At 46.4% G+C, this 287,564-nt stretch overlaps 2 protein-coding genes across 9 annotated transcripts; both read left to right on the plus strand.

Annotated features, from left to right (window-relative positions):
* Nucleotides 1–41,079: 41,079 nt before the first annotated feature.
* Nucleotides 41,080–189,107, plus strand: ARHGEF7 (Rho guanine nucleotide exchange factor 7). Of its 8 annotated transcripts, none has more exons than XM_058548502.1 (22): nucleotides 41,080–41,286; nucleotides 70,031–70,117; nucleotides 99,960–100,044; nucleotides 103,851–103,981; nucleotides 110,989–111,190; nucleotides 123,046–123,134; nucleotides 136,831–136,925; nucleotides 137,156–137,251; nucleotides 151,571–151,693; nucleotides 157,716–157,854; nucleotides 158,650–158,709; nucleotides 159,459–159,605; nucleotides 161,966–162,052; nucleotides 164,617–164,695; nucleotides 164,893–165,032; nucleotides 168,019–168,243; nucleotides 171,144–171,237; nucleotides 175,212–175,301; nucleotides 178,226–178,402; nucleotides 186,396–186,495; nucleotides 187,114–187,168; nucleotides 188,062–189,107. In XM_058548502.1, exons 1-22 carry the CDS (start codon nucleotides 41,122–41,124, stop codon nucleotides 188,182–188,184), a joined length of 2,589 nt encoding a protein of 862 aa, XP_058404485.1. In that variant the 5' UTR covers nucleotides 41,080–41,121; the 3' UTR covers nucleotides 188,185–189,107. The 8 variants fall into 8 exon arrangements, with proteins under 8 accessions (XP_058404485.1, XP_058404481.1, XP_058404479.1 ...); XM_058548499.1 differs by lacking the exon at nucleotides 178,226–178,402 and adding an exon at nucleotides 70,328–70,425 and having other exon boundaries at nucleotides 41,083–41,286; XM_058548500.1 differs by lacking the exons at nucleotides 41,080–41,286; nucleotides 178,226–178,402 and adding exons at nucleotides 69,796–69,859; nucleotides 70,328–70,425.
* Nucleotides 189,108–198,331: 9,224 nt separating this feature from the next.
* TEX29 (testis expressed 29) lies at nucleotides 198,332–220,027 on the plus strand. The gene is made up of 5 exons (XM_058547735.1): nucleotides 198,332–198,509; nucleotides 206,478–206,588; nucleotides 217,616–217,685; nucleotides 218,462–218,631; nucleotides 219,891–220,027. The coding sequence occupies exons 1-5, from the start codon at nucleotides 198,452–198,454 to the stop codon at nucleotides 220,025–220,027; spliced, it is 546 nt and encodes a 181-aa protein (XP_058403718.1). The 5' UTR covers nucleotides 198,332–198,451.
* The last annotated feature ends 67,537 nt before the right edge of the window (nucleotides 220,028–287,564 follow it).

Raw genomic sequence — 287,564 nt, forward strand, 5'->3', positions numbered from 1 at the left:
CAGTGGACAGGGAAGAGGGAGGCTGTGCCCCACACGCAGCTCTCCGATGTGAGGGTCCTCATTAACCAATCTGTGGGGTGCGCTGAGCTCTGAGAATTGCTTCAACAATCTGTTCCACGAAACTGTTTTCCCTGTGAACAGTGAGTCATAATATTGAGTCACAATTTTCTTTAAAATTTTGATGTCTAATTCCAAAATATTTGAAAGTTTATAAATCCACCCTTAGAGTCGATTTAGGATTTTTCCCACTGTAAAAACTAGCTCCACTACTATGTTATTGGCATTCTGGACATGATTTATTTTGGTAGAGAAAAGAAAAAAGAAAAACCCAAGCAGAACAACTTTTTATAGGAAGCATTTCCTAGTTTCCAAGAAATCTGCCCCTTGACCTCAGCAGGTCGGAAGTGAGATGCAGCGAAGGGCTAGTGCAGGAAGGAAAGGAGCATCTACCATAGAGAGGTGCCCAGGGAAGAGAGAGGAGCCGATTGATGAAGAGACAGTCCAGCACCCAGGAATGATTTCATGAACTTCTATTTATTTATTTATTTTGTTTATTGTGGTAACATTGGTTTATAACGTTGTATAAATTTCAGGTGTATATCATTATACTTCTATTTCTGCATGGATTACATCATGTTCTCATGTTCACCACCCAAATACTAGTTACAATCCATCATGCGCCTAATTATCCCTTTTGTCCTCCTCCCTCCCCCCTTCCCCTCTGGTAACCACCAATCCAATCTCTGTCTCTATGTGTTTGTTTGTTGTTGTTATCGATTTCATGAACTTTAAAATAATTTACAACTGTGAGCTTTGCTAATATCAGGGGGTATTTTCATATGATTGAAGCTGTTCATGAAAGATACCTAAGTGTTTACATTTGATCACAAAATCACTTGTGTGTGTCTGTTTCACATCTTAATTCTTCTCATAAATAAGCTTGTATTTATCTGTTTACTGTTCTGTCTCTCTGACTTTATCTCAAGAACAGGACCCTGGATTATCATCTCCCCTGGATTACCCTCTCTCCTGGATTATGTTCTCTCCTGTATTATCCTCTCTCCTGGATTACCTTCTCTCCTGTATTATCCTCTCTCCTGGATTACCCTCTCTCCTGGATTATGTTCTCTCCTGTATTATCCTCTCTCCTGGATTATGTTCTCTCCTGGATTATCCTCTCTCCTGGATTATGTTCTCTCCTGGATTACCCTGCCTCTTGGATTACCCTCTCTTCTTGATAATCCCCGTCTTTTTGATTGTCCCTCTCTCCGGAATTACCCTCTCTCCCAGAATACCCTCTCTCCTGGATTATGTCCTCTCCCTGATTATCCTCTCTTCTGTTTTATTCCCTCTGCTGGATAATTCCTCTCTTACCTGCAGCTCCCAGCACAGTGCTGGACTCAGAGTAGGAGGGATGCAGAAGAAATCTGTTAAATTGAACTGAATAAACATCAAAAATCCTAAGGTAACTCATGATTTTTAAAAAGGTATATAATGAAATAGTGAGGGATTGATTGAAGAATATGAAAAGATTATGATAAAAATTATTAAAGATACTAAGTTTTTTTGCATGTGCATGCAAAAGTAGACTCCATAAGGGACAAGATTGACTTAGACTTAAGAAAGAATTTATTGCATAAATTATATTTAAAAGCAAACAACAAACTAGAAGGATAATTTAATGACAAGGACAATATAATTAATACATAAAGATCAATAAAAAAGACAAATATAGCAGTAAAAAAAGTGAGCAAAGGCCATGAACAGACAATACACAAAAAATATACAGAAATAAATACTCAACCTATGGAAGAAATGTTTATTCACAAATGATCAAATTAATGGTCTCGAACCACTAGACACCAGTAGCACCCACCCCAGCTGTGACAACACAAATATCTCCAGACACTACCCAATGTCTCTGGGGACAAACTCACCCCTGGGTGAGAACCACTGCTCTAAAAGAAGCACTGTTTTTAAATAGAGAAGCAGAATTATCCATTTCTTTACTTAATTTGCATTCCATTTTCAAAATCACTCCTAATTTTGTAGTGCTTTTGTCCATAGATAAACGACACGAGAAATATGACATATGTAGAGTCAGATGGAGAGTTACATAACCTCATTGAACATAGATTAGTAAGAAGTAAATTTCAGCCTACAATGATATAATGAGGTTATGATTATTTACTTCAGGTATTTAAAATGCAAGATTTTTCTGGCAAAAAGTTTTCTAGGAAATTTAAAAACTCAATAACATTCTATGACCAGTGTTTTTATAAAGCCCAGACAAACATCACCTGTTCTTTGTTTTAACTTGACACGCAGCTGAAACAGAGCGTTCCTTCTCTCAATTTAAAAAGAATGGTTTCGAGACGGAGCTGTGTGGTGCACAGGGAAGGCTCTGCTGGATGCCTGCAGATACTCCTCGTGTGTGAACCCGAAGTGGAGGGAGAGAGGGCCCTTGAGAAACGCCACATTATTCCCTCTATAAAGTTGAGCCTCTCTCTTTGTATTTCTTACTCACTCAAGAAACTTCCCTACATGACCATGTGAGTAGAGGGTTTTACAAAAACGACCCGTCCACACTGAAAGGCTTGCCCTGCACTTTGTTTCCACCTGGGAATACGCTCCTCTGCAGGGTTACTGTTTACTCCTGTTTCGTCTTATTGTTTTAATTGTTATTTCAGTGTGTTTATAGGTTTTGCTGTTGCCAATATAAAAGAAGATAGCGAAGGCTTGTGGCCAGGGGTTGCAAACTCAAGTGGTTCTAGTGACAGAGAGGTGAGGTTGGCTCAGGAGCAGGGGCTGAGGCACCTGGGGAGGGCAGGGGAATTGGGGCAGCTCTGGGTGACAGAATTGGCAGATGGCTCCATTTTTTCATGACAAATCAGAAATCCATATCTTATATGAATGCTTCCTACTTTTTTTTAAATAATTTTATTTATTTATTTATTTCCCCCCAAAACCCCAGTAGATAGTTGTATGTCATAGCTGCACATCCTTCTAGTTGGTGTACGTGGGATGCAGCCTCAGCATGGCCGGAGAAGTGGTGCCTCTGTGCGCGCCCGGGATCCGAACCTGGGCCGCCGGTAGCGGAGCGCGAGCACTTAACCGCTAAGCCACAGGGCCGGCCCAATGCTTCCGACTTTTAAGTATGTCCAACCAGGGGCTGGCCTGGCGGCGTAGTGGTTAAGTTTCCTTGCTCCACATTGGCAGCCCAGGGTTCGCAGGTTTGGATTCTGGGTGTGGACCTACACACCGTTCATCAAGCCATGCTGTGGCGGCGTCCCACATACCAAGTAGGGGAAGATTGGCACAGATGTTAGCTCAGAGCTAATCTTCTTCAAGCAAAAAGAGGAAGATTGGCAACAGATGTGTTAGCTCAGGGCCAGTCATCCTTACCAAAAATAAATAAATAAATAAAATAAATAAATATGTCCAACCAATTTAAAAGATATTAGAAACACTTTGCAGTTCAAACAAAACTTTTCCTCAGGCCTGACATAGCCCACCTGGTGTGTGGTCTCATTTGTTTGTTAGGAAACTCACCTGCGGTTCGTGTCCACACCTGTTCACAACCCTTGGGATGGAGTCACTCAGCATTCAGATGTGGTGAGCATCTTGCCAAATCAGACTTCTGAAAACTCTGTAAACTCAGCTTCTCTCACGGGGCTGACAGAGCCCTCACTGTTGTGTCTTACCGGGAAAGCTCTTTGCACGGGTCCCCACCCCGACAGGACACCTGTGGAGTCTGATGGCTCCTCCCTGACCTGCCTGACAAGGAGCCACCCAGCAGCCTCGTGGGGTTCACGAAAGGGCAGGCAGGCCTGGGCTGAATTTAAGTTTAACACAGTCCACCTGGCTCCACGGTGTATGGACTGTCCAGGCTCTCTGTGAGCAGAGGCGGTCAGGGTGTGTTCTCCGCCAGCCGCACTACCTAGATGTGGTAGGAATGGAAGAGGAAGTTGAGGGCGACCCTGTCACAGGCATGCAGCTGAAGAAATGCCGCAGCCCGGATGGACTTTCCACAGGGCTGGCTCCTATTCACACCTACTTGCTTCTGGAATTCCTTGAGACACCTTTCAAGGACAACTACAACTTGTTAGCCAGTATTGACATTCCTGTTAAGTGATGCTTGACACTCACATTCGAACCTTGAGCTCTTCAGAGAAGGAAATGAGCACATAAGACAATCAATGACTTGGAGTTGAGGTTCCTGACCTCGGCTGGGATTTAGTGTTCAGACCACGTTGGTTGGTGAAGTGCCTCCATCTTCTGGCAAAAATCTGCTTCATTCTTCACGCTGAAATATTTTTTGACTGAAATGCATCTTAGCCTTGCCCACAAATGGTGGTAGAAAAGCTTCCAAAGAAAATTGGATTTATAAATGCTGCTGAACTTCTTGTCAAAAGTGACATGTTACAGGCAATGTTTGCAAGATCCTATTGACTGTAAGCCAAACAGGAGTAATGGGTTCCGAAAAACAAGTTTGCTAGATATTCTGGAAATGCCTTCATGACAGTATATGAATATACTATCTCCGAGAAAGACGTGGGCTCCTGTATGTTAGATGCCAGTCTAATAGGCTGTTCTATTTATAGATGTTAACTATGCAACCCAGTCAAAAAAGAAACCACACTTGGTAAATTCTACAGCTTTAAATATCCTATTTCCCCAAGGAATAGGATCTTACCTCTGGAACCCTAGTCTAAGATATTCACGAGAGACCATTCGTGTGACTTCATCTCGCTCACATTTCTGTTTCTATACTACCAACAACTTGAACTATTTCACAAAGCGGATGCGGCGACAGTGAAGACAATGAGGGGCACAGAAATATACGGAGTCAACAGCGTTTAGGTCAGCCTTTCTCAGATGAAATTTTGTAGGGAAACCAATCCATTCTAGTCAAACAAGTAGAATTTAAAGATAACAAATTAGCAGCGTTAGTCACGATAGCCAGGACTTGGAAGCAACCTAAGTGCCCATCAAGGGACGAATGGATAAAGAAGCTGTGGCATATATACACAATGGAATACTACTCAGCCATAAGAAACGATGAAATCCAGCCATTTGTGACAACATGGATGGACATTGAGGGTATAATGCAAAGTGAAATAAGTCAGAGGGAGAAGGTCAAATACCGTATGATTTCCTTCATTAAGTAGTAGATAATAACAACAATAAACAAACACATAGGGACAGAGATTGGATTGGTGGTTACCAGAGGGGAAGCAGGGAGGGAGGAGGGTGAAAGGGATAATTTGGTACATGTCTGTGGTGATGGGTTGTAATTAGTATTTTGGTGGTGAACATGATGTAATCTATGCAGAAATAGAAGTACAATGATGTACACCTGAAATTTTTACAATGTCATAAACCAATGTTACTGCAATAAACAACAAAAAAATAAAAATAAAAAAATAAATATATCCCCAAATGTCCATCCCTTCACATAAAAAAAAATAAATAAATAAAGATAACCAATTAATAATTCATTCCATTTTCAAATTCGTTGTTCAATACATTTTAACCTTTAAAAAATTTTGGTTTGAATGATATAAACAAAGGAATAAATACATCAATGGGTAAAGTGGAGACTCTGAAAGTAGCAGGAATCATGGCATGAAGAAATCATCATTTACAACCATCACAGTAATCAAGCCAGCGGGTCAGCATGGTGAGTTATGGGATATTTACCTGGTCTCCCAGTGCATCTCCACAAAACAATTATTAATGAAAAAGGATAAAAAGGCAGCCCTGCAGTAGAAAGCCCCGTAGACCCCATCCCGATCGAGTGATCAACGTTTAATGTCACCAGCAATGGGGCAGATGGACGTCACGTGCCATCTGATGGAACACAACAAGGATGCAGCACTTCTGTGATTTACCCGCCAAGATGCTCAACCTAGGGTCTGCCCTAGAGGGGCATGACCATGAGGAAGCATGGGACAAGCCCTGCTGTGGGGTGTTCTACAAAATGACCTGCCTGTAATCTTCCCAAATGTCAAGGTCACAAGACAAAGAGAATGAAGAATCCAGATTGACGAGATTAGGGAGGGATACAACTGGGTTCGACTCTTGATCCTAGATTGGTCCTTTGTTATAAACAATGGTGGGGCAACTGATGGAGGAAATCTGGGTGAGGGTCTTGGGTGAAGGGTCAGCAGGAGCTCTTGTACTATTCGTGCAACTTTTCTATAAGCTTGAAATTGCTTCAAAATAAAATTTAAAATAGTATTGGAACAAAGCAACAACGATTGGGTCTGTGGCGGCAGCACGCAGGAGAGATGGTGGAGCATTAGCCTGGCAGACTAGGACTCATGTCTGAGCCCATAACTTACTAGCTGTGTGACTTTGGGCAAGTTACTTAGCCCTTCTGAGACCCCCTCTAATCCCCTCATCTGTAAAGTAGGGATAACACCAGTATCTCCCCACAGGGTTTTAGGAGGATTAAGTGTGATAACTCATGTAAAAGCTTAGCCGAGTGGTTAACACAGAAAGCACTCAATGAACATGGCCATAATAAGCAGTGTGTTTGTTTCCTTGGGCTGCTCTGGCAAAGTGCAACTCACTGGGTGCCTTACAACAACAGAAATTTATTGTCTCTCTGTCTGGAACCTAGAAGTCTGAGATCAAGGTGTGAGCAAGGCTGGCTCCTTCTGAGGCTGTGAAGAGCATCTGTTCCAGGCTCTCCCCAGGTTCTGGCGGTGGCTGGTGACCCTTGGTGTTCCCTGGCTTCTGCTGCATCACACAGATCTGCCTTCATCTTCCCAAGGCATTCTCCCTGTGTGTGTTGGTGTCCAAATTTCCCCTTTTTATAAGGGCAGCAGTCATATTGGATTAGGGCCCAGCCTACTCCAGTATGACTTCATCTTAACTAATTACATCTGCTACAACTCTATTTCCAAATAAGATCACTTTCCGATGTACTGGGGGTTAGGACTTCAACATATGGATTTGGGGGGGGCTACAATTCAGCCCACAACAAATAGTATGATTATTATAGGACATAAGAGAAATCCACTCCTTCCTCCATGGATCAGCAACTTCAAGAAGTTTTTGGAGTGGTGACAATTTGTCATTATCTGTTTGATTTCATAACGACATTTCACAAGGCACTCCAACAGGGAAGTCTGATCTTTCAACAAAACTAAGTAAAATGATTAGTGTTTCAGAGAAACTTGCAATGCTCATTGAGGTACCTGGAAACAGGAAGCACTCCAGCACACCATGAAATCCCGCTAGATGTCACTGGTCTAGAAACAGGTTTGTATTCCCGAGCAAGAAGATAAACGTGAAGATTAGGGTCAAACGGGCTCCTTTGGGCTCTCTTCTCAGAGAGGTTTGCTTCTGCTTAGTCCAGAGTGAGAATAAAGTCTAGGTGGGGTTTGAAGAACCAGGACAGCCACTGAGTCCCTGCAATGTGGACAATGCATGTTCCTGGTGCAGAGGACCCTGGGTAGCTGCACGCACACGGAGAGAGACCTGAGGTTTGGATTTTCTAGGACTGACTCGGTGTCTGGTTTGGCCAAGAGTTGGAAGCATTACTGCCTCTAAGAGATGCTCAGGCCTAGGCACAACCTCCTGAGCCAAGCTTGTCTGTGTGCACACCCTACAAGATGGACACTGGTTCAGCCTCCAGAAATGAAGGTGCAGGACAGCTGTGGAGGACGCTGGGGCCAACTCCCAGATGCATTTACTCACAAGTGGGAGATGTAAGCCAGTGGTTCTCAACCGTGCCTGGGAGCCTGTGTGTGTGTGTGTGTGTGTGTGTGCATGTGTGTGTGTGCCTGAGCACTTGTGTGTTCCTATGACCTTTTATTTCAAGGTCATCAAAAAAAGACTATTCCTTACCTACTTCTTTTCACCAGCCTGTTGATAATCCCTGACATTTTTGCCCAAGGTAATTTCTTCTCTGGGTTGAGCTCTCCCTCTATTCCTGGAAAGGATTGCTCATCCATTCACTCATCAAGCATTGATTGAAGTCTTGTTTATGCAAAGACACTGTGGCTGTGACAAAGATGATGGAATCACAGGCCTTGCTTTTAATGAATCTATAATCTTGTACAGAAAGTTACTCAAAAGACTATGAATACAAAGAAGAACTACAGTACATTCCATAAGAGAGGAATGAACCCTGTGTAACAAAAGTTTAATCTCCAAATGTCTACACATTGACTGGATGCGTTGTTAATGATTTCTAATTTAATTCCACTGTAGTCAGAGACCATACTCTGTAAGAGTTGAATCTTTTGAAATTTATTGAGACTTCTTTTAAGTCCCAGCATGTGGTCTATCTTGGAGAACATTCCATGTGTACTTTAAAAAAATGTGTATTCTGCAGTTGTTGGGTGTGGGGTTCTATAAATACCAATTAGATCAAGGTGACTAACTGTGTTATTCAGATCTGTGCCCTAACTGACTGTCTAATTGGTTCAGTTACTGAGAGAGGGATGTTAAAATCTGTAACTGTGAATGTGAATTTGTTTACTTCTTTTAATTCTGTCAATGTTTGTTTCATGTATTTGGAAATTCTGTTATTAAACACATACATATTTATGATTGTTATATCTTCCTGATAAATTGACTCTTTTATCATTGTGGAACCTCTCCCCGTCTCTGGTAACACTGGAGGTTTTGTGGTCTCTCTTATCTGAATATAGCCACTCCAGATTTCTTAACAGTGTTTGCATGTTCTGTCTTGTTTCTTTCTTGTTACTTTTAACCTGCTCATGTTGCCATGTCTACAATGTATCTTTTTTGTGTGTGTTTGAGGAAGATCAGCCCTGAACTAACATCTGCCAATCCTCCTCTTTTTGCTGAGGAAGACTGGCGCTGGGCTAACATCCATGCCCATCTGCCTCCACTTTATATGGGACGCCACCACAGCATGGCTTGCCAAGCGGTGCGTCGGTGGGCACCTGGGATCTGAACCGGCGAACCTCAGGCCGCCACAGTGGAGTGTGCGCAGTTAACCACTTGCGCCACTGAGCCGGCCCTACAATGTGTCTATTGTAGACAGCAGGGAGTTGGCTCTTGCTTTTCTAAAAAAAAGTGGAATCTAACAGTCTCTGGAGTGTTTAGTCCATTTACGTTTAATGGAATTATCGATATGATTGGACTTGGGTCCACTACTTCACTATCTGTTTTCTGTTTTTTGCATGTTTACTTCTCTGTTCCTCATTTCTTGTTTTCTTTTGGGGTAATTGGGTATTTTTTAGAATTCCCTTTTAATTTCTCTTTTGAATTTTCAGCTAAGGTCCTTGTGAATTTTTTAATGATTGCTATAAACTCAGTAATACGTGTATTCTTAATTTCCCAGTCTGCTTGTAGTTAATATTGTACCACTTTCTGTGAAACCTAAGAGCTCTGCAGCCATATGTTTCCATTAAGTACCCTCTTGCTCTTTATGCTATAGTTGTTATGTGTATCACATCTGTGTATGTTATGGATCCACAATAAATGTTATGACTTTTGCTTTAAATTGTCAAATGTATTTTGAAGAGATTAAGGAGAAAGTATTTACCCACTTAGTTACCATTTCTAGTGCCCTTTGTTCCTTCCGGAATCGTTTCCTTTCTTCCTGAAGAACTTCCTTTAGCACAGATATGCTGGGGATGAATTCTTTCAGCTTTCATTCATCTAAAACTGTCTTTATTTCGCCCCTATTTTTTTTGCTTGGTATCCAACCCTTTTTTTGCTGTTTGAGGTTACACTGGTTTATAACATTATATCAGTTTCAGGTGTATATCATTATATTTCAATTTCTGTATGGACTACATTGTATTCACCACCAAAAGTCTAGTTTCCATGTCACTGTACAAAATCCCCCTTTACCCTTTTCGCCTTCTCCCCCCATCCTATTTTGCTCCCATTTTTAAAAGATATTTCTCCTGGATATAGAATTTTGTGTTGATAGTTTTTTTTCCCCCTTTCAGCACTTTAAAGACATCATTTAATTGCCCTCCGACCCCAATTTTTTTCTGATGAGAAGTTGGTGATCATTCACATCATTGTCTGCTGTACCTAATGTCTCTCTTTTGCTGGCTGCTTTAAGATTTGCTCTTTACCTTTGATTTTTAGTGGCTTCAATATGACATGCTGGGTGTGGTTTTCTTTGTGTTTTTCCTGTTCACTGAGCTTCTTAGATGAGTACGTTGATGTTTTTCACTAAATTTGGGAAATCTTCAGCTATTATTTTTTCACATGTTTTTCATACCTCATTTCTCTCTGCCTCCCTTCTGGGGCATCAGTTACACACACATTAGAACACTTGATCTTGTCCAAGAGGTCACTGATGCTCATTTCCTTCAGCCTATTTTTCTCTTTGTTCTTCAGATTGGCTAAGTTCCACCAGTCTGTGTTCAAGTTTGGACCCTTTCTTCCGCCATCTACAATCTACTGTTAAGCTCCTCCAGTGAATTTCCTATTTTAAACATTGCAGTTTTCAGTTCTAGAATTTTCATTTGGTTCTTTTTATAGTTTTAATTTCTTTTTCAAAATTTCTCATCTGGTCACTCCTGAGTCCATCTTTTGCTTTAAGCCCTTGAACATACTTATAATACCTGTTTTAAAGTCTGTTAATTCTAACATATTGGTCACCTCAGACTCTGTTATTATTGACTGGCTTTTTTCTTGAATATGGATTAAATTTCCTGCTTCTTAATGTTGTTTTAATTTTTTATTGTGTGCTGGACATTGACACATTTTAGGGAGTCTAAATTATGTTCTTTGCCTATAAAGCATGTTGAATTTAGTTTTGGTTTGCAGTTAAGTAGCTGGGAATCGTCTTGATCCTTTAAAGCTTGGTTTTATTATTTGTTAGAGTTGGTCTATTTTGGTTTTGTCCTAAGTCCTAGAGTGTGAACATTACATTATGCCATGGTCCCTAAACCTAAGGCTTGGTGGCTGAGAAGTTTCTTTATAAGTTCATGCCTGGACCCCACCCCAAATATTCTGATTTAATCTTAGATCCAATACAGATTTTAAAGGTTTTAAAATTTCCCTAACTCTAAAGAGTAGCGAAGGCTGAGAACCACTGATTTAAGCAAATAATGGTAATTCTACTCCCCTTCGTAATAAGTGGCTCATGGTTAGGTGTGCCTGGGCCCATTTTGGGCAATGAGGGGATTGCTCAGAACTTCTGGTAAGTTTTCTTTCTCTTGCCAGATAGGAACAAGGAATCATCATGCCCTAATTACCACTGGCAGTCATCTTCTGGCCGTGAGATAAACCATTCTTGAATGACATTAACCTCATAAATAGCAGAGGGAAGAGACAGGTCCATTAGGGTCTCCAAAGACCTCATGGAGCAGCTGAACCAATCTGAACTAAGTATAGACTTCTTATGATGTAAGGTAATAAATATCCTAACTGCTTAAATAATTTCTAGTCAAGGTTTCCCATTATTTGCAGCGAAAGATACACTAACTGATAGAAAAAAAATTTCTTCTTCATCGTAGAGTCAACTCAGTACCTGCAGTACTAGATGGAGCCTGATACAGTGAGAGAGGAGAACAAGAGAAGTAGTTCAGTGCGCCACAGAAGGAGAGTCAGGGAGGCAGGGATGCTGAGAGGCCCGCCAAGGCGTTAGAAGTTCCCCTACTCACCCCGGACCCTCAGTACTTTGTTATTATTGTTTGAGAATAAAGGTTAATATATATACATATGTTTTTGGAGATGGAATACTCTTTTTCACCCTTTTGCTGTAAATGGTTCAAGAGAAAAGAGGCGTACTCCTGCCTTATAAGACTTTGCTTCACATGATTTTGGAATATGGCAGGATATAAACAATCAAATTATTCTTGACCTCCCACTGTGCTGCCCTGTTCTCACTCCTTTTCCTACTAAAAGCCACAGGTGAATCACTGTGACCTAGAGCCTCCACATTATTTGTCTTGATATGTAAGAGAAACCTCTACTTTCCTCCTCTCCTCACCTCTCTACTCTCAATACTTCACTTCTGACACCAGACGTGGGTGTTTTTCCCACACTGAGATATTCTCCAACTCTCCGAGGACACCAGCTGGGTGTCCTACAATTTAACTCAATTCTGACACTAACTACCTGGACTTAGATCTGATCCCGCAGGTTAAGGGTTCAGTCCTACCAGACTGCCCCCACTTCAAATGCATAACTGTTTAAGCCATTGGCCATTAGTGACTAACTCAACCTGGGAGCAGGGGGGGGGGGGGGGGGGCTGAAAGTTCCAGCCCTCTAATCACATGCTTGGTTCCCCTGGCAACCAGCCCCACCCTGAGGCTGTCCAAGAGCCCCCCTCCCCCACCAGTCATCTCATTAACACACAAAAAGACACTCAGGACACTCCAAGGGTTTTAGGAGCTGTGTGCCAGGAACCTGGGACAAAGACGATATATGTATTTCTTATTAGAAATCACAATATTGCATGATACTAAACATATTTTCTGCCTTATCTTTGAATATGTAATCTGTAAGGTATGTAAATACACTATCTTGTTTTATCTCTCACCACTCTTCACCCCAAATCTATTAAAAGAAATGTCTGCTCTCTCTTCCTCACTTGCATTCACATCTCGACCCCACGGAGTGTGACTTCTGGTGTATCACAGAATTGAAGCTACACTCCCTAAGACTACTAATAACTTCTTAATTTACAAGACCAATTGAATTTTTCCCACTCCTCATTCTATTTCAACTCTTCCCTGTATTTACACCGTTAGCTACTCCTTTCTTCTCTTTTTTTTGAATTTTATTTATTTATTTATTTTTTCCCCCTAAGCCCCAGTAGATCGTTGTATGTCATAGCTGCACATCCTTCTAGTTGCTGTATGTGGGACGCGGCCTCAGCATGGCCAGAGAAGTGATGTGTCAGTGTGCGCCCGGGATCCGAACCTGGGCCGGCAGCAACGGAGCACGCGCACTTAACCGCTAAGCCACGGGGCCGGCCCTACTCCTTTCTTCTTGAAATCCTCTCCTCCCCTGATGGCCATGACATTCCTTGCTTTTGCTCATCCCATAAACTTTGGGGCTCCCCAGGGTTCTACCTGCAACACTTTTCTTTCCTTACCCTACACACTTTCAATGAGCCCATCTAACCCAAGTACTTGAAATACAACTGTAGGGGAGGAAGGCAATTCCTCTACCCTCTAGGTCCTTCTGGCTGGTCTAAGAATTAAATTGACATGAGACAGACTAACAGGAGAAAATCAAACAAAGTTTAATAACATGTATACATGAGAGAAACCCAGGAAAGCTGAGTAACTTTCCAGAATGGCCAAATCCCACCACCTTAAATACCATCTTCAGCTAAAAACAAAGGAGGGTGTTGAGGGTGGTGGTTTGGGATTTCAAAGGGGAGAAAGGCAATTCACATGGAGATGGTAAAGCAGATGTTTGATAGATAAGAATGGGCTTAGCAAGGACCCTCCCAGTCTATTGATACCCAGAGTTATCTATGGTGATGGCCCGTCCTGGGGACAGGACTTCTATCTTAAATTATTTTAGGCAGTTAGCGGGAAGGTCAAAGTCTCTTTCAGAGTCTCTTGTCCTTAAAAATAATCAACCCAAAGAGACACATTTCAGGGTGGCCAATTCTGATCCTCCACACCACCTTTTCATCAAGGGGTCTCTAATTCTGATTTTCTAAATTCCCAGAGTGGTATATCTTCCCTTGTTCATCCTGCAGGTACTTCAAAGAGAGTATGTCCCACACTGAATGTAGTGTGTTCAGCGTGGGACATGTTATCTCTCTTCCTACCCCCAATCTGCCCTTCCTCCCAAATTCCCTTTCACCCTACCTAGTTGCCAAACCAGAAAATTCATAATTATACATTTCTATCCCCTCTACTCCCCAAACCCATCTGTTCATTAGGCCTTTTGATTCTGCTTACGAATATTGAGATACATTTTACACCCTGGTCAGGGAGCATGTTGGGACCACGATGGGCTGGGAGAGAGCAGAGTCAAGCCTCAGGGAGTCAGTGTAGGAGGTAGGCTGACTCTGTCTGGAGTGGCCAGGAGCGTCAGGCCCAGGATTGAGAAGGATATCCAGCCCGTGCCCAATCCAGGGAGAATCTGTCATCTGTAGCTGCATTTCCCTTCAGAGGTTCAGAGGAGGACTGGGGTTCTGTTGCTTGAGGGTGTTGATGGGACACTGAAAATCCTGGGGACCAGTCCTGGGAAAGAATGTTTGCCTGGATGCTCAAGTGGCAGAATCCACGTGCAGGATCAGAATCAACGAGGGCAGTGAGGTGCAGCTGGGAAAACAAGGCTGTCATGTCAGGTGCAAATGAAAACGGGACAAGAGGCGGCCGGGCAGCAGTCTTTCTCCAGTTCACTTTTTGGCTTCAGCCCCTTTCTTCTAATGAAGGTTACACTGAATCCAATCTCAGCATGTAGGACAACCCCTCCGGATGAAGTCAGTAACCGTCACCCCTCGTCCCTCATTCCCCATCCTAATGGGACGTCTGATGCAGGGTAGGTGTTCATGAGTGTCTGATGAATGCACGAATGAGAGTAACGTCCAACCCTAGCAATGCCTTCAGTAAAAGATTTCTCCTTATGTCTAGTCTCTAGAACTTTCTAGTAAAATATGAAGAAGAGACCGCACAGAGGCACAGAGAGCTTTTTGGGGTGATGAAAATGTTCTACTACTTAATTGTAGCCATGGTTACATGACAATAAATCTGTTGAAACTCATCAAGTTATATACTTGATATTGTATACATCAAGTTAAAACTGGTATATGTCTGTAAATTATACATCAGGAAAACTGACCAAAAAATACATACATACACATATCTATATCTATATCTATATCTATCTATCTATCTATCTATCTATCTATCTATCTATCTATCTAAAAGAATAAGAGCCTGGTGTTTGTCGTATTTGGGAACTAAAAAGAACTAAAAGTTATAATACTTTGGGTTGATATCATTAAGAAAGTGGAGCAGTGTCTTAACGGTTATAAACAAATATGATTGAGTTACTGACATGAATAAGTATAGCCAGAAAAATTAAACCTTCAACTACATACACCTGATGCCACCGACTCCCAGTCCTATGCCTGCTCCTTATTCTCCCTCCTAGCCACTGACTCACTCACTAAGCCACCCAAACCGTGACTGTGGGGTTTATACCTCACCTCCTTTTCCTTCAACTCCACGTTCAATAAGCAACTAAGTTCTGAAAATACTGTCCCCTAAAATGTTCACTGAGTCGCCCCCGTTCCACATTCCCCGCTCTGGCTTCCCCCTCCTGCACTGCGGCAATGGTCTCAAATCGGCCGTCTGCTTCATTTTGTTCCTCAGACCCACCTTCCTGCAGCCCCGAGTGACGCGTCTGGAGTCCACACGCACATGTGACTTCCGTGCTCTGCAGTGACCGTGGCAGAGATCACACGAGGGCACACGTTCCGCCGCTCTCCACCATTCCGGGCTCCCGGTCCAGACACTGTCCTCCACCGTGGAGAAGTCCTGAGGCTCTGAAGCCAGAATAGACAGGCAGTTAATCCCTCTGTAGCCTCACTTTCCTCCTCTGGAAAATGGGTCTGATGATAATAAATAACAACAACAGTAAGAATACTTCAGGGTTTTCGTGAGGGTTAAATGAGCTAATATGAGTATGTTCAATTTGTAATAGTGCCTGGTACCTCATGGGAGCTCAGCAATGTGAGCCAGTACTATTCCTTATGATTTCTTGCTTCATAATTTAAACTTCAGCAACAATAGGGACACTTGTTTACTCCAACACACACACACACACACACACACACACACCAGGCTCTGCCTCTCCTGATTCTGTCCTCTGTCTAGATGTTCATCCCCCACTTCCCTCGGTCCTGTCATTCATTAAGACCCAGCTCAGGACTCTCTCGTCTACAAGGCGTTCCTTAGCCTCCATCTAAACCGGGCGAGGAACTCCACTCTGTGTCCGGAAACCACTTGTGTACTCTGCCGTGGCCCTCTCCGAGCTGTACTAAAATTACCCATTCTGATGGAATCCTAAGAAGTGGGAAGGGAACGCATGGTCAGATCCAGATGGAGCTGGGGGCGCTGGACCCATCAGTTCTGCTGTGCCCCCACCTGTCTGGAGACCTCAGACACTGCCTTGCAGGCTCTGCCGGATCTCCTCTGCACCACTGTCGCCCCTCTTTCTTCTAGACCTATAACTCAATTCCCCCAGGCCCTGAAGGGTGAGGTTCAGTGTGGCCCAAGAGGAGTGCACTACCCCCCAAAAGAACTGGCTGGTTTTCCCAATTTACACAGACAGAAATCCAGGGAATATGTGTGGGAATGGATATTAAGGGAGAGGAATGATGGTGGAAGGAATACAACATTGAACCAGGCCGAATTTATTGATATGGGCCCACTGGGCAGAGATGGTGGGTTCAGTGTTTTAGTCTGAGGGTCAGAAAGGGCTGCTTGGTCTGTTTGATTGTGTAAAACATGGACCCAGAGGTGGCCTGTATTAGAGGAAGTCAAAATGCCAGAGCTGCCCTGGTATGCTCTAGGAGGAGGTATCTGAAGGCTCAGGGAGATTGGGAAGTTAGAGTGGACTTGTCACATGAGACCTGTGCACCCTGGCACACCTTTCACCAGGACTGTGGGCAGTGAGTCTGTATGGGGGCCCCAGCATCCTGGAAGAGCTCCATGCTCACTCTTCTCTGAGGGCTGGATCTGACAGTGGGAACTGCCGCCGCTGACCTGAGAAACCCAATGCAGGGGGTCACTGGATCCGGGTGGCAGGGCCAAGCGGGGGCACCCAACTGCCATGGCAAAGTGGGCGTGGTCATGTAATGGACAGCAGAGTCAAACCTGCAACCAGAGCAGTCTGACGTGCAGAGACCTGTGGCATTGGCTAGTTGATCATGGTGTTCTGGAAGCGAAGTAGATGGGAAGCCTACTAAATTCACTTGATCTGTATAAACAGACAACTTCTAGGTCGAGTGAACAAAAGCCTAACTTGAATCATAAAAACAGAGAATCATGGCCCCGCAATCAATTCTCAGGCTCGTGCAGTTCACAGACCCGGGAGCCCTGGAGTGAAGAGGAGGCCGGGTCGCTCTGAGGAAGGACCCCAGTACGCTGCCTGAATTGTATACTGTTCGTCTTCCTCCCAGCCTCCTCCAAAGAGAACACGGCCTTTTACCAGGGCGACTGTGCACTGGGGATAGGGAAATAATTGGACATATGGGGGATCACTGGACACTGGCTCTGGACTGACACTAATTCCCAAGCATCACTGCAGCCACCAGTCAGAGCAGGGGCTTCTGGAGGTCAGGTGGTCAAGTTCTAGCTCAGGCCCCTCTCACCTGAGAGGGGGCCCAGTGGGTCCCTCCACCCATCCTGTGGTTATCTCCCCAGGTCTGGGATGCACAACTGGAATAGACAAACTCAGCCGCTGGCAGAGTCTCCAACTAGGTGTACCCAGAACACTGCAGCACATATGGGTCCTCAAAAAATTGTGGGGTAGAAGATAATCTGAAGAGCTATGATATTTTTGAAAATGTTAGGAGCACAGGGTTCTGTTGCCACTGAGTTTTACTTGTGGCTAGTAGTTCACTTCTAAGCGTTTGTTCCAGCTTTGGTTCTGCCTTGTCCGGTCCAATCTTGGTGTCATTGCTCAGTGGGGTCACATGCAATGGAAGCATCTACCGGGGCCTTGGTGGCACGCACCATCACAGTGGGGAGGCGGATTGTCTTTTCCTAAGCCGCAGTTGTCACAGCTGCTGCCCTCGCGCCCACGTCTTGGCTCACTACCCTCTCATTCATGTTTTAGGATTCCTCAGCGAGTTCCCGAAGGACCCTGGGTTAAATGAGGTCATTGGAGAACATTTGGTGCTCTCTCTCAACTCTTTGTTGAGAAAGGATTCTGAAGCTATGACTTCACTTGGGATTCCATTTTCCCTGTTTACCGGCTCGCTCTGTCTTCATGTGGGGATGTCACCCCATATTTTTAGGACGTAGTCTACATGACCATGACTCACCCCATTTTGAACTCACATGGCTAAGACTGAGTTCTTTCATTTCATCTTACTGCCTTGCCAAGAGTAAACACAAATTTTAAATGGAAAGATGGCAAGTTTAACAGTTTCTTTCTTTCTTTCTTGTTCCATAAAATGGAAACCATCACATTTTATCTCTTTACTTATTACAGACATACTTTTCCAATCATCTATAAATATTTATGCAACTTCATTATAAATCAAATATGAAATTAATGTTTAGGAGGGAAAATCTCCAAGATGCTCTCAATTATGCCATCAAAATCAGACAGCATCAGGCTGAATCCTATATTATGATAAATTGAAAACTGGAGAACTAGTAACTTGCCTAAGATTACATAAAATGTGATGTAACATCATGAATTTTTAAAGTGCTCAGTTTACATAGGAAAGAAGAAAAGACCACGGAGAAGGAGAGGGGGCACGTGCAGGACGGTGCGAGCAGAGACGAGCTCTGTGAGGATGCAGACCACGTCCATCTGCCGCCATCGGGTTCCCAGCTCTCTGCACAGCGCCTGCGCGCAGTAGGTGCACAGGAAGGATTGGCTACATTGTTACTTAATAAACAGACAAGAGAGAAACAGCTCAGTCACCACTTCGCCTGCTTTCATTCATGTAGGAGTGGACTCTATAAAATAGAAAATCCTACCTGTCGTCCACAAGAAAATGCCAATTCAGTCATCACTTGGTTATATAAAAGAGAAACAAACATGAGGGAGGAAACGCAAAGTATAAGATGAATCTGAAGCTCTTTATGTATCTTCTCTACTTTGCTATTGAAAATAGGAGTTTCTAAAAAGTCTTTAGCTTTCTCTCTCTGTTGGGAATCGAATTTAAACCTCAACCTACATGGAAGATGGGGAAATTGGACTCACTTTCCACCCCAGTCATGTTAGGTCAGGGTCTGCTCTAGTCCAATGTGACCTCGTCCTCACCAATTACACCTGCAAAGACCTTCTCTCCAAGTAAGGTCATGTTCATAGGTATTGAGGGTCAGGGTGTGAACGTATCCTTTTGGGCGACACAATTCAGCCCCTAACGTACATCCTGGGAGGCTCCTTACCCTTCCCTTGGGTTGTGCATGACCCTGAGGAGCACAGCTTCTCCAGACCCCAGACCCCACCAGACTCTGGCTCTCTGCCCTCGGTCTGGTCACTGTGGTGCCCAACCTGGCCACCTGGTGCAGCCCCACGTGCTCGTGGGTGCTGACCTCACCACCGTGTGTCCGTGGGTGTCTCCCCTCAGGACAGACCCGGCCCTCTCTTGGGACCAAGCTGGCCTCTGGCCCCTCTCAGCGCCCACTCTTGCCCACCCTCTGGAAGCTTCCCCTTCCCACCTGGCCAGGTATTGACCCAGGACCCCCCCCCCTCCTTCGCAGTCCCTGGGGGCCTCCTGGGACCTGATCACATTTGTCTTGTCAGTGAGCCTTTTCCATTTTCTTCAAGGCAGCTCCCATCCTTCTCCCGAGAGAGGACTGCCCCCTGGGGGTGAGAGAGCCCTCCTGGAGCTGTAGGTGCATCACAGCAGGAAGGTGCAGGTACCTCCCTCCACCGCCAGCCAAGCTTCAGTCAGTCACCTGCTGCATGTTCCTTCCCTAAAGTTTCCTTCCGGCTGTGCTGTGGAAAACAGGAAGAAAGAGGAAAAAATGGGAACGGAAGAATAAAATGCACTGAGAGCAAGAGACAGGAAGAAGTAGTTGAATTAAGGGTTTAAGCAGAGAGGAGGAGAAAAAACATTGCGGAGAGGGAATAGGAGAGGAGTTTATGAAACTGGTTTTCCAGAAACAGGGGGAGTTATTGAAAATTCCTTCAAGGCGTTCTTGTTAAAAATAAATGTATAACAATAAGCCCATCACAAAAAGACGACTCCCGCAGGACTCCACTTACAGGAGGTCTAGGGTCGTCAGATTCATAGGGACGGGCCTGGAGTGGTGGGTGCTGGGGGCCACGGGAGGGGCCCGGAGTTGTGTCTAATGGGACAGAGTTTCAGCTGTGCAAGATGAAAAAGTTCTGTTGGTTGCACAACAATGTGAATACATTTAACACTACAAAACTGTACGCTTAAAAACAGTTAAGATGGTAAATATTATATTACGTATATTTTACCACAGTTATAAAAATTTAAAAATAAAAATAAACAAACATGTAACGTGTTCTTCAGTTTAACATATAAGCTGTTTGCCTTTCCCCTTTCTGTCCATCTCTCTAGTATTCAGTCTTGTTCAAGGTTTCTTTTTCTGTGCTGCATATTAGAAATTACCCTGGGGGGATGGCAAACCCAACCTTGTTTTCACATCAGCAGGAGATTTCAATAGGGACAGCGAGGGACCGTTGAGGGAACCCAAAGGCTAGCCTGGACAGAGAGCATTTGGCAGCCAATTAGGAAGGGAGGCGGCCCTCCCAAGAGGACCCGGCAGGGGTGCAGAGTGGGGGCGCCCCGGGATGGGCAGATTCCTCCAGAAGCTCCAGAAGTGGGCCCTGCGATGGTTCCTTTGCACCCCTTCATGAACATCGGGCAGTGAGGGCTGCAGAGAGAAAAGCAAAGAGTAGCTTTCAACCAGAGTGCCAACCCGTCTAGGTGAAGGGATTGACCGACCATTTCATCGTGTTAAAGCTGTCACTGTTGTCCAGCCCTCGTGTGGATCCTCGAGCTTATGTCTCTACACTGTCCCAATGGTTAGGAGGGGCTGGAGCTAACTACTGACCCCGGAGCTGCTGAGATGGTTACCAACGAAGGAAAAGCCAGAATCCAGACGTTGGAAAAACAACATCAAGCCTGCCTCAGGTTCTTTTAACAAGCTGTGATGCGAGGGAACGCATATTTATTCCAGGGACCCCTGGATTCCCTCCAATGGCCCCGTTGCACTCAGACGGGTGCGCTTTCAGGGAGCATCTGTTTTGCATCGAGCATGACTAATGCAGAGGCGGACTGCAGAATACGATGGAATGCAGCCCTGGGCTCTCGTCCTCGCTGCCTCCCTCTCGGGTAACTTGGCACTGTGCTTCCAAGGCGGGAATGGAGGGGTTTGGTCCCATGAGTGCCCAGATGGTTAAATGAGGAATGAGGCACAAAGGTGTTCTGTCCACTTACCAGACACAATTATTACAACTCCAACCTCTTTTTCACTTTTTCTACTAAACTGTAATGCCGTTTATAACTCCTACGAGCAAAGATGAGTTAGAGCCAGCAATCGATCTAATTTCACTTATTGATTCCACTCTGCACTTACTGGTGATGGCCAATAGGGGGTGGTACACAACAGCTTTTTCACTATTCTGCTCATGGACGTCTTAAAAAAACTGTAAGATCACAAATTTCAGCTTATTTATTAAAAACAAATATTTAATTGAATATTTGACTCTTATAGGATCCAAATCCTTGAATCATATAGGATCTTTATCACTCATTAACTTCACTTATGTATTCTTTAGTTTCAAAACAAATTCCTAACTGTCTACAAATAAACTTTAAAGGATATAGATGGATTTTTAAGTCAACCTTGGAACTGGACTGTACCGAAAAGTTCACAAGTCATAAATGTGCAGCTGGAAAAGTTTTTGTAAAGGCAACACATCTGTGGAGCATCCCCTGGGCAAGATGTAGCGTATTAGCAGAAGATTCCCTCAACCATTTTGCAGGAATTATTCTCCCAGAGTAGGTGCTCTGACTTGTTTCATCATAGGTTAGTTTTGCTGTTTTTAAACTTCATATTATTGAACTGTATCATGTGTCTGCGCTCTTGCTCAGCATTGTGTTCAGGAGCTTGTCCCCGTTCTGAGTGGAGCCACGTGACGTGGTGTAGTGTGTAGCACACATCACTGCAATGCAGCGGTCCGCTGTGTGAATATGCCGCGTTGGTTTATCCATACTGCTGCTGGGCATTTGGGCTGCTCGCACTTCTGGGCTACTATGGGGTATGCTGTTATGAACGGTCTTGTATGTGTCTTTGGTGCACATTAGTCATTTCTGGTAGACACATATTTAGGAGTAGAATTGCTGGGTCATAGGGTATGCACATATTAAATTTTAGGGAGATACTGCCAAACAGGTTTCCAGGAAGGTTGTACCAACTTACACCCCCACTGGCTGCATAAGAGAGCTTCTGTTTTTCTGCATCCTCACCAACATTCGATACCATAAACCTATTTTTTATTGTGTGAAATTATTATGATACTTGATATATAGCTTTTCAGGAGTTTTATAAACAGTATAACTGTAGCTAGATACTCAGAAAAGAGTAAGGAAGATGTAAGAACTGTGTAATTTACAGGCACTCAGAATCTGTATTTAGCACACAGAGTATTCTAATGGAAATCTTAAGACATTTCTCGAGTCAGGGAGGTCTCTTCTTGATCAATGAAAGGCGTTGTGGATAAAATTTTTATTCTCACACATATTAAGTCCACATTACATTAAATTGCTGCAGTGATTAATCCCCAAGTCCTAACTGAGCGTCAATGTTGGGACGGACAGAGAGAGTAGAGTGTAACTTCCCTCGGCAGAACCAGCTCTTCCCTGAAGCCAGGAGGCGTCTTCTCAAAACTCAGCAACGTTCCTATCACATCCCACCAGTCCAGAGGTGATCTGCGTGTTACCAACTCCAGTATCTTTTCAGTGCTGTCTGAAAATGAGATCAGAAAGTGATGAAGAGCTGGGAAGGAGACAGCACCAAGGTTAATAGCGTAAAAGCAAGCAGGACTGGTTTTGCCTTTTCTCAGGACCTTTCCACTGAAGGTGTGAGCAGGGAGGAAAACACCAATGTGGAGCTGCACGTTCTGCTCACGCCCAGTCCACTCCACGCACGCTGACAGGGTAGAGGTACTTCCAGAGCAAGCAGAACCGTCAATTCCCGCTGCTTTCATACAGAGAACAGTGCCTCTTCTGAACTTGGGGAGACAGAAGATTCTAATGCACACCATCTTTCCTTGAGAATTCTAGATGTTCTCTGAGAAGAGGCAAATACATCTGCCCAGTCTTCTGAACAGGCCCACCACCTCTCAGGCGCGGCCGCTCCTGCCCTCTCATTTACCTCTGCCCCACCCTTCCGGCTTGGGTACGTGGAACCCCATGAATAACCCCAACGGCACTAGTGACTCATCAGGGGCTTTAGGTGCTTTTCCAGGATAAGTCACACTCCTCAGGCGCTTGTCTCCATCTGTCTTGTGGCCACAGCCATGTCTGCAGAATTCCCAGCTCTGATGTTGGGAGGTGATCTGTGGCCACAGGACAGAGCTGCTGGCTCCACAGAGATCCAATCTACTAGGACCAGGTTCTACCAGATTCTACTGAAATGAGCTGATTAGACATAGAGCACGCTTTTTGGAACCAAAATAAGAGTTTTGTGTATTTTTAAAAAGTTAGTTGTAATGAAGAAGTCTTTTTTTGTTGTAGTAAAATGTACGAAACATAAAATTTACCATTTTAACCATTTTAGGTGTACAGTTCAGCGGCATTAAGTTCATTCACATTGTAATGTAAGTACCACCACCATCCATCCCCAAAACTTCCTCATCTTCCCAACCTGAAACTCTATCCCCATTAAACACTAACTCCCCATCCCCCAACCTCCCACCCCTGGCACCCACCCTTCTACTTTCTGTCTCTATGAATTTGATGACTCTAGGTCCCGCATATTAGTGGAATCATAGAGTATTTGTCCTTTTCTGTCTAGCTTATTTCACTGAGAAGCATATCTTCAAGTTTCCATGTTGTAGCACATGTCAGAACTTCCTTCCTTTTTAAGGCTGAATCAAATCCCATTGTATGTATGCACTGGATTTTGTTCATCCATTCATCTGTTGATGGTCACTTGGGTTGCTCCCACCTTTCGGCTATTGCTAATAGTGCTGCTGTGAACACGAGTGTGCAAATGTCTGAGCTTTCAGTTCTTTCGGGCATATATCCCGAAGCAGAATTGCTGGATCCTGTGCTGATTCTACGTTTCTAGGCACCACCATGCTGTCTTCCACAGCGGCTGCACCAGTTTACATTCCTGGATTAAGAATCCTAATTGTGTCACCTGGGCCTTTCTTTTCTTTGTTTGAAGGTTTTTAACTATAAATTCAATTTATTTAATATACATATGGCTATTCAGATGATTTCTTCCTGAATGGGCTTTGTTAGTTTCAGTCTTTCCAGTAATTTGTCCACTTAACATAAGTTATTTTTGGCACATAACTCCTCCACTGCTGTTTCTTTTTGTGGACAAGGCTTCTCAGCACTTATATTGATAACATTTTAAAAGGGATGACACTGGTGCTTGCGACGCCCCCTCAGGGGTCACCTGGGGCTCAACTAGACATGGACTCCTGAGAGCAGCAGGGCCACGCAGAGAGGGACGTGGCAGGAACACATCGTGCCCCCGAGCGGGGTCGGGCACTTCTCTTACAGGAGGGGTCTTTGCAGCGTCCATGCAGCACTTGGGGGGCCAGTCTCTGTTCGAGGAAACGAGTCTTACACAGGAAGGCATGAGGAGCAACCCGGGCTTGAAAACCCAGGTCCTAAATAGGCACTGCCACCTTTATACCAACTCTGGGGAATGGTTTCCAGGGTGCTCTGGTCACCTGTTGGTGAGGAGAGGAGCCCCTGCCCTAAACACTGGACACACCAACAGCAGCTCATTAGTCACATGTGCTCACAGCCCGGGAGGAGGGCAGGACACAGCACTTGGGGCCACACGGGGCTGCACTCGGGAAAAGAATGAACCAGCGTGGCTGTGGGAGGTGGCTTTGTTGTAACGAAAGGGTGGGGTGATCACTGGTCCCCACAGGAGGATGTGACTGGCTTGTTGAATAATGCCCAGTGGGCTGAGGACCAGGTGGAGTCCTGCTCCAGCTGATGGGGGAACCAGCCAGGTGGGGAGGCTTTCCTGCTGTGTGGGGGGCATATCGGGTGAGGAGAGGGGACATTGTGGTTAGGCCTTTGGGGCCTGCAAGGCTCAGAGATGTCAAGGCAGCACACAGGATTGCAGGTCTTACAGTCCACAGGGCGGGGACACGCCTAGTTAGAAGTGGTCCCCACCATTCAAGTCCTCCCAGTCTAGACGCAGGACACCGGGCAGTGGTCATACTCATCACAGGCAATGTAACCTGGCGACACAGGGTGACAGCTTTACAGAGCTTTCTCTGTAAAGCTGAGATGTTAACCCAAGGTCGAATTTCCTTAGTAAAGGAGAAAACTTTAACACAAATGCCAAACTTTGTCTCAGGCTAGTGATAGGAAATAGTTATCCATGGACACGGGAACTAATTGAAAAAGTAAAATAGCCCCATCCATCTCATTAAAACAATCATTTCCAGAATTATTTTTTTATATTTAATACTCAGATATAAAAATTAGTATGCTGCATTGTTTTTATCAATTGTGGACTAATAAAAATTATAATGATAACAATCTAGAATGTTTTTGACATCTAGAGCTTTATGATCACATTTAAAATATATATATTTCCATATATATATTTATTTTGCCTGCAGAGAAGTATGCTAGAGTGATTAATAAAAGTCCTTCAAATATAAAAGTATATCACATTAAGATAAATTCTGTGGAGACAGTGTGTTAGAAATACAATTTTAAGGAAAATATAAGATATAAAATTACAGACTTTTAAAGAAGAACTCGTCAGTATATTTTTAAATGGATAATAACAGGTGTGAAATTTGTATGGTCTATAGATTCCACTGGATACCAGTAAAGGAGTGGTATGAGTTAATTTTTACATCAGTGTTTATGAAACACTGAAAATTACGTCCTTTGCAACTATTTTAATTTATAATGAAAACCTTTAGATGTCAAATTAAAAGTATGCCAGGCTATCATATTTTTCATGAGTAAAAGTATATGGCAACCACTGCTCTAAACCCAGCTTATAACAGGTTTGGTGGTTGTATTTGGGGGTGTGACAGGGCAAGTATCAAATATCTTGGTTGCCTGGCCCATTGTCTGGGAGATGAGTGTCTCATTTGTTCCTGAATAGCTGCCCCCGCGGCTTTCAGTCTCTGGATGGCTGTAACCGCATCTGTGTTGGGTGCTTCTACTGTTTTGTAATAGTAAATATTAGCTTGAGGAGAGAACATTAAAAATTATTAAGGTGTAAGATATGCAGGCACAGGGAGAGTAATTTTAATGTACCAGTGAGAATGAATTTAAAGTCTTACTCTGTGAGTCTGGGTTTTGGACGCCTGTGTTACAAATAAATTCCTTACGTAAAAATGGTGTACACGTCTTAAGCTTAGTATATCCTTGTTATAGAAATTGTCAACATAGCTTGAGTTTTTTCTACATGACAGCAAATCATTGACCTGACGAGCAGGTCAATCCAATACTTGGATCCATCCTATCAGCTTGTTCAGAAGCTGCGGTAACCGTGACATACGGAATACAGTGAGACGCTGATATGACTGAAGATAGGCTCTGTTGTGCCTGGGTCGGTGCTGAAACATGCCCCCCGCAGCCCCCCGCTTTCCCTGAGGCCCTCATCTCCACTAGCCACCCTGCCCTCCAAAATCGCCAGCCTAGGGGGTGAAAGTGGAGAGGTTGCCCTTCAGAGATCATGGCGACAGAGTCTGTGGTGCCCAGGGCAGGGCGTGCAGTCCCTGGTTAACTGGCAAACAGCCGCGAGGGGCCAGCACAGACAGAGGAAAGGGCCGTGCCTTCCTCACCACTCTCCCAGCCACGAGTACATGGTTTGACGTGTAGTCAACTCACAAACCCAGGTCCATGCTGAACGCACTCGGAGGAGAAACGAGAGGAGGTGGGACGTTTTCAGACCAAGGTGGGCAGAGCCGCCTCACCAGAAGGTGGTAACTCATCTAGAAACATGGTTTGAAGCCTGGACCCAAACTTTGCAGGCCCGGAAAGTGGAGCCTGGCCGTGCGTAGGAGTCAGTGGTTTCAGATGAACCAAACCTGCGATAGGTGAGACTCAGAACGCCAACTTATTAACTAAGTTAGAAAAACACAACGGTCGTGGGGACCAGTCATTCAAGTCTCGGAAGCACAAGTGTCCCCTCTTGGGAGGTCTGTGAGGGGACCCCAGAGAGCATTGCCTCAGCACAGGGAGTGAAAACCCTCCCGGCCAGCAAGCTCTGACAGCCGGGTGTCCATCACTGTCCCACGTGCTGCCAAGATGGCTGAGGTCTGTCCCCGGCCATGCCCTCCCCTCAGTCCCGGAGTCCAGGACGACTTGTCGTTTCCGGTTCCATGTTCTAGCTGCATGCTGACATCCCCATGTTGTCAGAACGTTCTTTTTCACAGAAAAGGGTCTCCAGTTTATCAATAAGCTGGCCTCAGGGGGATGAAAACAGACAGTGCCTTTCTTCCTTTTCCCACAGCCCTTCAAGCAGCTCTGTCCCCTCTCTCTCTGTGGGCGTCCCGGACACAGGAACGCGCTGGAGGACATGGAGGGGGGAAGCTGGCGCTTTTCTGGTCGTGGTCAGATAGTAACAAAAAATCACATTTTCTCCGTATAAAGAAATCCCAGTCCATCCTAACATTAAGCCTTCCATTTCTTGTTCAGTTTTAAACTTCTCTCCTCCCCAGCCCAATCCCAGCCTTGGCCCTGGACTTGGAGGGGGTGGGGTGTTTGCCTTCTTGCTCCTTCCTGCCTGGACTTCTCTCCCCCTCCCCATCACCAGGTTGCCCCGGTTCCTCTTTACGACAGAGGAAGGGAGAGAGGTGAGACAGGGGAAGTTCCCTCCTGTGGGTAGAATTGGCTCTTCTGCCGAGGGGCAGTGCTTGTGTGGGTCCTTCCAAGAGGCCCTCTGGGGACCTCTACCTACAGTTCTCTGGTCTGCACGGTGCCTCCTACAACCGTGCACGATGACCCCTGGGCATCAGGGGGCCCCCCAGACCCTCCTTTTGGTGTCACCTCACCTCTCCAGAGGTCCGCTTCGGAGGTAACCCTTTCAGAAGTTCCCAAGTCTGCATTCAGGGTCCTCGTGCAGCTCCGGGAAAATGTAACTGCTCCTCGTCCCACCACACTCAGGGCACCAGCTGTTCCCATGGCAGCCGCAGGTGCTCAGGAACCTGTCGCTGCACCCCACCAACTCAGGGAGCATCTGAAGCTCTGAGTGGGTCCCCCCAGGTCCCCTCTCTTGCTTGGGTGAAGCACACGCCTCCCTCTCTATGGCGGGAAGAGAAAGATGCTCGGCACCCCTTCCAAATGAGGCTCCTTCTGTTAGCCTGGATGTGGTGACGAGGGGGTCCTGGCAGAACCTTTGTTTCTGGGTGTCCCCTAGCACCTTATTTTAGAAAGTGGGGTCCCTAGGCATTTCTCCTTATCAATACAACTGCTCTCTTGTTTCTTCTTTTTGCTTAATGATTTGTCTGGTGGGCTGATTATTCCACCCCACGTATTCTTGGCTCCTAATTTCACTTGAAGTTTTCCTCAGCTCTTTGCATCTAAGCCATCTCTCGCTTGGCTTGACTGGATGTTCCACTCTTCAGATTCCTGTGTCAGCCAGTGTCCCACAAGGAGGACAGAAGCCATACTGGCTGTTTGAACACATAACGAGTTGTTGGTGAATGTGAGGTATCAGAGGACTGCTGAGGTTGCACGGGGCACTGAGGTTGCACAGGGCAATCCTGAGGAGGCAGCTGCCCACCAGGGCTGGGGAAGCAAGAGGGAGGTTGGGCTGTCAGAATTGAAAGCTGAGGGCGGGCCTGGCAGAATGGGGCCTCCTCCCGTCTTCCAGCCCCTTTCTGTGTGCGCCCCGCTCTGGCAGACTCACCAGGGACCAGCGGATGAGGGAGAACAGATTTGCAGGGTCCCGGTCCCAGCACGACCGAGCAGGGTGTAGAAGGGTGGGTTGTAGCGCCACAACAGACAGGATCCCTTCTCAGGGAACTGTGCAGTCAGCTCTGTACTTGCCTGTTCCACAGCTTCTCCATCTCCCTGTGGGAAATGCCCGCGCTGTCTCCCCACCTCGGGGAGGACTAAGACGGCACCTGCACAGAGCTAAGACACAACCTCCTCACTGTTCTCGGCTCCCAGTCATGGCCCGTCTGCTCTCTTGCTGGTGTCTAGTGATGTCATTGTATACATAATTCTGGCTTTATTTTATACATACTATTCCACTCTCGTCATATTTACCGTCTCACTGACTTCACAATGGTCCATAAAGTCACTACTCTAACTCACCAAGCTCTTTCCCAATGACGTGAACATTTTCCAGTTTCCCACATGGATAGATAATGCTGCTGTGAACACACGTATGTCTATTGTTTTTCTTCGTTTGACATATTTCCTTATCCTCACACTTTACTCTGTCATCTTTACCGTCCACTGAGCATGTCTGGCGTCCCACACTCACGCTGTGTTAGGACCACCTCTGCTCAGCCTGGGTCTCTCTTTTCATCCTCTTTCTTAATCCTTCACATTAATCACTTTCTACTGGGCTCGTGCTTCTTGCCATATTTTCTCAGCTCTTCTTCGAACCCACATTTTACTTTGTCACCTTCATCTCTACTCTGTTTCCTTGAGCTAAGGGAGCCACCTCCATCAGAAATTCTTCTGTGGGGAGTGAGGCTTTTCCACCGCAGGCTAATTTGCTCACTGTCCGGGCAGAATCTTAATGAAATTTAGTACTTGGACAAGCACAAAGGCCCTGTTCCCTAAGGGACTTCTCTATTTTCTATAACTTGTGGCTTCTAAAAACTGGGTTCCAATTAATCAAACCCATAGTTCACTTGGTGTACTTTTTTTCTGGAATAAGTCAAAAGAACAGAAAATGGAGGAAATGAAAAATGTTTCCCTTTGGAAGTAGACTTTACACCCGAATGGATGAAGCCATTTATAAAGCAAAACATTTTCATGTAAGATGATTTTGCTGGCCCAGTATAAAACATGGTAGGCAGCTAACTATGTCACCAAATATTTACTTGTTGGCATCTACGTCTGTTCTCTTTTAGAAAGCGCTTCTCCAATGGAAATTTTTCTTTAAAGTTTTGCATGAAATATAGGTAAAAAAATCAATGGGTATTTTTAAAGAAAAATCGGTGCACCACCCACTTTTCAGGCCGATGTTTATTTCAGGCTTTACAGCCAATCAGCAGAGTCCTTACCTGCCTCCGTGATTTTATATAAAATCCAGGTAAGGGCGCTAAGAACGTGCTCGTCTGTATCCCCAACGTCAATTCAATGAGGAGAAAAGAGGTTTGTAAAACGTCTTGTTTTCCAACAAGCCTTGTCTACTGTCATCCTTAGGATTTACACAAACAAAAATTACTGGAATAGTTTAATCTTCAAATGCCTGTGGCTTTTTTACAAGTAGGTTTCCTCGGCCCTAGGATATGCCTTCTGCTCACAGTGCTCTCGAGCCTGCACGGTCTTCGTCTGAGGCCCTTGGACACGCTCCAGGGAATCCAAGAGCCCTCTGAAATTCTCTGCCTCCGAGGAGAGTTCTCTTGGCTTCCATCAGATTCTCCAAGGGCTTCTTAACTCCAAGGCTGTTAAGAACCAGTGTGAAAAGCCTGTCTCAGAACTTCCTATTTGTGCTCTTCTGGAAATAAGAAGGGGTGAGAATCTTTCCCAGTCAGCCCGGGGAGGTTCTGATACCAGCCAGGTCGTCACAACTGCGCTCCACACACAGCAGCTTCGCTCCCCGTTCAGAGGCTCGTTTCCACAGACCAGTGACGGAATTCACCCAGAGCAGGAGTGATGTGGGAGGGGGAGTCAGTGATGGGAAGGCGATTACAGGACAGCAACTTGAAGACAAGTCGGGTTGTGGAGGGATTTTTAAAGGTTGGGAGTTGGGGGACGTGGGGGTGAGGGGCTGGAGAACCAGAGAATTTGTCACAGAGGAGGGAAGGGACCAGTGGAAAGGAGAGGGAAGACAGAAAAGGGATGGGAAGTTAACAGAAAACCATCGGGGACGGGGCAAGAACTCCAGTGCCATGAACGGACCGACCGAGTTTGAATTAGGCCGGGCAGGCATGTTCTAGAAAGGAGGCGATGGGGAGTTGGAATGAGGGGGGTGAACAGGGCAGACGTTACGAGAGTGGTTGTGAAGTAAGAGAGGAGGGCTGCCAGTCCCCCAGATTCCTGCATCTCCTGTCACCTCTCCATTTGCGCCATAAAATAATGGAACAATCATTTTAACCAGTGTAAATCCCCTTAAAGTATACTGTAAATTGTGAAGCAGAGTATCTTTTCCTCTGAGAGTATACTTTCTTCCCCAAAAGGTAAAAATGCACTTATGGAGTTTTAAGTGCAATACAAAAACGACTTCTTGCAGCTAAAAGAAAAATCTAATTGCTGAGTTAGAGGAGAACATCCAGATTACTGGACTAGAATATAAGATACCTCAAAGCACGGAGTAAAAATATTGAGACAGAAATCACAAGGGAAAAAAAGAAGCTACATTGAAAATACATAAAGAAGAATTAACGGGAAAATAATAGAAGTTCCAGGATGTTAAAAAAAGGAGAGATGGAGGAGAGGGTATGAAATACAAGTAACTGAAGAAGACTTCCCTCAGCTGAGGAGAGATGGTGTCCAGGAGTCTGAAAAGGCTCGTCAAGTTCCAGGATGATAAACACATGTGCACATGTACACAGATCCTGACAGCCTGATGAAAGAGCTAATCTCTAACAATAAACAGAAAATCCTACGAGTTTCTAGACCAAAAGAACAAGCTACCTACAAAGCATGAAAGGATCGAACTAGCACAGGACTCTCTGTCTGCCACACTAGAAGCTATCAGACAACAGAACACCCCACCCCTGCTGAGGAAAGAGGGCTGCATCCCCGTCATTCTCCACCCAGCTGAGATACCACTCACTGGTCGGGGTGACAAAAAAAACACGGATGAAACAAAACAGTTCATCACCCACGTGTCCCATCAGAGGTAAATATCTGAGACACGCCACCAACAGCACACAAACCTTCGGATGCACGAAAGAGTGAAGAAGCAGCAATGGTGGTGAGCAATGATATATAGACACACACACGCGCCCAGGAGTGTGTGATGTAAGTGCTAAATAAAGACTCCTGGAAAAGAAGGTTTGTTCTACAAATAAAATGCTAACAATAGTTTAAAACTAAAATAACTGATTGCAAAATACAGGAATTTAGGGCAAAGAAAGGGGAGAAGGCAAAGCCTTGCAATGGTCTCTCTGGAGGGCTGATGCAGGGCAGGGAGAAAAGAGAGCAGATTGGTGGGGAAATAGTGTATCACGGCATCACACTTTTAAAAGTAGGAATATGGTCTATCGGTCAAGAATGGAAAGATAACCATTTATTTATTTATTTAATCTATCTTTTTGGTGAGGAGGATTGGCCCTGAGCTAACATCTGTTGCCAATCTTCCTCTTTTTGCTGAGGAAGATTGTTGCTGAGCTAACATCCGTGCCCATCTTCCTCTATTTTTTTGTATGTGGGACACCGCCACAGCATGGCTTGATAAGCGGTGCACAGTCCTCCCCCAGGATCTGAACCTGTGAACCCCGGGCTGCCAAAGCGGAGCATGCAAACTTAACCACTCCACCACTAGGTCAGCTCCAACCACCATTTATTAACTGTAAAATTATGTGAAATTTTTAAATTAAAAAAAAAAAGACACAAAATTGAATAAAGAGCAATTTGAACAAATCTTTGTTTTCTTTCAAAACAAGACAATTTGAAAAACACAGAAAAGGAAAATAGAAAACAACAGTGTAAAATAAATCACAATTTATTTAAAGTAAAAGGAACAAAATTAAGTGTATCAGTCAGCACACTAAATGTGAATGGACTTATTTTCCTATAAAAAATATCAGACACTGTCAAAGAGGCATAAAAAATAAACCACAGTTCGTGCTCCTACACAATCTAACTTAAAGCACAGTGATGAAGACAGGTTGAAAAGGAAGATATGGACAAAGCCTTATAAGGTAAACACACGTAAAAAGAAAAAAGGAACGGAAAATATGATTTTCCATTCAGACACACTGAAATTCAGGATAAAGGGAAAAATCAGGAGAAAGATGAACATTATGAATTGATTTAAAGCATAATTTGTGAAAAAGATAAAAGTCTGCAATTAACCTGTGCATTGAACATCAGATATTAATTTTTTAAATGATTTGAAATTTAGGGAAAACTGGATTTTACCATGTATGTTTTTGAGAATTGGACATACCTAACAGACGGGATCCGCAGGCTCTGTGGGGCCGGGTGAGCGGGCACAGGGAGAGCACCAGGGCCTCTGCAGTGGTGACGGGCAGTGCTGTAGCCTGACTGTGGTGGTGACACAGTCAGCACAGCGACGGAACTGACAGAAACAGCACAAAAAGGACATGCAAAACTGGTGAAATCCAAGCAACGTCTGCAGTTTAGTGACAACAGTGTGCTGACGTCGGCGTCCTCGCTGCCGTCGCGAGAGATGGCACTAGTGAAGGGACCTGGCGAAGGCTACACGAGCGCTCTCTGGACTATTTCTGTAACCTATTGTGAGTCTGAAACTATTTTGGAGGAAAAAGTTCTTTTTAAAAAAAGGCACCAAAACCTTACATAATAAATATAAGTAGGTAATCTCTCGAACAGAGTGTGTGCTCCTTCCATATGTCCATGGAGCATTTAAAATCTTAGCAAATTTTGAAAAGCAGAGATTTGTGGGCTCAAATGCCTAATCACCATCACTGGCCAAAACTCTCAATTTCTTAGTAATTAAGAAACAAATCCCTAGACAAAGATTTGATCAAGAGGAAATCAACATGGAAATGACAAATCTCCTTGGAAGCAAATGAAAAAAGAAAGTACTTTCTAATAAAACGCATGGGACACAGCGAAGGACGTATTCAGGAAAAAAGGCACTGATTGCTCACCTTGGGAAATGGGGAAGGGCACCACGAAGGGCCATGACAGATCTGAGGCGTCAGCCTGCTCGAAAGCTAACAGAGCTGGCCAAAGGTTCCTGGATGCAGGCAGAAGACAGTCTGCTGTCAGAGACATCAAGTATGATTTTCAAAATCCATAAATTCGTAATGATACTTAAAAGAAATTATTGGTTTGCTTTCAAGGATGCAAGAGCACCAACTCATGATGCTGAAAACTGGTAAATAAAATAAGAGAGAGTTCATCTTGCCTGTGCAGTAGGAACTATGTTCCAGGGTGTCCATATAGTTGATAAGAACAGAGCCTCGCTACGGAAGTTCAGCTGATGAGAAACTGAGGGACTACCTCCTAGGCCGTGGCAATTCCAAGTGAGGTGTCGAAGGTGGTGAGGCATTACTGACAGCTGCTGAAACGCATGGATGATGACAGGTAGACTCAGAATGGATGGGTCAGGACGACACCCAGGACCACTGACGGATCCGAGCACCACATAAGGAGAGACCCTGAGGTGTCACATCTGCTCTGATGCGAGTGGCGGGCAGCTGGCCTCCCCTCTCTCGTGGGGTACTTCTGAGGCAGGGTCCTGAGGGTTTCTCAGAGGGCCCTATCACGGATTGAGTTGTGTCCTTCAGAAAGATATCTTGAAGTCCTAACTCCTAGAACCTGTGGCTGTGACCTCATTCGGAAATAGGGTCTTAGCAGATGTAATTGAGTTAAGATGATGGCATTCTGGATTAGGATGGGCCCTTACCCAGTGACTGGGGTCCTTATAAAAAGAGGGAGATTTTGACACTGAAAGGGAGAGAATGCCTTGTGAGGACAGTGGCAGAGACTGGAGTGATGCACCTACAAGCCCAGGAAGGAACACCAAGGACTGGCAGCCACACAGGAGCTGGCAGGGAGGCCGGGACCAGGTCCCCCTAAAAGCCCCCAGAAGGGACTAACCTGCTGACACCTGGATCCTGGACTTCTGCCTCCAGAATTGAGAGATAAATTTCTGTTGTTTTGAAGTCCCCCAGTTGGTGGTGCTCTGTTGTGGCCATCACAGAAACTAATACAGGGCCCCAGGGGGATCAACCCCAGGTTCCCACAGCGGCAGCCCACTCATTAACATGGCCTCTACTTTCAGCCTCTCTCCCCTCCCCTCCACTTCCTCCTCTGTGCTTCTTGTGCTCACCTCCCAAATACGCTGCCTGCACCCAAGCCCTGTCTCGGAGTTGGCTTTCTGGGAGCCCAAACCCAAGGCAGTAGCTTTCAGAAGTGACCTTGGGAAGCAGACACACAGGAAGCGAATCTGGACTCACGTCTCTCACCAGCCACACTGCCTGGTCATAGGCTGCCGTATTGGTCAGGGTTCTCCAGAGAAACAGAACCAATAGGCTAGGTATAAAGAGATTTATTATAAGGAATTGGCTCACATGATTATGGAGTCTGGTGAGTCCAATCTGCAGGGTGGGCCTGCAGGCTGGAGACCCAGGGGACCACTGTTCCAGTCTGAAGCCATCTGCTGAAGCATTCTCTCTTACTTGGGGGAGGGTTGGCATTTTTGTTCTATTCAGGCCTTCTACGGATTGGGTGAGGCCCACCCACATTGAGGAGAACAATCTGCTTTACTCAGCCTACTGATTCAAATGTTAATCTCATCCAAAAACACCCTCACAGACACACCCAAAATAATGTTGACCAAATATCTGGGCCTCCCGTGGCCCACTCCAGTTTACACATAAAATGAACCGTCACAGATGTTATTGCTGGTGCTACATGAAGTGGTAACAACCCCCACTCTGTACCTCACGATGATTACAACTCTCACCTGTGCTGCATGGAATACAGAGCAGGTGCAAGGGAAGCATCGGCTTATGAAGTAACTCTAGCGTCCGAAGGAGACGGGGGCAGGGGCAGTGATAAGGACTGGGGAATCGGCTGACTTTTCTTAACTGCCCTAGAAGCCTTGAAGAAAGAGAATGAAAGGTCCAGGGAGCCGACAGGTGAAGGCCCTGTGAGAGGCAGAGGCCTCTGTGGCAGCACGGGAGAGACCTCCGTCCCCTGAAGCAAGAGGGCCCAGAGTTGGTTGTCAACGTGGCTGGTCTGCAGGGCAGCTGAGCCCGGCACCCAGGCAGGCCTCTGCCCAGGCTGAGTCCAGGGCTGGGCTGCGGGGAGAGAGTCCCTGAGACCTGGAAGGGGGCACTGGGTGGAGGTTTCGAGAAACTGGGATTTCTGATTCCCTGACAGATTAGCTAGAGAAGCACAGCTTTCCATGGCCTGGGGACCACGACAGGCTGTGCTGGGCTAAAAGACACGATGCTCAAGGGCTCCTCATGCTGTGCCCCGTCTCCCCTCACTGCCTCTGGACCAGCAACCGGCCAAGTTCCGCAGACCCGGCGGGGGCAGTCCCAGAGCAGCCAGAGGAGGAACGGCTTGTTCATCAGAATCCCCCTCTGTGTTCAAGAATGGGTTTGCTGGACGAGGGTGGGAGGGGCGCACGTACGGCTGGATGGGAGGGTCTGGGATGTGATGGTGCTCCCATCTCAGGATTAACATCTTGGTGCGCAGAGCCGGCCCTTAGTCTGTGCAGGGATAGCTCCTCAGGCTGGGCAGCCTGGGCAGAGTGGGGAGGAAGGGAGGTGGGAGGGTTGGAATGGACACCAGCTGGAGACCTGGAGACACTCCTTTCTCTAAAGCAGCTAGAATGCCCCGACGAGGGGCATCAACGTCACTAAGAGGACGTTCTGACAGGCAGTGGCCGGGAGGGGCGCCAAGTGACCAGGTGGAGCTAGCATAGCAGCCATCCAGCCCACAGGGATAGGTGCATTTGGGACGTGGCATGAGCAGGTCCCGAGGCACAGTAAGCTACTGACACAAATGACCCAGTCCTCCAAGTCCCCTGCCCCCGCTGGCTGGACTCCCAACATTCCTCAGCTCACACCTGCGACATCGCGGAACGTTTACTATGACCAGCTGGTAGAGAGAGAACGGGCCTGCTTTACGAATGGGTCTGGTTGATAATTTAGTATGAACCGAAAACGGACTGCTGCCACATGACAGCCCAACTCTGGGGCGGGATAAAGGACCGCGGTGAGGACTGCTGGCAGAGCTTTGAGCCTTTCATGGTCATCTCCTTTGCGCTCAGACGCTTGGACAGGGTGGGTGGCTGGCTCCTCGTCTGGGTGCCCGGAAGGGGCAAGGTGGGACGAGTGGTGGCAAGGAGGTGGGGAGGGGTCTGTGGAGGGACCTGTGGGCGCAGACACAGGCCTGTGGGTCTTGAGCCCCATGTCCATCCCCAGAGAGCATCACTGAGGCAGAGGCGCTCAGCAACCAGGCGCAGAGATGGTGTCTGTAGCCGAGGGCAGCCAGCCTAGGCTTTGCCTGCCACTCCAGTGCCCTGCACAACAGGCCATGGACAGCACAGTCCTGATGGCAGGGATGGAGGTGTCCAAGAGATGGAGGGGAGCAGGAGCTACAGCTACCGACTTCGCTACCCACAGCAGAGAATGATTCTGCCCGCTGATGTGGTAACACCAGCCACTTGGCGGCAAGTCGATCACACCCAAGTCCTGCAGTCCTGGAGGGAGAGGCGATTCCTCTCACTGGATGGATACATGCAGAGGCCAGGGAGGGGGTGACTTCCCGCAGGGTTAGGGACTGTCCTTCAAGACAGCATATACGTTGAACCAGTGGCTGTTATATGGTGTCGTTCCCCTGGTAGCTACAAGGCAGCATCCAGGCAGCAACGGGGAGAAAGAGCATTGGCCCCCTTACCATCTCTCCCAGGGGTCCACGTGGGGGATCTCCTGCTCTCTCGACTTTAGGCTCTGCTGAATTAGAGGTCATTGCCCCTGGAGGAGACCCTCAACCACAGGAGACGGGAGTCAGGGGATAACTCTTAGCCTGTTGGTCCTCCGGTTAGAAGACACTGAGACCTGTTCCTCTTTGCTTCTCCAGGCTCCCTGGGGGAACAGAGCCCCTTCTCCCCCTGGTCTCTGGGGGAATGGGGCGCACTTACACATCTTTGATTCACTTTTTTCCCTCCTCCCCGTTCACTTTCTCCCTTTCTTCGTTTATCCTTCCCGGGATGGCTTCCAGAATAAACTACTTGCACCCAAGTTGTTGGCTCAGGATCTGCTTCTGGGGGAACCTAAACTAGGGTAAGTGTCTCAGTGACATTATGTTTCATAATATACTATATTGGTAAAGTGTCTTCCGATCTTGAGTAATTTTTCAGCCATACATGTTTATTAACTATTTTTTTCCTGCCCTGCATCTTTAATTTTTAGCAGTTGACCATATTTATGCCAAATAAATAGGACCCTGATAAAATGAGTGTCTTTGATAACACACAGTAGATACAATGAGCTTCATAGAACTGCTTCTTACAGCATTTTTCAATCTAGATCATAGTCCAGTCAATAAAAGCAATTCTACAGGGAGAGATTGCTACGCACTGCTAGGTAAATAGCCATCTGCCTGCCTGGCTTCAGGTTGGGGTAGATTTCAACGTTTTTGTAACACCATCCCCAAGCACCAATAAGCTGACAAATAGAGTCAGCACAGTTCGGCTGAGCTTTGGGTGACTACTGGTTTGTGGCCGTTTGTGGGTGCACCGCAATGACGACTGGGAGGTGGCTCTCAGGCATTACCAGGCAGCCGAGCTGGGCGTGAAGCTGAGGTCCTCTCGTGAGATGTCAGGGAACTGAAGGGCACATGCTCTTCAGAGGTGGGTCAAAGGGCATCCACAGGCAGGGCCCAAGTCTTCCGCCAACAACAATCCTAACTGGCTCCAACCAACAGAACAACGAGTTCTCCTCTGTAGCACACGTCCTCTGTAATAGGAACTTGGAAAAATGTTAAGTGTAACCAAATGCCCACCTTGGATGCTAAAACAGCTCAGTTAAACACCAAAAAACACCTAGTTTTGAACAACGTTACTTTCTAGAATCCCTTACAAATAAACTTTTCTGAAATTAATCTACATCCGAGGTAAAAGAATGCCACTAATAGCTCTGAAGCATTTAAACGCCCAGGGACTTCTGAGACCAGTTCTGGCAGGTGGCCCGTGGGTCTCCCTTCTGACAGTAATTGGCGCCAGGTTCACTGGTGACCTAAGGCCACGCCCCAGAGTTGCCTTTCTGTACCACCATTTGATTGAGTCAAGTTGAATCTTACCCTTGTTTACCAGATTACAAGCACCAGATCTAACGTAATGGAATCTGAAATGACTGTACTCTAAATTACGTCTCCAAATGAGCAGTACTAAGAGTAAACAGGCATCTCTCAAGAGTGGAGAACTACTCAGGTCAACACCCTTCCACTGATAGAGTCTTTCGGCACAAAATTTGATGGAGCTGTTAATTGCCGTTTCCTAAAAGTCGTGTAGGGAAGTGGTCTAGAAAACATGTGCGGTGTGTGGGTCCTGGAGGCTCAGAGCCCAGGTTTGAGGCCATCTCCACCACTCGTTGGATGTGTGACCAGTAAAATGGGGACAATGAGAGAAACTCCACAAGGCTGTAGTAACGATGGTGTGACATAATGTGGGGGGGGGGTGGCGGGGGAGCACTGGGCAGAGACACAGGGAGCTCAGGAAGTGGCGGCTGTGACCACCGAGTAGGGGGCCCTCAAAATCCAGAATTCATACTGCTCTTTGAATTACTTTGTGTTTGCATTTGGAAAGAAAATTTAACGCTAACTCCAAGCTGGAAATAAATGCAATAACGATTGCAATGGAAGTACTCCGGAAGAAGGCAGAGGAAGAGGAGAGTTAAGCCTCTGTTTTTAAAAGTCTTTCTAGCCTTTGTCACTAACTGGGTTGCTATATGTGTCTGGCACACAGTAAGCTCTCTGTAGGTGACCGTTAATACCGTCTGAAGCTGCCATGGGCAGTCCTAGCAAGCAAGTGGGGAAGGCACTCCTGGACTGTGGATGGAGTAAATGGAAATACATGGACACCTTCACACCTGCTTCTTTCAAGAAGAGGCTCTTCTCCTTCGTTAGCCTTTACATGTGTCAATGTCATTCGTTGTTTGAAGAAGCAAGTTCCTTAAGTGACAGTTGGAGGGCTGAGTTCTTCAGGTTTGGCCCGAGTGCCTTCAAAGCCTTGTCTGCAACAGAGCATCTCTTGTCCAAGTGGGATCTGGCCAAACGGCCTGTTTGGACTGAGCTGTTCTCAGTCCTTGTTTCCCTATCATCTGCACAGACCCAGGTCAGCCTCTGCTCTTTTCTTGACCTTCCTCCCATAGTGTTAGAAACGTCACCAGCAACTTAAAACAGAGTCGCTCCAAGGTTTCTGGTCCTGGAGAGGGGCCAGCCGCGTCCCTGCCGCTGAGGTCACAGGCCTCCCAGCAGGGGGCACGCATGACACCGGCCGCACCGCGCTCTGGGGCCTCCATATCCCCAAGGATCGCAGCAGCGCCCAGAAAATCAATTCTTCCCTGAATTAGACCCATCTGGTTACAGATTTAATTATCATTTGTGTTCTGTAATTATTGGCTTGCAAGGTAGGGGGAGAGAAGCAAACATCTCGTTTTCAGCAACCCCCCAACCTCTTGAAATGAAACTGGCAAAAATAAAAAGAGCATTCTGGGAAGCATTTAATAATTTAAACATTCATGAATTGAGACTATAAATAAAGGGTTCCGAGTCCTCCGAGAGGGGAGAGGACAGCGGAAGGGAGAGGACAGCGAAAGGAGCCTGGCCGGGCTCTCGCCTCCGGAGGGGGCTGCGCGTGGGCTCCGCGGGGCGCAAACGGTTAAGAGCGCACGCGCCCCGCGGGTTGGGAGGCCCGGCCAGCCCTCCCCGGCCCGCGGGCTGTCGCCTTCTGGAGGTCACCGGGCCCTTGGGGCGGGGGCCCACAGCCGGCCTCGCAGGTGGGGGCGCGCGCACGGCGGGGGCGCATGGCGCGGGGCCCGGGTGTGGAGGGCGCACGGCGGGGGCGCACGGCGGCCGCCCGAGCGCGGGGGTGCTGGCGGCCGGGGGGCCCGGCGCGGGGCCGCTCAGCGCGGCGTCTTTTCTTCTCCTGGCAGTGATGTCATCGGCGGCAGCGGCTGGGAGCCGGGAGGCGGCGGCGGGGGCGGCGCCGGGCGGCCGCCGCAGGTTCATGTGCATGTAATGAAAAGGCACTTGACAGTCGGCCAGGACGCACGCGAGGGAGCGCGAGCCGGCCGGACCGCGGCGCCGCCCGAGCCAATCGCCGTCGCCGGCCTCTCCATGGGCGAGCAGGAGGAGGGGGCGGGGGGCGCAGCGGGCCTGGCCGCGGCCGCTCCGAGGTGAACGGCGCCGAGACCGGCTCGCGGCGCGGGGAGGCCGGGCGCGCCGCCGCTATGAATTCCGCCGAGCAGACCGTTACGTGGCTCATTACCTTGGGGGTGCTGGAGTCGCCCAAGAAAACCATCTCGGACCCGGAGGGCTTCCTGCAGGCGTCTCTGAAGGATGGGGTGGTCCTCTGCAGGCTGCTGGAGCGCCTGCTGCCCGGGACCATCGAGAAAGTGAGTGCCCCCCGCCCCGAGCCCCCACGGCGGACAGGCCCGCACGGCGGACAGGCCCAGGGCAGCGGGAGCCCTGGCGGGGGGAGGCCCGGGGCGCGCGGAGACGCGCGGGCGCGGGGTTGCTGGCGCTCGCACCTGGTGGCTGCGCGGGCCGGGGAGCGCGGGGCGCCGAGGAGCCCACGCGCCTCCTTTGTGCGCGGACCCGGGAGCGCGGGCCGCGCGGGGGGCGCGCCAGCGGCGCGAGAACCCGGTGGCGGGAGCTCGGGGCGCCATTGTGTGCGGTGCCGGCTGGGGAGGGGGCCGGGGCCGCGTTCAAGAGGAGCGCCCCCCGGGAGGTCCGGAGGGAAGGGGAGCGCTCTGCTCTGCCCCGCCCGAAGGTGGAGTCGTCCCTCTCGGTGACCCCAGCAGAAAACCGTGCTCCAGCACTGCGCACAGCTCGTCCGAGGGCTTTGTTTGAACAGCTTTTGTTGCTGGTATTGTATGAGAGTTTCACCCTCTGTTTAATTGACCAATTGCTATGCATTTTTTAAAGCTGCATTCATCGATAGCTGAGGGCTGGGTTGTGAAACGATTTTCCGCCCTCTCCACGAAAGAATTCTTCCCGTCTGCGCGCCAGAGGATGGCAGACACGGGGTTGGAAAGCCCTGGCATTCTTCAAGGCTGGCTTAAAATCCTAGATTTCATTTTCAGGTTCATACCTGAATTTGAGCGGAACCCCTAGTCCTACAGACTCTGCTCCTCTTCTTCATGACGGGCAGTTTCCGGGGCTGGAGTGTGAACCTTGACCCGCATCTCCGTGAGTGACTAAAGTTTGCGTTCCTCTCCACGGCTGACGAAGCAGTGCAGGGGACGGAACGCTTTTAAAAACGGTGTATGCCTGTATGTCAAAAACACTGCAATCTTGTCCCATTTTTTTTTTTTGCCAATACATAATCTTAAGATCAACAATTACTTACAAGGTGTTAAATGGAGAAATTGAAGTACACTAATTAGGAAAAACTATTTCATTTTTTAAATGGAGTTGTCTTGACCCCTACGCACAATAACAATTTGCTAATAATGCTAATTAGGTGACTTGAAAAAGTAAAATGTTTAATCTTATTCATAAGTTTGTGCATGTTCTGGAGCTACATTTTAAAGGTCAGAAAAGATTCTATTTAATATGAATTTTACATGCATACTAGTTTTAAGTATTTTCCTTACGTGAAACATATTTATGAGAATAGAATCTGCATTTTAGAGTGAATAGCTGCCTGCCTGTCCAGGAAATAAAATTGTTGGTGTAAATGAACCTGATGTCACAATAAAATTATGATTTAGGACAGGAATAAGGAGCAGGATCTGACTTTCAAGGTACTCAAAATACTTTGTTGTCATCTGGATATCAGGTATCCTCTGATAATAAAAGACAGATGCTGAAAAGCGTTGAAAATGCATGCTAAGTTTACCAAAATAGGCTTATATAAAATACTCGTCCATTTCCAAGAGGGAAGCTTTAAGAAACTTCATGTGCCGTCTGGATAAAAACATGTTGCTCTCAGTGCATACGTTACTTGGTATATTAACTGCATTCATATTGATTGGCAGACTTCAAAAATCATTTTCTTTTGCATTCTAGAAAGATTTTCTTAGAAAACTGTAGCATTCCTTTCATCTCTAAAACAACATAGAGAGGAATGAATAAAATGTTTAGCTTGAGGAAGCCAAATTGAAACAACCCAGCATATTCTGAAAGCTGGTCAGTTGGAGATTTTTACATTGTGACCGTCTCGTTAGTCCCCCCAGGCCCCGCTGGTCTGCTTTAGACGGACACAATCACAGTGCAAGTTTAACAGCAAAGTAGCAAATTATAGACAGAGCTACTTATTCTCTGTGGTTCAAAGGTAGATTTTTGGAGTAAAATATTAGCCAATCTCTGCCTCTAAAACCCTGGGTTTCAGAAGTTTTGTGAGCTTTTCCATTTCCTGAGAACAGTTATTTATTTGAGCTTTATGATATTTGAACGCACACAAATAATATATGTGACAAAGCATGCAGGCTGAACAGCTGTAACTCGCATGTGGGAATGTTCGTCTGAGGATGTTTTTCCTTAAAAAGGAACATTTGGAAACTTAACTGAATATTCATCTGGAATTGAGGATCTTGACTTTACCCCAGTTTGCTACATGAACACATGACGACTGGCAAACACAGCTGCAACTTCACATTTGCAAATTCACAGTTTAAGATGAACCATTACACTAGGGATAGTGCAGAATTAGGAAAAGGTTAGTGGTGGCTCAGGTTCCCAGATGCCTTTTATTAAGAAAACATTCCTAATATGTTTCTTGCGTTGTGTTCATTTGTTCTGTTTTAGAGCCAGTAGAGGGTGGAGAGCTGAGAGGACATTCATTTCCGTTCAGATTGTTCTCATTTTAAAGAGGTTTTCTGCCCAGGACCTCCTTTGTGCGGTCTGCCTTTCTGTAGGCGGAAGGTGAGGCAGGGACAAGAGGGGATTATGAACTCTGTGTGAGCAGTTTGGAAGAGAGACACTTTTTTTTTTTTTTACTGGCCAGTGAGGCACTGTCTTTTTTTTTTCTTTTTGGGGAAGGTTGGCCCTGCGCTAACATCTGTTGCCAATCTTCCTCTTTTTCTTTTTTCTCCCCAAAGCCCCAGTACATAGTTGTGTATCATAGTTGTAGAGTTGTAGCTCTTCTGTATGGGACGCTGCCTCAACATGGCTTGATGAGCGGGGAGTAGGTCCGCACCCAGGATCCGAACCAGCGCGACCCCCTGGCCGCTGAAGTGGAACACACGAACTTAACCACTATGCCACCGGGCTGGCCCCTAGAGACACGTTTTGTTATTGCCAGTGATGTGTTCTCTGGCAGAGGGGAGAGAAGAGTGGGGATTACAAGGTTTCCCAAATCTTCGTGTCTGAGATCTTACACTTCGATTTTTCCAGTAATGGCCAGGATGTCTTGCTGACCCACCCACACTATTTGCTTCCCTCGTTCCTCCTGTGATGGGAAACGCACCAAGGCCGCAGAATCAGGGAGCCCTGTTGGCACTGAGCTCATGACTTAATGCGGTAAACATCCCTACATTATTTAGTCAAAGGGGGTGAAATCAAGTGAGAGAACTTTTAGAGGATGGAACAGGACTCTGAGATTAATAAAACATTAAAATAATGGAAGTCCTGAAATGCTGCTTAACTTTTACTTGTAAATGCAGCAGCTGCAGCTGGTCGATTCACCAAGAAAAACTCAAGGAGCCTGGTTCTTTCTCCCTACACCCAGGAAAACAGAACACACAGTAATCCGTCAAGTGCTGCCCAGAAGACACTCCATCCATCAATATTTGCGGAATGCAACTGAAAGTCAGATGCTACCCTTCTGGTCTTGCTACAGGTCCTGGGTGTACGTGTGTGCACGCGTTTAAACTGGTTTAAGCTGTTGGGCTGTGTGTTAGTGTCCTGGGGCTGCCGTAACAAAGTATTGCATGCTGGGGGCCTAAACAACAGAACTTGGTTCTCGCACAGTCCTGGAGGCAGCAGTCAGGGATGGAGGTGTAGGCAGGGCCGTCCCCTCTGCAGGCGCTGGGGGAGGATCTGTCTAGGCCTCTCCAAGGCTCCCGGTGGTTCCTTGACTTGTGGCAGCACAACTCCAGTCTTCCATGGCGTTCTCCCTGTGGTCTCTTCCCTGTGTCCAAACCTCCCCTTTTATAGGGATGCCAGTCATTGCATTAGGGCCACCCTACCCCAGTAGGACCTCAGCTTTACTAATTACATCTGCAACGACCTTGTTTCCAAATAAGGTCACATTCTGAGGTTCTGGGGGTTAAGGCTTCATCGGATGAATTTTGGTGGACACAATCCAGCCAAATCAATTTATTAAGTACTTATCTGCCTGCAGGGTGCTAGGGGCTATGGGAGGTAAAAAGACTAACTAACAGGCTTTTCAGGGTTTTAGTACAGGAGAAAACAGAACTAAAACCCAGAGCGCTGTGAGGCAGAAGGAGGCGAGAAGCAGACTGTCGGGTGCAGATGAGAAGGGGCGGAGCAGTGAAGGAGCTCTGGGAGCCCTGCCTCTGCTGCGCTTTCTGACACGTGGATTGGAAGGTTTGTATTTCCCCAAACCGTGACCTCCAGCCCCAGGTGATCTTCCCCAGGCCTGCAGAAAATCAGTGATTTCCCATATCAGCAGAGGAAAAAGAACCACTTTCCCTGATTGATTCTCCACTCGCTTTCTGATCAGTGCCGGGACTCGGGGGTTGGCTGGGGGTGGGCTGGGGAGAAATGAGGTCTCAGAGGCTGCTGGACAGAGTTGAGCGCCCCCCGTGAGAAGCTGGCCTTTGCTGAGGGCCCTTTGCCCCAAGGGTGTGGTCCCAAGGGTGGGTGGGGTGGTGGTAGGGGATCACTCCAGCGAGTTGGTTCAGGAGACCCGCGCCCTATAGCTGTTCCTAAGTGCTTATTGATGGGCTGGTAAAAGCACATAGAGAAAAGTTATGACACGGGATCTCCTGACTGTGGGTTTTTTTTTTTTGTGTGTGAGGAAGATTGGCCCTGAGCTAACATCTGCCAAACCTCCTCTTTTTTTTGCTGAGGAAGACTGGCCCTGAGCTAACATCCGTGCCCATCCTCCTCCACTTTATATGGGAGGCCGCCACAGCATGGCTTGCCAAGCGGTGCGTTGGTGGGCGCCCGGGATCCGAACCTTCAAACCCCGGGCCGCTGCAGCAGAGCGCACGCTTAACCGCTATGCCACCAGGCCGGCCCCTCCTGACTGTGTTTTTAAGGAGACTTCTTTCAACTTTGCAAACTGAACTATTGGTTATATCAAGGTCCTTCTAGTGAAACTTCTTAAGGCTCCAGAATAGTTAATTTTGTAATAGTGAACATCTGCTTTTGCAGCGTGTGATTATGAAGTCTCTCCCACGTCTGCACCAGGGGCTTCTTGTTGTGGGGTGTAGGCCCAGAGGAGAGGGTGGTGTAACCGCGTTTGGTGGCCCATTTCAGGTAAAGCAAACAAACCTGAGTTCAGTTTAAAACAGGAATACCTGAAGTGATTTCCTGAGAGGCACACTAGACGTGTTGTAGTGTGTACGTGGGCATCACACAGGTGTGTGCACTCGCACACACACACTCACTTCTGACGTGGGTTTGGAGGGCGCTGGGGCAGGATCACAGGACAGCCTTCCTCGGGGCAGCTGCCTCTGTGGGCTCTCGGGAGGAGTCGGCGTTTGTCCTGTCCCGGGAGCTCCTATTAATAGAAGTGACACTGGAGCGGCCTTCTCCTCGTGTCTTTAAGCCTCGCCTGCCTTTATATGCATCTCCCTAAAGAAAAAGACGTGTGCCTTGAGTTGCAGTCACCGTGCTACCCTGCTGTTCCAGTGTCTCTCATGTCGCCCCCATTTTGCAGATGGGAACACTGAGGCCCAGCAGTTTGCCGTGCCCGGGTCACCACGCTGAGGGGGAGGATTCCGGCCCAGGTCTGCCTGCTGCCAGAGCCGGAGGGCTTTTAGGCGGTGACAGCTGCTGCTAGCTGAGGGCCTGCTGGGCGCCCGCCTGTGTGGAGTCGGGGGAGAGGTGGTTACTGCCTTCAGGGGTTACAGACCTGGCCAGGACACCAGACAGACAGCGAGAGGGACCCCGGCGGGTGGGCAGGACAGACTCTGGGGGTGGATCCTGTGGCACAGACTGCCGGTCAGCGGGTCCAAGAGGGAAGGGGGTGGAGTGGGGGCGTCAGGAGGGGCGGGCAGGCGGCTGCGGGTGTGAGCGATGCCCGTCCCCGCTGGACGGGTACCCCAAGGACGTTGTTTAATCTCTCGCTCTGGGGCTCCTGGGCCTTCCTGGCTGGGAGTTTACTGGGTGTCATTCTATCCCAAGATTTAAAACAGGATTGTGTTTGTGTCTCTATATACACGTGTATGTATGTAATGAACTCCTCTGGGAGGGCCATCTCTGGCCTTTTGGATTGCAATGGTGTGGGAGCTGGAGTGGCCGTGTGTCTGTCATTGTCAGTGGAAGGTGGCAGAGGCATACCGTCCCTCTGGGCACTCAGGTCTGCCTGGCCAACACCGGGGGCTGGGAGGCACAGTGGTCTCCCAGACCCGCTGGGCCCTCCATGAGCCACTGTACGATGGGGTGGTCCGAGTATGTGCTCCCGAGTCATCCATTTGCTGAGTGACCTCAGGCAACCTGCCTAACTTCTCCGAGTCTGTTTCCCACTCCTAAAAACGAGATTAATGCTACCTGCCTGGAGGGAGTGGCCTCTTGGGGCAGTAGGGTCGTTCTAAGGGTAAATGAGTAGATGTGAGTGATTTTGTGCAGCGCAAAGTAGGTCCTCACCACATGGTAGTTACTTTACGGATGGACACTGAAAGCTTTCCCTGCTGTGTCCAGGAGAGCTCTAAGCCCGGATTTGAACCTCAGGGTCACCCAAATCCAGGAATACGTCTTTATTCTCACAACTGGGCAGACTCTTGCAGCTTTAGGGGACTGGCGGCCCCTCCCTTCCCACCCTGACAGACCACGTTGTCCGAGTTGGTGGGACCACTGAATTTGGCTTCCGGGCCCTCTGGTTAGGCCAGGTCCCTGCACAGCTGCGGGACGCACGCAGCTGCTGGCTCAGAGGGGCCAGAGGGCTCGGGTTTCACGTGTATAGAGTTGCATGTGTGAGAAGCGCCGGGAGTCGCAGATGGCCGGTGAGCGCCTGGACAGCCTGTCTGCAGAGAGCGGGTGTGGGACCGTCCCTGTGCCCTGTGTCCCCGTGTACGACCTCTGACATTGCCTCCCTCGTCAGTTCCACCAAGTTAGGTTAGGGGAATTTATTTCCTGATTTTTTTTTATTTCTAACTTTAGTTCTGAATTTTTAAACTTCTATGAACCAGATTGGTAGTTCTCAGCCTGGTTTTTGCAGGATAATGCTGTGTGTGCTGTTGTCTACAGGCCAGGGAGAAAGGGGGGACGTTTACATGGGATGTGTGAAAATATGTTTCTGATGCATTTATTTAAATCTGATCACTGTGTTTATTGGGTTCCTACCATGTGCATGCTAGTATACACATCATACACACAGAAACACATACACACACACACGTGTTCTGTACCACCATTTCAGGCATTTATGACCATTTCAGGCAGGTCATAAGAGAAACCATGGTCTTAAGTGTAAAGCATCTGTGAATTCTCATGTGAAGGAATTCTCAAGAGATCTCCAGCCCAAACTTGTCATCATATAGATGGGTTAACTGAGGGCAGTTGATGTGGTTGTGTAAGGTGTGCACTGCACAGTCTAGGGAGAGTCATTCACACTCTAGTCTGAATGAATGGTGTCTCCAGGACTGTGCTGGGGAAGGGCTCTGGGGCAATGATGCATGGCGGTGAGCCTCTGTAGAGGTCAGCCTCCTAGGGCACAAAGCAAATTAGAGGAGGGTTGTGGTAGATTATGGAAGTGGCCCCAATTCTCCACTCCTCCCTGCAGCCGTGCCCTTGTAGAGTGACACTGCAGCTCCTCCCATCAAGAAGTGGAGCCCGTCTTCTCACTTTTTAAATCTGAGCTGGCCTCAACTTGTTTTGGCCAATGGGATGTGGCAGAAGTGACAGGTGCTAGTTCCTAGCCCAGGCCTCCGGAGGCCTTCTGTGTTTCTGAACTCTCTCAGACCCTGGCTCCACCTCGAGGACAGACCCAGGGCCTGGATCCTGAGGGATGTGAGACGACATGGCAGAGAGCTCAGCTGTCCCCACTGAGGCCTCCTGGATCCCCTACAGCCCACCAACCCCAAACACTGGAGAGGGCGCAGCCAAGGTCGGCAGAGCTGCTGGCCCGAGACCACCACTGCCTGTGCAAGCCCAGTCGAGACCAGAGGGCTGCCCAGCTGACCCATGGAAACAGCCTGACCCTTACTTCAGCCTGCCACTGAGGTTTCGTGGCTGTTCGCTACACAGCCTGACTGTGGCCATAGATAACACGTGGAAGGCTGGCAAGTGGAATGGGATTTTGTGCATAACTTTGTTATTATTACACTTGGGGCAGCTTTTTCTAAAGGGGCCGATAATATTCCTGTCTTTTCTCCAGAGAAGGTGTGTGTAATTCAGAACCAAAAAAAGCGTAGCAAGCCTCCTCCAGTTTATATTCAATTGCTTTAGTCTAAAATGGGACTCCACAGTTGCAAGTTTGCTTTGAATTTGCATGGTTTCTCGCAATGAAGTCTTGGTCTGACAGTATGATTTTGTTGGCAACGCCTTCTTTACAACGGTCTAATTTTGGATTATTTGTAAATACCCTCGCCTGCCGTGGCCTTTCTCCCTCAATTTGGAGTATCTGACGACCAAGTTCCTACACCAAGAAGATGCTTTTCCACTTCTATCTCGTCCTTAAAATAGTTACAGTTCATAAGAGACTTTTAAGTATCCATCTGCAGTTGGCAAATTTATTCGAAGTCTTTTGTCGGGAATACAGATTTTCTGAAAAAGCCTATTGCTTTCTGAACACATGCCAAAGACTTTGTCATGCACTTTAAGGAAGACTGTGATAGGGATTTTGACAGAAAATTATGAGTTTCAGAGGAACCGTCCGGGTGCTAATCGCCTGCTGTTGGCTCTCCAGGAGGAGATGATACCATTGGAACGTGTGGTATCTTAGTCCAGGCCCTTATTCCTCGAGTGATCTCATCGTGATCTTTCTGTGGTGCTAGAGAAGTTGTCTCATTCGGTTCAAGACCTGCATTTGTACAATGCGTCTCATAAAACATTGGTGCTGGTCACAGATTTCTTCTCACGGAAACATGAAATTTTCTGGTCATAGTTCTCCTATTGGTTAATGCATTTTTGTTTCTTTTGAAAACAAGGTCTATAAATAGAATGTGGTCAAATTCTTAACAGACTTGTGGCAAAGGTTAAACTTCCAGAAAGTACCACAGAAGCCATACTGTTAAGTGACAAGAGACTAGAATTGAGTGTCTTCCGGACTTGATCAAGCGATGACAAGGGGAGAGGAGTAAGAGCTCATTTACTGCACCTCTGACAAAGCTCATTTCCTTAGACGAGCCCCAGTAACTGCCGTGTCAGCAGTCCAGTGTTGATTCTTCAAATAAAGAGAAGTGGCTGTGTGTTGCTGGGTGTTAGTCTGAAGCATACTGCTTATGAATTATTAGAATAATATTCTGAGAGTGAGAGGACTCACCTGCACAGTTAGGTCTCTTCTGGTCTGTAATAGAGCTGCCACCTTAAGAAGCTAGAAAAATAGGAGCAAATTAAACCCATAGTATGTCTTAGACAAGAGAGGATAATAAAGAACAGAATCAGTGAAATAGAAAACAGAAAATTACCAGAGAAAATCAACAAAACCAAAAGCTGGTTCTTTGAGAAAAATCAATAAAATTGATAAACCTCTTATCAGACTGATCAGGAAAAAAGGACAAATGACCAATATGAAGAATCACTACAGATTCTACAGATATTAAAAGGATAATAATGGGATACTATGAACATTTTTATGCCAATGAATTCTACAACATAGATGAAATGTACAGTTTCCATGGAAGACACAGACTACCAAAGCTCATTGGAGAAGAAATGGCCAACCTTCATAGCCCTATATCTATTATAGGATTGAAACTTGTGGTTAAAAGTCTTCTCATAAAGAAAATTCCAGGCTGGATGGCCTCACTGGTGAAGTCTACCAAACAATTAAGGACTTTATCCAGAATATATAAGGAACTCACAAAACTCAATAGTAAGGAAACAAACAACCCAATTAAAAAAAATGGACAAATGGTTTGAGCAGACGCTTCACCAAAGAAGATATACAGATGACAAATGAGCACATGAAAAGATGCTCAACATTATTAGTCGTTAGGAAAATGTAAATTAAAAACACAACGAGATACCACTACACACCTATTAGAACAGCTAAAATGTAAAAGACTGATCATAGCAAGTGTTGGCGAGTTTGTGGAGGAGCTGGATCCCCATCCACTGCTGGTGGGAATGTGAAGTTGTGCAACCACTTTAGAAAACAGTTTGTCAGTTTCTTAGAATATTAACAGTACCTCTACCAAATGATTTAGCCGTTGCATTTCTAGGTATTTACCCAAGAAAATGGAAATGATATGTCCATACCAAGTCTTGTGCACAAATGTTCGTAGAACTTTATTTTTAATAGCCATAAACTGGACACAACCCAGATGTTTTTCAGCTGGTGAGTGGATAAACAAGGTAGGTATATCTATGGAGTACTCAGCAATAAAAGGGATACTTTATACTATGGATGAAATTATGCTCAGTAAGGAAGCCAGATAAAAAAGTGCATACTGTGTATTCCACTTGTATAAAATTCTAGGAAACGCAGGGTAATCTTAGTGACAGGGAGTAGATCTGTGCTTGCTTTGGGACACTTCAGAGGGAACAGGAGGCCTTTGGGGGGATGGGTGTGTTCATTATCTTGGTTCTGGTGATGGTTTCACCAGTGTACACGTGTCAGAACTTCGCAAACTGTGCACTGTAGACACGAGCGGTTCATTGTCCGTGAGTTACATCTCAGTCTGTGTTATGTGATGGTACTCACCCTGGTCTGATTAGGCTTCTGTTGTGTGAATGGAGCTTTAATCCACTTTACTGCCACTCCCTACTGTTGAAGCTAATTGTGAATCCAGAAAACGTGCAGAATTTGAATGTACAAAGGTAAACAGTATACTTAGATTTATTCCCAGAGAGCTCATTTATTCATCTATTTGTTTGCTTATTTTCTCAGCAAATCTTTATTGGGTATCTCCTGTGGTTTAAGAATTGTGCTAGGCACAGGAGATGTAATGATTAGCAAAAATAGACTCACCTACTATCTATTGGGGGAGAATAACATTAAAGAAATTATGTGAATTTATGGTTTTCCAAATTGAGATATGTGCTCTGAAGGCAGACATAGGTTTCTAAAAGTGTGTAGCAGGGGAACCTGATTTACACTTGGCAGATGGGGACAGGCGACGTCTTAGGGAAGGGTCTCCTTTAGAAGTGGTACTTGAGTTGGCTCTGATGTGAGGAGGCTGTAATTAGAGGGAGGAATGGGAAAACGGCCACAGTGCTGAGACTGAGGGGGCCAGCAAGGACACCTGGAGAGAGGGACATGGGCCAGGCAGCACAGGGTCTTGAGTGACATTTAGTTTTAAAGGATTTGATGTTTTCCCGAGTTTTAAAGAGAAGAATGACACGATCAGTTGTGCATTTTGAAAACAACACTCCAACCCCAGTGTGGGAAGCAGATTAGATGGGGCCTAGCGTGGATGCAGAGAAGATGGTTATAAGCTCTCAGAGGGGTCCATTGAGAGCTGTTGGGAGCTGGGGTGGGCTGGAGGCGGTGCTGCCACCAACATGAGGATGGAATTGGGAGGGGCTGAGGAGGGAAGTAGCAGGGCTTCATGGGCTGGGTGGGGAAGGGGTTGGGAGTAACTCTCGGGTTTCTGGCTACACAATAGGATGGGTAGAGAGGGAAGGTGGGGTGGGGCCTGAGTCTGGTACAAGAAGATCCTGAGTGGATTCAGCGTGGAGCGTGTTGAATTGGAGCCCAGAGAGGACCCCGGGGCTGGGCTTGACGTTTGGGAGTCAGCATGGAGACGTGAACTGAGGTATAGGAGTGGGGGATGTCTTACGGGGAGCTGTAGAGTGCGAATGTGAGGAGGCCTCGGGAACTGATGGCCGGGCAGTGCTGACCCGCCTGAAGGAAAGGGTGGAAGGGCGCTTACGCCAGGAGGGAGCGTGGTGACCGGACGTCAGTGGGAGAGCGTGGGTACCAAGCTGGAGAGGTCAAGAGAGCCGGCTTCACAGCGAGAACGCTCTGGCAGCGTGCTTGGAGGGAGAGTGGGCACCCGTATGAACAGTTCTCGGACAACAGGCACGCACTGGACTGTCCCGGGCCGGCCTGGTTCAGTGGCCACCCTGGTCATTGGTGACCTTGGCAAGGGCGCTTGTGTGAAGTGATGAGGAGAGGGCGGGTCCAGGACAGAGGGGAGTTGGGGAGGGAGCTTTGAGCACGAGGTCGAGGGGAGTAGGCGATGCTGGAGACAGGGTGCGAGTGAGAGAGGGTTAAATCAACACGACTGGTGGACGGCGGGACCCCACGGAGAGCGGTGGGTGTGGGGGTCACGAATTTATAGCGATTTTTCAGGGGACTGAGGGGGACGTTATGATGCTTATCAACTCTTGTGAAAACTGTGTTAAGAGGAAGATGACTTTCAGCTGTTTTCTCCCTGATAAACGAGACTCTAGAAAACGACACTCCTTTCAGTGGCTTCAGGGAAATATATTTGTGGTGTTTTTTTTCTTTCATTTCCTACGTGTTTTATAATTTTATTTATTTATTTATTTTTTTCCCCCAAGGCCCCAGTAGATAGTTGTGTGCCATAGCTGCACAGCCTTCCAGTTGCTGTATGTGGGACGCGGCCTCAGCATGGCCGGAGAAGTGGTGCGTCAGTCCGCGCCCTGGATCCGAACCCAGGCCGCCAGCAGCGCAGCGCGAGCACTTAACCGCTAAGCCACGGGGCTGGCCCCATTTCCTACATGTTTTAACATGTGTTCGTTTAAGTCAAGCGAGTGTTGTGTTGAGGCTAAACAGGTGTCACTCTGAGCACCTCGGAGACTTCTGTCTCATCTCAGATGTATGAATGTCAGTGTTTAATCTCCCGCTTTGATGCATTTTACAATGAGCAGCTTTTAAGGTGAAGATGGCGACACTGCTGACAACTGCCGGCCCTCTGCTCTCTGTCTGCAGCGGACATCTGAAGGTCCAGGTCTGAGGTGGGTGAGGCATTTTAGCGGTGTCAGTGTATAATTTCTAGAAAGTTCAGGTTCAAGTCAAGGACTCTTTGTATTATAATTTTGTGAATATATATGTGTCTCTCCTGGGATTTGCTCTCTCTTTCTCATTTAAAAAATGCTCACAATTTGTTCCAGATCATAATAGATGAAAGGAGATACAAGTAAATCAGCTGATGTTTGTTGGGAATGTTGTTCCTAAATAAGCACCATAAATGTGAGCAGTGTTTAGCTTTTGGGTATTATTTTTCCAATCAAAGCATTAAAACACGCATCATTCAATTCCGTCTCTGTGTGGTGGGGAAGTAACTCCACCAGGTACTTTTTCCTCCTTAATCCTTTTCCTTTGAGAGGATGGTGGGGAGAGTGTTACTGGGAGTGGGGTAGGGATATTGTGGGAAGGAGTGTGACACACACACACACACACACACTCTCACACACTCAGACTCACATACTCATTGAGAAGCTTTCGGCCTGAAAATTTCTGGGTTGGTTTGGTTTTCTTCCTCTTTCAGTCAGAGGTGGCCCAACATTAATTTTTGTCCATCGTATATAAAAATGTTAGTGATGTCACTGACCTCAGAGTTGGTGGTATATGCAGTTCAAGTTGTTTTCAAGTAACGACGGGCTTTCCGTCGTTTGTACCTTTGGTCTCGCTGCTTCTGTGGGCCTCAGGTGTGCCCAAGAATCGGAATCATCTGGATAGCTGCTGGACTCCACTGCAGAGTTCCTGGTTTAGCAGGTCTGGCTGGGGGTTGAGAATCTGCGTCTCTAACAAGGTGTCAGGTCATGCCGATGCTGCTGGTCCAGGGGACCACATCTGAGAACCACTGAGGGCCCACTGGGTCATTAGCTCAGCAGTCCTGCAGCCTGGGACCAGCCAGATTGCGTGCATGGCCCTTTAAGAGACCAGAGCCAGAGGTGTGACCACCTGGGGGCTCTCCCACACCTGGGGTGCCCCTCGGGCTTGAGAGGTCTGCTAACTCTGCCCCTTATTGGAGACGGAGCAGAGCCCTGGCTGCTTCCTGGGGGCTTTAGGAGCATTGAACGGGGAGGTGGAGAGGTTCGGCTGGAAGGGGCACTCGGAATCTATCTGAAAAATGGGATTCCTCACCTGTTTCTGTGCATCTAGAAAATTCTTGTATAAGCAGAAGAGAAACACAGTCTCTACGAAGAGACCAAGCTCAGGAGGTTTGTAGGAGATGTGACGAATGCATTCCTTAAATGGAGGCACTTAAGGAGGCATCTTGACATACTCAGATGAGGAGGCAGGAACTGTGGCTGAATAAGATGAGGAGTCGCTGAAGCTGCCAAAGTGTATGCGACTCGCTTCTGCAAGGGTTCTCCTTAGCGCAAGGCTTGTGAGGGACAGTCAGTCCCGTGCTGGGGGTTGTGGGGTGAGGGAGTCGCCTCTGGGAAGAGTTTGGGATGCCAGCTCAAACACACCAGGCAACCGCTGCCCCTCGATGACAGAGTTCAACTGAGCGGAGGTTCATTTTCACGCTGCTTCCAAGGGGTGGTGGCTCTGTGGTCCTTAAACTGGGGAGGCCCTGCTCTGTGAAGGGGAGAGGGCGCTCTCACGCTGGCCTCCACCAACCTCTGGACACCTGCCTTGATTCCATTCCAGTTTATGCTTTTCAACTCAGTAGCCAATTAAGAGTAATTTTGTTATTGAATATGGAGAAAACAATGACAGTTTTTGACAAACTCCCCTACCCCACGTCTAGTCACAGGAAGCACCTTTTCTGGATGTTGTCGCTGAGGTGACTTTGGCGACCATTCCTCCTCCCAGTGAATGATGTTGGAATCACCAACAAAGGTTTTCCAGCAGCCACAAAAACAATTGCAAATTCTCAAAAAAACAAAAGAAAAAATAGGAAGTCTCAGCAAAGAAATGGGACTTGTATAAAAGAAACAAATGGAAATTATAGAACTGAAAAATAGAATAACTGAGATAAAACTGACTGGGTGGGCTCAGAAGTAGAGTGGAGACGACAGAAGATGGGACCAGTGACCGTGAGGCCACATGGATGGAGTTGTTGACTCTGGACAACAGAGAGGAAACGGACTGAAGGAAGACGAGGAAGTTGCTGAGGCTGTCCGCTCTCCCTGGGGCTGTCAGGAGACAAAATAGGTGACGAGTGCCATCACAAAACCATGGCTGAGCTGCAGTTTTGGAGTTGGGCTTATTTGTCCCCTTTCCTCCCCTCCTCCTCTGGGTCTCTCTCTGTCTCTCTCCATCTCTCCCTCGCACCTCTGAAATGGCAGAATCACACGAGGTCTTCATCAGCTCGTTTTGGTCCCTTTGTGAGACTTAGGAAACAGTATCAGGCAACCCTCGTAAACACGCGGGACTGTGGGCGCTGCATACAGTGCCGGCGACAGGAGCCTGGAGGCCCGAGGGAGCAGGCCAGCTGGTCAGGGGACCCGGCTTGGTGCCAGCGATTTTCCCTTGTGATAGAGAGACGCGAGCTGAAACCAGAGTCTCTGCTAACCGATGCCCTGATGCTCATGAAGAGAAAGCGGAGCCCGGACACGGGCGTGGGCAGGGCCGGAGAGGGCTGGGCGCAGCCGGGCAGCCGGCCGGAAGAGGATGCATCCCGTCAGTCACGACAGAAAGGGGCTAGGTTTAAGGTAAAACCCAAGGGCGTTTTTCATTTCTCTGTATCGTTTGCCCGTGCTGATTATTTTTCCAAGTCTTTTTCAGGATAGTTCCTGTCTCAAGTACTCGATTCTCATGTTAGACCCATTCTATTACTTCTTGGTTCTGGATGCTACATCAGCCTCACTCACCTTCACTTTTGCTGGCTGTAATCAAGTGATTCTGGGTATTTAATCAGTGTCATAGGCACCGTCCTTAATCAATTCGTTAATTCACTGAACAAGTAATATATTAAGTGCCTGTACATTCGAGGTGTTGAGAGTAGCATTCATGCGAACAGACCAAATCCTCTGCAGACGGAGCATTATTTCATAGAGCAGGGGATGTTCTGTAAACATGCATAGTGCACAAGTAGATTGCATAGTGTGCTAGACAGTGCTCAGTGCCATGGAGAAAACCAGAGCGGGGGTTGTGGGGGAGTGCCAGCAGTTAGGGCAACGTGGCAATTTTACATTTCGTAGTTAGGGTGGACATTACCGAGAAGTGATATTTGAACAGAGACTCGATGGATATGAGTGAAGGCATAACGTGCATATCCCGGAGAAGAGGATTTCAGGCAGAGAGTAGCTTGTGCAAAGGTCCTGAGGTAGGAGCCTGCCTGGCAAGTTTTGGAGACAGCAGAGGCCAGTGTGAGTTGGGGGACAGTAATAGTTGGATGATGAGGGAAGGAGGGAACATGGGAGCAGACCAGGCTGGGCCTGCTCAGCCATTGCAAGGACTTTGACTTAAAAAAAAAATTAATAGACTTCATTTTTTAGAGCAGTTTTAGGTTTCCAGAAAAATTGAGTAGAATGTACAGAGAATTCCCATATACCCCCTCTCCTTCCCCTCCCCACTCCCCCTATTGTAAATATCTTGCATTAGTGTGGTGCACTTGTTACAATTGATGAGCCAATATTGATACATTATTAACTAAAGTCCATAGTGTACATCAGGGTTCACTCTGGGCTGTACGTTCTGTGGGTTTGGACAAAGTATAAATGACGCGTTCACCATTACAGTATCATACAGGATAGTCACACTGCCTTAAACATCCTCTGTGCTCGGCCTGTTCATCCCTCCCCTAATGCCTGGAAACCACCGATCTTTTTACTGTCACCATAGTTTTGCCTTTTCCAGAATGTCATAGATTTGGAATCATACGGGGTGTAGCCTTTTTAGATTGGCTTCTCTCACTTAGTAATATGCATTTGAGGTTCCTCCATGTCTTTTTGTGGCTTAATAGCTCATTTTATCATTGAATGATTTTCCATTGTCTGGATGTACCACAGTCTATTTATGCATTCACCTACTGAAGGGCATCTTGATTACTTCCAGGTTTTGGCAGTTATGAATAAAGCTACTATAAATATCCACGTGCAGGTTTTTGTGTGAACATAAGTTTTCAACTCAATTCAGTAAAGCAGATTTACCCAAGAAGCGAGATTGCTGGACCTTATAGTAAGAGGATGTTTAGTTTTATAATAAACTGCCAAACTGTCTTTCAAAGTGGCTGTGCCATTTTGCAATCCCACCAGCAGTGAGTGAATTCCTGTCGCTCCACATCCTCACCAGCATTTGGTGTTGTCTCGGTTGGATTTGTGTCATTCTAATAGGTGTGCACTAGTATCTCCTTGCTGTAGTTTGCGCTTCCTTGAGGACAGATGACGTGGAGCATCTTTTCATGTCTGTATGTCTGCTTTGATGAAGTGTCTGTTCAGGTCTTTTGCCCATTTTTAAGTTGGGTTGTCTGTTTTCTTATTATTGAGTTTTAGGAGTTCTTTGTATATTTTGGATACAAGTCCTTGATTGGATGTACGTTTTGCAAATAACTTCTAGTCTGTGCCTTGTCTTTTCATTCTCTTAAAGGACTTTGGCTTTTACTCTGAGTGAAATGAGCTTTTAAGGGTTTTGAGCAGAGGAGTGATGTGACAGGCAAATTATAAATATGCAGTGAGATATTCTAGTTACAGTAATATGGAAGAAATAGAATTCCTGAGTATACATGGGCAGCTTTATCTTGGATGAAGTTCAGTTTTTCTAAGTGATTTTTGAAAACGTATTTCCCAACCAGACTGCTACACATCTTATTCCCAGCTATAGCCCTATTTATTTCAGCCCGCACTCGGCTGATACTTGAGTTTCGGGAAATGACAATCTTTTCATCACCTTTTTACTACTCACAGTTAATATGAAAGTCTCAGCTGGCTGCAAGAGGCTTTTACAGTGTGAGAATTCCGTGCTGTGGTCACCTCCTTCCTCCTGCCTTTCCCTCTAGGGAGGGTCTCAGCTGCTATTTATAGAGTGGCGGGCTTGCCAGTGGATGTCCTCAGCTGTTTCTTCTCCCCTTATTCAGGTTTCTTCCTCTGATAAAGGCTCCCTTTTGCTTCCCAGCCTCTCTCCAAAATCAGCCAGCCCTCTTTGCGTGCCTTCAAACCTCCCACACGCTATCACATGGATTAAAATAGAACTTTTTCCTAGGTGGTCAGTGTCTGGTCTTCTGGCTTTGAGGTTTAACCTGCCTTCAATGCAGCTTCTCGGGCAGTTTAAAAATGAAAGACAGATTCTCTACCTGGGATGGACGGGGGCAAGACAGAGCGCTGCTCTTAGCTCCTGCTGCGGCCCTTCAGTTTCACCGTGTGGGAAGGGGCTTCAGCAACAAGCCTGAAGAGCTAAGGCGAACAAGTGGGGACTGGCAGGCGAGGCATAAAAGCCCTCCGAGACGTCTGAGAACACAGACGGAAACCTGGAGTGCCACCAGAGGTTGTGGGGATGGAGTGGACATTCTAGCCTGAGGAGTCTCGGTCAAAGATAGGACGTGGGGTTGTTCGTGAGGCAAAGAGCAGACCTGTGAGACCAGGCTGCCACCAGTGTCCCATTCAGAGAGCAGACTGCATGTGCTCTCGGGGATGGGACTCCTCCTCTTCTAGAAGGTGCTCAGCCCCACTTGCTGCACTGATACTACAAGGATACAGCAAGTTCCTTCTCTGGATTTATTTACCACCTTTCCATCAGAGACCCCAGGCCTTCTCCACAGGCTTTTCCATGGATGGACACAGAAAAAGACATGGTCAGCCATTCTGAAATGTGTTCAGGAGGAGAGGAAAGGGATGTCAAAGGATCAGAAACAGTATAGAAATGGAGCTTAAGAAGAAAGGAAGCATGGCTCAGATTTACGAAATGCTGTGCCATAATTTATGAGTTGTTTCCATTAGGTCACAAGCATGAGAATGAGAGAAAAAAGATGATCATTCCATATCAACAGCTGAAAACTTTAGATATGAAAATTCTCTGACCACAAGGCCCAATCTGAGTTGCCTTATGAATTTGTACTCCCCTGTTTTCCTGTATCAGGATCCTTCAAAGGCGTGAGAAATGGCATCTGCTTAAGGAATGTAATGAGACATTAACAAAGGCCCATCCCGCGTACCTCTGCTTCCCTAGAGTGCGAATCACAGCCGGACAGGGCACGTGCTGTTTTCCAGAGCGCTCTCATTTGACGATTAATACACACCAGCCTATTCTTATCTAACATTATTAGGGGAACAAAATACAACTTCCGTGGAGAAATTTATTCCAGGTTATCTCATGAATGTTTTATGCTCACATTTTGTAAAATCCATTTTTGGCATTGGCATGAATTTGGGACGGTTGCCAGCATCTCTGAAAGACTTAAAATGTGCTTTTGGAGTTTGTGGGAACCAAGCCTCAGGGGGCGCATGAGTTAATTTAAGCCATGCAGTCTTGCTAGTCCTCTCTCATGAGGTGCCGCATGTCTTGGATGTCTGAATTTAGTCTGGGAACTGGAGATTTTGTACATTTGTATTTCTTACTGCCCTTTGTAATTTGGCTAGTTCAGTACTAAGGGAAGACATTTTATTTTTCCCCAGATGACTGCAGCGTCCATACAGGGATTGGGCTTTGAGATATGTTGAAGAAGGAAAGCAAAAGAAAATTATTAAAGGCTTACATTTCTTTTGTTGAACTACTTGAAATCCTAGGCTACACCTTTTTGGGAGATAATTCACTTACCTGGTATTTAGCAACCAGGTCTTTGAAATTTCCGCTGGGCACTTCATTTGCTTTCCAGTGGATTTGGGGGAGGGGTGCCCAGTGGACTGCCAAGTGACTCTCTTGACCTGTGTGTCCCCCCATTGAACCCCAGTGACTGGAACGAGCACAGAGTGCTGTGGAAGGGCGTAGTCCCCGAGCAGGAGACAGCTGCAGTCTCGTTAGAATAAAGCGGTGGCTACCAGGTAATTAAAAATTAGATGAACCATTAAGTGCTAATTAGACTTTCAGAAGGTGAACTTGGGATTTTAAACACAGCATTGCGTCTCACGCGGAGTGCTGGAGATTTGCCCTACAGTGCCCCCATACGCCGGCAGCCGGCTCTCCCAGGACTGTTTGCAGTGGGGCAGGCGCCTTGGTCTGAGCAGAGCACTAGATTGGAGGGTTCTTCTTCTTCTAAAAAATGTACTTATTTAATAATACTTGCCTGTGGTACAAGATTCAAAGGGTACAAAAGGCATAGAGTGAAGAGCACGCTCCCTCTCCCCGTCCCCCAGGCCTGCTGCCCCTCCCTGGAGGCGGCCCTGCTGAACTACCTGGCTTGTGGCTTCAGAGATATACCATGCACTTCCAAACATGCATGCACATTTTCTTCTCGCCCCGCCTTGTTTTCTTTTTTACACAAAAGGTGGCATGTTATGCATACTGTTCCCCAGGCTCCTTTTCCCCACTTACTGTAACTAGGAGATTGTAACATACCAGGATGTAAGGCTGCCTCTTTTTTAAAGGCTGTGTGGTGGGTGGTGTGTTTTGTGAAAGTACTGTAACTGGTTTAATCTTTTCTCTAGGTCGTTTCCCATCTTTTGCTGCAACACTGTGTTCTGTTTTTAACTGGGCCACCAGGAGGCTCACTGGGTTAGGGTCCCAGCAGAAAACAGATGGCACGCTAACAGAGGTGGTTGAAGCGAGTTTAATGAAGAGGCTATTTACACAGTGTGGGTAGGGATCAGGACAACCTGTAAGAGATGTGGAAGCAGCTGGGAAGCCCTTAATCCCTGAGGCCTGCAGGGAAGAGCAGGAGAAGCGGGTTCCTGGAGCCAGCGAGAGCTGTAGCTGCAGGAGAAGGCTCCCGACAGGAGCTGTGGTCTTCAGTCAAGGAAGACAGCCAGGGGTGTGTTGGCAAAGGCTTAACAACGAGTTCTCTGTGGCCAGGAGCCCTGATTTGTAGTGTCTGCCGATTTCGGTGGTGTAAATACTTCCACTGTGGCGATGCCAAGCTACCAAGAGATGTTACTGAACACGGAGTTGTTCACACACTGTCAGAAAGGGGGAAGCACACTGTCAGCTTTTGTGAGCGCTCCAGCCCGACACTGCAGCCACCAGTGGCTGCCGGCCTGGGTCCTGCTGGGGCCTCTGATGGGCTGATGGTGGACGCAGGCCTCAGAGGTCAGCCTCCTGAAGCACAGAGCCCGTTGGTGAAGTACTCAGGCCGCATGATTTTGGGCAGGTCGTTTCTCCTGAGTCTCTGCTTCTTCATCTGGAGAAGAACAGAATTGCCTCAAATGTTCTCTGACCCTTTCTACACTAAGGTTCTCCCACTCCCCTGTGATCAGTGGATTCAGTGACCTAAGTGGGTAGGTCATTTAGTCAGATTTGCTGACTGTTTTACTACTGAACAGGAGATGCCCGTGGGCCACTGCACTCAGGGAGCTCATGTCTAAGGCAGAAATAAGACGTGTACCAGGAGGTCCAGTTATGTGGTGGCGGCTGCAGAGGGAACAACACATGTTCAGAGGAAGTGGTTCTTTGTAGCTGGGGTGATGAGGCTGCTGATGGCAGAGACCTGGGGAGACTTTTGTTCTGTGGCCGGAAATTTGTTCTCCCAATGGGGGAAAAACAGAACATATCTTGATTGATAGTTCAGTCTACTTATACCACTAGTTCTCTTAAGTATGGTCCTGGTACCATGAGTATCTCCTGGGACCTTGTCAGAAATCCAAAGTCTTGGGTTCCACCCCAGACCTGCTGATTAAACTCTGTGGCGGGGCCTAGTCATCTGTTACTCCAGGTGCTTCTGATGCCTGTGGACATTTGAGAAGCACTGAGTTATACCATATCAGTGGTTCCAGACCTGGCGGCATATCGGTCAGATGGGGAATTTCCGGCAAATACACCCACCCAGGCTTCTGGGCTGTCCTTCAGACCTACTCAATCAGAGCCTCTGGGAACTAGGGTCCTGGGGAGTTACGTGTCTCCCAGATGTCACAAGCTGTGGCAGTTGGCTGTACTCTTGACCTTAATTGTTGTGGTAACACTGAACTTGTTGAATTATTTGCCCTGCTGGAACTGCCTATTCTTTCTCATGCAGTTCTGTACATTCAGACTCTCTGAACGCTTTCGGATTTGGATAGAAGGCAGCCACCTTAGTTGGCACTTTGCTAGGACTGAGGGTGGAGCTGGTTGTTTCTGGCGTGGAGGGTGTGGAGGAGAAGAGTTGAGAAGGAGGAGACTGGACAGTGCGGAGGTCTCTGAAGTCTGACCTTAACATTGCTTCGTGATTTAGTTTGTAGCAAATTCTCAGAGCATCAGACACACCCTTTGTCAAATATTAGGTACAAAAGCCGTATTTCAAAGGAAAATCACAATGGTTTTGGGACTGTCTATGCCTCTGCCTTATTAGAGTTCTTGATGGAAAAGCCTGGAGTTTGTTATTGTGGAGAATTTGGGACAGGATTTCTGGGAAGTGAATTGGGCACTTGTTGGTCATTTGAGGCCACAGTTCTTCTCTGAATACTTCTGGGGAGTGTATTGAGGAGAGCTTGCCTTTGGGTTGTGAAGGCTTTGGTGATTTTACATAAAGCTGCTATGAACATTCTTCTACATGGCCTTCTGTACATATGTTTTCATCTCTCTTTGGGTAAATACCGAGGAGAGAAATTGCTGGGGCTTAGGTGTGTTAAACCTTGCAAGAAACTGCCGGTTTTCCAAGTGTACCATTTTACACTCCCACCGGTCACGATGAGGGTTCCAGTTATTCTCCATCCTTGCCAACACTTGATATGGTCAGCCTTTTCCATCTTAACCATTCTGGGGAGTGTACAGTGTTATCTGTGGTTTTAATTTGCATTTCCGTGGTGACTAATGATATTAAACACTTTTTCATGTGCCCACTTACCATTCATATAGCTTACCTTCATAGCTTAGCAAACTACGAAGAAAGATTTTTAAGTATCTTCTTTTGTACCATCATATCTTCAATGTATTTTTTTCCACTGCAATTTCACCCATGATCTCAGATGTCCTTGATTACTCACCGTCCTGGAAAACACCATGGACTTCTCAAATGTCACACCTTTGGAAAGGCAGTTCCATCTGCCTCTTCACCCTTTCAACCCCACTCAGATGTCACCTTGTGGGTTGGCTGAGCCTCTGGCCCTGCCCTATGTCTATAGAATTTGTTTCTTTCCTCTGTGCTTCCATGGTCCTGAGCGTGCATCTATGTGGTTGCACTTGTCATGATGTGTGCAGTTCTTCCCTGCCTCACTGAGGGCAGGGTCCTTGTCTCACTTGTCTTTGCATTCATGGTGTTTATCACACGATCTGGCATGGAGTCTAGGTCCAATATGGTTGAATTAATTTATTAGCCATTTGATCCTCCCAACAACTCTGTGAGGAAGGTAAACATATTAGCCTTAAATCGGGGATAAGGGCGTAGACCCTGAGGGGTCAAGTCACTTGTCCAAGCTCAGCATGTATGTTGCAGAGTCAGGCACTAACCATCAAGTTCTGACTCTTTTACATTACAGTTTTCCAACAGGTATGTTGTTTTATGTACAGTGTTCTTTGAACTGGCTAGCTCCATGCACTTATGTACGCGTACATGAAGATTTTTAAGGCATGGGATAGTTTTCAGGGAATCCACTTCCAGATTCTCAGCTTGCACTTGCACTCACCTAAAACTGACTAGCCTGAGAAGGTGCTGCTATCAAGGAAGGTGTCGAGCTGGTTCAGCTGTCCCACCTGCCTTTCACAATGGCCTTTCTCCCCTTCACAGAACAGGGCAGACTGTTCATCCATCTGCCGCTTCCTGAGGCGCTCTGCTGCCATGTAACAAAGGGACAGTTAGAAATATCCATTGTGTTGAGAAGTGAATGACTCGAATGACTGAATTTTGCAGCTCAGGGGTTTCTACTTAGCTTTCAGAGAAATTGAAGGAGACCCTAATCAAGCTGTTAACTGATGATTTAAAAAATTTTTTATTTATGATAGATTGTATCTGGACTTTGGCTGTGTAACTCAGAGAGCTTCGAAGAATCAAGTTACGTCATAACAAAACTCCTTCCATTTCCATGTACTTATTTTTATGAACAAGGTCTCTCAGTGTTTGCATCGCCCAAGATAGGAATAGAACTGATGCTGGACATATCTTTTTCTAGCAGTAAGTGATAGTCATCCATAGGTAAATGAACTAATTAAAAAAAAACCCTAAACATCTCATTAAGATATACATTTCCAAATAAAAGTTTGCATTTTTTATTTAATACTTTTCATCAAAACTGTAATACATTGTTTCCATCGTTTGTGTACTAACAATAGTTGTGTTAACTCACTTTAGAAGAAAACTCATAACAATTAGATCCTTTTGGCTTAATAATCTTAAATGTAGAGTCGATTCTCATTATTTGTGGTAGTTACATTCTACAAAGTCACCGTGAACACTGAATTAGCAACTACTGAACCATTGTTCCTAGGGTAAATACAGGGTTAGTTTCCTTCGAGACTCTGGTCACAACATCTCGTCAACCAGTCAATACCTAATCTTGTTTTCAGTGTATTTCTGTTTAAAGACAGCTTCTTTAACATATTTCTTACAAGTAATTAATTACATGCATATTTCTTTATAATAAAACACTATTTCAACTATAGCATTATGTAATGTAGTCTACTGTGATGTGACCGTCCTACTTTAACTCTTCCTCTCAGTCATATACATAGTACACACATACAGTAAACACATACTGTGTACTGTACAGTACAGTGATGCAGGAAAGCAAGCCTTGAAAAAACATTAAGCAAAGATTAAACATTTCAAATTTGACGAAAACATTAACTAAAACCTTACTGTCGATGGAGCTTCAGGATGTGTGATGGGGCAGTGCAAGGAGTGGTTAAAGTTCTCAACCTTGGCTTGCCCTATGAAAACCAAGGGAGAGCGGGGGAACTTACTTAGCGGGAGAGGAAGACATCAGTGGGGGTGGCATGCTAGATCTGGCAGTTCCGCCTCAGGAGTTTGGCTTTCACAACTTGTTGATGGTGTCAGCAACTTTCCCTCCCAAACTGGCTTGAAAAATTGCTTCAGCCTTGTCTGTCTGGCTTTTCGCCTTAAATCTTTAAGTGTCTCGGCATAAGGAACAAACGCAGTGGAGGTTAGGCGCTTAAATGTGAGGCTGCGTTCAAGCATAGGGTCATACTCTTCCATGTCATTGAAAATTTTTTCCAAGGCAGAATTCCATTCTGATATTTTGGCTGCTGTGAGAGGGACAATTCTTGGAGTCGTAGGCTGACTTTCATCACCATCCTCGTCATCACTGACTCCAATGCCATGTTTTGTCATCTCATCCAGGTCTTCGTTGGTGGGTTCTACTGCCATTTCTGCCAAAATGTCCTCCACATCTCCTTCTTTCATGTCATCGAAACCTTCTCCACTTATTTGCTGTGCAATATGCGTTATGTTTTTGACAGTGTTCTTTATATTTTCTGTAACACCTTCAAAGCCTTCGAAATTTTTCACACAATCTGGCCAAATATTTTCCCAACAGTTATTGATAGTAGCCTGCTTGATGCTGTCCCAGGCTGTGCCAATATAATCAATAGCATTTCGAATAGTGACTGACTTCCAGTAGTCCATCACGGTGGCTTCCTTGTTTGCCTCAAGAGCCTCGAAAGCCTTGCTGTAAAGCTCCCTGGTATAGTGGGCCTTGAAAGCTTTTATTATGCCCTGATTGAGGGGTTGGATTAGAGATGCAGTGTTTGGGGGCATGAAGAGAACTTCTATGTCGGGGTGGGCATTTTCGAGTTCCTCGTGGCAATGAACTGGAGCATTATCCAAAATTAATAAGACCCTGAAGGCAAGGTTTTTGCCATGGAGATAGCGTTCAGCTTCTGGGATGAAGCAGTTGTGGAACCAGTCCCAGAATATTCCAGACGCCATCCATGCTTTTTTGTTCCACCTCCAATGGACTGGCATCCGGTTCAGGTTTTTCCCCCTAAGTGCTCGTGGGTTTTGTGCTCTGTGTACCATTAGGGGTTTGCACTTAAAGTCGCCCTTGGCATTGGCACATAATAGCAAGGTTGCACGGTCTGGGAATGATTTAAAGCCAGGAGCTTTGGAGGCCATTTGCATGACATAGGTTCGTTTGCCAACATTCTTGTAAAACAAGCTTGTCTCATCAGCATTGAAAACCTGCTCTTTCATATAACCCTTTTCGTGTATAATGCTCAATAGGTATTTTTTAAATTCTTCTGCAGCCTCCTGATCCGCAGAACCTGCCTTGGCTGCAAGTCTAACGTTTTTCATGTGGTATCGCCTTTTGAAACGTGCGAGCCAGCCCGCACTAGCCGAGAAAGGTTTAACATTTTCTTGTCCCTGGGTAACGTGACCGTAAATTTCTTTGGCTTTCAGCCTCACAACAACACTGTCCAGTGCACTCTTTTTATCGGTTGTCATCTCATGAATCCACAAAGTTAGCTGCTTTTCCATCTTTTCCATAGCTGCATCACGCACTATAGATGTTACTTTAGCAATTTCCGGAGCGGCCTCACGTACAGATTGGCGGATCTCCTCTTCCTTTTTCTGGATGTACCGTATTGTTGATTCATTAACGTTGAATTCACGGCCAACAGCACTATAACTCAGGCCTGAACGAAGCTTATCTAACACACGTATTTTCTCTGTAAGGCACATCACAGTCTTCTTGCGCTTAGGAACACTAGACAGTGCTTTAGCACTACGCTTGGGGGCCATTTACAACAGTGAAATCAACAAACAGTGAAATCAACAGTGAAAAACAACAAAAAGCAGAAAAATGTGGCACCAGTAGACCACGCAAAGGACATCTGCTTACATTACGAGCTTAAACAAGATGGCAGAGCATGGCCTTGTTCAGAGTCAGCTGGAATGTGTGCATACGGCAGTTCAAAATTTTTGCTGCTCTGCACATGTCCATAAATGACTGAGAAGGTGTCACAAGTATTGATTTTGGGGTTACACATAAATTTTATTGAGTGGGAGAATTTGCAAATACAGAATCCGTGAATAATGAGAATTAACTGTATTTGTATGGGTCTCTTGCAAAAACAGTGTGATCAGTAACATTTTCAAGCATAAAAATATGTTCCTTTAGGATATAATTTTGTGGGGGAAGTGGAATGGAAATGAGTTAAAGGAGAAAAGAATTAATGTAAAATTTTTCACTTAAAGAAGAGCTTGTTCATAATTTTTTTAGATGGAGAATGGGTGTTATCTCTATTGTATTTAGATTCTATAGGATATATTTTTTAAAAAGGATATTTGTTTAGTTTTAAAATGTCATTATTGGGATGTCAGAAATTAATACTTTGCAACTACTAAAATTATGAAGAATTTAGATGTTAACTACATATTTGGCACATAATTTTTCAAAGTTCTTTTGGGGAGAGGAGCAAAATGGACTAGGAGGCAGGTTTGGTTTTGCTGTTCCACTCTAAGTTCCACGGAAAAAATAAATCTGTTCAATTTGGAGGGAAATATGTTGGCACTTTCTTCTAAGAATTTTTAAACCATAGGAAAAAAGTCTCATTTCCTCTCTCTCTGAACCTCTCAATACCCTGGTTTGGTTTGGTTTTGATTTGTAATTTTACAAGACGTGAGCACTTTGAAATCACAGTACTCCTGAGCGAGGCCGGATGGAATGTCCCGAGTTCCCCCTAGAGGATAGGACAAAAATGCCTTGAATGCCCTCAAACGCTAGAATTCTGGATGATGCTTTAGTGTAACTGCCAAAACAAAGTCTTCCTCTGCAGGTTCAGAACACAACAAAAAGCTCTTCGATGTCTCGGGCGTCTGTCGGGCGTCTGCGGGCATTGTTTTCGTAATTGGTACTGTTCCCGTTTCCTTGCCGTTCCTCGCCCGGAGAGCTGTCAGTAACTCCTTGCACGTGTGGCCGGTGGCCTCCCAGTCCGAGCTCGGACCCGGACCAGGACCAGGCAGTCTGCACGAGCCCTCCTCGCTGCTCCTCTCCTGTGGGGAGGCTGCATTCGCCACGACTTCTCCCCCGCTGACTTACTCGCCGGCGTGTCACCAGCTCTCCTGGTTAATCATTCGTGAGGCACACGGCCTGTATTCGGGAAGAGAAAACACTGCACTTTAATCCCAACACGCATTATTTATGTTGTTAATTATGTTAAATGATCGCATTAGAGTACTACCTCCGCTCTCCCGGAGCCAGGGGCGAGCAAGAACCGAAGAACACGGGTTCTCTCCAGCCCCTTCGGGGTTGTTCGAGCTGCCGAGGCCGAGCTTTCCCGCCTCGTGGGCGGGGCGGGCTGTGGCCGCGCGGGGCGAGGCCGAGGGCGGGGGCCAGGTGGGCCGCGGCCGAGGATGAGGACGAGGACCAGGTGGGCGGGGTCCGCGGGGGCGAGGCCGAGCTCTCCCGGCCCCCGTGGGCGGGGCGGGCTGTGGCCGCGCGGGGCAAGGCCGAGGGCGGGGGCCAGGTGGGCCGCGGCCGAGGATGAGGACGAGGACCAGGTGGGCGGGGTCCGCGGGGGCGAGGCCGAGCTCTCCCGGCCCCCGTGGGCGGGGCGGGCTGTGGCCGCGCGGGGCGAGGCCGAGGGCGGGGGCCAGGTGGGCCGCGGCCGAGGATGAGGACGAGGACCAGGTGTCGGGGTGAGGGGGCCGCGCGTGGGCCGGGCCAGGTGGCCCGCAGACGAGGTTGAGGATGAAGAGCAGGTGGGCCGCGGGGGCGAGGCCAGGGACCGGAAGAGGGCGCGCGCGAGGCCGACCGGGGCGCGGTCTGAAGACGTCACTTCCGGCGCGGGCCCACTTCCCGGTGAGGGCAGGGGCCTGAGATTGGTGCAGCCGGGAGGAAGGAAAAAGGGTGAGGAGAGGCGGCGGCCGAGCGGGCGGGCGCCGGGGGTGGCGGGGTCGCTCCGGGCCGCCTGCGCCGCCCGCCCGCCCGCCCGGGTCTCCCGCCGGGGCCGCCTCGGGTTCGCCGCGGGGCCTGTCCGCGGCCTCCCGCGGCGCTCAGCGCCTGTGCTCTGTGTTGCAGGTCTACCCGGAGCCCCGGAGCGAGGGCGAGTGCCTGAGCAACATCCGCGAGTTCCTGCGAGGCTGCGGGGCCTCCCTGCGCCTGGAGGTGAGGGCGCGGGCCCGCGGGCGGGGGCCGGGCGGGGGCGCGGGGCGGGGCGCGGAGGCCAGCTCGCCGGCCGCTCCGGGGGTGGGCGCGGTCCCAGGCTGCGGGGAGCCGCTGTGCGCGGCCCCGTTTTCGTCTCTCGCCGCGGTGAGGAAGGGTGGTTCCAGCAGCGCTTCGTGCAGGTGACCCCCGTTTTCCACAGTCGTCTGCCAGGAGTGCGATCTGATTTCTTGGCACCTGCCTCAGCCTTCACTCTGCTTGTGGACATTCTTGGAGGACCCTCCTGCAGGACTGGGTCAGCCCCTCAGCAGGTGATCAGGCAAAGTCTGGCAGAAATAAAACGGGCCCCAAATCCTCCCAGCCTCACTCCTTTCTCTGCTTTTTCTTCCTCGGGCCAGAAATTAGGTGGTTTTACTCTCACATTTGAGGTTTAAGTTAGACACAGACTAGTCTGTGTCTTGGGGACCGTACTGGGCTAGGGGTCTTTCCATATTGCTTACGGCGTTGTCATGCAGTCTTTCAGTGGCAGCTCTCAGAACATTTCTCTTTTTCATCTTATTTAACCATATGTGGTTTTTCTTAATCTTGGGGTAGTACTTTAGATGTAGAAACCTGGCTGTTCTTTTACTTGGGAATTACAGGCTGATGTGGTTGCGGTCAGTTCTGTTTAAATCTTGCCTCTTCCGCTTACTACTTTACCACCCGTAGCCTTTGTTTCTTTATCTGAGAACTGAGACTAGTTATTCCAAGCTGCTAGATAACAGTATGTGAAAGCAGCTTCGACAGAACCTGTTGCGTGAGATGATCCCATAAAGGTTTCCCATCCCAAAAGGGCAGTCTCTTAGCCTAGGTTTCTTGGGAAAAAATTTAGAAGTCATCAAATCTATGAGGGAAGGTTGTATGGAAAGCTTATCTGTTACTTGAAATTAGATATGTAGGAATTGATAGGCATGAAAGCACTGTTTCTATGAAGGATTGTAAACACGAAGATGTGTTATTGTTGGTAATATTTAGTGTCTGTGAGGAAACCATGTGCAGATAAGTGAAAATGCTGAGTGGAGAGTCCAGAGACCTGGGGCTGTTTAGGAGGGGGGACCTTGTTTCAGAAAGGCCTGTTCCTCTGCTGGGTGGGCTTTGTCGTTTTGTCGTTGCACTTCCACGTTGGGTTGTGATAATGTGCTTTGCTTGCCACAATTTTTGCTTTTTCTTTATTTTGATAAAATCCTTTGAAGAGGATTTTATCATCCTCTTCAAACTTGAGTTTTGTTTATAGTAAATTTGAAACTCAGCTTGCGCATTAAGGTTATAATCTGACAACTTCAGCATAAGACTTTTTAAGAAAGTATTATTTTAAAGAAAGTTGTGTTAAAAAAAACCCCTTATCCTTAGTTTTCCAAAGGTTGCTGTTGAAGTTTCGTATAGCAACTATTTTTTATAATTAAGAGTTTCTTTAAAGATGCTCTGGAAGAGAGTTTGTTTACTAACATCGCAAGCATCTAGGCACATAGTAGGCCTTCAATAAAGGCCTACTATGTAATTGATTGAGGTTGAAGTTTGGTTAGTAGCGAATAAGTTTCCTTTTAAATTAAAAAAATGACATTTTGTGCTATTTTTAAAAGAGTACATATGTTTTCCAGTAAATGTAAAATGGAGATGAATTTTGTTAGCATTCTTTTAAGCTCAGTTGTAAGTCACACTTAAAACTCCTAATTACCTAAGAGATAATTAAGAAAAAGAAAACAGAGCATCAGACACCTCAAATTGGGGGCCAGCCCGGGGGTCTAGTGGTTAAGTTCAGCATGCTCTGCTTTGGCGGCCTGAGTTTGCAGGTTTGGATCCTGGATCTACACCACTCGTCAGCCATGCTGTGGCAGCATCCCACTTACAAAATAGAGGAAGATTGGCACAGATGTTAGCTCAGGGCCAATCTTCCTCGGCAAAAAAACAAAACAAAAAACCCCTCAGATTGTTCAGGCGTTCTGATTTTTAGGAAGTTACCCTGAAGAAGGAGCTCTGTATGGTAAGGACCCTACGTAGGCTTCCAGACTTGTTCTAATCCATAGTGCAAAGGGACCTAGGCCTGTTCCCTGAAAGACAGCCTCACACGTGGACCACAGTGCAGCAGTTTCCCAGTGTTTTTAGAGAAAAACGTGTAGAAAGGGACTGACGAGGGGAGGGCCTTGCGCTTCTGAAATGCATTTCATGTTCACAAAAATCTGAAAGACAAACGTTTTGAAATTTCAAGGATGAAAGTTAAAAAACTGAAAACTGGTAGCTTGAACTGTAGGTTAGTTTTTGTTCTATAGTTACGTGTCAGGGTGCTTCTTTCCAGGGGTTCGTTTAGACTGTGTGTGTAACAGACTGTTTTTGGTATATATATTTTCTTGTTCATCATTTTAAACTATCCTAAGATTTTTTAAAGGAAAAGAGGAACTGAACATCGTAATTACCATGTCAGTTATTTCAGTGCAGACACCTCTTAATTAGCTGTAGGAAATCAGGTGTTATCCCCGAATGAGTTGTTCTGATTATGAAAGAAATTTTCATTTTAAAGGAGTTTTGTACAGTTTGCATTTATTGTTAAACTTTGAGAAGCAATTCAGGTTTTAAGTTGGAAAACATTTTTAAATTTGGAAAATTAAAAACGTAAAAATTGGAGAACTATGTGTAGGAAAGTAGCACATGTAACTTAGATGACCTTTTCATTTTTCTTATATTTTTCTTTGCTGCCCAGCATGCATCTTATTTGAACCTTTCTTTTGTTTCCTTAAATAGTATGGAGTTTGATAGGAATTTAGTGTTTTTCCCTTGTTCTTGATGATGTAATAAGGTAAGATCTTATGTGAGATGACCCTGTTTAGAACTATATTTGTTTAGGTAATTAAAGTTGGTACTTTTCTTGAGAAGTTAAATTTGCTGATAAAAGAAGCCAGGCACTGTGATTCTCTCTGACTACTCATGAGAATATTATGTTTAGAAATCCTGGTTTGCCTGGTGTATGTAGCAGGTCAGACCATGTCCTAGACACCTATGCAGCACTGGGGGAGAGAGAACCTTGCTCATGCTGACCAAGTCATGTCTTTTATAGTTTTCCAGAGTCTCCATCTGTTCTCTGATTTCAGTTGTCAATTATCATGTCTTTTTATTTGTAACACTTTCTAAAGGACTTTCACATGTCTTATTTTGCTTTTCAAACAGTCTTTTGAGTTATCACAGCCCTCGACTTATGTAAGGAAACACAGCCCAACACTTTAGTTCTCAACATTAACCATGTGAACGTTAACACATGAACCACTGTTGGGGTTTTTTAGAAATGCTGATGCGTGGACCCATCGCCAGAGGTTGTAGGTTCAACAGGTCATGGGGAGCGGGGGTGGATGTGAGAGTCTCCACGCCTGAATTAAGCAGAAGAGCCGATGGGGCTGTGCAACCACATTGTGTACGCGGAGAGTGGCTGAGCTGGGACAAGGATCTGGGGTTTGGAGTAAGTTAGGTGTGTTCTCACTGTGCTGTAGGTGGCGTTGCTTCCTGACCCTGGAGAAGCGAGCAATGTCAGGTTCGGGACTACAACTCTACTCTATACTCTTCTATATTGTTAGGTCAGTTGTCAGCAGCTGCAAACTGATGTGTGTCCTGATGACCATAGATAAGCCAGAATAGGCAGATTTATGTAAGGGAAATAATGCTGAAGCTATTTGTGCTTAAAACTGTGAAAGAAAACAATTCCCTTGACCATGAGGCTGTTTAGGCTGAAGTGTTCTGAGTTTACGCTCCAAGACTGTTTTGGTAGCACTTTAACTTTAGGGCTTGTTTTTGCTAGGACGAATGGTGGACTTGTTTGTGTCATAGATGTAAATCTTTGCTGACTTTGTTTTCTTATTTTTTTTTTTTTTTTTTACCTATTTTTAACAAATTTGTATCTTTTTTTTTGGTGAGGGAGGTTCGCATCTGTTGCCAATCTTCCTCTTTTTTATGTTTGAGGAAGGTTAGCCCTGAGCTAACATCTGTGCCAGTCCTCCTCTGTTTTGTATGTGGGTCGCCGCCACAGCATGGCTGACAAGTGGTGCAGGTCTGCATCCAAGATCCAAACCCATGAACCCAGGCCGCGGAAGCGGAACGCGTCAGACCCAACCACTACGCCACAGGGCCGGCCCCAAATTTGTATCTTTTAGCTAAGAATCATTATTTTCTTGGAGCTCTCCACCTGTGTCACCATCAGTAGCAATTGGCAGCTGCTCAGTGTAATTTTTCACAGAAAACCAAGTTTGTGTCACTTCCCAAGAATTGTGTGTGTGATGCCCAGCAGGCTTGTGATGTGGGTGCCGAGTGGTTAGTTAGGCATGCTCTCGCAACTACGGTTTTCATCTTCAGCAAAAGTCTCCTGTCTTGGACTTCCACGTTCTTGCTCAGCCACTGCTAGTGGCCCAGGAATATCAGTTTTCCGCTTCGGCGGGTAGGGGGCGATGTAGCACAGTGGCCCTGACCCAACCCCAGCTTTCTGTCCCACTCTGCCACTGGTTAGCTGTGCCATCTGCAAAAGGGGCATCATCTCTTTGTATTTGTTGGCAGGATTAAATGAATTAATGTAGGGCACTTAGAACAGTGCCTCTCATGTTTTAGGTGCTAAATAGACAGTAGTTATTGTTATACTTTTTATCATTCTCTTTTTGTAGTTTGAACCACATTGCTGTGTACTTTTTTTAAATCTTAACCCACTAATCCATATACATTATACAAAATTCAGGAACTAGAGAAATGTAAGAAGAAAATGAAAAATTGTTTAATGCTACATATAGAGATAACCATTGTTAAAATTAGTATATATTTCTTAGTCTTTTTCCCCTTTGCACATATGTAAAAATGCTTTTAAGATATTCCTGACATCGTAGTGTACGTGTTTTATAACATGCTTTAACTTGATGTAGTGTGACTGTTTTCTTGTGTTAAATATTTGTGTACTTATTTTTAATGGCTGCCCCATAGTTTGAGGTGGCAGTCCGCATTTTTGGATGTACAGGTTGTTTCTAAGTTTTCACTGTTGTAAACGGTGAACTGTGTGATGGACATTCCTGTACAAAATCCTTCATCCTTGATTATCTTTGTAGGAGAAATTCCCTGGTAGGGCACTGCTAGGTCAAAGGTAGGAGTTTTAAGGGTTTGGAACACCTGTCGCCCAGTTGTCTCCAGCCTTAGCCTTCTGGTAGTGGTATCTGAGAGCACTCCTTTCCAGTCTGTCCTGTGATGGCCTTTACCTGTTGTAAGTGTTCTCTTTCCCTCAGGAAGATGAAAACCTGTTTGGATAAACATTTTGGTTTTTCTTTTCTTGTGTCGTCCTCAGTGCCCACGTCTGGGTACATGATAAACTAAAGCACGTGGAAGGTGCTCAGGATTTCCTGCATTGGACTTTTGAAGGAGGATGGGAAGGAAAAGCTGCTGGAATAGGAAAGAAGAGTTGAAAACCTCAGGCGTTTGCAGTATTATTTTCCAGCTTTCTCACAAGTAACCTCTGGCTTGGTGCTGGCTGGAGGCGTTCTGGGGCCGCTCTGTGCAGGCGGGAACTCTGGCTGGAAGCACATCTCCAGACTGTTTGCAAAGGTGCTGATTCATCACCCTTTGTGTGTGAAGGATGAGGTTTGCATTTTCTCTTTAAAGTCCAGAACGCGTGGAACAGTGTTCAGGCGGGCTCTCCAGTATTGTAATCAGTTGGGCTGATTTAGTGAGTGAGGGTGAGGTTTTGGAAGAGAAATTGCCTTACATATTTCTGAAAGCACTCATCTTCCTGTATTTCTGAAGAACAAATTCTTTTGTTTATTGCTATGCATAATGCTCAGTTCTCTTCTAGGTTTTTAGCCAAGGTTATGATTGAGATTCTGTCCAAAAGAATATTTAAAAATACTATTAAAATAATTAAAAATGCTTACATGGAAACTTAAAACTTGTTGATGCAGACTTAAGAATTAATTGAGATAAAGACAAAGGTATTTGTCTAGTCCTTTCCCTAGACAGGGGATGCCCCACCCAAGCATTACCTTCGTCTAGATTCAGACAGAGGGTAGTTAAGCTGTTTACTACAACTTTGCATTGAAGATGTGTCTTCTTAGCTCGTTGTCTTCTGTCCTGTTGACTCAGTGCTGAGCTGGAAATGGTTGGTCATGACATAGTGTTTATTGACTGACTTAATGAATAAACGCATGAAGTCACTTTATTTATGCCTTTGCCAGAACTTGCCTTTTAAGGAAGTTGAGATAAATTAAATAATTAAAAAAGAGTCATTTAGGAGATGAAATGAGTGACGATTCTCGGAACATCTTGTAGATACTTAAAAGCAAAGAATGTAAAATTCTGCTTAGATATTGTAATTGTATTTTAATTTTTCCTGGCAAATAGCGTCAAAGTTGACCTCTGTCCTGTATATTAGTGCTTTGCTAAACTGTCTTGTAGGATGAGCAGTTAGTCATCTCTGTATCCAGGCTGCTTTTCCAGTGTAGATAACTAGATCTTCCCCTCCATTCCAGATCTTTGGGGTGTCTCATTGTCTAGATCAGCGCTGTCCAATAGAAATATAATGTGAGCCACATTTGTAATTTTAAATTTTCTAGTAACTACATTAAAAAAGTAAAAAGAAACGTGAAATTAATTTTGATGGTACATTGTATATTTAACCCAGTGTAACTATAATGTTATTTCAGCATGTAGTTGGTAGAAACATATGAATGAGATTTTTACTTTGTTTTCACGTTGAGTCTTTAAAATCTGGTGTGTATTTGTGGCACTCACAGCTCACCTCACTCTGGTCAGCCACATTTCAAGTGCTCAGCAGCCCTCCGCCAGTGGCGCGCACGTCGGACAGTGAAAGTCTGGATCACTTGAGAGGCTGGAGAAATAGTTGTCTTTGAAATGAAACGGGACTGACGCTTGTTGAGTACAGATTGTGTGCCTCGGCCTTTCTTATGTCCCATTTTGTTTAATCCTCCCAAGTGCCCTGTGCAGAAGATGGGATTCCCCATTCTGCAGGTGAGGAGATTGAGGCTTGAGGTGAATGAGATGCCCCAGGCCCCAACCCAGCACATGAGAGCACCAGGGTTCGGTAGCTCCACAGATGGGGCTCTTCCCAGTAGGCTGTTGCCTGGCGTGGAGGCAGCTGAGCTAGTTAATGGTGACAAGGCAGTACTGTCAGACTGACTCCTGGCAAGGACCATAGGTGAGTTCGCAGAGAACTTAGCTGGTGGCAGGGCTGGCTTTATGGGCGTGCAACCTGTGTAGTCACTCCGGGCCTTGTACTTGGTTTAATACTCTGCTGTTGCCATCTGAAATTCTTAAGAATTTTTGAACAAGGAGCTCTGCATTTTCAGTTTGTGCTGGAGCACGCAAATTGTGTAGTTGGTCCAGCTTGGTGGTGGTGTTCTTAGAGGTGTACAGTGGGTAACAAGATTAAGCAGCATTTTCTGAGCGCTTATTATATGTTGGACCCTGTTCTAAAACGTGTATTAACTCAGTGTGTAAGCAACTCTTATTAGGTCGTATCATTATTGTGCCCACCCTGATTAGAAAACGAAGGCCCTGGGAAGAAGGGCACTGCCCCAAGCCCAGAGCTGCACCGTTAGCCTCATCAGAGGCCGCCTGGGCAGTGAGGCCCCTAAGGAACTTCCCCAAGAGATGCAGGAGTAGAGTAGGTTGGATTTAAGTGTAAAAGGGGAAATGTGACGGTGGCTCACATATTTTCAGCTCCTCTTGTTTGTCGTGTTGGTAAGGGTAGAGTCCCAGCAGGCTGGGTGAGCCTCAGAAACTGTCCCTGGCCCCAGGCAAGAGGAGGTGGAGGAGTGAGAGTGAGACGCAGTGCGGGGTCTGAGTCCACGTCCACCCCCGGCTGGGAGACAGCACTGCGAGTGCTGCTCTGCTGCCAAGTCAGGATCCTGTCACCTCTCGTGCACTAAAAGTTGACCTCACTTCCAAGGCAGCCATCGTTCCACTTGGGTGTCAGTAATAATGGCAGGAGGTAATAGACCTAGGGTTTTGTGTTTCTAGAGGATTCTTTTGAGAAAGCCATCCTCCAGTGTTGGGATGATAAGAGAGTGGGAAGCGGGAGCCAGCTTGCATTTCCCAGTCAGGGAGCTGTGGGGTGGAGGGGGAGGAAGAGCCTTTTGGAGGAATTGGAGGGCGTGTCCTCCTCACTTGGTGTCTGACCCTTCCAGTGCCTCCACCAAGGGGACTTAGCTAGAGGCTGGGCATCGGGCCAGACACTTGGAAGGTGCCTACAGAGCCAAGATTTTGTAGTATTAAGTGAAACTTCTACCTCCTTGACCAGCTCCCAGTTTAGTAACAGGACTTAGCCCGTGATTATGATCTCCCTTTTTAGGCCATTGCTGTGGGACACAGATACCTCAGGTCCACCTGCCAGGCCGCCTTGGGCAGCCTCTGTAAGTTGTTCAATGCAGCTGGTCAGTCAGGCTCACCTGAGAGTTGTCTAACTCGTATCTCAACTAGTTATTCTGCAAGTACTGGCATCACTTAATGAGGGCAGTAAAATAGCGAGGCTTTTTTGCCACCGTGAAAACGCAGTTCAGTTTTCACCTAAAGTGAGAATGTCACTCATGTCTCGCTGCCCCCACCCCAAGGCTCAGGGAGCAGTCTTGCACGCACCTGTCCACGTCCTCTTGGCAGGTAACTGTCAAGTGGGCTTTCATTGGCTATAGTCTGCTGAGCCAACTCGCTGTAGCCCAGGTAGAGGCAGGACGAAGGGTCTTCAGCAGCAGCACAGCCGAGGGCTTTGTGCCCGTGAGGTGCTGGAGCGGGAGGGGATGTAAGAGGTCAGCTTGGCCTCGACTCCTGTTTTAGAGCAGACAGAGACCTGGAGGTAAGTGCACTCTGCTCGGCACACGTTCCCATGAGACCAGCCAGAAGTTAGTTGTCGCTGAGTCTCCTCAAGTTTGCCTGGCTGATGAGGTAGGGGAGAGGGGTACTCCATAGATTGAGGGTGGGACGGGGACTGAGGAGAGCAGTGGTGGTGGGGCGGCCTGAGAGACAGGCTAGGCCGGCCTCCATGAAAGCCTCTGGCAGTTGGACCCCTTCTCGAAACTTTTCCTCACCTCTCCTTCTAGTCAATGGCTGCGTCGCATTCCTTTGGCCTGCTTGATACCTTGGATCTCTGCCTTGCTCTCCCTAATCCTGCTGTCGTGCCAGCTGCCAGCATCCCTTGCCCGGATTACTGCAGCGGCCCCGGAGTGATCTCTCTTCTTCTCTTATCCTTCTCCAGTCTAGTTTCCCTCAAACACAAATCTGGTTTTTGTTGTTTTCCTGCCAACTCCGATTTTACCCAGTGTCTCAGGATGAAACCCAGGCTCCCTGGAAGTGAGGAGAGAGTGGGAATGCGGCCAGGGCATTGTCAGGCCAGATCATGGAGAGGGCCTTGTAGGTCATCCAAGGACCTTGGCACGTCCTTTGAGTGATGATGGGGCCACTGGAGCAGACTGGCAAGGTGATGTCACGGGAGCCTCAGTGGAATCATTTTGGCCGCTGTTTTGAGTATAAACCGCGGGTGTCAAGGGCAAAAGCAGGAAGACCTAAAGATGCAGTGGTGCTTGACCCACAGTGAGGACAGCGTCAGTGGCAGGAGGGGTGGATTCTGGTTTGATCTGGAAGGTAGAGATGATTGACGTATGGAGCAGGTGGGGGTGTGAAAGCAGAGTCGGGGAGGACGAGGGTCTGGGCTGAGCAAGAGAAGCCGTTGCTGTTGAGTTGGGGAGCCCGCTGGAGTCGGGTGTGTCGGACATGCCGCAGTGGAGGTAGCTGAGATTCCTCGGTGGGATGCCGCCTGGGCTGGGCTGTCAACTTCAGGCTCGCGCACAACTGGTTGCACTGCTGCAAGCACCTTCTCCTTTCTCAGACCTCCTGTTTCCGGAGGCCTTTCCTGGTTCTCATGAGGCTGAATTAGGTGTCCCCTTCTCCAGGGCTCTGTGTGTGTGTGTGTGCGCGTGCGTGTGCGCCCACACTGCCCTTCCCCCTGGACTGTGAACTTTGAGGGCACTACAGATACACTGGGTCTTGTTTGTGCTCGTGTCCCCAGGGCTGCCATGTAGGAGGTGTTCAGTTTCAGTGTTTGTTGAATGCATGAGACCAAGGAAGGATATAATAGATGGATGGTGATAAAGTTTAATTTGTTAGTGCTCAGCTTTATGTTCAGGTTACACGTTTAAACAGTTGTTGGGTCCATCTTTTGTAGCTCATTACAGTGGTCTGATGTGTCATTCAGGTGTGCTTCACGGGAATGGACTGTCCTTTTGCAGGAAGGATGGTCTTGGCCACGGCCAGCTGCTGAAGAAGTGTCAGCCTCTAGGACAGATGAATTCAGGACAGCTCGGTTGTCCTGTAACGTTGTGGTCTCATGAGCGCTCCCTGTGATGTCACCCATTTCCTGACAGAGCTGATGTACCTGAGTTATGGTTGGTTCATTCCTCAGGTAGATCCACGGCATTCATTAAATGCCACCATAGGTATATCCTTGTCACCATCAGAAAATCGCAACTACGCACGGTGTGAAATAGGTCGTGTGGTCTTGTTGTGGGAGAGTTGGCAAAAATACTGTCTCTGGGCTGGAGGTAAACAAGCATAGGGGAAGCCAAGGGCACGTTGTTGGGTTGCATTTGAAACTTCTTTTTATTCAAGTAATACATCTAGGTAGCTTAACAAAAAGAAAAGAAGTATACTCGGAGGCTTTCTCCTTACCCCAGAAGCAAACTTGCAGCACTTGACTCGTTCCCTTGGTTTTTACTTTGCTGTTGATTCCACCTGCTGTGTGTCTCCTCCTCTCCTGTCTCCTCCCACAGTGCTGCAACCTGTGGGATGGCCTGTGTGGCCTCCAGCGCAGTGTCCTGCCAGCCTGCCATCTGTCACTGAGCCCCGTCATTCAGAGGGTGGTGTCCAGGAGCCTCGCCAGAGTGGGTGGGCCTTCTCATGACTTGACCCCTGCCCACTTCTCCCGTCCCTTCCCCTGTGCTCTTGGGCTTTCTGGTCCAGGCATGTTGAACTATTTGAGATGTCCTAGGCAGTATTTGTTAATTGGATCATTTTACACATACTGGCATGTGTTCTGGGCTAGGTGCTGTTCTAGCGGCTTCACAAATATTAACTCGTTTCAACCTTGTAACAACTCTCATTTTAGATGAGAAACTGGGCTAGAGAGGTTCAAGAACGCAGCCACAGTCCCTCAGCTAGTGAGTTGTGGGGCCAGGTTCACACGGGGAGTGGGGCTGAGAGTCCTGCCTCTGTCTACTGTGGGGGCCATTCCCAGTGCCCGTCCTGTCTCTGCGCCCGGAACCCCTTCTTGAGGTGTCCATCTGCGTGGTTCTCCTCTTTCAAGCCCACTAACCTCATCTCCACTGCCACTTCCAAGGTCTTCCAGAGGGCTTTTGTCGTTTGCCTCTGTCTCGGGCACTTTCAACAGTGTCATTGCTTGTACTTGTGTCTCCCTGGCCTGATTGTAAGCTCCTCAAGGGCAGATTCTGTGTCTTTGATGTTCGGGTTTTTGGAGTCTCTCACTTAGTAGGCACTAAGTAGCTATTTGTTGAATTGGTGAAAACTCCGTGGGGTACCCCACCCAGACCAGTGCAAGGGGCTCAGCGTGTCTGTAGATGCTGTCTGTTCTCTCTCCGCTGAGGCTTTTCTCCCCATCTCCCAGCCCTTGACTCTTCTTTCTCATCGCTCCTTAAGTTTGTACGTTTTACTCCTTTTTTCGGGGCCGTGCTTCTTGAACTACTTCCAGCTAAAGCATAACTGAACACATAGCCTTTTTTCCTCATTTTATTAAGTAGGTGGCTGCTGATCCTGATGAACGAGGGTCCGCTTGAGAGGACAGCAGGTTGCCGCGCCGTGGAGCCTGACGAGTCGTTGTGGTCCTGGCTCTCTGGCTGCTGGCTTCCCTCTGGCGGAGCTCAGTGGGAGCCGGCCTGGGGCCTGGCGGTTCTGCTTTATAGGAAGGCTCTGGGACCTATTTACCGCCATAGGGTTTCAGAATCATAAAGGACCTTGAGCCTGGTTAGAAAACTGTACTTGGCAAATTTCTGCAGCTTTGGGCTAAGATAAACTGAGGATGTTCTGCAGAGAGCAGCAGCCGGAGAGGAACAGAGCAGCAGCTCTCTGGAGCCTCTTTCTCTTTCCTCAGGCCTTTGTTGGGGGTGAGGTGTCAGCAGAATGTCCAGAGCTTTCTCTGACTCCTTACACAGGACAGGAAATTTCCTCAGTCCTCACTGTGGGAAACCATAGGAGAGCCTGGGAAAGGGTGGGTGAGTGTGTATTGAAGGAACCCACGTGTGATGCTGTGATCACCCTTCTGTCCCTCTACTCTGAAGGAGCCCAGATTCTTTCCCCTGTTGCAAACTGGTCATAGCCCATGGGTGGTTTTAGAAACAGCTCAGGCAGAGGCATCTGATCGAGGTGAGATGTGTCAGGTGTTAGATATGTTGCATTCATATCAGGTGGAGGGTAAGGAGGGCCCTGCCCACTGAGGAGGAGGGCGGGCCTGCCCTGTGCTAGACTCTCTACAGCCTGCAGTGGCTTGCAGCTGCCACTTTAGGTGCTGCTGCTCAGCTGACCACACGGGCATCTGGGGTGTCGCTGGGAAGGTCTCTCACTAGCCTCAGACGCCTCAGCGTTGAACCAGAGTGGGGGAAAGAAGTATGTTTCTGTGTATGAAACGTGCATTATCTTGAATATATTAGGTCATGTGTGCATTTTTCATTTTGTAATTGAACGAGGATGTCTACCGTTGGCCAGTTGGTGGGGAAAGTGCTTTATTGAGGGTCTATGTTTTTCCAGTAAGACCTTTTTCACAGAAAAATGAAACAGTGTCTGTCATGACAGCTGAATGGGAACAGCGTGAATCTGGAACTCTCATGCATGTGTGGTCTTGAGAATTCTGAGATAGTGTGACTGCCTGTTTCTCTGTCCGTAGGAAATTCTAGCCACTTAGTGTCGTGCCTTTTGACCTCATTCCTCTCTCTATTTCCCACCTTTTTTAACTCTAGTAAAAACAGGCCTCTTTGAATATCTTCTAGTCATCACTTTTCTATTTTCTTTTAAAAACAAATCAAGAAAGTCCCCATTGGGCTCATAGGAAGGGGAATCCCCCTTTTTCCTGACAGGTACTTGCTCTGAAGCAGTTTGCATCCCTGAGGAGTTCCTTTAAGTCCTGGAAACCAGCCTGAGGACAGATTCCCAGTGGATAATTACAAAGTAAAACAAAACCTGAGGCCTTTCAGACCATATTTAGATGTGAAATCTGCATTTAGTACATTTTGAAAAATAACTTTCCAGCCAGAATATATATTTCTGACCTAATTTATATTAGTGTATGTTAGGTGTTTTCTCTGATAGTTTAGAGATGCTAACTGTCCTTAGGTTGAGAAGTGATGTGCTATTCCTTCCTGTGTCTGTTAATATTTCCCACTTGACTCTGAGGCTCCTGGAGTGTGTACACTTGCTCTCCAGGGAAGACTTGTAGGTTAGGTCGGGTGGTATCCATTTGGGTTGCAGAGTGGAGCTTTTAAAATACTGGTTCCAGGGTCTCCTGGGAGGGTTTCTGATTTAATTAGTTTGGTGTTTAAAGCTGACCCAGCTGGGTCCTTTAAATTAGGGTTTGGCGAGGTCAGGAGAGATCTGCCTGGGAGAGGGAACCACATGATTTTCCCATGCTTGCAGAAGAGCCAAGAATCCTGCCCCACTTAGGAAAGGCAGAGACGAAAATACATTTTTCTCCCGCCTTCTCATTGCGAAACCAGGCCAGCCCAGCTGTGCTGGGAATTTGAGGGAGATTCGCGTGGCGGCAGTTGACATCTTCAAGGGACGTGGGGCCTCTCAGGATAGTTTGTCGGGAGTCCTTGTTTATGGGAAAGGTCTGTGGGTGATGAGTGAAACGCTATCATTTTCTACATAGAAGAGAGGCAAGGGCGGTGAGGGGATGCTGGAGAGAGCCTCATAATCTGCCCTCCCTTCTTTATTTTGAAAAATTGAAAACAAACACAAAGATTGGAAGACTGGCGTAAACACCCTGTGCCTTCACTCAGATCGCCGTGTAGACACTTTGCCCCTTTGTTCTCTCTCTGAGGGTTTAAACACAGTTTTATTTTGCTCACTGTTTAAACCTATGGTAGACCTGATGATACTTGCCTCTGAATACTCAGCATGTCCCTCTTTAAAATGAGAACGTTCTCCATAACCACGTGTTGTCGGCACACCCAAGACATTTTACATCGTCCTAGTAATACTATCTCAGATACAGTCCATCGTCAGATTTCCCCAGGGTTCTCCAAGTGACCTTTCTAGCTTTTCTTTTTTTTTTTTTTTTAAATGTAGGCTCCAGACAAGGGTCATGCATTGCATTTGGTTTGTCATGTCTTGTTAGTTTCTTTAGTTTCCAGAACACTTCTTCTACCTTTGTTGTTTATGACTTTGACGTTTTTGAAGAATCCAGGGTTATTGCTGTATAGAGTGTCCCATAGTCTGGACAGGCTGTGATTCAGGTTAAATATTTTAGGCAAGTGATGTTCTGTATTCTCTTAGGTCATATCAGGTGACACACTCCATAGTGCTAAGTTCCATCACTTGGCTAATGTGACGTTCACCAGGTTCCTCTCTTGTAAAGATGTCCTTTTCCTTTGTACTTAGTACATAATCTTTGGGGTTGTGCCCCAAAACCTTTCACCTGATGCTCCTCGCATCCCCTGATGATCCTTCCTGAGTTACTTATTCTCGTGGTAGTAGCCAGATGGTAGTGGGGCCTTTTGGCATGAGGCTGCCTTTGGGACCTCAGGCTCTGGACCAACACCACCTTCGAGGGTGATGTTGGGCATCTGAGCTAGAAAGTTGTGTGCATTTTGGCATGTAGAAGAGGAGAAGATGTTACCTCTGCTGTCCAGAATCCGAAGATTGTATGGTGTCATTTGTGAGCCTAGCCGTCCCCTTCTGAGCTTGGTGTTGCCATTGTACATGCCTTCCGTCATCAAGCAGCAGCTTGGTCTCTGACTCATACTGAAGCCATGAGCTGAATTTTATCCACGTGAGCTTCAGCTGTGAATAGAAAAAAAGTTAACTGAAGAGGAAGGAACAAATACAGATAGGACATTTTCCATTGTATGGATAGGAAGAAATGATAGAAATACAGAAGAAGTAGAAATGGAATAATAACTTTTTTTTAATTGATGTTTTAATAGTTTATAACATTGTGAAATTTTGGGTTGTACATTTTTGTTTGTCCATCACCATATATATGTCTCCCTTCACCCCTTGTGCCCACCACCTACCCCCATTGCCCCTGGTAACCACAATACAGTTTTCTCTGTCCATGTGTTGGTTTATATTCCAGAAAGTGTTTGTCTTTCTCTTTCTGGCTTACTTCACTTAACATAATACCCTCCAGGCCCATCCATGTTGTTGCATATGAGACAATTTTGTCTTTTTTTATGGCTGAGTAGTATTCCATTGTGTGTGTGTGTGTGTGTGTATATATATATACACACACACACACACACACACACACACACCACATCTTCTTGATCCAATCGTCAGTTGAGGGACACTTAGGTTGCTTCTACTTCTTGGCTGTAGTGAATAATGCTGCAATGAACATAGGGGTTCATAAGCCTCTTTGGATTGTTGATTTCAGGTTCATTGGATAGATTCCCAGTAGTGGGATAGCTGGATCATAGGGCATCTCTATTTTTAATTCTTTGAGGAATCGCCATACCGTTTCCCATAGAGGCTGCACCAGTTTGCGTTCCCACCAGCTGCGTGTGAGGGTTCCTGTTTCTCCATATCCTTTCCAACATTTGTTGTTTTTTGTCTTGGTGATTATAGCCATTCTAATGGGCGTGAGGTGATATGTTAGTGTTGTTTTGATTGCATTTCCCTCGTGATTAGTGATGTTGAACATCTTTTCATGTGCCTATTGGCCATCTGTATATCTTCTTTGGAGAAGTGTGTGTTCATTTCCTCTGCCCATTTTCTGATCGGGTTGTTTGTTTTTTTGTTGTTCAGTTGTGTGAGTTCTTTATATATTATGGAGATTAACCCCTTGTCAGATGTATGTTTTGCAAATATTTTCTCCCAGCTGGTGGGTTAATAATAACTTTTAAAACTGCATACCGGCAGCTTAATAGTAATAGCGACTGCTTGCTGAGTGGCTCGTAAGGACCAGAACAGCCACAAGGCTGTGTCGTGAGGTAGAGGCAGTTAGCTCGGGTACATGGAGATGTAGAGAGGTTGAGTAAGACGCTGGTCTCTAATATTTACTGACAGAGTTGGTATTTGAATCCAGGTTTATGGAGATTCCAGAACTTCTGAATTTAGGATTAACGATCAGCTGCAGCAAGGGGATGGCGGCAGTACAGTTGTTGGAAGCTGTGTAAAAGGGAAGAGGGCTGAGGGAAGATTATGGGTGCTTGGGCTTTTGGTCTTTTCAGGGAACTGTGCAATGTGATGTCCATAGCGTTCATCTATTTAGAATTCTTAATAAACGTGTTAATATAGATATAAATAAACCACACCATGCAACTGAGAGGGAATTTACTTAAGATTTAGGATGTTTAATTGCAAAATGTTAGTCTTCTATCTATCCTCCATCATTTTGGGTGTGATGAATAACTCAGTTAAAGCCATTCAGTATAATAAAGGATTTATAACCTGGAAAAAAAAGAAATTAGAACCAATGGATCATTAGTAACTTTATTTAAAGCTTGAGTAAATTCTAGCCTTGTTGCATTTGCTAATTGTTTATCTCTTACTTAGCAGTGAATTTATTAAAAATTCATATTGCACAACAACTGTATGGATTGTGTGTGTGTGTGTGTACTGGTTATAATCTAAAATGCATTTTTTGTTATGGATCATTGTCAGGAATTTGAAGAACATCAAGCAAATGGAGATGTTTGAAGGACCAGGACAAGGAAGCTTAGGGGATGGAAAGTGTGTGTAGTAAGAGTTTCATGTGGTTCCAACTTCATATTTGATGTGTTTTTGCCAAGAGAGATCTGGAAACTTCTTCCTGTTTTTTGGCATCTTGTTGGAAGCTTAGTTTAGATCTGGCCCCTGGAGGAGGAGAAGGTAATTTCAGATATCACTGGGAGCATTCCCAGGAAGACTGCTACACTGTTCAGATAGGTTGAGATTGTGAGAGCCTTTGTCAGAGCATTTTATTGGATAGAATGTGTTGTAAAAAATGGAAGAACAAGTCTGTATTTCATTGTGTGTGGAGAAGGAAGTGTTTCTCCAGGTGATGTTAGTCTGCACACAGTTTATGAGGACATTTCTTGAGCCTGGTCCTTGCCCTGAGGGAACGCACAGATGCACAGGATGTCTCCGCTGGAAGCATCAGGGAGCATTGTGTAGTATGAGAAACGAGTACACGTAACTGGGATACAGCGCAGTGGCTGTAAGTCCTGCAAGAGGGACAGTGACATGGGTTTGAGATTTAGAGAGAAAGGACCCCCTAGATGGCCAGGTGTAAAAAGGTGGGTGGACAGACACCTGTGTGGGTAAAGCCTGCTGCTGCTTCCTGGTTGGCCTCTGGGCTTCTCAAATTGATGGTTGAGTTGAACCAACAAAATGTTCTGCATCTGATGAGCCGTCTTAAGAGGAGTTAAAGGGGAATCTGAATTGTGGCATTCTGGTCCTAACTTCTTGGGGTATGTGATAACCTTGAACTTTGGGGGAAAGTTTTAGTGTTATCGTGGATATTATAATAGACATGGAAGGGAATTCATGCTCAGCGTAGACAAGTGTCCAAACATTTTAGAAAGCATTTTTTTTTTTTAAAGTTAAGAGAAATTGGACCCAGCACTTAGGACTCAAATATAGCCCTACAAGGTAGAACTAAGACCAATAAATAGTAAAAAGTTCTAGGGAGCAGCGTGCCAGCCGTCACATTGTAGTCACACTATGTCGTTGTGTCCATGCTAGCAAGCTTTATTAAATGGTACTTATTTTGAAATAAGTGTGCAGTGTCCATATACTGGAAACTAGAAATTAAATAGAGAAGGATAGGCAGAGATATCGCATTTTATGGCATTTAGATAGAGGTAATGGACCCTAATTTTTTAAAAAATGGATGTTCTGCCTGAAAATATTTGGTCTTAAGCTTATTTTTTTCTTGGCTTTATTTGCCTCTGAAACTGTCTGAACATCTCTATCTGGATGTTTGGACGGCGTCTACCCTCAAGTCTCATGTCGAGCACCGTCTACTGTTGTCTTTCCTGATCACTCACACTTCCTTTGAGCTTTTCATGTCTAGTCAAAGTTACATTTGCATAGCATTGAGTAGTTTACATGTACTTGTGCTTTCTCATTTGATCACTGTAATAGCTCGTCTTTACGAAGCCCTTTGGGTTTTTACCTATAAAATCCTCTTCTAATCTGCTTCCTCCTCTCTGTCCTTCTACAGCTTCCTTCATTTAGATCCCCCTAGAAGGGAAGGGCTTAGCACACTCGCCCTGCCTCCCAGTTCCCTGGCAACCCTTCTTTATCCCAATTTTTACTAATTGCACTGTTTGGTGGTTCCTAATTTTTCAGTAGTTACTTTTATAAATCTAAATAATATACCAGAAACCTGTATTTCTTGATTTATTATCTTAGATGTCACTCCTTTGTGAGAGATGAGGAACTCAGTGTGACTCCACAGGGCCTGTGGGCAGGACGGAGCGGGGGCACTTTGTTATACCCGTGCATGTGTTTGGTAGGTGGGGCAGTTACTGTCTAGAAGTTTCTTGTCCGCTGGGCTACCCCTTTCCCGGTGCTCTGGCCAGAGGGCAGGCTTTTCTTGGGGCTTTCGTCTGTGCCCGTTGGTGTGTCTGGGCTGCAGTTTTCTCCAACACCCAGTCTGGGGCATTTGAAGCAAAAGGAAAACCCACAGAACCCTCTGCCCCGTTGTTTCTCAGTCCTGAAGCCCTTAGCCAGTCTGCCTCTCCTCTCCAACACTCTAAGTCCTAAGTCGTCTTACGTTTGTTCTTTATGTAGTGTCCAGGGCTTTTAGCTGCGCTCACAGGAGGAGTAGGAGAGGTGTCTGCTCCATTTTGTTGGGGCCAGAAGTCAGTTGTTCTCTTTACTGTTCTATCTGTTGGTTCCTATTCCTGTTTGTGAATAAAGGCCCAGTAGCTGACGTGAATGTACATCCATGTAGGTCGGAGGGAGACTGGCCTGGGACGGTTTTACTGTAGGGGTGTGGCTGGGAGCAGGCGGTGGGAACTTCGTGGGGAAGGGTCTGATGATCTCCATGAGCAGGGCGGAGGGATGGGTGCACCCCATTTTCCACGCCCTACTCCAGCTAGGAGGCAGCCTAGGCTGGATTGTGGTGGTAGAGCTCTCAGGATATTTCATGTTGGGTAGAATCGCCTATCCTGTTTCTTCCCCTGTGTCTGTTACGTGGGTCTAGTAGCACTCTAGTTTGACACTCATGTTAGGAATCCAGTGCAGGCAGCCGGCTTTCCTTAGAGGGAGTGCGGGTGCTTGGGCTCCTCTCCTGGAGGAAGGGGCCGCTGTGCTGTGGTTCAGCAGGCACTGCTCTCCTGTCTTGGTGTTGGAGGACTCACCGCGTGCTCCCTCAGGCCCCGTACAGAACACTTCTGCCGTTTAGAACACTTCTTGGTCATTCAGATCCCGTGTACTTCCTGTTCTCTAGAATTCCCTAAAGCCTTACCTAGTGTTCATGCCCGCCCCCCCCACTTATAGCACTGCAATGGATTTCTTTATTATTATTTTTTAAAGCCTTTTTTTTCTGTCATTTCGGTGGAACCGAAGGGAGGGATGGGAGGTAAGGTGTGTTTGCAATTTGCCATCTTGAAACATTTCTCGAAGTTCGAGTTTTGTAACTATTTGCTCTGAGTTTTAAAGTTAATGCAAGGTACTCATTGCCTTTCTGGCTCTAAGTGTTAGCACCTAACTTCTGGTTAGCCCGAGCAGGTGTCGTGTGTCTGCCCAGACCCTTCTTTGGTGATGGTGGGGCTCTTCTTTGCAGGCATGCCTCACTGGTGCTGGGAGATGGACTAGGGGCCCGTGTAGACTGGTGGGTCCTGTGCCGGGTGTGTCTGAGAGCACCCCTCCTCCGTGGGTGCTGCCCCACCTGCTGTGGACCTGTGTGTGTGCGCGTGCATGTGCACACATCCATCCCTACTTCTCGCCTGGTGACCTCCCCCCACAAGCCGTGGCTGGAGGCAACACAGCAACTGATCTGCTTCAAATCTTTGGTCTCCTCTTTAAACACGGTCTTTTGGAGCCGGTTTTCCCCATTTGTAAAATAAGATTGGTACAAAGTCTGCAGTGTGGCACCCAGGGGCCTCAGTGGATGGTACGTCCCTCTTCTTCCCTGCCTGGCAGTGCTCTGGCCTCCCTGGCAATTTCTGTTTGTGACATTTGCTCCTTCACGGAGCACGAGGCTCACCGACGCTTTATTGCATCAGTCATCTTGCCTCTCTCTTCAGGACTCTGTCCCCCCCAGCCCTTCCTGGAAACTGCACCTAAAATACTTCGCTGGTATTTCTTTTTTGTATAGGTGGTCCCTGTCCTCGTGTTTTGGGTGTTGATACAGTGGAATCTACAAAATTGAATATGATTTAACTCTCATTTTAAACTGAAAGAAATTGGGGGCATGTTGGGTGAAAGTGCTGTGTATTGATAGAATCCATCATCAAACTTTAATTTTGTCCCTGGGATGTAGGAGTGGGTGCAATTAAGTGAAAAATCTGCAGAGGCCGAGAAGGCGAAAATTCACTGCTGGATCTGTTTTCACAGATCTCCAACAATATGGACCATTTGCATTAAACTTAAATGGCACAACTTATTTAAGATTCATTTTTACTCGTCTTGTTCTAAAATCACAAATTCCATTTGACAATGTGATAGGACAAAATTATATTTTTAAACTTTGCGAACCGCACTCCAGAACTGTGCCAAAAGTAACAATTTATTGCGTCAAAAATAGCTTCCGCGTACCCCACTGGAAGAGCGGACGTGGCTCGCTGCATTTGGAAGGTTAAAGCTGCATGAGCTGGGAAGGTGCTTAGTCGGCCTTACGCTGTGGGGTCTCTCCGTTAGTATTGAGGTGGTGGAAAGAAGGCTGCTTCTCCATATTCCCTGCCGTTTTCTTTTTGGGTATACCTGGGGGTGTCATCAGCACTGTCCTCACTTAGGCGTGAGTCACCACTTCTGCTCTTGTATGGGGAGGGGCAGGGTGGGTCGGAGTCCGTGTGGTTGGTGGTGTCTGGGTCTCTGAGATCAGGCCGGTTCCTACGGTTGTTGATGAGACTTGGGGGGAGTGTGTGAAAGCAGTTGTGATGGCAGAGGGTGTCCTGTGTGGATCCCGTTGTCGCATCTGGTTAGCTGCGGTGCTGTGCGGGCCGCCTTACCTTCCGTGTTGTGAGTCACACGCGTGTGCAGGTGTGCCAGAAGGCTGTGCGCGTTATCGTTGGGGACTTGCACAGCTCTCCTGCTGCCCTGTGGCACCGGCCGTGTGGTTGGAGACGTGGCTGAGGTGGTGGGCTTGTTGGCTGTGGCCTGAGGCTGCTGGCAGTCAGGTTCTCACAAGGAAGGACTTTCCGTTCCTGAAACTTCGGCCCACACTGTGGAAAGCAGAGTAGAGAGATGGCCTAAGACTTCTAATTTCTGTGTTTGTGGCTCTTACCATCTTTGACTTGGTAGTTGTGCAAACTAATAATTTCTATTTTTGTTTAAGTCAGTTTGAATTGGGTTTCACTTGCTTGCAGTTGAAAGATTCCTGATTAACAGGATTTTCATTATGTGACGTATAATGCAATCTATTTTGTGATTAAAGTTTGTTTTTTAATTTCATTTTATGGAAGATACTCCTGATTTCCAATACCGTCTGTGAATTTGGAAGCCAAGGTAAGGCACACTCACGAATGTTGGGGCAGGGGGAGCCTTCCAGGTCTCACTAAGGTTAGGCATCTTCTGGTTACCTTGGGGAACCCCGGCCCACGTCTTCGTCAGGTATGTCAGCACTCCCAGACGGCTGTAATATCTGATGTGTTCAGTTAGGAGGTGTGGTCGCTCGGTTCACAGAGGAAAGCATAGGACTCCCGTAGTGGGTGGGCACGCTGGTGTTTCCAAGCACTGTCCTCACGTTTTTGGACACTCCTCCCTCCTTAAAGGCAGGGCTGTGGCCCCGTCCCTTGAGTGGGCTGCACTGAGGACTCCACTCCCACGAACAGAATGTGGCGTGCTCGCCATGTAGGTCCTGAGATTGCAGGCACCGGGGCTTCCTTCCCGCTCGTGCTCTTGGATCACTCTGTCTGGGGCATTGTCCATGCTGTGAAGACAGGAGGGACAGGCTTCCTCCCAACAGCCGTGGGGGGAGCCATCCCTCACCCACCCTCAGCCCCAGGGAAGCCTTCAGACTGGTGGCTGACTCCTTGTGGCCTCCGCGCTGAGCCACATTCCCCCAGCCAAGCTGCCTGAACTCCTGCCTCACAGAACCTGCGAGGTAGTCACTGTTTGTGGTGCAAGCCTCTGAGTTTTAGAGTGATTTGTCTGTAGAGGTGGATAGCTAATACAGGCATCTAGGGGTTAAAGGGGAGCTGTCCTGGTGGCTGTCCTTCTCCTGACCCTGCCTTGGCAGCTCAGTGGCCACCTGGAGAGGGTTATCAATCAGTGGGGACGTGAGAGGAAGTCTTCTGAGAAGGAAAGAGCTCTTTCAGGGCTAGCTTGCAGACATTTGTGTGTCTTTTCTTCTTGGAGATTTCTGTAAAGCAGCAACCTTTAGCAGTTATGTGATTACTGTGTTCAGAATTTGAGAAGGAAGGGGAAACCTTGTTTGCTATGGAGCAATAATACTTTGTTGGGAGCAGTCTTTCTTATTTTGAATAGCAGAGAATTTTGTGTCCCTCTCAGCCAGCTAAGAGGCTACTTCTACCATTTAGTGTTAAAATGGTCTGAGTCTAAATGACCTAACTGCTACACTATACTTTTTTCTTTGTTGTGTTTTGGAGATGTCTTCCCTCCCTTTCAAGAATAAGTTCTGTGGGGGAAAATGCGGAATATGGATGTGTTGCCGGCTCTTGCTGGATGATGATGTGTTCATCGACAGCCCCACATCTCTGTGGTTTACAGCGCCAGCGGTTTATCCTATGGGTTGTGTGTTAGCTCTGCTCTGAGTGTTGTCTGTATTCCAGGATCCAGGATGGAACTGGCCCCACTTTGGGCCCTGCTGTTCTCAATTTAAAGGAGAAGGGAGCTTGGCGGACACACCCAAAGGCTCCTAAAGCTTCTGCTTGGGGCCTGCGTGCATCGTGCATCGTTCCTGCTCAGAGCTGGTGCCTGTCACGTGTGCTCACATGTCATTGGCTGGAGCCCATGGGAAGGTGTGGCAGTGGGTGGGGACACACACCTCTTTTCCAGGGAGGGGAGTGGATGGAAGAGAGCAGTGACACAGTCAGCTGCAGTGACCTTGAGTTAGAGAGACAAAGGAAGTTGGAAAATAGTGTGATGAATGTGAAAATTGGATCAGCGTCAGCTCTTATAACTTGTGCCTTTGAAATCTCTTTGTTTTATAACAGTGTTCTGTTGGTTAAGGCTTTCCTGAAAACCGCTGTGGCTCTTTCTGCTAAAACAAAGACATCCCCTCTCTGGCTAGAGGTTTACACATTGGGGAGCTCTCACGTGTGCACACAGGGGTCACCTTGACGGCATTGCCTTGCCAGGTGGGCACTGGTGACACACGGTTTGTGTGTGTGACACAGCCCCATCTTCCTCATGTACAAGCGAGCCTCCTTATTTCAGGGTTAGTTCAGGAACTAAGCTTGATATTAAGTGTAACCATATAAATGAGATCTCTGTCAGAATATTTTTAGAGGACTAGCAAAAGTTAAGGCTGGGATGCTGAGTCTGGCCAGATTGCCGAGTCCTTGACGGTCAGTTTTAGCCCTTCCAGTGATGTGTCACTGACAGGATTTTCTGGGGTGTAGTGGTTAGGGTGGGTGTGGGTGCTCTGAGGAGCTGGTTGCTCTGGGCCTCTGCTGGACAGATGGGGATGCAGCGCCTCTTGGGCTAAACTGTGTCCTTCTGATCCAGACGGTGCGCCTTCTCTCTCTCCCTTTGTTTGCAGCCGAGTGTCTGCACATCTGCTGGGACCACACACAGTTGTCACCTCCTTTGGGAAGCCCTTTCTGAAGTCTTGTGGCAGGTGCTTTCTGTCCTCCTCGAGACCACACCGAACCTTCCTGTGGTCGTGGCATCTGGCACAGGGCCAGGATGCTAGGGGTTTCCGCAGCCCTGGTCTCTTCTGAGGACAGGCCATGGCTTGGGTGCGCACCTCTCTTGCCTGCTGGGTGGGACAGGGGTCCTGCGAGGCCTCCAGAAGTTTCCTCTCTGGGGGAGTGCTGACCAGCATGAGCCTGGTGGTCTACTTGTCGTGCGGCCCTGGCAGCAGTTTCTCGTGTCCCTCCCCCAGTCATCCGGGCCTGGAGCGTCCTTTCTCTGGAACTTAGTGCAGCTCTAGTACAGAGGAATGCCTAACTCAGCTTTTGTGAGCGGTAACTCATTTCCCCCGTTTTTTCCTCCTCCAGCCTTTATGGAGGGATGTCAGGAAGGCCAGCTTCTGAACCTCCCACCGCTCGCCTTCACTCCCCCAGACCTTCTCTTCTGCTAGCTGTCCTTAACCTCGCTCTCCCTTGCCCGAAGTCGGCAGTCATTCTTTAAACAGCACACTATATCAGAGGCGTCCTTGAGTTTTGGGCCTGGAGGTGCCCTTGAAGGTCAGCCGGTTGAGTTTCTCTTCCTTCTCAGGTGATGAAAATGGTGCCTTGGCTGTGCAGTGACCTGTCCGTAGGGGCCACCGCTCAGGGGCGGGTAGGCCCTCAGCTGGCCTGTGCTCACGTGTCTTCCTTCCCCGCTGGGGGCAGCTGCCGGCAGCGCAGCTTGGATTTTGTGATCGTTGCACTGTACTGAAAATGGGCTCAGATGAAGTCGACCACGATTCCCACTCTGAGAGTTAATGGTGTAAAGGCAACGGGTGGTTCAGTGTCAGGCAGACAGCGCAGGAGTGACAGTGTGTGGAAGTCTTCCCAAATGGGTAGCTGTTTTGGTGATGGGCAGCAGGCACAGCTCACCGCAGCCGTGAGCAGACCCGAGTGCAGGCTGGTGGGGGGCTGTCCTCCTCCTCTCGTGCTGCCTTCTGGGTTTCCCCTCATGGGCCTCGGGTGGCGAAAGAGTCCACACGGTGCGGCTGAGAGGTGAGCCTGGGGGCAGGGGTCTGTGTCAGAAGCAGCTTCTAGGTGCAGGTTCTGGATGGGAGCTTCAGCGTTTTGATGAAGTAAGGTGATCTCCCAATAGAGTGTCAGCTGGCATCTTGCTGATGTAGATCCGTGAAGGGTGGTGCGCGAGGGCCTGGTGCAGCTGTGGTAGCAGCGCAAGTGTGCAGTGCGTGATGTGTGCTGAAGTGGTGTGCGGCATGTGCAGTGTGCCAAGGGCCTGGTACAGTGCGCGGCGTGGTATGGGCTGTGGTAGCAGTGCAGGTGTGCAGTGCGTGATGTGTGCTGAAGTGGTGTGCGGCGTGTGCAGTGTGCCGAGGGGCTGGTGCAGTGCATGGTGTGGTATGTGCTGTAGTAGCAGTGCAGGTGTGGAGTGCATGATGTGTGCTGAAGTGGTGTGCGTGTGCAGCGTGTGCAGTGTGGTATGCGCTGTAGTAGCAGTGCAAGTGTGCAGTGCATGATGTGTGCTGAAGTGTGCGTGTGCGGTGTGTGCACTGTGCCGAGGGCCTGGTACAGTGTGCAGTGTGGTATGCGCTGTAGTAGCAGTGCAAGTGTGCAGTGCGTGATATGTGCTGAAGTGGTGTGCGTGTGCGGCGTGTGCAGCGTGGTACGCGCTGTGGTAGCAGTGCAAGTGTGCAGTGCGTGATGTGTGCTGAAGTGATGTGTGTGTGCGGTGTGTGCAGTGTGCTGAGGGCCTGGTATAGTGCGTGGTGTAGTATGCGCTGAGGGCCTGGTATAGTGCGTGGTGTAGTATGCGCTGTAGTAGCAGTGCAAGTGTGTAGTGTATGATGTGTGCTGAAGTGGTGTGTGGTGTGTGCACTGTGGGGCGTGTGCTGTGGAGGTGTGTGGTTCCTTCTCTGGACTGTCTCTAAGGTGTTCTCTTTCGTGAGCACCTTCGGTCGCCGAGGAAGCTTTTTCCTCTTAGTAGTTGTTTTGTATTTTAGGAAACAGCAGTTTTCCTTGGCAGAACGTAGTTGTTGATAGGTCCGTTTGTATAGGAGAACTTGAGGCTTGGTGTGCAAGGTTCAGAGTAATTTGTAATCTTGTTGCTTTTTGGACGTGTGTGGCATTTGTACGCTGTTGCTTCCTGTCATCGTCATTGTCACGGTCAGTATCTTATCTCTTCGTCATTCCCATTTTAAGGACGAGAAACCTGAGGCCCAGAGGGCTTCAGTGAATCGTGTAAGGCTGTAACAAGTAGGGGGCAGCCGTCAAGTTCAGAAGGGTTATCTGCCCTTCTCACAGAACCGTACTGCCTCCTTCCCACCACACGCCGTGTTGCGCTAGTTCAGCCCACCTCTCCTCGCTTTATGAGAGACAACAGAGACCTTGTAGGAAGTATTTTTATGTCCTCCTTGGAATACTGTGGGTCTCTTCTATCCTGGGCTCTATATGGTTAGCTGTTTGTTGTATTTCGTCATGTAGTGTTATTTCTATTGAAAGTGAAACATCACAAATAAACTATAAATAATAAATTTAATATTATGAGTTTTTTGGTGAACAACTGGTAGGACAATTTTATGAGTTTTTTGGTAAACAACTGGTAGGACAATTTTATTTTGAGAATACTGGATTGTTCTGCGCATTTAATTCACTTAAATGTAAAAGATCTGTGGGATATTGAGTGTTCCCTCTCTCTGCTTATAAGGGACGGTCATGGGTGCTCCGGAGAGGATTCTCCACACCTTCCTCATCTCTCCAGGAAGGTGCTTCTCACCCTTAGCTGCACTGAATCCCCTGGAGAGTGTTAACATTTTGATTCTGAGTCCCTCCCTTAGAGATTCTAGTTTAACTGGTGTGGGACTTGGCTTGAGTGTCGTCGTTTTCTCAAGTTCCGGGAGATCCTAATGCGCACTTCCTGAGAGCCACTGCTCCAGACGCCACCATCGGGACAGAGACCACGGTGTCTGCTGCCTTCCGTCCTCTGCTCCCTGCTCCAGCTGAGGGTGGGAGTGTGCTGCTCTTAGAGTACCAGTGGTTAGGCCACGAGATGGGGCAGGCGCTTTGAGTGCCCCAGGGGACAATTTGGTGTGCTAAATGTCCTGGTTATTCTCATATACACACTTATTTTCCTAGAGATAGTTGTATAAAAGTTCTAAGGACACTTTTCTCTTGTTTTTGTAGTACAAACTTTCTCTGTACCCTGATTTTTCTGGTTTTGCTCTTTGTTGAATAGATTCCTATTTCAGGAAATTGTCTATTATTTTTCTCTGGAGAAGCACTTGAGTCAAAACATTTTGACTCAGAATATGCATTTTTTTCCTCTCAGTGGCAAGTGTTTGTCTTATCCTATTGTGTAGTTTCCTGTTAAGAAATGTGGTGTATATGTGAATTCACTTAAGTTCTGACATCACGTTGAAGCCCATTGGTGGGCAGTTCCAGCCAACCAGACGCTTCCTGGTATCCAAGTAAGAAAGATATATAGTTCTGGAATAACAGGAAACTTCAGTGTTCAACATCCTGTTTTTCTGGGTTTTGTGACTCGCTGCCTTACCACAATGAAGGTTAGTAGACATTTTTATGTATATTTCTTTTTGTAGAATACCCTGGTTTTAATTTTCCAAGCTCTAGAATTAGAACTTTAGAGCTGAAGGACGTGCAGATCACCTCCTCCAGCGTTTTACGAGTAAGGGAACTTTCACTGTCCACATAAAAGGAAGCTGAGGCCTACTGAGGTTAATACTTCTAATTCTTTAAAAAAAAAACGCAACTAACCCATTAAAAATTGTAGGTGGGTTCATCAGGCTAGAAAATGCTCTCATTTGACTTGGAATTTTTTCTTAATAGATATCACAACAAATAAAATTCTGTATTATGAGATGATTCTAAAGACTCTGTTCTAAGGGGGAGCGTTTTTTACAGGAAGGATCTGGCACCATGAAATCAGCTTTATTTTGTACTTGAGCTGTGTGAGAAATGGCATCAGTAACTATACACAGAACGCTCAGCTGTAGGCACATCTAAGTCCTGTGGCTCCATTTAGTTTCCTCTTCCAGCTTTTGGAAAAGTGAGCTGTTTTCAGTCCTCTTGACTCAGTGATTTGTTTGATGGCCTTCTTTCTTGAAGTTTTTCAACTTCTGGATTTTCTCTTTTCTTGTTTGTTCATGTTTAAATAAACATACCTTATGACAATTCTTATTGTTTCAGAAATTAAAAGCAGAAGACCATTAATTGAAGATGATTTTTGAGGAAGATAGAAATAATTATTGAGATTTGGAATGGTTCTTTTTAGCTGCTCTTTACGTGAATGTCACAGTGACATTTAGCACCACAGGGTAGAGGGTGGATGGATTTGTGCGTTTGTCCATTCAGCAAACATTTGAGTTTTTACTGTGTGCTGGCCATTTTGCTAGACGTTGGGTGTTGGAAAATTGGCTTTTGTAGATTTTATAGTCCAAGATGGCATGCCTACATTGAATATAAAATTGTCATTGTGGTAAATGTGCTGGGGGACCTGGTGGGGGAGGTGAGCGGGGAGAAGTCAGATGAGTAAGAAGAGTTAGCCAGGAAAGGGGGTGGGGGCCGGGGGGCAGGAAGGAGGGGGGGTTCCTGGCAGGCCCTGCGAGGTGGAGGAACTGACTGAATGAGGGGAGAGATGGTAGGCAACTGGAGAGGAAGTCGGAGCCCTTCTCTGCTGATGCTTGTTCCTGGGATGACTGGTCATGTTTGTTGATTTTTGCCCCAGTGGGAGAAACTTTGAAGTATGTTAACATAATTTACGTTTTGGTATCTAAATATGTCTTTCTGTTATTTGCATCTCTGAAAGAAGTTTTTTCATAATTTTTCTGACACAGAGTTGTAGATGATTTGACTATTAAAATTTCTTTTGTGGGGGTTATTTGGTGATCAAAAGCTATATGTAGTCTTCAGACAATATTTGGGAATGAGATCTTTGTGTGTTTTAACGTGTGTACACACCCATTGTGGAACTACCTATAACGTGTCTAGGCAAGCTGATGGTCTTTATCTTTCAGGTCTCGTGTGTATGTGCACGTGAGTGTGTGCAGCTGTGCTGGAACTGACTCCGTCATGTCCCCAGGTCTCTAGGCGGCCAGCATGGGAGGAGATGCATACCAGACAGTCCTGGTCTGGCTTTAGTGCTCTGCCGTGAGGGTGGAGGTGTCCCCCTCTGGAATTAGCGTCTTCTGTCTTCCCTGCCTTTTACGCTCATATCTACCCTGATGTCCACTTCTCTCTTCTTCTGCTGTTAGCTTTGGAATCGCCTGTGATAGGAGGGGAAATCTGGAGTGGGCCTGCCCTGCCGCCTCTGCCGTAATCTGAGGAGAGGATTGCGAAGCCACCCCAGCATTCACTGAGTGCCAGCAGCTTCGGCTCCCTAACCTGGGAGGGCTCCCACCCCGGGTACAAGGAGGGTGGAGCAGGGCGGGGAGCTGGTGCTGTGCCTTGATAAGGGGATTCTGATTGGACCTCCCACCCCCAGACCGGAAGCTGAGCTCACTGGTCCCACTCTCGCAGGTTGTGCCGCATCTTTAGGATTCATCTGTGAATCCTACACAGGGTCCTCTCATTGCTGCAAGAACTTTGTTTATCCTGCACCCAAGATAAGGCTCTACTAATTTTGCTTGTTTAATTTTTCCTTTCAGACGTTTGATGCAAATGACTTGTATCAGGGGCAGAATTTTAACAAGGTCCTGAGTTCCTTAGTGACTCTAAATAAAGTAACAGCAGGTAAGACTGTTTTTCTACTGAACTTGAGGGGGTGGGAAGACAAAAAGGTGAAAATCTTGGCTTTTCTGTTAGCAAGGGAAAATGAGCATTACTGAATTTAAAAAATAAGCTTCTATTGCATTAGATTTTTGATAGTCACATTTGCTATGATATATATTTATTATTAGAACAGCATTTTCCCCTTTAGGTCCTCTGGTGGATATCAGGTGTTTTCCTTCCTGTGGGCAGAGAAAGAAATTTCTACCTGAAAGTATGGCAGAGGAGAAATGTCTCGTTCACGTGGGCCGACTCATGGGCTGTCTTGGAGCTAAAAGCACCTTTTTCTGGATTTTTATTAAGTTTATGCTGATTAAAGCTTATATCCAGTGAGCAAAGCTGGTGACTGTTTTGAGGTATGACCGTGACAAGGGAGTGGCCAGAGAATTGGCCTCTAAAGTGAACTCCCACTCGGGCTAGGTTTCCTGAAGTCTGTGAGGGCACCCAGGGTACGCAGTCTGCAGTGTTCAGAGCCCCAGTCATACCTCAGTGGAGAGGGTGGGGACACAGTGTGCTCCTCTGTGGGCTCCCAGGCCGCACTGAGGACAGGAGAGGGTCTGTGCAGACTCCTCTGAGGGAGGAGGCCTGTCTTGCGAGCCCCAAGAAGTTCTATCTTGGAGAGCTGTGTGTATCCAAAAGAAGTGCTTAGTGGCTCTTTTCTTTTAAAGTCGTTTTTGTTTTTCTGTTTACCTTTACAGAGTTTAGTTTCGGTTTTACAGGGGAAAGTTAGACCTTGTTATGTCTCTTTTGATCAGAAACCTTTTGTTTCTTTTGTCAGGGTCTCTTCTCATTTTTGTCCTGGCCCTTCATATGGGGTGTAATCACCTCACTGTGTCGGGGGGAACCTGAGTCAGGACACTTTGGGCTAGGGTCCCTGCTCGGGGGTCCTCTGTGCTTAGGGACTGTCCCGGTGCCCCCTCAGCACTTGTTTGCTGGGACGGCTGTGCAGGCACTGCCCACTGCCTGCATGTGGTGGGAGTGCTGCTTGCACAGCCTCCTGCCGCCTGCCATCCCCAGGCAGGGCTTTCCATTTTCCATGTGGCTGTGTTTTCATAGCTTGACTTCTGAGGTTTAAAGTGGAAAACTCAGACTGTTGAGGTGAAAGCATCTGGGGAATATGCTAAGTTAGCCAGTCATAGGAAAGTCTCTGAGGATCTAAATTCAGGAGGAGGGAGAGAGAAAGGGATGGAAAAGTGAAGGGGGATATAAAGACAGATTTAAATAGTTCTCATCGTCTCAGCACTTAATGATGTTTTGCAGGTAAGAGTGTTTGTGGCATTTTATAAAGGTCATCAGTTAGATAATGAAAGCTGCCTTCTTTATCCCTGTGGTAAAAATGAGAGCTTTCATGTGAACAAACAGATAATAAGGAATAAAATCCATTATGTGACGGCGAGGCTATACAGGGCTGGAAACCTTTAGACCACTGGATTTAACCCAAGAACTAGGATGTGAGAGCGTGCGCGGAGTGTGCGGTGGCACTTTTCCTGCAGCATGGGGTCCCTGTCTGCAGGCTACTTTAATAACCATCTGTGCCTCAAAGTTTTATATGAGGTGGCCTGTGACTGATACAGGTCTCTGTGGCAGACAGGGACAAGAGTGGCATAGATGGGTAAAATCTGCACGTGGTTCTTAATTTGACGTCTCTGCTTCCACTGAATTCTTCTCTGGAGGCTGCTCACAGGGAGAAAAGATGACACCTTTACTTTCACTTGACGTGCATTGTCTCCCTGCAGTTTAAGTGCAGATGCCAGTTAGTAGAGAAGTGGTCAGAAGACAGGAGGAGGGAGGAGCGATGAGCAGGTCTCGGATGCGCATGCTCGGTCCTGTGGTCTTCGGTGATCACGGTGGCGGTGCTGTGATTGACAAGTAATAATGGAGACGGAAAGAGGCCAGGGTCACATATCTCTTGGGCACGTGTTACCATCGTTTTTACCCTCATCTTACGCAGAAGTGTTTCTCCTGTAGTCTCAATATCATTGGATCCATATTGGATGTAAAATATGTCGCACTGTTCTTTACCAAGACGTTTATTTGGAAGTTATGAAATAAACTTGGTGCTTTTCCCTTCAGCTTTTATACAGTACGAGTGAGCCTTCTCAGATGGAAAGAACTTTTTCTTTTGTATTTGCTGGCTCCTTGTTCTTAATTTTTGTTTTTGTAGTCAGTGTGATGGAGGTGAGTGTATTTGTTTAGACTTCAACTTTCAGTGGCTGACTCAACAGTGAGCCTGTTGCAGCTGTTGCCTCCAGGCTTGTTGTTGGCCTTCTGAGAGAAGTTGTCATTACCTTCCCTCTACTTCTGCCACGTAAAGAAAACCATTGGTGTTCTCCAGGTGTGTAGATGAATACTTACCTTCCGGTTGGACAGAAGAAATATTGGTGATGGGGAAGTAAGGGATGTCCTCAAGACGCCTTCATCGTCCTAAACGTTCCCTAGAAAGCTGGGGTCAGGAGAGAACTGTGCAGATACGGCCAGTAGCTGCTTGTGGACAAAGTCTTCCTGGAATGCCCTTTAAGAGTTGGTTTGGTGCCTCAGATTGCTAAGGCCTCTGCCGTGCTGCTGTGGACAACACTTTATGGCAATACTGACAGCCCTGGGCAGGACCTGAGAATGTAGGGCCTTTTAGAGGTGACCTGTAGGGATTCAAGACTGGGATGTCAGAGTTGTTTAGGACAGGATTCCCAGACACCAGTGTATGTGGAGCCAGGGGGGAGGGGTGGGCAGCAGAAAGGAGAGAGGGGAACACAGAGAAGCGGGTTCCTCTGCACGTGTGCAGCCCTGCTCAGCTCCAGGCCAGTTTTCCTGTTAGGGAATGTGGACCCAGTGGTCCACAGCTGTGTGCTTCAGGAACAGCTGGAAATCTGGGTTTTCCTGTGATATCTTCAGGCTTTTAGTTGTTGACAACTAATTCAAAATTTTATAAGATACCATGTAAGCCAGTCAGATAGATCTGCCAGCAAACTAGGACCTGGAGACTATGAGTTTAAGGATACTTTTCTGGAAGGCTCCCCGTGCAGCTTTAAGAAGTTGCTAGGTGCATCCGTTTCAGAACAGTGACTTCCCTCAAACTTTTTCACGGCCTTTTTTTTTTTTTTTGTCAAATCGGTTCTAAGAAATGGATTGCTAACGTTTACTTCCTGGTTGACCTAAGCGGAGTGTCTTATCGCGAAGAGACTCCAGAGATAGTACTAAGCCCTTTAGTGCCTGTTTACTTTGTGAGGTGAATGAAGCCTGGGCTGCCTTCTTTTTGAGGAAGTAATCCTCAGAAGGTTCTCTCTGGCTGAAAAATACAAGGGGATTTTCTGTTTGGTTTAAATCAGAGTCTTTTCCTTTTGTTGCAAAATAATTCTTGCTGCTTATTGCATGAAGCATAATCCTGGAGAAGTGGGCGTGTGGTGGTGATGTGTTGGGAATGAGTACTGGATGGTGCTCTGCTAAGTAATTGAATTTGAGAGGCTTATTTTTTCTAGGTGAAGGGAAAATATTAAAAACAATGTCACAACATTTCACACATTTGAAAGTTATACTAGAGAAGAGCAGATCAGTAGTTATCTCGAGTTACTTTCTGGGTAGGTGATCGGGGGATGAGTGCATGTCATTTCTGTGTAGACAGAATTTGCTCTTTGTTTACTGCATAAATGGCCTGCTTTGTTGCCGTCTGCGGTGCGTCCCTCGGGGGCTGCCCCAGTTTAGCATCTGGGGTGCAGTGAGGGTCCATGGTGTCAGGCGTCTCAGCTCGCTCTTTTCTCTGTGCATGACCTTTTCAGACATTGGACTGGGGAGTGACTCTGTGTGTGCCCGGCCCTCATCTCATCGGATAAAGTCTTTTGACTCCCTGGGATCCCAGCCTTCTCACAGTCGAACTTCAAAATTGTTCCAGGGCCAGTATCGAAGTTTGGTAAGTGTGAGAGAGTTGGTTATTGCAATTGGAAGATGTAGGGGAAACGAGCATGTGTAGATGTGTCTGGGGAGATGCACCTGCCGCTGAACCGAGCTGCACCGCCAGAGGGTGGTGTGACTTCTCTCTGTTCCTTCCCTCATCACCAGATCATCCAGATGTTATGCTTAATGACTGCTTTTGAGAAATTTGCCTTATTTGGGGGTTATATTTTAAGAGTCATAAATTTGTTTATGTAGAGAGATGTATGCTTTAAAATGTTTCCCTGGTCACCTGCACAGTATTTTTTTACTTGCTATGCACAAATGTACAGAAGTGTGAGAATAAGAAATATACATATGTAAAAGTACTTAGATGTATTAAGAAGAAATGGCTGAAAGCTAAAGAATCTGAAGGTGGTTTTTCTCTTTATCAAAGCGTGACCTAGAAGGCCTTACAGAGTTAGGATAGGTTGATGGAGGAGGGACTCCCTTATGATGGCTGCCAGTGAGGCGGGTAAGGAACTTAGATTAACAGTCATCCTGGGAAGTGGAGAAAAATCCATTTATAAATTGTCAGGATATAGGCTGTGAGTAAAGCGCAGAGGATGTAGCAGTGAAATTGGAAATGAGAGATTGGGGAAAGGTTATGTACAGTACTGAATGGAGCGAGGGTGGGAAGAGGCCATCCTGGCAGCTAACCAGGATGAGGCCACTCCGGCTGTCATTGTGAAAACACACTGAGCCCTCTTTTGAGCTGATGGGTGATTGGCACTTCGTTTGAGTAGCTAGTCGTGTGACTTAGCTTTCATGCAACATTTCACTTCATTTGATTAGCTAGTCGTGTGACTTTGCTTTCATGCAACATTTTAGTAAATGATTTCATGTTAGAAACATAAATGATCTTGTAACATGAGTCTGAAGAGGACCTGATTCTTCTGGAGTTTTCTTCTGTAGGGGACCACAGCTTTCCATCTGTTATAACACAGAAAGGAATATTGTTAAGTACACTAGTGGTGATCCTAAAGAAGTACAAATTAATCTGGTTAGAGCTGTATTTTGTAGAGGGAAATAAATTTGAGTTTAGTTCACGAAGCAGTGTTAATTACTGAAAACTACAGAAGGAATATACTTTTTACGTGTTCCTGAACTTTTTGAACTCCAACTAATTCTCATTGCTGTTTATCTGTGACTGTGTTTCCTCTTAGAGAAGTCCTGTTACCCCGTTTCTCGTTTTGTGTACAGTACACCCTGCACTGAGTCGTCTTTCTCTGTGCCGGCCTCTGCCCAGGTGCTTTCCCTGCACTAACTGGAGGAACCCTCACAGCGACCCCGTGAGGCGTGGGGTTTAACAATAGAGGAGTTTCGTGGAGTGCTGTTGGGAGTGTTGTGATTCCAATGAAGGAAAAACATAGAAGCCACTTGAAAAATATCTTAAATTAGCTTTATCAAATACATGAGGAAAATGTCAGAGAAATCAGTGAACTTTGGGTAAAGAAATACTTGCTGTTTCACCCATTCACCTGTGGCAATTTTCATCTGTGTTTTCTTTTTTGTTTTTGAGTAAATGAGGACTGGATTGCAAATGTTTAATTTTAAGTAAAATAAAGTTAAGTGTAATGTTGGTAATGGATGTTATTGAGATCACAATAAATATAGGATTAATTTTTCATTAGCGAGAGAAATTTTAAATTATACCAGAAATAGAGACCTCAGCCGTCTCACCTGTTTCATGTCTATGATTGTAGACATGGTCAGCTGCTAGTGGGATGAACATGGCAAGACTTCTCTGACCATGCTAGATAAGAGCAACTATTTCTTTGCCTTTAGACTTTTCTATAAGTGTGTGTTATTAATAGTACTTTGAGATAATTTTCTTGGATTAAGAACAATTTATAAGGAAACGAGGGGCCGGCCCTGTGGCTTGGCGGTTGGGTGCGCGCGCTCTGCTGCTGGAGGCCCGGGTTCGGATCCCGGGCGCGCACCGACACACCGCTTCTCCGGCCATGCTGAGGCCTCGTCCCACATGCAGCAGCTGGAGGGATGTGCAGCTATGACATGCAACTATCTCCTGGGGCTTTGGGGGGAAAATAAATAAATAAAATCTTTAAAAAAAAAAAAATAAGGAAACGAGAATGGTAAAAGGTTTATTTAAAGCTGGGTGATGGGTACATGGAAATTCACCTATTATTCTCTACTTTTGTGTTTGAAATTTTCCATAATAAAAAAATTAAGCTAAAAAAGCAACTGGTAATTTCTTGAACATTAATTTTGTGATTTCATTAAAATAAAGCTTAGCTTTGAAATTGTGTAAGATGCTACCACCCCCAAAGCGAGGATCAGTATTTCAGGGTGCTATTGTAAATTCCTTGCTCGAACCTTCCTCATGGCTCGCGTCTCTCTTTAAGAATGTCTCGTCTAACTACCACCTTGGCTGGTAGTCCACATAATCTTGCTTCTGTGTCTGTGAACCTGTCATCAGTCTGTTTGGGGGCAAATTTCCTGGCTTGTGATATAGGTAGATTTGAACAGTTCTAGTGTTCTGTTTGCACCGAGATGGAAGTTTTAACTTCTTTACTTTGGCACTTGCCCGTTGCTTGCTGATTATTCCTTTCTTGGGGTGATTTCTTCTTATCCTCTTTCTGATGCCCTCTGCTGAATTGAGCTTTCAATCTGGCGCTGTGCTCCATGATGGGCCTCTCACCCCAGAGAGAGCCACTCTGTACTGAATTGGAGAGTGGGACCTGGGCTCTTGACTTGGGTCATGGTTTTCTCTTGTCTGAGGCTGACTTCCTTTTATCCTTACATAACTGTTACTGAGTTCTCCAGGATTTCTCATGTCCCTGCTGTGCCCTAAGCCTTCATCCGTTGACTGCTAATAAGCACGATCTCGGGCTCCCGAAGTTTTCCTCAACGTTTGGGGAGAATATTTGTGAAGTTGTCTCTCCTGTTATCTTTCATTTATGAAAGATGTGACTTGAGCCCATAAAGCATACCCTCTCCCTGTGTCTCCCCTGCCTCCTGGGACCAGGGCCAGCGCTGGTCACTGATTTCACAAAATGTATCTCCAAGGCATGCGAGACAGTATATCAAAATGTATTACACACGTTTTTGTTAAATCTTTTCAGTTCCTTGTACAATAAACGTGGAAAATACTGTGCTTCTCTAGCAGACCACATTTCATCAATTCTAAGACCTTTTTAAAAAAAATCATCTTAACAAGTCTGAAAGTAGCATGTGTCTTCCAGTTGATGATGTGTCATGATTGACCATATTTGGAATATAAAATCATGGGGCATTGTCTAATTTCTGGCCTCTTATATTTGATGAAATACAATTGAGGATTTGATGAAATATACATTGAGGAAGGTTAGAGAAGATATTTATACATGATCGCAAGACTGGGAAATAATAACCATTGGAGTAGAAATTGGGTCTTTTACTCCTTGACAAGCTTTTCTTCTTCTGTAAATAAGATTACAGGGACTTTTAGGGAATGGAGGAGAAGGTGGAGTTTGTGTGAAGGCAGCACTCCAGGATATCCTGGTTTTGGATTATTAGGATAATTTCCGAACGTTGGATAAAGTAAAGTACTTGATTAAGTTATAGATGTGCGATTTTGATGGGTGGTGCTCTGACTGTAGGGATCAAAAATAAGCAGTTAAGAACGAATGTGTTGAGTATATATTACTGTTCCCAGAGAAGGTACCGTACGTGTGCTCTAGGGGTCACCTTTTCCGTCTTCATTTTCCTCCCATCACTAACGTTTATAGAAAAGTGCGAACAGCTTGATGAATTTTTACAAGTCGAAGATTCCTGTGTAAGCAGCACCCGGATCGAGAGACAGAACTTGACTGGCGTTGCCTTTCCCAAGGGCATCTGCTATTATGATTTCTAATAGGAAAGATGAGTTTTACCTATTTTGTATTTTACATAAATGGAATTCCACAGCATGTACTCATTTTATGACTGACTTCTTTTGCACAGCCAGTTGTGTTTTAGACTGTTGTGGAGTTTAAGGAAAAAAACCCAAAATGATAAGATAGTGATTAAATACTTCCTTTCCAGCTTCCTGTGACACTGGTGATGGTGACCGGAGCGCTTCTTACTCAGCCTCTGGGATGTTCAGCTAAAATGGTCATTATAGAGTCATTGGAGTCCAGCTCTTTGTAGCCCACCATCCCTTCAGTCTGTCTTTGGCATCTTGCCCTCTAAACAGTGCTCTTCAGATCAGCATGTTAAAAGTCTGTATATCCTTTGGTGTAGTAAGTGCTGAACGAATGGAAATTTGTGGAATCAGAAATTTTAAACGGATCTGGACTGGCCGCCTGTCCTCTGTGCCTTTCTTCCCACCTCCCCTCTCAGACATCTCCCTGTCCTTTCCTTGTGGAATATCCATTTCTGAAGTAGAGACTGTGTCAGTGCTGTTTACCTAACCTGTGCCTCGAGTGTAGAGAATTTGTGACTGTAGGGAGAATGTAGTTTACCTCGTGTATGACTCCTGACAAGATACCCCCACGCCTCGATTTATGTTCATGCTGGTGTTGTGCCCAGAGAGGGCATTGGCACTAGTTGCTGAGCTGATCACAGTGGTTTGCAAAAGAAAACCTGATATAGCATGGTAAGCCCGATAATGTTTCACCTAACCAGAGCAAGGATCACGTGTGCCGTTTGTTTAGATGTGAGCTTTGCTTGAGCTGGCAAGCTTCATCCTGCCCCTCACCATTCAGGTGTGCCGGCAAGCATCATATGGAGGTGAAGTGGTCAGCCGGAGTGTTGGTTGCCAAAAGTTGAAGAGATATTTCTTTATTGAATATTCTAAGTATTAAATATTAAGTATGCATTAAATGTTTAATTTAGTAGATAAATATTTAATGTATTAATTTGAATTACTAAATATAATTTATAATTGTTAATGTATAAACACATATTTAAATAGATAAGTATTAGATATTTTAGGAATTATATCAGCTCCTCTTCATTGAGGATCTGCCTCATCACTGTGTGCTTTATCTTTTTCATCTTTTTGTTTAGTGATACCTATGCACCTAGTTTAAAGAGTCAGGTAATTCTCCAAGACTTGCTATTAGGAAAAAAAGTCAGTAGTGACAACCACTTTCCATTTTTTTCATTGATTCTTTAGGTATTTGCCTGTGTGACTCTAAATAAAATGCCTCTGTTAAACTTGTTTTTTTTTTAACTTGAAGTGTTGCCAATGTGGACTGCCCACAGTAGAAGGGGGGCTTAGGGCTCCTCCACTGCCCTCCAGGCCCCTTACATTCGTAGGTGCTTCTCGGCCCTTCTTCTTCATGGCTGACTTCCCACTGTGGCTTCCGTTGGGACAGTGTTGAGTGTACGTTATTATGACCCAGACTCATGGTGGAGCCATGGCGTGCGCTATGACTGTTCTTCCTTTCCTAACAAGGTTTTGTTTTCTGGAATTAGTAATTGTTGCCTGTTTGCTTAGTGTTCTGTGCACCTTTTGCAGGTTGCAGTCCTAGTCTTTTGCCTATTTCTAAGAATCTCTTCCTGTACACTCAGACATTTTAGGATTTTTCACTTTCCTCTTCCTAAGGAGCTCTCTTGAAGTCTTCCAACAACCACTTGGTTGTCAGCCAGGCTGTTGACAGCTGCCGTCTCTGAGATTTCCTTCATCATCACCCAACAGACTCTCTTGGACCTGAGTCAGTCTCCTCAACCTAGGTTGGTAGGCTGTGGTTCTAGTAACAGCTTAGTTTCCAGAGTCCTTGCAGTAGTGTCTGGTTGGGCTCATTCACCTGATGTCACTGGGGTCCTGCTGGACCCCTGACGATGCTGCTGGATGGGGAGATGCTAGGCCTGGGTCCTCCCCTAAGGCTGAGTGGAGGGCAGGGAAAGCCTATGTGGGCAGATGGAGCCTGTGTGCCACCTGGTGGGGATGGAGACTGAGACTTCCTGCCTGATCTTTGCTGATGTCGTGGGCACAGGCGGAGCGCTGGTGCTCAGTAGGGCACGCGATGTCCTGCCCAGTCCCCGTGGACACCCAGGTGCAGAGTGAGAGGGCTCCCCTGCTGTTGGTGGGTGTGTGGGTCTGCCTGCTCCCCCTTTCCTCTCCTTTGGGCAGGAGAGCAGGCTTCTCTTGAGGATGTGTTTTTGTTTACTTCGTTTGGCAGTTCAGGGTTGCTGGCCTCTCCAGGGCCCAGTCCAGGATAGAAGATGGAGATAAAGAGACACTAGCCAGTCTCCCTTCCTCTTTCTACCTTTCAGAGATCTGAAAATGTGCTTAACCTCTGAGAAAAATGCAAATTAAAATGAGGTACCATTTCTTCCCATCAGTTTGGTAATATCCAGTGTTGGTGAATGTTTGAAGAACTAAGAACTCTTAGGTACAGTTGACGGGAATGTAGCTTGGTGTACGTTTGTAGAACTTTCTTGGGGGCAGTTTAGAAATAGGTGTTAAAATTTAAAATGTCATACGTGTCCTCTCACCTGAATTAAACGTATAGGCTTATTTACAGGTGTGTTCAAAGATAGATGTACAAATAGTTTTAACACAGCCTTGTTTTGCATTAGGAAAATACTAGAAATAGCCTTAAATCCAGTAATGAAGAGTTGGTTAAGTAATTAATGGCACAGCCATACAATATAATATTATACATTTAGTTAAGACTAAAGTAATTATAGGTACTGGTGAAAAAATGACCATAGTATATTAACTTTTTGTAAATTGTAGAGAAGTATGTACAATAGGTACAATATAATTCCATATAAATGTATGTGAAAGTGTGTATATGTTTATGCAGGCCTAACAATGGCAGGAATAAGAGCTTTCAAGCCAAAATTAAGAGGGTTTCTTCTGGGACTGGGAACAGGGGTGGTGGTGGTCAGGGTGCACTGCAGAAGACAGGGAGCCTAAATGTGTCTTCTTTAAACATTCCTCTGCTGCTTGAGGAGGGCAGTGATGCTACATTTATCATAGTAAAATCTAATTTTTTTATCATGACGTAGACTGTATTTCATGAAATTTTTCTCCCCTTCTCCCCTTTTTAGGACATGACCGATAATAGCAACAATCAACTGGTAGTAAGAGCAAAGTTTAACTTCCAGCAGACGAATGAAGATGAGCTTTCCTTTTCGAAAGGAGATGTCATCCATGTCACTCGAGTGGAGGAAGGGGGTTGGTGGGAGGGCACGCACAACGGCAGGACCGGCTGGTTCCCCAGCAACTACGTGCGAGAGATCAAGCCCAGTGGTAAGTGGCACGTTGGCAGGAGGGACCAGTGGCTCCTCCTCTAGATGAGGAGGAGTGGAAAGACGTGACTGTGCTCCAGGTGCTGAGTGCTTTTCTTCAGTTGAACTTGAGTGAGTGACCCCGGGCTGAGGATTCAGATTCTTCCTTATCGTTTTTTGTTCAATGGAAGTGATTTTACTTTACCGCCGCACTGGGTGCTGGGATAAAGGGCTCTATAGTGACAAACTAGCATTTCGTTCAGTTGTGACATCAGCAGTTTAAAATAGAGACTTACTCTCTGTTATTTTCCATATGTCAGGAAAACATCTCAAATCTGTGTTTATTTTTGCAGTTATACTTTTATATTAAGATAAAATTTATTAACCTTTTTTAGGGCTAGTGTCAGGAATTGGAATTTGAGATATCTTGCAGGCTGTATTTAATTTTTTTTGCTCTGGGTGCTTTTTGCCAATCACATACAGTTAAGTAATTTCTATTGTTTTCTTTGTATTAATAATAGTATTTTAAAATGCATCACTTTTCTTATGTTTTCTGTAATTCTTTAACATTATTTTGTTGCCTTTAAAAAATTATTCAGAGGCTTATATTATTTTGAAAGGGAATAGTGGTATTTGGCACTTTTTTCATTTCTGCTTAGGTATGATTCACGTTGTGGAATTGAAAGTTGTCTCTGAGGCCTGGGATCTGTGACTTAGGTAACAAGGGTATGGCTGTGAAAGTTCCGTAATGCTGAAGATTTGAGTGCCTAGCACATGTTCTCCGTGTTTGTGGAATGCATGTACGTCCTGCTTGACGTTCACGGGGGTGATGACAGTCTTCCTGAACACGTGTTGCTTCATGCGTCGGCGTTAACATGTTGACGAGATGCTGTGTACAAAGACTGCTAGGTTTTATGAATGCAGCGATGTAGTTCTTGGCCACATGGACTCCTACATGTGTAGATAAAATGTGTCTTGAGATGGAGCTTGGTTAGAAGTGTGCTGATGAGATGTCAAAGTAGAACGAGAGTTCAGAAGCAGCATCTGAAAGGGGAGGAGCATGGATGGCTGGAGAGAAGGAGGGCGGGGGAGATTTGTGAAATGAGTCTTCTATAACTTGACTTGCCTCTCGTCCCTTTATTGGGAAAATGTTGTTGTGTGGTGCAGTTTCTCTGGTTCTGCTTGGGGAAAGAGTGGTTTATATATATCTATATATATATAGATATATAGTGAGTGGCTTATAGAGAAGGAAGTGTGGGAAGAGCGTGATGACCTTGGGCTGGTGAGGAGCCCTCAGGGAGGCCCGCAGAGGTGTGGAATGAGGGCGACAGTATCTCCCTTGCAGAGGGCTTGTGGGGTGAAATGGTTCAGGTACCTTCAGCATGTGCTACAGCGCCTGGCACACAGTGAATGACAGTTGCTGCCATTTTATTTTTTTAAGGTGGCAAGAAAAAAAGGTTTTTAAATGTGAGCATATTTGTTTATTTTCTCAGCAATGACCTCAAACAATAAGTATTTTAATAAGGCAGCCGGCAGCCCTGATTTGTAAAGGTCTCTGGTGTTGGATTTTTTTAGGAATAACACATGCCTGTTCTTTCTTTTTTTAATTGTGGTAAAATATATATGATGTCAAATTTACCATTTTAGCCATTTTTTAAATAATTTTTATGTGTACAGTTCAGTGGTGTTAAGTACCTTCACATTGTTCAACCTTTACCACCATCCATCTCCAGAACTTTTTCATCTTCGCAAACTGAAACTCTGCCCGTTAAGTAACTCCCCATTCCTGTCTCCCTCGAGCCCCTGGCAGCCATGTTCAACTTTCTGTCGCAGTGAATTTGCTGCTCTAGGAACTTCGCGAGAGTGGAATCATACAGCATTTGTCCTTTGCTGAGCATAATGTTTTCAAGGTTCATTCATGTTGTAGCATGTGTCAGAATTTCTTCCTTTCTGAGGCTAAATAATATCCCATTGTATGGTTATACCCCTGATAAGGAAAAAACCACATCTCTATGTTTCTCCTTTTCTCTCATGCTACTGCCACACTCACAACACTTCCTACACCAGATATGTGGGGTTTCCACACATTGAGCAATCTAGTGACACCAGCTGGGTGTCCTGTAATTCAGTTAAGTTCTGACACCATCTGCCTGGAGTTAGCGTCAGATCCCACAGGTTAAGGGCTCAGTCCCACAAGACTGACCCGCTTCACGTGCCAGTCACAAGCCCCAGGTTGTCACTTGTGCTTCTGACCAACTGGCTATAAATCGAGGTTCTCTTGACCCCTCCTTGAGTTGATAATTTGCTAGAGCGGCTCACAGAACTCAGGGAAGCACTTACTTGAGTTTGCCAGTTTCTTCCGTAGTAAAGGATATAGACAAACAGCCAGATGAAGAGGCATGTAGGGCAAGGTCCGGAAGGGTCCCGAGTGCAGGAGCTTCTGTCCCTGTGGAGTCGGGATGTACCACCTTCCTGGCATGTGGATGTGCTCACCAACCTGGAAGCTCTCTGAACCCCACACCATTGCAATTTTATGGAGGTTTTATCACATAGGCTTGATTGTTCATTAACTCATTCCTTCCTGAAGATAAGGGGTGGGGCTGAAAGTTCCAGGCCTCTAATCATGGCTTGGTCCTTCTGGTGACCAGCCCCCATTCCAGGAGGAGACATCCAGGAGCCCACCCAGAGTTGCTTAATTAGAGCAAAAGATGCTCCTATCACCCAGGGAATTCCAAGGGATTTAGGCACTCTGTCAGGAAGCGTCGTCAGAGATCAAATATTAGAACAAAAGATGCTGCAGCGTTCTTATCACTTAGGAAACTACAAGGGTTATAGGAGCTCTCTGCCGTGAACCTGGGGCAGAGACCAATTATGTATTTTCTATTTCACAACCTTATTTTGTTTTTCCATCTGTTGTTGGACATTTGGGTTGTTTCCACCTTTTGGCTATTGTGAATAATGTTGCTGTGAATATAGTGTATGCAAATTTGAGCCTTGCTTTCAACTCTCTTTGGTATATACCTAGGAGTGGAATTGCTGGCTCTTATGGTAATTCTGTGTTTAAGTTTTGAGGAATTCCGTTCTACTTCCACGGTGGCTGTACCACGTTACATTCCCATCAGCAGTGTGCGAGGGTTCCAATTTCTCCACCTCCTTGCCAACACTTGTTTTCTGTTTTTTGATAATAGCCATCATAATTGGTGTGATGTGGTATCTCATTATTGCTATTTTTCTGTAGTTGTTGATAATGAAAACAATATTTTTTATTATTTTAATAAAATTAACAATAATAGCCAAGATTTTTTTGGCTGCTTATTATGTTCTGGTTACCGTATGAAGTGCTTTTTATCTGTTACCTCATTCAGTCCTCACCCCAACCCCAGAAGACAAGTATTGTTGAGATGTTCAGGGCAGAGGGTACAAATAAATAATATTTATTTATTCTTTTAATCTATCCAAGTATAGAACCAGCTGAGAGCGTGGCACTGGTATCAGGCGGATCAGGATGGAAATGTCATCTTGACTTTACAGACACGGCTGTTGGGAAATGCAGCTTAGTCTGTGATTTGGTTGGACTTGCCAGTAGTCACCCAGTCAGTCCCTGGGACAGCTGAGCAGCCCTGGTGCTGGCCCGCAAGCCTGAGGGGTGGGGCAGGCCGGGTCCAGGCTCTGAGCCCAGCTCTGTGGCCAGTCCTGAAGTCTGATGATTCGTTCTTCTCCTGAGGACGAGAGAGCAGCACTGGTTCTTTTCCAGGAGGATGCTGGAGTTGGGGAGGGCTGGGGAGGATGAAGTGGTCTTTCCTTTCCTGATGAGAGCAAGGTGGTCACAGAGCTGGTAGTGAGCACGCCGTCAGGCGTGGAGCCTGCTGGTCAGGCTGGTGTCTGTTGAATCTGGGCCTTCTTGAATTCTGCTGTGAATGACTCGTTCCAATGGGAATTCTGGTCTGATTTTGAGTCACCATAGTAAGAGTGCAAATGAATGATTCTTACTTTTTAGGTATTTCTCCTCATAAAGTTTTCAAAGTTAACGTTTGATAATCATACTGAAAAGATAGAGTTTGTGGGTCTCAGAGTCCTCTTCGGCTGATTTCTGGGAGTTATTTTCAAGTGGATTTGGATGTCATCAGTGTCGTCTCTTGGTAGTGTGTTTCATAGCACGCTGCTACCTTGTAAAGGCTAGCAAGGGGGAATGAACATCTTCTTCTCAAGCCCCATTTTTGGAGTGGAGTGTAGGGCCTGAGAGCTGGAGGGGACCGATGCAGCTCTAGGAAGAACCAGCCATTACGCGTTTGTAGGTGTTCTCTTATGTGAGGAGCAACTGCATCCCTGTTCTGCCTCTAATTCCCGTGTTTGCATCTTACTCTGTTGTGTGTGTGTGAGAGAAAGAAAGAGACTCCTTTACACGTGTGTAGGTAACTGCGTTGTTGTCAAAGAGCTCTTTGTGGGGTCACGTAGAATCCCTAGTTTTCGTACCAAACTGAGACCCAGGTAACTTTGGAAGAGTGCCTTTTTTTCTGTTTATTTTTTGAAATATAAGGAATAACATATTTGCTTGTATTGGTGATCTGACAGTTGAACCAGGAATAACCTCTTTTGGGAATAACTTTCCTTCCCTAGAGTTCTCAAATTACCTGAGTAGATTCTGAGGACAGTTATCCCCATCTGATTTTAAATGTGGGCGTTTTGAGACAGAAAGACATGAAACCATATTTTTACTGTGTCAGTTTATAAAAGTTGAAAATAAAACTAGGATCTCAGTAACATTTCAGTATTGCATTTTTTCAGTAAATTATATGGCTTTGGATTTTGGAAGAAGTTTCTTTTTTTGAAGAGTATGTTTATTAACGTGTAAGCATTATATTTTAGAGTATAATTAATGCTTCATTTTCTGTACACAGAATGTGCCAGGTCCCAACATACAGACTCCTCTGACTGGCAATCATGTTAGATCGTTTCCTTGTGAAACAAAAACACTGACTTCTTTTAAATTGTGAGTTTCTCTTCTGTGTTAAATTTTGATTTGATTTACATATATTTTTATTGCATAAACAAAACTGAGGTCTGCCTTTAAGCGATATCTTTCGGGCTGTGTATCTCCAGGTAAGCTCTCCAGAAGGTCCGGTTTCTCCCTGGCCCTTCCTGGGGAGGTGTAGGTAGCTGTGGTCCATCTCCCTCTTGTGGCGAGAGACGGCAGTGATCTCGTCCAGCTTCACCGTTGTGTGTTTGTACCTTTGTCCTGTGTGTGGTTTCTTGTTTGAAATAGTCCTTCTTTGAAGACAGATATCTTCCAAGAGTCTGCATAAGGATATTTCTAATGCTTGCTGCAAACGCACTGTATATTCTTCCTGAATACTGTTTTATGGAAGATACGTCCTTGTTACTTAGCATTTATTTTCTTGGCACGTTTTTGTGATATGTAATACCGTGGATTTCTATTGCAGATTATGCATGCAGATATACATGTGTGTTTTACACATTCATACACATACACACCTAGAAAATTTCTTAAATTCAAGGGGGACGGAAGGAAAGAGAAGCAACAAGGTGGTTTCTGGGAGTGAGTGAGCTGGGTGCTGCTCTCCGTAAGTAAACGTGGAGGTGCTCAGGCGTTAGTGGGCAGCGCGATGAGATGCCCGCAGTTGGAAGATGAGTACCACTGAGGGCTAGGCTGGCTGCTGCCTGGGTGAGCAAATTGTGTTGCGTGTCCTTACAAGTCCAGTTTCACATGGACTTGTGTGCATACACATTCACATGGCTTCTTTGAAATGATTATTTCTGATGCATGGGGTTTTAATTTCTCCTGTTTCTAGGCAGCTCATCATCTGTATACAGTAAAGGCATTTCTTTAAGTCTTTGGCTGGTTAGCCTGACATGATGAGTAATAACCTGTGCTTGGCAGTGGTATGAGAACATAAATGTGACTGTCGTTTGCTGATCCTCAGATCTGTAATGAGCATTCACATTGCCACTTCCTGGCTTTGTCACTTTTTAATATTTTGTGTTTATTTTGACATCAAAAAGTGACATAAGATGCAAGCTGAATTTTGGACACAGTTATTAATTAGGCTGTGAAAGAACAGGGTTTGATATAATCTGTGCGGGGAGAGGGACGGAGTAGTGCAGAACCTTGCTTTCCTTTGTGTCGCTGGAAATAAGCCTCTCCTCTGGCCCTCACGCTTCTTTGGTGTGGACTGGGTTTGGGCATGTGCATGCGCGTGCGTGATGTTAGGTGTCTGAAAGCACGCAGGGTAAGGCTGCATTAGAGGATGAGCCTCTCCATACTGTCTCTTCCAGATGTAGATTTCTTAATAGGCAGGAGGAGCATAAAATGTAAGATTTGCACCTCTGAGGCGTGTGTGGGGAACCTAGCATAATGTACAAAGGGATCTGGGATTACATGGCTTGGAATTTTGTCTGCAATGTGGAAGTGAATGTTCCCCCAGATGAGCATAATAAGCGGGCACTCACCCAAACACCAGTGTTACTGGGCACCGTAGGGGAGGTTGTGTGAGCGTGGCCGTATGCCAGGGGTGTGATGAAATATCCTCAGTTTTGAGGATACATCCCAGAGGTCAACTGACGTGTAGTAGTTTGGGGTCAGCGTCGATAGTCTTCCAGTATTGGAGATGTTCTTTTAAGAAGTTTTATTTTTATTTATAAGATGCTATGTTAGAGTAATACAGGCATGTGACAGCACAGCAAGTGGGACAGAAGAGCTTCGTGGAAAGTGGAGGTCTCTTGCTTCTCCTTCCTCACCCCAGAGAGACTCTCTCCTTAGGATCCCCCCCAAGTGCTTTCCTGAATGCAGGCCTTCTCTGCATCGATTTGTGTCCTGTAGATCTTATCTCTTGACTCCTGGTCTTCCCCTTCCCTCTCCCCTCCTTGTAAGCTTGTTCTTTATATTATCATTTTGTTGTTTCACTACATTGGTAATGCTAAATAATACCCTTCAGTCTTGATTTTGTATCTCCTGGACATTTGTCAGTTGTCTCTTGATGCCCCACTTTGAGACACGGGGACTTACCTTGACCTTTCTCTACGCTTCGTTCTCCCTTGGTCAGCTGCGTTTTCCATAGTACATTGTCAAGGTTGTCACAGTGCACTTAGTTTGCAACCACAAGCAACATCCATTCAACAAATACTTGAGTGACCACTGTTGTGGGAGTTGGGAAAAGAACAGTGAAAAAAATCAGCAAAGTGTCCACCCATAAATTATGAAGCTTACCTAAGGTTCTCTGAATAGAAAATTAGGTAGAATAGATGATTGAGAAGGTGATCGTCCTCTGTACTCTCTGCTGGCATTGAGTAGAAAAAGCCCGTGGTAGTTGAATCACATGAGACTGCCAGTATTTGACTGCCTTTGCCCCAAGCAGGGGGAGAGGGCTGTTAGGTATGGGCTTCTCGAAGTGTTACCACCTTCAGTGCTGCTTCGAGGTACCATCCCATTCGTTGAGGGGTGGGTTTTGATTTCAGCAGGGCTTGGTGTGCTTTTAGCCCAGGATGCAAGACTTCATCATTTCTGGAAAATATCTTCTCAAGTAATGCTGCCTGCTCATTCCCTTTGTTTTCTCCTGAAAGTCGTGTTAGATGTCTTATTTTGCCCTCTGTGGCTTTTAACCTATTTTTCATGTTTTTTGTTTTGCTGGACTCTGTTCATTTGGAGTCCATTCCTCAGATCTCTTTCAGTTCCCCACTTCCCTCCTCAGGTTAAGTCCATGGAGATGTTCATTTTAGTGATCATTGTATTTGTTTCTAGAAATTATCTCATACTTTTCCAGCTGTTTTTCATGTTCATAGTGCCTTTTTTCTTCATTATGGTCCTGATTTCTCTGCAGGCATTTTAAACATACTTACTGTATAGGCTCCTACATCATCCCACTATTTCTGTGTCTTGGGTGCTAGTTCCTTTGTGTGTTGTATCCATTTATACTCTCTTAGTGGTTCAGTTCTTCAGACCTTATGCTTTTTTATTACGGATTCATCTTTGATGGATGGTTGTTCAGTGGGGTACCTCTGAACCCTGGGTTGCAGAAGTATTCTTACAGAGAAGGGTAAGATTTGCTTCCTCAGGGCTTCCGGAGGGTTTTCTTGCCTCGGGCACATCCTGGGGGGCCTGCAAGAGGACAGCATAGATTTGGATTGCATGCCTCAGCAGGGTCAGGCTCGGGGCTTTGATTTTTCATAGGCTGTGCCTGCCATCCCCGAGTGGCCAATAACTTCCTTGCTGTTCCTGTGGACCAGTGGACAGAAGCTTTGGGCTTCCTGTCGTCAGCCTTATGGGTCAGCAGGGGACCCATCCTGTTTCACTCAGCATGGTGGGGCCAGCACTGTCTGTCCCCGCCTTGGTTGCAGCCCAGCCCTGGCGCTGCCCTTCTTGGCACGTCATTGGCAGTGTTCTGCGAGCCTCCTTTACTTTTGGCATGCAGGAGTCCCCACCCCTTTTTCTTTTAGCGCATCTATGTTTAAATTCTGTTTTTTTTTTTTTTAGTGGAGTAAGGGTTATCTTATTTGAATTGCAAAGTATAAGTATGGACCAGGCTTGGAAATACAGGTTGTAACAGTTCAGAAGTGGCACCAGAAACTTCCAGAAGGGACCGTGACAGCATACCTTTGTAGTTTTGGTGAGGTGGGTGGGTTTCAGCGTTTTTTTAGTTCATTGCAAGAAAGGGAAGATCTGCTGCTCAGGCGGCCCTGGAGAGGTAACACTAAATTACGTTCTTGCTGTTTCCCTGTCCCTCAGTAAGGGAATCGTATCAATCTTTAGCTATCAGATGGACCAAGAATGTTTTGTTTTTCTTAGGATACTGGGATGGCTGAGTGTCTTCTAATGTATTTTCTGTGAATTTCTCTCTGTTAAGAATGGCCGTAACTTCACCTCTGTTATATTACATTTAATGCTTAAAAAAATTTTTTTTTTTTGGTAGAAGGTACTAGAGGGCTCACTGAGGCTGCACAGGAGTTCCTGCAGTAAACCTGGGAACCGAGGCTCCTGCTACCCTTTCTGTTCACCGTATGTCACGTTCTGGTGCGACTGTCCCTAGAGCCTGGACTGGGGATGGTGATGACGAATGGCCTCTGGTGTGGCCATTTGCCAGGGGACTCTATAGCCCTCTGATGAGAGCCTCACAGCGTTGGCTGGTGGGCGGGCTGCCTGAGTGAGGGCCAGGCAGGGCCTCTCCTCTTCCGGCTCTCCTGCAGGGACCTGCCCCGACTGTTCATGGCAGTTAGGCTTTCTTTCGGAGGGAGAGCGCTGCAGATGGTGGCACTGCAAGCAGGCACAGCTCCTTGTGTGACAACTCAGTGTGGGGGCCTTATGACCATAGAGCCCTCTTGTCGAGAACTGAATACAAGGTTTTGGGGATGAGTTCATGAGACTTCCTATCCCAGTAATTTTGGTTTAGAGGCCAGCAGAATTGTGAATTCTGTTTTTCTAAGGGAGAAAAGACAGCTTGTTTGGACTTAAGCCTGAGTTGTCTGGGTCCCTTCTGCCTATTCTGTATTTTTACATAATGTTAGTAGCCTGAAACTTTCTTTTGAAAAAACTTTTTGCTTATAGTTCTTATAGTAAATTAATTGAATTTTATTAAGTACAGTGTGAGATGTATCTTAAGTTGAAGTAAAATAAAACAGTTGCAAATTGTTGGGTTTTAAAATAACTTAAAGCAGGCTCAAGGTCATTCTTACAAACTGACCTCACTTGCATGCATGTGGAGTGTGTGCTCTTTATCATCTTGATGGCTGTAATTGAGGCCTCAGTGATCCCCCTCTACTATTAGTGTGTATTCTTTCCCCAAATTGCAGATTTTAAAGATGAAAAGGCATTGTTTTCCTTAGGATGGAAACATGTCATGGTTTTTTCTTCCACAGTTTAATTCTTAGCTGCAGATACGAGATTGGGAAAGAAAGTGTGTTATCTAGAATAGATTGGTTTTTCTCCTTGTGTTTCTTGTGCTTTAGAAGTAATTTAGTTCCATGGAGTTCTGTTTTCCATCCTGTGGGCAGAGAGAATTCTTTCAATTAGGGGTAACACCTTCTGTTTTGTTCTTTATTTTCAACCATTTGGAAAGCCTTTACAGTGAGGCATTGAAGGAAGATTTAGATAAACCACTCCATGGTTAAATATAGTGCGTTTTGTTTTGGGCATTTTGAGTTTCTGTTGCTAAGAAGATAATGGAGATACTGAGCAGGCAGTTGGAATTAGGAACCTAAAGCTTGGGTGTGTTTAGGGTTGAAGGTGCTGTTTTGGGAAATACTACCTAATGAGAGGGCTTCTGGACAGATGTGCTCAGCCTCCTTCCATTGAACACACCAGAGGGACAGTAACAGCGATTTATACAGCAGGACCCTGCAGGGGAGATGAAGGGGGATGGGGGTCGTATGAACCGCGCCCCTTAGGAAATACTCATCAGAATTTCTCCCTTCCTCCCTGCCAGCCCCAATTTGATATCCAGCCCTGGTAGCCTTGGAGAACCTGTGATGGACAGACACACTCACCCCACAGAACCAACGACAGACACAGACAGACAGACACATCCACCTCACAGAACCTGTGATAGACAGACACGCCCACCCCACAGAAGCAAGGATAGACACAGACAGACAGACACACCCACCTCACAGAACCTGTGATGGACAGACACGCCCACCCCACAGAACCAACGATAGACACAGACAGACAGACACACCCACCTCACAGAACCTGTGATAGACAGACAGACACACCCACCCCACAGAAGCAAGGATAGACACAGACAGACAGACACACCCACCTCACAGAACCTGTGATAGACAGACAGACACACCCACCCCACAGAAGCAAGGATAGACACAGACAGACAGACACACCCACCTCATAGAACCTGTGATGGACAGACACACTCACCCCACAGAACCAACGATAGACACAGACAGACAAACACACCCACCTCACAGAACCTGTGATAGACAGACAGACACACCCACCCCACAGAAGCAAGGATAGACAGACAGACAGACACACCCACCTCACAGAACCTGTGATGGACAGACATACTCACCCCACAGAACCAACGACAGACAGACACACCCTGACTCTCCATAGTACCAGTGATAGACACCCCCCACCCCCACCCCCATGGAACCTAGTGATAGATACACATAGACACACATCCTGAGAGCTATTATCAGTTAACAAGCACTTCTTCAGCCTCCCTTATGCTGAATAAGTATCTCTTAAATGAATGTTGAATGAAAGCCATGCAATTTTAAAATCTTTGAATCTTTGCAGTGATCATGGCTGCTTCCATCGTCATCCCTGGTGCAGAGGTTCTTAGGACAGGTGGTTTTTCTTGTCTTTGCTCTGGCTTGCGGTGGCTTTCCTTCTCCTTTATCTATTGCCTTTAGCCAGACCTTACTTGTTTAGAGAGACTTGCATTCTGAATGATCTGAATCCCTGAAATACAGTCCAGACCATGGGTCTTGATGTTTTAATGTTGTTATGTGCCTGCCAACATTCTCTCTAGTTCTGTCGGAGTAATGTTTTACCTTTACTGCACTCCTAGTTTAGGAGTCTGTGTCTAGTTTGCAGCACTTAGAGTTCTTTGTTTGCTGACCACAACGCAGTGTAATGTGTCATAGATTTTCAGCCCGAACTGGGAGGATGGGCTGAGGGATGCAGGGCTGTGAAGGGTGCTGGCTCCCTGACCTCAGGGGTTGAGTGTGGGGAGATGCAGATGCTGTGATGCCTCCCTCGCCGCGCCCAGGCCTTCTGTTCAGCTTCCCCTTGTGTGTGACTTCAGTTGAGGTTGCTGCACCGGTAGCTTTGGGCTATGTGGGGGGCTGGTGCATTTGGTCGTCTCTAGTGTTGATCAGTAAAACTACATTACATTTTTATTTCAGAAAAGCCCGTGTCGCCCAAATCCGGTGCATTGAAGAGCCCTCCCAAAGGATTTGATACGACTGCCATTAACAAAAGCTATTATAATGTGGTGAGTAATTGCAAAACATTTTTAAGAATAACTTGTTTTTTGAACGTCTCTAAAACTCTGCAGCGTAGAATATAGGTAAAAACTACCTAGAGTATGAAAAAGGATATAACAATTATCCATTATCTGCCACACAGATATAACACCAGTAATGTTTGGTATATTTCCTTTTAATCTCTAAATGTATTTTTATAATATTCTTGTTTTTGTTTTAATATTGTATATATGGAATTGTACCCTGTTCTTATCAGATAACTTGGTATTGTGATTATTTCCCCATACCATTATAAGTCTTCCAAAATGAGATATGAAAAAGTTGTGTAATGTGATTTAAAGATTTATGTGCATTGAATGCCATAATACTCATATTTGGAGTAGATTCTAAGTACTTTAGATCAATATAGTTTTTAGGTTATTTTATATCTTAGCATAGTCTTTCCTGGGACTGATCAAATAGCATGAAATTAGAGGAGAGTGTCTAGACATTACACATAGTAAAGAAAGTGTTTCAGAATACTAAAACTTGCTGCATTTTGAAACTTAATATGAGCAGTTCGTGAGCTTAAAAAATATCTGCAGTATTAAATCTAATATCTAATTCAAACCTTTTTTGTCCCTAAATAGTTGCACATGCTACAGAAATAGAAAATGATATTCTTTATTTGGATAAAATTTTAAATTGCTGGCATGATATACTTGGCATGGTAAACCAACAAAGTAACTTTCTAAACATGTATGTGTTTTGAATTCTGTGGAAAGTGTGCGTTTATTTATTTATTTCTTCTGCCATCCCGATCTTTTTTATTTCTTGATCAGGGGGTATAAATCTGAGTCCATGAGACCTTTGAATTTTTGAAGTGAAATAGCAACTGAGTAATGTTTCTCTGCATCAGCCCTTTCATCATGAGTGTTTCATTTTCTGTACTTTTATTTAGAAGTGGTGAAGAGCTGTGACAGATTTAAATATGCGTTGGTTCTACCCGCCCCCCCACCTATGGCTGCAGTCTTTGCTGGGAGTCTGCATATTCAGCTTTCTCCTAAGCGTTTACCTGCCGTTTGCCACCAAATCTTCTTACAGAACAAGTTGGCCTCAGGGGAAATTCATTCACTTCACAAGTGTTTCATAGGTGCCCATTCTGCACCAGGCCCTGTGAAAGGCATTGGGGGTACAGCAGTGAACAGAAGTGGCAGGAATTTCTCCCTTGTCAGTGTGTGTTCCCGTGAGTGGAGACAAGGAGTTGTTTTCTTTCACCTCCAGCCACCGTTGTATTGCCTCTTTTCACAGTTCCACTTCCTTACCTCTCCTCGTTCACTGGTCTCTGTGCAGGATGCTGCTGAACGCACCCCACTAGCAGGCTTTGACTTCCTTTTTCCATGTATTGGTCAACTCTGGATCCTTCTCGTCCTAAGAAAATCCTTCATTTGAGTCTCACCTCTGCTTCCCCGATTTCTTCTTCTTCTTTTCACCATCTGGACTCTGACTTCCACCCTGACTGTCACCTTTCAGAGTGTCAGACCCTCAGCACGTCCTGTACGACGACTCGGTGGGGCCGCCTGCCTTTCCTGGTTGTGCTCAGCGCCCTACCTCCTCTTTAGTTATGTGCCTGTTTTACGTTTGTTCCTGGGATATGGCTCTACTAACTTCTTTGCTTTTTAGTATGTATTATGTGTTATATGTGTGGTTTTGTGCATGTAGCCACAAAAAGACACAAAAGTTTTTATGGTTCTTCAGGGTTTCACAGTAGGAAAACTTATAATTCGTGAAGCTGCCTTTTCCTCTTGCATTCTTATGTGAGACATTGGTTTCTTTTCTGCAGAAGGCTTCATGTGGTGCATAATGCAGTCATAATCCACAGTGATGTTCCAATGAGGGAGCTACTTATTTTCTATTAGAGTTTATGTCCAAATAATTGTATTAGAGGAAATTAGTTAGCAGCTCCTAAACTGATGCCAGCAGCATTTCTCTAGTCTCTTCGTTAATCTGGCTTCCCTTAGGTAGTCCCTAGGTAGCCATACTTTCTAGAAATCCTGGTGGGTTGTTTTCCTTTGCATTATGTATTCTGTAATCCTCCTCAGATTGAAGGATAATCAGGGCCTTTTTAGAGTTCCTTCTTTCTTTCTTTTTTTTTTTTTTGTGAGGAAGATCAGCCCTGAGCTAATATCCATACCAATCCTCTTTTTGCTGAGGAAGACTGGCCCTGAGCTAACATCTATTGCCAATCCTCCTCTTTTTTTTTTTTTTTTTTTACCCTTTTTCTCCCCAAAGCCCCAGTAGATAGTTGTATGTCATAGTTGCACATCCTGCTAGTTGCTGTATGTGGGGCGCGGCCTCAGCATGACTGGAGAAGCGGTGCGTCGGTGCACACCTGGGATCCGAACCCTGGCCACCAGTAGCGGAGTGCGTGCTCTTAACCACTAAGCCACGGGGCCGGCCCCTAGTGGTTAAGTGTGCGTGCTCTGCTGCGGCGGCTCAGGGTTCACTGGTTCGGATCCCGGGTGTGCACCGATGCACCGCTTGTTAAGCCATGCTGTGGCAGTGTCCCGTATAAAGTAGAGGAAGATGGGCATGGATGTTAGCCCAGGGCCAGTCTTCCTCAGTAAAAAAGAGGAGGATTGGCATCGGATGTTAGCTCAAGGCTGGTCTTCCTCACAAAAAAAAAAAAAAAAAAGAGCCTTTATATCATGCATGCTGTTCTCTCTGACTCAGCCAACTCTTTCATTTAGAATGGTGGGAAAACACCTTGATCTCACAATCACATCTACATTATTGTGTAATAAAGCTGTGTTAGTAAGCAGAGCATGTTAAAATTGCGGTTGTTACTGACATAAATTCAGAGAATTCGTAGAAATCATCTTTTGATATAGCACTCTCATTTACAGGGGAGAAAACAGAAAGCTCTAGAGGTTAAAGGACTTGTCCAAGGTTACACACTGGTTAGTGACTAAGCCAGGAATCAATTTCAGCTTTTCTGAATGCTGTATTTACAAGTTGTATAGAAAGGTAAAGTATAGAACAGAATATAACATGCAGAACCACATATAGTAGCTAATATGTTAGGCATTTTTACACTTCTTGTATAGATTTGTTTTCACAGAAAACTACTGCAGCGTAGGTATTTTTAGCCCCATTGAGAGGTAAGAAGGCTCTCCAAGAGGTAAGACCAGTGTGGGCTGATGTTACTAAAGACAGTGACAGGAAAGGCTTAAGTCTCAACTCTGGATCAGTGGAGAGCAGTGAGGAGAGTGCTCCAGGTGGAGGTGCAAACATTTTGAAATTAAGACACAGGAGACAGGCATGAGTGGGGATGGATATGTATCTTTCTGCTGTTTTGCAATAGTCAAGACAAATCAAAAAACACTGGGAACTAAAGAGTGATTCTTGGTGATTTATTACTGTCGTTATGGAACGCTGGTGATCTGTTTCTCCTCTCCTCCTGGGGCTCCCATTGTGCACATGTTGGTGAGCACGATGGGGTCCCATAAGTCTCTGAGGCGCTGTTGGTTTTCCGTCATTTTTTATTTCTGTTCTTCAGATTGAATCATCTGTATTGAGCTCTTTTTTATGTTTGCTAATAATTTCTTTTGCTAGCTCAAATCTGATTTTGAGCCCTTCTAGTGAATTTTTCATTTTATTTATTGTACCTTTCAGTTAATAATTTCCATTTGATTATTTTTATAGTCAAATAAGACTGAGTCATTGTTTTTATACTTTCCATTAATTCTTTAGGTGTAGTTTCTTTCAGTTCTTTGGACATTTTTCTTTAGACTTTATTATTTTAAAGCAGTTTTAGGTTTACAATAAAATTGAGAGAAAGAGAGAGAAATTCCCATATACCCCCTGCCCCCAAATGTGCATAGCCTCCCCCATTATCAACATCCCTCACCAGAATGGTACATTTTTTACCAAGGATGAACCTACATTGACGCATTATAATCACCCAAAGTCCATGGCTTACTTTAGCATTCACTCTTGGTGTTGTACATTCTATAGATTTGGACAAATGTATAATAACATGTATCCATCATTGTAATATTCAGAGTATTTCATTGCCCTAAAAATCCTCTGTGCTCCACCTATTCATCCCTCCCCACCCCACCCCTGGCAACCATTGATCTTTTTACTATCTCCATAGTTTTGCCTTTTCTAGAATTTCTTATATTTGGAATCATACAGACTGTAGACTTTTCAGATTGGCTTCTTTCACTTACTATTAGGCATTTAAGGTTCCACCATGTCATTTCATGGCTTGATAGCACATTTCTTTTTAGTGCTGAATAATATTCAATTATCTGGATGTACAACAGTTTATCATTCACCTACTGAAGGGCATCTTGGTAGATTCTAACTTTTGGTAATTATGAATAAAGCTGCTATAAACATCCGTGTGTAAGTTTTTGTGTGGACTTAAGTTTTCAACTCCTTTGGGTAAATACCAAGGAGTGTGATTGCTGGATTGTATGGTAAGAGTATGTTTAGTTTGGTAAGAAACTACCAAATTGTCTTCCAAAGTGGCTGTGCCATTCTGCATTCCCACGAGCAGTGATGCGAGTTCCTGTTGCTCCACAGCCTCACCAGCATCTGGTGTTATCAGGGTTGGATATGCATCATTCTAATAGATGTGCAGTGGTATCTCGGTGTTGTTTTAATTTGCAGTTTCCTAATGACGTGTGATGTGGAGCATCTTCATATGCTTATTTGCCATCTGTATATTTTCTTTGGTGATGTGTCTGTTCAGGTCTTCTGTCCATTTTTAAAATTGGGTTGTTCATTTTCTTATTGTAGAGTTTTAAGAGTTCTTTGTATATTTTGGATAGCAGTCCTTTATTAGATGTGTGTTTTTTCCCCTTTATCTCATTTCCTATAGTTTGAAGACGATATGCCTAGGTGTGGTTGTTTTGGCATTCATCTTGCTTGGTGTTCTTGGAGCTTCCTGGGATCTGTGGCTTGGTGTCTGATATTAATTTGGGGAAATTCTCAGTCATTATTGTTTCAAATATTTCTTCTTTTCCTTTTCCTCTTTTCCTTTTGGTGTTCCCATTACATGTGTGTTACATCTCTTGTAGTTGGCCCACAGTCCTTGGGTGTTCTGTTCCCTTTTGTTCAGTCTTTGTTCTCTTTGCTTTTTAGTTTCCAAGGATTCTATTGATATATCCTGTAGCTTTGTGATTCTTTCCTCAGCCATGTTTAGTCTACTACTAAGCCCATATAAGGCATTCTTCACTTTTGTTACAATGTTTTTTTATCTCTAGCATTTCTTTTTGACTCTTTCTTAGGAATTCCATCTCTCTGCTTACATTGCCCATCTTTCTTGCATGTTGTCTACTTTATCCATTAGAGCCCTTAGCATATTAATTATAGTGTTTTAAATTCCCAGTCGGATAAGTCCAATATCCCTGCCATGTCTGTTTCTGATGCTTGCTTTGTCTCTTCAAAATGTGTTTTTTGCCTTTTGGTATGCATTGTGATTTTTTCCTCATAAATGGACATGACGTACTGGGTAGAAGGGACTGCTGTAAATAGGCCTTCAGTAAAGTGGTGGTGAGGTGTAGGGAGGGAGGAAAGTGTTCTATAGTATTATGATTAGATCTTAGTCTTTTAGGGAGCCTATGCCTCTGGACTCTGAACTTCACAAGTGTTTCTCAGTTTTCTTTATCCCCCTTTAGGTGGGACAAGATGGCTAGAGTGGGTTGGAGTTGGGAATTTTCTTACCGCAGGTCAGTTAGGCTCTGATGAAACCCCAGCAGGTTAGGCTCTGGTTAACTAGCTTCCCCTGAGGGCAAGCCTTGTTAGGAAGAACAGGGTGCTCTGGCATATTTCAGAATGGTTCCTTTTCCCTCCCTCTCCTGGAAGCCCAAGGACATTCTTCTCTGATATTTACTGTGGGAACCTTGTCAAGCTCCTGGAGATAAATTTCCCAATTTTGTGGGGGCTTCTCTGTGACTAGCTCCCCCCAGAGTTTTTAACTCTCAGACATGTCTGCACTGAGCCTCCAGCAGTCTGTTACCTGCAGTTCAGGTTTTCCTACCCCGACGCTGGTTCCCAGGATGGTTTCTGCTTATGTGTCTGCTCTGGTAAGTCTGACTCCTGGTATTTGCCTGTCGGTCTCTCCAGTCTTGGACACAGTGGTTGACCTTGTGTCCCCTCTCTGCTATGGATCCAAGGAGAGTCAGTTCAGCTTTTTACCTGTTGTTAGGACGGAATGATGACTTCCAAGCTCCTTATATGCAGAACCAGAATATGGGAAGTCCCTCTTTGAACATACTTGTAATAGCTGCTTTGAAGCCTTTGTCTGCTAAGCCCAGCATCAGGGCCCCCTCACAGACGGTTTCCATTGAGTGCCGTTTTTTTTGTGCATGGGTCACATGTTCTTGGATTTTTGCATGTCTTGTAATTTTTCATTGAAAATTGGACATTTTAGAAGATGTATTTTAGCACCTCCAGTTCTGAACTTTCCCTCCCAACAACAGTGTTGTTGTTGCTGTTCTTTTGTTTAGTGACTTACTGTGAGTTACTCTAGTTTTTCTCCCCTACAGTCACTGTTGGACACTGTTTTTTTTTTTTTTTTTTTAAATTCTTTTCGTTTTTTATGCCCGGCTTCCTAGTATTCATACTCAGGGCAGCAGAGTTTAGCCCAAGATGGCTTAAAGATTGTGCTTAGTTAGGCTTGCATTCTTTGCCAGTGGATCTGTGTATGTTTGGTTAATGCATCGGGGCAAGGGAAGGCCTCTTAGAACTTAAAAGCAATAAATGAAAACATAAAGGAAAATATCAAAATCAATTAGGTCACATAAAAGTTTAATAAATTCTTTGCCCTCAAACAATAGAAACCAAATTACAAGTTAATTGGAACGTTATTTGCAACAGTTATAATAACACATCCTTAATGTCTGAAGAGCTCATTAAGACAAATACATTAAGATTAATAGATAGATAGGAAAGGGTGTGTGCAGTGTAAAACGGCAAATACTGATGGCTGTGTCTTAATCAGTTCAGGCTGCTAAAACAATACCGTAGACTGGGTGGATTTAACAGTAAACGTTTATTTCTCAAAATTCTGGAGACTAGAAGTCCCAAATCAGGGTACCAACGTGGTCGGGTTCTCCATGAAGTGTCTCTTGCTGTTTACAGAGGGCCACCTTCTGTCATGTCCTCACATGGTAGAGAGAGGGAGCTCTGGTCTCTTCATCCCCTTATTAGGGCACTAATACCATTCAGGAGGGGGCTCGACCCTCATAACCTGATTACCTCCAAATACCATCACACTGGGGATTTAGATGTCAACAAATGCATTTTGGGAGGACGCAAACATTCAGTCCTTAGCACTCTGACAGAACAGTTAAGCTAACCATAAGAAATTTAATAGCAATATTTTATGTATCCCGTAAGCTGAGATTTAAAGAGAGAATCTTCAGTTCTAATAATGATGGAAATGTAAATACATATGAGGTGTCTCAAAAGTAGTATGGCAGGTGTATATAGGATTCTGAAAATACTCAAGCCTTTTTTCTAGTAATTCTACTTGAAATCCACTCCAGAGAAATTACCTGAAATATATTTCAAGATGTTTGCGTGCAAGTGTTTTCATAGGCTTATTTATTATAGTAATAAGTTGCAAGCAACCTAAATATGTAGCAGTACAAGAATGGTTAAGTAGCCAGCGATGCATCCATTTATAATTATTAAAGATGCTCATGAAATTTAAAAAAAAATCAAAAATATGTTTTCATGTTAAGTGCAATAAGCAGAGTATAAAATTATATAGGTAATGTGATTTAATTATGTAAAAATGTTGTCATAGAAAATAGAAGGAAGTGTGCCTGAGAATGGTTTCTTTTGAGTGGCAGAATTTTCTTGTTTGATAATGCAAGTAAGAGTGATTTTGGACGATTACTTTGGCACCAAAGTCAGTCTGTGTTGGAGATGGAAGTAGGGCATCCGAGACGACGGTAGGGGCATCGGGGCCTCAGACTTGGAGAGTGACAATGGAAGAAAAAATCCAGGATACTTTAAATAAAGAGGTGATTAGTTTTTGTGATGAAGCCAGCCTTTATTTTCGAATGTGAAAACTGTTTGCAATCAGGCTGTTTCCAGTCTTAGGTCAGTATGATCGGGGTGCCCTTGCTTTAGGTGGTGGAGTTGGGTGTGGGGGTTAGCCTTTGTGTGTCATGTTTGCGTGCCCTGTCAGTGGGCTGGCCTGGGGAAGCTCCCTAGCTGCCTGCACAGTCACTTCATTATGAAATGAGGTTGACCGTGCTGGCCTTGGCCTTGTAGTGTTGTTAAGAGGATTTGCACTTGGCCTTAAGCTGCCTGGCGAAGTGCTTGGCTCTTAAGAGGTTTTCATGGTTATTAGGAAGAGTATTTAGAAGCATTTGGGGCCTTGTGCATCACTGAGGCTACCGTACCATTCTGTTTGCAAATAGGCATCCCATTTGAGGATTACCTGGGAGAGCTGTAGTCAAGGGTGATGGGATCATATAATTAAAGGAAATATGTTTGTGACATGTTCAAGCTTGATGGGTTTGGACAATGAAAGAACATTAACTGCACCTACAGGATGGTAACAGATGTCTCTCCTGTTGTAGCAGCTGGCTGCCCACCCCTAGAGAGAAGGGGTCACATCTTCTAGGGGAGGAGGAGTTTCTTTGGTTGTCATTAGAGAACAAGGTTTCTTAGCTATGTTGATCTGGGAAGATACAGGTCCTTATGACCTTATGTGTTCAGTGATACACCGGTTTTATTTTCCAGGTTTTATTGAATAGTCTGACTTGTTATTGACTGCATCACATCAGTACCCTTTATTTATTGGAACAGCAAATAGAGAACTATTTGTTTCCCCTCATGCCAAATATCATGAAAAGAGAGGGTGGCTTTTGCCTTTGAAATGTTGCAAATATGTAGGTAGCAATCACTAGTTTAGTAATTGTACAAAATAGATGTGTATCTTCCATAAAGTGCTGTAGCAGCCTTCCGTGTACCTCTCCTGTGCTCCAGAGCAGTAGTGCACCTGTCCTTCCCCTTTGCTCCTTGACTTGCCTGGAACCTCTGCGTGCTGGGCCCAGGGGAACCTGAGACTGGCGACCTGACCTCTCAGCTTTATGTGGAGCAGCACTAACCCCAAGCCCTGGTTTACTGCTTTTTCTTTTATCTTTTACTTGTCTTTTTGCTTCTCTCCACCTTAACCAAGATTGATTGCTTTTCAGTCATGACATCTGATGTCTCTGCCCTGGGGCCTGTGGATAAGGTTTCCTCATCTCATGTGCCCTGGGCATTACAGAGGGGTGTTCAGCTTTGTTCCCCGTGGCTCTCCTGGAGAGCTGTCTCCCCCCTTTCTTGTGTCCCACCCACATTTCATATCGACATTGAGGGGCCTGCTGACATCTGTGACAAATTCTGCTCCCCCTGTTTTTACATAATTTCCTCATTTTATATTGATGAAGATCTAGATGAAGGTTTTCAGGTGGTAGCAGGAGCCAGGCACAAGAGTAGGAGCTAAGCATTTGGTGACTGAAGGAAGGAAAAATTGAGTTGATTAATCATGGGAAAGGCTGTCTTGTAAAATAATTACTTCCTGACTAATGGAGTTGTGTAAGAAGTAGCTCCAAATAAGATTCCCTGTTTGGACTGGAAGGCTGTCCTAGGTGGCTTGTAAGATTCCCTCCTACCTTAAGTCAGGGAGCTGATGCTCTTGAGTGTCTATCACAACCTCGTAAAATCCCTTTTTGTTAAAAAAAGGAGACAGAGCCATAGACTTGTGGATTCCCAGGTGGGACATGGCAGAGCCAGGATTTGCACCCAGGTCTGCCGGGCTCCCAAGGCCAGCTCTTCACACATCATGGTGCGGTCATGCACATCAGTCTGTTTGCTAAGGCCAGTTTCCTGCGGTGACATATCATAGTGGACCCGCAGCTTTTGCTGTAGCTATTGTATAGTACACCTTTACTATTTGGAAGAAATACATCCCAAGACCTTGTGAATCCCCAAATTAAGAAATACTATAATAATATAACTTCTTTCAGAAGGTACAATAACATAAAACAGAAACATTTTACATGGCCCCTCCAAACGCTTTTTGAGAGTTACTGTAATTAAGTATTAAGAACATGGAGAGATCAACAAACTACATTAAATCAGTAATTGCCAGTGGTGGGGGCATTGGGGTTGCTCCTCTGTGCCCTTATCAGCCTCGAGATTTGTGGAGCCCAGAAGGGCTGTAGGAATTGCTTCCTCCAGCAGCCCTGCTCTGCCCTTCCTTCCTCTCTTTTCCCTAGAGGCTGACAGTTTATTAGCGGTTCAAGTCCTATCTTGTAATTTACTTTTTGAAAATTTAAGTACTAAATACTGTTTAAATAGCCAGGGCTGAAAGGAAACGTGCATTGATTATATGTCTTTGTGGGTTGCAGTGTGGGGGGTATGTGGGGCTGATTGAGTGGGTCGGAGAGGGTTAGAACAGTTGTGCTGTTCTTTAGTTTTTCCTCTTGTGCTTATGAACCAGGATTATGTTTTTGGAATTTGGTTTTAGTTTATGATGATAATTATCTGGATCAAATATTTAAAAAACTACTTAATATCTGTTTCTTCTCTCATATGTAAATCAGTTATTTATTTTTAAAGGACTGTCAGTGACATATAAAATAAAACATATGGTACCTACTAAAATTTGCAGTAGGATCTGTAACTTATGTGTAGACTCAGCGATACCAAGGAACGACAGAGTGAGTTTCTGTGTCTGCGAGGTAATGAAGTCAGCCCTTCTTTGTTTTGCTCTGCTGTGACGGCTGACAGTTCAGGGATTGTCTGTGTGGCTTGCCTGATGTCCTCCTGTGTGACACCATTGTTTGCCTGGACTTGGCTCTCCACGCCTCATGCCTCCCGGGGAGCTCGCACTGGCCAGGCTCAGCCCGGGTGTTCTTCACGGCTGTGGAGTAAAGGCTGCTCTTTCTGGGAAAGCTGCATGCCTTCTCTGTACCAGCCTTCGTGGGATGGAGCTGTGGCCACCGAGCTGTGAGGTCTCATGGGGTCCTGCAGCAGCCAGAGTGTGCAGAAGTCAAGGAAGGGAAGAAAGGTGATGCCTGGAGCACACGATGTGCTGCTGAGCTCAGTGGGGGATGTGTGGCCTCCTGGCAGAGGGGACAGCCGGCGTCAGCATGGCGCAGTTAGCCCAGTCTTGGTTGTGTGTTTGTGGAGAAGCTAAGTGTAACTTGGATTATTTGGATGCAGGTATCATAGAACTTGTCTTTAGCACTTATTCGAAGATAATATTTATGACTCGTAGTTGAAATTAACCAACTTAACTGTCTTAATAAATGTAGCTTTTTGGCAGAGAATGCTTTGGCATTGTTTTTGGTACGTTCTTACAGGAAGCTTTCATATCTGCGTATATGCCTGAGGCTATGATTAAGGAAATGTCATTTTATTCTTCTACTCGTTATCGTGCTAATGATGTTTTCTCAGGTGTTTTCCTTTTACATCACAGAGGAACTGCTTTTCTGTTTTATAAAATAGGTGTATAGGTTTTCAGGCATGCTCTAAGCAGTGTTGCTAATAGTTTCTAACATTTGTAATTAAGACACGAAGTCGTATAGTTTAACTTCGTTTTAACATTGTAAAAGGACTTTCCGTCTTATACATCTGTGACGGATTTTATTTTTAATTTTTTTTAGTTCAAGGACCCATTATACTTGGCTTACTTCATGTTATTTTCGAAGGATGAGCTCAGATTTAAAGTATACTTCTCTGATGAGGCAGTGGCTGGTGTCACACTGTGTTCTCTGTCCACCAGTCCTTTGACATTTGTGTCCAGTGAGTATTTCTTCGAAGGAAGACATTGTGATCGTAGGATCAGCACCCAGATTTCCCCACAAAGGAATGAACTCACTCCTCTCTTGGGCTCGCCCCACCAGTCTTCCATGAATAGACCCATTCAGGGAGAAACCAGAGTTCAGTGTCGCAGTGAAAGAACCTCTGATTCTCTTCCTCTTAAATAGCGTAGTATGTAAGTTATTTAATCAGGTTTGCATTTACTTATGAATGACTGTACTCTCTCCTCAGAGCACACAGAACATGGTAGTCACAGAATAATAATCCATGTTGCAGTTATTAATGCTGAAATCTAAATTTAGCTTAATGATTTCTTTTGAAAGTTTAAACATACATTTTGATTATCAAAAATCGGGGAGAAAACTGAACATGTTTGATATCTTTATTCTGTATAATTTCTTTCATATGATTAGTTTAGGATGATTTGTCAGTTTTGGACGACAAATAGCACATCTTAGTGCGTGTAGTAGATCCTCAGAAAATACGTGTAATAAGACTTTCTGATTAAAGAAGATACTGGCTCTCTAACGGAGTGGGATGAAAAGATGGTTGAGGAAGGGAGGTCACTTTCTTGGCTTGTGTCAGGTCCCAGGGAACCTGACTCCTCCCCTTAGTCTGGTAGTTGGAGAGGGCAGTGTGTGCAGTGCAGTGTCGGAGAGATCTAGGTTCACATCCTGCTCCGCTGCTCACTGGCTGTTGATTTTAGATAAGTTACTTAACCTGTCTAAGCTTCAGTCTCTTCCTCTGTAAACAGAGAAGTGTTGGCGAGGACTGGAGGTGCTGTGTGTAGAGCACCCTGCTCAGTGAGAGAGTGCAGTGAGCATCGGCAGTCATTGTACCCCTGTCTTCGCACCGGGCTCCACCTGCAGACTGTGGCCTTCTCATCTTGCCTGTAAGAGCCTCTGCTCTTGGATGTTAACTGAGGGAAAGAGGCTCAGGTTTCAGTTCAGCTGGTGTGCACTTTATATTTACCTCTCAGCTTTTAGGAATTATTAACTGATTTTGGCTAAATTTGTTACACTAATGTAGGGTATTAGGAAACATTTTAATTTTAAGGTTGATTTATCATTATTCTTCTATCTTTAAAATAAAGTAGTGGCTATTTAAAGTTGTTTTACACTGATAGACCTTTAATTTTTAATAAATGTTAGTGTGTAGGGTGATCTGAGACTATCATTTAATGAAGGTCTGTAGTTCCCAGAAATTGATTTAGATTTGCTAGATGCAGTCTAAAGAGTGAATTTCATGTTTTTTTAGTTGAAATATACTTTACCTTTGTTAAAACGTGTAACAGCTCAGTGAGCTTTGACAAATGTGTATATCTGTGTAACAACTACCCAAATGACGATATAGAGCCTGTCTGTCACCTCAGAAATTTGTCTCATGTCCTTTTCCCCATTGTCACGTCCTCCCCTTCCTTCTGTTTTGACTTCTGCGGTCATAGATAAGTTTTGCCTGTTCTTGGACTTGCTGTAAAATGGAATATGCAGGATGTCCTTTTTGTGAATGGCTTCTTTTGCACAACACAGTGTTGTAGAGATTCATCTGTGCATCTGTGCTGTCGTGATTATCAGTGGTTTCTCCTTTTTGCCTAATTGGCTTGGCATTACTTATCTGATGATGGAATTCATTCTGGCCTTGTTATAGGTATACCTATATCAAATGTGCTTGTCAGTAAAATGAAGTCAGTTGTATAGCCTTAGTAAGAATTCATTCCATGGATTTAGTAGTTAATAATCACAGAGAGTGATAGTATTAAACACAGTAGTATTACATAGAAGCAACAATATGAAATGAACAATGGTTCAGTGAACAGCGGATGAACTTTCCAAAGCTTATAAATCTTGACATCAAATAATACTTATTCATCGTCTGTTGTAGGTGCTACAGAATATTTTGGAAACAGAAAATGAATATTCTAAAGAACTTCAGACTGTGCTTTCAACCTATCTACGGCCGTTACAGACCAGTGAGAAGTAAGTTAGATGGTAAATGTGTTAACTGTAAAATAGTTGTCACCTTGGGTGGGTCCCTCGTATTTTCAGGGAACAGAGGGTGAAGTACTGGAACGGAGTTCGGTGTGTAGTTTGCCTTGGACACAAGCTGTTCACTGGGCTAAGACTTCAGTGGGGCGTTGGGATGGGAGAGGAGAGGAATATAGGTAAAATTGTTTACGTATTTTTACTGCTGTTTTTCTTGGCTCTAGGTTAAGTTCAGCAAACATTTCACATTTAATGGGAAATCTAGAAGAAATATGTTCTTTCCAGCAAATGCTTGTACAGTCTTTAGAAGAATGCACCAAGTAAGTAAGATGCTAAAAATTTGCAAAATTCAGATTGATATAACTGCTATTTAAAGGATTAAGTTTAACATAATTTTAGAATTCATAATTTTTTAAAGATAGAAACTAGGTTATAATGACCCTTTTGAGTTTATCAACTTTTATAGTAAAAGCTGTGTTTTAGACTAATTTTTACAGAAGGAATCTTTGAAGGAGGGATCTGCTGACTATTCAGAGAAAGGAGAAGGGCTTCCCGTGAGTGGTGATTTTTAGGGTGTTGGGGAGCGGGGGCTAAGTAGGGGATGCAGAACCCCAAAGAGGAAGAGAGACCGTCATGTGAAAGAACGTGGAGGTGCTGGGAGCTTCGTTCCTTACCTGCTGCATGTAGTATATGGGAGGCAGGTCTGTGCACCTCAGGAGGCCAGGTCTTCCTAGCATCGTCTTCCAGCACATATAGTGCTGGAAGTGCACATATAGTGGCTGTCAGGAAGCTGAGAAATTGTAAAGCACAACCCATGTGACATGCTATTCTGGTGTATTAGGGACTTGGTTTTGTCACTTCCTTGCTTTTTTTTGGTGGGGGGCATGTTCTGGATGATGAGCCATCAGATTTTTTCCTGTGTGACTATTTTATGTTCTTTAACATCAGACATTAAAGGATATTTATTAAGTGGCTGCTAGGTGTTGGATGACTTAATCATAATGCACCTGAAAAGTTTTTAGGTTTTAGTCCACCAGGTGACATTTAATATTTATTTACTTGTGGACCTGATAAAGGAAGGTGACACATTTTATTTTTGAATTATCTTCATTTCTATAACCACCAGAAGGGCCAGAAAACTTTTTTCTGTTGGCCTCTGGTTTTCCTTTCAGCTTTTTGCCTGTCTCTTTTCTCAGTCTTTGAAGTGGTGAGGGCTGGCCTGCCCTCTGTGCCACGAGCTCTTTAAACTAAATTGCTAACAGTTTGCCACGCTGCGAGATTTGTTCCCTTAACTTCAGCTTCACGGTTCCATCAAGGCACTTGATATTGGAAGATGTGGCAAGGAAAGCTGAATGCCAGTGTTACTAAATACTGGCTTTCAAACAGAAATGCACATTATTTTCCTTTTGCAGCATTTTTGGTTTGTACAAAGTGGCATTACTTACATGACCAGGGAAAGAGTCGTTTGAGAATCACTGTGGTGACTCACCTTTTGATGAGTGGTCATTTGCCAGCAATTTGGGGTCTTTGTAAGATGCTAGCCCTGTTGTGCACAAAATGGAGGTAAATGTTTGCCTCTGCTTTTCCCACTGGCTGTAGATAATGTGGACTAAATAAATGAAGACCCACATAGTACGTTTGCAGTACCCCTTTTGAGCATCATATCAGCCCTGTGAGATAGTTAGGGCAAATGTTACTGTCCTCGCAGAATAGATTTAAAAACTGAAATTCAGGGAGGTAAATAGGCTTGAAGTCAAATATCTAGTCAAGCTTTAGTCCTTATGTAGTCTCTGTATTTGGTGTGACTTGGGTGTTATTTCAGTCAAGTTCCTCAAGGTTCTGGTACATAGATATTAGGTATTGGATTTTCCATGGTGAGATGGAATGTTTGAGACCAGCTTTCCTTATCAACAGTTTCCCTTCTCTTTTGTATCAAGAATATTCTGAAAGTTTTCAGAGATTTGGACAGAATTCAGAGACAATTCCCTCTGTTAGAGAGAGACAACGCATTCTCGAATACTCACTCAGGATTTGCCCCCTGAGTTCCAGCAGCTCAGGTTGAATCAAACCCTGTGACTTTCTCTTGGGGTTGTCCCACGTAACAGACTTGGCCACCATTTTCCTAAAAGCAGAGAAAACGGGAGACAGGCCCTGCACCCTTTCCTTCTCCAGAGGCCAGCCCTCCTGCAGAATCTGCCTACTTCTGATGGCTCTCTGGTGCCTTCAGGTAGTTGGTTTTATATTTTGTTCAGTTTCTTTTGTTATTGGCAGGAGAGTCAGTTCAAGAGGAGTAACGTGGCTATAACTGGAAATGGAACCTCCTAGATTTAGAGAACCCAGTTCTTTTCTTATTTTTCAAATCACGATTCTTCCCTCAGCGTTGTAGGCTCCTTGGAAGCATGTTTTCTGTAGCAATGGTCTGTGCTCACAATTCAAAAGGAAATGAACTGTGGGCTCCACACTCATGGAGTTTGCTGCATTAACACATTCATATTTCTGTCACTTGTATATGTGACTAGTTTTTCTTCATTGATTTTTAAGTCCATTCAGAAACATCCCCAATATACTCGGTGCCTTCCCCATTCATTCTCTGCTAGTTTGTACAGTGCCCACTACATGCCAGACACTGTTCTGGGAGCTGATAAGACAGATGTTAACGAGACAGAGATGACACCTGCCCTAATGGAGCTTGTAGTCTGGTGAGGGAGACAGATAGTTAAAATTGTATAAATAATTACAAAATGACAATTGTGGAATTGCTGTGAAGGAAAGCATGCAGGGTGCTACAGGCAAATTTCAGGGGAAAATAACCAAGTACCGAGGGGTGAATAGGAATTAACCAGGAAGGAACAGGGGAGAAGAGAGGTTTTTTCCCTCACTGCAGCCGCTTTGCCGATTCTCTGACACCAGTGGGTGTCCAACAGTTCATCCACCTCTGACACTAACTGCCTGAGTCAACACAGACCCCCACAGCTCAAGGGCTCAGTCCCACAGGACTGCCCCCACTTCAGACGTCAGTCACAGTGGGCTGCTCAGCCACCTACACTGCTGTCTAGTCAACTACAAAGTCGAGGGTTCCCACAACACCCCCTCCAGTTTCAGTAATTTGCTAGAGTGACTCACAGAACTCAGGAAAGTTGCGTTACTTACGTTTACTGGTTTATTATAACGGATACAACTCAGAACCAGGCGATGGAAGAGACGCATAGGGTGAGGTATGGGGGAAGGGGCGCGTCGCTCTCCTGCCCTCTTTGGGCGTGCCACCCTCCCAGCACCTCCGCTGTTCAGCACCTGGAAGCTCTTGAGCCTGTCCTCTAGGGCTTTTTATGGAGGGCTCATTATATAGGCATGATTGATTAAATCGTTGGCCATTGGTGATAACTCCATCTCAGGCCCCTCTCCCCTCCCTGGAGGTGGGGCCTGAAAGTTCCAACCCTCTAATCATGTGCTGGGTTCCTCCGGCAGCGCGCCCCATCCTGAAGCTGTCTAGAGGCTGCCAGGAGTCACCTCATTAGCCAAACTCTGGTATGGTTGAAAGACGCTCATTATGGGTAACATAGGATGTTCCTGTCGCTCGGGAAGTTGCGAGTTTTAGGAGCTCTGTACCAGGAACGGGGACAAAGACCAAATGTATTTGTTGTGGTACCATAGGAGTAGAGAGCCCCAAGGTGGGAGTTCGCTTGGCTGTAGCCTGTGAACAAGGAGGTGAGTGGGACAGTACAAGGGGACAGAGTGAGGTCACCAGGCCCTCGGGGCCTTTTATAGCATTTTAGACAACTTTCAAAGAGTAGTTAGAAACCATTAAGGGGTTTTAAGCTTGGCAGTGTCGTGATCAGCATTCTTTTTAAAGACAACTATCTGCTCTGTGAAGAATGGTGGGGGCGGTGGAGGGTAGGAGGATGCAGGAGACCAGATAGGAAGCTGTTGGGTTTTATTAGGATTTTTTTCCTGTTTAATAAATACCTCTTGTCTTAAAAGTCACTGACTAATAACCATTTGGTAATGATTTTGTGAAAGTGAGTGTTAGTAAAGTTGACGTCTGTTCTTTTATAAAAGTTACTTTATAAAGAATTTTGTTGAGGTTGGATTTTCTAGTTAGTACCTCTGGGAATGGAGTATGTTCCTGTGGTCCTCTGCGGGTTGTACTCAACCACTCTTGTCAGGGGAAGTGGTTCAGCTTCCCTCGTACACTTACTCATGCATTCATTCATTCATTCATTCTCCGCCTGTGTCCCCCTCCCCCTGTGCCTAGCACTCTTGTAGCTTATACACTTGTACTCTCTTATCCTGAGGGAGCTCAGACTGGGGGAAAGGCAGAGATGGTGGTCTGCAGGGAGCACTTTTCAAAATGGTATTTATACTTTTTCTGGTTATAAAATGAGTTACAAACTCATTATAAAATATCTGGAAACTACAGAATAGGACAAAGGTGAAAATTAAAATCACCAACAGTCTTTTCATCCAGAGGTAATTATTGTTAATATTTTCCTCCATTCCTTTAAACTTTGCTTTATAAGAGAACGCGTGGATAATTGGGCCCAGATTTAGAGGCCGCCTGTTTGATTTGGGCTGTGAGGTGGCAGGATTTAGGCCTGGTGTCGGGGAGGTGTGAGTGGTATGGGCGGGCCTCCTCTGTGGACATCTCTTGCGGGAGACATGAAATAGTCTTGCACGTTACATGATTGGATGTGTGCAAAGGGAGTGCTCCAGAGAGAACTCTAGACGAATTCTTACCACTTTAATGTCAGTGGGAGATTTTCTAAAATACCATGTTAACGGCAGCTCATTTGTCTTTCTTATGGCTGTACCATTTTTAGCCATTACTTAATTTTTAGATGCATTTTATTTTGCTTTCGTAAGTCATATTATAAATAACTATATAAGGTGAACTTCCTTGTATAGACCTATCATTTATTGAATTCTTGATACGGTCCAGGCACTGTTCTTCACATGTATTAACTAATTTAATTCTTTAATGACCTCATGGGTAGGTTTTTAAAGATGAGAAGGTCAGGGCATAGAGAGGTTGAGTGACTTGCCCAGGGTCACACGGCTAGTAACTGGTGGTCTAAATTGAGAGCCCCCATGCCCTGTCACCCCCGTCCTAGCTCAGTCACTGTGAAAGATGACTGATTCCGAGGACTATTCCCTAGCGAGAGTCTCTGATTTGCAGTTTTACTTCTTAGCAGCCCTTTTGCCAGTGGTTCTCCCCAGGTCCCTGACTCTTCTCACCCCTGCCCACTGGAACAGGCTCCACCTTGCCTCCAGGACTGGGAGAGCTGAGATGGTGAGTGCTCTCCAAGATAGTTTTTGAAATGCAGTTTTCTTTTGAAATGCTATTTTAGATGGTAGAGACATCCCTGTAGTATAGTGATTTACTGTAGATCCTATGGTGTAAAGAGACTTTGTTTGGACCAGTCTGAGAATGAAACTGTGGCTTACAAAACTGTTTCTATGAGAAAATGAATTCTGGGAATCTAACTGTGACTTCAAAACAATTCTTTCACATAAAACTCACTTGTAAGTTGGGAGGTTTGCTTGTATTTTGTGATGAAAAGCAGGTTAAGTTCTGTGGAAAATAAAATCTCAAAAGTTGTTTTGCAGAATGTCCTTGTTATTCACCAAAATTATTTTTATTTATTCAGTTTGGTAATGATGTGATGCTCTTGTAATACTCCCTCTTAAAAAAAATGCTGAACTCCCCTATATTCTTTAGCTGTTCGTTAGGTATAGGTGCCAAGGGACAGACAGGCAGACAGTAGAGACTTGCTGCGTGTCTCCTCCGCCGGCGGCTCTTGAGAGAGCCGGTGTGCCTGACTTCTGCAGCCCAGAGCCCAGGGCTTCTCAGGTGCTTTTGTCGTGTGTGTTGCTGTGCTGGGGGTGTCTGTGGCCCACACCACCACTCCTCACTGAGTGTTCTGGGGTCTCTCCATCCTCGTTTTCCAGGTCCTTCCCTCTTCCTCATCTCCTTTGCATGTGCTTCCTGTGGCATTGGCCCTGTTGGTGACACCCAGGGCTTACAAGGTATATCTGAGGTTAAATAATCAGGTATAACCCAGTTGTTTTAATGAAACTGTCTCATGGCTTCCTTGCTGTTGCTTTGTGTCCCAGTGTGATACCGGGGACACCTTTTCATTGAAAAAGTTCACATAGGTTTATGAGTGGTTCTGCCACATAATAGATGGTATTTCCTGGCTGTCTGGAGATGGAGTTTACAGAGTGCCACCATCTGTGGAAGACTATAAGGAAAATGTCGAAATTGGCCACGGTGGAGCCATTTTAAAGTGGAGTCGGAGCTGCCTTTCCAAGGGTACTGCCTGCTGTCTTGATCCTTGGACTAGGCCAAACTTTTGGACTGGGCCAAGACGACAGTTGTTTTACAAGCAGTTGTTTGAGAAGTCAGCAGGAGAACTGATGTCCTGATCACGAAGGCTGAGGACTGTGGGCTTTCTGAAGATAGAATTGATAGTCAGTCAGTGTTTAGCCACGACTAGCTCTCTGCCTCCAACTCCAGTTAACATTCTTTGTACTACAACTTCCCTTCTTTGCCTTTAAAAGCCCCTGACCTTTACTCCCTAGTGGGATACTATTTGGGTTTCTACCTGAATCTGTGCTCCTCAAATTGCAATTCTTTGATCCCAAATAAATGCTTTGCCTCTTAAACTGCTTTCTATTTTTGAAAGTTGACAGAAACATACCCTTTTTGGAGCAAAAGTTGGACCATTGTGGTGCCGGTTCATGGAGGCTGTTAGACGACAAGACGGTGTCTTATTCTTTATATTCCCAGTTATTTGCTTCCATCATGCTAATATGTAGTAGATGTTCAATAAATCTATGGTCAGTAGATCATTAAGTCAATAGATCTTAAGATCTACTCTTAAGAAAAATTTACTTTCTTTCTAGAGACTTAATTTCTAAGCAGGTTTGTTGTTTGAACTTTTTTTTTTTTTTTTTTAATGGTGTAGACTGCTCTTTTTATGATTTTCAGCTACTTTGAGGCTGGTTTAAAAACAATTGTGATTTTGAGTCAAGTTGATTGAGAGAACATTGGTGTCACTAACAGATGAAGATGGAGGAAAGGCTTGGGGCTGAGGTGGTTCGTTGCCTTTGAGGTGCTTGTGTGCCTTCGAGTGGGGACAGGTGGTGGGCCAGCCCTGGGATCGGGTCAGGTTGGAGGTGGAGATGTGGGAGTCATAGCTCCACACACCCCACCGCCTCCCATCATCTGAGAAGAGGTGTGGCCAGGCCTCTTGATGTCTCAGTTCCTCACATGTAGAGCAGGAATAGAACAGTAGTGCCTACCACAGGGTTAAACACAGGTCAGCAGGTGGGGCTGGTCTCTCCAGGGGGAGATGCATTCTGGCTCCCTGTAGCCCTCCATTGTGGCAGAGCCCTTTCCTGTGGGCAATTTATCATTTAGTAATAAAGGAGACTCATGCTGATTTCAGATATTTTGGAAGGAAAGGTCTGTATTCCTTCCAGTTGAGGGACTTTTTTTCCCTCACCCTCCCACTTCTTAGGCATCATATTCAGCTAGTTTTACTCTGTGCCTTCAGACTTGGCATTAAAGGATATGTATAGGATATATGACTTTAGATATTACTGTCTTTATCTGGGCAAAATTATTCTGTGGATGGTGATGAAATTCTGCTTTCTTCTCAGTACTCTTTTCCATATTGTTTTTGGAGATAGCTAACAGGCAGCAGCCTAGCCATAGAATCAGGTTGGAAGTAGAGAATGCTTTGCTGGATTTAATGAATGATCTAATGAATTGGTATGATAATTCAGTCCCTTGGTCTGGATTTTGTTTTATTTTTTTACTTTTTTGCTGAGGAAGATTCACCCTGAGCTAATAACATCTGTGCCAATCTTCCTCTATATGTGGGACACCACCCTAGCACGGCTGGTGAGTGGAGTAGGTCCACACCTGGGATCTGAACCCGTGAACTTGGGCCTCTGAAGCAGAGCACGCAGAACTTGAACCACTTGACCATGGGGCTGGGCCCTGGTTTTTTTTTTTTTTTTTTTTGGTGAGGGAGATCAGCCCTGAGCTAACATCTGTTGCTAATCCTCCTCTTTTTGCTGAGGAAGATTGGCCCTGGGCTAACATCTGTGCCCATCCTCCTCTACTTTGTATGGGACACCGCCACAGCATGGCTTGATAAGCAGTGCATAGGTCCACGCCTGGGATCCGAACCTGTGAACCCCGGGCCGCAGAAGTGGAACGCATGAACTTAACCGCTACGCCGCCAGGCTGGCCCCTGGATTTTGTTTTTTAATATGGATGATTTAATTATTTTTCTTCTAAAACAGCTAGAGGAAAGATAACTTATTTTTAACCACCAGCTAGTTAAGACCATCATTGCCTGTATTTGGAGTGGTAGAAAACAGCAAAATATATTTTTAATCTTATTCTCATCAGACATTAATCAGTTCCTTGGAAGGATGCTGTAGCTGTGTCATAAACTGAGAAGTCAGGAGAGTTTCACGAGAAATGAGAAAGAGAAAATGACTAAAGTGTTTGCGATGACTAAAGAAGCGTCATAAATGGTAATTTGGGTAGACAGAGTGATTGGAATTATAGGAATTTTGTTTTGTTATATTTTAGCCACCTTGCTTCCCTTTCTCAGTTGGTTGCTTCTGGCCCATTTTACCTGCTGCGGATCCTCACAGCTCTGTCGTGAGCCCTCTGCTCTTCGTGCTTTTTGTGACGTAATCACTGCCATCACAGGTGCCTCAGCTGCCTGTCTCCTGCCTCCTAAATCAGCCTTTCCAGATCTGATCTCTCTCTCGATTTGTTTTTCCAACACTCTGCTCGATACTTTTGTGCTCATCTCCTTGGAGCCCTTCAAGTCAGCTCACCAAGAATCAATGTTGTTGTCCCCTTCTGTCTCCAACCCTAGTCACCCCATTTCTCCTCTGTCCTTACCTTGGTTAAAGACTCCACTGTTCCCCAGTCTGTTCTTTCTAGAAACCATGGACACCTCTGTAAAGCTTCTTCTCTTCCCGCCCTGAGTCGGTTGCTCGGTCTCGGGCTCTCCCCCTGCACTGCCCTTACTGTTGACACCTGCCCTGGCTTGGGTCTGTCTCATCCTCCCTACATCCTGCACGAACCTCCTACCCAGGCCCTGGCCTCCGTTTTGGCCTCCTGTGCATCTGTTTCTACACCAGCCCAGGCTCTTCCTCGTTCGGTCAACGCTCTACTCAGAAACTTTGGGTGGTGCCTGGTTATTTGTTTGTTCACAGCAGCGTTTTACAAACTGTTCTTTGAGATGTTTGCACGGGGGACATCTTGTGGGCAAAAAAGCTGATTTAGAAGATCAGGTCCAAAGTTTAAATAATCTATGCGAGTCCCTCCCTAGAGGGGCTCCCGTCTGTCCTTCAGCTTCAGAGTTCTCTCCTCCCCTTTCCCTTCCTTGTGCCTTTGCTCAGAAAGAAAGCCTTCCTTGCTGCTCCCTGGGGATGGGGCTGAGAAGTGTGCATCAGCCAGCTTTCCCTACTCTTCCCCTCATTTGCATTCACTTTCTCTGCTTCTCCTCTTACCACAATCCTCCTCCCAGTGAGCATGTGTCAGTTCTTGTCGTAGGCTTCTCTCCTTCCCCAGCCTTTGTTTACATGCACGTTTGGGTTGTATTTTAGTTGCAAACTCCTTTTCAGTATGTTGTAGACATCAGTAGGCTAAGTTCCCATTAGTTGTCTTATATATGATAGAACTTCAGCTTATCAAAGAAAATATTTAATTTATAAGTATTTAATGTAATTGCTCTATTGGTTAAACAAACATTGTGTTTTGATTTTGTTCAAAAATTAGTTATAAAGCTTCTCTTAAGATAGAAATGAATTCTTTTTATAAACGCTGTTTGCACCATTTACTGTAACATTTTCACAATAAAACAGGATTTGTTTTAGATCATTATCAAAATATAAATTTAAACTGAGGATGTAGTTTATTTCGTCTGAAAGCTGTCTTTCTGAACCGTCCGGATACTAGCAAGCCTGGGTGCTCTACAGTAATATTAACTGGAGAACAGACTTGCTTAAACACAGGGCACACTTCTGGTTCTGCCTGGGCCATCCTTATTAAGAAGGCGGCATGGGATTGGAGCTTATTTGGAGGGGATTTGGGGTTGATTGTGCACATTTGTAGAAGTGGGTGCTGACCTGTTGATTTAGGTTGTGGGGTCCCCTCCTGTGTGTCAGTGGAGGGAGGAGTGGCTGCAGAGTCTCAGCATCAGAGACTGACCCTCTGTCCCTGGGTTGTGGTGCACTGTCCCTGGGAAGCCCCTGAAGAGCTCTGGCCATAACTTCCTCACTTGTTTTGACTGCATGGTTCCAGAGAAATGTGATTTCAAAGCACATTTCCTGTGCTGGAATCTTAGGAGTCTAGGGATATTAGAAAGTGATGGCAAACCAGTGGCATGTGCAGGGGATCTAAACAGATGACCCTGGGGAGGGAGCCTGAGAAGGCTGAGTACCAGTAAGCAGAGGGCTCTGGGAAGAGTGTCAGATTCCTCTGCCTTCCTGGGGCTCTGGCATCCTTGAAAGAGTTATCCATGTTTAGGGTTTTGGGTCCAGGAAGAGAGGACTTGCAGGGACTGCCAGAGGCCACGGCCATGGTGTCCATGTGGCTGTGGTCCCCCAGGCACCTCCTTGGTTGGGAATATGAGGCTGCTTGTTTCTTGAAGCTGCCTATTGATAGCGGACAGACTGCAGGCTTCATTGGGAATGGCCAAGTGTGCTGAGGTTCACCCAGTTCATGGTTATGTCTATGAGTTGATCTCAGTCTCCCCTCTGAAATCAGTAGTTCTCTATGTAGTTAGTAACACCAATAGGCATAAATGTGTTATGGGGGAAAATTGTTTAGCACTTCTATGATTTCCCAAAAGTTTTTCCTGAGGTTGATTCATTTTCACTCTGGGAAAGGAAAAAGGCCCCTTGGGCATCCCCTTTTACCATTTGCTGTTCTCTTACTGCAAAGACTAGAGGCTAGACTGTTTGTGTCACCCCACCTGTTATCAGACCACTAATGGATAACACCCCAGCTGTTATCAGACCATAGATGACACCACAGCCATGATCAGATCTTGGCAGTGGCAGAGGCTGCAGGTGGAAGCGGCTGGCATTAACAGCCCCATGCACTGCTCCTTTGCTCTTTTGCATCTGGCCTTGACACCATGTTGGGTGCCCTGCCCACATGTTATCATCCTCTGAAAAACCACCTCTAGGAGCACAGGAGAGAACCAGAATGAAGATCCTGTTTTAATTCTCCAGTCATATTCTGCATTGGTGATCTTTGAAAGTTTTGCTTGTTTGTCTCGTTAATTCAGTCACCTAGATGTTGTTACGTGTGAGATGTGTTGGCACATGACTGGGCTCCAGTCTTAGGACGACTTGTGACCTTTCTGAGCTCCGTTTTCCGGTGCCACCTGGCCACTTAGATTGTGAGGGCTTTATAAACTGTAAAGCCGTTTACATGGTGGTGGAGAGTGTAGTGAGTTCTTGCAGGATTGGGTTGAGAGAGGTCATAAAACTCTAGGGCCAAGGCTCGGTGGGACAGAACCTGTGTGATGAAGTAATTGTCCATGTGTAAGCCATACCAAAATATGACTTCGAGCAGTTGATGAAATAGAAGAAATGAAAATCCATTGATCTAGGTTTTAGGGACATTCTCCTTTGAATGCATCGGGGGCTGTGGTATTGGACCAGGTGGAAAATGAAATCAAAACATAATATATGGCCAGCACTGAGCAATATTTATGCAATCATAAGAATTTAATAATTTTCCTGTGCCACATCTCTGAGAATGTTCTTTTCTTGTTCATAAAACTTTGGCATCCTATCATTACAGTCACCTTCAATCCCTCAGCTAGACAGTTAGGGTTCCCTGCTAGGTCTCTCTCATTCTAGAAGGTGGACTCTGACTGTCTCACTGTCTCTGAGTATGAACATCACCTGCTGAAATGTCGGTGTGTAATAGTGTCAAGATAGATGTGTCTCAGGTGTCTGGATCTTGGTAGAAAGGTGGTCCGAGTGTGTCTTACGGTGCGGCGTCCTCACTGTGTGTGATGGGTCCTTGGGTGACTTAGAAAGGATGCTGGCCTTGCTCCTTCTCCCGGAGGGTGTGTGCTCTCCTCCTCTGAGGGCAGGCAGCAGTTTGTATCTCAGAAATTGAGGCATTATCGCTATCTTATATTCAGTTTATTTTTTTTACTTGTTTCTCATTCCCCAGAAAGATTGCAGTCACTTTTAAGGTAGAGGCGATTTCTTACTCTGTTTTTAATCTGTTCCCAGGGTCTGAATAAATGGTTGGAGTTAATTTGTTGAGTCAGTGGCTATTTTTCCTCCAGAAAGAACTGTGGCTAATCCCTAAAGGCTATGAAAAACCCACTTAGGGGTGCACACTGGGAAAAGAGTCTGCTAGCAGTGCAGATGCTAGCTTGCTTTGACTTCAGAGCAGGATAGATAAACTAAACAGTAAAACCTGTAGTAAGAAGCGCAGGCCCCGCTCAGGGCTGGAGGGTCTTCAGTCCTCCGTAGGGCATTGTGTAAATGCTGTTGACAGCCAGCAGTGTTCTCTGCCAGGGTTACTGTGCCCTTCCAGCTCTGGATTAGTCATTTCTCACGTTAATGATGATGATTGCCTTTATTTTTTGTTTGCTTGCTTTTTTTCTCTGTACCTACCACCAACTTACTCCTGGCTTATGTTAATTCCTCTCAATATATTTAGATATGTTAGGTACTTTTATTAATATTTTAGAAGTCATTCTAGAGCCTTCTGGGTTTCATCTCGAGCCCTGCTGTGTGGTCTTGGGGTCTCCCTTGGCCGTTGTCCTGCTGCAGTCTACCTCCTCTGTGTTGGTGTCTCCCCGTCTTGTTGCTCTCGTCCCTCATTTCTAGGGATGTCCCAGGGGGAGAGAACATGGAAGGCAGTGAATCCACGTTCATACTTAATTATGACTTGGGTGGAGATGGAATTGTAGGGAGTTATTTTCATCCACTGTTTCACAGTTCAGTGTTGTTGAGAAGTCCCAGGCTATTTATTTGAAATGTGTTTCTCCATCAGAGTTTTTAGTGTCTTTGTGTCTAGAACTCTGACATGTTTGGTTTGGGTCTCTCTGCATCCCTCGTGCTGGCACTTGGGGCACTTTCTGTCTGGGGACTCACGTCTTTCAGTCTGCTGAGTTTGGTGATCAGGTCTTTGATTTCTATTTATTTTGTTTGTTTTCTGTATCTGGAAATTCTTTCCTGATGTGGGACTGCTTGCCCTGGTCTTCTGATTTTTCTCTTTCTTTCCCATTAATCTGAGAGCATTCAGAACTGCATTTTCCAGATTTCCTGTTGACTTTTTCAATTTTGCTGTCATCATTTTAATTTCCAAAAGCTCTATTATTTTTGTCCTGAATGTTCTTATTTTAAAAGCATCCTTTTCTTTTTTCATGGACGCAATGTCTTCCTTCTCTCAGGATTAATTACAATTCTTTTGAATATTTTTCTGCTCCCTGGAGAGTAACTATCATATCTTTTCCCTTCATATCGCTGATCTTGTGTTCTCCGCCATTCTTGTTAGGCTTTTCTTTTCAACGTTTGGTGATCCGTCTGTGTCTTCTCATAATTAAGATTGGCGCTGTAAAACACTTGAGTGGAAGTGTTGACCGTGAGTTGAGACTTGGTGACTGTTGTTTTGTTGGGGAGCTCCTGGTGTTATATTCTTTGGTCGTTTTTCTCTGGGTCAGATTCCCTAGGGAGAAGAGAGGGCTCCTGCAGTTTCCTACCCTGAAGGGTGTAATCCTTCCTGTCACTGCTCTGGGTTCTGGTGGACAGAGGGGACTTGGGGTGCAGGGAGGGTTGGTCGGCGTCCTCTATGCCCTGTTTTCAGTGCAAGGACCCTTGCTCCCTGTCACTGCTGTACCCCCAGCCAGGGACTTAATGGTCTGCAGATGAGCACCTTGCTGCCTCGCATACCTTCACCCAGTTGTGTTTGTGGTCCCACCGTCCAGGGGATTTGAGTCAGATTTGCCCGCCCAGTCGTGACTGCTCCTCATCTGCTTTTCAGCTTCCAAAGTTGGTTCTGATCGTCTCTTTTTCTGTTCTTTTTGTTCTCGTGAGTTTACGCCTTCTAAAGAGTCATAGTAACTGCATTATAATTTGAGTTGGAAGGAGAGGGTCTGCAGGCGTGCTCTGTGTCCACTCTTCACCTGAAGGGAAACGGGACTCGTATTTTTTCACGTGTCTGTCGTGATGCTACTTAAGTAGAAAACCTTAGTAACCAAATAGCCACGTTTTATAATTCTCCTTGTTTTATGCAAAATGTAAGGCTTCATGACATCTGTTTTTCTCACTGCCCAAAGAAGCCTGGACTTGTGGGTTTGTGGCTCTGCTGTGCACAGGTCCTGGCATCTGGGTGCTGGAGAGGATGGGGTTAGTGTGTTGCTGTACAGCAGAGCGGCTTTCAAGGTGGGTACTTCTCCCTGCTAGATTCATGGTGTGAACAGATGCATTCTGGGGTTTGTCTATTTGGTTTTCATAGAGGTGGTACACAAGGAGGTCTTTCTCACTCAAATTTTCTGTGTTCATTATTTAGCAGTTTTCCTTCCTTCTGTAAAATTTAGAATTATTTCTCTTGTATTGTGTGTCTCCAGGTTGCCTGAAGCTCAGCAGAGAGTTGGAGGCTGCTTTTTAAATCTGATGCCACAAATGAAAACCTTATACCTTGCGTATTGTGCCAATCACCCATCTGCAGTGAACGTTCTCACGGAGCACAGGTGCGTTCACTCGTGAGAGTGGTCTTCACGGAAAGGAGGGGGCTTCTTGGGGCACCCTCCAGAACAGCTCGTTTCTGTGAATAGTCCGTGAAATACAATGCTGATATTCACTTGTTTATTCAGTGATGATCATTTTATTTTAATTATCCCTCAAAATTAGTGCCTGGCAAGTCCTGGTAGGAACTTTTTGAAATGCCGGTGAGCATTTTTGTAATAGAAAAGGATGCTTTTTGAAGCCTAGAGCCCTTTGGACAGTGGGTTGAAGGAGCTGGTAAGTATTCTGGAACGTAGCTGCAAGCTAAATCTGGGCTACAGAGTCATATTTCTCTCAGTTCATAAAACTGGAAGTACATGATACTGAGTTAGATTTGCTGTAAGAGAAAATGCCATTTAAAACTAGGACTGGATTTTATAGGCACTTCTAGTATAGATTTTATAGTATTAAATTGGAGACCGTTCACTTTAGCTTTTCAACCTGAAATTCACAAAATTAAAACAAGTGAAGCAGAATGTACAGATTTTCTGCTAGTTTGGTGAGACAAGGCCACATCTGTTTCCTGAGACCTGGAAGAAGACGGAGGGGCTTTGTTGTTAGCAGGGACTAACTCTGCTCCGTGGCTGCAGACGTTAGAGAGGAAAGAGCTCCATTTTTGCTTCTAAAGGAGGTGCAGATTTTTATTAATAAGTGTTTTAGAAAAATGCTTTTGAAAATAGTTCAAAAAATTTTGAAACCATAAATGGAGAAACTGTTTTGGTAGCATCAAGATAAATGCCACCGTGCTTCTAATTTAAATATTTAACTTCAACTTACTCTTAACTAAATATTTTAACTTAAAACTTAGAAACCCTTTTGGTAAGCAAGCATTGCTGAGCTGTTTATAAATCAAGTTGAGGTTCCAGTGTAGCACCCTGTGGGTGTGGCTGGATCCTGTGGAGGTGGTGGCGGGGCCTTTGGATCAGTCAGACCTGGTTTGAGCCCCAACGGCCACTCTCAAGCTGGTGGGCCTGGGTAAGTTACTTCACTTCTCTGGGTTTCAGGTCCCTTCTCTGAAAGTGCCTGCTCATAGGGTTATTGTAAGCACTGAGCAAAACAGATAAACTGGTCAGAACCCAGCGAAGATGCTAAATGCTCGTTGATTTGTTCTCTTATCTTCTCTCCCCCCCAAAAAACCCTGGGCATTTTCTGTTTCTCAGTGCTCTTAAATGCTATGGGATTAAAATCTTGTGAACCTCTGTTTGTATTAAGGCATCTCCAGTCCTTAGATGAAGCAGCAGTCTTTGACGTGGTGATGAAGAGAGGGGAGATTAGGATACACTGTGTCCACAGCAGTGAAAAACCCAAAGGACCTCTCCCCCTCCCAGCCCTCTCTCTGGTTAGGTCTTCCTCCTTTTTGCCTTTCTGGGAGGTGGGCAACATGAGCATGTACCTTCCTAAAACCATGAACTGGGTATTCGTTGTGTTCTTTGCCATCTGCTCCTGGGAATTATGAATTCAATGAAATTTGCACAGAAGTGAAATGCAAGGATTAAATTTGTGTCTCTGAAAATTCTTCAGGAATTATTGGTGCAGCGATGGGAGAGAGAAACAGCAGACAGAATGTTAGGGTAAAATTGTAAATCTTTTTTATTTTGCTTTCTCTCCCTCCCCCTTTTTGGGGGAGTTGATCCTCTAGGATTGGGTTGGAAGTGTGGAAAGAGAGTAGGGTGGACAATTTTGAGGAAAGCTTCTGTTTTTCCCATGGAAGTGAAAATGTGTCCTGAAGATGACATTTAAAGCAATTGCGACTGTTCAAGTTGCCTAAAATGTTAGGACTTTCAAGGGCAGTGCTTGCAAGTGTGTGCTGTTTATCTTCTCTTCCGTACTGCTGCTTTAATGACTGTTTGTGTCACAGCAGCATTTCCTGAAATAACGGGAAGAATACAGTTCAGTTTCTAAGTGGGCAACCTCTGGGCCTCCTCCACGTGGCGTGGGGCAGAGATGGCAGGTGGGTGGACTGCGGTCATGCTCTGGAGCGTGAGTCTAGAGAGAGGAGAGTGCTCCAGCTGGCTGGCCGGCGTCCCGGACGCGGCAGGATGCGCTGCCTGTGTGCCCTCCTGAGGTCTCTGAGCAGCTCGAGTCCCCAGTCTGTCCACACGTCAGACCCTGCTTCCGAAGCGTAAGTCAGTGAATTGAGACGAGGGTCGCAGTTGGCTGGTAGCTTCTGTCCGCGTTCACTGCTTTTTATACTGGGATCTTAACTTGTAACCTCTTTCCTGCTGCCCTACGTTTGTTGACATCTTAAAGCTGCCACACTTATGGGTAGATTAATCTATTCTTATGCTTGAATATACTTTTTAAGGATTGATTTAAGTGTGGTGTTTTGAAGTTTTAAAGTCTTACTTGCCATCTTCCAGTTCTTGTGTTAGTTTAAATTCTGAGTCTGAATCTTGTGTGTGCATGTGTGGAAAGACCAGTTGTGTGGAATGAAAGCTGACCTTCTTTTGTATTGTCATAGGATGGTAGACATCCTGTGTTCAAGACCGCCTGCTTTGGACGGATTATGGGTTTGGTAATTTAGTCTGAAAAATGAGTTAGGTTCATTCCAGCGCTTTAACTGTTACTTTTTGCTTGGCTCCATGACGGTTCTCCTTATGTGTGTTCCTTTTGTTGCTGTCTTGTAGCCCACAGTGTCAGTTCAGTAAATACAGAGGCAATACACTATGTCAGGATTGCTAGCATCAGTAGAAATTAAGCTGAAAGAGCCATTGTTTTGTCAAAATAGCTGTCACCAGCTGTTTGTTTTATTATGGTACTAAATTAAAAAAAAACTAAAAAATGAAATATACACAGTGATCTATGAAGTTTTATAAAGTTCTGCTTCCTTTCTTAACTGTGTATATGTTCTGGCATTATAAGAATGTCAAATGGATATTAAAAGAACTTACGTTCTTGTAAAAATTTCACTTAAATGAGGAGTTTTGGGGGGGTGATGAGGATAACTTGCTTAGTTTTGTTAATTTTTCTCTGCCATAACTATAGTTATGAAATTTCAGATACAGTCCTGATATATCAAAAATAACCTGAATAGAGTTTTCTGTGATTTTTCTTGTAATGGAAAAGGTCCTGCATGGATTATATTTAAAGGAGTTGAATTTAGTACCATGAAGGTTCATTTTTATGGGACTGTGCTTGATCAGTTGTTCACCACTTAGAGAAATGCTGGTTTATAAATTTCTCCTACTTAAATCCATCATTTCACTCTAGTCATGCTTTATTGATAGAGTGAGTAATTTGAAGAGGGGAGCATTTCTGAGTAAGATTGTGTGAGGAGTGTGGGCGGGTGCGGTGAGCGTGAATGGCAAAGCGGGAGAGTGTGGTCCAGGGGCCAGACCAGACACGGCGAGTGCATGTGGGCTTCTGGGCCCACCTGGGGTCAGCCACCCTGCTGGCAGTGAGAACAGAAGCATTGGCCTTCACTGGGCATCCTCATCTGTAAATGTGTCGCAGGCCCGGAGTGCAGTTTACAGGAATATGTATAGAAGCTTCTGCTCTGATGCCCAGCGCAGAGTGCTTGTCCAATGGCAGTTGGTCCCTTCTCTCCGTCCTCCTTCCTGAGGCCTTCTCTTGCCTGCAGCTCTCACTTCTGCCCAATCTGAGCAGCGGAGAGGGACAGGGGGAGGTGGGAGAGGGGGCAGCAGGTGAGAGTCGGTCTTGGAGCACTCCTCAGTTACCCGCTCATCTCTTGTGGGAAGAAGTTGATGCCGAGAAAGGAAAAGGCAACATGATAAGATGTGTAACTATGCAAACAGGTCCTCGAAGATACTGCCCGTGGCTTGTAAATCACCACCACCTCCGGGGTAGACACTAGATTCATCCACAGCAAGGTCCTAGAATATCAGTATTCGTGGTTTCGGTGATCCGAGCCCTAGGATTTTCCTGAGAAAACCATTCTTAGAAAGCACCAAGTTATACACACAGAAATGTTGATTGTGTGTTGCTTTATGAACACGCATGCACGTGCACACACACAACCCTAGAACTAGTTTGACAACTTCTATGGTAATAGATTTTAAATAGCGTCACCTGTCTTACAGGGCTGTCTTACGGGAATGAAATCATTGTGAAGCCTTGTTTCTTAAAGAAATGAGCAAATGTTTACTATATGTGTTAAGTTTTTATAACTAGGATTATGTGAGATTTTCCCCTTTTTTATAGTTTGCTTTGATTTTGATAATATCTCCTAAATGTATGTGTAAATATTTATTTAAAAGGTTGATTTTTTAAAATACGCATGTGTGTATGTAGATAGATAGAGGTAGGTACATAGGTAGCAGTTCCTGCCAGCCACATTATTACCGTATTGTTTACGCAGCCCAGGAATGCATTTTGACTTTAAATGCAGTACACCTTGCTTAACCAGGCCACCTGAGTTTAGACAGAACTGGTCTTCTAAAGAGGTCTTACGTGCTTCAGAAATGTAAGGCTAGTTTCCTAGTGATTCATTAATTTGTTTTCAACCTGATGTTTGAAGGCTTATGTTTCTAGGTTGGTTTAGTTCAGTAAAATGCTTTCCCCGTTAGAGGCGTTAGCAGAGTCGATGTGAAATCAGCTGGGTTGGGAGAAGACGTGGGGGTGCTAACACCAACTCTGGTTCTCCCGCGCCCACAGGAAGTCATGTTAGGTTGAACTATAGGAAACTGTCATATTCACCACTTTTGAACTAGCAGTTTCACATCGTTTAGCCTGAGTATTGTATATGTTTTCACCAGGATCCCTCACTAGGGCTGGTGTGCCCAAGAAGCTCGGGCGGGGGCGGAGTGTAGCTTGGTCGGCGGGGTCCCTGCTGTTAGATTCAGGTCCCTGCACTGAGGACTGAAGTGCTCAGTTGTTCTTCAGGATTTTCATCCTTATTTTACGACTTCATTTATGGTGCTTTTCCTGGTAGGTGATAGGAGGACTCCGGGGTTGCCCTGCTCTTCCCGGTGGGTGACCTGAGCTGGTGCCTCTTCTTCTCCCAGCCTGTCTGTCCCTCAGTTCCTGATGTTTGGAATGACACGTGCAGCACCAGTGAGGGACTCAGACTCGATCCCTAGCACAGGCCCTAAACATCATCTGTCCTGCAGAGGAGAGACAGGAACGTGGAGTTTCAGTCGCTGATTGAGTCGTAGACGTGGCAGTGATAGAGCTCGACTCCCACAGCGCACTCCTGGCCTCCCTGGGGTCATTCTAGACGCCATGGCTGTTGGATTGGACTCTCAGGCCAGACAGAGTGTGTGTGGTAGCAGGGGCTCAGGGCATCGTTGGTTGTAAAGAAACAGTGAAGATGATGGTGAAAGAGGAGTAGTACAGTATTAAAAACTCATTTGTAAGCTGCTTTAGTTTCTGACTACATATTCAGTTTCATCATCTACAAATGCGGATAACTTTCTTCTTCGCATATTGTGAGGATTAAATGAAATCATGATGGGAGAACGCTTTTGGAATTTTAAAGCCTAAATAAGTTTGTTTTATTGTGCTACATCGTGCACTGTGAAGGTCGGGAACCATCGCTTGTTTCTCACACGGGATGCGTCAGGGTGCAGTCACTTTCAGGGGTGTTTGGTGGACTGATAAGCATCGGGAGTCTTAGTGCCCTGATTCGGTTCATTGTAGTTTTAAAGCATCTTTTACTTCTTATGTTTTTTGCCGTCTTTGCCAGATAATTGAAATTATTCTAGCTCTAGGAATGCACTCTTACATTTGGACACTTCTGTGTGAAATTGACTTGCTGAAATGGCCTTTCATGAATGAACTTGCATAGACCATAATTGTTCTATATTATGCACAATTGTTTTTGCTCATAATGAGAGCAGTAATGTGAACCTTCTGGGGGTTCTCCCCTTTGTTGTTTTGAAATAAGCACCACATGTTCAGCTTTAATATTAAAAAACAGATACCCACTTATATTTTGTAATCCTGGTTGTTAGTGAGGATAAGAGAATGTTGTCTCTCTGAAGTCTAACAGTGGTGTCTTCTCTCATTGCGTGGCTGCTCGTGGCTCAGTGAGGAGTTGGGAGAGTTCATGGAGATGAAAGGTGCCAACAGCCCGGGGATTCTTGTGTTGACCACCGGCCTCAGCAAACCATTCATGCGCCTGGATAAATACCCCACGCTGCTCAAGGAGCTCGAGAGACACATGGAGGTACTGCTTGTCGTGTGTCTGTCACTTGGAATCCATTAGCCACTGTCAAAGAAATTATTATTAATGATTTATTTTAGAAGCCAGAACCAACAAAAAGTTTACCAGGGGTTTTTAAATTCAGTGGATTTTCCAAATGATTTGTGAAGTATGAAATGTTTTCTCCTTATCCCAGCTCTATAAAAAAGCATTTGCTCTTTCATCTCTTCTCTCGCCCACTGCTGCTGATAGAAAAATTTCCAAAAGCTAGAAAATGATAAACTGATTTTTAAATAACTGGAGGTGATATTTTTAAATATCAGGAACAGTTAGCTACAAATGTTAAGTGTATCAGTTATATAGAGTAGTAATAGTAAAAGAGTCATTTAATTAATGATACATATTTATCTTATGTTTGAATAACAGTCTGCGGCCCAGCAGAAATTCAGGTTCGAGTTATTGGCGAGGGGGTGGTGAACTTTTTCTGTAAAGGGCAGGGTACCTGGTTTCCTCCACAGCTGCTCCCCTCTGCCATTCTGGCGCCAAAGCAGCAGAGGCCGTGTGTTGGGAATGGGCATGGCGACGTGCCCTCTTCATTCTCCACAGCAGACGTCGGGGTGCTGACTCCTGCTCTTGGTTTCTCTCTTCCAAATTGTTATTCCCCAGAAACTCCATGTGTCCCTTAAAGAATAAGAAACAGCACTTAATGCTGAGAAAAACAGGACATGTTACAGGTTAAAAAGTATTGGAAAAGTTTCAACTTTTTAAGAAAAATCTTTTCATTTATGACAACTAATAGTGTGTTTCTTTTATTCAAAGGATTATCATCCAGATAGACAAGATATTCAGAAATCCATGACTGCCTTCAAAAACCTTTCAGTAAGTGATCGAGCATATTAGTGTTTTTTTCCGGACATTATTATGGCAAATGAATGTAGAAGGATTGTTGATCACCTACAAAAGTTAGATGATAAAAAATCACTTTTGAAACATAATTCGAGTTTACTCTGATGAAATAAAAATAAATAAGTGGTAGTTATTCCACTGCTGGGTAATTTCTCATGCTTTACTGGACTGTGGACACCAGAAAAATGACATGATAATTGTTTAAATTTTAAAAAGGCGCCACATAGTTGATGCTATAGCTACTTAAAAATGATTTAGAACCTGTTTTTAACCTCCATCCACAGTGTCTTTAGTGATAGAGTAGAATCCTGGTGGGTCCATTGTCCCTGTTGTCATGCTGTCTTACCGACTGTTTCTGAAATAGCACCTTATTTATAGCACGGGTGGTACTCTTTTTTCCCCCCTGTTCCCAGTCGTCTATCTATGTTGGAAGATACTAATAAAATCAGAAAGAAAGTATTTTTCTTATCCATTTTACATTTCTTCTTCCTAAAAGTGGCAGGATCTGCTATATTTTTCTAAGATGGTGTCTGTTACTCGAGAGTGGTTATGTGTTTGCGTCTCTTGACTTGATTTCATTCTTGTGGATTAAGCAAATCATTCAGTGGATTATCTGTCTTAAGAAGAAGCAAGACACAGTAAGTGTCTTACTTAAGTAAGGCCAAAACTTAGAATTCTGGAAGTTTGTGTCTCTCCTGACAGTGTTCTTCTGTGTCTCTCAGGCCCAGTGTCAAGAAGTGCGGAAAAGGAAAGAGCTCGAGTTGCAGATCCTGACGGAGGCCATCCGGAGCTGGGAGGGAGATGACATTAAGACCCTGGGCAACGTGGTTTACATGTCCCAGGTCATGATTCAGTGTGCCGGGAGTGAGGTACTGCAGTGCGTGTGGCACCACGAGGCTCTGGTCAACTCTGCAGGGTAGATAGGACATGGGGGGAGGAAACCCACGTGCTCTGGACTAGCTTGTTCTCATGCCAGTATCTAGATTGTTTTCCCTGAAACCTTTAAAGTACCTTGGGTAAAAATTGAGTTAAGAGCTGAACAAAATTTGTATTAAATATAATTTATGTTTTCTAAATGCTTTTTAACATTCCTCAGTAACAGTCAAGATTGTAAATACTTCAGAATGTTATGTTTTTCGGGTGTAATACAAGTTTTTAAAGGAGTATCAAATGATGACAACATTTAATAGAACTCATATCTTATCTCATAATTTGTTGTCTGCCCTTTATCTTTGCCAAATATAAAAGTGGCTTCCAGTCTAAGGGAGACTTAGCTGGTTGTGGCCTACTTGACCAGTTGAGATCCAGCCAAGATCAGTTATGATCAGAGTCGGCGCTGAAAGGTGGTGTCCAGGCAGGACTTCACATCCTCCGTTAAGAGTCCAGTTTTACGAGTGTCTGCCACAGAGTGGTGTGTGCCTGTCTGGCTAGTGCTGCCATTCTGGAAATTCTACTGTTTTCCATGGTTTAGATCATCATACTTTTCTATCCCATGTATGCATTGGCATTTGCTTATGGGAATCACAGTTAGCGTATGGGTTTGGTTTAAGTGAGGGATAAAACCAATTCCTGTGATAGCCCCACACAGTTGAAAATCGAGCAGGTTGTGTTTCGCTGTCGCAGGAATTATGTGTTCATTGAGTCCCTAAGCTAGTACCTCTTTTTGAATTTTATCCTATTTTTGTAAAAAGATAATTAACCCGATCAAAACATGTTAATGACCCATTTTCAAACATGAAACTCTTAGGACAGGAAGAAAACAGAAACTTATACTCACAATGAGTGTTCTTTCCTGCCTATAAAATTTTACGATATCGCCGCTGTAGGTATTCGTTTGGGTACCATAAGAAATCGTGACTTTATAGTCTACTGCGCTGATCAAAGAAATGCATATCTTTCCAGAAACTGTTTTTTAATCTTCCCCTTTAAATTTTATTTAAAAATCTATAGAAACGTTTCCCCAAGTGTTTTCTGTATAATACTAGATCTACAAAACATAAATAGGTGCTGCTTAAAAAATGATTCAAAGTTGTTATGATCATTACTGGGGAGATTGTATGTTGGTGCCCTGTCCCCGCCGGTTCAACCAACTGCGGGTGGAGAGGCCTACGGTGTTTGCTTCTGTACTGAACAAGTGCGGGCGTTTTTTTCTCTTATTATTCCCTAAACGATACAGTATGGCAACTATTTACATAGCATTTACATTGTATTAGGTATTATAAGTAATCTAGAGATGATTTAAAGTATACGGGAGGGTATGTGTAGTATGTGTAGGTTATATGCAAATACTATGCCAATATGTATAAAGGATTTGAGCATCCATGGGTTTTGGTATTGGAGGGGGTCCTGGAACCAATCCCCCTTGGGTACCAAGGGACGACTGTAGTTAGTTGTAAAGATTTCTTTATGACAGGTCTTCTCAGAGCCTGTGCTCTGAATATTCACAATATATGTTGTGCATCTTCAAGAGGGGAATAGAATAAGTAGTTTTCAACAACTCCTTTAAAGTAGAGAACCTCTCTTTCTGGGCACTTTGCATATATATGGCTGGTTTTTGAGGAGTCTGCTCAGGGACCTGCTTCCTAGTGTTGCTTCACTTTTGTGGGCAGTGGTTAAGACAGCAGCTTGTAAGAGTGCTGCCTGCATTTCTCTTTGTCTCCTTTTAGGTTCTTGGGAGTTTTTGTCCTTCAGTTGTGTTCTCCCTGGGGCTCTTCTTACTTTATTGAAGCGAATGATTTTTAATACATAAATAATGCTTTTAAGTCTTTCATGTAGGGTATAGTTTAGGGGCTGGATGAGAACAACACTGAATTGACGCATGAGGGTTTAAGGGAAATGCCAGGAATTATTAATACACCAAAATTGATTTTAGCATTTGATCCTACCTTCCTTTAGCTTAAAGGGTCCACCCTCTCCCACTAAAATTTTCTAAGTTCTTTTTCTCCATTTTCTCTCAACTACAAAAAGAAAATTGAAGACTAATTAAAAAGAGTTAATGGCAGAGCTGGACTCCTTAACCAAATTTTTAAAAAAGTTGTTACATGGTCTATTTGTGAATGTAAGAATTTACTGTAATTTTGTTTCCATTTAATTTAGTTAATAAAATTTGGTAGGGAGAAATACCTAAACAGGAAATATAATGTTTCATAAAGCCTAATATAAATATTCTCACATCTATAAGTATATGTTTTAAAAAAATTATTTGGATTTGTTTTTTCTTTTACGTTAGGAAAAGAATGAAAGATACCTTCTGCTCTTCCCAAATATTTTGCTAATGTTGTCTGCCAGTCCTAGGATGAGTGGTTTTATCTATCAGGTAAAACACATTTTAAATTTATATTTTATTGTTTATTGTGGGTCTGAGAATCATTTCCAGGCTTATTTTGAATTTTTCTGTTAACTACTACATGTATCTATCTACTTACGTGTTGTGTGTAGTGTTGTATGTGTAGTGTTATATATTCAGATATGTATACACAGCTCCTGTGTGTGTTTCAATGTGACTGTGTAAACAGGTCCTTGTGTTAATCCTAAGCAAAGAAAGATGGAAATATGAAATCTGTAGAGCTGCCTCCTAAGGACACAGACTGCTGAGGTGCATGGCCAGCTCTGTCACCACCTAGGTCATGCCTCGCAGTCTCCACTTCTCTCCTGGTCACTGTGGTGCCTTAGTGGGCGCCCCAGCGGCTGGGCTGAGTGGGACAGTGGAGGCTGAGAGGTTTCGTAAGCAGTACAGCAGAGGCGTTGGCAAGTGTCAGGCGATGTAAATAGTAGTGAATGATCGTTTAACCTTTTTGTTTTTAATCATTTCACTGATTTTCTCTGAGAAGTTGTGAGCATTTCACTGATTTTCTCTGAGAAGTTGTAAGAGCTGATTTAAGAAGACTATGCAAGGGGAGATCTTTTCTGTTTTTCTATACTAATTTAAAACGGTGATATTAAGTAGATTATATTTTCTCTGTCTGTCTAGTAGGTGCTTCTGGCAAGGTGTCATTGTTTTTTTTCTGTGTAGTTCTAGAAGCTAACACCTTTCCTATCAGTTTATAAGGCCTGGCCAATCACCAGAAACTGCTTCAACAGAAATCACTACTTTGTTTTCTCTGAGTTGCATTTTTTCAGAACATAGTATGTTGTTTTGTATTGTCTCCCACAAAAGCACTAGTGAATCCTGAGTCAGTGTCCATGGCTTATTTGTACCTCCACAGAGAGCTTTGTCTGCCGCCCAAAGAGGAGTTGTCCATCACACAGTTATTCCAAAGGAGCAATGTAAAACTGATAAAGCATATACATATGGACAAACCCAGAAAAATAATGCCTCTTAATTGATAAGCCTGCCGCTTAGCAGACCTCTGTGGCTGAGAGCGCCTGCTCAGGTTCCCCTAGACTGGTGGCTCCCACTTTGTTAAATGACCCCGATAAACATAAAGTGGAGTCCTTTTCTCTCAGGTTTTATACGCCAAGAGGCTGAGACGGGCCTGCTCTGACCTGAGGGAGCAGAGGGTGCTATTTGGGGCGGGCTCAGCCCCAGCGCTGCCGCTGGTACACACCGTGTTGGCATTGACCTGCCAGGGAGGTCTCACACCACCAGTAGGACCCTGTTTTCCCACTCTTTGCACAGTTTCCTGCGTGGTTTCTTTCTCTGAGTGCTGTGACCCACGGTCTGTGTATTGTCAGTATTCACTTCTAGCTTTGAGGGACATTAAAAAGCATTAGATGCACCAACAATAGGGACGTTCTGTCTGCTGATGTTGATGTGCTTGGTTACATGCAGCCATTCAGCTTTCTTTTCTGTAGGACTGCTCAGAGCTGCTGATACGCTCTGTGCGTTAGGCATCTTGGAAAGGAGTGTGCAGTATACAGCAGTTTTCAAATACTTCTGACCTCGGAAGTGTCAAGTACTGTCTGATGTCCCACCTACCGAACCTCAGAATAGGCTTTCTCAGCCTGGGCACTGTTGACGTCATGGACAGGATGAGTCCTTGTGTGGGAGGGGGTGAGGAGACTGTCCCGTGAGATTGTCCCGGGTGCTGTAGGAAGTTCGGCAGCACCTCTGACCTCTGCCCACTCGATGTCAGGAGCACCCGCCTGGCTGTGGCATTGCCAGTGTCCCCTGCGGGGCAGAACTCCCCCTGACCTTGCTGAAGACTGCTGCTTTCAGAGAGGTTGAGAGGGACTTTCTTCTCCGCAGGCAGCTCGGCTCCAGACACTGATAGACTTTTCCTAAAGTCTTGGTTGGCCACCAGGTACTGAGTGTTTATGTTAAATGTTTTTAGTTCTGAGCTGTGATGGTCAGTTAGTGGCCCTTTGCTAGTATCTCTCCGTGGACATCTCCCGCCCTGTTTTCAGAGTGGACAGGTTGACTGCCCTTTTCTGATTCTGTCAGCGCCCAGCACAACCACTGCTTTCCTGTCTGGTGGACGACCGAGAACAACTGCTGTACAATTCCTCTTGCTCCAATTTCCCCCTTATTTTGCCTTCCAACATGGAACTTCCTGTGCATTTCTTTATGAGGCAAACCAGTGCTTCCTTTGCATAAACAAGTCGTTTAAAATAGCTACTGTAGACTCTAGTTTTTTAATCATAATGTGTAATGTTTTTGTGTCCTGGTGTTTATATTTAGAGTAACTCATCATACGAAATTTATTTTCTGGTTTGCTGCTCTGTACCTTTTTGCTGGCTCAATTTCTTGATTCTAATATTATGATTTATTTGAGATGGAGGTTTTCGTATTATATGTGCATCTTGTACAAACAAAAGAGCTTTTTTTGGTTTACAAAATTCCTCTGCCATTTCTAAAATCATTTAATAATTAATAACAGTTCCTTCTTTACTGGAAAAGCACTAATTGTTTTTTTTTTTGTGGGGGGGTGTCTTTTTTAGGGAAAGCTACCAACGACAGGAATGACAATCACAAAGCTTGAGGACAGTGAAAATCATAGAAATGCATTTGAAATATCAGGTGATAGGCACAAACTTTGTGGATGCTATCTGTCACGGGGATGAGAGGCAGCTACCATTGTGTGCACGTTTTTGCTTGACTATTTCAGAGGGCTGATGTTTAAGCGTTGTTGAGCTATACTCTGGGTGTGTGCATGTGCATGTGTGTGCTTTCTGCCTGTTTTCCCATTTCAGCCTATTTTTTCTTATCTCTTCCAGGGAGCATGATTGAGCGGATATTAGTGTCATGCAACAACCAGCAGGATCTTCATGAATGGGTGGACCATCTACAGAAGCAAACGAAAGTCACGTCTGTCGGCAACCCCACCATTAAGCCTCATTCTGTGCCATCTCATACTGTAAGGACTCCTGATCAATATCTAGATCAAGAATGCAAAATCACTTGCCTTGTATGTCTCTGCAAATATTTGCTTATTTCCATCGAATAGTGAGTTGCTTAATGGTGTTTTCTCTTGTGAAACAGCCCTAAACTGTGCTGCCTCACACGCAGTTCAGTGCACTCGGGGAGGAAGCTGCCTCTGCTCAGAGTGGGCCTTGAAGACTAACTTAGGGGGTTTTCAACTGAAACTCCGAGAGCCACTGGTCCATAGGTGGTTTTTCTGAGAATTTTAACTGTATTTGTTGTGTTTCATCAAAAAACAAAAATAGATGATTATGATGATGGGAAGGACCAGATTCTTGTTGAAGGCATTAAAATGAAATTTTTGACTTTTAAGAAATCAATTTATTTTCTGCTTAGAAAAGCTCAATAGCTCTTTGACTTTTTAGATACTTAAACATTTCAAAATAGATCAGTACCAACGTGTCAGTGTTGAAAACTTCTCTTTACTGGTGTTTTATTCTTAAGATATTGGTATTGAATCATTTTAACATTCATCATCTTTTATTAAATAATATTGAAGAACCAGGCACACCTTTTTAAGAATGACTTATGATTACACAGCATTTCCAGTTGGTAGATTTTTCTCACATCTTTCTTAGATTGCTATGATCTTTGTTAGGACATTTTGGCCATGTAGCTCACTTCCGCATTTCTTATCCAGCGTTAAAGTTTTAGCTTAGGAAGGGTGGTTGCAGCATTATGAAAACATCAGTTTTGTTGTCTGTCTCGATTTCTCTCAACAGTTTGGAGGTTAAAACTACTTATTTGCTTTAGCTAACATTTCATTTTGAATGGCTCTGCCATTTATAATTTTTCCATACTTTAAAAAACATTAAATATGCTTAGTTTTCATGGAACTAAAGAAAAATGGAAATACTCTTTCATTCAGATTGTCAGTAACAGCCTGAAACTAAACTTGATAAGATTTCATGTCCAGTAAAACTTTGCTCTGTATCTGGACCCTGGCCTCTCATATTCCCTTCCCTGTCCCCCAGTGGCAGGGGAGGTGCCCTCTCAGCAGGGCATTCTTTTTTTTTTTTCTCGTTTTTTTTTTGTGAGGAAGATCAGCCCTGAGCTAACATCCATGCTAATCCTCCTCTTTTTGCTGAGGAAGACCGGCTCTGAGCTAACATCTATTGCCAATCCTCCTCCTCTTTTTTGCCGCCAAAGCCCCAGTAGATAGGTGTACGTCATAGTTGCACGTCCTTCTAGTTACTGTATGTGGGACACGGCCTCAGCATGGCTGGAGAAGCAGTGCCTTGGTGCGCGCCCAGGATCCGAACCCGGGCCGCCAGTAGCAGAGCGCGCGCGCTTAACCGCTAAGCCACCGGGCCAGCCCAGCAGGGCGTTCTAAGTCCAGCCGTGTGGAGGGCACCATTCCTCACATGCAGGCTTTTGAAATGTTGTGCAATCTTCTTAGGGAATTTCTCTTTGGGGGATTATGTATTCTCCCTGTGATCTGGCTGTATCCACCTTGAATAATATTCTAATTTTAGCATAAAGCATACCTCTTTTGACTTTTTCAAGTAAGGAGAAACAAAACCAAATATTATTTACTACATTGCTAGAAGGAAATGTTTGCCATAATCATCTTCTTTTGTGAATTATTCAGTTTGAAAAAATTATTTTCTGGTGGTTGTGTAGCTGGTTATAAGACACACATGTACACACACAGACACGTACATGCCAGGAGGGACATGGGGTTACTGCAGAAGTGTATTGCTTCAGTTCCTGAGTACCGTGGCTGAGCCAGTGCAGGGGCTCCCCTGTAAGCTCGTGTTTCAGATATTGTCCATTTCTTCAAATGATGACCCCGCTCAGCTTTCCTGCTCGCAGAACCACTCAGCTCTTTCTCCTGTTAAGCATGCCTTATTGTTTTGGGCTAATTTGAGGTGATTGGCTAATTTTGAATGTTACCTTTTTTTTGTGAGGAAGATTGGCCTTGAGCTAACATCTGCTCTTTTTGCTGAGGAAGACTGGCCGTGGGCTAACATCGTGCCCATCTTGCTCTACTTTATATGGGAAGCTGCCACAGGGTGGCTTGATAAACGGTGCGTACATCCGCGCCCGGGATCTGAGCCTGCGAACCCCGGGCTGCCAAAGTGGAGCGCACAAACTTAACCGCTATGCCACTGGGCCGGCCCCTGAATATTGCTTATTTTATTTAACATTTTCTCGTTTAATTGTCAGTGTGATGGAATATTGGGGTTTCCAGGAGTATAAACCCCATTAATAAAGTCCTTCTGAGAAATTAGATTTATATAACTTCGTTTTGATTAAAGCTGATTTTTCTGAGAAAATAACTTGTTTTATCCTAGGGATTAGCAAAATTTTTCTATAGAGAGACAGGCAGTAAATATTTTTGGCTTTACAGGCAATATGGGCTCTGTTGCAATTATACTTTGCTTTTGTAATGTAAAAGCAGCCATTGATAAGAATAGGCCTGCCTGTGTCCCAGGAAAGCCTTTTTTTAATCAAAAACAGGCATCAGGCCCTAGGTTTGCCCACTTCTAAATCACCCAGGGCAATGATATTGGACTGGGGAGAATTATCCTCCACTGTAACCACATTCCCAGTACGGGACATGCCTGTTTCTTTATAAAATTCTGATACTTATACTAAATGAAGTGCCTATTTGCAGCTGTTATTCTGTGGCACACAGAAGTGGCGGTGGAGTGTCCGGGTCTTGGGCCCCCCGTGTCCTGCTGCCTCCTGAGCCGGGCTGGGCCATGGTCTGAAGCAGACGGTGGGGGCTCCACACTCAGCCCAGGCAGACCAGAAGCCGGCTGCTTGGAGTCAGAGATTCCAGAGAAATGATAATAACCTAGGGGTTATTTCCCTGGGAGTGTTTGTAAAAATTAGCAGAATTAAGTGTATGTGGTTGAGGTTCCTTTGACAGTGAACGTTCTGTTTCTGCTCTTTCTCACTCTTTTCCCTGGCAGCTCCCCTCCCATCCGATCACCCCATCCAGCAAGCACGCGGACAGCAAGCCGGTGCCGCTGGCACCCGCCTACCACACGCTGCCCCACCCCTCCCATCACGGCACTCCACACACCACCATCAACTGGGGGCCCCTGGAGCCTCCGAAGACCCCCAAGCCGTGGAGCCTGAGCTGCTTGCGACCCGCACCTCCCCTGCGGCCCTCAGCTGCCCTCTGCTACAAGGAGGTGAGGTCCAAGTGACAGCGAGTGTTACTTGACACCTGGACTTGTTGGGTTGGCCTATGTGCTTCATTCCAGTGCCTTCAGAAACATGGAAAATCCCATATTTCTGTCTGTGACATAAAAATACAGATGAGCTTCTTTAGAACTTTGAAGGGTCTGCCTTCATCCCCTTCTGCTGCCGTGGGGGCCTTGCAGGCCCACAGAGACCCTCGTGGGGGAGCTCGGGCAGCATCAGACCTCTCTGTGCGGTTCACAGAGGGGCATTTTCCCTGCTCACCATAGCTCTGCCTTGGTTCCTGCCGCCTGGAGGCCCAGAGCTGGAAGGCTCACATGGGCTTCCTCTGCGCCTCTTGCTGAGCCCGCGAGCCTTTTGAACTTCTAGTGTGTGACTAGGAGTTCACTTTATGTCTGCATGCTTTTCTGCTGCACCTTGTGACCCTTTTTCAAGTTTGAGATCTTGCCCAGAAACCCTACATTGTCACCAGAAGCTGTTTGAGGTGAAGAGAACATTTATAAATAGAAATGAAAGAAAATTAAGACAGTTCTCCTCTTTGTGTAAAAAATCATAGTGTACTCTGCTCTTCATTCTAATCTGGTGTTTTTTAGATACTATGTACAGTTAAAATGCAATTCTCACCCATAAGTAGGTGCTAACAGTTTCCTACACTTTTATACTAGGTTTCAAACACGAAACCTGCTTTGATGAGGAAAGGAAGTGTTTTGAGAAATATGTTTTGAGAAATATTTGTGCTTGAAGAAGCTGATAAGTGAAATGAGTGTGGTTATCATGAATGTGAATGAGTGTGAATGAGTGGTTATTATGAGTATGAGCCTGAGATGAATGCGAGTGTGGTTATCATGAGTGTGAGCATGAGTATGGTTATGAGTACTGGAGTATGGTTATCGTGAATGTGAAGGTGAGTGTGAGCATGGTTATGAGTGAGTGTGAATATGGTTTTTTATCATGAATGTGAGTGTGAGTATGGTCATTTATTGTGAGTGAGCCTAAGTATGGTTATCGTGAGTGTGAGCGTGAGTATGATTATCATCCGTGGGAGTACGGTTATCATAAATGTGAGCATTAGTACGGTTACTGCAAGCGTATGGTTATTGTGTGAGTGTGAGTATATTGTGAGTGAGCATATAAATATGGTTATCATGAGTGTGAGGGTGAGTATGGTTATCGTGTGAGTATGGTTATCGTGATAGTGAATATGGTTATCATGAGTGTGAACGTATGAGTATGGTTCTTGCGAGCGTGAGTGTGAGCATGGTTATTGTGAGTGTGAGCATGGTGAAGTGCTGTGGCCTGGCATGCGTTTCCACATTCAGCCGAGGGCTGCGTTTGCTGAAGGACCTGGAGCAGACCCTCCCTCCATCCTTGCTAGCAGCTCTAAGTATTTTAAGACATATAGAAAACTACTACATAAATTATAATCAGTTCTTTACGTTTCTCGTTCTTAATGAATTTTGTTTTTTTATGACATATATCTTGCTTGGGCACATATGCCCAAGTCAGAAATTTCTTTATCACGGCAGTTACTTGAGGAGTGTGGGTACTCTTCATTTCCTGCATGTCTACAGATCTGCAGGCAAGCACTGTGGGCATTCCATTACAGGGGAGGAGCAGAAAGGGTGAGGGAGGTGGTGTGGCAGTGAACGTGAGCATCTGGGTTTGGAAGTCTGGCTGCAGTTGCTTTGCGGGACCCTGTGTTGGAGAAAAGGCTTCACACTCTAATTATTGTCCAGAGTTGCCCAGCACCTCCAAACACATAGTGAAGGGTTGTCTTACAGGGTATGGCCAGGATTGGAGCTCTGCCGTGCGGCCAGCTTTGCCCAGTCCAGGAGTCGGGCACGGCCTCTGTGGACCTGCACCCTCTGCACGTGTGGGGCCACGTCTGTGCGCTGCCCGGGTTCCCACCTCTGTTTGCTTTGAATTAGGGAGGCTATGGCACACATGCTGTGTTGATTTCATTGGGAACTGATTTCTGCTGCATTTCTAAGAGATTTTAAAATGTTTATTTTTACAGAAAAGATTTTGAAGAGATACCTTTAAAAATCAGACTGTTCCCTCTGTGCTTTCAGTTGGATTAATTCCACAGCACAAATCACCTTCTCAGTCACAGTTTCTTATTGTAGATTCATGAATGGTTTATGTAATTTAAATTATACCCAAGATAGCCTTTTTTGATATCCATATTTAACGCATGCTAGATAGTCAAACACTTGCCCCCCACACATTGGACTTCGTCCTGCTCTGTTCACCTCCTGCTGCATGGGTTTGAGGAGTGGGGGTCTGGAGGTCAAGGAGACCATCACACTGTGGTCATAGCTCTGAAGTGGCGTGAACACACCGTAGAGAGAGCTGGTGCTCTGTCTTCTGTTTGCCTCTGCACTCGAGGCCCACAGGCTAATCTGATTCCCTTTTCCTCTCCCTTGAGGCTTCAAATATTTTCCTAAAGGAATCGTTCTTTCCTTACCTTTGCTTTAAAAATAGCCTTCACCTCCTCACCTCTTTGTAGCTAGCTGCGGCAAATGGGTCTGCTCCAGAATTCGCAGCACGTGTGGACCCGTGTGCATGCCCGCCCGGCTGTGCTTGCTTCCCCTGCAGACACTGCCGGCCTGCCGCAGGTCCACAGCACCTCTCCTGTGTGTTGTCACAGTGCTGACGGAGTCAAGTAATGTGAGGGTTTGTATCCAAGTCAGTGCCCTCTTGGTTTTAAATTGATGCCCAGCAGCTGGCAAAGAAAAGTCAAAATATGAGAGAAGTAGGGAGCTCTTAACAGTGAGTGGCTGCAGTACTTCACTGCTTCACACTTTCACAGCGTACCCTTACTGATATGCCCGTAAAAATTCCTGCCTTTGGAGTTTGTCAGCATTAGTTCCCCTTTTGCTTTCCCTAGGATCTCAGTAAGAGTCCCAAGACCATGAAAAAGCTGCTCCCTAAGCGCAAACCTGAGCGGAAGCCTTCGGACGAAGAGTTTGCGCTGAGGAAAAGTGAGTACGTGTGGCGTGTGGATGAGGACACGGTCCATCTCGCACAGGGACAGTATTCGTGGGATGGAGAGACAGCTGGTGGCTTTCCAGAGACTTCAAACAGAAGTTGGGGTCTGAGCCTTAGTGTCATTTCTGAAGGAAATTGTTTTAGCAGCGATAGCCACAGGCCGTTTCAGTGTTGACACCCACAGTCAGAACTACCTAGCACCAATGATGAAGCACACGCGTGATTTTCCCCTCGATGAAACTGTTTGCTGTCTCCCGGCCTCTGTGTTGATACCTGCTCTTCCCGTCCCCCTTTGCCTGGTGGTTTCCACGTGTCAGGATTGCACCCCACGCTGGTCTGTTGCTGTAGGTCTCTGTTTTCCATCGAACTGACTTGTCTGTTACACCTGAGTGTATGCTTGAGAAACACCACAGGCAGCATGGAATTTAGCTCCGGGTTCTCAGACAGCCTCTCACAAGGTGCACCTCGCACACAGGAGATGCTCAGTTGATGGTGTGTGAATAAGTAGAGCTATTTCTAGAAGCAAGTGATGGGAGGGAATCAGCACACACACATGCACACACACGCTCACCCCCTTCTTTCCAGTGTCGAGCCCATTTCCCAGTACGGCAGGCAGGAAGGGTTCCATGTGAACAGATGGCTGTGGGGCTGTCTGGCACTACAGGAGAGCCTTGATAGGGGGACGGCCCAGCCTGGTGGGAGCCTCGGAGAAGTTGTGAGATGTGTCTGTAAGGGCCATGCCTCCCTTCTCTCTGTCCCCATTCTCCCGAGATCTGTCACAGCTCTTCCTGACTTCTGGAGCATTGCTCCTCTTTTTCACCGTACCCATTTGGGATCTTTCAGGGATCATTTCCAGAAGGCGGCTTATGGGGGAAACATTTACAGTCAGAATATGAGTGTGGCCAACGTCACTGTGAGGAAGGGGCAGCTTGTTGCAGCAGCCATGCATGATCCTGGAGCACAGGCAGCTGCACTTGGGCATGCTCCACCGCGTGTCCCGTAGCATGGGGGTGATAATAAGCTGGGAGAAGCAAAGGCAGACACGGGCCTGGAGGCTGTTCCATGAACAGGAGCTCTCTCCTCGCCCCTCGCCTGGTGTACACTGCTGGGGCACCGTGTATTTTGCCATCCTGACAGTCATCTTCCTCAGGTTGTGAGCGTGCAGAGCCGTGCCATGCTCCCAGGACACCTCATGAAACGGGTGATTAGGCCGTGCACTCAGTGAGGGGCTCAGACCTGGAATTGAATGCCTGCCCCACCCTTCCCAGCTGTGAACGGGGTGTTTGGTGGATCCCCTCATTCGACAAGCGTTTGTTGAGTGCCTTCTATGCGAAGGCACTGTGCTGTACACTGGGACAGGCTACAGATGAGGGGCTATTCCCTTGACAAGTCTTTATTCACTGCTTCTGTGTGCCGGGTATGCAACAGTAAACAGTGGAAACCCCTGTCCCCGTGGAGCTACATTTTAGAAAGATGCAGATGGGGGACTAGATAGGCAGATGACAGGGTGTGTTGGTGTGACGTGCAGGGGAGGGAGATGTGGTGGGGCCGTTTTAAACAGGGTGGTTGGGAAAGCATCTGTTTGAATGGCAACTTGCAGGGGTTGAGGAAGCTAGCCAAGCAGATGTCTGGGGGAGAGCTTTTCCAGGCACTGGCTCCAGAGCCCCTGAGGCAGGAACCCCCTGGTGTATTCAAGAGATGACAGCACCAAGCCCCTGGGGCTCGAGTGGTGGGGGGCCATGGAGAGGTAGGGAGAGAAGAAAGGTTCTTTGAGGGAACAGGCAGCCACAGTCCAGGTGTGAACAGAGGACTTGATGGGACTTGGGTTTTAATCAGACCAGTGATCACTGTGTTGAGGACAGACAGGGCAGAGGTGGGAACAGGGAGGCAGCTGTGCAGAAATCCAGGTGAGGATGACGTGATGGTGGCCTGGGCCAGATGACAACGTAGAGGTGAAACATGGACAGACCTCAGATTTCTTTGAAGATGGACCCTACAACAGTGTTTCTCAACTGGGGGTGACTTTGCTAAACACCCTACAGCACACAGGACAGCTCCACAGCAAAGGATTATCTGACCCCAAATGTCAGTAGTGCTGAGATTGGGACGTGCAGGCCCACAGGCTGTGCTGTTGGATTGGACGTGGGGGTGTGTGAGAAGTGGGGCTTTCGACCTGTGCTTCTGAGGATAAGTTACAGGTACTGTGATGGGGCAGAGTTACAGGACTCTGAGCCCAGGGCAGGTCTGGGCCGGTGGGGAGAAGCCCAGAGTTGTTCTCCATGCTCCGATGATTTCTCAAGCCATGAGATTGAATAGACAGAGAAGAAGAGAAAGATAGGGCCCGAGTCTTAGGAGATGAGCAGCTGGCAGAGGAGACCTTGAGGGAGGGTCTGGAAGGTAAAAAGAAAACCAAGGGTTTTATGTGGGTGGGAGTAGAAACTTAACCTGCGTGACCTCTGTGTAACTGGTGCCTATGTGTAGCCAGTGCTTAGTACACTTGACTGTAATTTCCTGAGTTACGCTGTAATTTCCTGAGTTATTTTAACCTCCGTTACATTCAGAATCTTGGAAATGTTTCTAGTTCGTGGAACAGTCTGTGCCTCACAGAAGATGTGTGCTGTCCTCTCGTTAGTTTACCTTCTCTAACCTCTGTGATGAACCGTAGCCCAGTGATGGCTGCTTAACACTGCATCCCCGGGAGCCAGCGCCCTCTCTGGCGTTGTACTGCTTCCTCTGTGCTTTGGATGTGGGAGTGTACTTACCCTGTGTCTGAGAAGAGCCATCTGGTTACATCACTTGGACAGGTGACTTCTCTCATAAAGGCTATTTTCCTGTTGATACAGAGGGAATGGCCTGCCCATGGGAGTTACCTGGCAACTGTCCTGAAATCAGACTAGTTAAACGTTACCTTTGTTACTCCTGAAGGAGGAGCTAATTATGGGAAACCTGTTAAATGATTAGTCCCAGTTAGTGAAATTAGTGAAAAGGTCAGTTTCTCAGTAGCTCTTAAACTGTTGGTGCTGAAGTGTATTTTTTAGTGGGGAATGTTTGGCTTGCCTCACAGATGTCTATCTTACTACCCTAAAATGATGTTGAGGCTTTATTATACAGCTTGTAAATATTTCAGCCTTCCATTCTTTCCACTTTTTTATTAGAATATGTATCCAAGTAATATCTTAGAAAATACAGAAAGTCTAGAAAAACAGAGAAAGAGTCTAACCATATAGCGTGTGAAGTACCCTGGGGTGTGAGGCTCTGTGCCCAGTACTAATCCTTAGTCTGGAAGATTCTCCGTGCCTGTGATCTCTGAGTATCGATGAAGCCAGTGTCTGGAATAATCCATAGTTGAAGGAAGAGCTCCAGGTTGTGCTTTATGCATTTCTTAGATTAAATCTTTAGTAGGAATTCGTGAATCAGAGGAAATGCGCTTTTTAAAGCCTTCAATAAATATGATCAAGTCGCCTATTCGGAGGGTTGTGTCCATGTTCATCCCCCCCAGCTGTGGATGGAGGGAAGGGTTTTCCTTCCCGTGGTCCACGTCAACACAGAATTGTCAGGCTTGTTTAGTTTTGTCAGGCTGCTGTGTGAAAACCCAGTACTTTAATTTTCACTCCTTTTCTTACTGTTATCTTCTTGTATGAGTTGCTTTTTCCTAGTTCTCGCCCTTTTCTCAGTTTCAGAATGGGGGATGCTGTTTTTGTTATGGATAGTAAGATGACTTTTATATATTTAGGGTATTAACCCTTTACCAGATATGTTGTAGATAAAAATACTTCTAAAAAACTAAAAATCCTTTTGAATATAACTATTCTGTAAATATTGGAAAATAGTTGTCTGACAAGGAAATTGTCTTGTCATCATTTTTGGTTGAGTTGATGACTTGGCATTCATCTACTTAGTTTTAGATGGTGACGTGTTGTACTCATATTTTTAGCTCGATCGTGACGTGCTGTGTGTCTCTTGACAGGCACAGCTGCCTTGGAAGAAGACGCGCAGATTCTGAAAGTCATCGAAGCTTATTGCACAAGCGCCAAAACACGGCAAACACTCAATTCAAGTAAGTTTCACAGTGATGTCCTGGGGATTGTGGTGGTTCATTTAGTTGACAGTCACAATCTGAAGGAAACTGTGCTGTTGTGCCCTGGGCCGGCTCGTCAGTGTGCCTTCCCGGTCCTCAGTGAGTGAGGCCCGGTGGCCCAGCCAGGTGTGGAACAGCTTGAGCCTGGCATCCCTAAACACTGAAAAGGGTCTGAGCTGTCATAAAATAGAGATGTTCTAGAGAAGGTTCCACTGGGAAACCTTTACGTATAAGGCACAGGTAGAATTTATAAAACCTTCTTTTGCTTAGAGAAGATACGTGTAGAGGATAGTGGAAGATTCATTTATTCAAGCTATTTAAACTATTGGTATGGTAGTGGGTTTTTGGTTTTTTTTTTTTTTAGCTTAGAATTGTTGTCAAAAATATAAACCTAGAACAAGGTTTCTTTTAGCTTTTTTTTTTAGTGATTGCATTTTAAAATTTTTGGAAGTAGACAGCAACTAATTTATTTGGTAGATTTCAGTAACACTGAATTTACTTGTGTCTTATGTGTAGTGTTTTAAGTGAGAAAAGCTTGATCGACTGTGTGAACTTTTATAAAAAGGTGGGCTCTTTTTTAGCTTGCCCCGCATTCGAGAGCAGAGGGCAGCCTGGTGGCGGCAGGATGGTAGTGCCTGTGGTTTGTTCAGAAGGGGCCGAGGGTCCCTTGCTGGTGCTGGGGCTGCAGGCACCACAGGGCTCCTTCTGCACTGTTGTTTCTCAGGTGGTGTTGGAGGTTTTGTTTTGTTTTTTTGCGAATTGGGTGGTCTATAGCTGGTTTCTGTTAGGTTGTGTGTTTTTGTTCCCCCTCTACTCTGACTCTTGGCCAGTCGCTTAGCCCACCTTCATTTTCACCACCTGCATATGGTGGTTCGAATCAGTGCATGTCCTGTTGTAAAGCAGTGCTGAGAGAGAAGAAAAGGTGAGAAAGGAGTTTTCAGCTGCTGTAGTTTTTGTTAGAGATGACAACAGCTATGAAGCGAGGGCTCTGCAGATGATCTGCAAACTTCCTTATGGCCAATATTTTACACAGTTCACCTATGACATTAATGCATTTGTCTTTTTGTATGGACTGAATGTGGCGTGAGTAGGCGTACAATCAGGCAGTAATTTGTAAATACAGGTGATTATCAGTTAAGGTATTACAGTTTCATATATTTGATAAGAGATTATGTTTTAAGTAATAGGCTATAAAATGTGGCCATAGTTTTTGGGGGTTGAGTTTGAGATTTTTTAGACTTACTCAACTTCAGTTACTTGAAATAAAATTTTAACCTGGTAGTCTCAGGTGCAAAGACCAGGTAATATGAGCTTTGTGTGTGTTTTTGTGCGAATGCATTTCTTGATCTGAGAGATGGGGCCCAGTGATGTGCCTGTGGCCCCAAGTTTGTGCAGATCTTTTCTTATCACGTGGCCTGTATGATGTATCTCCACGTCTGTTGTGCAAGAAAAGTGTGGACAATACACTGATTTTTGTTTTAACTGGTATTATGGGCTAACCACTCTGGGGCCTTGTATGTATATGTACAGTCTGTGGCCTTGAACCTAACAGTCTGAGGAGCAGGTAGGCTGGAGAGTTGCTCCCTTACGCTGGAAATAGAGTGTGTTTAAGACCTTTGGAGATGGGGTCATAGTGAAAGGAGCTCTTTTCATGTCAGATGCTCAGTAACAACAGTTAGGATGATATATCTTATCTAAAATTCAGCTCTGTTCGGCATACATTTGGATGCCAAGAAGCTTTGGTATTGAGTTCTCTCTCAAGGAAGTAATGGCCTTCCTAGACTGTAGGGATTTTGTTGAAGAAATCCAAACTAGTCCACTGCTTGTTCTGGTTATGCTTTGGGAATGGATTTGACTTTGATTGGAAGCAGGAACAGGATGGAGCCAGTGGTGGCTGTGGTGTGCCCTTCCCTGTCAGGAGGGCCCTGGGTTCCCACGAGCGTGTCCTTCCAGCACCTCTGTCCCCGGCCTGTGCCAGCCTGCATGTCTCACTCTCAGCCGCCTGGCCAGTGTCGTTGCTCACGGCTCCAGCCACTCCAGGGCTTATTTCTGTTCTCCCGTTTGTGCCCGCTTCCATCATTCTTTTAACGCAGTGGCATTACCAGTTCACGTCTCTCTTCCTGCCAGTGAAGGGTCTGCCTCAGGGTTGATAATGTTTGCACAGACATGGCTTCCCACTTGATCTGTTCCTGCTGGCTGAGCTCTGGTGAGCACTCTGAGGATTGGAGATGTGCTGCACTCCGTGGGTGGTGGGGGGCCGGGGTGGGGGAGTACTCCCTGTCTCCACTCTGACATTTTTATAATGGTAATAGTCTGATAAGGTAAGTTTAGACTCCCTTTGTAAGGTGACTTCTGGTGACTTATAGTCTGGCAAAGAGATAGCTGACAAAGTAAGTCAAAAAACCTTTGGAAATATTTTGCATTCAGTATATCCACTTAATGAATAGGAAACAATTTTTAATTAACCATGTAAATGGTTCCTTTTACAGATAATATCCTAAATGAGACCATTTGTTAATAGAATGTGGAATAGAATTGGTTACTTGTCAATTGTCTATAGAACCATCTGTGGTCACGGGCTTAATTTGTAAAAGATTTCTTAAGTGAGGACTTAATAGCAATATCTTTAAAAAAGAACAATTTGGAAACGATATGTGATTTAGGTTTATTTAAATAATAATTGATCTAGTTTTATTCTAAGGGTTGTGTTAAGTTTGTTATTAAAACCCAGCCATAAATAAGCAGAAATGAACTTGTTGCCATTTTTTAACAATATTTTCTCTTTTCCTTCTCTTCCCATCACCTTTTGCTTTTGTTTTCATGTTTTTGGTTGTGGCTCTTCCTGTCCGTCTTCCTGCTCCTCCCACCTTTGCCTGTCACACCTGTCCCCTCCCCCGTCTTAGCATGGCAAGGCACTGACCTGATGCATAATCACGTCTTGGCTGATGATGACCAATCAAGTCTAGACTCCTTGGGTCGTCGCAGTAGCCTTTCTCGTTTGGAGCCTTCAGACCTCTCGGAAGACTCTGACTATGACAGTATATGGACAGCCCATAGTTACAGAATGGGTTCTACATCTCGTAAGAGCTGTTGCTCATATATCTCTCACCAGAACTAATGCGCTTCTGAGCTTTTCTTAACAAATGCTTGTTGTATCGCAGCCTGCTTTTCTTAGATGTTTTCTTGCTGTTCCTTGTCTCTTTTATGTGATATTTTAACAACTTTTGAGAGCGTTTCTGATATTTCCCATTGTACTTTGTGGGGCTTAATTGCCAATTTGAGTATCCATTCAAGTTACTGACTGTTGAAGGAGATGGTATGTTCACACAGCCTATACCTGAAGGCTCTTTCTTAATGGGTAGTGGTGGTTTTATAGCTCCCAATGGTTTGGTTTTTTATTCTCAGTGTAGCAACTGTCTCATTTCTTTTTGAATACAGCTGTATGTACACTTCGAAATTTTATACTGAAACCATACAGGTTTGTGATCTGAGTGCCAGCAATGTGGAGGAGACTCTGGCCTTATATTTAGGGATCTCAAGTTTGTATGTACAATGGACACGCTAGTCAGGTAGTTGCGGAGAGATCAGAAGAAGGAAATGTGCCACAGAAGTACTGTGAGTCCAGTTCAGACAGCGTGTTCTGAGGACTTCTCAGGGCACCGAGAGGAGCCCTGTGTTGGTGTGGCTGGCATGGGCTCCGGGCCTTGGCAGGAGCACAGAAGAGCTTGTCCGTTCCCCCACGGCTCTGTGCTTGTCACTTACCACACATGGCCGTCTCCGTGCCCCCCATTTGCCCGTGGGGTGGAAGTCCTCTTCCACTTGGCCTTGGAAAGGCCAGGTTACAGTCAGAGCTCAAACACACACATCATCACACCAAACTTTCCTTCATTGGAGTAATTTCTCTTAAATGGCACTTAGCAAGCCTGTACCCCTACTGAAGGTTTCCAGTCCGAAGTCTGCAGCCTTCAGCCTCTGAACGTACAGGGTAGACTCCGTTGAGAGAGGCATGTGGCATACCCAAGAGGGCGGGAGCTTCGGCTTCAGTCACAGCCTGGCCGCACCCCGACGTCTGTCCTTACGCTGCCAGTGACGGACACGTGGTCTGTTTTCAGCAGCCAGCTGCAGTGAGATCCACTTACAGCAACCCCATCGAATGTCACCCTCATCCTGGATTATGACGAGGATATCCGAGTCCAGTGAAGACTTATTAAGGTGCCGTGTAACTCACTTGTAAGAAAGTCTCAGATTTTGGGGGACCTCCCCGACTTTCCTTGGATTTGTTGTAAGGAGATTTCACTGCCCTCACTCAGACTAATTTCTGCTTCAGAAAGAACTGAATGTGATGTGTTGCATTCAGTTGTAGCATCCAGATCACATCTGGTCATTGCTAGAGAGGAAGAGCTGTGTTCTCTCCCACGCATGCAGTGTTGGGTGTTAAAATGGAACCTTACGGTTGTGTTTTAAGTATTATTCATTAAAACCAGCTTCAGAAAACAAGACGCCATCATAAATTGGGAATAACATCTTCTCCTTTCTTCAGGGTGGCTGTAATTCCAGCTGGCTGCGATTTCTCTCTGCTCCCACCACCCCTCCTTCGCCAAACCCATGTATTCAGTGTTCTGATCGCGTTGGCTCAGACACGACTCTGATGCCTGACGCTCTTGCTTCCTGGGAGCTCCCAAGCCCACAGGTGCTAGGGAACTGCCAGCAGTAGCTTCAGGACTGCATGCAGTGAGGTCGTTAGGAAAACCGAGAATTCCAAATATCTGTCTTTTCCCAAGTAGCTGCTGAACTGCTGATGCCCTCTGGAGACTTCCTCTTTTTATGTATGTTATTAGAATAAAGAAGAAAGCTGAGGAGCAATCTTGTGCAGTTAGTCAGAGCCCACTATTAACCCACGGTAGAGACGGGCTTTATGTATGTTCAGCCAAATAGCAAATGGGATTTTTTGAAAAATGTGGTAACTAGGAAGTTCATACACTTAATATCATGCAGTGCATTTAGAAGCAATTTTGTGTTATATCACACAGAGCAGTCACCTTTTCTGGTATTAATAGTAGGACATCTTTTGTGTGCTTTGGGACGACAGCCACTGGTGCGCTGGCTCTGTGCCTCTACCGCGCCGCAGGGGACCTGGGTTGCCTGTGTGCTGTGCTGTATGTACCACAGTGTTGACATGCAGCTGCTGCACTTGGATTGTCTTAATGAGGCGTTTTCATTTTCTATACACCAAAGTTTGGACACTTTCCCATCATTCCTTTTTGTACCAGTTAAAGCCATTTTGACGATGATTTTTGTTGATGCTAAGGTCACTGCAGTATAACAAGCTGGCTTTTTGTTTGTTTGGATTTGTTTTGAATGTCTGCCACCATTAGCTCTTGTGAACTGGTTGGAAGTGTTAGTGCCACAGGCCTGGAAACAGTTCTTGTGTGGCAGTAGTGATATGGTGTCCTAAGTCATGCTGAAATAGTATCTTATGTTCATGCAATTCTGTAATATCTACGTGTACAGTTAGTATTATGACGAAAGGATGAAGAATCTGAACTAGAAGGTAGGTTTAAGTCATTACCTGGCCCTTTGCAAATGGCCTAAATGGTGTTCCCATTGAATTAACACTTACCACAAGTATATAAGCTATATTATGTGTTTTGCATAAAATTGCCAAAACACAGTAACGTGTATATAGTGGTATAAGACCTTGAAAAAAAATCTCTCTGTTGTGCTTTTGATCTGTGAATGGGAAAGCCGTTGTTAGTGGGCGACTGCCATTTGAAGACTCGTTGGATGTACACCTAAATGTTGCATTGTATTGTACAGTATGCATATTATTGTTTGTGGTTGCATATGGCAATGAAGTGTTTGTTTTATAAAACAACAAAAGACATCTGTTATGTACAGTTGAAATAAATTTTGCATTTGCTAGCCTGTGGCTTTTAATATTTGTTACATGGGGGGAGGGGAGTAGCATAGTTTGCATTTTAATGATTTGACTGTTCCCCTGAACACAGCATCTTCCAGAGGAAGGCCGGGCAGTAGATACTTTCTGTCTGCCTTGGTAGAAAAGCTTGCACTTTCTTAGATTAAATGTGTTCCAGACGATACACGGTCACTCCTTGTACATTGTTATTTCATCTGTTTCGCTCCAATTTTTTTTAAACAAGTTTTCAATCACTGGGAGGTTAGTCTTCAGAAAGAAGCATTCTCATTTTTTTTTGTACATAAGTGGAAAAAAACCCAACTTTAAAAGTTTTTTATTTAGACTAAGTTCAGTTTTTAATTTTTGTTCAATAAAGCACATTCCCAGCTGACTAGGAGAATCAAATTTAAAGGAAAGGATAAGAACTCCTCTGCCCGTGTGGGCTAGGGTAAGGTGCAAATGATGAACAGACGCAAGTCATTCTTGAAGAGAAGCCTCATGTTTTCTTTTCTTGAGAAAAATGAATTCGAGTCTTATCATAGCCATAAATAACAAAGTGGCCTTTTGGAGAGATTTTATTAAGTAGATTTTTTTAAAGAGTAATATTTTGCTTCATTCTGAAAGTTATTTCAATTTCAGTTGAGAATAATTAGGTGCAGATTTTAGAAAGATTACAAATTTAAGAAGTCATGTGAGTTTTGCTACAAATGTACTAGAGCAGATAGGCAGATGTTCTTTTCTGACAAACCTACACTGTTTTTAGGCTTTTAGTACAGGCTGACTCACTTGCGCATGCACACAGACCGTGCTCGTGCCTGGATTTGACAGTCGTGTGTCGTCAGATCAGGCCCTGAGGTGGTGGTCTAACAACCAAGATGGCGCCCTGGGGTTTGAGCCCCACTCTGTTGCTGCCTGGGCAAGTCATCTGTCCATAAGATCAAAGTGTTGGATCAATCTGTGTTTCTCGAACTAAGGTCCACGGTTCTCTGGGGATCTGTGAGTGTTCTGGGCAGCAGGGTACTAACTCTGGGGATCTGGGACTGTTTTAGGGCACGGGTTTCTAAGTGTGTCTCCAGCTTCTGGATCACACCTCTGCGTGAGTCCCCTGGGGGTCCCAGCACCTGTTCCCGTCCCCAGCTGCGTGGCACAGAGCAACCCCTGCTGGTGGCAGTATGGAACTGTCATTGTGTGTCAGGGGGTGTTGGTGGCTGGATCTCAAGAATCTGCAGACATGTTCTTGGAGTTCTCGTGTTTGAGAAATACTGGATTGGTGCTAAGTGTAAATTATCGTTTCATTATATTCGCTCCCATACTGAACAGCAGCAACAGACCAGCCAGCACTTGAGTGTATGTATTTCTAGAGGCAGACAGGATTACAGGCTAGTCTAGTGCTCCTCCAGCTGTTATCCAGAAAACTGCAAAGTGTTAATATTGATGCTGAAAAAACCTTCAGCACTCAGACAAATTTAGGAAATGCAGAAGTCAAATGCGTATTTTGACTGAAAACGCAGCACGCTAACCTGCCCCGTGGAGCTCCAGGTGGCTGTCGCATTGAGCGCTGTACAGGAGTACACGCTGCAGGACACTGGTGTCTCCCGGCAACACAGAACTCTGTTTTGTAGAGAGTTTGGGAAACACAGATCTTGAGTATGCTGGAACCATCATGAGCCCATTCATCTGTGTCCCAGCCCCTTTCAGAGGGTTCAAATAAAGTGATAGAACAGTTTTTGGTAATTCTGCTGTTAAATTGTTTTTCCAACCAAAATAATTCAGGGAAAATGTGCTGTGATACCTCTAAAAATAGTATGATGATTTTTGAGATAACTTGTTAAATCTGTCTACTTTCTAAAACTTTGTTCTTATAGGAACAGCCAACTTATTTATAAACCTGACTAGAGAATTATAAACCTGACTAGAGAATATTCCTTTATTGTTTCATTGAAAGACTAAACTTTTTTCAGTCATTTTAGAAAAATGTGTTATATTGAAATGAGGCAGATTGTTAGCATCCAATGAATTTCTGTGCAGGCTAATAAATAAGCTTCATTTACAAGCCTCCTGGCTCACCATCGAATCCATGAATGGCCTTTTTTACGTTGGCACATTTCAGGAATTGAGCAGTTAGTACATTTTGTTTATAATGTAACATTCTCAAACTTAACATTTTTATAATCTATTGTTAAATTCTTCGTGTGCTTTAAGTGTATTTGCAAAAATAAGAACTGTGTCATGCATGTGCGATGGTTGTACCAGTTCTCACAGGTTGAGCTCCTCAGATTTAGTTAAGTCACACAATGGAATTTAAGGCTTTTATCTTTATGAGTTCATCTGGTAAAAGATATTTATGAAATTTAATTTTTACATTAATCCTCAGAACAGCCCTGCAGAGTTGGTTAGTTTTGTTCTCCTGTTTTTCGAGGCATGGGGTTAGGGCTCAGGGGCCCAGTGCCGGGCTGAGCTGATGGAGGAGTCCCGCGGACGGGCTGGGTGGAGTTCAGGTCGTCCCGGCGCCTCTGCGGGACAGCAGGACACCTCCTTACGAGGTAGACATCCCTGTGATTCTTTTTCATATGTTCTTTGAACATTTTAACATTGGAAACACATAATGTAAATAGGTTGCCTGGAAGAGGCAAAAATAATGGAAAAGATGTACATTGACTTAAATCTTCCTGAAGTGCTGTCACATAAAAAAATTCCAACCTGTTGTCTCGTTAGCTGATCCATTGGAGGAAATGTGGTACTACAAACTGGATGTGACAGATCCACAACTGATGCCTTCTTGATCTGGCTAAAGCACAGTCAGCAACGGTCTGGCTCCGAGCAGACAGTGGGAAAACACAGGAGCCAGCTGAGTTGTCTGACGCCACCAGTTTGCTTCTCCTCACAGGGAAAATTAAGTGAAGCCATTGGCTTTCTACACGTGTGGTACACACGTCTGAATCTTGATGAATCCTTTTCTAGTTTTAGAGAAAATGCACATGCATTAACTTTTCCTTATAAGAACGTGGGTAACATTTACATTTGGATCAGAAGCACAGGATTTTCCTTGGCCTTCAGAATTCTTAACCTCACTAATATCCCTGTGCTTTTTTGGGAATTTGTTTCACGTGCACACTTCCTTATTTTCCCATGTGGCCTAGGTGTCCCAGAGGACACCCCATTAACTGAGAAAGGCCTAGAGGAAGACGTGCCCACGGCCCACAGCCGCTCGTGGAGCCCTGGCGCCTGGAGCAGGCCATACTCCCGGGAGGTGGATTATTGTAAGCATAATGATGTTTTAAAAAGGTGTCCCTTTCTGGGACCATGTCTTGAAGGATGTTACCTTCTGTCTGAAAAGCAGTTCCCTGGCTGTGCAGGTCAGTGTGAAAGGGTGGAGTGTGGCCTTAATGAGGGGTATGATGGAAGAAAGTGACAGATCTGCTGGTCCAGGATTGGCAGCACGGTGTGAACATGAAGACACTAACGGAGGGCCGTCTTTGAAATATATTTGACAAATTTATGTACAAATCTATACACCAGCTCATTATGGCTTGTGAGAAAGTGCTGAGTGCTGCTGTGATACTAAAGTTATTCTCAATACACATAAAAGCCCTTGCCTTTACTGGTGTAAAGTGTATGTGTCTCAGTCTTGAAGTTGGGCTGACCCAGAATTGTGCTTGCTCACCCAGAGCTTAATCTTCTTACAGCTGAGAGGACAAAGCACGAGGTCAGCATCTTAGTTTTGTTCGGCTCCTGACGCTATGGTTTCACAGTGTGCTTGTGTTCGATACCCTTCCCAGTCTGTGAGATGGGGACGGAGCGGGTTTGCAGATGTCCACACAGTGGCAGGGAGGGACTTGGCTAAGGCCCTGTGGCCAGTAAACTCCTGGTCCCTTTTCCTGTGGTGTGCTGCCATGGAAATGATAGAGCTACTCCTGGGCCGTTGTGACGTTTTATGAGCCCTCTTGTCATCAAACATCGACAGTAATTGTTAATCTTGTTCCATTCAGAGGAGTATAAGCTCACAATAAAATGCTGGTGAAACTATTCCAAAACATTTGTGTTATACTGCATGTCTCTATGGTACAAAGATGTGCAAGTCCCGTCTTGTAACTTGACAGACTTTTAGGAAGACAAACCAAAGGTAAACCAGGAAAACAGCAGCAAGTCGAACCACCGTCTCTAATTAATCAGCCCATATCAAACACCAAGTGTGTTTTTTAAATGGAGAAATGTTTAATTTATCACAATACCACTTGCAAGTATTTGTGGTAGATTCTATCCTTCCTCAACTTTGCATCTGACCTAATTTTTTAAAAATATAAATGATATATGTTATAGTGCTATATAGCCTTTAAGAAGATGATTTTAAGAAAAGATTTTCTTCCTGCATCCTTAAATAAGATTTGATTCTTTTTCACCTTTTAAAATAAGTATTTGGGTTTCCCGGTTAATTCATGAAATACCTGTTTTGCAGCAAACGTTCATTGAGACACGGTCCTAGGTGATCCTTTGTGCTGGGTAATGGTTAAATGGCACGAACATTCCTCTGACGTGAACAATTCACTTCCTTGCATTTCGAAAAATCTTTATATTCCAGGGAATGTAGAATAAAGTTTTCATAAAAGAGCCAAGTAATGAACTTCACTTTTTCTAAACCTTGTGGCATAACATCTGTAACTGTCACTGTAGAGTTAAATGTTTTAATTGCCAGTTCACTGGATTTATACACAGTGTGTTCGTACTACATAGTCTGGTACGTTTTTCTAAAATTCCTGGAATATTATGGCTCAAAAGTCGGTTGATTTGGATACTTATCCAAAAAACTTTGAAAATCTATTCCAAAATATCCAGGGCACTGTGGTCAGCCTTCAGCTTGCTACCTGTTGGGAATTTCAGGTGTTTAAATGATCCATAAGATTCAGAAACTGAGGCTTAATAAATTGCAAAAAGGCTAGTATTTCCTCTCCTTTATAATGTTTTAGGCATGAAAAGACTGGGTTCAGTAGACATTGGTAGAGAAAACTGGTAAAAGTTGCCCTTCCCTGTTTTATCTAGAAAATATTTTTTTAATGTACAGTCCCTGAACTTAAATATTTAAGTAGTATTGTATAGTCAAGTTCCTTTGGTTCTGCCTCGTGCTCACCTGTGGGTTTTTGTTTTTTTAATGATGATAGGTTCACGCAAAGAGTCTGCTCCACAAGTTTTGCTTCCAGAAGAAGAGAAGATTATAGTCGAAGAAACTAAAAGTAACGGTCAGACGGTGATAGAAGAAAAGTAAGATATATTCCAGAATTTTAAAGCAGGCATGTCTCTACAGACGGGGAGTGGGGCATGGGGGCTCGTGGAGGAGTGGGGGCATGGGGGTGCGTGGAGGGGAGAGGTGGGGGAGAGGGAGGGAGGAGTGGGGGCGCATGGAGGAGTCGGCATGGGGGTGGAGGGGAGGGGTGTGTGTGCATGGAGGGAAGGGGTGGGGGTGCATGGAGGGGAGGGGACATGGGTGCACATAGAGGGGTCGGGGCATGGGGTGGAGGGGAGGGGTGGGTGTGTGTGGAGGGAAGGGGTGGGGTGCATGGAGGGGAGAGATAGGGGATGGGAGGGAGAAGTGGGGGCGTGGAGGGGAGGGGTGGGTGTGTGTGGAGGGAAGCGGTGGGGGAGTATGGCTCCAGAAACTACTACTTTTTTCCTCATGGATTGGCATTAACCTTGACTGGGCTCTAACCTTCCATACACAGAAGCTGGTTGCTCTAAAGTGCATGGATTTAGGTATTTAGTAAGTCAGGCAGAGCGGCACTATTCACTTCATCTGGCGTTTTCACATCTCCTGGAGATGCTTCTGTGCGTCCTCTTTATTCCTTGTTGTTGTTCTAGTGTTCATTCTCTTTTCTATTTCAGGAGTCTTGTTGATACTGTCTATGCATTAAAGGATGAAGTCCAAGAATTAAGACAGGTGAGTCATAATCAGTTTTTCAATCTTTGTTTTTTTAATGGGGAAAAACACTGTATTAAAAACGAAGCCGGTTGTCCATAAGCAAAATAATATGGAAAGGAGATCCTGTCTTCCAAAATTCCAGCAGATCAAATAGTTAGTGTTCTATGAATACGATAGACCAGGAAATGAATTTTTAAAGTGATTTGTTTAAACTCTTTCTTTTTACTGTATATGTTTGACATCATAAACCATCTCAGATTCGGTTGGAATAATCACTTAAAAATATATAGAATTCCGTTTACTTAAAAATTTTATTAGGTTCCTACTGTGATTCTTTTCTGCCACTTTCTCATGTATGCGTGGTCTTTGTTCTTGAGAAGCCAGGTCAACAAGTTAGTTCAACTTGGCTAACTAACCAAATCTATTTTGTGTGTTTGTATATTATTTGTTTGTACAAATGGCCTTGGTCTCCGAGACCGGAGTGGTGAGTCCTGCCCACAAGGTGGGAGGTTGGAGGGGAGGCCGAGGAGAAGCATGAACACAGCATGGTCTGGCTGGTGGTGCCCACCAGGCACCTGGACACGCTCTCAGAGCTGCTTCTCTCTGCCATCTGGCAATGTCGGTGGCGGCTTCAGGGACTTTACTTCCTCATTTGAGATTCTCTGGTTGGATAGTCAGGAACTAGAGACATTAGGGCTATTTTTCCACCTGCCTCCCAGGACGACTGTGCGGTGAGGAGCCCCGAGCGTCTGTGTAGACATAGACAGTCCTGTTGACTACACCTGTGACTGCAGTGCAGGGCAGATTACAGCCCAGGGTTTCATCAGCAAGGCCCCCAAGTCTCCTGGGGAAAGGAAAGTCCTCTTCAGTGCCAAGGACAGTGAATGTGCCGTGTTCTGCTTCCTTTACAGGATAACAAAAAGATGAAGAAGTCTCTGGAGGAAGAACAGAGAGCCCGCAAAGACCTGGAGAAGCTGGTTAGGAAAGTCCTCAAGAACATGAACGATCCTGCTTGGGATGAGACCAACCTGTAAGGAAAGTCCTTGGTTCTTTTCCGAAGACCAGTTACAAGACCAAGCCAGGAGCCCCATGACCCCAGCTGGTGTGACACTCAGGACGGCAGGGCAGGGCTGGACGAAAGTCATTTTCTTTCTGTGCATAGAAAAGCTGGAGTTTATCACACAAATACAAATGGCCACACTGTCCTGAAGAATCCAGACATGAGGTGTAGACACTGGGGATTGAACTGCATGAATCTGACTGTAACATCACAATTACCTCATTTTGCAATAAGTGTAGTGACTGACTACAAGTCCTGGTCCTTCAGGCTTTATTGAATATATATAAATGTCATACAGACACCTTTCCTGTAAATGCTCCATTTTGAATGCATATCCATGACTGTTGTGTCTGGGCTGACGCCCATGTGAGAATTCCCTTCCCACTAACCCTCCTGGTCCGTGAGCGGGAGCTATGTCCGTGCACTCGTGGAGCGCCAGGCGTGGAGGGCCTGGGTGCTTCTGGTGGATGCCCGATTTGTTCTCCACAGTACTCTAGAAATACTTCCCAGTTGAAGATGCCTGAATGACTCAACCTTATTTATGTCTGCAGAGACACTTAATACCATTTGCAAGTCATCTGTGAAAGCGGTATTGCAGTCCCCAATGGCGGTGGTTCCTGGTCCCATCCTCCAGCCGGGTGAGGGAGTGTCGGAGCTTCAGCCAGGAATCCGAGAAGTCACACACAGCGCCACCGTGTCCCACTACAGGGGTACGCTCCATCTGCCTCGTGTGAATCTGCATCATCGGAGTGTATCCACTGCCTCCTGGGAGATCACAGACTTTCCCGTGTTGTAGGCTAGTATAATAACTTGACAAGGTGCACTGTTTTGTCCTCCCCCCAAAAGAGAAAGCTTCACTAGAAACTGTAAATAAAATGTATTATTTATTACATCTCACTGCAGCCGCCGAAGAGAACCGAGCTGCCATGGATGGGGAGGCTTTCTTTGTCAGGCAGATTTAAACTCAGAGCTCTGTTTCACCACGAAAGCGGCAAACGTTATAGTCATGCGTCACTTAACGATGGGGCTGTGTTCTGAGGAGTGCGTCATTAGGCAGTTTTGTGTGGACATCGTAGAGTGTACGTACACAAACCTAGAGGGAATAGCCTACTGCACACCTAGGCGGTGTGGTACTAGCCTCAGGGCACCACTGTTGTACATGCAGTCATTGCCGAAACATCGTTACACAGCACATGACTGTACTTCAGCGCTCACTGGGGAAAAGACGTGTTCCCCTCTTTCAGTGAGAATAAGGTAATATGCATCATAAATTCCACCTAAGCAATGCAAGTCCCCCACCCCCACCCCCAGTATCCCAGTGGAGGAGGCGGCCTGTCCTAACTGGCTCCGCTGGGCTCTCTGGCGGGGTGGGGGGGGGGGTGGCTCTAGAAGCCTCAGCGGCCCTGGGCAAGGAGCCCCCAGCTTCCTGCTCTGCTTCAGAGACGGGCTCACGGAGTCGCAGGAACTTGCTCTCCGTTCCCCTCCTCTGAAGAGGCTAGTAACTTTAAAGTGAGAGAAACCTTTTTCATGGAACAAGTGTTATGTCTTTAAAAACCTAAATCGCAGCGCTGTGCGTTAGAGACTTCTCAGAACTACCCATTTGGCATCGGATGTGACTTGGTGATTTGTGATCTGTTGGTGAAGTGAGGCTTTAACTGCATCAGAATCTTCTGATGCCTTTGAACTGGGCAACTTGAGAACTGGTTGGTGTTCTGGTGGTCCACAGTTCTTGTTCTGTGCCCCTGCAGCTCAGTCTGCCCGCCCGTCTCCCACTGGAGGGAGCTCAGCATTGACCTGCCCACACTTGACCTTTCAACCTGAGTTGCCAACTTCCTTACTTAGCATTTTGTTCACTTGTGCTAAGACTAGGAAAGATCTTTTTCTGTAAGTCCTGTTTGTACATCTTTTGGCGATGCATAAGACATGGCAGTGGAAAACAGTTAAATTTGAGTGTACTAAAGTTCGCTGTCTTGAGCAAATTTTAACTCAGGAACAACATTCATCACATGATCTCTCCACCACTTTGTGACGGGTGATGTCTCCGCCAGCATCCCCAGACGGGTCTTCGACAGAACTGCCTTAACTGTTGACGAAGCATTGAGTGAGGACACTTGAGTGTTTCCTGTCCCTCCTGCGCATGGGGAGACTGTGGGGATGCTTGTGTAACGCATTACCGTTTCTTCCTGTGGATCCAGTGTTTTACTAAGCTTTTTAGGGAGCAGAGAAAATGCATCCAAGAGCAGTTCTTTCTACACACCTGCCGTGTTGTCAATAGACCGCATCCATTTCTCCATGTGACCTTCTAGGGGGTGGGGAATTGATGGGAACGTTAGAGAGGGGCACTGTTGACCCTAAGGGTCACTTCTCTGCTCTCGCCTTTTGTGGACCAGGAGACAAGCCCTTTCCCATCCTGAGATGTGCAGCACTTGCAGTGCTACGTGGCGTTGAGGTGGCGTCGGAGACTGACCCTTGTGCCTGTGGTGTGCGCTGCCTGCGTGCACCCGGGCGTGTGGGGCATTGAGTGCCTCCCAGTTATGTGGACTGCCTGATGCCCCTTGCTTCTCCATTTCCCTGGGGCACGGAGTCCCCGTGTACAGCCACGGGACACGTCACGAAAATGCCACAGGCGGTGTCCTGGCACTGACTGTTCACACTACATTGTAATTATTAAACCAATTATTTTTCTTATGTTACAAACACGTCACTTTATCTTCCATGATGTGTTTTTGGTGTGCATGTTACTTTTACGCTTCCTTTTGACTTTTTTATATTCTGGTGTGTATTTTTGACACTGGAAAATACCATGTTTGCCTTTAAAATCAAGGGTTTGGGAATATTTGAAGACAAAGGAGATTAAAAAAGAGAAGAGAAGGTTTTAGAGGAGGAAGAGCTGACATTGCTCTGTGCGGCATCCACTTGGCCAACCGTCCATAGAATCGTGGCTCTCACCCTGGAAGACACTCAGTAGACTGTTGAGGGGTGGAAGAAGTACAGGCATTTTAAAGATTTCTGTGGGGTCCTTCTAGGAATGTCGTATGACAAGAGAGAGGTGCTCTTCTGTCTGAGCCTTGCCCTTTCTGACGCTCCCTCTAGGCAGGGCCTCAGTCCAGTTCAGAGGGCTGGAGATCGTATTCAGGGAACACGTGGAGCCATGAGTTACACTGCCAAGCGGGGAGTGTCTAGAAGTTCCCTCAGCACATCTCCTTCCCTCTCAGAACTTCTACCCTCAAACCTGAGGAGTGGAGCTGGAGCACAGTCATCTCAGCCACTGTGGTTTCCTGTTAGATAACGTGGAAACCACTGCTTTGTCATCTTCCTGTCAGATTTTAGGGAGACAAATGGTGGTACGTATCTTGCAGAAAAACTAGTCTTGCTTGATGCTGGTATAGCTTGCATCCATGTGGTGGTCCACGTTTTTCATAGTCCTTGGTAAATTCCCCCTTGGCCCTCCAGAAGGCAAGGCCGCAAGGTAGTGAGGACGGCCAGTGAGGCCCCCGTTCCAGAGACACCATCATCCCACATCCAGTGAGGACACCCAGCCTGCCAGCCGCTGCTCCCTGTGTCCACGTGCCTAGCTCGGCTCACAGCCTCTCCAGGTGGAGGGGTTGCACGGGTGCCGGGCCACCAGGAACCACAATGCAGCTGGCGTCTGAAGTGTGGAGATTTCATTCTTTCAGGCTAAAATGAGTGGGTGTTCAAAAAGTCACTTGTGTTGATTTACGTTGTGAAGAGAATGTGTACTACATTAGATACCTCTAATTCAAATCGTTCATCTTCCAGTGGGCAGTTTAGGCGTTTGTTTTTCTCTCTAGTCTGTAATTATAAAATATCTGCTCACAGGGAAAATACAGACTACACAAGGATCTAAAGTAAAAAGTGCATCCTTCTCCCAGTCCCCCCTCCTCCCACAAGGCAGCCAATGTGATGTGTCCTACGTGTTCTTTTGTTCTGGGCAAATGCAGATATGTGGGGGTGCGTGTGTGTAATTTTGTTCCCCACAAATGAGATCACGTTGAATATATTCTTCTCTAACTTGCCTTTTTAAAAAATCCATGTGGGAAAAATTATAAATCCCTATGCCACATCATAAACAAAAATAATCCCAGGTATTTTAAAAGCTATATATGAAAAGACTTGAAAGTTTTAGAGGAAAATACAGAGTTTTTATGACCTCGTGCTAAGGTTCCCTTTGGTTTGACGTAGCTTAGGTGTCTTTCCATACAGGTGTGTCTAGGTTGACCCGTTTGCACAACTGCACAGCCTTTCCCTTGACTGCACCCCGTTTATTCTGGTCACTGGTGAGAGATGTCTGGGGGGGTCTTCAGGGACGGTTGCGTGTCCACAGCTGCAGCAGCTACGTCATCAAGTCCTAGGAATGTGTGTGTGTCTTCAGGTTTTTGTAGAATTTCCCAAATCCCTAGAAGGTGTTTTAGAAATGACATCCTTGGCAGTTTTACAGTTCTAGTTTCTCAAAGAAGGAATCGAGGTATAAATGCCGTCTGAAACCTTTTCTTCATTCCTGATACATTCACACTGAAGCCGTCGGCTCCATAAAGAGCATGCCGTTGAGAGAGGAGGTTGGGTAGCACATACCTTTTCGTCTCTGTCATATCTTCTTTTTTGTCCTCGGTCTCTTTCTCAGCAGATTTCTCTTGTATGTTGCCATGATTATAGAGCAATAAAACCAGCCCTCAGTCCACCGCCATGACCTCATCTCTTGCCTTACCCCTCCCCATCAAACCTCCTCTGAAGCAAAGGTTTTCAGCACGTGGTGGGGGGGTGGGCTGCTCGTGGGTGCTAGCGGCTCCCATGGTGATGGAGCTGGTCCAGGGGCCATGTGGCCGTGTTCCCCTCTGCCCTGGGGTGGGGTCGTGACAAGTGTGCAGCTTGGCGGTGCTTCCTCTGAAGGAGATGCACTGTGTTACTGGGGTGGATCCTCTTACATCACTGTAAGATGGCGCGCTCTCTCATTTCTAGATTGGCAAGTGATGGATATTTTCAGGGTTTTCTGGATGTGGTTGGAATTCCACCAGAGGAAGGGGGAGGGCCCAGGACAGGGTGAGAGACACTGGACAGACACTGAAAACTGCTCTGACAGCGGCATAGAACAAAATGAAGAAAGCGTTGCCCTTTTGAAAAATTACCTTACGTAAAGATTATGTGAGGACGCCTTTTCTGTAACACATTGCTGGATGATGATCATCTGGGCTCTGCCTCGGCTGAAATTGATGCTGTTTCAATTCTTCCTAACTTACATGCAGTATTTAATTAACTTGATTTTATTTGTAAACAAAAGTGGTTGGCATTTAATAACTGGAAGGAGGTATGCAGTGGTAACTCTTCTGCATATGGCAACACTGCAAAATTAAAAGCTGGCTGCTGTGTGGGAGGAGGGACTTCATTATTCAGGCACGTCTCCCTCTGATGGTGGTGCGTGAGAATCTGCTGGTGCATTGGGTGCAAGTGTAACTGCCATCTTATGCTGTGTGGTTGGCAGCCTCACACGGGGGGAGGGCAGGGAGATCAACCAGCCAGTGGGCACCGGTCTGAGCTACATGGCCCTCGGGGGCCGGGGAGTCACAGAACCTGGTCTGACCCAGGCCCACCTTTAATCCACAACACTTTGGGTTTGTTTTGTCGTCTTTTCTAGTAGCCGTATTAGACAGGTGTTTCTTACGGTTTTGAAGACTTTCTTCTCTGGTTAGTGTCCCAGCATGATGGTTGACATGCATGTGTCAGTTTGCCGTGGCTGCTGTAACGAATACCACAGACTGGGTGGCTGTAACAGCAGATCTTGATTCTTCTCAGTTGTGAGGCCGGGAGTCTGAGATTGAGGCGTCGGCAGGCCCGTGCTTCCTCTGGAAGCCCCAGGGGAGGGTCCCTCCTGCCGCTTCCAGCTTCTGGTGGCGTGGCAGCCTGGAGTCCTTGGCTTGTGGCCGCATAGCTCCAGTCTGCCTCCGTTGGCTGGTGGGCGTCTTCCTTCTGTGTCTGTGTGTGTGTGTGTGTCTTCACAGGGCATTCTCCTCTGTGTCTGTTTTCCCTTCCTAGCAGGACACCAGTCACACTGGATCAGGGCCCACCCCCAGTATGACCTCAACCTGATCACATCTGCAAAGACCCTAATTCCAAATAAGGTCACGTTCACAGGTCCTGGGGGTCAGGACTTCAACATATCATTTTGGGGGGCAGGGGACAGTTCGACTCGTAACAGTGGGGAAAGTGGACTGGCATCTCTAGGCATTAGCCTGATCCCCTGCCTTCTGCCTGGGGTGCCTGCCCTTCCAGAAGTCAGGGCTGGGTGTTGCTACAGGTGTTAGCTAGCTCCTCTGTGTGTCAGGCGATGAAGGGTGAGTACTGGGAGGGCCCCTTGGGGGTGGTAGTGGGTCCCAACGGTGCTTCTGCTATTTCAGAAAACCCGTGAGGACAACTGCGTTTTCCTGTGAGAAGACGGACCCATCCACGACAGCAAATGCTCTTAGATAAAATCAATACCTGTAGTCGCTGGTTATCACATGGGAACAGGACTTGGGACTTAAGGGGGAGACTAGCCCAGGCCGTGCTGGTGCTTCGTCCTGTGGCCTGTTAAGCCTCCATCCTTCACAGGCCTGGCCTGACCAGTCAGCGAAGTGGACAGCGGCTTCACAGGGCCTGTGGGGCGGCCCGGCAGTCCTGGCCATCACTCTGACACTCCTCTGAGGGTCTCCCCAAACAGCGGCACCTGGTGGGGTGAAGTGGCATCGCATCATCCTGGGGCCCAAGGTCGATTCTGGTGACGGGGAATCCTGTCTCTTCTTTCGGTCCCACCAACACCACTGTAACCATGTTCTGTCCTCGAGAGGCGGCCTGATCTCCTGTGCCCCAGTGCAGGTGCCCACACTGTCCCCTTAGCCCGTGCTGTCTTCTCTATCTTCACTCGAATAAATCCTTTGAAATCTCAGAGCCTCTTTCGTCTCTTGTGGAAGCCTGTGGGGAGCACCCTTCTGCCCCCAAGAGTTTTCTCAGCCTCCTGGTGCAAACCCAGCCATCAAATGACCACTTGACCATCTCCACTAATTCCCTGGAAGCTTGTTGAGAAATGAGCCTGAACCAGCTTCTGCCACGGTTTTTGTGGCTGCTGTAGATTAAAATTCCCAGGAGAGAGAACCTGAATGCCTCAGTTTGGGGACACCCATACACTGCTGGTGGGAACACAGAGTGGGGTAGGTGCTGCTAATAGTCTCGCTATTGCTCAGAAAGACCCAACAATTACATTCCTAGGTGTGTACCCAAAAGAAGGGAAAACATGTCTGCACAAAAACTTGTATGTGAATATTCATAGCAGCATTATACGTAATAGCCAAAGGGTGGAAGCCACCCAAATATCCATCAGCAGATAAAGCGATAAACAAAATGTGGTCCATCCATACAATGGAGTGTTATTCAGCTGTGAAAGGAATGACCTTCTGACACATGCTGCCAAGAGGATGAAGCTTGAAAACATGTAAGTGAAAGAAGCCAGACACAAAAGACCACGTATTGTGTGATTCCAATGATGAGACATCCAGAGAAGCAGATCCACGGAGACAGGAGGTGGATTCGTGTAGCTTCGGGAGGGGTGATGGGAGGAACGGGGGAGTAACTGCCAGTGGGTGCAGGGCTTCTTTCTGGGCTGATGAAAACGTTCTGAAAGGGATTGTGGTGATGGTGGCGAACTGTGAATACACTCCATACCATTGAGTGGTACACTCTGAATGGGTGAAGAGAATGGGACATGAATGATATGCAGGGGATGACGGCACAGCCCAGGGCTCTACTAGGCAGTGGGCGACAGCCTTGCGCGGGGGCTGTTGGAAGCCCATCCTGACTCGGCAAGTCCTCTGGACGTGGGCACCACCATGTGTTGGTCGTGTGCCCGTGAAAATGTGTCATCACCCTCATGTTACCGAGAAGGAAACTAAGGCCCTGGGAGGCTCGGTCACATGGCTAACAAAGAGGGGGCTCAAAGCCCGTTTCCAGGTCACATGAGCAGTGGATGGGCACCCAGAATCCCACATGTTCCATTACCGGAAGCCCAAGCTTTCAGGCCATTCTTGTTGTTTCATCCCACAGGCTTTGCACGTTCCCGTGGCTGATGCCGTCTCCTGGCCCACCTCCCACCTTGGTGCAGTGCGCCTTCTGGAATTCCGTCAGGAGCCTGGTGCTCTGCTGTCTCCTTCAGCCTCTGCTCCACTGCAGCCTGATGGGTGCTGGTGGGCCCTCCCTTCCCCCTGGCCTCCCTGCAGCTTGGGTTTTTGACTTTCCCGGCCTCAGCTGCCTGCTCCTGGGGGTCACACCAAAACAACTCCCGCGACAACTTCCACTCCGAACCTCCCATGCGACCACAGCTTCCCGCCGGCCGGGTGCTCACTCCTCTGACATCGACACGAGCCCTTTGACCCCACTGGGGCAGGTGGTTCCTGCCTCCTCTTTCTCGATGCAGCCCCTCCCACATTGTCATCCCTCCTCTCCTCACTGTGTCCTCACGGGCTCCTTCCTGGCTAAATCCTGCCAGTATAACCACCCCTCCTCCGGCAGAAACGTGGGCCTGGTGAAGTCCAGTGTCTCTGCTCTGGCGAGTATGACGAGGGACACATCAGCTAGCAGCCATGCTGGCTCCTTGGGCAGGCGGTCCCCTCCACTCGCCGCTCCTGGTGACCTATTCCGCTGCCTGGCTGCCCCTCGGGCACTCCTTGCTTCCCACCCTCGTCTGGTCCCCTCCTCTCACTGCAGATTAATGCTTCCCTCGCTCGTCTTCTGGAACACGGTGCCACGTGGTGCCTCCCGCCACCCGGCCGCCCCATCCCGTTTGCCCAGAACACCCTCCCCAGTGGCACGCTCCGCTGGGTGCTGTCACACATGCTGATGCCCTTCCATTCCAGCTGCCTGCTGTGCACGCCCCGCTGGGACCTCAGCCCTGACTGGACACACAGACACAACATCTACGTGGCCTGTCCGCTCTAGTGGATTCCAGCGTCCACCTGAAACGCAGCAGCTCCGCCCTTCCAGCCTCCTGGGCGAATCCGTGGTTTCCTTGCTGACTTGTTTTCCCCTCTCACACTCCACATGCAACCGTCAGCCAGTCATGGGTTCTAAAACGACAGACCAGAAGCACTCGCCGTGACCACCCGGCCCACCCTTATTTCTCTCCTGGATGATGATGTTACTCTTGCCTCCACGCGGTCTGTCTTCCACACAGCCAGAATGATGGTGTTACAATAGAATCCGGTTTCTCCTCCGTACAAAATCCTGTCCTAGCGCCCTACTCCCTCCGCGTGAGGCCACAGTCCTTGCGGTCACCTGCGCACTCGCTCCTGGTTTACCCCGGTGACGTCTCCCCCCTCACTTCACTGGGCACTGGCCTCCTGCCGGGTCCTCGCCTCCCAGGCCTGCCTCACCCCAGGGCCTCTGCACTCGCTGCCACTCAGCCCTGCGCCCTTCCCTCCCTTCCTGCCGGGCCGCTCAGGTGGTCTGGTTCCAGGCTGCCGCCCCTCCCTGCCCAGGCTCCCCATCAGCAGCTGGGCTTCCTTTCCTGCGCAGCAGCGCGGGCTGACCTGACCTGAGGGGTCTGTTCGTCTCCTTCCACGGGAATGTCCGTCCCTGAGGGCGGGGACTTCTGTCTGTGGCTCACCGTTGTCCCCGCAGTGCCAGCAGAGTGGGCCCTCCGAGGAGACATGTGGTGGGTGTGAGGGCGGGCGTGGCGGGATCAGCACGGGGCTCCGACGCTGGGCCTGGTGGGCAGCTGGCGGGTGTCCCACAGGGAAGGGACGCCGTGCGGGGTCTGGAGGAGGCAGAGTCTGCGACGCCTTGCTTGGTACTGAGGGCTCTTCCAACCCTCCTCGGCCCTGTGAGTGTCCCGTCTGCTCTGCAGCTGCCAGCCTCAGAGCCCTGCCCTCTGTGACGTCACGGGCCCTCTGTGACGTCACAGCGGGAAGCGCGGCCGCCGCTGGCTCCACGCTCCGCTGGCCGCGCGCAGCGGGAGGGAGGAGGCGGCCAGTTTCTTGTTTGACCCGAACGTTGTTGTCCCCTTGGAGTGTAACTGTGAGACGAGGCTGAGGGGCTCCGCGGGGACATGAGCCGCAGGTGAGACCCGCCCGCCCTCAGCCTGGCCACCTCCAGCCCTGGCGCTGCCGCGGCTGGCCCATCCATCCGCAAGGTCCCGCCTGTGCTCACCTGCCCTCTCTCCCAGGTTCCCTTGACCCCTCGCCTGTCCTTCAGCTGCCACGATGAGATACGCGCCGGAGTTCAAGAAGTCCCCGGCGCACCTCCTGAAGAAGTTTGCAGGTAACAAGAGAGACCACTGTGGGGGCCGTTTCAACCCACTGCGTTGATGAGTAGCCAGGCTCCAGGCTCAGCTGGGGCAGGGGAGGCAAAGAAACTGGTGTTTTTTGAAATAACATAGGAAAATACTATGAAGTCTTCATTTCCTTAACGTTCCATTATAAAAACACCTGAACCTGGGGTTTTCAGCAGAAGAAATATATTTAACTGTTTCCCAGGGAGCCAGAAGTGTCAGACATTTTCACCATGAGCTGCCAAACTTACACTTCAGCCACTTCAGATCTTTTATGCAGGGGTGACTCTTTTTTAAAGAAAAGCGATTTTCAGTAGTGAAGTCCACCTCTCCTCCCTGTCCCGGGTGCCGGGACCTGAGGTGGGCCACTGTCCCCGCCAGCTGTTGAAGGAACTGTGGGAGTGTGACTTTCTCCATGGTGTGCGGTTAGTGTGTGTAGACAGTGTGAGTGCGGCTACTTAAGACCACGTGGGGGAAATTCTAGAAGTGTGAGGCCACTGGGGGTGGGGCGAGAAGAGGGAAGGCTGCTTCCAGCCATGCTTGTGTGTTCCTTGTATGTTTTTCTTGGCTGAGGGTGTATTTATGCATTACTTTTCTAATAAACTAAGGAGAAGGAAGCGGAAGGAAGAGAACTGTGGTTTTCTTGTTCGTTTGGCTTGGGATGTGGACTGACCAGGAGGTTCCGGGTTGGCCGAGCTGCCTTGAGACATTTAATCCCTCCGCTTCGCAGGAGGCGGGAAATGGCTTGTTACTGAGGACGGCAGAGCCCAGCTCTGGAGCTCTGGATGGGCTCTGGGACCCCCGGCTTGCAGGAAGGCTGTGCTACCCTGGGAGCCCCTCCTGGGACCTGTCCCCCGGGGCTCCGTCACGAGGCGCTGAGGACACGGGGGCCCAGGCTGCCCAGGGTCAGGCCCAGGCTGCAGGGGGCTCACAGGAGGGGCCACTGTTCCATCCACAAGGCCCAGGGCAGAGGAGGCGGCGGCTTACCCCTGGGGGCACCGAGCGGGCAGCAGAAGGTCTCCTGGGGGCCCCACCTGGGAGGAGAAGTCCCTTCTGGGTCCCTGGAGTGGGCCACCTCTTTTACTCTCTGCTTCAGGGCTGAGCCCCCTGGGCTGTTGTGACAAGAGCCCAGGAGTGGTGAGGACAGAGAGCAGTCTCCCCCAGCTCTGTGAGAGGGGAGCCTGGGGCTGCAGGAGGCTGGCTGGGCGCCCCTTCTCCAGGTGGAGCCGGGGTGGGAAGTCACCCACATGTACCAGGAAAGCCGAGCCCTGCCCAGGCTGCCCTCGGGTTGGGAGTTTGTCTGCCCTCCTGAGGCTCACAGTGACCTGCTAGCATTTCGCCTGTGATCCGCTCTTCTTCTAGTTGGGGGTGAATATAGGCATGTGATAACATGTCTCTGTGTCCTTCGTAGACGTGCATGTGGCTGTTTCCCGTTTTTACTGAAGCTCATTGGTAAACTGTTAGATGACGGCTGGTTTTGTCAGCACCTCCTGGCTGGCCTGTTTTGGAGCTGTTGCAGGGCGCCCCTGGGTGGGCACTGGCCACTGCGGCCAGGGCAGGTGGAAGGGGTGGGCAGGTGTGGGGAATGAGCAGGTGTGGCAGATGGGCAGGTGGAGGAGGTGGGCAGGTGTGGGGATGGGCAGGTGTGGTAGATGGGCAGGTGGAAGAGGTGGGCAGGTGTGGGGGATGGGCAGGTGTGGCAGATGGGCAGGTGGAGGAGGTGAGCAGGTGTGGGGGATGGGCAGGTGTGGGGGATGGGCAGGTGTGGGGGATGAGCAGGTGTGGCAGATGGGCAGGTGGAGGAGGTGGGCAGGTGTGGGGGATGGGCAGGTGTGGGGGATGGGCAGGTGTGGGGGATGGGCAGATGTGGCAGATGGGCAGTTGAAGGGAGCTGTGGGATCACAAGGTGTGGCCTGGATGACAGTGGGTCCAACCTTGGGGCAGAGTCCAAGTCAGCCAGCTGTGCCCATCGGATCTGACCCTCATCTCCGTCACGCAGGCCTGGGCTCCCTCTCCGTCCATGAGGCAGCCTGTGAAAGGAAGTCTTGGCCCTTCTTTACAAACCTCCAAGGGAGCTGACAAGCCTTGAGGGCCGGGTTCTGACTTGGTGCCAGGGACCCCTCAGTCGGCCCCTGGGGGCCCTAAGTGGGGACCCCCTCTCCTGGGCCTCATCTGCGGCCCACAGAGGTGCAGCCTGCCCAGCAGGCAGGAACTTGCCCTCCTCACATGCATGCTCTGTGCACCTGGCTGCCCGCCTGCAGCCCGGCCAACGTTAGCTCCCTCCTCCTGCCAGGAAGGGAGCGAGAGCCCTGCTGCCGGCCGCTGGCCGGCATGCCTGGCACACGCTGCTCGCCCGCCAGCTCCTAGGCTGGAGGTTGGCCCGGGGGCAGGGACGATGTCGTTCTCCGTGTCGTAGTGTTGAAGGCTCACACTGCCCTCGGGACACCGGCCTTAGTGGGCAAATGTGTGAACGATGGAGTGAGCAAAGGAACAGACGAATGAAGATGAGATTGTGGGTGCGGACCCCTGCTAGGGCCCAGTTCATGCCCATGGGCAGCCTCAGCCCCGAGGTGTGGCCGAAAGATGTGGGCCCAGCGTGGCCCTGGAGTCGGGGTCCTTGTTGTCCTCATCTCTGCTCTCCACGGTCCGGCATCCAGCAGGTGCTCCCCAAATGTCTGTGGAACGGACACCGAGACTGACGGCTCTCCAACAAGCGAGTTCTGGGGTTCGCCCAGACCCAAGGATCCGCTCTGGATGTAGTTCAAAGCTCCATCTATGAGATCTGAGTGGCGGGCGCTGGGGGCTCGGCTCCACCCCCTGTAGGAGACTTGGTCCTGTTGAGAGAGAAGACGAGCCGTGCGCCCCACACCAGACCAGGCGGGCTGTGAGTCAGTCTATTAACTCCACAATTATCCTTTGGACACCTGCATTGAATGTGTTCTGTGCACCAGGCACCCTGCTTCTCCCGAGGATAAGAAGAGCCACTGACGTCTCCTGCTTTAGGGGCTGGTGGTGGAGAGACAGCCAAGCTCCCTCAACCTGAAGCAGGAATGCTAATGACAGTAAAAATAGTCATAGCCGAGATAGGGCGTTACTGTGCTCCAAACCCCCTGACAATAGGTTGTTTCTTAAGTTCTGTTTCATTTAACCCTTCCAGCAGCCCCCCAGCAGAGAGACTATGGGTACACTCATTTTGGAGGTGAGGAAATGAAGACTCTGGTTCCCAAGGTCGTGTGGCCAGAGTGGGGCAGTAGGATTTGAACCCAGGATCTGGCTGTACAGCTGTGCTGTTACCTTTATTGATCTATTATGTATCCTCTGTCTACTGTCTGTCTGTCTGTCTGAGGCTAAGATCAATTCCCTCACAAAGTTGCCATGAAAACTGGAATAGATTCTGTGAAGTGCCTTGTAAACTGTAGGCACCTGACAAATGTTGGGGTAATTTCTGTGGAGTGGCCTATGGGGAAAAAGCGGGGACTCGCACCCCACGGCAGTCTGCTCTCCTCTCCTCGTGCGGCTGCGGGAAATCCCAGAGCCATTAGACCCTTGTCTGAATCCTGTGGATTGAGGCCAAGGCGCCTTCCAGGCCTGAACGTCAGAGGTTAGAATGAGCTCCGGGCGTCCCAGCGCACGCAGGGCTCCCCTGCTCACGACGTGTGCGCGCTCCGCATGGCCGCATTCCCTGCTCACCGCTGCCTGCCGGGGTGGGTCCCCGGGCCCGCCCCACACTCCTCTCAGGAGGACTGGATCCTTTGTTCCAAGACAACTGACATGTGGAGTTTAAAGCTCAGAGTATCCAGAACGTGGGTCTCAAATGTTAGAGATTTTCACAGTCCTTGTTGGCCAATGACATGTGAAGAGAGGTTTAGGCCTGTCGCATGACTGTGTCAATCTCCCCAGACAGAGAGGGGTGCAGAGCCCCGGGCACTCTGAGTGTGTCGGGGTGCCCTGAGTCCCAGGAGGGAGCCCCCAGCTGGCTGGGATTCCCTCGGGGCACGGGCATTGTCAGTTTTGGCCACCTGAGCACAGATGACGTTCCGCTGGAGAGCGGTGCTGGTTTACGGGCAACAGCTGTGGGAAACCACATGTGCTTTTTGGAGATTTTTCTTTACAATTAACTTTTCTGAAAAGCGTTTTTGCCGTGAAGTGAGGGAGAGCATGTTCTCAGGGCAAAGCCCCTGGGCACCCCACGGATGGCTGCTGCGCTGGGAGCACCGTGCTTTCGTTCCGGCCTGTCCTTCCTCCAGAAACCTCTCCATGACCTCATCTCAGCACCCACGGCGACACTCTCCCGGAGCCACGGGTCCAGAACTTTCCAGCAGGGGCTGAGGAGGCAGTACGGCTTCGTATATCTGCTAGTGGCCAGCCGCACGCCTTCCTTTCTGATGGAGCATTCTCCCCCACGGCCAGGTTAAGTCTCAGGAATTCTGGAAGCTTCCACAGCCATGAAGTCCAGCAGCTCCTACTGGAGACCTGCCAGGTCCCCTTCTGATCTACTGTTTTACAAACTGCTCTGCAGACCAAAGGGAGAGATGGGGGAGCAGCGGGCATCAGGAGAGAGGACCCGCCTGCTTCCTCCCTCTGGGTGTGGATTCCGAGGCCCCGTCTCCGGGTCCTTCTGGGACTTTGCTTTTTCCTGAGAAGGCTTCCCGGAAGCGTGACTCGACAGACAGAGAGGAAAGCAGGTGGAGGGGGTGAGTAGAAGCTGCAGAACGGTCAGGCGTGTTTGGAGCTTGGAGAGGGATCCCTCAGGGGTGCAAAGGCCAAGCCCCTTCTGGGCTGCCCCGGGCATGAGACCTTCACTCTGTCCTCTCCTCACCGCAGAAGACAGTAAATGTGGTGCCAAGGGAGTTCCTATGGCATTGGAAAAGAAGGCCTCGGCATGTGTCATCAAGTTTGCAGGGGCACTGTGACCTGGGTGACTGTGGGCAGGGTGGCCGTCTGGAGGGGCGTCCTTACCTGGGTGCCGTGTCTAGGTGCTTCCCGAGGTGAGTGACAGGTGAACCAGATCGTCCCCACAGGAGCCATGCACTCCTGTCTGCTGGATCCGCACACGGGCAGTGTCTGCATCTCCAGGGGTCTCCATTTCCTTTTGTCTGAATCGGGCACATCCATGGGCAAACACACACCTGCAGAGCATGCGCGGAGAACCAGCCAGGAGACAGACCCGCACCCCCACTGTGACCCGAGCCACCTGATCCTCCTGAAGCAAAGGTGACTTCTCACAGGGAACCCCAGGCCTGTGTGTGTGTGTTTGTTTGCGTGCACATGTGGTGTGTGCATGCATGCATGTGGTGTGTGTGCATGTGGTATTATGTTTGTGTGCATGCATGTGTGCACAAGTGTGTGCATGCAGTATGTGTGTATGTATGTGGTATTGCATGCAGACTGTGCATGTCTGTGCATGTGTGTATAAGTGCTGTGTGCACCTGGTGTGTGTGTGCATATGTGGTATACGTGTATGTGCACATGTGCATGCATGTATGTGGTGAGTGCATGTACATGTGTGTGCATTTTAAATTATTTATTTATTTTGTCTTGGTCTCTGTTTCTCCAAAGCAAGCGGGAGGACGCGGCTGGCCTGGCCATCTGAGGTGCTGCCAGTCTCCTTTTCCTTGGCCTGGCCCAGGGGCTGCCTTTCTCACGCGGGCTCCGCTGTTCCCTGGATGTCCCGGGTGTGCCGAGAGCTGAGCCTGTGGGCAGCAGGCGTGGAGCCCCAGCAGCTTGGAGCCACCCTGGCTGTGATGTGGTTGACGTGGGGCCTGAGTTTGGGGTGATGGGGTGCGTCTGGGGATCAACACTGCACTGCGGTGGCCAGGCCCTGCCCAGGGAAGCGCCCCCTCCTCTCGGGGCTTCTATGCCACTCTGGGCTGGGCATTGGGTACCATTCCCAAGGGAGCAGCATGTGATGGGGGCAGCTGAAGATGCCGCTTCCAGCACCCGATGGTCACGTGACAGGGTGGCCATTGATGTTCTGGGCAGGGACTGTGTCTAGCACCTCCCTACTGCCCGTGACAGGGGGTCAGTTGGGGGCTACGGGGTGTCTTCAGTAGGGCCACCTGGGCCACTGCCGCCTGGAGCCTCGCCGCCCCCCACCGTGAGCCAAGGGAGCCTGAGTTTACCCCATCTCTCGGAGTCACTCGGGGGATGGAGATGAGAGAGACCCTCCCTGTGGTGACTCGGAAGAAACGCATCCCGACAGCATGGGAGGTCCAGGCCGGGCAGACAGCAGTGAGGAGAAGGAACACGGATGAGGGAGGAGGGCAAGGGAGGCCCACAGGGTCTCAGACATGACGGGGAGACTGTGCTTCCACACAGCGGGGAGGGGACCAGCTGCTATTTGAAATATCCCATCAAAGCAGTCGAAACGGGAAATCACGTACAATGTTTTCTCACCTGTGGATGAGAACAATCCGTGTGAACAGAAATCATGCTTCACTCAGCGGGTTGTTTCCTGCCCGTGCTGTTTGCTGAAATAAGCACCCGCCGTCCCCTGGAGCAAGGCTGGGAACCCTGGTCCCCTCGGCTCTGTGAAGGGTGCCCACGGAGCCGCACCGTGGAGAGAGCGGGGTGACGGGGACCCCAGCTCTGCCCCGCCAGCCGTGCGGTCTTGGGGCCCCTGGATCTTTCCAGATGAGGTAGAGAGGCTTGAGCACACAGGAGCTGTGTTTGCCACCACCGTCCTGTCATCAGGGCCCCGCTCTAATTCTGTGGGAGCCGCACGCGGGCCTGGTGGTGGCGGTGGTGCTGTGTCCCTGAGATGGTCAGCGCTGCCCTGCAGGCCTTAGGTGGGCCTCCCTGCAGCCTGGACCGCACTGGAAGCAAAACCCGGCACAGCTCACCTCCCCTTATACCGACGGCCGCTCTGCAGAGCAACTGGGTTCTCGGTGACCACAGGCACCCAGTGAGGCCAGCACACAGCGGCACCCCTGGCCTGGCCTCTGAGCTGCTCTGAGTCCAGGTGGGCGGAGGACAGGCCCCTCCTGCTGGCTCCCTCTGCCCCACCCGGTCAGCAAGCCGGGCCCTGGCATTGGGATCCAGCTCTAGGAGAGGGCGCTGTGCAGGCGGTTAGCAGCCTGGCTTCTCATCTTCCGACTCTGCTCAGCCTTTTGTTTCCAGCCTGGCTGGCCGTCCGGTGCGTGCTCCTGCGGCTGCAGTGGCATTCCGGCAGCAGAGGGCCGTCATCGGTCCAGCGCATCTCTGGCTGGTGGGGAGGCCATGGCGACAGCACTTGGCAAGCCTGGTGTCTTGGGAAGGGAGGAAGGGGCGTGAGAGACAGTGGGCTTCTTTGGAAGGTCAGGATGGAGGGATGGGCTCCCTCCTCTTCCCCTCGTGACAGGAGACGTGCAGGGCTGCGGGCAGATGTTCTCGCTGCCAAGTAGGGTCATCGGCTGTCCTCAGAGCTGAAGATGTATGAGGCGTTAGGTAGCTGAGCTGTGCTGAAGATGATCGTTCGCCGTCTCCTATAGTGGATTGCACATTTATGACATTTCCTTTTTTTTTTTTTTTGGTTAAAACTGACATTAAACTTTCCATCCTTTTGATTCAGCTTCTAAATTCTGAAATAATCCGCAGCCCATGTGAAATTTTAACTCAGCGTGTGCTTGAATGTGAATTAATTGCACGTTGCAACCCCGATTCCCAAATATCCATTGTGTTCAGTCTTTGTGTTCTGTTTTCTTTGTGGAGTGCCGAGCTGGCGAGTGCTCACCGAGACACATTATCTCCTTAATCATTAGAGGGCCCAACGTTCCTCTGTGTAATTAACTCCACGTTATTTTGTTCAGAAGTCTAATTCATTCTCCATCTTAGTTTCAGAGTGGGATTTGTCTGATGCATAATTAAAAACATGACAAAACCCTCCGCACAGCCCACAGAGTGGGCTCCCGTCCCACGCCCTGCAGAGTGATGCGGGGGAGGTGCTCTGGGTGGTAACGTCCTGTGTCTGTGCCCTGCAGTGTGCGACATTCCTCTATATGACATATGTGACTACAATGTCACCAGAAATCGGTGCAAGGAGCTCGGGTGCTGCTTTTATAAAGGCGTCTGCTATGAGAAGGCTGTCCCCGGTAAGTATCCCGGCCAGGCCCGCCGCCTGCGGGCAAAGCCCCGGCGCCCAGAACGGCCTGCTGTCCCGCCCAGGTCTCCACTGCTGGACAGGCTTCCTGGTGTTCCCCAGCCACAGCTCTGCTCAGTGCAGTGGTGGGCGCAGAGGGCTCAGAGGGTCTGTGGCTGGGACTCAGGCCACCAGAGAAAGTCCACTGCTGAGGAGCATTAATTGACATCCGTCATTCAGGGAAGACTCGGGTCTCTGGGGGGTATAGAAGCCTGGGTTTGAGGAAACTAGTACGAAAGAGGCTGGTTAGGGGCAGGGTGGGCTGCCGCCTGTGTGCAAGGTAAGGCCTGACCAGGGCAGAGCTGGAGCTGTGCAGCCCAGACATGAGGACAACTGAGACCCGGACTGGGGCTTCTCTGCAAGCTCTTCACTGTCAGAATGAAAATGTAGACTTGACACTAAGATCTGCACCCAATCACCTGAGCCTGGGATGTACCTGAGGAGGCAGGACCAGCAGGGACTCCTGGGATGTGAGGCTGTGGGGGCTGAGGAGTGGCCATCACCCTCAGAATAGGGCCTGCTTCCTGCCAGTCAGCCAAGGGGGGCATGCAGCTAAAAAGTATTCCAAGGGCAGCAGGAGGGGGTGGGTGTGGAGGAGGACGTAAGCTAGGATGCTGGCCACGAAGGGCTGCTCTGAGTATACTTTCTGGATATTTTCTCACACTTCAGAGCTTTGGCCTTATGTGCCCCTGGGATTTTCTAAATTAATATTCCCAAACCCTCAAAAATTCCACTTGACGTTTGATTGGTTGTCTTGCCCTTTCAGAAATGAGGGTGAATGGGCTCTGGGACCCTTTGGGAAGGCATGAACAAGCCTGAGGAACAGGGCAGCCCATACAAGATCTGGCCAAAGAGGAGGAAATGCCCCTGTGGATACAAAAAGCCACCTGCTGACCATGGGCATGCAGCAGCTCCGAAGCTGTGGAAAATGTGTCCTGGGAGCCCCGTCCCAGGCCACCCTTCTGTCCCCCCCACCCAGGGGATAAAGGCACATGTGTTCTGTGGCTCCTCTGTGGGAGGATTTCTTTTCTTTCTTTTTCCTCTAAGTCCCAGCGAGGCTGAGCCCCTCAGGGACAAGACACTGAGTCCTCTCTCATTCCTGGACGAAGGAAATCACAGACATTAGTGACCGATCAGTGTTACCATATACTGGCCCACTGGGCTGCCCGATCCTGCAGACTCAAACCCCACCTAACGCAGCTCCTTCAAGAAGAAAGTGATATTCTCGGCAAAACCATTCAGGAAGCTAAAGCAGTGGCAGGATCCTGGTTCACCCAGAGAGAGAGTGTCTGCCTTGCTTTAAGGTGAAGATTTGACACTACAGGCGAATGAGGAGTCAGTTCGATTCTCAATGAGAGGCCACAACAAATGCCCTTCGTAGCTGGAGGATTTTCTGATGGCAATTTCTCCTTCAGATCTTGAGTCAGAAGGCTTGGGCCCAGATCTCCTTACTTGTCCTGCCCTCCGCCTCCTGGAGACCTAGTGCCCCAGGATCCCACACCTTCCCTTGTACCTGCAGAGAGAAACAATCGGAAGTTACCTCTTTTTTGGTTACAATTTTTATTGAGATAAAATTCTCATGCCACAAAATTCACCCTTTAAAAGTGTATAATTCATTGGCTTTTAGGATATTCACAAAGTTGTGCGACTATCACCACTATAAATTCCAGAACATTTTTATTATTCCAAAAAGAAACCCTATACCTGTGAAGTAGTATTCCCCATTCTCTTCTCCCTCCGGCCCCTGGCGACCACTGATCTGCCTCTGTGGATTAACCTATTCTGGACGTTTCTTAGAAACAGAATCATACAATATGCGGCCTTTCGCGTCTGGCTTCTTTCACTTACATAATGTCTTCAAGGTTCATCCATGTTGTAGTGTGTATCAGAAATTCATTCCTTTCTACGGCTGAATGATATTCTGTTGTATGGATTGGCTGCATTTTGTTTATCCATTTATCAGTCGATGGAAATTTGGATTGTTTCCACTTTTTAGCTGTTATGAATAATGCTACTATGAACATAAGTATACAGATTTTTGCATGAACATATATTGTCAATTCTCTTGGGTATTTACCTAGGAGTAGAATTGCTGGATCATATACGAACTGTATTTTTAAATTTTTAAGGAACTGCCAAACCATTTTCCGAAGTGGCTGCACCATTTTACAGTCTCAGCAGCAGTGTGTGGGAGTTTCAGTTTCTCCATATCCTCACCAACTCTTGTCTGTCTTTTTGATTATGTCCGTTGTCGTGGGTGTGAAGTGGTATCGCGTCGTGGTTTTGATTTGTATTTCCCTGATGAGTAATGGTGCTGAGCATCCTTGCATGTGCTTTTGGCCATTTGTATATCTTCTTTGGAGAAGAGTCTATTAAATATGTTGTCCAGTTTTTTATTGGATTAATTGTCTTTTTATTGTGGAGTTGTAAGAGCTCTTTTTATATTCTGGATAGTAAACTCTTATCAGATATATAATTTGCAGACACATTTTCATAATCTGTTGGTTGTCTTTTCACTTTCTTGACAGTGTCCTTTGAAGCACAAAAGTTTTAGTTTTGTCCAGTTTATCTATTTGTGCTTTTAGTGTTGTATCTAAGAAACCATGGCCTAATCCAAGGTCATGAAGATCTACATCTATGATGTCTTCTAAGAGTTTTATAGTTTTAGCTCACACATATAGGTCTTTGATCCATTTTGAGTTAATTTTTGTATATGGTGTGAGGTAGGGGTCCAGCTTCATTCTTTTGCACATAGATTTCCAGTTGTTCCAGCATCGTTTGTTGAGGAGACTATTCTCTCTCCATTGAATTGTCTCACACCTTTGTTGAAAATCAATTGCCCATAAGTGTGAGGGTTTGTTTCTGGACTCTCAATTCTATCCCATTGATCCATATGTCTTTCCCTAGCCAGTACCACACAGCTTTGATTACTGTAGCTTTGTAATAAGAGTTGAAATCAAGAAGTGTGAGTCCTTCAATTTTGTTGTTCTTTTTCAAGATTGTTTTGATTATTATGGATCCTTTCATTTTCATATGAATTTTAGGATCAGCTTGTCAATTTCTGCAAAAAAGCCATCTGGTATTTTGATAGGGATTGTATTGAATCTGTAGATAATTTCAAGGAGGGATTGCCATCTTAATAATATTAAGTATTCTGATCCATGAACAAGGGATGTTTTTCCATTTATTTAGGTTGTCTTTAATTTCTTTCAACAAGCTTTTGTAGTTTTCAGTGTGCCAATCTATTTTTCTTTTATTAAAGTTCTTCCTAAATATTTTATTCTTTCTAATGTTATTGTAAATGGAATTGTGTTTTTAATTTCTTTTTCAGATTGTATATAGAATCCTAGGTGTATACCCAATAGAATTGAAAGGTTGCTAGTATATAGAAATATAACTGATTTTTGTATATTGATCTTGTATCCTACAACCTTCTTGAATTTGTTTCTTAGTTCTACTCACCTTTTAGTTGATTTCTTAGGATTTTCTTTTCTTTTTTTTTTTTGTGAGGAAGATTAGCCCTGAGCTAACATCCATGTCAATCCTCCTCTTTTTGCTGAGGAAGACTGGCCCTGGGCTAACATCTGTGCCCATCTTCCCCTGCTTTATATGGGATGCCACCACAGCATGGCCTGACAAGCGGTGCATTGGTGCGTGCCTGGGATCTGAACCCGGGCCACCAGTAGCAGAGCACGCGCACTTAACTGCTACGCCACAGGGCTGGCCCCTTAGGATTTTCTATATACAAGATCATATCATCTACAAATATAGTTTTACTTCTTCTTTTCTAATCTAGATGGTTTTATTTCATTTTGCCTAGTTGCCCTGGCTCAAACCTTCAATACAATGGTGAATAGAAGCAGCAAGCGTGGACATCCTTGTCTTATTCCTGATCTTAGGGGGAAGCTCTCAGTGTTTCACCATTATGTATGATAGTAGCTGTGGGTTTTATTAGATATTTATCAGGTTGAGAAAGTTCCCTTCTCTTCCTCGTTTTTTGAGTGTTTTTTTTTCTTTTGCTAAGGAAGATTCTCCCTGAGCTAACATGTGTTGTCAATATTCCTCTATTTTGTATGTGGGATGCCACTACAGCATGGCTGATGAGTGGTGTAGGTCCGCACCTGGGATCCAAACCCATGAACCGAGGCCACTGAAGCGGAGTGTGCCAAACTTAACCACTATGCCACGGGGCTGGCCCCCTTTTGAGTGTTTTATCATGAAAGGGTGTTGGATTTTATCAAACTCTTTTCTGCATCTATTGAGCATCTCAATGATGCTTTGTATTGCTCATGTGGATTTGTGTTATTGTCTAGTCTCTTTTCCTTTCATCCTGAAGGACTCCCTGGTATTTCTTGTAAGACAGGTCTGCTAGTGATGAATTCTCTCAGTTTTTGTTTATCTGGGAATGTCTTAATTTCTCCTTCATTTTTGAAGGATAGAGTGGCAGTATATAACATTCTTAGTTGACAGTCTTTCTCTGCCAGCACTTTGAATATTTCATCCCACTGCCTTCTGATCTCCATGGTTTCTGATGAGAAATCTGCTGTTAATCTTAAGGCTTCTTTATACACAGCATGTTGCTTCTCTCATGCTGCTTTCAATTCTCTCTTTTGACAGTTTATCATGTGTCTAGGTGTGGATCTCTTTGATTTCATCCTACTCAGAGTTTACTGAGCTTCTTGGCTTATAGATTAATGTCCATCAAATTTAGGAAGTTTTTGCCATTTCTTCAGGTATTCTTTCTGCCCCTTTCTGTCCCTCTCCTCTCCCTCTGGGACTCCCATTCTGCATATTTGGTACAATCCATGGTGTCCCACAGATCTCTGAGGCTCTGTTAATTTTTATTGACTCTATTTTCTTTCTGTTACTCAGACTGGATAATCTCAATAGATTTATCTTCAAGCTTTCTGGTTCTTTCTTTTGCCTCTCAAATGTACTACAGAGCTCCTCTAGTGAGATTTTCACTTTTGTTATTATACTTTCAACTCTAGAATTTCTATTTGGTTCTTTCTTTTTTAATTAAATAATTTCTGTTTCTTTTTGTTATTCCCTGTTTGGTGAGATATCATTCTCATATTTTAGTTCTTTAGACATGGTTTCCTTTAGTTTTTTGAACATATTTAAAATAGCTAATTTAAAGTCTTCGCATAGTAGGTCCAACATCTGGGCTTCCTCAGGGATAGTTTCATGTGGATGGCCATATTTTGTTTCCTTGCATGTGTCATATTTTTTGTTGTTGTTAAAATGTGACATTTAAAATAATGTGGCAACTCTAAAAATCAGGTTCTCCTGACTCCGCAAATCTGTTGTTGTTGTTATTGTTTTTTTAACGGCTTTTCTGAACTAATTCTGTGAAATCTGTATTCTTTGTGGTGTGTGATCGCCAAAGACTCTGCTTTGTTAGCCTAGTGATCAGTTAGTGACTAGACAGAAATCTCCTTGGACGCCTGGAAACAATGTCCCTCAGTCTTTGCTGGGGGCTTTGTGTGAGTGTTGGGGCACACCTTCAACACTCAGCCAGCTAGTTTCCAACTCTGCCTTAATCTTCACTTCATGCTTACACAGAGCCTCCAGGTCAGCCAGAAGTGAGAGGTGGGGTCTTCTCAGGTCTTTCCTAGGTATGTACACAGGCCTGGGCATGCCTACTGCCTTCTGGATTCCAAGGAACATGTCAGTGCTTTTCAAACCTCCCTATAGTCATCTCATTCCCCAAATTTTCCTTTTAAGTTTTTGGTCAGGCTATTGTTTGTCCCAACTCCTATCAACCACTTCCATTGTCATGCTTTTCAACAATTGCCTCTAGTTATTTTCAACAAGTGGCTGAGGAAAAGGCTGTTCACGCTAAATGAGCTCCAAGTCAGGTCAAATAAAGACAGCCTTGCAAGTGGGATCTTCCTGTGAAGCACCAGATGGATTAAATAATGACAATTCTCCAAGAATGGGAGTTTGAAGGAGCTCCCATCGTGTTCTGCACCCTCCAGTGATGCCAGGCTGCTGGATGTCACCATGATTGTGGGCTGTTGGTTTTCAAGACTACTGTGGAACTGGAGGGTGGGCAGGAGAGGTGGGAATAGGGCAAGTTAAAATGTCCAAAGATCACTGTTCTTACTGATATTCATCTGTTCATCTTGAATAAACAGATTGCTGCAAGCTTTTTGTTAATTTCCAGAGTGCTGAAAAGTTTATTCTGACAATTTTTGCCAGTAGTCTCTTTGCTTTTATCGAGGAGGGAATTTGGGGGGCTCCTCCTCTGCCATTGCTGATGTCACCTTGAAAGTTATTCTGGGCTTTAATGAACCTCTAGTCCAATCGTATGCAACCATGTAGTGAGAGTTGCAACAAGATGCAGTGCTTTCCACTTAAAAGAGTTCATCATTCTCCACCTCTCTCATCATGAAACCTACAGGCTTTAGCCAGAATTTTACTTGAGAGCTCTTTTTGAGTCTCTGTTCTTCCAATGCTGAATGGCCTATCGTATTGCTGCATTTCTACAGCTCTTTCTCTGGGGTGTGTGACACGTACTCCTGAAGCTGAGCTCATGGCACTGGGTGGTGGTCTAGCCATAGTTTGCTGCTTTTCACTTGTCATCTGTTTGTTGTTGTTTTGTGGTATTGGTGGTTTGATACACACATCTCACCATTTGGAGGGCAGCAGAGCATTACAATCTAGCTCATTTCATTTCCGTCACGGAGCTTTGCTTCTTAGAGCACTCTAGCGTCCTGGGCATGTATGCAACTTAGTTTTTCTGAGACATTTACCATCTGGGGCTCCTAAAAACAGAAAACATGAACATAAAAAGGGTATTTGAGTTTGTCCTTTCGATCTCCTACATGTTAAGAAGCAGGAGACATTCAATTCCTGGGTCAAGTCACAGAACTGGTCATGGTCTTTGGCCATTAATTATCCCAATTTCCTCATATCCCAATGAAACGGAGCCTCAACAGCGTAAAGTGCTGAAATGGATCATTCAAGAAAGATGGCAGCTAATAAGGGCACGCAAATCCAGGCTGCTACTGCTCTTCCTTGTTTTTCCTCTGTCCCACCCCCTGAGCATCTTCTCATCAGGATTTTATGCGCGAGTTGGCCATTTTTTAAATGTTAGTATGTATTTCAAACATTGTTTACATTAGTACAATCACATTATGCCTGTCACTCTTTTGAAAAATGAGCCTTATTCTTTACAGCACCTTAATTATTAGTGCCCTTAAGGAACCCCTCCCCCAAAAAACCCCACAACTCGCAAGAATTTTTTGTACTTGAAGAGTGCTCGCTGTTTTGCAAGTGGGTATGTCATTTTTGCATGGAGGCAAGTATTAATCCTCTTTCCATCCTTTCAGTTGTAATAAATGAGTTGTGTGGGCTAGGCTTTTTCTTAACTTCAGGCTTCTTTCAAGCCCGAGAGGTTGGGCCATCTGTGGGAAGAGTCTGGGCAGTGAGCCCTACATTTGGGTTCTCACTGTGCCCTCAAATTATTTTTCATTTCTTTGACATCTTTCTCATTCAAGACGGTGAATGAACCTTTGTGCTGTGTAAGTTGTAGTATTCAGTGACAGGGTATTATGAGTTCTTTGTGCACATAATTCCATGTTATGAAAACCTTTCACCAACTTCTTAAATTGGCTGGTTTGAAGTGCACATTGTGTCATGGCATAATCTGTATTATTAAGAATATGAACTTGGGGAATTAGCATTAGATCTTTGAGAAAGAATTGGGAATTCAAAGAGAATGACTTGCCTTCATTCTTCAGTCTTGATTCAGGGTACATGATTTAACATGTCATTTCTTCCAAGTGTTTGACTTCAGTTTCTTCGTGGGACTTGTTGAGATGATTTCAAAACTTTTGTTTAACTATATTTGGGGGAGAATTTACCAAGATATTCTTTAAAGAAAATAATGCTCTCTTCAATTGCTGCTATTTCTGAATGGTCAATCATAATACATGGCTTATGATAAGCCACACATACTGTTCATAAGAAAGAGTGTACTGGCCAGATTCTGTACAGAAAGAATCACAGAGATTCAGTCACTGCCTCTAAGAGCTTGACATCAAGGTCCAAAAATACTTGCATATATAAAGATATAGAAGATATGCTGACAGTTGAATACTGAAGTATTGTCTGAATATGTGTGTCTCTCCAACAAGACTTCACTCACATATAAATTCTGAATTTGTTTCATGAACCAAGATACAAGATCACACTAAGGAATACACATTCCCTGGAATTCAAGAATTTGAGAGTTACTTTCTTGTCCCTTAAAAGCTCCTAATTCACTCTTTCACTTTATTTGTTCATTGCAATTCAATTCATTCAATGTCATTTAAAGTGCACTTTCTCTGTGCCAAGTCCTATGCTACACCCTTGTATTAGTTATTTATTGCTATGTAACAAATTACCCCAAACTTAGTGGCTTAAAGCAACAACTTAGTGGCTTAGCTGGGTGGTTTGGGCTCAGGCGATTCATAAGATTGCAGTCAAGATGTCAGCCAAGGCTGCAGTCATCTGAAAGCTAGACCGGGGCTGGAGGATCTACTCCAGATGGCTTGGTTTGCTGGCAAGTCAGTACTAGAAGTTAACAGGAAGCCCTTTTCCTTGCCACGAGGTCTGCTTGCATGTCCTTATGACATGATGACTGTCTTTCCCCAGAGCAGGCAATCCAAGATAGAGCAGGGTAGAAGCCACAATGACTCTTTGACCTAGTCTTGGAAGTCACACCATGCCACTGTGCCCTTGGTTCAGAGGTCAGCCTTGTGCCATGTGGGAGCATCTACACTGGGGTGTAAGTGCCAGGAGGCAAGGATCCCTGGATGCCATCTTGGAGGCTGGTTATTATAGCCCTGGAGATTCGAGAGTGAACTTAGGTAAACACACATCCATGGGAAAGGCATCATTTAAAGAAATAAGCCAACTGATTAGAACAAAACTTTCAACAAGCAGTTTCATGATTCCTTCATTGTTAAATTGTACTAGTCTGTTAGTCCAGCAACCACACAACCCCAAGTCTCATTCTCCCCCTGCATCTTCTCCCTGATGAACTCTCAATCATGGAGTGCCCATTGTGTACTTAACCATTACTTACTGAGCTCTCATCAGTTTGAGAAAATTAACTGTTTGGATTACCATCGCTGAACTATTTGGCTTCAACCCACTTTCAGTTTTCCAACTTCAGCCCCCATATCAAGGACCCCGGTAGCATCATCCATTTCCAGAGAACCTGCAGATTAGTCTAGGAATGCACATCCCATTGGAACCATCCTCATGTGCCTGGGAGGCAGCTTTCTCTACGACTATCAACTGTAGCTTACCTTCTCTTGTGGGCTGAATTGTGTCCTCCCACAAGGTATATTGAAGTCCAAACCTCTGGTACCTGTGAATGTGACCTTATTTGGAAACAGGGTCTTTGCAGATGTAATTAGTTAAGATGAGGTCACACTGGAGTAGGGGGACCCTAGTCCAATATGACCGGTGTCCTTAGGAGACATGAAAGAGAACGCCGTGTGAAGACATACTCACATAGGGAGAACACCGTGTCATGACAGAGGCAGAGATCGAGGTGATGCTTCCACAAGCCAAGGAATGCCCAGGATTACCGGGAGCCACCAGAAGCTGGAAGAAGCATGGAAAGATCCCCCCTAGAGCCTTCAGAGGGAGCACGGCACTGCCAATGCCTTGATCTTGGACTTCTGGCCTCCAGAACTGTGAGAGAATAAATTTCTGTTGTTTTAAGCCACCCAGTTTGTGGTACGAGTTATGGCTGCCTTAGAAACTAATGTACAAGCCAAGGACACTGCATCCAATAATGTTACTACTGGTTAAGGACCGGTGAAAACGGGCTAGAGGGAGAAGGAGGTAAGAGAATTGAGGCAAATCATGTCACTCGAGATAGGAATTTGCAGGTAAGCCAGTTTCTTTACTTTGAAAGGGTATAAAAGCAGTTAGAGAAGAGAATAGTGATGATAATAATACAAGAAGGATCACTGTGCACAAACTATACGCCAGGCACAAGTTAACAACTTCACTTGCATTAATTCTTTTAAAATCCTTTCATCGACCTGATGAAGAGAATGTAGAAGGATGAAACTGGGGAGAGAACATCAGGTGATCCTAGGGCTTCGGCTGGAGCGACGCTCACGTGGAACCGCCAGGGCTTGGGGGCCCAGTGAACACCACCCCTTTGCTTAGCCAGAGTCCTGGGCCAACGAGGGAGTGGAGATCAAAACGTTAGTCTCCAAGGAGGCTCGCCCTCTGGGCACCAGGAGGGCTCCTGCGGTGGGGGTGCCCCAGGATAGGGCTCCGGGTGGGCCATGCCCAGCTCCTCCTTCCCACTCCTTCCTGGGAGTGGAGAGGGGCCGAGAATTTACAGCAATTGATGCTCCTACGCAGGGAAATACGGGAATAGAGGCCGCCCCCTCAGAGTCACCTGGAAGGGTCTGGCTCTTCTGTGGGGATGTGCTTAGAGAAGACATGAGCAGTTCGGGGACAGAGGAAGCCCCTTGTTAACACAGAAAAGCTCAGTCAGTGAAATCTGAAATCAGACCAGTGGAATTTGTCTGTCATCCAAAAAGCATTTTCCTTATGTTCTGTTTTGGGAGAACTGACCTGAGGACTGAGGAACCGTTTCCAGGGAGTTGGGGGCGGGTGTGGTGCCCAGGTCACAGGAGGGGGTGAGCTGCTGTTTTCTGGAGAACAGATAGGGGAGCCCTCCCTGCCGGCTCTCCTCAGTGGGCAGTCCTCAGGTGTCCTCTGGTGGCCACTGGCCACCACCTTGAGTCCCTCCGGTGGAGCCTCACCTGTCAAGGGCAACTTTGAGCCCCTGGAAGCAGTTTCCAGGCAGGCCGTGGAGGCGGGTGGCGCCTCCGGTGCTCAGGGGTGAGTGGGCGGGGTGGGCCGCAGGGCAGGGGCTGCTGCGCCCACGGTGGGGAGGCCTGCCTTGTGCACTGCCCCTGGGTCCCAGTGGTGATGGCCTGACCTGTCTTCCAGCGTACGTGCAGGTGTTTTCTGCCTTGATCGTCATCATCGCGGGGGCCTTCGTGATCACCATCATTTACAAGTCAGTAACTCACACGCAGAGCTTGGAGCCTGAGGGGGACGGGAGGGGGCCTTGCCTCGGCCGGTGCTGTTGGGCCTCGAGGAGCGCCTGCGATGGATGGACACGAGCCTGCCCGAAGGGCCCCCCTCATTTTCGCAGAGCTCCCGATGACTCACCAGCGACTACCGAGCACCCGACCCTGCCGGGCTCTGCCGTCCCGTCTCACCCCACAGCCTTCCCGCGCCGGCGAGTGGGGCGCGGGCTCCCCCGGCTGTGTCTGCAGAGCCCGGCCGACATTCCCGGCCAGGCGGCCCGCGCCCCTCCGTCCGGTGCTGGGGCCCCGGTGGAGCCGTGTGCCGTCTCCCTCTTTGCCACGGTGACGACGGGCACGCCCGTGGGCAGAGCTGAAACTCACGTTCTCACTGGGGGCCGAGGTGCCTGCTCCCACGGCCTCTCCCCGTGACACGGGCAGAAGCCTCTGAGATTACGAGTCGCTTCTGCCTCCCCACCCTGAGCGGAGCCGGGGGCGGGCGCGCCGACCGGCTGTGCGCGGCCCCCAACCACGCTCGCCGTGCCCGCTGCCGTCCTCGGGAGGGGGGACGCCGCCGCGCTCTCTGTCGGGAGCGCGTATAAGAACCCAAGTGGGAACTCTCGAGACAGAGCAGTGACCTTGACAAATGCACGCGCGTGACCGCAGACCCCGAGTTTTAGGGCGCCGTCCTGGCGCAGGCCCGGATGGCCCACGGAGTTCTCCGTTTTGCATTTCTCTGATTGTGATAAAAGTCTCTTCCCATCAGAGTTGTTCAAGAGAGGAGAGAAAAGGACGTCCCCACAGAAGTGCCTTTGCCGTCCGAGGCGAGTGACAAAGCTGAGGCGGTCCCCCCCGCCGGGGAGCCGAAGCCTGCGAGCGCCCAGCCATCGCTCAAGAGCGCCAAGAGCGCCGAGGCCGAGGCCGAGGCCGAGGAAGGTAGGCCGGCGGGTGGTCCAGGCTCTGAGGCGCGGGGAGCTCTGCTCCCGAGGGGGCCCGTCTGTGAGAGATGCTCTGCAGCCAGTGGGCCCTTCAGCAACACGAGACTCGCTTTTTAGTTTGGACAACATTCTAGTCTATCTGATCTGCCTGGGAGGGCCGGGTCTGTAGGGGGGATTCTGCCCTCGGTATGGGTTTCCTGCGCTAGAAGCACGTTTCCTTTCACAAATATTGTCTCGCCCTACTCCCTGCCTCTCTGCCATCCCACCGCTCTAACGGGGCCAGTGCCTGGCGGGCAGTGGGTGTGAGGGCAGGCGTGGTGGTGGTGCCGGGAACCAAGCCCCACTTGCAGATTGAATCCTGGAACTTCCTGCAAGGGCAGGCTGGCTGCCCGGTGGTCAGGGGGTGGTGTGAGTGACAGCTGAGTGTTCTGGCCCCTCTGGTTTCCAGGAGGCAGAGGTGCCTGTACGGTATGAACTCTCTTAGGAGGCCTTTGGTAGTGGCTTGTTGGTTTTCACAGGTGAGCGACTTGCTGGGTTAGAGAAGAAACGTGATCAGCTTTATCTTTGGTGATGTTTGTGTGGGACTCTGTCTAGGTCTCTTACTCTCCGTTAGTCACAGGGACTGGGTTTTCCTGGAGCAGTCAGGAGAAGGAGGAGGCAGGGTGAAGAGGCCTGCCAGGCATCTCCTTGGGTCTGGAGATTGCCCCAACCGAGGCTGGCTGTGCAGCGACACTTGCCTGCAGGGCACGCGGGCCCGGTCTTGGTGCTCTCTGCGGAGAGAGGCTTCCCCTCTCCCAAGAAGCGGTTTCTCTCCCAGGAGCTAGGGGAGAGACATGCGGCAGCGCAGACCCACCTACCCAACTCATTTTTGAGTGAATCATGGCCATGTGGATGTGTGCCGTGTAGACGTGTTCACAGACCTTGATGAAATTTCCTTAGGATTGATGAATATTCCATTCCAAAAAACACTTTTTTTTTGTTTTAAATCCAGCAACACTGACAATAGGAGAAGATGAAGAAAGTGAGGATTGAAATGCATGATGAAGAAAAAGTCAAGATTGGTGGAAATATCCAAATGAAATGTACAGCCGGGGAATCGCTGTTAAAACGTGTGATGGAATGACCACCCAATGAGAAAAAATAAAGGTATTTTGAATGCTTCTTGTTTCGCGCTGTCTTATCCAATGCGGTATTTTTACCTTAGGGGAGAGAGCCTTGGGAGGGTGAGAACATTAGCCACAAGCTTTCAGTTTTCAGTGGCACTGCTTGTCACTGATACTGGCATCAAGACCGCTTACAGCACTGACCCGAAGCCACATCACTCAGACGTGCAGGAGATTCAGGACTTGCCCAGCAGTAACTGCACTGATGAGAGGAGCCGCATCAACTTCTGAGAGGCCTGGAACTTCGCTGCAGCTTCCTCAACATCCCTCTTCCACAGCAGAATGCACGAAGGTTCCAGAGTGACTGACAAATGCTAAGTGCGCGTGTGCAGGCCAGCCAGGGAAGCCCCTTGGTCTTGGAGAGAATCTGTTTTTCACCTTGGAAACTTGCATTCTCCAGAACAGCTGTGGCTTATACATCCATACACTGCAGGCTTAAAAAAAAAAAAAGAAAAAAAAAATATATAATATATACATGATAAACCAGTTCACAGATATGTCCTGCTCAAAGGGATTATTTAGATAAGAAATCAGCCTGTAGAAGCCCCCAGAAGCCCTCACTCATTTTCTGGCTGTGTTGACATGGAGGTTCCAATAAAACTTTATTTATAAGAACAGGAGATGGGCTGGATTTGGCCCAAAAGCTGTGGCTTGTCAACCCCTAGTCCTGAGATACTAGAAGTGTGGAGGCCAGTGACCTGGGAATCTGTGAACTCCTTGCCTGTGTTCAAACAAGGGGAAGATTCCCAAGGCCTTGGCCAACGGATGGGGCGGGCTCTGGTGAGAAACTCAATCTGTCCAGTGTGGGACAGGGTGCCCTGACTGGGCTGGGCTGGACCACCCCTTGAAGAGATGCGGTGGATTAGATGGCCCCGGAAGCAACACTTAGCGCCCAAGGTTCAGGGCGGGGCACGCTTTACCTCAGAGCTTCTATCTCTGATGAGAAATGGGGTGTGCGTTTCTGAGGAACAAAAAACGGCTTCTTGGCATCTATTCCTCCCGGGTAGGTTGGACCCTTGCTCCCCGGGACCCTGGGGCACCCCTGGATGACTCAGTCTCTGAGCACCGTGTTCCAGGTAGGGCGCCGCCATTGTTGCTCCCCTTTGCTAAAGCCCTCGCCTCGGCCCCCAGGTCAATTGTGTGGCCTGGAGGAGGGGCCAGGTTGTTGACTACCTGGTGCCCTTCAAAAACATCAGAGGTCACCCACAGCCCTTTTGTTTGGCAAGTTCCTCCGACTTGGTTGGGTGGTGGGTCTAGGAAGGGTGCTCAGAAAGCTCACTGAATGACCCTCTAGGGCTTTTGGGGACAGAGTCTGCTAAGGGTGGTGGGTTATAGAGTGTGAAGGAAGAGAAGCGCCCCGGTGTGGAGCCAGGAGGAGGATAGGTCCCGGCGGGATAGTCCTGAGTTCCCCAGGCTGGGGAGGTGGGGGACACGCGGCCTCGTGGGGCGAGCCCCGCCACAGCCTGGGATGTGTGGGCTGACCCCGCGTGGACAGCTCCCATGGGTTCCTGGGCAGCAGCCGTGGCACAGTGACCACCTTGTGGCCAGGTGACATCGAACATATTTAACTGCCCAGCTGGCATGCGCTGTGGCCCTGGAACAAGATCCTGGGGCCCCATTATCCTTTTCTTTCCTGAATTGGGGAGGGGTGACCAGGGCAGGGGCGCTCAGGAGGACTGAGCAATGGCTCTTTACAGGAAGCGTTTCAGCATTTCCACGCTGGCAGTTCTGCTGTGGCTGCTGCTGCTTTTGGACCCTGGAGGTACGTGGGGCTGTGGGAGAGACCTCCCCTCCCCTGGGCATTGTCCTGGGCTCAGAGCTGGGGTGGGAGGTGGGGTAGTGCTGAATGCCTCTCACACTGTGGTGGAACCAGGAGAAGAACAAGCGATTTTCCTGCCGTGTCACCCAGGTCCCCCAGGCGGCTGCCCCTGGGACGGAGCACAAGTGGGGTCTTGGGCGTCATCTGGGAAGAGGAGGAGGAAGTAGGGCAGAGCAGTAGACCTCAGACTGTGATGCAAGTCTGACACAGGCCTAAGGAACAAGAGGCAGCTGGTTAGGCAGGCAGAGCTGCCGCTCCAGTGTGGGTCTGAGAGCCCAACCCAGCAGGAGCAATGCGGCCCACCGCGCTGGCTGCAGGCTCCCACACTGGGCGGAAGTGACTCAGCCTCAGCTCAGCTTGGCACTGGTGGAGGGGCACCTGGGGAGAGCATGGCCTTGGCAGGAAGACTGGGGTGGATCCTGGGGCACTGACCTCTGGGGGGGTCTCGAGATCCCCACCCTTTGAGGCTGAGCCCCAGTGCTTCCTGGAAGGAAGACCCACGCAGTGTGCTTCCACAGAAGTCAGCTGCCTTTGGCTGCCCTTCGGCACCCATGCTGATGTGCACTGTAAGCGGGTCACCAGACGGCCTGGCTCAGGTGTCAGGGAGCCAGTCGGGTTGTAACTGTCGTGGAGAAGCTCATGGCATAGTCGGACGGAGAGCTTTTCCTTCTCGGGGATAAGTGGTGGTGCTGTCTTTGAAATAGCAGCGTTCAAATAAATTCTGTAGAGCCAAAGCTTTGCGTTAACATCACTTGGGAGTTAAAAAAAAATACAGATTCTCCATGCAGCAGGTCTGGGATGGGGCCTGGAAATCTTTCTCCACATGTGTCCCTGAGATGATTCTGCGCTGGGGAAGGTTTTCGGATCTCTGCTGTGACTGAGGGTCCAATCCAGGCCACCTACTTGATGCAGAAGGGCAAATTCCACACTGGAAAGCTTCTGTTTTTACTTTGAATCAACCATTGAAAGATTTAGAGCCAGTTATAGTAAAATGAATTGAGTCTGCTTTCCTTTGTGACTATTCTTATGTGAATCATTTATAAACCAGGGCCAGCTTTGTTGCTGTGCGGTATGCTAATTTTGAGGTTCAAAGAAGTTAGAAAACACAGTCCGAAGAACCAGGAATGACAAAGTGATGTCTATAGGGCATGTGAGATCATTATATAGTTTCTCTTTTTTAGTTTGCTAACGGGGGGAATTACACTGATTTTCAAATGTTAAACCAAGCTTTCATTCCTAGCATAAACCCCATTTGGTCATAATGTCTTATCCTTTTAAGATGTTGTTGGAGCCTGTTTGCAAAAATTATTGTATGAATTTTTGCATCTGTGTTCATGGGAGATATTGGTCTGTAGTTTTCTTTTCTTATAATGTCTTCATCTGATTTGGGTATCAGAGTAAAGCTGGCCTCATAGGAAGAGTTGAAAAGTATTTCCTCCTCTCTAATTTTCTGGAGGAGTTTGTGTAGAATTAGAATACTTTCTGCCATTAATGTCTGGTAGAATTCACCAGTGAAGCCATCTGGACTTGTAGATTTACTTGTAGGAAGATTTTTAACTACAAATTTAGTTTATTTAAATAGATAGATAGTACTCAGATTATCTATTTCTTTTTGAGTGAGCTTGGGAACTTTGTATCTTTCAAGGAGTTTGTCCATTTCATCTAAGAGGTCAGATTTATTGGCATAAAATTGTTCAAAAGATTCATTTGTTGTCTTAATATGTGGGATCTGTAGTAATGTCACCCTTCTCCTTCCTGACACTGGTAATTTGTACTTTTCTTTTTTCCCTTTATCTTCTGTTGTTGGATGGATTGTTTGTAAAAATGTTGGATGGATTGTTTGTAAAAATGTCAATTAGATTGAATGGCTGAACGTGTTGTTAAAGTCTTCTATATTCTTGCTGATTTTCTGTCTAATTATTTTATCAATTATTAAGAAAACATTGAGGTGCCGGCCTGGTGGTGTAGTGGTTAAGTTTGCGCACTCCTCTTCAGCGGCCCGGGGTTTGTGGGATCAGATCCTGGGTGCGGACTTATACTCTGCTTATCAAGCCATACTGTGGCAGGCGTCCCACAAATAAAGTGGAGGAAGATGGTCATGGATGTTAGCCCAGGGCCGATCTTCCTCAGGAAAATGAGGAGGATTGGCAATGTAGGTTAGCTCAGGGCTAATCTTCCTCACCAAAAAAAGATAAATAAAATAAAAGTAAACATTGAAATCTTCAATTATTATCATGGATTTTTTTTCTTTGTAGTGTATCTTTTTCTTCACGTATTTTTTTTTTTTTGCTAAGGATGATTCGCCCTGTGCTAACGTCTGTGCTCATCTTCCTCTATTTTGTATGTGGGATGCCTCCACAGCATGGCTCATGAGTGGAGTAGGTCCACACCTGGGATCCAAACCCGCAAACCTGGGCTGCTGATGCGGAGTGCATGGAACACTAACCACTTGGCCACAGGGTCGACCCCTTCTTCATGTATTTTTAAGCTCTGTTATTGGGTGCATGCCTGTTTATTGGTTTCAATAAAGATACCATATCTTTATATGTGGCTATAATTTCATCACCACCTGATTAAATTTATAATAATCTAATTTCATTCTCCATGACCCATCTGGCTTATGACTTGCCAAACAAATGAGTTAAATGGGAGCATGGTGGAAATCATCACCAATGCATTTTTCAACTTTTGATGGAGCACTAATCTCTGAAATCTCTCTGGGCTATGGTATTACTTTAGGTTTACTATCTTGGAGTCGGGATGAGGGCTGTTCCAGGGGCTCCCAATGGGCCTTTTCTACTATAATGCCTTCACTCCATGAGTTAGGGAACTACTGTGGGTATTCTGCAAGAGGATGATTCCGTGGTCATAGTGGACCTAGCATACATTGGACTCAAGTAAAGACTCTATCACTCGATCTTAGTAAGTCCCCATTTTCACCAGTGGACTACAGTGACATTTTGGGTTTCTGGAGAATAGCAAAATTTCAAAGCTGGAATCTAATATTCCTTAGAAGATCTGGATGTTTCCTTTCCTTGGTGCATAGTCATTCTGATAATTGGTGGCAGGTCCCTCTGAGGACAATTAGGAGAAGACTTACAGAACATACTTTGTGCCAAGGATCTTCCTCAAAGGACCTCTCCTTCAAGGGTGTCCATGGGTCTCTTGTTCTGTGGATTGGCTTCACAATTCTGGGAATTGTGTGACAGGATGTGGTCTCTAGTAGAGTGATTTGAGTTAGAGTTTTCCCCAAAAGGCCTTGAATTCTCCCCGCTCTACGTTGAGCAGTGTTTGAGTAGGATACCCGTCTCTTTCTAGGGTTTCCACCAACAATGAGCCATTTCTACAGATCCCTGTAGGTCAAAACCCACTGCCTGTCAATTTATCCCTGTAGCTTATTGTAATTGCGTCCAACCTGTCTCTGTTAATGGCCAACACCTGGCTTTCCCATGCTGGGGTCTCGTTATGCCACTGAGATCAGGAATTACACTGTAATTTGTCTGTATCCTACACAGGGCGGACCTCAAAGAGCTTTTCAAGAATATATTTTTAATGCCACTCTGGATGGAGCGTGCCCTTGGCTCTCCTGCAGGGGTGTGGTAGAGCGGGGACTTATAAACGATCCATTGCAACATTCCCGTCTTCCTGAGCCTTTGTTCACCTTACCTACACCAGTGGTTCTCACCCTGCGCAATTTCCCCCCTCAGTGGACATTGGGCAGTGTCTGGAGACATTTTTTGTTGTCAAAACTAGGGAAAGGTGCTATTAGCATCTAGTGGGTAGAGGCCGAGGATGCTGCTAAACATCCTACAGTGCACAGGACAGCCCTACAACAGAGAATTACTTGGCTGTTTCAGTGTTTTATTAGCACTCTGACAAGTGTTCACTTAACGAAACCAGTATTTTTTATAAAGAGTAGTAATGCTTTTAACAAGTCAAAATATGTATCCTTTTTTAAAAATGTGAAATCAGTTAAAATTTCTTGAGCCAGGCAATGACATAGGGTACATACAGAGAAGAAGGGAAAAAACAAAGAACTCCTGGACTGCCCATAATTGAGAAGGGACGAAAGTGCAGGAGTAGGATTTATGATTGCCTATCTATCAGGTATCATTTCTAGGGGCAGAAAAAGGTCTCTGGTTGGACCTACGGTTTCAGCTCTCCTTGCCAGAGGAGGAACTATAAGCAAAACGCCCGAAATGAGCTCGTTTTCACTGGAGAGGAGTTGAGCTGATTCCAGGGTTGGCGCTTGTCTTGGAGGATGCTTGGTCATATGTCTGGTGTTGTTTTGGACCAAGAAGGAAGACTAGAATGGTGACGGCATCCAGTCCCCAGACACTCGGCCCCGCGGCTCAGCTAAGTACAACCCACTGCTGTGTCTTCCTAGTCTTCTACTTTCCTCACTTCTGTTTCCTGTTTTCAAACACGTTTTTTTGATCCTTACTCCACGTTTCATTTGTCATGAGCTGAGGACCAGCGATAATACTTAGAGAATGATTTAGGACTCTTGGGTGAAACTATCAGAATCCAGAAGTAGTGCTTTAAATATTACTCATTACTAATTTTACTATACAGCTCCAAAAATTCCCTTAAGTGCCAAAAGCTAATTAATACTATGTATTATTATGTTGCTGTGGTAAGGTGGGCGGGATATAGATGCCATCTGTATTTCTAACCTAGTTGGGGATGTACCAAGTCACCCACTGGAGCACACTCTCACTCCCCAACTCTCACCATCGGTAGATATAAGTGATACTCCCAGAGGTTTCCCCAAGGATTTTAGCTATTTATTTCAACTATTTCTTTTCTATCCAATATTTCACCATGAGCACTAATGATGAACAGAGTTGACTCCCAGCCCCACCAGGCTGTAATAAGGCACCCCTGCTGGGGCAGGCGGGAGAGTGTTGGAGAAGGCCAAGTGGGGAATCAGGACTTCGTTCCCTTGGGAGGTAATGAGTACCCACTCCACCACGTGGTGTCAGTTTAAACAATGTGGAGAGCCCAGATTTCTACCCCACTTGGCTGGACTTTCACTACGTGGTGCCCCTCACCACACCACACCCACACACACACCCACACCCACACCCACACACAGTCAGTAGAGGCCACATGAGGAGCAGTGACAAGCAGTGACACCAGCCAGTGTGGTATCAACAGAGGTGAGAAGGGAAGCTAGACTCTCATCATGCGCCAGCAGGAATGAGCTCCAGCTCTCCCACTCTAGGGTGTTGTGGAGGTTGAGAGGGGTAGCTGAATTTCTACCTGACTCTGGCAACGACAAGGCAATGCCCCCACATCCCACCAGCACAGTTTCAGAGGAAGCTGCTAAAATACACAACTTAAATAAGATCCAGAGACTCATAACATAATAGCCAACATGTCCAAGATTCAACTGAAAATCACTCATCATACCAAGAACCAGGAAAATCTCCCCTTGAATGAGAAAAGACATCAGCAGACACCAACACTGACATGATACAGATGCTGAAACTATCTGACAAGGATTTTGAAGCAGCCGTCATGAAAAATGCTTTAATGAGGAATTATGAACATGTTCAGAACTGAAAAATATAATAATCAAAATAAAAAAACTCAATGGATGGGCTCAAATCAGAATGGAAAGGAGAGAGAAAAGAATCAGTGAACTTGAGGATAGAAATGATCCAATAGGAACAAGAGGGGGAAAATCAAATGAAAAAAAATCTCAGGGATCTGTAAGATACGACAAAAGATCTAACGTTCATGTCATTGAAGTCCCAGAAGGAGAGAAGACAGAGAGTGGGACTGAGAAAGTATTTGAAGAAATAATGGCTGGAAATTTCCTAAATTTGGCACAAGGTATAAACCTACAGGTTCAAGAAGCTGAGTGAAGTCCAAATTTCTGAAAACTAGAGACGTAGAAAACATCTTGAAAGCATGGGAGAGAAATGCCACTTTACCTATAGAGGAAAGCTGATTCTGACCACAGCAGATTGTTCCTCAGAAACCAGGGAGGCCATAAGAAAGGGACACAGCATGTTCCAAACACCGAAAGAAAAGGAACCATCAACCCAGAATTTTATATCCAGTGAGAACATCCTTCAGGAATGAAGGAGGAATCAAGACATTCTCAGAGGAAGGACAACAAAGAGAATTTAGCAGACCTCCTAGAAGAATGGATAAAGAAAGTTCTTGAAACAGAAAGGAAGTGATAAAAGAAGGAATCTTGGAACATCAGGGAGGAAGAAAGAACAAAGTAAAAAAATGGGAAAATGTGATAGATTTTCCTTCTAGAGTTTTCTAAATTATGTTTGATAATTGAAATAAGAATTATAGTGCTGTTACAATGTGGTTCTCAATGTGCATAGAAGAAACATCAATGACCATTGTATTATAAATGGGTGAGGGCAAAGGGCCGAGCAGAGAAGTATGGTTTCCACTCTTCACTCAAGCTGGTGCAGCCGATCTGGGAAAGAGTTTGTCAGTGTCTTAAAAATTTGAACATGGATTTACCATACAATTAGCGTCTGTGCTCCTGGGCATTTATTGCAGAGAAATGAAAACTGTACATGAATGTTCATGGCAACTTTACTTGGAATAGCCCCAAATTAGACACACTGTTCCACAAAAAGTGAATGGTCAAACTGTGGTATATCCATGCCGGGGAACACTACTCAGCAATAAAAAGGAAAAATGAATGATACATGCAATAATTTGGACAGATCTCAAAGGCATTATGTTGAGTGAGAAATCCATCTCAAAAGTCACATGCTGTATGATTCATTCAGATGCTAACATTCTTGAAATGACAAAGTTGTAGAGATGGGGACCAACCAGTGGTTGCCATAGTTAGAAGTATTACAGGTGGTGGTGGAGGTGGGTGGCTGTGTCTATAAAGGGACAGCACGGTGGAGGTCTCCATGGTGCTGGAATGATTCTATATCTTGATGCCCCTGTGGGCCATGAATCTACACGCATGACAACGTGGCACCGAGTTCTACACACACACTGCCTCAAGAGTCACTTTCCTGATTTTAATTTAATAACAGTCATATAAGATGTAACCATCGGGAGAGCCCAAGTGAAGGGTACATGGGACCTCTCTCTACTACTTCTGAAACTTCCTGTGAACTATGATTATTTCAAATAAAAAGTTGAAAAATGTTAAATCTTTCTAACATAAGAAAAAGTCATCCATCATGCTCTAAAAAGTCAACCAGCATAGAACTAGTCTGTAGAGATTGCAAATGTGGGTGTGATGTTCATCTTAACAGCAAAAGGAAAGTTCTAAGTCCCTGGCAGAGTGAGAGATGCAGGTCTGAGGCGAATTACAATACTGTGATAAAATACGGGCCTGCACCCTCCTTCCATAAGTTACACAAACACACATGACGGTATCTTCCGTCTTCTGTGCTCCCTGGGGTGGAGTTCTGATTTCACCTGCCCACACACTCCTTTATTTTTTTTAACCAACAATGAAATCTTTCACACGACACTGAGCTCCCTTCAGTAGTTCAAGTTTCCTTAATCATCCTGCATGTTTTCTTTTCAGTATGACCCGATTTTGCAAAAAAGAAAAAAAAAACAAAAAAGGCTTTCCACATTTATGACTATTGTACCAATTATATTTGAGCGATCTTTTCATATTGACGAGGCTGATGAAAAAAGAACATTTTAAAAGACTCTTTAATCAGAGATCGGAGACCTCTGTGTAAATACTCTCTGTCCTGTGGCCTTTTCTCTTCCGTGTGCTCATGAACGCAGACTGTATATTTGCTCTCAATGATGGAAGAATCTTGCCTTTCCTTTTCCCCCAAAGTGTCTTTGTTTCCTTCTCTATCATCTCTGTGACTATGTACATTGGTGTCCTTACCTTGACTCTTCTTTTATTCAATTTCTGATTAAAATATCAAATTCTGCCTGGTGCGCTGATCATCGCTCTCTCTTTCTTCCTACTTGGGCTGTGGACCGCGAGTACATAGCACTTCGGTTACTCTAGTCTGTGAGCCTCCCTCTTCAATACGTCTAGAGTCATTCACCCCCACCCCAACTCAGGTGGCTTATATTTCCCAGTTTCCAAAATTATTCCCAAATGATTCAGAATAAATGGACTTTTATGGTGAACGCTTTGTGAAGAAATTGCTTCAGATAGTTTACTAATGAAGCATTAACCTTGCAAACTAAGATCTGCAAAGTGATGGCAAAAATATGTTTGATTGTTTAACAAAGTAGTCTGTAAAATGGCATTGTATAGGAAGAAAATATCAATAAATAGGGAGGCAAGAGATTTTGCAGTGACATTTTATTAGGCTGGACACACTTTTTTAGAGAAGCTTGCAACGTGGAAACTCACCCAATAAGGATAGAAGAATTATTAACAAGGAAATACGTGACATGCCTTGTGGATAATTGGAGAGGCAGAGGGGTAGAGAGCACAACAGCAGGCAGACTTATTACCCAAGAAAATTTGGGCGAGTCACAGATAGCTGGGACTTCGTCATGCTTTAGAGGCACCCGATGATTGGAGAGGGAGGCTACAGTGACAAAACACCGCGCATGACAGAGTTTCTGGGTGTTTGGGGAGTGAGACTCTGAAGAGTTTTGCGTTATCTTTAGAAAGGAAGAGGGAAGTTGGCTGGATAATGTTTTCTTGACAGCGACATGTCTGTGAAGCTGACCTCACAGGTCTCCAGATTCCCTGGAGCCATGCTCGCACTTGATTCTAGAGCATCAAATGTTGGCACTAGCCCCAAGAGTCATTCCAGATCTCCTCTGAGATAATAACTGCAGCGACTCCTCTTGAACGTTGGAAATATCTTGCAGTGTTTTATTCCAGGATTGCTTTGCTTGGAGTGCACTCAGATAAAGCCAACAGAGACAAGAGCTACAGGAGGAAGGATGGAGTGGCTTGTTGAAGAGGGTGAGTCTTGTGGAAAACAATAGCCTAGCCCTCTTACCTTTCTCTAATCCAAGGAATGGAGATAAGGTCGATTTGCTTCTAGAATGTGATGTAAGCTCTCACAGGCCACCTCCAGGAACTTAAAATGCCCTTAATAGGAACACCTGAAACCTGAGGGTTGTCGAGATGGGATTGCATTGGCGACCTCACAGATCTCAAGGCTGTAAGGCCATGACGACACAAGCTGGAGAGAAGGATTGCGAGACACCGTGCCGCCAGAGGGAGCTCCCGGGAAGACGCTCCTGACGCACAAAGGAAGCCGTGTCTTTTGATCGGGAAGATTTCCCGTGATTTAAAAGGCAAATTTAATTTACTAATTAAGTTGAGATTAGCATTAAGGCTACGTGAATTTGAATAGGTTTACATTAAATCGGCAGCAGGAAGTGGGCTGGAGTGAGTGGGAAATGGGGATGGACAGGAGAACGTTAGGACGAAGTTCTTGCCCTTGCGGACTCAACCCAGGGAAGAGGACAGAGGATTTTTTTACACCCGCGTGACTTATCCATTTCATAACTGGAAATTTGTGCCTTTTGAACCCCTTCACGCGTTTCACCGCTCCCCGCCTGCACCTCAGGCAACCGCCAATCTGTTCTCGTATCTGTAAGCTTGGTTTTTTGTTCTGTTTGTTCTTTTCTTTGTTTTTCAGGTTCCACACATAAGCAGGATCGTATGGTATTTGTCTTTTTTGGTCTGACTTATTTCTTTTAGCCTAATGCCTTCAAGTAGAAAAGAAGAAATATGCAAAATCCAGAAAAGAAGATAAAAATAAATTGTTCCCATGGCCCCCCATGACCATAGTTAAAATGTGATTGTAGATGGTATTTCTTTCCCCTGGTATTTTGAGTCCAGCCTGTCCTGTGGAATAGACACTTGTCTTTGCCTCCTGTGATGGTTAATTTTATGTGTCAACTTGACTGGACCACATGATGCCCAGATATTTAGTTGAACATTATTCTGGGTATTTCTGTGAAGATATTTCTGGATGAGATGAACGTTTAAATTGGTAGACTGAGTAAAGCAGATTGCCCTCCTCAGTGTGGGTGGGCCTCATCCAATCAATTGAAGGCCTGAATAGAACAAAAAGGCTGACCCTCCTGTGAGTAAGAGGGAACTCCTCCTGCCTGACCACATTTGAACTGGGACATTGGCTTTTTCTTGCCTTTGGATTTGAACTGAAACGTGGGCTCTCCTGGGTCTCAAGCTTGCTGCCTTCAGACTGGAATTTGCACCATTGGCTCTCTTGGGTCTCCGGCTTGCTGACTGCAGATCTTGGGACTTGGCAGCCTCCATAATCATGTGTGCCAATTCCTTATAATCAATCAATCTCCTACTGGTTCTGTTTCTCTGGAGAGCCCTGACCCATACACCCCCTGTGTAATACAAAAGGTGGCCTCAGCCCACAAGAGGCCTGGCCTTTGTGCCCGGTGCCTGGGAGGTGACCTTTAAGCCTTTGGAGTTTCCCAGGGGTAGGCGTCTCCTTGTGACCCATGGTGGGCCCCTAGATAGCTTATGCTAACGAGATGACTCAGGGTGGGGGCTGGTCACCAGAAAGACCAGCCAGGGGACATCAGCCCCACTGTGGGAGGAAACAGGGCTGGAGACTGAGTCTAACCACACGGGCAGTGGGTCAATCAATCATGTCTATAGAGTGAGGCCCTGGTGAATACCCTGGACCTTGAGGCTGGGCTGAGCACCCCGGTTGGTGACTCATCGATGTGATGGGAGGATGATTCGCCCTGAGGAACCACAGCTCCACCAGTGGGACCTCCCACCTCACCTGTGTACCTCTTCCTTTGGCTGGTTCTGATTTTTATTCTTTTGTTGTAATACAACTGTAATCATTAGTATAGTGCTTCCCTGAGTTCTGTGAGTTGTTCTAGAAATTATGGCACACGAGGGTGGTTGTGAAGACTCCGAATTTGCTGCCAGCTGGCCTGAAGTGTGGGTGGTCTGGGCCTGCCCGGCCTTGGGGCTGGCACCTGGGCTGAGAGCAGACTCGTGGAAACTGGTCCCTCAGCTGGCGCAGTTCGGCTAAACGCCCTTGCAGCCCCTTTCTTAGCGCCGTCATTCGCCAATTCTACCACCTGGCCTGCCCACTGGGGCAGGAGGCGGACTTACGCGGCCTCACAAAGATCTGCTCTGGTATTCACCCTGGGGGAATGGCACCCATCGTCCCCTTTACCTGCATCACACTGTGAGGGAAGGGCTGGGGGAGAGTCATGTTGGGTTTGTGAATGTGCAGAAGAAGGAAGAGACAGCAAGGTCAGGCAGACTGTGGGAGAGGACCCAGGTTCGGATCTCGGGGTGCCAGGGCCGTTCTGCGCCTGGAGGATGGCTGCCGTCCTGGCCAGAGCGCCCATCTGCAATGTTGCAGTCGATGGTTCTGTTTCACAGTCTGAGTTTCTGAGCTGTTTTTGTTCTTAACCGCTGCAGTCTGTTGTACCTCCACAGTGGGGACAACCCTCCTCGCGGAGGAACAATGCCCTCTCCTCGTCAGCCTCGACAGTCCCTGACAGATTATGTAATGATTTTCATTGTCCTCATTTGTCTAAGAATAAAAACATTTTATTCTGAAAGTAAGGCGGCGTACACTATAATCTGATCTTTTGATGAAGCAAAGAAAAGCTGATTTATTTTTAGATAATGAACTTGCTGATAAGTCTTAATTTGGATCCAGTGCCTTTAGCCGCCTGATGCAGTTCATCCAGTTCTCCCCCGTTCGCTGTGTGCACGTGAGAGTGGAGATGTCACCCCGGGTACCACACTGTCCCGTCTAATCCACACCAAGGCCGCTATTGATTCTTCACAGAGAAGAAAAATAAAGTCAGAGCATTTTCTTTGGCTCAAACCTCTCCCTTCCCCCCCATGACAATTTCCAACTCTTGTTGCTTGTTTCTAGGTTGCAAGCAAATAGATTTAAAAAAAATGAATCTCAATCTCTTGCCTTCACAGAGTGGTCTTAGGAATTAAATGTAGGTGCTGAGATAAAGGTCACCAGAAGCCCCTCTGCTGTGAAGTTTGCCCTCCCTCCACGAGGAGGTTTTTTCTGGAGAGTGGCTGGGAAGTGGAATGAGTACAATGATGTCTTCATGTCTGTGGATACATCTGTAAATAGAAAGATCAGAGCAAATGGCCGAGGCACGGGACAAGGGTGGGCGGGGGATGCTCAGTGTGGAACCTCCTAGTCTGGACATTTGTGGTATCATGGAGGGGTGGCCAAGGCTGTGGGCAGTGGGGGGCGGAGGGAGAGTGGAGCCTTTTCTCTGGCCCAGCCACTGAGAGCAGACTGTTTCATCTTGTCCGGGAGCAGCACGTAATCAATCCTCTGGGATGAATAAAGGAACCGGCTCAATGAGGCATCTGCGTGTGCCGGAGTCTAGGTGAACTCCGTGTGGAACGGAGCATGGCCAGGGATGCAGGGGCCGTAGTGGAACTGCTAAAATCCTGCCGATGGAGCACCGTCCTCAGCTGGGAGAGAGGGTGGGAAGGGGGCAGAAAAGTGGCCCCAAAGATGTCTGCATCCTAAACCCGGAGCTGCGTATGTGTGAATCATGTGATGATGGTTAGGGACCAGGTGGGGAGATTATCCTGGACCCTCCAGGTGGGACCCAACAATCACCTGGGTCCTGAAAAGTGGAGAACTCTCCCGGCAGTGTCAGAGGGACATGTGACCATGGAGGAAAGACAGAGTGATGCCACGTTGCTGGCTTTGAAGATGGAGGAGGGGCTGTGAGCCAGGGAATGCGGACGCTTCTAGAAGCTAGATAAAGGCAAGAAACAGATCCTCCCCAGAGTCTCTGGAAGGAACCAGTCCTGCCGACACCTTCACCGTAGCTCAGTGAGACTGTGTTGGACTTCCGACCTGCAGCGCTGTGAGTGAACACATTTGTGTTGCTGTGCCGCTGAGTCCGCGGTCATTTGTCATGACGACAACAGAGAACTGAGACGGTGGTGGTGGTTCAAGGAGGGAGGAGCCGCCATGAAGTCTCCATCTAGGACCTTGGGCACCAAGTGTGCTCCTGGGACCAGCTGCATCAGCGTCACCTGGGAGCTTGGTAGAAGTGCGGAACCCCAGTGCCCGCTCCAGACTAAGTCAGAATGTGCATTCACCGTTGTCCCCAGGTGACTGCCTGCCGGGTCTAGGAAAGTAGGGAGTGTGTAGACAGGAAGGGCCAATGGGCGGCTCTGAGTGCCCACGAGGTAAGCAGTCGTGAATTTCAGGTGAGACTAGTCAGGACGGTTACATGTTCCACCAACTCGTCCGGCCTTGTGGATCATCTGGCAGGTGTGGACGCAACGGAGAACTGGATTAACCAGGGGTGTAGTTTAATCAAATGAGTACGATGATAGGAGAGGAGACAAAGGGTTAGGGAGTTGTAATAAAAGGACTTTGGAAAATTAGCTCGAAGAAGAGAGAGAAGAGGACAGGGTGTGGGTGGGGGCAGTGGAGAGGAGATGGAATCAGCTAGAAAGGTGGAAGGGGAGCTGGAGGGCGGAGTGTGTGAAACTGAGGTGACGGGAAGTTGAGGTGATTGGTTACGACAGGGTCAGATGCACGCCCCTGGCACTGGCTTCGTGGTTGGGGTTAAGCTGAAAACAGCCTCCCTTACTGCAGGGGCTTCTTTGTGTCCAGCCGTCTGGCTCTCTTTGAGAAGACCCATCTTCCTGAGGTGGGCTGGGACGTGGGTGTCTGACGAGGGCTGCGAATCTATCTCACAGGAGGCAGTAAGGTGCTGACTTCCGTTTTTTGATAAACTGTCTCTCAGTACCAAAAAGGGAGAAAAAACCCGCCCCTCTTTAGTCATCGATTTTCTCACCCAAACTCCTGGTCTTTGCTTAGCCAAAGCCATGTCCTCCGCTGAGAGGTGAGACAGGATGGCTGTCTTAGTCATACAGAAGGGACCACGCTTAGAGATGCTCTGCGCCCTTTAATTGGCCTCCTCAAAGCTGGAGGGTTCATTTGAGCACCCATGCCTTTTTAAAAAGTGAAGATTTTATATTTTAAGAGCAGTTTTAGGTTCACAGCAAAATTGAGAGGAAAGTACAGAGAGTCCCGATACCCCCTGCCCCCACACATGGAGAGCCTCCCCCATTACCAACACCCTCCGCCGAGCGGTGCATGTGTTACAACTAAGGAACCTTCGTTGACACAGCATATGACCCAGAGTTCATAGTTTATATTAGGGCTCACTCTTGGTGTAGTACATTCTAGGGGTATTTTCACTGCCCTGAAATCCTCTGTGATCCTCCTGTTCATCCCTCCCTCCCCTAACCCCTGCCAACCACTGATCATTTTACCGTCTCTATAGTTTTGCCTCTTCCAGAATGTCATATAGCTGGAATTATACAGTGTGAAGCCTTTTCAGATTGGCTTCTCTCACTTAGTAATATGCATTTAAAGTTCCTCCATGTCTTTTCATGGCTTGATAACTCATTTTTTTTTAGCACTGAATGATCTTCCATGGTCTGGATGGACCAGAGCTGGTTTATCTGTTCACCTACTGAAGGGCATCTTGGTTGCTTCCAGGTTTTGGCAACTATGATTAAAGCTGCTTTTAATATCCATGTGCAGGTTTTTGTGTGGAGGTACTTTTCAACTCCTTTGGGTTGATACCACGAGCAAGATTGCTGGATTGTGTTTCAACAGGACGTTTAGTTTTGTAAGAAACAGCCAAACTGTATTCCGAAGTGGCTGTACCACTTTGCATTCCTACCAGCAGTGATGAGCGTTCCTGTGGCTCCACACCCTCACCAGCATTGGGTGTTAGTGACAGAATTTTGGCCATTCTGATAGGTGTGTAGTGGTATCTCATTGTTGTTTTAATTTTCATTTCCCTGATGACCTATAGATGTGGAGCATCTTTTCATGTGCTTACTTGCCATCTGTACATCTGCTTTGGTGAGGTGTCTATTAAGGTCTTTGGCTAATTTTAAAATTTGGTTGTTTGTTTTGTTATGTTGAGTTTCAAGAGTTCTTTATATTTTTTGGATAACAATCCTTTATTAGATGTATCTTTTGCAAACATTTCCCCCCTGTCTATGGCTTGTCTTCTAATTCTCTTGACATTCTCTTTCCCAGAACAGAAGTTTTGAATTTCAATGAAGACCAGCTTATCAATTCTTTCTTTCACGGATCATGCCTTTGGTGTTGTACCTAAAAAGGAATCACCATACCTAAGGTTGTCCAGGTTTTCTCCTGTGGTATCTTGCAGGAATTTTATAGTTTTGCATTTTACATTTAGGTCTGTGATCCATTTTGAGTTAATTTTTGTGAAGGATATAAGGTCTGTGTCTAGATTCATTTCTTTTTGCACGTGGATGTGTGGTTGTTCCAGCACCATTTTTTGGAAAGACTTTCTTTGCTACGCTGTATTGCCTTTGCTCCTTTGGCAAAGATCAGTTGACTATATTTGTGTGGGTCTAGTTCTGGGCTCTCTATTCTGTTCAATTGATCTATTTGCCTGTTCTTTTAGCAATACCACACTATCTTGATTAATGTAGCTTTATTGTAAGTATTGAAATTGAGTAGTGTCAGTCCTCCAACTTTGTTCTTCTCCTTCAATATTGTGTTGGCTATTCTGGGTCTTTTGCCTCTGCATATAAACATTACAATCAGGTTGTCAATATCCACGAAATAACCTGCTGGGATTTTGATTGAGATTGCACTGAATCTATGGATCAAGTTGGGAGGAACTGACGTCTTGACAGTATGGAGTCTTCCTATCCATGAACATGGGATATCTCTCCATTTATTTAGTTTGGTTTTGTTCATCAGAGATTTGTAGTTTTTCTCACACAGGTCTTGAACATATTTTGTTAGATTTATACTTAAGTATTTCATTTTGGAGGGTACTAATGTAAAACGTATTGTGTTTTTAATTTCAAATTCCAATTTTTCATTGCTGGTATATAGGAAAGTGATTGAACTTTGTATATTTATTTTGTATCCTTGCTATAATTTCTTATTAGTTTCAGGAGTGGTTTTGTCAGTTCTTTCAGATTTTCTATATAGATGATCATGTCATCTGCAAAGACAGCTTTATTTCTTCCTTCCCCATCTGTATACTTTTATTTCCTAATCTTATACCCCTATTTCTTTTTCTTGTCTTATTGCATTACCTAGAACTGCCGTACAATGTTGAAAAGGAGTGATGAGAAGGGACATGCCTGCCTTGTTCCTGACCTTAGTGTGAAAGCTTTGAGTTTCTCACCATTAAGTATGATGTCAGCTATAGGTTTTTTGTAGATATTCTTTATTGAGTTGAGGAAGTTCCCCTCTATTCCTAGTTTACTGAAAATTTTTATCATGAATGGATTTTGGATTTTGTCAAATGCTTTTTCTGCATCTATTGATAAGATCATGTGATTTTTCTGTTTTAGCCCATTGATGTGATGGATTACATTAATTGATTTTCGAATGTTGAACCACCTTTCCCACCTGTGATAAATTCCACTTGGTTGTTGTATATAATTTTTTTATACTTTTTTTTGGATTCAATTTGCTAATATTTTGTTGAAGATTTTTGCATCTATGTTCATGAGAGGTATTGGTCTGTAGTTTTCTTTTCTTGTAATGTCTTTGCCTGGTTTTGGTATTAGGATAATGTTGGCCTCATAGAATGAGTTAGGAAGTATTCTTTCTACTTCCATCCTCTGAAAGAGATTGCAGAAAACTGGTATAATTTCTTCCTTAAATGTTTGGTAGAATTCACTACTCAACCAATCTGGGCCTGAGGCTTTCTGTTTTGGAAGGTTATTAATTGTTGATTTAATTTCTTTAATAGATGTAGGTTATTCAGATTGTCTATTTCTTCTTGTGTGAGTTTTGGCAAATTGTATCTTTCAAGGAATTGGTATATTTCATCCAGGTTATCAAATTTGTGGGCATGAAGTTGTTCATAGTATGCCTTTTAATGTTCATGGGATCTGTAGTGGTAGCCTATTTTTCATTTCTGATGTTAGTAATTTGCTGTCTTTTTAAACTCTTTTTTGTAAACACTCTCAAACTTACAGAAAAGTTGCAAGTTACAGTACAAAAATTTTTTCCCCATTGAACCATTTCAGAGCAAACTGATGATGTAATGCCTTTCTCACATATGTTCTAATGAGTATTTCCAATAAAAAAAGTTATTCCCTTACATAACCACAATACAACTATCAATATCAGGAAATTAACATTGATATTTACTACCATCTAATCCTTCAACCTCCTTCAAATTTTGCCAATTCTCCCAATAATGCACTTTATATCAAAAGGATCTGGTTCAGCACAACTTCAATTTAGCTGTCAGGTCCCTTTAGTTTTCTTCAGTCTGGAACATTCCTCAGCCTTCCCTGGACTATCATGGGAAAGTCACTTTTGAAGATTACAGACCAGTTACTTAGTAGAATTGTCTTTACTTTGGGTTTGTCTGATTTTCCTCATGAACATATTCAGGCTATGCATCTTTGTAGTGAAAATCACAGAAGAAATGCTGTGTCTAATCATTGCATCCATCAGGCGTCACTTTTAAGTAGCCCCATTGCTGTTGATGGTCATTTTAATCACTTGATTGAGATGACATCTCTCAAGTTTATCCATTATATATTACTCTTTTCTCCTTCTAAGTTAGTATTCTGTGTGTACACACTTGGAAATTATGTAAGTAGCCTCATTAAACTTACCATTTACATATTCATTCCTTCCTTCCCTCTTTCCTTCACTCATTCATATCTGTATGGACTCACGGTCCAATAGTTTAATGGGCAATAATCTGTTATTATCATTATTTATTTTGATACTTAAATTCTCTCAAGTTTGGCCAGAGAAAGCCCCTGCAAGCTGGCTCTTGTGTCTCTGAGAATTTTCTTGCTTTCTGACACAACACAAGATTCCAGGTCCTCTGGTGCCTCCCTGCCCCAGCCCTGGGGTCAACTGTTTCTCCAAGGAGCCTGGTTCCTGTTAGTGGTGGCTCTTTTATTCTGAAATTTGAGATGCCAGCTCCAGTCAAACTGGCTGTGAGAGGGGCTGGAGGATCCTTCCTCACTCCTCAGGGAGGAGGCAGCCGCAATGTCACCTCTGTACTGGCTTCCTCTGGGGAGCCTTTCCCGGAGGATCCTCCCTTTCTTCCCAAGCAGAGATCCCTCCCTGTCAGTTACCAAGGTCCTGCTTGTGCAGCCCTGCTGAGTTCCTTTTTCTTTTTTTTCGGTTGACTTTTTGAAAACCGCTTATCTATTCTGCTCAAATTAATCCCCAAATGTTGCTTTATCAAACCATTTGTTGTTGCAGCGGCTGTTGATTACAGATGTACATCATTTCTCCCCCAGCCTTTTTAAAGGGCCAGTCACTATGGTAACCATATTATGGAAAATTGCTTTGTCTCCTTAAAATACCCTTCAGAAAAAGGTCATTTGTTATTAACATTTTCCAACTAAAACTGGCGATGTAAGCAGTGTTAAGAACATTGTCACCACACACTATTCTTCTGTCTGTATGTTTTTAGTCATGTAATTTCAGGAAACTCCCAAAACAGGACTAAATATTGAGAACAGAAAGAGTCCTAATGCTACGACATATGCGCACGTGATTGTAAATTTGAAAAAATATATTTATTTTGGTTCTTGTGGTTGCAGGGCAAGCTTCATTGGCTCTTAATGGTGACATTTGCTGCTTCCCTGTTCCTGGTGTGGGTTTAGATGGAGAGAGGCACCCTGCTCTTGTCAGACCTGGAGGGTGCCTGGAGCTGATGGGAAAGATGATCCTGCGGTCAGGGTGGCTGCCAGGGGCTCCAGCACCCACAGAGCTGTTCTGACAGGTGAGGGTGGGCAGACCAGCTAATTCTGGGCATTATAATAGATCCTGTGGTGGGTCAGACGGTAGAACATATTTTTGTTGTTGTTGTTGTTGTATTCCATTTAACCTCAGGATTTTGATGTAACATTTCATGGGCTGTGGGGTTTTGTTTCTTGGAATAAAAACCATTTGAGCTGTGTTCTGGTTGCTCAGATCTCTCACTCCTTCATTTTCCAGGGAAAGAAATGGAAGCCCAGAGGTGCCCAAGTCTCAAAGCCCATTTCTCTCCAGATGGTGTTGGAAGTTGCACCTCTACTCCTGCGCTGCTTCTTTCTTAAGAATTACCCTCCACAGATTTATCCACGAGCAGCGTTTAACGTGCAAATAATCCTGCGTGGTTTATAATGGAAAACAGCAGTGCCCTGCACCTTCCCTCCCATCCGTCCTGCTCCCAGAGGAACCACTGCAGCTGCTTTGGTGGTGACTTGGGGACTTGCCTGCATGTTTCTAAACTGTCTCCTTGAGCAGCTCCTTAGATCCGCTGAGCAGCTGTTTCACCGGCGCTTGCTCTGTGCCAGGCGCTCTTCAAAGTGCTTTCTGTGGTTGGACTCCTAATGTTTTCAGTGACCCAGTGGGGTGAGTGCTCTCGTTAGCCCCATGAGAAAACTGAGGCAGAGAGTGGTTAAGTAGGTGGCCCAAACACCGTGAGTAAGAGGCGGAGATGAATTTGAACCCTGGTGTGTTGGCTCCCGCATTCTTGATTGATCAGTTTGTCTATTGTGTATCGACTCACTGTCATGGAAGGTCAAGACTTCTCTCTCATGTCCTCCATTCGCACGTTTCCCTTCCCCCCATTTTCCCTCTGGATCACTAACTGCCACATTTGCGTGTGCACTCTCTCTGTCTCTGTGTCTCTGTCTCTCTGTCTGTCTCTGTTGGTCTTTGTCTCTGTCTCTGTCTGTCTCTCTCTCACACACACATGCATGCACACACAATTCTTGGGTCATTTGAAAGTACTGCAGCATGTATTTCCTTGGAACAAGGACATTCTCCAACCTCAAGGTGCTAGTGTCATCCCCAACAAATCATAGACACCTCATATTCTGATTTACCCAATTGTCCCCAAAATGTCTTTTACATATTTTATTCAGTCTGGAAACAATTAAGGATCACACATTGAAGTTGTTTGTAATGTCTTTCTAATTTTCTTTATTCTAGAACAGTCCCCACTTCCCTTTTTGTCCTTTTCAAGTCATCAACACCAGGAGTCCAGGTGAGTTGTCGTGTGTGAAGTCCACACTGTGGATCGTCTAGTTATTTCTTCATGATTTGATTCAGCTCGTATATTTAGGCAAGACTGCTACACAGGTGACAGTGTGTACTTTCTGTTTCATTGCCTCAGGAGAGAATATCAATTCATTAAATTTAACAATTTGGTTAAGATAACTACCAGATTTCTCCAGTGTAAGTAGCTTTTCCTTCTCGAATTGGTGAGAAATCTGTGGATGATAAATTGTAGCTGTCTGACTATCCTGTTCCCAATGACCTTCACCCAAGGACTTCTGCTTATATCAGTTATGGTTGCAGAATGCTGATATTCTAATTCTACCATTCCTCCCACATTTATTAGGTGGCTTTCTTCTGTAAAGAATAACTTTATCTCTCTAGCCTTTTAAAAAAATTAATTCACTGTAGACTCAATTATTCTTTTTAATTCAATGTATTATAATCTATTACCTAAATTATTCTTTTTGATGATCAAATTGTTCCAAGTGCCACCGGTAGGAGCCTCTTCAATCAAGTTCTTGTATCTTTTTGACACACCACATTTGTCTTTAAGTGCATCTCTGCTTTCTGACATAAAGGATGGTCCAAGCTCACTGAGTTCTTTCTCTGCCTCCGGCCTGGAATGAGCTAATTTTCTAAGGAGCCTTGGTTACTTTTCGTGGGGAGTGGCATTTATAAACAAAGTCCTGGGTAGTAGGTGTGCTAATTGCTACTGGGGTGTCATTGCTTCTGGCCCTTTGAGCGGACAGAGCTGGAAGTTGTATATTCACACTGATCCTCCAGGTCAAGTCCTACACCACAGCATTGTTCCTCATCCCATGTGGCACTTCCCTTCTCTCAGGGTGAGACTCTGGGTCTCCCAGACGGTGACGTATTTCCCTGCTTGCTCTTTGTTACAGCATGCACAGACTCCTTTCAGAATTACTGCCAACACCACAGCCAACAACAAACTTGTCAAGAGGAGTTCAAGATTTTTTTGCAATAATTTTTGTCCTTAGAACGTACTGCACAAAGTGTGACTAGTCAGAGAACTGGGTGAAAACTTCGCTTGTATTAATTCTCCTTTCTGTGTGGTTGTGTTGTCCATTTGATACGCCATTAAGTTCACTTGTTTCTGTGACTTTCCAATTCCAAGATATGCCTTTTATCATCACATTTGAATCATCACGTTACTTTTCGAATATGTTAAGCTTTTACATGCTTGAAAGACAAAACTATATGAAAAAGTGTAGTCAGAGAATTCTTATTCCCATCCATACCCCTTTCATTTATTTCCCACCCACCTGCCTCTAGGGTAATAGTTTTTATTATTGCCTGATTTATCCTCCTGTGTATATATGTGTGTGTTTGTATTTGTATACATGTGTATGTATGTGTATATGTATATTTCTTATTTAACCTTCTTTTGTACACAAAAGGTAGTGTGCTATATATACTCTTTTGTATTTTGCTTTTTTAACTTAAAATATATACTGGAAGTCACTCTACATTAGTTTATAACATCTCCCTGTTTATAGCTGTATAATAACTTATGTGGCTGTACTATAGTTTATATAACTAGCTGCCTATGGAGGGCACTTGGGTAGTTCTACTTTCCAATTACAAATAACGTCACAGTGAATAACCTTGACCACATATCTGTGAAGACGTATTTTTGAGAGCTGGTTCCTAGAAGTGGGATTTCTGAGTCAAAGGCAAGTGCATAGTTTTCTTAGCTATTGCCAAACCCCCCTCCAGAGGTGTGGCACTGTTTGGGATTCCTACCAACCGTGTACACAGTGCTTGCTTCCCCCACAGTCTTGCCAACAGAGGTGTGGTCTGGCTTTTGAGTTTTCTCCAATGTAACAAGTGAGATACACTTCCCTGCTATAGTTTTGATCTGTATTTATGAGTGAGGCTGAGCACCTCATGTGTTAAGGGCCATTTGTATATTGTTTTCTGTGTACTGTTTATGTGTTCTGTCCGGTTTTCTATTGGATTTTCAATCTTTCTTTTCATCTAGTTTCGAGAGCATTTTCTATATCAGGGAGAGTAGCCCTTTCTCTATGACAGATGTTGTACACTTTCCATCAGTTGTCTCTTATTATTCGACTTGGTTTGTGGTGTTTTTCAAAAGTTAAAAATTGTAGTCAAATTAATCAATCTTTGTTTTTATTGCATATTAGTTATAAGTTATGGTTTAAAAAGCTTTCCTCACATCCTTCTTATCCAGATTATAGAAAAATTCACCCATGTTTTCTTCTAGGAGTTTTTTGCATTCAGATTGCTGATCCGTGTGGTATATGATGTGAGGTATGGACCATTTCCACCTTTTTCACATGGCCATCCAACGATCACATCGTCCTTTCTTATGGCCAAGTCTATCTTTTCCCAGTGCTGTGCACTGTCACCCTTATCGTACGCTACATTCCCGTATACACTTGGGTCTGCGCCCGCACTTTCCCGTCTGCTCATTTGCCAGTACCATAGTTTCCATTACTGAGGCTTCTTAGAGTGTTTAATATCTGGCATGATGAATCCTCCCTCATTGCTCTTCTTATAGAGTTTTTCCAGCTATTATCGCGTGCTTAGTTTTTCATTTAAACTTTAGAATCAACTTGTGCAAGTCCCGAATAAAAACTTACTGCAAGTTTTATTTCAATTTTGTTAAATTTGTATATCATCTCTAAGAGAGTTGATGTTTTTATAATATTGAATTATCCTTTCTAAGAACAAGGGATGTTTTTGCATTTGTTCAAGTTGTTTTGTGTTTTTTAGGAGCGGTTTGAAATTATTTTCCTACGGGTTTTGCTTATTTTTTGGTAAGTTAATTCCTAAGTACTTTATCCTCTCTGCTGCTTTTGTAATAGTGAGTTTTCCTTCCATTATATTGTTTATTGTTTGGGTGGGTATATACACACACCCTATTGATTTTTGTAGGTTTATTTTACATTCTATTTTTTTAAATTCTTTTATTGTTTTTCTTATTTTTGTTATTGAGTCTCTTTGGTTTTCCAGGTATATTATACATCATCTGCAAATAAAGTTTTCTTTCTTTCAAGATTTCTAGTCCTGTAATTGCTTTCCCTTATCTAATTGTATTCATTATATTTCCAATACAGTGTTAAATTGTAGGTGCGAATAGTGGGTATTCCTGCCTTGTTTCTGGCCTTAGTGGGAAATATCTCTGTCTTCCTATTAAGAAAGATGACAACTTAAAGATTGATTTTATGTATACATACATATATGTATCTATGTGTGTACATAGATATACATGTATACACGTGTGTCTATAGATATAGATATATACATGTCAGTGTGTGGTTGTGTGTGTATTTAGAGAAGTTACCATGAATTCTTATTGAGTACTTTTTATCAGGAATTATAGTTGAATTTTGTAGAAAGCTTTTTTAGTATTATGGAGAAAATCATATAATCTTTTCTTTACAGCTATTATTAATACAGCAAATTATATTAATAAATTGTCTCATATTGATCCAGCCTTACATTCCTCGAAAAAGTTCTACTTGGATATGATGTACTAATTTTTAATGTGTTTTTGGATTCTGTGTGCTAATATTTTTTTAGGATTTTTTGTATTGCTAGTTATAAGAAATATGGGTCTATAGCTCTCTTTTTGGTGTTATCCTTATTGGTTGAGACGTCAATGTTATACTTGCTTCAAGAAAGAACTTGGAAGTCTGCTTCTTTCTCTGCTCTGCAACAGTTTATATAACGTCGAGATCATCTTTTATCTGCTTAGTAGCTTCCTGTGAAACCAATTAAGTCTCGTCTTGTCCTTTTTTATGAGATGATTCTTTGACGACCTTCTGTATTTCATCTGTGGAAGTAGGTCTGTTTAAGCTTTCTGTTTTTATTTGGGTCAATTTTAGGAAACTGTATTTTCCTAGAAAATAGTTCATTTCATCTAGATTTTTAAATGAATCTGCATCAAGTTGTACACAATAGTTCTTACGAGTTTTTTATGTCCATCTTTTTCATGGTTATTTCTCTCTTGTCATTTCTTTTCTTTTTTTCTTTATTTTCTTGATTAGGCAAATTATAGAAGTCTCTATTTGCTCATTTCTTTGAACAGAAATAGCATTTTGATTTATTTAATAGTTTTATTTAATATTCTATTATATTCTATCAATAGTTATGTTTAATATTTTTATAAATATTAAATAAATAATTTAATTTCTATGTCATATTTGCTTTTAGCCTTATTATTTTCTTCCTTCTGCTTTCTCTTGGTTTATTTTATAGTTATTTTTCCAGCTTTTTGAGAACTTAATTCCTTTATTTTTATTCTTTTATTCTACTGGTATAATTATTTAAGGTTACAAAATTTCCCTGATCACTGTTTTCATTGTATCCCATAGATTCTGATACATAGTGTTTTTATCACTACTAATTTTTAGTAATTTTGCAATTTTTATTTATACGTTTCTCTTCAGTCAATTGTTTAACATAGAGGTTTTTTTTTTTTCATTTTCAAGAGAAAGGGCTATTGATATTTTTATTCTATACTAATTTCTAGCTTTTCTGCATTTCTATTTGAGATTTATATTTGTATTTTATTATTAAAATTTTGTGACTAAAATTTGTGGTAAATTTTTGTGAATGTTCTACGAGCATTTGAGAAGGAGCATGTTCTCTATTTTCAGGAGATAAACTGAATATGTGATCATAATATCTACCTTATTGATGATTCTGTTTCCTTTCTGAGGTTTTGCCCTTTGACCTCTCTTGGACCAAGAGTAGACGTTATCTCCGGTAGTTTAGGGGGTTGTCCTTTTTGTCGAGTCTCTTGAAGTTCCTGCATTATGAAGCTGGTTACTGTGGTATCTGTACACAGGTACTCATATCAGACATGTCTTCACTATGCATTGTTGCTTCAAGCATCAAAAGCATCGTTTTTGTCTTTTTTAAAGGTTTTTTTTGTGCTTGAATCTTATGCTGGCCATTCACATTCCTGCCTTCCCATTGCTGTGTGTGTGGTGCCTGTCTGCCCACTTAGCAATATGACATGCTAGATGTCCTAGTGTTCTAGATGTTGTTCTAGCTGAGTCTCCTGTATACAGCACAGGGCTTGGTTTGGCTTCATGAACCACTTGGAAAATCTTGAGTTTTCAGTGTTATGCTTGATCTCAACTGTGTTATATTATTAAATGTTATATTCACTGTATTATGTTAGAATGTCTTCTATTTATTTCTTTTTTCAATATTTTGTTTTCTTTCTTTTTTGATTTTCTTTAGGTAATTAGGAGGCTTGTTTCTTTGTACTAATGGTTACCTCTATGCTAACACTTTTTACAGTAACTTTCATCTTTTTTCCTTTTATTTAGGTGTCCCTTTTTTTTTTTTTTGCTGAGGAAGATTAGCCCTCAGCTAACATCTGTGACAGTCTTCCTCTACTTTATATGTGGGTTGCTGCCACAGCGTGGCCGATGGGTGGTGTATGTCCCTGCCTGGGATCTGAACCCATGAACCCAGGCCACCAAAGAGGAACGCACCAAACTTAACCACTATGCCACGGGGCTAGCCCCTGTCCCTTATTTTTTTATTAGGGAAAAATTAGATAATTATCATTATCTTTAAACGATATCTGCTGACTCCTGTCTATCTGACGCACTGGGTGAGCTGGGCAGGTGGTTTTGTGTCCCGTAGCAGCTCGCTCACCCGGCAGATGTGACTCGACCCCACAGCCCGGCCCGCCTGGTCACAAAGTGAAATTCCTCCTCTCGGGGAAAACTGTCCGGTGTCCTCCTCTGCCCCCAGGGGGGTCTTTTCTTTCCCAGGAACACTGCTGCTCATCTGCTAGGAGTGAAGCCTGGCCCCTTGACTCCAGCTTCGGGATGAGACGCTCCAGGCCCAGGGGCGGATCGGGACGCCCAGGGTCACCCTATGGGGAGTCCACGGGGTTGCAGAATTGGCCCCAAGCACAGCCTCTCTCTGGCCTGGGATGGGGAAGCCGGTGGGCAGGAGGGGACTCAGGGCCATAGATCTCTGGGACAGGGAGCGACCGCTGGAATTCTGTTGGAATTAGATATTGAAATTCCTGGATTAATCCTTGAACTTTTTCTCTTCTGAATTTCCATCTCTGTCTTTGTTTTCCATTATCTGGATGATTACCTCTATTCCTCCAATTGAATTGAAAAAAAGTCTCCTATTTTCTTTTTTGTTTTCTGAACATTATGTTGTTTACGGCATCCTCTACTTGTTCGTAAAATCAACATCTCTTGTCTATTTGATATTGTTAATATACCTTTCTAGAAAAGCTTCCTCTGCTCCCTTTATTATTTCTACTTCCTCTCAGTTAGTTCTTTTTTTTTTTCCCCGATCTTCCTGCCTCTGGAGTTTACCTTGGGGACTTTCATCGGGTGCCTGGAGAGTCTTGACCCTGGTGGGATGTCCAGATGCTCTCTTCTCATGCAAGAGGCTTGTTGGCTGGTGGGTGATTGGCGGGGCCCTTGCTGTTCTATTGGGAGACCCCTGAACGTCTCTTGTCTCTTCTCTCTGGCATGTCAGTTTCCCAGAGACAACTCTCCTTCCTGTTGACGGTGTCCAAGCCTGGCCGCTGGTGTTGGGAGAAGCGACCGGGAAAGACGCTGGCACCTCATTCTCTGCACAATGGCCTCTCGCATCACACCAGCAATCCTCTTCTGCCTCATCCTGGAGGTTATCGCTCAGCCCCCTGGGAGACTAACTTCCTGCCCTCTGATGGAGTGGAGAGGGGGCGTTTCCTGGCTGTGGAAGCTGGGGGAGGGATCAGGGGATAAATGTGTCTCATCAGATTTCTACAAATCCTGTCCTCCACGCCCTCCCCCCTTCCTCGGAGCCTCGGATCTCCAACTCCTGAGCCTCCGGTGGTCCCTGCTGGCTGCTGCCTCTTCCACCTGCAGGCACATAGACCCACCGCTGTCTGTTTCTCTTTGTCAGGTGCCGTTGTCTCTCTGCGCTCCATCTGCCGGAGACACGTTGATCCCCCCATCCGCCAGTCCTCGAGTGCCTGCCTTTCCTCTTCTGTCGTGATGAATTCAACGTTGAGGGAGCAGAGAGAAGCGATGTTCCAGCTGCCGAGTTCAGCTGGAAGCTGCTTTCTGTGCTGCTGTCAAGCTAGTTCTTTATTTTATATTTTGTCTTGCTCCCCAAAGAATCTTTTTCTTTTTGACTGTCTACCTAAGATGGTTACACTGAAAAGGTCGTCATTTGTTGTTACAAAAATGCTTCCTGCCTGGAAAATGTAGACCTTTCTCAATGAAAGCAAAAATGAATGAATAGAATTATTTCTCGAGGGGTGTGTGTGTGAGTGTTGAGTGTGTGTGTATGCGTGTGTGAGTATTTGCTTGTGTAAGAGTGTGAGAACGAGAGTGTGAGTGTGTGAGTGTGTGGGTGCGTGCGGGCACGAGAAGTGGGAGACTGTGACAGAGGGGGTCCCAGTAGAGAAGGCCTGATAAACAAGTTAACGAAACACCCAAAGCAAGGCTGTGGCTGGGATGCTCACTTGCCCCGAGGCGTGCATGTCGCTGATGGTGGTCGAGCCCGTGACACGCTGACAGGGTCTCGCAGGGAAGAGAAGGACTCGGAGGACGCCCCGGTAATTGGGAAGCCAGCTGAGACCTGAGCGGCTGAGGCCGAGGCTGCGCCGTCTCTCCGCACAATGGCGTTGGTTGAAGGTTGTATATAAGGTGGCCTTATTAAAGTGACAAGGCAATTTAGTCCCTTTGTGCTCCATGATTCTACTTCATTGATTTACAATGGGAAGGATATAATTTTGCCAGTGTTGGCAAAAAGCTCAGATGTCAGCCTTTTCAAATTGCCATCCCCGCCTTGTTCAGGATGAATAATGAGAGAGGCACCTTTTGTCTACAGCTAAATATTCCTGAATAAATACAAAGAGCATAAAAGACATAAATGATCGCCCGATTTATATTTAAAATAAAGATCAACATTGTGATAAATGGCTGAAAATGCCGTGTGTGCAGCAATGTGACTCTCGGGGTAATTACATTATCAGCGAGAGGGGCCCAGGTGTGGACTGCTGGTGGGGGCACGCCCACTTACCTGGGGAGCCGGGCGAGCAGCAGCCAAGGCTCTTCCTGAAGGGGAGCCTGGGCCCACCGGGAGGGCCTGGTCTCCTCAGACGCCTCCCGCCCCGCACCCCCGCAGCCAGTGAAGGGAGGGGAGCCTTGGACGCCAAGGCCCTCAACCTAAGGAGGGAGGATCCTCGATGGAAGCTGTTCACACTGGGCCCTGGAGGGCTTCCCGCTGCTCACCTTAGAAAGGGAGCTCTTAAGAAACGTTGGAGACGAGTAGGAAAGCAGAGTCCTCTGCAAAATCAGCAAATCCTTGGTTAAATGACTCCGGCATATCCCCACCGCTGAATTCTACGCAGCTATTGGGAATGAGCAGGTGGGAGAGCCTTTCCTGATGAGCAAATATGTCTACGTTACTCTCAAGGGAATAAAGCAAGTTGTGCTTCAGTATGAACAGTAAGACTCTATTTTTATTAAAAATGTGCTTATACATGTGTATTAGTCAGGAGACTAATTTTCTCAGTTTTCTGGGGAAACAGAACCAACAGAATGTGTGTGTGCGTGTTTGTCAATAGTTAAATAGACAAATATATATGTTTATTTGACATTTTTAAGGAATTTGTTGCCATGATTGTAAGGGCTGGCAAGTCTGAAGCTCGCAGGGTGGACCAGCAGGTGGAACCTGGGAAGAGCAGGTGTTGCAGTTTAACACCAAAGGCACCTGGAGGCAACATTGCCTCGTCCTCAGAGAACCTCTGTTGTTTTGTCGTAAGGCCTTCAACTGATTGGATGAGGCCCACCCACATCATGGAGTATAACCTGCTTTACTCAAAATCTACTGATTTAAATATTAATCACATTTAAAAAATAACTTCATAGAGACTTACAGACTGACTGACTTTTGACAAAACATCTGGTCATCGTGGCTTAGCCAAGTTGACCCATAAAATTAACCATCACAATATTTTGTGTGTATATATGTATACAGAAAAAAATTGAAAGAAAATACATCAAAATGCTACCAATACTTATATCTGTGTGATTTTTATTTTCTGTAAATTTGCATTTTCTAATTGTTTTTGCAATGAACAGCTTTTATTTTGCAAGGAGAAGTAATACAACAAAATATATATTTTTAAAAATCTCAAGTCTTAAATCTGCTGTGTGAAATCCACCTGACTCTTGGTATTTCCTGGAGCGAGTTCAACAGTGATACATTTGATGCTTGACATTTTCTCTGTTGCCATCAGGGAGCTCCTTCTCTTCCCAGTGTGTCTGCTGGAGATGTCAGCATGGAGGATCTGGAGGGCTCACGGGAGGTGCTGGGGGTGAAGGCAGATCTGTGTTCGCCTCTCAGCACTGCCACTGAGCAGCTGCGTGTTGCTAAACAAGTCACTCACTTTCTGCCCACCCACGTCCTCACATGTCAGTGTGGCTTCATCATAGTTCTTACCGGAGGGGGCGTTTCTGGGGGTCCTAAGGATTGTGGGGTGAGCTGAGAGGGCATTTAGTGGGTCGAGCTCAGCGGTGCCAGGCCTCTGACGGCACGTAGAGCGAGGCCGAAAAACAGCGTTGGTCTGCGTGCAACACGACCCTGGAATATCCTGCCAGACAGTCACGTGGTGAGAAAACAGTTGGTCATTAGCTGAGCTTAAAACTTGGCCCTTTCTTACACAGACACTCAGAGCGTTTTTGCACACTTCTAATATACACCCATTTCCCCCTAAGAAGGCAGCTACACTGGAAATCGAGGAGATGTGATATTTGCTTGGGATTTACCAGGAGTCGTTTGTCACTGCAGAACCTCAGCTGAGGCAGAGCCGCTCCAGCACCGCCGGGTCAGCGTGCGTCCACGGCGGTCCCACACACAGGCTCACCGCCACCGCTGCGTGTCCTTACACGCCCGGGGCCGGGAGGACACGTTATCTTACTATGAGTTATTTTCATTTCTTATTTATGTTATAGTTACAGTATTATATATTATATGTACATATTTTGAAACTATAGGTGTATGAAGTTGCTATAATCTATAACTTTTATTTCAAGACAGTAAAGGGGCTGTTATCAAATATTGTCAGAGTCGGGGCCTCACAGGGCAAGGAGGACAGTGTGCTCGGTTCTCCTAAGGATGACCCGGAGGGGCTGCCCAGGTCCCAGCAAGGAGCCCCCCCCCTGAGGGACGGCAACTGCTAGGCAGCAGTGCTCAGAGGCCGGTGTTGGGCCCAGGCAGCTCCACGGGGACGGAGCTGCCGCTTTGCAGGGAGACGGAGATGGGTACGTCAGCCTCAATGTCATGTACGCCTGTGCTGCTTAAACCGCAGAATGCAGCTCGCCTGCATGGGGTCCCTCCAGTGCTGGGTGGGAATCAGGCCCGGGGCCCCAGGAGCAGCTGGGTGTGGCCTGGGGACCTGCCGGGGACCTCCTGGCACACTATGTGCCAGGTCACTGCACACTGGTGGCTGCACGTGGTCTAAAGGCGGCCACAGGTGGTTTCTGCCTCTCTATTCGGGCTTGACAAATGTATTGGGTCCTTTTTCCGTTTCTTTCTGAGCTTTTGTACACGTCACAGTTAAAATCTACTCTAATCGCATCAGAAAGTTCCTCATGCTCTTCAGTATCACGGCGCTCAGTGCGCCCTGGAAATTTCGGGGCATTCTTGCCATAAAGCGTCGCCCGCGTTCTCATGGAAATTCCGTGAGCCAGGTCTGGGTCCAGCGCTTGCAGGAACCCGGCTCAGGTAGACAAAGTGACTGGTGTCTTCTCCCTCTAAATGTTCTGGCTGAACCAGTGAGCAGCTTCTCTTGATGTCTGATTTATTCTTCAGAGCTGTAAACATTTGATTGATCTTCATGTGGCCAAAGACTACAGTGTGTTGGTGACTTTTTCTTTTTTTATTGAGGTAACATTGGCTTATAACATTATATAAATTTCAGGTGTACATCATCATATTTTGATTTCTGTGTAGACTACATCATGTTCACCACCAAAGTACCATCTGTCTCGGTACACGTGTGCCTAATCACCCCTTTCTTCCTCCTCCTTCCCCCGTTCCCTCTGGTAACCACCAATCTAATCTCTGTATCTATGTTTTTGTTTGTTGTTGTTTTTATCTTCTACTTATGAGTGAAATCATACAGTATTTGTCTTTCTTTGTTTGGCTTATTTTGCTTAGTGTAATACCCTCAAGGTCCATCCATGTTGTCACAAATGTCTAGATTTCATCTTTTTTTTTTTATAGCTGAGTAGTATTCCATTGTGTGTGTGTATATCTATATCTATATAGATCTTCTTTATCCATTCATCCGTAGATGAGCTCTTAGGTTGTTTCCAAGTCTTGGTTATTGTGAATAATGCTGTAATGAACATAGGAGTGTAAATATCTTTTTGCATTGGTGTTTTCAAGTTCTTTGGGTAAATACCCAGCAGTGGAATAGCTGGATCATATGGTAGTTCTAGTCTTAATTTTCTGAGGAATCTCCATACTGTTTTCCATAGTGGCTGCACCACTTTGCACTCCCACCAGCAGAGTATGGGAGTTCCCTTCTCTCCACATCCTCTCCAACACTTATTATTTCCTGTCTTGTTAATTATAGCCATTCTGATGGGTGTGAGGTGCTATCTCACTGTGGTTTTGATTTGCATTTCCCTCATAGCTAGTGGTGTTGAGCATCTTTTCACGTGCCTGTTGGCCACCTGTATGTCTTCTTTGGGAAAATGTTCAGATCCTTTGCCCATTTTTCTAACTGGATTGTTTGTTTTTTTGTTGTTGAGTTGTGTGAGTTCTTTATGTATTTTAGATACTAACCCCTTATCAGATATACGATGTGCAAATATCTTCTCCCAATTGTTAGGTTGTCTTTTTGTTTTGTTAACGGTTTCTTTTGCTGTGCAGAAGATTTTTAGTCTGACGTAGTCCCATTTGTTTATTTTTTCTTTTGTTTCCCTTGCCTGGTGAGACATGGTATTCGAAAAGATACTGCTAAGAGCAGTGTTGAAGAGCGTACTGCCTGTGTTTTCTCCTAAGAGTTTTATGGTTTCAGGTCTTACATTCAAGTCTTTAATCCATTTTGAGTTAATTTTTGTGTGTGGTGTAAGGTAAGGGTCTACTTTCATTCTTTTGCATGTGGCTGTCCAGTTTTCCCAACACCATTTGTTGAAGAGACTTTCCTTTCTCCATGGTATGTTATTGGCTCCTTTCTCAAACATTAGCTGTCCACAGATGTGTGGATTTATCTTTGGGCTCTTGGTTCTGTTCCATTGATCTCTGTGTCTGTTTTGTGCCAGTACCATGCTGTTTTGATTACTGTAGCTTTGTGGTATATTTTGAAGTCAAGCAATGTGATACCTCCAGCTTTGTTCTTTTTTCTCAGGATTCCTTTGGCTATTTGTGATCTTTTGTTGTTCCATATAAATTTTAGGATTCTTTGTTCTATTTTTGTGAAACATGTCGTTTGGGACTTTGATAGGTATTGCATTGAATCTGTAGATTTCTTTAGGAAGTATGGACATTTTAACTACATTAATTCTTCCAATCCAAGAGCACGGAATATCTTTCCATTTCTTTGTGTCTGCTTCAATTTCTTTCAACAATGTTTTATAGTTTTCAGTATAGAGGTCTTTCACCTCTTTGGTTAAATTTATTCCTAGGTATTTTATTCTTTTTCTTACTGATGTTGCATTAGCTAATTGCATGATTTACAGGACAAATTAGACTATACCTGAGTTGACTCTTGATGTGTCATATCAGTTTCTATTTTACTTGTCACACGAAGCCCACCCAATTTCAGGCATGAAATGGCCAGAGGCACGGGCCCCCAGGGCAAGAGGGATCCCAGGGGAGTTGGGCGCGTGGTTTCCTGCCCAGTGGTGTGGGCTGGGATGGGGAACGGAAGGAGAGAGGCCATGCAGCCATGTGTGAGCCCGGTGCACGGGAACGTGTACACACGCACAGATGTGCATGCGTGCACGTGTGCACACATGCACTAACACACATACACACATGAACACATGTGTACACGCGCGCGCACGCACAGACACACACATTTTTCAGTTGGGACCCTGGCAGGAAGCTGTTGCAGATTGGAGAACACCCGCGGGGCCCAGAGTGCTCGGGGGGCAGCGCAGAGCCGAGGCACAGAAGCCCTCGTGTCGCACAGTGTGTTAGAGAGGACATTCTTCTGTCTACTGTGGACAGTTCGACAGGCTAGCACGCAGAACTAAGACAGAGGTCAGGGGTGGGTTGGGCTCCGAGAGGGAGCCGGGACGACTGAAGAAGAGGTGACCTTCTTGGGCAGGACGGGGCTTCACACTGTTCCCCTGGAGGAGACCTGAGCAGATTCATAACCCACTCTGCCTCTCCTGCAGTGGGCGTCTGTCGTCCTCACTCAGACCCCTTGCTCTCTCTTACAGCCCCTGTTCCAGAGCCTCGGGCCGCAGCTGCGGGGAGGAGGCTTTTCCTGTTGGCTTCCTTCCCTGTCGTGCTATTGTATTCAGGACGATGGTGCGGGGAGGAGGCAAAGCCAGGCGTGCAGTTTAGTGTTGCCTACAGGAATCCAATTGCTGCTTCCTGGCTGGTAGAGAGTGTTGCACAGCTAACAAGAGGACAGGGTTCCCAGCAAACGTCTGGCCCCACACCATCTGCCGGGGCAGCCGGCAGGGCCGACGCTGTGGGTCCAGAAACCAGGGCGTCTTGATCTTGGCTCCATGACTGTCCTCGGGACGGTCTCTGGAAAGCAGTGTAGTCTTTCATTTATAAACTAACGCCGACCCAACTCCTAGAGAGGCTTAAAACGCTGATGAGCAGATTTTCGCTCAAGTGTGATGGTGCTGCTGCTGCCGGCCCGGCGTCCTGGTGATGAGAGCTGCGTGAGTGTAAACGAGCAGTGACAGTCCCGCATCTCTGGCACAGGCCTCGCCCCGGGGGCCTTGCTGGTGGAAAGCAGGGGAAGGACCTTTGGAGCCTTTGCTCTCCTTGCTCGTGGCCTGGCGACAACAGCTGCCTTCTGTGGTTTATGTGTGTGTATATGTTATAACCTTGTTAAATTGACATTTGTTAAATGGGGCACAGGGTGTGGTGAGCTGGTTCAACACCAGACCGCAAGAGAACCTGAAACAGCGACGTTCATTCCTCACGATCCTGGAGGAGAAACATGGCACGCCTTGGGGTCCAGTCGGGGAGGTCGAGGCAGGGTGCAGGCAGAGAGGCAGGGCCTGGGGCACGTGCCTTTATTAGGGTCCGTGGGCGGAGTGCTTTGGGGTTCCCAGGCTGGGGCCAGATTTGTCAATGCAGGCCCAAAGAGTGAGGTTTCGGTGCCCCAAGGGTCTTCTCTAAGGGCACGTAAGCACACGCTGGCAGGCAGGGGCTGTTGATCCCCAGGCTGTTGGGAAGCCATCAGGACTTACATTTGCTGTGACTCTGCGGCTGTCATCGAGGGCACGTGCCTGCCCGAGGGCGGTGTCGGTTCAAGGCCCTCGCAGGCCCCTTGGCCAAGCAGAACGGAAGCCGAGGCAGCAATACGTGGTGTAGCTGAGCTGCACTCGCGAAGATATGTCTGCGTCGGCGCCTGTTCTTGTGTATGTGTGGCCAGAGACGGACACAGCGTTCTTTCTAGAGGGTTGTTGAGAGGGGTACGGAGGGGTGATGGAGGCACCACGTGATTCCAGGGTCAGAACCCGGCATCCGAGGTGCCTCGCCTCCCTCCCAGCCCACTGGCCCGCACACCTGTCTCTCCTCTGCTCACCACCGTCCCTCACATTTTCCTCCATCAGAAGTGGAATCATCATGTTCCGTAGTTTCTGACACACTTTCATAACTTGTCCACGCATGGCCACGCTTAGCTACTTATTTATTAATAATTTACATCATGTAGTGACCACCCCTCCAGTCTCCTGCCTCCTGGAGACACCTCTGCCCTGGGCATTGTGTTTATCACTCCCTTGTACAAGGTGTTTTGAGCACATAGATGTCAGCATTTGCTTCTGGCTGTGTTTGACTCTGGAACAGTTTCTCCCTGCTCTGATCTCAGTGGGAACTCTGTACCTCCTCCATGAACGGAGCTAGGCTTCCTCCTCTCTTTGAGTCTGGGCAGAAGGGGGATTGTGAAATGAAAAAAGAAAAAGAAAACTGGAGAGCTTGTGTGCCACTCTGACCACAGGAGCATCCTCAGGAAGGTCAATTTTTGGAAATAAATTGCGGCTCTGGAAACGGATTTTCTTAAAATTATCTGTGCCTATGTTTCCCTTGGGAAGCTCTATGTCCCCAGAAGCACATAAAGATTGTTTCTCAAAGTGTCTGCTAAAAATACAGATTGCACTCCAGGCTTGTATGCCTGCTCAAAATGCAGATTGCACAGCAGACTTATGAACAGAATCTGCATTTTTATAGACAAGCACCCAGTTATTCTCCAGCATTGTGGGGTTTGGGAATCAGCGGCTCTGAGGCTGGTTCTCGAGCTCGGCTGCACGTTGCCATCACTGAGAAGCTTCAGAGAATCCTGACTTACGTGGCCTGAGTGTGGCCTGAACGTCCAGGTTTTACAGCTCCTGGTGACTCGACTCCTGGCAGCGATGCCACGAACCATGGCTCCAGTTCTTCTCAAGCTCCATGTGTACACGAATCCGGAGACCTTGTCACAACATGGCTCTGGCTCAGGAGGGGCTATTCTCCACACTTCTAGAAGTTCCTGTGTGGCATCCGTGCTGCTGGTCAGAGGGCCAATCGTGAGTCTCGGGTGTCTGAGGACCGGCGCCCGGGGCACAGAGGCAGCAGGGAGTGTGGTGGAGAGGCCCTGTGTTCCTCGTCCGGCAGGTGGTCATCCAGTTGGCTTTAATTTCTGCACACGGAGAGATGTGCATGGTGGAAGACCTGTGTTTTCCGATGAGTTAAATGACATTTTCAAGGCTCTAACCCAACGAGAGGGCTGGCCTGGCGGCCGTGAAGAATGCGGGCGCTGGAGGAGACGGGGAGAGGGAGAGGGCCCGGGAGCTCGGGACGCGCTGGGTTCCCGCAGTGAGGCTCAGTGGGGGGCCGGCGCCTCGTGGGAACACACGTGCAGGAGGCGCAGGAGGGGCTGGGAGTGCTGGGGCTGACCGGGAGCCGCCCGGGGGCCTCTGGCTCGGATGCTCTCTCCGTGCTTACTGAGAAACCACGGTAAACAGTCCGAAGATGGCACCACTTCCAGCAAAGCAAAGCAAAACAACATTCAAGAGACAAAACGAAAACAGACCTGCTGTGTGGCTGGACGAGGAGACCCTCCTGCTCTGCGTCCTGACTTTTCTCCTCTGGGCAGCAGATTCCTGCCGGGAACACAGTTCAAGGAGCACCCACTGGGGTCACTGCTGTCTGGGGGCCACGGGCGCCGAGGGTCGGTGCTTTGCCCCGGTCACTAAAGAGCCGTGAGGCCCCACTCCGGCTCTGGAGCAACAACGGCGACACGCTGAGTGGTGCGTCCGCAGAGCCTGGGGTCTGGCCAGACCCCCGGACCTCGGCGTTCCTGTGGGTGCTCCGGGACAATGTGCTGTGCTGGCTATGCTCTCAGGAGACCACAGGCACCACCGTGCGGCACCCCTGCCCCGGGAATGAGACCTGGTGGAGAACCAGCCTAGACCCCCGACTCAGCCTGCACCCCCTTTTCTGAACCTTCACGGCCTTGAGCTCCCTCCGTCAGACCCCACCCGTGCGAGCACCCCCGTGATCCCTGCCTGCAGCTCTGCCGCGGGATTCGCAGCGTTTGGCTCTGTCCCCCTGGCCTTGTTCTTTTTTTTTTGTTGGTGAGGAAGATCAGCCCTGAGCTAACATCCGTGCTAATCCTCCTTTTTTTGCTGAGGAAGAGCGGCTCTGAGCTAACATCTATTGCCAATCCTCCTCCTTTTTCCCCCCAAAGCCCCAGTAGATAGTTGTATGTCATAGCTGCCCATCCTTCTAGTTGCTGTATGTGGGATACGGCCTCAGCATGGCCAGAGAAGCGGTGCGTCAGGGCGCGCCTGGGATCTGAACCCTGGGCCGCCGGTAGCGGAACACGCGCACTTAACCGCCAAGCCACGGGGCCTACCCCACCCCCCGGCCTTGTTCTTTAGTGTCTGTTTGCTGCTTCATTTCTCTAACTGGATGGAAGCCCCTTGGAGACAGGCGCGTCATGGGCTCCGCGGTGCCTCCCCCAGGGTGGCGGGAGCACGTGGCACTCGGTGGAGACTCAGGGTGAACCGCCTTATGCCTCTGGTTGACAGAGGAAGGAAAGAGAGTCATTCCGAAGCTTTCAGAGGAACTTACTGTGGGCCCTCCTGGGAAGCTCAGAGGCCACCACTCTGACGGCTGGGCTGCTGCGGCCGCGAGGCTGATCTGAGCCGTCCTCACTGGCTGGACCCTGTCTCTCCTGCTTCGCTCCCTGCCCCATGGTACACCAGGGAGGAGGGGGCTCTCAGGGCCAGAGTCAGCCAGGTGCGTGCAGGACATCTTGGCTGCTCCATGTCCTTCCCTCCTTTGGCATTGGCACCTGCTATGGGTTGAATCGTGTCCCCTAAAACGATATGTCGAAGTCCTAACTCTCGGTACCTCAGAGTGTGACCGTATTTGGAAATAGGGTGGTTGCATCTTAGTTGAGATGAGGTCATAGTGGAGCAGGGTGGGCCTGATCCAATATGACCGATGTCCTTGTAAGAAGGGAAGATACAAGGAGGGGACCGCCAGGTGATGACAGAGGCAGGGACCGGGGTGATGTGCCCACAAGCCAAGAGTGGCCGAGGGTTGCTGGATCCACCAGAAGCTGGGAGAGAAGAGGGAGGATTCGGGTCTCAGAGGGCCCTACCAATGCTCTGATTTTGGACTTCTCCAGAATGGTGGGAGAACACCTTCCTGCTGTTTAAGACACTTGGCTCGTGGCACTTTGTTTCTGCGGCCCCAGGAACCTAACCCCGTGCCCACTGCATTTGAGCGACCGCCCAGCCTTTCCTCCAGTTGGAATTATTCTGTGGAGACTGACCCCTCCCCCGCGCCAGGGCTGAGTGTGTCCCCAGGCGTGGCCGATCCTTGTGAATTAGTCCCTGCCCTGATGACAGGCTGGGAGCTTCTACGCCCCTGTTTGAAAGGAGCACTTCTCCTTAGAGGGTCTAAGTGGCATTGCTGGTGGCCGCTTTGCTAGGGCTCAGGGAGATGACCCCAATACTGGGTGAATCAGACAGAACTGGGAGGCTGTCCTGGGATGTTTCACCTGAGCTCCTGGGGGCAGACAGGCCTGAAGCCTGTGTGTTCTTGGGATTTTTAGGTACATAAGCCAATAAGTCTCCCCTCTTTTTTTTGTTTATTTCCTTTTGTTTGAGATATTTGATGAGGCTTCAGTCACTTGCAAATAAAAGATATAGGATCTTGGAGATGGCTTAATCCAGCAATCTCATTCTACAAAGGAGAGCAGTAAGGACAGCTGGTGTTTCTGACGGCACGAAACTGGTGGGGCAGGGCCGAGATTCCTAAGGAAGATGAGAAATAGTCTCAGTTCCAAAGCACTGTTGTGGGTGGACAGGGATTTACAAACTGTGCTCCTAGGAACCCTAAGGGATTTTAGACCCCGGAGTCAAGGAGATGAGAGGAACCCCCGCTGCCTGTGTCTGAGGTCTGGGCGCCCACCCGCTTCAGTAGATCAAGGCTCTCCTCTGCTTTACTCGTTTATATTTGGGGCAGTATCTTCTGTGGAAAGATACTGGACACCAGCTTTCAAATGTCGAATCTGCAAGCTGGTTGCGATCAGGACCCGTGGTTCACTCTCCTTTCATCCTCAGTCCCTCACAAGATGTAGAATGCTGTCTTAAGTGAAAAAAAATTAATAAATCTCTAATTTGTAGATCAAGGAACCCAGCCAGAGGTCACGTAAAGCCCAGGGCTTCTTACCAAAAAAAGGGAAAATTGGCTACTCCTAATGCACCATGAATTACATTGATAAATATTACTGTATTTGCTCTTTTAAGTTTTATAGGGTTAAAACAAAATATGCTCTCAGTTCTTAATCCATTAACGGATTTATTTCAAACCATAACTAAATAGCCTGCTTTTCTGAGTAGGAGGCATAAATATTAAGGGGTGACAGGGACCTAGAAAGGTAAGCACGAGAGTTCTGCAGGGTGAGGGCTACTTAATCTGCTGTTAACTCAAGAGCCAGGGGATCCCTCTCTGATTCCGACTCGGCCCAGATATCAACTCTAGAAGAAATGAGTTTATAGGCTCAGATTTCAGCTCTAGAAGCGATGAGTTTTATGGGCCCAGATTTCAGCTCTAGAAAGAATGAATTTCACAGGCCCAGATTTCAGATCTAGAAGGAATGAGTTTCACAGGCCCAGATTTCAGCTCTAGAAGGGATGAGTTTCACAGGCCCAGATTTCAGCTCTAGAAGGAATGAGTTTCACAGGCCCAGATTTCAGCTCTAGAAGGGATGAGTTTCACAGGCCCAGATTTCAGCTCTAGAAGGAATGAGTTTCACAGGCCCAGATTTCAGCTCTAGAAGGGATGAGTTTCACAGGCCCAGATTTCAGCTCTACGAGGAATGAGTTTTATGGGCCCAGATTTCAGTTCTAGAAGGAATGAGTTTATAGACCCAGATTTCAGCTATAGCAGGAATGAGTTTTATGGGCCTAGATTTCAGCTCTAGAAGGGATGAATTTCATAGTCCCTAATTTCAGTTCTAGGAGGGATGAGTTCTATAGACCCAAATTTCAGCTCTAGAAGGATGAGTTTGTAGACCCAGATTTCAGCTCTATAAGGAATGAGTTTGTAGACTCAGATTTCAGCTCTGGAAGGGATGAGTTTATAGACCCAGATTTCAGCTCTAGAAGGATGAGTTTGTAGACCCAGATTTCAGCTCTACAAGGATGAGTTTGTAGATCCAGATTTCAGCTCTAGAAGGATGAGTTTATAGACCCAGATTTCAGCTCTAGAAGGAATGATCTTGTAGACTCAGATTTCAGCTCTAGAAGGGATGAGTTTTATCGGTTGTAACAAAAGCAGTGCACGTCTCATTCATTCTCGTTCCTGCTCTTATTCGCTTGATTTCTCCTTTCCTTAACCCCTTTGTCTGTCATATAATTTATTTAATTTCTCTCATTGGTTCAGTCCAGCTGCTGTCATCTGTGGTCACCAGTGGACACTCGTTTGAGTGAAGCCAGCTCAGTTCTGTAAATAGAGTCTTAGCGCCAAGTGTCTGTCAACGACGGCAGAGGAGGCGCCTCCAAGAGGATGGCTGTTCCATCCAGAAGGTGAGGGGTGTGGCTGGAGCAAATCTTTCTGTTCTTTCCATTTGTGTAGCTTTGTCTCCTTTTTAAGTGATTTCTAGAATAATCGCCAACCACAAGCCTCCGGAACTCTCCTGCTCCTGAGTCAGGAGGACAGCTTCCCCTCTTAGAATCCGATGTGGGTGTGGACACCCACTGGGTGAAGGTAGTGAGTCTGCTTCTTACTGAGTGTGGATTAACTCCCTGGCCGACAACAATCCTTTACTCATTGGCACTCCAGCGCCCCCCGGAGGCCGGAGAGGAGCATGATGCTTCCCCCAGCAGAAGTTGGTGCTGTTGACCTTGACTGGATCTGCTCCTCCAAGAACGAAATGTGTCCTTGAAAAATAGAGACCTTAGGGCCCTGTTTTTCTGCTTAGCTTCAGGGTGTGAAATAACAAGAAGAGGAGTGGATATGTGAGAGAACTTCAGGGCAGGTCAGGAAAGCAGTTTGGTCAACCATTAAAAACAAACCAGGTAGTGTTTGGATTATTCTTCATCCACCTCAGGATAACCAGACGACAGATTGGCAAGTAAACTTTAAACTGTAGAGAATGTAAGCCAGGACTTGTGGGATCTGGCCCCAAATACCTACCCATCTGTAGAGAACCCAGGTTACTCATCCTGAGTTTTTCTTCCTCTTGGAATAGAAATATGCGATATGCTGAGCCCTGAGTTTGTTACAGAAAAGATTAGCGATTTTAGAATTTCAGGATGTGCAGGAGAGGCCCACGCTGTGTGAGATGCCTCGATGTAAGGAATGTCGCCATACTGTATGGATGCAGTGACGGTGACACTAAGGGTTGCTGATGTAGGACAGATACCTCTCAATTACGTCCGTATCACCTCATGGCCAAGACCCATGCGAGTAGCTGGCTGGGCTCTCGGGCCAGCGTCCCATTTGTGGGACAGAAGGCACGCTCAGCCTAAATCACAGAGGTTTCATGAGGAGAGAGGCTAGAACGGGGCCAGGGCCCTCCCACGGGGACAAGATGGTGGTAGAAAGACGGCCGTGCTCATTGTCTCTGCAGGTTCCAGCCATCCTGTTAAAAACAAAAAACTCAACCCCGTCACACATAGACAGAATCCTTTCTGCTTCTGTGGCTCCTTTCGTTCCCAAATGTCAAGCTGTTGCACAGACACGTTTCATTCTGGCCCCATCTCTGTGAGGACAGGTATTTGGCAGGAATGAGGTTTCTTTGACAGACAGAAAATTTGGGACATAAAGAAGTAAGGATGCATTCTGCTCATCCCTATGGCAGAATCGAAATTGGAAACAGGGCGTCCAGAATCTGGGCGGACTGAATCTGTCAACAACAGTCCCAGGGTGCAGGAAGAGGGCGGGGCGAGACCTAGAGAACGCAGCGATGAGGTGGTGGGGGACTGAGGGCAGGATGAGACGGAGGACAAGCTGGTGGCAACGTTGGCACCGTGTCATCCTAACAGTCGTTTCCTTCTTCCTAGCTGCGATGGGAAGCACAATGGTTGGCCGTAAGCCCTCCTGACAACATTTATGGTTCTTCCTCAAGGCCAGACCCCGTCTCAGCATCCTCTTTTATTATTTCAGTTAATCCTCACGACAAGCCCGTGAGATAAGATACAGCAATCCCTCTACTCCCCAGTAGGAACAATAAGGAACAGGGAGGCTAAGAAACTTCCCCACAAGGGGCCGGCCTCGTGACATAGTGGTTAAGTGCACGCGCTCTGCTTCAGCAGCCTGGGGTTCGCAGGTTTGGATCCCGGCCACGGACATACACACTGCTCATCAAGCTGTGCTGTGGCAGTGTCCCATATAAAGTAGAGGAAGATGGGCACAAATGTTAGCCCAGGGCCAATCTTCCTCAGCAAAAAGAGCAGGATTGGCAATGGATGTTAGCTCAGGGCCAATCTTCCTCACAAAAAAAACACAAACCTTCCCCACAGCTGCATAGTTCAGGATTCGAATCCCAGCTGTCTCCAACGTCCGCCCTCTAAACCACTCTGCCATGCAACTTAGACTTGTTGTAAATGCACCTCCAGGTGTGCATGGCTCTGAATTCCTCCCCAGGCAAGCGAAGGGTCCATGGTCTTCCCCTAGCTGGGGTTCTGGGTGCTGTGGCTGATCTGAGAGTGGCGTGGTCGAGGGAACCTGGAAAGTGTCTAGTGGGAAAGGCGTGCTTGAGAAACCCAGAAGAGAGTTCAAGTAGAGCCCCCAGCCAGAGACGCTGGGCAGGGAGGGCTGGGTCCCAGCCGCCTGTGAGCTGAAGGAGTGTGTGCGGGTGCTCAGGGGGATGGGGGCTAGCCTGGGAGCTCTCCCAAATCCCTGGGATCAGACACCCTTCCAGGCCCTGCTGTGGGTAAGGAGGAGTTGGTTAAACCTTAGGTGCCAAGGCTGACGTGGATGGTCAGGGTGGGGAGAGGCCTGCCCTGGAGTCTTCTCTGGGAGGGGGGTGGTCCTGGACAACTGGGCGAGTGGGGCGCTGCAATGCCTCCGGTAGATGTTCTCCCTCTCCCTCTCCCTCTCTCCCTCTCCCTCTCTCCCCCTCCCCCTCCCTCTCCCTCCCTCTCCCTCCCTCTCCCTCTCCCTCTCCCTCTCTCTTACTCTCCCCCCCCCCCTCTCCCTCTCCCTCCCTCTCCCCTCTCCCTCTCCCTTTCCCTCCCTCTCCCTCTCCCTGTTACTCTCCTCTTTGCTCATCACACTGAGTGGCTGGGATAAGATAAGGTGAGCATCAGGCATAGTTGGGAAGGGGCATGGCAGCCCCTCCTGGCTTTGGCAGTAGTGGTTGTGGGGCTGCCAACACCTAAGCAGAGAGGGCAGGCCACCCCCATGGTGGAGCATCCTTGCTGTGAGGGGAATCACGGGGGTCTCAGTGAGAGGGCTTGGCGGACTCATCAGAGGGCTCCGTGATTTGCAGGGGGGTGGGGGTGGGGGTGAGGGGGTGTGGTTGGAGGAAGCACTTAGCTCTGGAGTGGAGGCTTTCGGGAAGCAGGGGTGCTCTTCATCAGCCCGATCTGTGAGGAGGGCAGCCCAGAGCAGGCTGAAGCCGTGATTGGTGGAGAAGTTAGCCAGGGCGGGCAGAGGTGTCCTCACTGTTGGGCCATGTTTGGACCGTGTCGTGTTTAGTTTGGGCTCAGACAGGAGCGTGGAGTGGTCCAGGTTCTGTCCTGACCCACGCCTCACAGGGGGCCTGTCTGACGCTCTGCGCCCTCGTGTATGTTCTACAGGAGGACACCCGCCTGGCTGTCACGGCTGCCTTCTCCTTTCCCTTCTCTGGACTGAGCGACTGGTATCTAAAGATGATAACTCTATATTTAGATGACAGGTCTGTCTCTGTCCAATTCTCTCTCTCCTTGAGCTACTCTCTCTCCTTGAGGTGGATTTACCACAGAACTAATGATGCGGAAAGCTTCAGGCCCCCTCCCAGGCCTAGGCCTGACTTTGTATTTGCAATTTTGGATTCTTTTTTAAAAGAGGGCTCCCCAAATTATTTAAGCTTCAGGCCCCCCCCCCCCCCGCCCACTTCCCAGCAAAATCCGTGTCTCTTAAGTCAGCGTTTGGCGGGTCCTCCTCTTCATGCCCATGGACAGACGGCTCTGCTCTTTACGTGGACAACCACTCTGGGAGAATCTTCATAAATCTGGTCAGAATTCTGAGAATAGAAACTTAGTCAAAGACTAAGCCCACCGAGGCACCCACCCCCGGGCAGGCTGGGGCAGGGGTCTGGTGTAGAGGAACAGCCACCAAGCAGACTCTTCCAAGCTCTTGTCTGAGGAACTGGGCCAGTTTTCCAAGTCATGTCACCTCTCTGAGCCTCAGTTTATCTACCCAAGATGGGAGCGGGTACAGGATAGGACCATGTCCACGAATCCTTTTAGCTCTGGAGTCTGAGACACACCCTCTGAGAGCTGAAGGGTCTCACTGTGTCTGATAATTTCACAAAGAGATGCTCAGCATGGGAGAAAAATCCCAGAGTGATGGGACTGAGAGAGAGTTCTTTGCCTGCTCCTCATCTTATCAAGAATGTGGCCCCAGAAACATAAGATGACTTCCTCTGAACTAAATCCACATCTTTTGTTGGCAGAGGTAGATAACCAGTAACTCAGATTGCAGGTTGCTGGTCTGGGGCAGCGTCCCTTCCCGCTGTGTCGGAGTGTGGGCTCAGTGGGGCCGGGCTGCTGGGAGCAGGCTGGGGCTAGCTCCCTGAGCTTGGAGCCTCCGTTTCCGGGCGGAACACCATGCGCTGACACATAGCCAGCCCAGAGGGAATTTTATGATCACCTCATGGAACCAAACTAAAGGGAAAGCGAAGGTTGCTTGGGGATATCTGGCTTAAGTGAGCTAAGTGAACTGCATGGTGTTCTTTGTGCTGCTCATGGACCCTGAGTCTAAAGTCGTCCTAGGGAAGTGGGCAGAGCAGTGATGGGCAGGAGAGCACTCCTATCACGCCCGCACACCACACCGGCAAGTGCATTTTTGGGGACCCTTGGGACTTCTCTGGTTTGGCATTCTGCTGTGCAATTTGGAGGTGCTGTGCTCTTTAACTGGGAGTCATTAAAACACTAATAAAAAATCACTTTCCTGGCACGCCAACAGGATCCCAGCTGCCCTCAACTTTTTTCTACATAAAATGGTGACTCTTTCATCATACTAAATGCATTTTTAAAAATCTGATTTATTCAGATTAAATGAAAAACAAATCAATAGAAGAATTTTGTTTTATCTAAGGGAAAAATAGCTTTGTCTACTGTTGAGAGTTTCTGGTTTCGTTAGGTTGGACAGAAAGCAATAAAATAGCTTCTTTTTGCCATAATGGGCTTAATGCACTTGAAGAATAAATGTGGAACCCCGACCATCCTTTTTGCCTCTCTCAGCCTTTGCTATGCGTGTCCTTTCTGATCTTTTGTACACCCAGGTCTTTTTTTCTATTTAAAAAACCCTCACCCAAACACCCATCAAATGTGACTGCATTAAATATAAATACCTCCTCCCTCAATGTCTGCAAAGCTGTGTGAAGCAGCTCCGCCAAGAAAATGCACAGCCTTTTAAACCTTATTTGAAAACACAGAGGAAAATTACTCCCGGACTCAGCTGATTTAATAAACAAGTAAAAGAAAAAACAAATACGGGAAATAAAAATTGACTCCACTGGCCTAAGCTTTTGTTCTTGGTCTCTAGGCAAACATATCCAGAAGAACCACCTCTTCCCAACTCCCTCCAATGTTTTAAATTGAAAACTGAATAGCTCTCCAGTCAGGCCCTGCCCACCACCCTCTGTGGCCCCACTAGGTCTCGAGCCCCTGGGGGCACCGTCTGTTTACGGCACTTTGTGGTAGATTGCAAAAATGGCTCTTCTTCTCCCTCTACACGCCCTCCCCACCAAAACCCACGTCTGTTTCTCCATCCCTTGCACCTGGGCTGACCCCGTGGTTTGCTGTGGCTAATAGAACGTGGTAGAATAGCCCTCATCCCGGTCCCGAGCCCAGTCCTCGAGAGGTCTTGAGGCTTCCTCCCCTCCAGGAACCCAGCTGCCGCTCTGAACATACCCAGGCTCACTTGCTGCAGGCTGACGATGGGGTCCAGCAGCCTCCCACCCAGCCAGGAGCCGGCCAACCCGCAGAGGCAATGCTAGCTGACGACCGCTGACCGCAGATGTGTGATGGAGCCCCGCTGAGACAAGCGGTGCCACCAGCCCAGCCTGGCTCAGATCGCTGACCCTCAGACCACAATCCAAATCAAGAGGTGTTGTGTAAGCTGTCAAGTTTGGGCTGGTTTGTTATGCAGCAAAAACGGATCATTATAGGTCGCCCTCTGTGGTTTCCTGGTTTATCCCAGTGCAGTGACTGAGGACAGCTGGACTGGTGGTTAGAATATTGAAACGCTCCTGCAATGTGGGTCATAGACACTCCTCAGGCCTCCTGAGTCCCCTCTCCTCTGCCCCCACTCCATCTGGGACCTCGTGGGGCAGTTGGAGGGGTAATAACCAGCGGATCAGGGCCCCTAGGCCCCTGCCTTGGCGCAATGTCTCCTTTATTTGATTGGTCAGTGCCTTTGCCATATGGTTAAGTATTTTGATTGTCACTCCTGCCATCAGTGAGTGTTGGGCTGGGATGGCGTCTGTGTGGCGGTTGGCAGTGTCCATGCTGGGACTGCCCTCAGCTCTGCTCCTGCCCAAGCCTCCGTCTCTTCCCCTTCTGGGGACACTCTCACCCACAAACAAAATGGATCGTGTGCTGAGCACCTCGCTGAGACCAGTGAAGGAAATGCCCATTTCTGTTTGGGCCAAGGCAGTTGGGCTGTGGATGAGTCACCGCCCTTCCCATCCCCCAGGCCCCTCCTGCTTCACGCCTGTCTCCTGGTGTGATTATCAGTAGCTCCGTATGTTCTCTAAAACGTCCCACTTGGGAGACAAAGGACACGGTCACCAAAACTCTAGAGAAAGCTCTCCAGTGGATCCAGAGGAGGGCGGAGAGCAGGGCCTCCTCAGCGGTCTCCTGCGTTGGGCTTGAGTTTGGGGACCCGAGCCTGTGCTGTTGGGATGCACATGCGAGCCCTTGTTTCCTGGCCTGGGAAATGCGGATGGTGCTTCCACACCTCGTGGATGTGGATCGGTGCCGGGCTGGCGTGGTAGCTGCTTGATTGTTGCCAACTGAACGGATGTACAGAGGTGAGCCTGCCCGTGGACTGCGGTCAAGCCTTGATGCCTCGGTTGGTGGATAGACAGTGAGGCAGTGCGGCCGCCTCGTCTGTTGGTGACGAATTAGTGGGTGAAGTTTGTTTAAGTCGCCCACTGTCCTTCACGCAGCTGTGCCTGGTTCCCGGCGCCAGCACACGGGTCTGGTCCAAATCTCCTTGCAGCCGCGGTGCAGGCGCTCGGCTGTGCTCCGCTCCCACTCCGCTCGGAGGCCTTTGCAGAGGCCGGATGCTCTCTGCTGTTCTCGAGGACGCTCCACACGCGCGCTGCTTCAGGCCACCACGCACCACAGCCTCCTTGCAACCACGAGTGGCTTCGCCCTTCTCTTCCGTTTTTTCTCCAGAATATTCCTCTCGCTGACAGCCGCTCCTCTGTCCATTGTGAGGAGGGTTTGTGCTCCTGCCATTTCACTCCCACTAGCGGCTTCACCTCTCGTTCAAAAACCTGCAGCAATATTTATTTCCTTGCTTTGATTTGATGCGCAGGAGCAATTCTGGCACTTTTTTCTAAGCCGTGTGCGCACGCGCATGTGTGGGTGTGACGAAAGTGAACTTGGCATCAACATGTTTTTCCAGCTGTTTCTACACTGGCTGACCACTAGCTCCTGGTTTTCTTATTGTGATCCTGGCTTACAAGGTGGATTTTGACTTTTGGGGTTATATTTTGATTTCTGTAAGAGAAAAGATGTTTTCATTTTGGGGTGCTGCGTTCTCCCCTGCTTGGTGGAACACGCACATGCTACCTCCGCGAAGACACCATCACGCTGCATCCCCCTCCCTCTGAGCCCTCTCCTGGGCCCTCCGTCCCCACGAGCTCCCTAATCTCTCTCTGGGCCTTCAGCTCTCACACATCTCCCCATCTCCCTTCCCACAACAACACTTTCTCATATCCGACCTTTATTTCCATTTGCCTCTCTCCTTCCAAATCCTTGCCTCTTTTGTTTCCCTGGCTTTTGTATCTTATCTAGACTTTTTCTATCTTTTTTGTTTTCTTAGTAAAAGAAAATGCTGTAGCTGTTCCTGATGTACTGATCATTTTCAGGTTGGACTTGTATTCAGATGTAAGGAGATTCTGAACTCAGATGTGACCCACAGGGACAGGTATATCCAGGATGTGATCACAGTACCGTGCACGTCGTGTTCCACATTTCTGGAGGACGCTGTAGTTCTGCTGCTGATCTGGACCACGCACTGCTTCTTCCACGTGGAAGGCTCGAGGGTGAGCAGACGCTGCACTCCAGGTGCTCTGGTTGAAGAGAGGAGAAAAGTAGACAAGGTGCTGAGTGACATTCCTGGGACTCCGCCCCTGGGACAGGGGTGGTATGCTGCGAGGGACCACAGCAGACCGCTTCACTGTTGAGGACGCCTGGCCTGTGGACATGCGAAGGCCACAGAGCCGGATTCAGGGCCAGTTCCGTCTGCGCCCAGCACCTCTGCCCCTCTCTGCCATCCCGACTGGCCAGACGGGCTTGTGTCCACAGCCGAAGCAGATGACCCTGGCCTGAAGCACAAGCAGATGCCACAATGAAAGGCGCTGGCCTGTGTCTCATTCCCCGTGAAGCCTCCAGGCGTCCCTGGACAGCTTACTGACCTCTGCGTGCCCAGACTGCTCCCTCGCCTGTGAGCCGTCACGGCCTCCTCTCCTCCATCTTGACCAGATGCCCTTTCCTCCTGGTTTGTCAGCTCCTCTCCTGAGCCGGCTGTCCACCCCAGCAGGGCCCATGGACCACCCTACACAGCCCTCTCCCTTCAGACTTGACCCTCATGGCAAGCTCTCAAGAACACCTCCCTTTGGGCCTCACTGGGCCTGAAGGGGACACACGCACGTCTGTTCAGGGCCCTAAACCCTGGAACGACTTCATGGGGCACACACCAGGAGGATGGTGGAGAAGGTGTTTGAGGGCACAGACCGGAATAATCAGTGATGATGTGGGGAGTCACTTAGGGCTGTGGTTCGCACAGCTCAAATGGACGTGAACTTACAAAGTCATGCGGGTGGCGCGGGTCCAGAGGGAGCGTGGGTGCTGGTGTGCGGCTCTGGGTAGTTAGTGTCAGGATTGGACTGAATTACAGTACTCCCAGTTGTGTCAGAGAATTGCTGCTAGGACGTACTGGGTAAAGATCTGACTGCTCCATGGCTGGTTGATACCGCGCATTGTTAGCCCAGAGTCCTGTGTGTTCTCATATTAAAACAGGGCTTGCCCCAAACGGCCCAGCAGGCCACACCAGGCTTTACCTTACAGCAGGAAAGCTGCTGAGGGGTGAGTGGAGGGGGTGGTGGCACACACTTCCTTCCGGACTTCAGTGGCCACGCTCTAGGTTTTTGGGTGCATTTTCTGGGGAGGTAGAATGAGGACGGATCCAGGGCACATTTAGGGGCACAGTCCTCCCTCCAGGTTGTGACAGGTACACTGGCCTTTGCGCTTTATTGGAACCTCTTCCCAAGTGCCACCTGAGAAGACGTGGAGCCCGTAATGCCCATCATTAGAGCAACATCGCTAGACCAAATTCAGAGGATTCTTGTGAAGATCCAGAAGATTTCAAATGGAAATTCCCTAAATGAGGCAATTTATACTCCGGGTTGCGCCTGGCTCATCTTCTTTCTGGTATACATGTGGAAATAGAGGCTAAAGTGGCTCACACCCATCAGGATCCTAATTTTTGGATGTGTATTTATGGTAAGAGCTTGTGGGCCAACTACCTGAGGCCAGATCTCTGTCTTTTGATAATCGGAGGAGGGAAACACAGAGGAGACTAGGGAAGGGGCAAGTAAGCAGTAAATCAGAGACTTGAAGCATCTAGATCATAATTTTGAAAGATAAAGTGGAATAAGGTGAAAGCTGGACAATGAATAACAAACTGCAGGTGATTTTGTCCTGGAGTAACGTTTAGATTTTCTTCTTGAGCAGTGGGTGAGTGACAATTTAATGACACTTTCACCTGCTTCTTACATGTCCAGTGATTGTGGAATGTCTCCTGCGAAACCATCACGCTCACAGAAACTGTCTTCCCAAGGTGGCGTGGAGACTCAGAGGAGGTGGGGAGATTTGTCATGTCAGGTTCCAGTAACGGTGTTGATGCATGTCGCTGGTTGTCAGCGAGGAGGTTGGGGCGACTCAGGGCGGGGGTTCCCGGGGACTTGTCTTGCTCATGGTAATATGGTTATTCCATTTCCTTAGCCTCCTTCCTTATAATCTGCTGCAGAGGTTTGATTTTCAGGGGACTCAACTTTGCTTGAAGGGATGAAACATAGAAACGAGAACTAGTAGGACATTCTGAACCTCTCGAAGATCTGACTTGAATTTCTGGGACCAAAATTATATGGTTATTGACTTCAAATAGTTCAAGACCTGCTTTCAGGATAAGGCATTTTCTTGTTGATCAGTGCTTCAGTTTCTTTACTTCTAAATTCTAGAAGTCGGGCAAAAGTTTTCAATTGACTGGGGGTTTATATGTGTATGGATGATGAGGTGGGAGGAAGAACACCAACTCCCTGTAACTGAAAGAAATTCTAAATTGTTTGGAAATGTGAGTGGGACCTCATAATTTTAAAGATCTCTCTTTATCTTTTTTTTAGGTAAACAAACTCATAATATTTGAATTCTTGTTCGTCTTCCCTAATTACATTAATTCTTAGCATTTGGCCTCAGTCAACACAGGATGTGACACTCACGATTTTATCTTTCTTAGGTCTCCAGCTGGTCTATATGTCTAAAGGCACTCCATTCTAATCCCCTCACTGAGCACTGTTGTGTGCCAGGCTCTGCAAATCCAAAGACCAATGAGAGAGGCTTCTGGTCTTCGAGGAGCTCACAGTTTAACAAAGAGGCTGAGCAAATTGGTAGAAAAGCAGTTTCCCAGGGCCCTATAATAACGGGGACCTTGGAACTTCTACTTCTTATAAACTCCCAGGTGATTGAGATGTCAGGGGTCCCAGGCCCACTTTGCGGGGTGGGCCCACTGCAGGGTTCCTACTGACTCCTGCAGCCTTGTCTCCCGGCTCCCTGCTCTGGCTGACCGACTCGCTGACCTGGGGAACTGCCGCTCCTTCACATCAGCCTGGAGTGTCACCTTTCCTCCATATGCAAGCCTGGCATTCCCTGAGGTATGGCTCACACCTCTCTGTAACTCTCCAATCAGCTCTGTCCTGCTCCCAAGGACGCCAGTTAGTAAACAAGTAGTTCAACTAGTGTTTCTTGGTTGATTGACACTGCCACATCTCCGTTCCACTTTTTGCTTTTCTGAGTCAGCTCAGGCTGCCATAGCAAAATACCGTAGACTGGTGGCTTAAATAACAGACATTTATTTCTTACAGTTCTGGAGGCTGGAAGTCCAAGATCCAGGTGCCAGCAGGGTTGGTGTCTAGTGAGGGCTCTCTTCTTGGCTTGCAGACTGCCGTCTTCTCGCTGTGCCCTCACATGGCCTTTCCTTGGTGCATTCACGCAGAGAGAACAAGAGCTCTCTTCTCCTCTCCTCTTCTTATAGGACCACCAATCCTATCAGATCAGGGTCCTGCCCTTATGACCTCATTGAACCTTCATCAGCTCCTAAAGGACCTGTCCCCAAAGAGAGTCACACTGGGGGTTGGGGCTTCAGCATGTGCATTTTGGGGGGACACAGTTCAGTCCGTAGCAGCTTTCTGAACACAAGAGCAAATGGCCTTAAGTCAAAAAAAAAAAATAAAGTTGATCCTCATTATTCATGGATTCTGTATCTCCAAATTCGCCTGCTTGCTAAAATTTATTTGTAAGCCCTGATCGACACTTGTCGAGCTCCCCAGGTCCCTCCTGGACACGCGCAGTGTGGTGTAACTTTGAGTTGACCATCTCGAGTTTCCCAGTGAGGTGGAGCAAGACAACACCTCCCCTTCTTGTTTCAGTTCTGGCACCATAAACACACGCCCTTTTCGCAGTCTTAGTGCCATATTTTTCAAATTTTTGTGCTTTTTTGGGGTGATTTTGTTGTTTAAAATGGCCCCCAAGCTTAGTGCTCAAGTGTTATCTGGTGTTCCTAAGGCTAGGAAGGCTGTGATGTGCCTTACAGAGAAAATACGTGTGTTAGATCAGCTTCATTTAGGCCTGAGTTATGTGCTGTTGGCCGTGAGTTCAACTTAATGAATCAACAGTATAAATTAAAGTGCCTTTAAACAGAAACACACACAGAACAAGGTTATGAATTCATTCGTCAATGAACATGGTGTGACCAGAGCCTTGTGGGAACCTAACCCTGTATTTCCCCGCGGGGCCATGGTCAGTGTTTGCTAATTCAGTGTTCACGGTGACTTTATAGAACTTAACTGCCATGGACGTTTGACTGTAGAATTGACTGTATATTCTTAATGGACAGGCTGCGCGTGCAGAACGCCAGGAAACCCTAAGAAAGGTGCAACGTGCATTAGTTATCTGCTTTTTCTTGTCAACCCAATGCTGAACACTTCAATATCTGCAAGCCCATGAATGCTTGGTGGAAGTCTGGCTTTTTAAATGTTGGCTTTGACGTTGTCAAACATACAGCGCTAGCAGTTACCAAATAGTGGCCATTCTGGAGCAACGACGGAGGGAGTCCTTGAAAACAACTTCTTACAACCGGAAATCTTCCAGTTTCCTCCCAGACAGTGAAGTTGAGATCACCGGACCGACAGAGATGTGAGGAAGCACCAGCATTTGACATCTGAATTCAAATCCTTTAAAAAATGGAATGGTCGATTGGGGTGGTTTTACCTGTCTTTGATTTGTTGGTTTTTAAGTATAAATGTTGCTTTCCCAATAAAACATAGAAGATTGCACATTCTTCACTTATAAATTCCAATTGTGCCATATAGATGAGCAAATAGAGGAACTGGCCCATGGGCTAATAAATAGATTTTTAAAGGGCATCCTTTCGGTTTTGGTTAGCTGATAGGGTCCGATCTTGCCTGGGGTATCCACGTGAACAGGCCGTTGGCTGGGGCACCTGAACGCCAAGTTATTACAATGTAGACTCTATTTGCATAATATCAAGTGCAGGTTTCTTTGGCAACCCTGCTAGCTTAGCCATTATTGCTCAAATTTTAATGAAAAGAGAAGTCCCGTGCATGTGGAGACAGCCATTTTAGCGACAACTACCTGTATCATTTAAACATTTACCCCCAAACTGCTCTTGTGAGCAGTTGAGTCCTTGCAAACTTATCACTTCCTTGGGCAATGAAAACAAACAAGCCGTCAGACATGTGCCCTCCAGGGCAGCCCCAGGATCCGCAGTCCAGGTGCGAAGCAAGGGGGTCCAGCATCTGGGACTCTGGGCCATTGTTTGCAGCTGCAGATTTTTTCCACTTTAAATTGTGAAGATGGAAAAATATTCCAGTGTGGGGGGAAATTCTCCTCCGAGAGCCTAGGTCAAGCCTGGCCCCACACACCACTAGCGCGTTAAGCCCCAATTATGGACACACTGACTGCCCTCTGCTCTGGCCAGACGAGCATGTGAGGCGATAATGCTGCCTGAACTTTGTCCCTGGGTGTGTGTTTTTGGAACGTGCCAGGGTGACATTCAGCCTCTACATTCATTTTTATGATAATTCCGAGTAAATTGTGGTGCAATAAACTCTTCAAGCCTGTCTTTCTTGTGAAAGCCGTGAATCAATCAGCTGTGGGCTTTTTTGGGGGCTTTTCAATGTATAGTGATCATTTAGATTTGACGTGCATTGTGAGACCTTAGCTTGCCTCCTCTCTCTGGTCTGTCATTAATTCCAGCCTTTGCTATTCTGAAGTACAGTGAAGGATGGCTGAGAAATCATTGCCCTCTTCAGCTCTGTTATTGCACAAAATAGCAGCGCAATAATTTTTTGTCAATGTTTTACTCTAAAAGCTTTCTACGTCAGTTTTGAAAAGGAAGCAATAAAGCCCATTCAATGGTATGAATAAAAATCCTTTGAGGGTTAGGCGCAGAGCTTCTTTTCTTCAGCTGGTAATCAAATTGGAGCTAAAATGAAATTGAGTTTTCTTATGAAAATAGCCTTTGTTGCTGGGAAGGCTGGTAATTCATAAACAATAACCTGCTCTTTTGTGTGGATAATAATATATTCATGTTCTTTCAATAGGGTAAAAGCCAGACCTAGTGCATTATGGTACAGTAAAGACAGCAGAAGGAGCTGGCTGGCGCGATCTCGAGGAAGAAATGCAGCGGTCGCTGGCTTCGGCTTTCAGCATCCCTCCGAAACGGTTCTTTGCTTGATTTGTGCAGTTTTCCTTGTTGATTTGTTGCTGCCATACAGTATTTGCTTAATTGTGGACAGTCTCAAGCTGTGCTCATCACTGCCGCGGCTGCCGGGGACCCAGCCTGCTGCCACAGGACGGTCGGAATTCTCAGGAGCAAGGTCTCCGCACCACGAGGACCCGAGAGTCCCAGAGCCCTGACCCGACGGGCAGCTGGACGCGGGGCCAGGAAGGTAGGCTGCTGAGTTCCCCCTGCAGGAGGAGGGGCGTCCTTGGGCAACATGGGGGAGAGGGGCGAAGTGTTGGGGGCACAACTTGCTGTGCCTTTTCTGCTGCGTGCTGGGGTGTGAAGGGGAGAGTGTCCGCTGGTCTGAACTGCAGTGACTTCCAACCAGATCACCGGTGGAATGTGCAGTCGCTCTGCCATTGGACCGGTGGGATCCTTTTGAGGGAGCCTGGGGTCATGTCTGCTGGCCACTGGGGCCATGCTCGGGGCCCTTGAGGACCCCATGGTAGCTGGGTGCAGGGCACTCTGTGACCTGCAGGCAGAATGACTGTTTCTTCTGGTGAATCTGTGTTTGCTGAACTCAGCCTGGATGCTCCCCGGGCAGGAGTAACATGCCGTTGGGGTTCAGGTGGGGCTGGAATTGCCCCCTATGGAGGGCAACTGCGACTTTTGTTCTCTCTTGCAAGTTGGTGAAAAGTTATGCTCTGGTGATTGCAAAAATGTATGCCAGCCTCACCTTTAAGTTGGGTTGTAAAAGTAGTTGCCGGGTTCCTGGACCCAGCTCTAGGAGCTGGGGCCAGTCAGGGGAAGGGGACGTTTCTCTGAGGTCATTTTCTGATACCGTTTAACACAGAGCTGGAAGAATAATGCAGTGTTAACTCGTCTGTTGGGGTTCCCTCTGGTAGAATGTTCTAGCTGTTTGTTTGGGGATCATTTTTGGTTGCCTTTTAAGTTCCATTTTCTTGGCTCTGAATGTTGTTCAATGGACAAACGGAAAAAGAAAGAAAGGAGAAATCTTTTGAATGCTGAGCAATGTGCAGGATGGCATGGGAGTGTTAGCGCTAGTCAGAATAATGTTATTCTCGCTGGATTTTGGTGGTTTGGCGGACGATGGCCCTTTACGTCCCTGGTCGCTTCACTCTGGGTTCCCTTTCTGTGAGGGTGGTCTGGAATGGTGGACATTTTTGTGGCTTAGCCTAAGGGCTCTGCAAATTCCACCCTTGGTTCAGAACTGAAGAAACTGAAATGAATCCATGGTGTGCAGTTTAAACTACAAACTTGGACAGTTCCGGAGAAGCTGAATCCATAAACAGAGAGCAGAACCCATGGAAACAAACAGAAAACAGGAAATGAGAGAATGGCAGGAGTGTCTATTTGCGCTCAGACATGGCAGGGACGTGTTATAGCGAGGGTTAATGCTGGCTAACAAGTATTTTTGTGTTATTTTAACAATGAAATTGCCTGCTTAACAAAAGGAACTTTTAGAGGCACAGTGGAAGCTGACAGTTGTGGTAATATATGTCATTATCCAATTAGTTTACACCAGTGTATGTTTTTATGCCTTACTTAACGTACTCTATGTATTCTCGACTCGAACAAATATTACTTTCATTGAGGTCTTTCAAAATGAGAATTCTAATTGTATGTATTTTACTCTGCTGTAGCTGGTCTTCTGTGCTTTTCAAGATCATGAGTACCTTAATAAATTCTGATTTTCAAATCTATTTTACGTTCATTTTGGGGAAAAAAAAAAGCCAGGATTCTTTTGGCTTTCATTATATACTTTGTCAGGAAACCCCTGGCAAATTCCTTCTTACTTTCTCCCACTGACAGAGCTGCATTGCATGGTGGCTTTATCCTTATGCTAAAGTTGAATGATGTGAAAGAAAAGATTACTAATTGTCAGAGAATTAGCTTTCAACTTCATGTAAAGGAAACTATAAAGACAAGTTCATGGAGTGTTTTCACTGTGGGAGAAATGACGAAGAAATAGACTTTATTTATTATGAAAACCATGGACAGGTATCACAGCACATTTTCAACCTGAAAATTATAATTTTCTTCATTTTAACTGTTTGGTGGTCTGATGAAAAGTTCTCCTTTTAATAATTCCTGTTTCGATGCGCAGTGGCTTTGCTTCTTTTCACCTGAGATGTGTGGTAAAGATGGAGGAGGAGTACGGGTTTCTGGGGGTGGTTATGGGGACTCAACAGTCCCAGGAGGGGAGCCCCGTTGGTGGACAGGTGTTTGGAAAGTAGAACATCGGTTCTTGGGACTCTGGTCTTGTGCTGGTTTTTCTCTCCAGTTATTTGAAAAAGAGAAAAGCGAGGTATACCTCTTGTGCCCTACTTTGGATGGCCAAGTGCATTTTTTCCTGCATTCCATGCTCAGGAGCGAAGTGGTGTCATGGCATAAGCTGTTTCAGGCGACAGCTTCCACACGCACTACTGGGCAGAGCACAGCCCCTCCATCAGCCCCAGAGCACAAGATGGCAGCATTTAGGAGCATGGTGGACATTGCACCCAAGCAGGCCTTTGACTGGAATCCAAGACTGGGTGTCACCATGGAAGGCAAGTCTTCCTCCAGAGGAGAGGGACACATAGTGTTGTCTATGGTATTTCCAACGAAAGAGAGAACATAAAGCCGCCCTCTCTCGTCTCCACTGACCACTGAGGTCGATCCCCACTCCTGGCCATGCCCTGCACCCACACTCCCACCCTTGCTCTGGTCTCAGCCTTGGGTTGGCAATGAGGACAGACTGTCTCCTCCCTACTTGGGCCCCCCGGGCAGCGTCACACCTCAGAGAGGAGCGTCCCTCTGCTGGAAGAGGAGCACCTGTTTTCTTTCTGAAAGACTCAGGTCTCCCAGGGCGGAAGGGTGAGGGAAGCGAGTGGAAATAGTGGCTCAGGGACACGAGAGGGGTTGGGGGGAGGGGCAGACACACTGACAAGGCAGGACCTCAGTCTAGAGCTTTCTCAGGTGAGGCCCAGAAACACGTCTCGATAACTCCTCCAACTGCTGGTTGGGGTCCCTGCTCTAGAGTCTGCCGACTCCTCCAGAACATCCCGAGCTCACGCATCATGACAGTACTGCATTCGTCTCGCCTTGCACGGTGGCACTAAGTTTTTGGTCTCCAGCCTGGAGGCCCATTAGGGCGGAGCGTCCACCACTGCCTCTGCGCTCCTGTCTCGTGCTCTGGGGCTGCCTGCTGCTGAGACCAGTGTGGGCGGTAGCAGCTCCTTTGGTTTCCTGGGGGAGAGGGAGGCTGACCCCCACCATGGCGAGCTTAGCCAGGAGCCCTTCCATGGCACTCAGGCAGTCGCCCACCTGGGACTGTCCTCCCATCGCACCGTGCAGCGACCTAGATCAGCACCGAGGGATTTGAGTAAGTGCTTCCCCTGGTGTGTGAGACCCTCCTGTCTGCATCAGATCGGGGGGTTTCTGACAGATGTGAGACTGACTGACTTGGTTTCCTCTGATGGTTTTTTTTAACTCTAAAATTGACTGTCAAGTGGAGGAGGGGGAACAAAGAAGAAGGGGTAAAAATCCATGCAGGGAAGCAGTGACACGTTCCGCCGTGACTTGTCTCATCTTCCTCACGTGGCCTCACACCAGGTGAACCCATCCTTCAAATTAGAAGGCTAAAAAAGTGAATTTACGCCACAGTGGATGTAAATGAAGTCAAAGGGCTTTTCACTATTTATTTTTACAGAACCTCTATCCTCCCATTCACATCACTTAACCCTGTTAATCCTGACCACCAAGTGATTTGTGGTTACCTTGGCTGGACTAGGTTTTCTACAAGGCAAGGAAATATATTAAGTACATAACAGGGATGTGTGAACGCATATTTTTTTACGTTTTAGGGAATCAGAAGGTAGATTAAAACTAACAACTTTTGACCATTAGAAAAAGGTTAGCTATAAAGATTGGGTACAAAATAGAGTTTTTTTAACACTCACAGCCAATGTCAACAATTTCAAAGGACGTTATGCAGATGATTATCTGTCAAAAATTGCACCACAGTGTTTCTGTTTCTCTTCCTGCTTTAATCTGCACTAGTTGACCTTCTCTTTTCTGAAACTTTGGGGGCTTAGGTTAAATGGTTTTCGATCGCTTTATGCAAATCACATTTTTGAAGTTCAGAGATCTGGTACAAAGCCTGTCACAACTTTGAAGACTTCCTTTTGCAGGTGCGATTGAAAATTAAGAGCTTATTTACAGATGGCTGCTGCTTGTACACTGCTGACACGAAAGATTTGCAAGTCTCCCTTTACGTTGTGCTCTCATCCCAAGCACAGTTTTCATAAACCTCACGGCTGAATCTTCCTCCAGCCATTCCCGAAAAACTACAGGTTCCTGAAAGACAAACCTGAAAATATGCAATTATACATTTTACCCGTTTTAGTTTGGCGTTAGTGTACATAAGAATGCCACCTATCAGGTGTCTGGAGTGCGTTATGTCAAAAAGTGAAAAATGATTCCAGAATTCTTTGGAAGGTGTTGGATACATTCTAAAAATGTCATTTCTTTTCTTTTTGGAAAGTTAAAATAATGTTTTAGGATATAAGTGTGACATCAAAATGCCTGGCCCCTGGGAGAAAGCCTTCAGTTAGTGGGATATTTATCATTCTAGAAATATCTGTTGTGTATTTCCAACATGGAGAATGTTTATTTCCTGCATCGTGGTTTTGATTGTCATTTAGAATTGTCGTTTAAGGACTTATGAGCTTATTCTGGAGACAATGGTTGGAATTATTACTTGAGGTAATTTTCATTCTTTTCTCAGTATTACCTTATACTGCAGGTATCTTTAATTTTAAAGAAAGTGTATAATAAAGGTACATTTTATAACCTGAATCATCTATCCAATTGGTTTTACTTAAATAATTTTAGTAGAGTTCCGCTAGAAAACAGTTTTGCTATTATCCTTAGATTTGAAGCAAAGATTTGAAAACATAGATTTAAAGCAAAAATAATGAACTCAGGAAAACCTGACAGTGCCCATGATGAACAACACTGAGCATGAAGTAAAAATACCGTGCAGTGTGCACTGGCCGCGTGACTCTCTCTTCACCCTGGGTCATTTTCATTCTTTAAATGTGATTTATTACCTTTGCATACGAATATCTGATTTTTCCTTCTTCTGAATTTGTTGATTATTTGGAACTACTCCTCTTTTCTGTTCCTGACACAAGCTACTTCTCTGGGTCTTCTGTCCTGCAGCTGAAAATAAAGGAGTTATTTGTGCTGGCTCCTGGGGTCTATCTCAACTCTTACAGTCTTGTTTTCAAGGAACACACACCCAAGGCACAAACAGCCAAACTCCAAAGCCTACAGTTGAATTCTCATCCCTGATATCTGTGGGCCCAGAGCAGGAGCAAAATGGAGGCCCGCATGTCATATGTCTCAATATTTCAGTAATCAATAAAGCTAACAAATGTAGGTTCTGCCTCCTGCCTCAATGAAGTTGCCTTCATGATAACCTGAAGGCCTGATTTGAATGTAGATTTCTCACCTATGAGGACTTGGCACAGGAACCTGGTAGGTTCAGGCAAACTGGCTACAGAGCCATGGCCAACTGCCCCATTCCTGTGCCTCGAATCTCAGCTACTTTTGTACCCCACAAGCAGGTGCCTCTTAATCCCTCTTTGGGAAGACAAGTTGGGGAAATGGTCCATGCAGACCCAGGAAGGGGGCTTGTGTCCATCTGCATGGGGAATTCTGAAGTCCTGGTGCCCCCAGTGTGGTGTGGGGGTCCAATCTGAGTGGGCACGTCCCCTTGGTCACTGTTCAATGGGATGTGGTTGATGGGGGGTGGTTGAGCAGGAACCACCCTCTGTCCCTGGTCTAAAGACAGAGTAATCAGTAATCTCCCTGGTTGTCTAATTCTCCAGAAAATGAGTCCGATTATAGAACCCAGGGGCTGCATCTCTCTTAATTTTGTGGTATATTTACTCAACTCTTGGCAAGTACTGGTCTCATTAAAGGTTATTTGTCTTTAAAATGGTATTTGCCTCATTTAGCAAACAATTGGACTTTGTTGAACCTTGGCTAGGTGCTGGAATTTAAGCATAACTGCCCACAGAGGGTGGACGTCCCTTGAGTTGGTAGCATGGAAAGTCGATGGGAGGGCAGTGGGCATGAGACCCTGGGGTCCACCTGCCTGGGTACATCCCAGCTCTGCTACCTTCACCTCTCTGATCCTGGCTTTACTCACCTGTGAGACTGAGAAGATAATGGGATCTACTGCACAAGGCTGTGCTAGGGTTGAAATGAGCTAATACATCTCAAGTGCTTAGAATCACAGCACACGACGAGCTCTCAATAAACGTTGGCTGTTAATTGCTGTATCTCATCGATTCTAACACGACCTTTTTTACATTTTAATATTCTTGAAATTGAGATGTCTCTGTTGTAATAGCTTGGATTTGGTGAAATATGGTAGTCATTTTGATTGACTCCTCAACAACGAATGAATTCCTTAATCTGAGAATTTATTGGATTTCTGAGAAAGGAAGGATATCTGAATTGAGTATTGTTGAAAATCTGTCTTCCAGAATCCATTTCCCTGAAATGCTCAGGGAAAGAGGAACCACAGAGTTAACATTTAGATTTCCAATGGCCAAAGCTTGAAAACTGAGGTGTAGAACAAACAACATCTTGAAGCAACAAGCCACACAATCATCGCCAGAACATTTGATGTTCAGAAAGACACAAATTACCCTATTTTGAAAGGGACAAAACATTTTGTCTTATACCCCAGGCACAAACAGACTTTACAGAAAGAAGATAATTGACTTGAAATCTCTCCCCCTTCCCTTGGAAGGAGATCAACCATATTCAGGATCTAGTATTACATAGAAACCAAAGTTCTCTCAGAACCATCGTCTTTCCCACTAGTTTTGTAAAAGGCCTTGTGTCCTAACTCCCTTCCAGCCACACTGAGTCCCCCAGCCAGACCTCCAAGGCAGCCCTGAGTGATCTTGTCTTATTTAGGACGAGCGCTCTCAAGGGCCTCTGACTGTGCTTGCCCTTGCGGTAGACCCCGTCAGTGCAGGGGTCGCTCTCAGGACCTGCGTGCTCCTCGTCTCCCACCGAAAGGAAATGCAAACAAAGCTCGTCTGGTTTCTGTTCCTGCCGCCCTGGCACCATCAGAGCCCCTGGTTCCTTCCCTCCAGCAAGCCAGGTCCTGGTACCGAGGAGGCTCTGAAAAATGGTCCACAGAAAATGACGGGTGCTCTGTGAGCAGTGCCTGAGAAAAGAGAGTGGCCCTGCCTTGTTAATTTTGGGCAAGACTCTGTGTGGCCTGGGGTGCTGACGGGACTCAGGGCCTTGTCCTCACTGGGGCGGTATTAGACATGAAAGGCGGAGGCTGAGGAGACCCAGGCTTCCCAGGTGTTGGGAAGGTCCTGGAGAAGGTCCTCTTCTTCTCCACCTCCTCCTCATGTGCCAGGTTGTCCTGGGGCCCTTCCTCACTCACATACCTTCACATGCCTAGAGAGCTTTCAGAGTCTCCCGGACAGGAAAGAAACCCTCGGGGGGCGCTTACATTCACACTGATGGAGAAGGGGAGCCCTGGAGCAGTGGTCTCCTCTGCGTGGAAAGGGATTTGCGTTCTCTCCCAATGTATGTATATTTATTCTTAGAAATAACTCCGGTATTGCTGTTCTGACACATTACGCACGTTTACAGGACGGGGTCTGACACAAACACCAGGCATAAGGGGTAAGGAGAGAGTTTACAGGAAAGAATTCTCTATAAAGAGCTGGGCAGGGCTGTGGGTCTGGGGAGTGGCGGGGACCCTCTGCCCCCCAGGCCTACAGGCCACAGGAGGGAGCAGCTGTGGGCGACCCTCCTGAAATCGTGGTCTTAGGTGGAGGAATGCAGCCACTGCTAAGCCACGGCCCGGCCTAGTAGATAAATAAATACCCCAGACTCTCTCTTTTCTGGAAAACTCTAATTTTCTACAAATGTCTCCTGTTGGCAAGAATCAGCCCAGAACAAGAGAACCAGGTGACAGAGTTTACAGACACGGCTTCCCTGGGCCCAGACAGAGTGGAGGGGACGAGGGCAGAGGGAAGGGCAGGCCGAGAACACCCACCATGGGGCTCATTGAAAAATGGCCTTTCAAAACAGATAGCTAAAAAAGATGAAATAAAGTGAATTCAAACAGAATAGACGTAGGGCTCTATGAACTGTTCAGATGTCAGCCTAGCAAGCAGAGAAAGGCTGGGGCCTGATTCTCTCTCTGCCCCTCAGGGAGCTCTGTGGGGGGAGACAATGGAGGATGCATGTGGCGGGTGGGGGGCCGGCCACTGGGAAGGTTCTGGAAACCCACCCTGACCCCAGAACCCGGCGATTCTGTCCAAGATCAAGTGTAGAAATAGTCCGTCACCTGGGGCTGATGGCATTCTGGCAGGCTCCTGTCAGACCTTCTCAAATCCATGGTTAATTAATTGCTGTCTCCAGCGTAGGCCTTTGTTCATATGGTCAAATTTGTTCCAGTAGGATCAACAACGTGGCACAAGAGAACAACCTAGGCTGGAACTTAAGTGACGAAAATAAAACCAGCACAGTTTCGTTGTCTTTTTTTTTAAGTCTGATACCTACCTTATGGTTTCTCTGTACTTTGAAATGGCCATTAAAATGTTTTTTGCCATATAAAATCTACCCTGTATTCCTTAAATTTCAGAAGTTTATTTTTCTTTATAAAACTAATGTAAGCTCAGTATAGCAAATTAAAAAATCTAGAAAAATAATAAAACTCACCCTAAGGCAACTGTTCTTAATCTCTGGTGTGATTCTTCTAGATTTTTTTCTCTGCATACAGTCTACTCATTTCTAGAGGAAATTTTTGACCTGAAATCTCTTTGCTTTTGCATGAGAAAAATAAGAAAAATCCCCAAACTCATCAGAACATCAATAAGCAGGTGTTATATTTGGATCGCCTCTGGCCAGGGTTTTTTGGACTGCTGGTCTGTGGGTGCACAGAGGAGAGGTCCTGGGCCTGCTGACTGTCCTGATGTGTCCTTTGGAGTCAGAGAACGCTTCCGTGTGTGGCCAGGATTAGGAATGGGAGAATCCCTCCTAACCCTAGCCAGAAGAAAACCAAAATTCCACACTTAGAGCTTTACTCCTTTGGTGCCACACTGCCACTGGTCACTTACACATTTGTGTGACGAGTGTGTCGTATCTTTGCAAGAAGAGCTGCTTTTGCATAAAAGGAAAGTGAGATCATGTGAATGGATGCAAAAGGTAAAAGACGTTGCTACTGACTGTTGGAGCAAGTCATTGCTCAGCAAGTCATGTTGGAGAGAAAGTGACCACCGGTCGACTCCTGGGCTGGACCTGAGCAAACAGATGCCCCCACCCACTCCCACATCCTTAGAATGTACGACTGCCCACCATTCCCACACTAGCAGCCGTTTTCAAGGACGCAGCCTTGAGAGAGTGAGGTGGTGTTGGGACCATCTGGACTGAATACGAGACTTAGCCCATTAAGGCCTCTCCATAAACTTTGAAGATTCTGGCGGGTGGGGGTGCAGATCTACACATCTTGAGGCTGCACAAGATAGCCTCGTGTGTAAGTTCCCTGCTTATTACACCTGCCACCCACCAAGCTGGGGTGGCTGCCTCTTCCTTCGGTCTCTCCTGCTCTCTGTATTCAGGGCCGGTTTGTGAACTAGCACTGGAGGAGAAGAGAGGCAGGGAAAGTAGGCCTCTGTGCGTCTGGGTGTGACCTACTCGCGTCTTGGTGCCCCTCAAGCTGTGGCCCGGCTGCCCGGTGTGCGAAGCAAGAGCCTGTGTATGGCCAGAGTCTCCGTCAGTTTGTTCCCATTCCGTCCCGGTCCTCAGAGGAAGAGGAGCAGGACCGTGAGTCCTCATTTCCCGGCACGTTCGTGTAGTCGTGTGTTACATGTCCGCATAGCCAGAGGCGCTGGGATGGGTCGTGTCATCTGCCTGCACCCACGGGCAGCGAATTTCTCAGACGGGCGGTCCCTCTGCTCTGAAGTGTTGCTGGGAGGGAGGGACAGGGACTTCTTCCCTGGGACTGTGTCCCTGCATCTGAGTGGTGCCAGTGGATGGCCTGGCCCCAGGCGAGTGTGGTCCTTCTCCGCATGTGCCCTCAAGCCTAAGGGACAGGACACAGCCATCACCACGGACTCTGGCCTGAGCGCCTCCACGGGCTTCACCCGGCAAAGGCTCCATGAGATCACTTACTGTGCATTAAATGTGCGATTTGTATTTAGGCCTCGATCTCCACAACGGGAGCTCTGTGGTTTGTAGGGGGTGAAGAATTCCTAGCTCCTTCTCGTGAGACCCCTGGACTGGGAGAAATCCAGCGTGAGGTGGGGCTTGGGGTCGGGGTTGGCAGCAGCAGCCAGACGGGGGGTGCTCAAGACCTGCAGACAAGTTCCAGCCGTTCTTCCTCTCACTTTGGGACTCTCTGCTTGGCCTTAGCCTTACATAATAGTCTGTGACGCAGAGGTGAATTATGGAGGGACGTGCTGGGGAAAGGACAAAAACAAGAGGGAGTCTGCCAGAGAAAGGGGCGACAGTGGTCCTTGTGCCCAGGAATGGCTGCTCAGGCAGTGAGAAGGGAGGGGAGCCCGAGGCAGAGCTGAGCTGGGGGCCCCGCTGGCGGTCCAGGATGCCCGGCCGGGGGGGAATGCTCGGAAGTTCTGGAGGCCCGACGTGCAGACGTGTCAGGTGCCTGGGATATGGAGGGAGCAGGTCTGTGGATAGCCGAGGTCGGGCTGCTTCTTCGGGACAAGAATGACTCCTCACTGTTGGGTGCATGCATCAAAGGCCCTTTTCAGAACGGATTAAACTTTGTCACACATCATTTTGGCAAAGCTGCTTTCCTGATATTTCATATATCCCCAGCCTGAATAGGACTGGAGGGCGTAGGGCTGGAGATGGGGCACTGCCTTCCTTGGAACCAGTTAGAGGGGGTCAGCACAGAGCCAGGGCAGTGGCGGTGTATGTGCAGCTGAGAGCAGGGAGGATCTTCTAAGAGTCTGCTTTACTCAAGCCAAGCCCAGTAAGGCATGCTGTACACCTAAAGTGTCCCAGAAACCCTGTAAGCTTGTTCAAGTGGACCTCAGGAGTCAGCGTGGTCTCTGCCCTTCCCATCTAGACGAAGTTATCCCATCCCACCCACTTCCCAGCTCCCTGCTGTGGGTTCTTGGCCCTGGAGAGGTCTGTCCAGTGCCTCTTGGGGCCTCTCTTGCATTGACCCAGATCTGGAGCTCCTGGGCCCAGCAGGAGAATGAGCTCACTTCCATAAAGGCTGTGAAACAAGGTGTTCCTGAGGCCTTCAGGGTGTGGACGCCCTGCTGAAGGTTGAGGAGAACGCGGGCTTTACCTGCACGGCTCACACACCTGGACATCCAGGTTGGGGCAGGAACCTCCCCAGCCCCTCCGCCATGTCTCCCTCCTGGGCTGTGTTGGCCAATGTGTGGCCCGGGCCTCCTCTCCCAGCCTCAACCTTGACCCCCTTGCTGCACGTCCAGCTCCAAAGCCCCTCCCATTAGCTCTCTCCTGGCCCAACCACAGGTGAGCAGACTGACCCTCTTGTGCTCTGCAGACCCAAAGGGCCTTCCCTGCAGCGGGTGTACTCTCCCAGCTGTACCTTCAGGGAGCAGGGTAGCGCCTCCATCATAGATTCGTTATTTAAGGAAAGCCTTCACGATCCCCTAGAAAGCAGGTTATGACCTCCTTACTATACAGACAAAGACACTGAGGCCAGGAGGTGCTCACTAACCCACCCAGGGTGACTCACTACAGAGTGGGAGAACCAGGTGTG

Source organism: Diceros bicornis, chromosome 9, assembly GCF_020826845.1.
Source record: "Diceros bicornis minor isolate mBicDic1 chromosome 9, mDicBic1.mat.cur, whole genome shotgun sequence".
NCBI lineage: Eukaryota > Metazoa > Chordata > Mammalia > Perissodactyla > Rhinocerotidae > Diceros > Diceros bicornis.

Coding starts and splice junctions, on each gene's coding strand:
- TEX29 (XM_058547735.1), top strand. CDS start 198,452: ATGAGATACGCGCCGGAGTTCAAGAAGTCCCCGGCGCACCTCCTGAAG. Junction 198,510..206,477: donor CCTCCTGAAGAAGTTTGCAG/GTAACAAGAGAG, acceptor TGTGCCCTGCAG/TGTGCGACATTCCTCTATAT. Junction 218,632..219,890: donor CGAGGCCGAGGCCGAGGAAG/GTAGGCCGGCGG, acceptor TTCAGTTTTCAG/TGGCACTGCTTGTCACTGAT.
- ARHGEF7 (XM_058548502.1), top strand. CDS start 41,122: ATGAATTCCGCCGAGCAGACCGTTACGTGGCTCATTACCTTGGGGGTG. Junction 123,135..136,830: donor ACAAAAGCTATTATAATGTG/GTGAGTAATTGC, acceptor CGTCTGTTGTAG/GTGCTACAGAATATTTTGGA. Junction 137,252..151,570: donor TCTTTAGAAGAATGCACCAA/GTAAGTAAGATG, acceptor GTGTGTCTCCAG/GTTGCCTGAAGCTCAGCAGA.